At 45.6% G+C, this 248,657-nt stretch overlaps 4 protein-coding genes and 1 pseudogene across 15 annotated transcripts; 4 read left to right on the forward strand and 1 right to left on the reverse strand.

The window, feature by feature from the left end:
• The first annotated feature begins 15,982 nt into the window (after positions 1–15,982).
• Nmnat3 (nicotinamide nucleotide adenylyltransferase 3) lies at positions 15,983–139,426 on the forward strand. Of its 8 annotated transcripts, XM_035443885.1 has the most exons (8): positions 15,983–16,137; positions 66,628–66,695; positions 83,310–83,459; positions 87,057–87,291; positions 126,629–126,812; positions 127,751–127,807; positions 131,436–131,515; positions 138,117–139,426. In XM_035443885.1, exons 4-8 carry the CDS (start codon positions 87,255–87,257, stop codon positions 138,479–138,481), a joined length of 723 nt encoding a protein of 240 aa, XP_035299776.1. In that variant the 5' UTR covers positions 15,983–16,137; positions 66,628–66,695; positions 83,310–83,459; positions 87,057–87,254; the 3' UTR covers positions 138,482–139,426. The 8 variants fall into 8 exon arrangements, with proteins under 8 accessions (XP_035299776.1, XP_035299777.1, XP_035299774.1 ...); XM_035443883.1 differs by lacking the exons at positions 66,628–66,695; positions 87,057–87,291 and adding an exon at positions 31,591–31,787 and having other exon boundaries at positions 15,985–16,137; XM_035443881.1 differs by lacking the exon at positions 87,057–87,291 and having other exon boundaries at positions 15,985–16,137.
• On the reverse strand, positions 43,742–51,193 carry LOC113835176. Of its 5 annotated transcripts, XM_035443878.1 has the most exons (5): positions 50,981–51,193; positions 49,541–50,863; positions 48,823–48,933; positions 46,071–48,345; positions 43,742–45,767 (listed from the first exon to the last, which is right to left on the reverse strand). In XM_035443878.1, the coding sequence occupies exons 4-5, from the start codon at positions 47,079–47,081 to the stop codon at positions 45,546–45,548; spliced, it is 1,233 nt and encodes a 410-aa protein (XP_035299769.1). In that variant the 5' UTR covers positions 47,082–48,345; positions 48,823–48,933; positions 49,541–50,863; positions 50,981–51,193; the 3' UTR covers positions 43,742–45,545. The 5 variants fall into 5 exon arrangements, with proteins under 5 accessions (XP_035299769.1, XP_035299770.1, XP_035299768.1 ...); XM_035443879.1 differs by lacking the exon at positions 48,823–48,933; XM_035443877.1 differs by having other exon boundaries at positions 46,071–48,082; positions 48,212–50,863.
• Positions 139,427–155,843: 16,417 nt separating the features above from the next.
• Rbp1 (retinol binding protein 1) lies at positions 155,844–176,753 on the forward strand. The gene is given in 5 exon segments (XM_027410892.2): positions 155,844–155,981; positions 155,983–156,106; positions 156,604–156,782; positions 174,849–174,950; positions 176,537–176,753. Coding segments are annotated over 5 exon segments (597 nt in total). The 3' UTR covers positions 176,591–176,753.
• Positions 176,754–210,788: 34,035 nt separating this feature from the next.
• On the forward strand, positions 210,789–226,717 carry Rbp2 (retinol binding protein 2). The gene is made up of 4 exons (XM_027411388.2): positions 210,789–210,990; positions 217,437–217,615; positions 224,918–225,019; positions 226,482–226,717. The coding sequence occupies exons 1-4, from the start codon at positions 210,789–210,791 to the stop codon at positions 226,530–226,532; spliced, it is 534 nt and encodes a 177-aa protein (XP_027267189.2). The 3' UTR covers positions 226,533–226,717.
• Positions 226,718–238,328: 11,611 nt separating this feature from the next.
• Positions 238,329–239,249, forward strand: LOC100762179 (annotated as a pseudogene).
• The last annotated feature ends 9,408 nt before the right edge of the window (positions 239,250–248,657 follow it).

Consider the following 248,657-nt stretch of genomic DNA (forward strand, 5'->3'; position numbering starts at 1 on the left):
GGAAGACACTGGGAAAATTCAGGACAGGCTCCTCAGAAGAGGACAAATTGACTGGAAGCAGAAAGTAATATACATGGCTTTCATAATATTTGGAGACTAAACTGTCCTGTGGTGTGAGCTCTGGAAACTCAGCCCCCAACTATTCCAGGCCTCAGGGGCCTAACAAAATGATGTCATTCTACCCTAAGCTTGGAAGGAAGTCCTTCTCGAAAGATAGGTGTGACTGACACACCTGACCAAACCTATCACCACTTTCCCTGGATGCAATGGGAAAATTTTTTGAAAAGAAAACAGGCAGACATAGTTTTAGGATTACTGTGCCCCAAACCTGTGATTTAAGGCTTCCTATAGAATGGAGTGGGGAACGATTACTGGGAAGAAACAGAAAATGGGATGGGGGAGTATGAGGAGCAGATGGAACATGGGCTGATTCAGTCACCTACTTCTGGGCTCTGAGTCAGACTCTGAAAGATGCTGGGGTGCAACCTGGTCCTCCTCAAAAGAACTTCTGCTCTAATAAGACTATATAGATATAGCCAGTACTTACATGCTCTGACTCTGTAAGCCTATGAACATGCCCACCCTCCCTAAGGTGGTCGGTCACACAGCATTCTAGCTGATGGTTGAGTTTACTCTAAATAGCACAAATGCAGAGTGAGCCCCTTCAACTTTACCCCAACAGAGAGGTTAGAAGTCAGAGACCACCAGTTCTTGGTGAGTTCTCTGGTTCTCGTGTAGTATGGATTTCAAAGGACTTGACAGTTCTAGAGAGAAGAGTACTGGTCAACCATCCTTCTGCCTTGGTTTCCCATTCTACAGCAGTCCACTAACCATGCCTGTGGAAGAGAATGGGGTACCATCTGTAATTGCTATGTGAGCCACACACTGGCTTGGAAGGGTACTATATACCTGACAAAAGCAACTTAAGGAAGGAAGAGTTTGTTTGGGTTTATGCTTTGAGGGGATACAGTCCAATGTATTGGGAAAGTCACGGCAACAGTGTGCAAGGTCACACTGTACCCACAAGAGGTACAAGAGCTAAATGCTCATGTGCAGCTCATTTTCTCTTTTATCCTTATTTCTGTACAGATGTGTTTGGTGTGCACATAGATATATACAAGCTTGGATATGTACATGCAAGTGCCTATGTGTGCTTGTACATGTGGAGGCCTGAGGCTGACGTTAGGTATTTCCCTTAATGGCTTTCCACCTTGAACATTGAAGTCAAGTCTCTCACTTAAGGTGAGAACTTGCCAATTTGGCTAGCTAGCCTCATTAGCTAGTTTGCTCTGGGGATCCTATGTCTGCCTCCCCAAAGCTGTGGTTACAGGTGAACTGCCAAGCCTGCCTGGCATTTACACAGGGGCTGGGGATCCAAACTCCAGTCCCCATGCTTGCCTGGCAACCACTGAGCCTTCTCTCCAGCTAACTTTCCCTTTTTTTCATTCAAATCGAGTCCCAGCTCCTAGGACAGTGACACTCATATCCAGGGAAGGCCATCCTTCCTCAGTGAAACTTCTTTGGAAATACCCTTGAATAGATGCCCTGAAGTGTGTCTGCAGGGATTCCAAATCTGATCATGTTAAAAATGAAGATTCACCATCGCTAGTGTCTTATGAAGCAGAGGTTAGAGCTGCCATTTGTATAGGTCGGGAAACAAGAGTCTCCACATAAGAAACACAGTCGTGCGTCCAACTACCAAGCTGCAGCACTGGGCTTTGAGGCCTGGAATTGCCAAACCAGGCTGACTCACACTTCTCTTGACCTGAATTACAGAGTCTCCCTGGCTTCACCTTTTCTATGCTGTCCTTCATTCATGCCGAATAGCTCCTGTTTCCCACGTGTCATTGGCCACTGCTCAGGTTCTTCTAAACCCCTCCTCTGTCTAGCCAGTACTCCTAAGAGCTTTATCAGGCTGACATTTCTTCTGAAATGTTTGGCGCCAAGACATTAAATACCAGCAAGGCCCACTGTCACGCCGGTCAATGCAAGCCATGGTCCTTTACTTCTCTTGAGACCACAGCCAGATCACTTGATTCAGAACCTAGACCAGGACCTGGCTAAACTGGTACTCCATAATTCTTTGTAGGAGAGAAGGGGAGGAAGGGGGAAGAAAGAAGAAGGAAGGAAATCTATCCCTGGGCATTGGCGTCCCATGCCATCTGACCTTCCACTACAATCACCACCTGGCTCTTGGATCTGACAAAGACAACGACATCCCCATCCCCACATCAGGGCACAGATTCCCAGGCTGGGGCAGTAAATTGACACTGCAGTCAATTTTTAGTCTTCCCAAAGGGCATGCTTTGTTAGCTGGTGAGCTGCAGTGAATTTGTAATCACAGATCAGCCGCTCCCACTCCCGCTGCCCTGACAGGTCTCAGTGCTGCTGTGTGCTGAGGGACCAGGATTCTGTTTGACTAGGACCCGCAAAGAAACTAGTCAGGAAGGGGATTGTGGCTTAAGCCTCAACGCTGGCTGCTGAAGCCTTGTGCAAACATTTCCTCGTGATAACTGTTCTCTCAGCTCTGGGACAGTGCAGTGTGGAGACTGTAGGGTGGATTTTCTCACTCTGGACTACTAAGGAAGGTGGCCTTATCACCAGAAATAGATGACATTATGACAGGGGCCAATCTGGACCTAGGGTTTTCTGGATTATAAAATCTTTTGTGTCTGTGACCTAAATGAATCTCATAACAACAACCTGAGGGATAATATCACAAAGGTTACTGCCTCCCTGGTGTTTAAAAGATGCCAGGTGGGACAGCAAGGTTGCTCAGTGGGTAAGGACACTTGCTGCCTAGTCTGTCGATCTGAATTCAGCCCCCAAGACCCTCATGGTGGCAGGAGAAAACTGGGCCCTGTAAGTTTTCTTCTTTTCTACACACACACACACACACACACACACACACATATATATATATATATATATATATGTATGTATATATGTATATATACATATACACACACACACACACACACACACACATATATTATATATATATATATATATATATATATATATATATATATCAGACACCATGCTCACTGCCTTTAGAATACATCTCTTTTGTGAACACATTTTGGAGACAGCTGTATTTTGTGTTATAGCTGATACTCTGGAGATGCTAAGTTCTTTGTCTGAAGTTGCACACCAGAAGGGAAGTCTGAAGTTTCAAGTCTGGTCTGTCTGATAATAAGGGCCCCATGCTTGACCTCTTTGACAAGCTACATGTCCATTTCACAGATGAAAGGTTAGTACCTGGCAGTCAGTATCAGATTTGAGCAAATATGCAGAGAGATGAGCTTGGAGGCTGGGACCAGATGATATGGAATTTAAATTTATGTTCAGCCACTGACAAGAACTTGTGGCCTTGGGCAAATTGTTATGCCTCTGTAAGACTGGGACAATAGTTTATGTGTAATTATTTACTGCAGAACCTTTGGAGAGAGATGCTCTGAGAAAATCAAGACTCCCATTCTGATGGTCTTCTAGGTTTGGGGAGTCCAAGAGTCCCTTTGGGCCAACAAGCCCCTGTCAGCTCACATTCTTTCATTAAACTCACTCACCCAGTGGTCACAAGACAAAAGAAATAAACAATGTTGAGGTCTGGCCATGCTTCAGTCACTGTGCTGGGATACTGTCACGTGTTTGAGAGGAGCATGCAAGGGGTATTTTTATACACAGAAGGGGGAAGTGGGGTAGAGAGAAGTGAGGTGCTAGTCTTAAGTCTTGTCTAGGCAGGGTCCACCCCCTTTGCCTGCAATTTGCCACATCAAATGTCAGTCATCTCCCCCAGATTCTCCCTTTCCTTGTTCAGGGCACTTGCCCTCTCACTAACAGAAAAATCTTTCCTGGCCAAGTTTTGCTAAATTCTAAACAGCATGGCTCCAGTAAGTTAAGAAGTTAAATACTCACCTTTTTCTTTTTGTGGTTCAAGATAAATGCATTCCGTGTGTGGGGGGAATGGTGGGGGGGTAGCTTTTTCCTTCTGTTTGCAAATAGTATTGCTCAGCTTTCTTGTGCCAAAGGGAATTTACTTAGGAGTAAAAAGAAAGAAAGAGGGGGAAAGAGGAAAAGAAAGGAAGGAATTACAGTGAACAAAAGACCTGGGGGACGTAATTACAGAAACCCTGCAGGTTCAGCATTAGCTGGAAAATTGAAGCCATTTCATCGTGGGAGCAAAGCTATTTTCTTTTATTTTAAAGTGGATTCTTCACCTTCCAAAGGGCTAATTATGGTACTGCCTACATGTTGTGTTCATAGGCTCCAATTTCATCTTTTCATTAACCACACCAGCAAATAACAAAATTGTACCTGCACTCTGGAAGCATCTTCGTGCCAGCTCCAGAACACGGAGAGAATGTGGCAATCACTCACTTGTGACTCAGTCCATGTTTTCCATAATTGGGCTCCCCAAAGTCCTCATCAATGGCCCCTCCTCCAGCTCAGCCAAGAGAAATTCATAAAACAAAGCAGGGTAGCAGGAGTCAGAGGAGGTACCGGGAGGGTGAGGTGATATTTTTTTAAACCTTAAATGATAACGTAATGTTCATGGAGAGCTTTTAATGATGGGGGGGGGGGGGAATCTCAGATGCGATGCCTTGGGAGAAGAAGCAGATTACACAGGATGTGGGCAGTATGTTTTCAACTATGTTGATTACAAACACACATGTCATTGCAGATCATTATAATGCTGTGTGCTTGCTGCATGTTAATGAACAGAATTCTTCATTATCTCACACTAACTCAAGCCCCAGTCACACAGGAAATATGGCATCCAAAGCCTCTTCCTTGAGATTTCAAGGACACTCTCAGAAAAGAGAATGGATCCCTTTTTCTAGTAGTTAACTCTGATCTCATCTTCCATATCCTCTGCTTGTCTGGGCTCCTAATCCCCAGTGAGAGAACTAAACATCCACCCAGAGGGGTGTATCCTGCCCCTCTTCCCTAAACACTTCATCCCTCTCAGGATAAGTGTCCCTCTCCTGCATTCCCCAGGGCACACTCCACATCAGGTTGCTGGGTGGCATAGGCTTTATGAAAAGTTTGTAAACTAGCACTGGCTAGGGCTGTGACCCGGGCAGAGAAGTAAAGCTCTTTCTGTCACAGTCTTAGGATTTCCATGCTGTGATCAAACACTGTGGCCAAAAGCCACTTGCCGAGAAAAGGGTTCATTTCATTTTCTAGCTTGTACTCTATCATCCAGGGAAATTAGGGCAGGAACTCAAGGCAGGAACTTATGCGGAGGCCTTGAAGGAGTGCTGTTTACTGGCTAGCTCCTCATGGCTTGCTCAGCCTACTTTTTTTTATTGCACCCAGGCCCGTCAGTGCCAGTGTACAGATGGCACTGCCTACATTGAGCTGGGCCCTCCCACATCAATCATCAATCAAGAAACTCTCCCACAAACCAGTCTGGTAGGGGCATTTTCTCAATTGAGGTTCCTTCTTCTAAAATGACAAGCTAGTGTCAGTTAATGTAAAACTAGCAGCACGGTCCTCTGCCCATTCCCAGTCTACCTTTATCTCTGCCAACCTCACGCTCTCTCTGCATCCCTCACCTTCTCCCAGCATACCTCTGTCTTGGGTGATCATTTAGGCATCCCAGCATGCTCAAACCTATCTTTTCCGGTTTCCGGAGCCCCAGTTATAGAATACCCCTGCTTCTAAGGGAGGACTGAAAAACTTGTTTGATTAATTCGGAGAACTCAGGAAACACCTTTATCCAATGCTTCCCATGTAGACTAACCGAGGAGAACAAGAGAAGGGAGATAATGAGCCCATTAAGGTGTCTTCCCAAACAAATGCTTTCCTTGTCCTTCCACCCCAAAACAGAAACAGCTGCGGTTTTAAAAATAGCATGCTTTCATCCTTTGAAGGAAATATGCCAAGTTTTTAACGACAGCTATCTTTAGGTGACAAGGAACAGTGTAACATTATTTATTTCTCCCTATTTTTCTGAATTTTCTAAATTGTCCCTAGCTAGCATGAACTGCTTTAATCATAATAAAAATCTCCAATGTTCTATGCATCTGCCCAATATCTGATTCAATCTTCCCAGCGGCCCTAATAAGGAGGTATTTGTAGTCTGGTTTAGAGGTTCAGAAAGGTCAGGTAACTTGTTCAAGGTCACACAAGCAGAAGTAGGAATCAGACTAAACCGTTGGCCTCTCAGCCACTAAATGACAGTGGTGTGTGTGCAGAGGCCCGGGTCTCCTTCACCTACAGGTAGCGTTCTCACCCAGGCCGCACCAGCTCACCTGTCACTCCTTGCAAGTGTGAGCAAGTCTATACAGTGTGACTCCTAAGATGGTCCCCACTAAGGACAATTCTATGTTCCTATCTCATCCAAACTGAACTCAGCCCTTTGACATGGGTTGTTGGGTGGGTTGGAGTGACTGGGTACCTTGACCCTTGGGACCTATAAAAGGCACTGGACTTGATTAACAAAATATAGAGGAAAATGACATGCCACTTCTGTGGCAAGTGTTGGGACCAGCTTATGCTTCTCCATGCCCCTCTCCTTCTGTTTCCACAAAGCAATGTCTCCAAGAAAGACAGTATTAAACAAGGGACTAGTGACCTGTGTTTCTCATAAGTCCTCTTCTTAGAGGGAAAAAGCAGGAATACCCTCATCAAACCATTAGAAGGAAATTCCCCTTGTGCCTTTTGAAAATGATCTCAGTACAACAAATTTATCCCCAATATGCTTCCTGCCTGCCAGAGTGGGCCCATCACCCATCACAGGCTTTGGAAATGCCCAAGGAAAGGCATGCCAATTAGCGGATGGCTCCAAGTCATTCCCAGAGTATGAGGAAGGAGCGCTTGGCCTCTCTTCTCCACTCCAGGGCATGAGCTCCCACCAGCTGCAGCCACAACTGGAAACTGTGGCCACAGATGCCCTCTGGGCATAGTGTGAAGCCATAAAGACCAAGGGAAGGAAGCTCTGGGTAGTGCGCTCAGTCAATTACCACCTTTCTGCCTGGGACCAGAGGAGCCGCACTACCTTCCCAAGCAATCTGTGCTCTCTGCCATTAGCCGACACTGTCTTCTAGGGAAGAATGGCGGCTGAAGCTAGGAGCCGCATGCCTCAGACTGAAAACAAGAGCCCTCTGCACTGAGAAATGGGCAGGAGAGAAACTCAAGGGCTGCTCTGCCATCAAAGGAGGCAGTCGACTGATCCCACAAAGCGTCCCCAGTGGTGGAGGGGGAGGGGGCACGCGATCACCTCATCTGGGTGGTGGTTAGGTTGCTGAAGTGTCTTGATCAGATTTGCTCATCATTCTTCGAGTCTTTCTTTCATCTGGGCCATCGCTCTTTGCCCCATTTATTTTGCAGTATATTAATTCCCGGGTCTACTTATCCAGCAGGAGGTCGGAGCAGGACGATGGAGGGAAGAACTCTGGGAGAGGGTGGAGTCTCCTGCTAGGTGGCAAAGTCGTCTGTTCTGGAATCTGGGATTTGGAAGGAAAAAACAAGCATGTTCTCACTGCAGATATAACTCCAACTATAGCAGCATTTTGCCTGTGAACCTGTAACAGAGGCCATGCCCTTTGGATGTGGTTTCAGGTGCGGGCATGACCCATTTAAGGTAGAAGAGCTGGACAGAAGCCCATTTTGGGTCTTGGAGAACATCGGCGAGGCAGGGTCTGCATTCTTCTAGCAGGAACGCCACGGACAGTTACTTTTACCCCTTAAGTTCATCCCCAATAAAACACCTATTTATCATTTATCTTGGGTCTGATGAACTCATTATAACTCCTCACCTTCACCCAACCTACCCCATTTTGACAGAAACCTCGGCTTAGAACCATGTGTAGGTAGGGACCAAGGCCAATATGAGAGCTCCTGTGAACACATCCTTTCTGGTAGGAAATGTGGCCACAGGGACACTCACTGCTCAGACCCGGCTGAAAGGTTTGGCTTGAGAGGTGAGTGGTCTCCAGATGTGAAGGCCATCGTGCTTTCATATTTAGGGCATTATATTACTGGGCAGCTAGTCACCAAGAACAGGTGAGGCCATGGCCTGACCACTGCTGCCCAAGGTAAGCCTTCTCTTGGGGGTTTGCATCCAGAGCTGAGGGTTCCCCTTCCCAGTTCTGCTTTCTTCCTTTGCCTTCCGAATGAGTCAACGCTTGTAGACCTTTTGGGCCTCTTTGACCCATCTTGAATGAATGAGTTTATTAACTACAGCACAAGCAAAAGTAAAAAAATAAAATAGTGAGTGTTAGAAAAACATCATCAAATCAGGGGCTTGCAAGCATCCATCAGAAACCGCCTAGGAAAGCCCAATTAAGGAAGCCAGTCAGAAGGCCTGATCAAGGGAGAAGAATAGAATGTCCCCTCTGGTGAGGCTTGTATGCAAGATGACATATAGCATCACAGAAAGACAATGTTATCAAGTTAGGTGTTCACAATACCCAACAGAAACTGACTAGGAAAGTCGAGGCAGTCAACTGGAGTTCTCGGCTGAGCTTTCTCTCCATAGATGAACTTCTCATGGCTGGGCTCCCAGCCTCTCTTCCCCGCCGGAGTTCTTTTATATCATGGGATAAACAATTGTAACCTCTGTGGTTTGCCTTCTCACTGTGTTTCAAGATTGTGATGCTTTTACCTTTGGAAAGTTCTGTTGCCTTGTTCCTTCCTTGTCATAGAGCGAGGAGGCCCAGCCCACACTAAGACAAGGAGAATACTTTGAGACAAACATACTTGGGTCTGAAATGGGCTGGAGTAATCCTGCTTCCAGGGCTAGCCTCTCGTTGAGCTGAAACAATATGAGATAACTTAACAAAGTCATGTATATTTTGACAAGACAGAGTGCATCTCAAGACACAAAAAGAAGAGAAAGAGAATGCAAGGTCACAGCTAAAGCAGGACTTGTCACCTGTGAAGCCAGGGACCACCATCATCCAGTATGGTGCACAGGTTCAGGGAAGGGAGGACAAGGATGGATGGGGAGGAATTGAAGACAGCAGGCAGTTCTGGGTGCAGGCAAGGACAGACGCTAGATGCTAGGAGCTGAGGATTAAGTGGAGGAGAGAAGATGTGGGCAGAGCCCTCCTTTGAACAGCACAGATTAGAAGAGGAGGTGAAGATGTAAAGAGGTCTCTGGTAAAAGGAATATTTTTTTCTAACATAGGAGAGCCTTGAGTCTCTTTATGAGTTGAGAGGAGAGAACAAGAAAGATAAAGATACATCAAGTTGTCACAGCACACAGAAGACAGGACTGAGAGGAAGGGCAAGAAGGCCTGGGTTCTTGCTATCCTTTGAACTCAGTCTTTGCCATTTTAGTGTATCCTGCCTAAGAATGGATTAGAGAGGCAAGAGGGATGACTCAGCAGATTAACACACCTGCTGTTCTTCTGGTGAGATTCCTGGCACCCATGTTAGGTGGCTCACAACCACCTATAACTCCAGCTTGAGGTGACCCAACTCTTCCTCCTGAGCTTCAAGGGGACCTGCACTGGTGTGGTCATGTGCACACATTTTTAAGAAAATGGACTGTGAATTAATTTCTTGCTTTCTAGTTCCTTTAACTTTAACCTCTGTGATGGTTAATTGAACAAATGATAGCTGGAAAGTAGTTAAACGAAATTTCTGGGTGAAATGAGGATGAGAGTGCTTTCAGAGGAGACTGGCATTTCAATCAGGGACCCTTCTTCCCTTCCTCCCTGATCCCTCCCTCGTTGCCTCTGTCCTTCCTTGAGTTGATCTGGGACACCCCTGCCTTCAAGAGCTTATTCTAGTATTCTTGCTGCCCCACCTACACCTGCTCCCCACCCCCCAGCTATTACCCTCATCCTCTCTGGTTCTCAGGCCTTCAAACTCAGACTAAATTCCACCAGTTTCCCTGTCTCTCCAACTAGCGGAAGATCGACAGATTGTAAGACTTCACAGCTTCCATAGTCACGGGAGCCAATTCCTATAATAGATCCCCTCTTCTATAGCTCCAGAAATCATATTGGGTCTGATCCGATAGAGAGCTTTGTATGATACAACCTCAACTTGACCTTAAAGTCAAGAACGGTGTCTTTGTAAGTAGAAAGAAGGCTACCTCTGTCTCAGTTAGGGTCTCTATTGCTGTGAACAGACACCATAGCAACTTTTATAGGGGAAAACCATTTAACTGGGGTGGGTTACAGTTCAGAGTTTTAGTCCTTATCATCATGGCAGGACATGGTGGTGGAGAAGGAGCTTAATACACTTGATCCAAAGGCAATGGGAAGTGAACTGAGATATTGGGCAGTATCTTGAGTATAAAAGACCGCAAAGTCTACCCCCACAGTGACACACTTCCTCCAACAATGCCACATTTACTCAACAAGGCCACACCTCCTAATAGTGCCATTCCCTATGAGCTTATGGGGGCCAGTTACATTCAGACTACCACAGCTGCATAAAGAGTCAAAAGCCCAGAATTCTAGGATCAATTTGTACTGTGGGATTGTTCTATACAGTGGGTTACTAAGATCAGTGACTCACTCAAGTCAATGTTTAGTTTTCTTGTCAGACGTCACAGGCAGGAAGTTGAGAGTTGGTGCAGCTTCAGTGACTTCAGTTGTCCACTCCCCCATTCTTAGCGGAGAGCTTTAGATGTTCTGTTCATCGTCACATAGGTTTAACATGCATGTCTGGTCTCCAGGACCATATCCACATCCATGGCCAAACAAGGAAGAAACAGCTACACACTCTGTATGTGGAAAGCAAAGTCTTCCTAACTGACCCTAGCCAAGTCCGGTTTGCATCTCAGGGCCACTTTCAGCTACACAAGGGCTGCCACTCGAAACTAGATGAAGTTGTCATTGCATCTGGCTTCTCTAGTCTTTGTCTTCCTCTGAGAGCATCCTGGGCTTCTCCTGGGAATATGCCCCCCACAACCACAATATGTCTCAAAAGGAGAGTAAAGTAGGTGTCTTCCTCTCAACTCCCCCTGATGGTGGAGTGGATCCTAATATCAACCAATCAGAGGGCTTCTCTCAGGATTTGCCCCCATGTGTGAGTGTGACAAGGCCAGAAGAAGCACCTGGAGTTTTATTCTCTATCCTTGCAGCACATCCCAATTAGGCCATTTCCACTTAGGGTTCTTTTCCCAAAGGTTCATATTCCAGCCTTTCAGAGCTGCTTCTCCCCACCTCTGAGTCCAGATTGTCAGTCTGCCTGTACATTCTGAAGGGCCATTCATACCGTTACGGTCCCTTCTACCCAGTGAGAATATTTCTGCTGCTTATAACACAGAAGCAAAAAATCTGACTGACACATGAATGCCATCCCTGGCCACCTGTGTGTGACCATGAGAAGAATCACCTCCCTTCATAGGGCACTAGTGTTCATCTCCAAATGATAGGTGAGTCCCAAAGTGTCTTCTTTTCTCAATGAGGACTGAGGTTTTGATTGCTTACAGATGACTGTTTCGGTACCAAGGAGGTCCAAATGAACATCAAAACCTGGATGCAGGTTTCAAAAGAGGGTCCATTAGCAAAGTTAATTTAGAAATGGGGTGCTGCTGCAACCAGAACAATCCTTCAGGACAGCCAGGTCTAGGTGGATTCTGAGACCCTCTTGGCTTTGGGTGGTACTACAGTCCAAGATTTCCAGAAGCAAACATGCACCAGGTGGTGTCTTCCTGCCTTAATTGCAACACAATTGTAAGCATCTGGATTACACTGGTGTCTCAGGGAGCATGCGCTGTCTGGAACTTCTGTTACAAAGAGTTGTAAAAACTCAGTGTGGAAGGAGAGAGCTGCTTTGTAAACTCAAGAGTCTGCGCCTTCAAGGAAAAAATATTTTGTTAAAACAGCAGAGCGGCCTCAGTCTGGCCTTATGTTCTAGAAAAAAGCTTACTGCTTAGCTGCATTTAATAATCCATGAAACATTTCTATTAGCTTTGGTGTGAACTGTGTGATTGCAGGAGTAAAAAACAAAGTGAGAAGCAGAAATACAAAATATGCAAAAGAATGAAAATAAGTGAAACCTTAAATATTTGATCAAGGCCTCTATTTTCAGGTAACCAGTTATCATCACGGGGTCTCAAACATCAACAGGCGCCATAGAACACCACGCTGAATTATTCAAATGACCAGGGGAACCTTCCCCCCCCCCCTTTACTATTTTTAAATGAGTATGCATCCTTCCAAGCCAACCTTTACTTAAATATTTAACACAGACACTGGGTCAAATATAAAATAGCAAAATTTCTCACTCAAAAGCTCAAGCTGTAATTATGAATCAAATTATGGGATGCAGTTCAGCCTCTGATGCAGTTTAGCCTCTTCAGCTTCCCCTTTGTGGGCCAACAATTTCTTCTAGTGTGAAAAGAACCTATTTACATTAGCTGAAAGTCTGAATTTTAGAATGACTTTTATGTCTGTGTTTATCCACAGTATTTTATTTCATTCTCTCAACTCACTCAGCCCTTCATTCATTCAACACATACTTTTGGAATACTTGCTGGGTCCCAGGCATTGTCCTAGATGTGGGAATGCATCAGGAAGAGTCAGCCTCTCTTGACTGTATACTAAAGTGAGAGAATAGATTAAAACATAGAAATGTACTTCAAAGGCAGGTAAAAAAAATAATACTGTGAAAGGGATGGTGTATGGGTGTGTTCCCTGTTCTGAGGGTAGCCTGATTGAATGGGAAGCTAAGGAGTTGGGCAGGTGGTCTGGAGAGTGGGAGAGGCATAGCCTACCCTACCCGTGAGGGAGAAGTGCTGTGCTGGCTTAGACAGAGCCAGAGTGCCTGTATCAGCGACTCTTCTCAGTGTGCCTGTGACTATACACCTGACACAGACAAATTTAAGGGAGAAAGGATCTACTTTGGCTCACAGTTCAGAGGGTTGAGTCCAGTGTGTGTGTTGGGGGGAGACATGGTGGCCAAAGCAGATCATGGTGGGGGCTTGAGGTATGGCTTTGTTCCTAGCTTGTCAGATCAAGAAAACAGAGAGAGGCTCAGAAGCCAGTTACTATAATAGTCAATGCCTGCCCCTTGTGGTGTGGTCTCTGTCTGCCCACTAAGTACCATGTTCTAAAATTTGCACAGCCTACCAAAAGTAGGGATCAAGCACCCAAAACACAAGAGCATGGGGGACATTTCCTACTAAAACTCCCCACAGTGTCTGAGGAAACACAGCAAAACCAAGGAGACTGAAGATGAGGACGGGCCAGAGTGCAGGGCATAATTTATGAATGCTTTGTGGATCATGAGGGAGACTTGTGATTTTAGTTCAATTGTGATGGAAGCCAGTAAGGGCTTCTGTGTGGTGTGGCCTGATTCAGGGTTTGAAAGGATAGTTCTCGCTTACATAGAGACTTTCTAGTGGAGGCCTGCTTCAATAGCCATGAAAGAAAGACTTGGCATGAATGTCATCTGTCTGGTCTTTGGTTCTAAGACAGCACCCACCTTCTGAAGCACTTGCAGTGGTTGAAAAGCTTGCCATCTTTGGTTATTTTAAGTCTACCAATCTCCTTTTATACATTCTATTTTTTTTTTTTTTATTGAACCAAAGCTTGCTCTTTCTGAATGAGGGCTTAGAAGACAAGAAGGGTTCCTCCAAGTGCGGAGGTTGGCCAGTCAATGGTCCCATGCACAGTTCTTCTGAGGACCAGTTCTTCAGAAGGTCCTCAGAACACAGCCTAAGACAGTCACTCTCAGCTAGCTATACATACACCGATGGCTGCCCAAAGATCTCTGACAGAGGAAGATAGCCTCAGAACCTGATGGATGACAGAGGAGTGGGGCAGTGTTATACAAGTGTTGCTCTCATGTAGGTAATCAGAATTTTAGGCCTAGAAATAATTTCTGAATTGTCGGCTTGTTTTCATTCCTTGGGGATCTGCCTCCTGCAGATCCTTGGAATAACCCCCAAGCCCTGTTCTGCATACTGCATTCTAGAGCATTCCTTCAAGTTTATACTTCTAATCAAGCACTGGCTTGACAGTGGCTCCTCACTGAGCATTTCCCCTGCCCTCTATGCTATCCTCCTGAGCTGTATTCTTATTATATCTCATGAATAAACTACCTTCACTCAACTGCTTATACTGTAGTCTGCTTATGAGAGACCCAGACAGACATATCTTCTACATCAAATCCCTGCCCTTTCTGTAACGTCATTTCTTAGACATCTTCCTTTAGTCAACAGAGAGAGGTGGAGAAATTAGAAGCTCCATTATGCTTATGATCTAGTAGCCAGCTGTGACCACAGCCAAGGGACTCACTTATTCCCCTTCAGAATGCCCAGACTGTATTTCTCAGGCCTGCCTCTCCCCACCATGCTGCCTAAAGCCTGGTCATTGAGTGTGTGTGTGTGTGTGTGGGGGGGGGGGTATTACTGCCTTCCAAAAGCACACACTACTTCTTATCCAGGAAGCCAGCATCTTTCTCAGCCAGGCCCCAAGCTTCACCTGTGCAGGTTAAAATGCTTGTTCTGCATGAGTTATTGTTTAAGCTCTCTTTTGTCTTGTCTCTGCCTCCCCAGCCCTAGGTCCTGACTCAGAAAAACTTGGCCTTTGATTAGTTTATGGAAGAGAACCAACATGTAGTACCATATGCTACATGCAGTCACCAAAATCTCCAAACTTGTGATAAACCACCTACTCTGCTGGCACACAAACTGACATCAGAAAGAGAATATCCAAAGGACACAGTACACTCAGCTATTATGCCACTTAAACCTCCAAATCCAGTGTGGCAGGGGGCTGTTCCTGTTGATTATAGGGAAAACTGAAACTGGAGTAGGTAAAGCTGCTTGTCCAAGGTCATCTTATGGAGACAGATAGTACCCTAAGTATGGAGAATAGACCCAGAGGGCATGGAGTCTTCTACCTGAGTGGGGAGGTACCCTTTTCCTGGGTACTTAGTGGGGGCCACCTGTGTGCCCACATATTCACAACGGTGTGGCCCTTCCTAAGAATGTGGGAAGACTGTATGGGACTGGGGACAGCAGTAGGGTCCAGTGCCAGCTTCATGAAGCACTCCCCACACCCGGGAGTCCATTTGCCACTGTGGTTAGGAAGAGGGAGAGATTAAAATGTTCAGCAGTCACAAAGCCTTGACATCATCCTCGATGGCATCATTATTATTTTTTGCACACTCCAACTCACCCCATAAGCATTGACAGACATCCGTGAACTTGGGTCTTAAAGACTCCTCCCCACAAGATCCTTGAGTGCATTAGGCAGTTGGGGAGGGGGATGAGGAGGCTGAAAAGCTACAGGCTGTATTAGCAAAGCAAATTAAGGCCCTAAATTACACAAAGACCCCAGGGAGTAAGACCTGATCTCTAAAGATTTGGTTGTAATTTCTTAGCATGAATGAATATACTCACTAGAAAGCCCTAATTGTATTTCCTTTCTAAAATAGCTCTCATTTTCCCCATCCCCCAAACTGTGTGAGCTTAAGGAGCCCATCCCCCTCAACCTTCATCCTCACCAGGGCAGAGCTGGAGAATAGAGGTGTAAATGTGTCAGAAGAGGAAAGCAGGGGCACAGGAAGAGAGTAAATCCTCATCTAACACGGCAGAAAGTCAATAGATAAATCAAGAAATCGCTATGTAAGCTTTTTTCCCTTTCCTTTTCTTTTTTCTTTTTTCTTTTTTTTTTAGCGACAAGAAGTGACCATCAAAAAAAAAAAAAAAAAAGGAAGGGACTGATGAAAAAGGGCTGTGGGTGGAACAGAGCAAGAGGGGCTTGGGCTTTCATAAGTAGTTATTTTGCACTTTAAGAAGTGTTCATACATTGCTTGATATAGTTTTAATTCAGACTTTGGGGGAAAAAGAGAGTAAAGTTATCTGAAAGAAATAAACGGAACACAAAACCGAAAAACAAACACGAAGCATTAAGGTCACCGGTTGTAACCGACCAGGCACCTGAAGAGAGGGGCGGGGCAATGGGCGTGGTCCGGAGAGGGGCGGAGCTCCATCTGACCCACCCTCAGGGCGGGGCAAGGCGCGGAGCCTACTTCCCTCGGGCTCCGCCCACAGCAGGAAGCGGGAAGCTCAAGGTCAAGTTCGCTCTAGGCCCCGCCCCCAGCCTGGGTCAAGGCGAGTAACCTGGTGCCCCTCCCTGGCTGAGCAGCAGGTCCGTGGTCCCTGTTGACCCCCGAGATTCTCCGGGTGCCGCTGCGGAGCCAAGCGACGCGCAGGTAAGCACTACGGCCTTGGCTGCCTGCTTTTGCCCGCGTGGGTGCCCACGAGGCCCTGGATCCCGCGTTCCTCCCGCGCCCACGTGACGCGAGGCGGCGGCGGCGGCGGCGGCGGTGGCGGCGGCGGCGACTCGGGGGCGCGCGCGCACAGGGCGTCAGGTAGCTGTGTTACGCAGAACCGTGCCGGCCGCACGGTTACGATTCCGACCGACAGGATTGGTCTGGCACGGGTTCGGATCCCTCGTGCAAGCATGCGTGCAGTCCGTTAAAAATAAGCATGCAACAATACAGCGTGTTACGCGTTGTTCTCCTTCCGTTGGCTTAAGTACTGGGGTCCCAGGGATGGGTCATAACGTGCCACCCCGCGGAGCTCAGACTAGTGGGGAGACCTACAGCAAAGATAAACCACATAGGTTAAAGTATGAAAGTTCAAGTTAGTACGAACTGTGGAGATGAAAAGCCCAGAGTGCTGGAGAGGTTTTATCAAGTTCCCCGCCTGCAAACCCTGTGGAATTAAAGCTGCGAGGTGAATCACTGAATTCCAGGGTGGAAAACGCAGGAATGCATTTTCTCGGGAGAAAACGTGGGCTGGTGAAGGAAGGTCAGTAGGATTGGCCTGCAGAGAGCCTGTGATGGTTAGTTTTTGTCAGCTTAAGCGAAACTCATCTGGAAAGTGGGAATCCCGACAGTCAAAATGCCCCATCAGACTAACCTGACCACAAGGGTGGCAGGGCTTTTTTCCTGTTTCAGACCCCATGCGGAAGAACCCAGCCCATTTTGGGCGGTTCCACCACACCCCTTCCAATTTCCCCTACCAGGAAGGTGGTCCCAGGTTGTATAAACAGAGCAAGCCTGGGAGAAGAAGCAAGGAAGCAGCAGTCCTCCGGACCCTCTGCTTCAGCCCCTGCCTAGATTTCCGTCATTAATGGACCGTGATGTGGAAGCATAAGCCAAATACAGGCTTCCCTCCCGAGTTGCTTTGGTCATGGCTTTTGTCAAAGCAGTCCCTCAACCCTGCCTCTGTTTTAAAATGGGATTGCTTGTACCAGGCTAGGCTCCTCAGGACTGAACTTGAGAGTCTGTCTCCCCTGCCTTAGTACATTCTCCTCTGACATAACCTGTAGATTTACACAGCCTGTTCTCTAAGTTGAGGATTGGTTCAGTTATTCCTTTCTGAAACACTTACTCATGTTTTGTCCTTGGCACTAAGGCTTCAGAGAAGCCATACACAAGACCTGCCCTACTGGAGCCTGTGCAGGATGGCCATGTGGCCATCTTGACCCTGAGCCTTGTGAGAAAAGCTGCCTTGCTTCTGTCTGGGTACAGGTTTCCCAGAAAGCTCCACCTGGTCCTGCCAGCCCCAAGAGTCCCAGAGAACTTGCTCCCACTCTTTCGCAAGTGGCTTTTAGTTCTTGGTGTCCCTTTCTAAGATCAGCCAGAAGACTCCTCAACGGCATCTCACTGGTCCCTGGCTGAGGACCCCTCAGAACTTGAGAGCAACACATATTTGAGAGTGTGTTCTTCACTTCCAGAAACACCTGTAGGTCACTTAGTACTTACATATGTGTGTGTTTATATTACTTCCTTTATTTTTTTTAGATTGTAATATAATTACATTTTCCCCTTCCTTTTTTCCCCCTCCAAACCCTCCCATAAACCTCTCCTTGATGTCTTTCAAATTCATGGCCTCTCTCTTCCTTAATTGTTGTTACATACATATATATATATATATATATGTGTGTGTGTGTGTGTGTGTAACAATAATTAGTACATATAATATATATATATATATATATATATATATTCATTGTAACAACAATGAATAAAGAAAGAGGCTTGGTATGTTTTATGCCTTGAATGAGCCTGGTGTCTTCTGTGGTCTTGTCCACACTATTGATACAGACTTGGGATTTTCTCTAAGAGAACAGAATGGGGAGCACAGTTAAGGGAGGAGCCTGTAGCACTGGAGGGTTGTGGTCAATAGATGACTTTTCAAAGGATGTTGGAAGGAGAGGAGAAAGCAGCTATGGCACTGCCCCTGTGTTCCCCTCACAAGCCATAGCAGTATGCTGGCCAAGACCAGAGGAGAGACTTAAACATGGTGGCCGTAGACCTTCGACTTCCCAGCTTTGCAACTGAAGAGGTCACTTGTTCTCTGGTGAGGATTGTGCAGGCTTAGCAGGTTCTTGGCAGATTGTTCTGCTCTGAAGAAATACTCATCCCTCCCGCTTCCTTCTCCAAATAAACTAAAGCAAGAATAATAGTGCCTGCTCTAGAGGCCATTGGGATCTTGAGTACCCAGAATGTAGGAAGTTACTATGCTACTAGTATTGCCTCTTCCTTATCTTGGCAGACACTGATGAGGTCGGGAGGGAAGTGTGGTGGGGGATGAGGACCTGAGTGGGGTGATTAGTGGGGGGTGACTTTATCTATGGCAATGGCTTCCTCAGAAAGCACCAGCCTCCAAATGAGAGGCCTGTTCTACATGATAGTGGACCTCTACCCAGCAGCGCTGTCAAAGGTCCAAGAGACTGACAAAACTTGGGCCAGAGAAAACAGAAGAAAAAAAAAAATGGAGAAATTAGTCCATAGGTCTAAAATTGCCTTCAGGGCTTATCTTTAACTCATGACCGAATTCATGAGTCCGCTGCAGGGGGCTACTGTTGCTCTAACTGGCTGACCTCTGTTAGCTTTGTGACTATAGTAGTATGGCTTTGATAATTGCCTGGGAATGATCTCATTCACCAAGTAGTTTGGGAGCTGTGGAACATTATAAGCCCTGCACTAAGCAGCCAGGCTCAAAATATACAAACAAATGAACAAGTGAAAATAAATCCAAGAACTTTTTGAAGGTAGGTGTGTTGTGTGTGTGTGTGTGTGTGTGTGTGTGTGTGTGTGTGTGTGTGTGTTAAATATGAGTATGAAGGCAGAGAAAAAATAACTAATGTGCTTGAGCATTTGCAGAGGACTGAAGCTTTCATGTAGGAGGCACCCTGGTGGGTAACCCCATGGCTTTCCAATCACATTACACAGCCTATGACCGAAGTCTTAGCAATGATTTATTTATTTTTTTCATTTCGGGAATGGTACTTAACTCATAATAAGCAAGATAAGTACCTGAAGGGCTAGCCTCAGCACACACATGAGGTATGGAAAAATCCTTAGTAATAGCCATTGGTATTGTATTGTGTTTATCAGTCTTCCCATGGACCACCACTACCACAAGGAAAATGAAAGTCACAGATGTGTGACCCCAGTTCTGAATCAGGCCTGTCTGGTAGCAGAGGCACTTTAGACAACCAGGCCATGTGTATTAAGTGCAGTTAGCCTCATGTGTATGTCTCTAATTACTTAAAACACTGGACTATAGAATTTTTTTCTTTTCTTTTTAAGATGTAATTCCATCATCTCTCCTTTCCCTTCCCTCCCCTCCTTCTAAGCCTTCCCATATACCCCTCCTTGCTCTTTTTCAAATTCATGGCCTCTTTTTTTCATTAATTGCAGTTACATGCATATATGTATATACATAGATATTCCTAAATATAACCTGCTCAGTCTGTATAATGTTACTTGTAAAGGAAAAATAAAACCTGCAAAATCATAATTTATGTGCCTTTTGAGTGCAGGTGTTTTATCATCTAGATAAATCTTCCATGCATCTATGTTAAACCACTTTGAGCTGTCAGAGCTCTTAAATAAAGTGGCTTGTCCTGACCAGTGTCTGTCTCTGCTCGTTTATCACCGCTCCCTAGTAAAGATGGACAGATCCCATTTCACAGGGCAGGCCCCAGGCCAGCAGCTCCCACCCCATGTATTAGCCATGCAGTCCCTGAGTGGGGTGGTGTTTAACAAGTCACAGTGGACGATGCCACCTCCCCTCGTAAGTGGGGATTTTTCTTTCTTTTTTCCTCTGTGGTGCTGGGGATTGAACCCATGACCTCATACATCCTAAGCAAGGGCTCTTCCACTGAGCTGCATCCCAGCCTCAGATAGCTAGGCATTCCCTGGCCAGTATGAATGTGGGATCACACTGTGGGGAAATCTTAAGTTCTCTGAGGTGATTGGTTTGAAGGTAAATGTGCCTGGCTTGAAGGTGCCTACATTGTCCAGAAGTCATAACTGTCTGGTCTTGCCATCCAGAGGTGCCGTCTCTGGGCCTGGCCTCTTGCCCAAGGAAGCCAGCTCTGCTCTTTGCTGCCCTGCCTCTGGCCACAGCTACCCCTGAAATCTTGATTCATAGGCAGCTATTGAGGCACAGCTGTAGCAAGTGAGCCTTCCTCAGTCAGCCTGTGACTTCATGGTGATAGGATACCTGTCTGAAGGCCCCAGTGCTGCTTTTGTTGGCTGGAGCTCTTCCACAGCTGTGGGACCAAATGTTCCTGGGTCCTAGCACACCACCTGGCCCATTGTCCTGCCTCCCTATATTGTTTCCTTACACAGATACCTCAGCCAGGGTTCTAGGGATTCGAGTGGGGACTCAGAAATGGCTGTCTTAGCCCATATGAAACCTGAACACAGGAGGCAGGTATAGTAAAGACAGACATGGGCATATAAGCAGGCACACAGCAGTGAATTGTCAAGGTGGTTATCTGCTGAGCATGATAGGCCTGGGGTCCCAGGACAGCGAGTGAAAGTGGGACTGCAAATAATGTTGGTTGGAGGCCAATGCTGCAAGGCTAACGCCTTGGAAGACCACTGCAGAACATTTTTGTAAAAATTCTGGTGATCACTGATTTGTGAACTTACTGAGAATATACACTTTTAAAATGGTGGGCCTCCAGCTTCCAAGTAGAAGAGTCGGTCTCATGTTCGAGGCTAGTGTTTACTATGCAGTTCCTGGTTGCATGTTGTCTCCGGTGTCCTCACTGCCCATCCCAGACTCCGTCAAGGCAACAAATGGCACTGACTCAACTAAGGGCATATTTGGTGAGGTGAGTGCTGGAGCCCTCTTCCTTTTGAGGGACAGAATGCCCAGAGAGCTTGTTTTATCCTATGCCTAGGCCTATCAGGCTGAAGGCTCACATAAATGTTAGCATGTGATGGCCAGTGGCCTGTCACCTCAGAGAGGGAAGGGCAACAGTACCTGCTGCTTACCCTCAGGGTGGTCCTTGTCTATCTGCACCTGCTTGAGCTGGCTAGGCTAGTGGTATCAGGGTGAGCTTGGTCTTTTTAGAGTGGTCACTTGTGAGGGATGCCATGTCTACCTTCTACTGCTAAGCCATGACACAAATGCCTGTGGAAAACATTCTCAGTCTGTGCCCGAATATTATTAGACTAACATAATTTGCTTGGCCGGGGATGTTGACAAATGGCAACCTTATTTAGAGAGCTGAGCTGCCTGTTTCCGCAGAGCAAAGGACAGAGGCATGGGCGGCCCCTTGGTAGGGAGTGTTTGACTGCCACCCAGGCCAGTGGGGAAGGGCTGGATTCCCAGGGCACAGCTTTAATAGGATTGTAATTGTGTGGCTCATGGCCATGGAGCAAAGAAATAGCTCTGGCAATCTCCCTTCCATAAAGCCTGACATGCAGGAGGTATTTATGCCGCCTGAAAGTGCATGTTAAGTGGTAGATATTTATGAAAGGGGTGCCGAGGAGTAAATGTGTCCATCAGTCAACCTGGAACTCTTTAGAGCTCCTAAGATGCTTTTAAATTAGAGCCAATCTTCCCCCTGCCTTACACATCAGCTCTGCCAACCCCATTCCTCTTGTAAAAACCAAGTGCCAAAGCAGGGCCAATCACAGACAGGAGGTTGGAATTCCTGTGCAGAAGAGAGTGAGCATGTGTGTGGTGATTCTTCTCCATCTCGGTGCTCTGGAGATTGGCAGAGTGTGGGACAAAGCTGACAAACAGGGTTCAGCCTAATTGTGTCCTACCATAGCCATCAGACTGCGCCATCTGCACTCCACCGTCAGCCAGGGTGTTTGCTCCTGAGGATGCAGAGGAAGGTGGTGAAAACAAGTGATGCAAACAGCCTCAATTTGAGCTCAGTGAGGGGCAGATGGGAGAGAGAGTATGTCATTGTTGTAAGAGGCAGGCCCTTGACAGAGAGAAGGCTGCAGGAGGCTGGGAGTTTGTGAGCAGGTGATCATTAGCTCGAGTACCTGATAATGGAGGAGTCTAGAGATTATTATTGACTTCTCGGTGCTCATTTTAAAGATTAGAGGTAGGTGTTGTCACAAGAAGCCTATCCTTAGTAGCCAAGCCTGCTTAGCTTCTAATTCCCATCTGGCCTCTTTTATGACTATTATTGGCCGATTTTTGTCTTACTGCTTTTTTTTTTTTTTTTTTTTTTTTTTTTTGTCTGTGGGGAAAAAAAGGATGCTAATGTCTGCTCCCCATTACATGTTTGTTAAGAATTCGGAGAGCTGTAGATGGCAGAAGGAGAAGGTCTGTCACTGAAATGTGACTACCTCTCAGCTTCTTCTGGGATTCTGCCTTAAGAAAACAGTCCAAAAAGTGGAAAGTGTTCTGCATAATAACACTCTGCCCGTCATCACCTGTGATGGTGAAAACCTGGGCATGACCTGAGTGAACTGTCTAGGGAGATAGTGAAATTATGGGATATCACACAGGTGGAGGCATGAGCAGTCGGGAAGCATGAAGCTGAGTCCACACCTGCAGAGAGAGCAGAAGGCTATCAGATTGATGCTATTCAGTAAAGCAGCCTGCCATGGCTTCCTGTGTTAGCGTGTGAGCAGTGGGACAATGGATAATTCATTTTCATGACTTCACATTTTCTGTGTTGCTGTATCAGTTGTGTTGGTTACTTTTTGCCTCACTGTGACCACAGATTAAGGGTAGGAAAGGTTTATTCGGTCTCAGACCATCATTGTAGGAAAGGCGGAGGGAAAGGGGTCATGGCAGTGGGAGTACACAGTAGTGGCTGTTCATGTGACTGACAGCCAGGAAAAAGAAAAGAAACCACCAGAGTTCCTTCACCGTGGAGCAACAAGCTGAGAGGGAGGGAGAGAAACCAGAGCCTGGGTCTAACCTTCAAAGCTTCCCCTTTTAACCTGCTATAACCAGTTTGTTCTTGCCTTTTCAAGGCTCCACAGCCTCCCAAAGTACTGCCATTGGCTGGAAACAAGAGGAGTGATTGTCCCTAAGCAGGACTGAAATGCAGTAGGGCACACTTGCAAAGTTGCATCTCCACATCCAGTATCTGGGCATCTGAGCTCCAGCAGCTCATGCAGTCCCACCCTTGATGGACTTGCTGTTCAAAGCCTACATGGCCTCTCCCTTGGGCTGATTCCACTTTCCTCAACAGATGTCCTACACCCCTGGCATCTCTAAGATCCCTTGGGCTTCCCTAGAGGCTTGGGCTTTACCTTCAAAGCCTTATGCATCACTTTATCATGAGCCCCCCCCCAAGGAATCTGACCCTCCCTCTCTGTATAGCCTGACCCACTAGGATTTCCTTAAAAAATCTGAGTGCAAGCCTATATGATTTTGTGACTTGCATTCTGCTTGCTTATACAAAACTAAGACCATACGGACAATGCCAAATTCTGACATCAGCTGGGTCCCTTTGAACCATACAGTGGTCTCTATGTCCTTCAACTGCTGGGCCAGGAAATGCACTTCCCTAAGCATTTCTGGGTGAGCAGGGTACTCTGGAAAGTGCCTCTTACCAAAGGAAAGTCTTTGAGTTTACTGGAGTCTGTGATAGATGAGGGAGATGCCATGAATTCCCCCCCCCAAAAAAAATAAAACATTCTCAAGGCATATTTCCTGTGGTTCCAGTACAGAATACAAAGTGTTTGGCCTCTCTTTAATGGTGTTAATCTTTTAAACACTTACAGCCTCATTGTCTGGAACTGTAAACATGCCCCTTTCCTAGCCAAGCTGCCGGGTTTTCAAGTCCCCGTGCTCTACATTTTCATTGTAAATCTGGATAAAAGTCAGCAATTACCATGCCAAAGCCTAAATGCTATCTGTCTTGAAGTTTCCTCTGCCAAATTAATCAGTCTATAACTTTTTAAAACCCTGCTAGTAATTATGATTTTATGTGCATGGGTGTTTTGCCTGCATGTATGTATGTGCAACACATGCATGCCTAGTGCCTGTGGAGGTCAAAGGAGCATCAGCAGAGCCTCTAAGGTTGGAGTTACAGACAGTTGTGAACGGCCATACCGGTGCTGGAACTCAAGCCCTCTCCAGCCCCCTACTCTATTACTGTTTTTTGGTTTTTTTTGGTTTTTTTTTTTTTTTTTTTAACTCATCCTCATTCAGATTTTCTGGACATGGGTACAATACTGTAGGCAGTTTGCTTTTTCCCAAAATATAATACAATTGGCTTCTTCTCCATTTTCCAATTGAGTCCATAATGCTATTTGAACCCTCATGAACCCTCACTCTGTATCTGACAGAAACAACTCAAGGGAGAAAGATTGACTCTCACCACTCTGATGAAGAAGGCATGGTAACAGAGCTCAGTTCCTATCGATGCAGTATGTTACACGGGCTGTGCACATCACAGTAGGCCAGGAAGCTGAGGGCCAGGAAGAAAGCAAAGATTGGGTATAACCTCCAAAGGCCCAAACCTGACAGTCTCCCCTGCTCACTAGGCCCTACCCAGGCCTCTCAAAATAACACTATCAGCTGGAGACTAGCATTCAAAACATGAACCTATGGGGGCCATTCTAGATTAATAACTTAACATTAGTCCTATAAGTGTTTCAGATGAGGCAAGTTAGATATGTTCTTTTCTGTTGTGTGTACTCAGTTGTAGCTTTATCCTGAATTAAATCTTGGAATCAGCTCTTATTGTGTGTTTGAGTTAAGGTAGCCATAGCTGGACTGTTGTGACAATTCTCCTGCCTCGGGCACTTGAGTGCTAGGATTAGAAGTGTGTTTAATCAGCTACTTCTGAAGCAGGTGTGGCTTTCTGCCTCCACGTCTGTAGTTCAAGGTTATATTCTGGGTCCCTTGAATGTATCGCCTATGCTTGTGCTCTCCTCAGCCCTGTGGACTTAGAATTTTTTTTTTTTTTTAATTAGTTCAACTTAGGAACAAGCTTGTTTCACATGTCAATCCCTTCTCCCTTTCCCTCTCCCTCTCCCTCTCCCTCTCCCTCTCCCTCTCCCTCTCCCTCCCTCACCCTCACCCCTCCTACCTGACCCCGACCTACCCCCTACCCCATCCACCCTCCACTCCCTGCAGGGTAGGGCCCTCAACAGGGGCTCCACAAAGTCCACCACATCATCCTGGGCTGGGCCTAGGCCCTTCCCCATGTGTCCAGGGCAAGAGTGCATCCCTTCACGTGGGATGGGCTCTCAAAGTCCCTTCTTACACCAGGGAAAATATTAATCCAGTACTAGGGGCCTCCTAGAGTGCAGAGGCCTCCTCATTGACATCCATGGTCAGGGGTCTGGATCAGTCCTGTACTGGCCTCCCAGACAGCATCTGGGGTGGATGTGCCCCCCCCTTGTTCAGGCCAGCTGTTTCTGTGGGTTTCACCCAGCCTGGTACCAACCCCTTCGATCTTCATTCCTCCCTCTGAACTCTGGAACAGAATTTTGGGTTTTTAAGGTGAAAAAAGGCTAATGCCTGAAGATGGAGGTCCCTGCCTGCCTGGTCCCACAGCCATTTAGCCCCAAATAAACACACAGTGACTTATATTAAACTGTTTGGTTGGTGTCTCAGGCTTTTTATTGGCTAGCTCTCTCTTAATATTAACCCATTTCTATTGATCTAAGTTTTTCCACATGGTCTTATCTTACCGGAGAAGGGTCCGGACCTGTTACTCCTTCCTCAGCTATGTGGCGTCTCCTGGTGGCTTCTCTCTGCGTCCTCTCCCCAGCATTCTTCTCGTCGGGTAGCCCTGCCTATACTGTGCTACTGGCCAATCAGTGTTTTATTTATCGACCGATAAGAGAAACATATATATAGAAGGACATCCCCCAGCAAATGCCCCTCCTGGTAGCCAGTGGTTTGGGAAGGGTGGATTTGGGTTTACAACTTTTGAGAACATCATTGATGGGGTGTTAGCACTCTCTGTCCCCAAGATATGTGCAAGTGCATACCACACACACACACACACACACACACACACACACCACCAGCAGCAGCAGCACTGGGCCACCCCAGTGTCTTATTGTGCAGGCTTTGATGCCTCAGAAATTGAATACCATGTTCTATATATAGTCTTTCGTGTATTGTCCACCTACCTTTGCTGCCTTTCCTGGTCAAAGTTCGATGCACAACTAACTATATGTCCTGAATGAAGTGCATTCAGTCATCTAGATACTGGGCAGTTCTGATATGTCTTTATATAGAGAGACATGGATTTGAGTCTGAGTGATTTATTTGGGAGAGAGTCTAGGAAGTGCTAGCAGGAAGCAGGGGAATGGAGCCAAAGATGTGCCTTGTTGAGCAGGAGCCCAACCTGGGCAACTAGAATTTAACCAGAGGCTACAGATTATCTGTCCTGGAATTGTCCTCTCAGGAAGGCTGGGGACCGAGCATACACACACTGTCAGTCATTGGTTGGGCATCATTTCTTAGGGGTGAGTTAGTGGTCCAATTCTAGGTACCAGGCAAAGCACCTGGACAAAAAGCTGCAGGTCCTGGTGGATGGCTAGTCTCAATATGACAAAACCTGAAATAAAGGACATATCACAGAGAGTGCCTGCTGTTGTGCTTAAGGCCACAAGCGTCACCCATGTAGGAGGCTGAAGATAATCTAGTTCATCATTCCACACTAAGTCCCAGCCAGTCACACCAAGTTGAAGACCATATTAAGTAGTAGCCAACACAAAATGTGTGAGAAAGACAACCTCAAGAAAAAAATGTTTTCCAGTGAATAAGGCTAGAATATTGACTCCAGAGTCACAATGCTAGTGTTCTGCAGCTGTGGTTTGAGACCCAACACTTCAAAAGCATGCCTGATGGTGTAATCAGATTTATCTGTTTTGTGGCAGTGTTTTCCCATCTGTTGATTACTCCTGCTATTTCTCTAGTACATTGAGATGCATTCAAAAGAAAAATTCACTGGGAGAAAACATTTAACCTCATTTGTATCAGCTCACGGTTAAATCTCCCATGCCATGTTTTACTGTTTACTGGATTTACTACACTGGTGCTGATGCCAGAGTGTCAGGGAATTTCTGTAGTTATGGCTTCTGGTGTCCTGATAAATAATTTGTAGTCACTGCCTCTCCACTGAAACATTCCATCTCCAATTAAAGATTTAGTCAGCTCTCTATCGAAAAATGGCTGTGCACAATTGAGGTAGGGGCTATGGATGTGCTGACATTTTGACTTAATTCACCAAGTAGTTGTGTGTCCCTAACCATCCATCTATTTTGTTTTCCTAAACATACAGGAGGATTTATCAGTGGCAACGTGGGGCATAATAAAGGTCCTCGGAACACTACATATGCTTATTATAATTGAGTCTACTGGAATATTTATTACCACAACAAGGGCTTTACTCAGTGAGGCTAGTGGCCAAAGTCCATACACTTTGGGCTATGGGTACTTTAGAATTTATATCAGAAGATTTCAAGATTCCACTATTTTAGAAAAATGAAGCCATTTCCCTTTAAATTGTGTTCTGGGGTGCATTCCACAGTGACCAAGATGACAAATACTCTACTTCATGCCCTATTGCTATGCCCTGTGCACACGCAGACAGCACTGACTTATGCTAGGGCCCAAACCCTGCTCTGCAGAGGCCTCCAGCAGCCACTTAGTAAATCATAACTGGCTCACAAGCTCTGGCCTGTGGATGCGCCCTGCTCTACTCTGTACCCATCCTGACTGTTGGTTAAAACGGTTACTGCAGACCTGACCTGAGAACATATATACAACTAACATCATGCAGATTGAACAGGTTATGTGTATGGGAATATGTGTGTGTATAACAATGAAAAAAGAACTATGAATCTGAAAAAGAACAAGAGGGTATAGAGGAGGGTTTGGAGGAGAAAAAGGAAGGGAAATTCATGTAATTATGTTTTCAAAAATAAGATAATCTAAAAGATAGTTACTGTATACACATAAAATATATATGTGATTATATATATATATATATGTATAAAGTATAGGTTTGACTGTGTGATGTGGGTCTATATAGGTTTTCACCTTTTCCTTTGCGTCATAGAGATTATTCAATTTCTATTGTTTGTACACCTTCATTTTTTTCTTTTATCACTAACATTTTTATTTTTCCTTCTTTGCTTCTTTTCTTGTTTAGACAAAAGATTAAATAGGCAGCCCAGTATTAGGCGCTCTTGTCTCATACAGATTAGTGTTGATGGGACTGCACTGAGAGATGCTGAACATCTCAGGTCAGGGTGACACAGGTGCTATTGGTCACAAGTGACCTCCATATTGCCAGGTCTTACAGGCATTCTCCCATCCGCATCTTCCAGCAGCATTTGATCCCTTAACAATTCTTTTGAGCCATTCTTTCTTGGTCTTTCTCATTCTCCCTGACCATCCCCTCCCCCCAGCCTGCTCTGTTCCCTTTCCTTTTCTGTTTTCAGTAGGGACATCCTCATAGCCCCCTCTTTATCCACTCCATCTATAACCTGGATACCAACAGCCACCTTTCCCTGAGTGCCGTCTGCATCCCTATAGCCATCACATCTCCTCCCCGGAGTCTGAGTCTCTGAGTCCAGCAGCCCGTGTGTGCTTCCTCTTGTGACACCCATGAGCATGCACAGTCAGCATGTTTCATTTGTTCTAGGGTATTCCTACTTCCTCAGGGCCAGCTAAATCCCTGCCCCACTGAGGTGTTTCTGCTACCACCAAGTGAGGTAGTCAGAGGTAAACTTGTTAGAAAGCTCCTGCCCTAGGAAATCAAGAATAAGTCACAACTTAGAGGTTAAAACAATCATTTTACTATTATGTCACAGTCTGGGGAGTTGGGCTTGGCTGGGCTTGATTAGGCAGTTTTGCTCTGTGTCTCACTCAGTGGCTTTCTCACTCTGTGGCTCACAGATGACAGTGGCTTCCATCTGGAACCTTGTGGTATGACTTGGATTTCCCACAGCATGGCAGCTAGGGTGTGGGAACAAATCCCAAAAGTGCCAGGTAGAAGCTGGATAATCTTTTCCACCTGCCTTTGAAATCTCATAGCGTCACCTCTGCCATGTTTACTGGACTACCTGGTTTCAAGAGGATAGAATATAGACCTATCCCTTGATGAGAAACATGTCACAGTCACTTTGTAAGGAAAATTTGTGCATGGGAAATGATGTCATTGGGGTAGTAGAAGAATATATAGGTCCCCCTGCCCCCATCTCTAAGAAATGCCAAAGAAGGTTTCTGGGTTGGGTGTGTTTTATTTTGTTTGTTGTCACTGTCACACAAATGGGAGCTGAAGGTGGCACAAAGTGCCTACTGCTCTTGCAGAGGACTTGAGTTTGGTTTCTAGCACTCATGTTGGACAGCCTACAATCACCTGTAACTCCAGACCCAGGGGATCTGATGCCCTCTTCTGGCCTCTGCAGGCACCTCTCTGTCTGTCTCTCTCTCTCTGTCTCTGTCTCTGTCTCTGTCTCTCTCTGTCTCTCTCTCTCTGTCTCTCTCTCTCTCTCACACACACACACACACACAAACACACACACTCACACACTTACTTAAAAAATTTTTCAAAAAAGATAAAAATACACACAAATACAGTGAAAATGTTCTCCTACCCCCACCTTTCCATAGACAATGGCTGTTTATTTTTTATATTCTTTTGGAGTTTGTGCTCTCATGTATCACTTTGTAACTAAGCACCCCCCCACACACACACACAGGACACACCAATGTATCTGGGATGGATTGTCTTATCAGTATGCAGAGGGTGTCTCTTCCCATCTCCCCTTCTCAGTTACAGATCCACTCTATTCTATAATGAATAGTATTCTACCTTAGCTTGTTTAATCAATTTTCTGTGGGTGTGTTCTGAGCTGCTTCCAGTCCTTAGTTATTGCAGACAACACTGCAGTGAATCACATATATGCCCTCCTCCCTGAGGAAGAATAAATTGGGAGGCTTCCCTCAAAGGCCCCTAGACATAGGCCTCTCTTCATACCCCACCTTATATTTGACTCCATCACATTTTTTTTTTTTTTCCAAGACTGGGTTTCTCTGTGTAACAGCTGTCCTGGAACTGGCTTTACAGAACTTACAGAGGTTCACCTGCCTCTGCCTCCCGAGTGCTGGAATTAAAGGCAGGGGCCATCACTACCCTGCCACAGGATTCTTGTGAGGATTAGTGACTTCTGTACCCAAAGGAAGCAACTTACAGAAGGGAGGGTTTACTTTGGCTTAAGGAAGCATTGTTGTGGGGTGGTGGCAGGAGCGTGAAGTGGCAGGACACATTGCCCCCCCCCAGGAAGTAAGCAGATGACTGCTTGTGCTCAGTTCACTTCATCCTTTCCTTCATCTGGACTCCAGCCCCTGGGTAGGTAGGTCCTCCCTCCTCAGGTAAGCCTCTCTGGAAACCCCCTTGTCAACATGCCCAGAGGTGTGTTTCATAATGACTCTAGATCCAGACGAGTTGATAGTGAAGATTAAGCATCACACCATGCCTCCTGTCATTGGTCATGAGCTCCCAGAGGCCATGCAATATGTCCAGCCTAGGCTATGTTCATGCTGCCCAACACAGCAGCTGGGTGTCCACACTGAACAGAGGAGGCAAAGCGAGAAGCGGCAGGTGACCGGATACAGGTAGCTGGGTGACTGTGTTGCCTAATTTCTATGTCAGCTTGACACAGCTGGAGATATTGTAGAAGAGGGAACCTCGATTCCTGAAGAAATGCCACCACCAGATCAGCCTGGGAGAAGCCTGTGGTGCATTTTCTTAATTAATGACTAATGTGGGAGGGCCCAGGTCACTGTGGGTGGTGTCGCTCCTGGTCTGGCAGTCCTAACTGCTATAACAAAGCTTGCTGAGCAAGCTATGTCGAGCAAGCCAGTAAGTGGGACTCTCCTTCCATATTCCTGCCCTGACTTCCTTATAGAATGGACTGTGATATGGAAGTGTAATAGAAATAAACTCTTTCCTCCCCCAGTTGCTTTTGGTTATGGTATTTTATCACAGCAACAGAATCCCTAACAAAGACAGCAACTCAGTTTCGATTTCCTCTGCTTGTGTTTTTCACTGTGTCTCAGCAGCAGTTAAAACTTTGGGCCCGTGTGGCTCCTTCCTCAGTTTGTTCCTGAAACTGGTGGGTTCTCATGCCTGGGGTAGAGGAAGCTCAAGCCCTAAGACCAGTGTTGATGCAGACCGGCTCCTCTGTCAACCCAGATGCCTCCTTGGCAGCTTGTCTAGTTCAAAATTGCACCACAGTGGACTTTGTGGTACTTGACAGTGGAAATGGTAGACCTAAAATATTGATGAATTGCTATCCTTTAAAAACCCAGAAAAATGGAGTTTCTGCTTCTTGAGGAAGCTTGTGTTGTTTCTGTTAGGAAATGTATTCATGAAAACATGCATTGCTTTTGTTAAGTGAGGAGAGCAGACTCCAATAACCACAAGGAAGATTGACAGCTTTGCGCATTGCTTCCTAATGCGTTCTGGAAACACTGTGGGCAGGAGTGTCTCTGTTGTCAGAAGTAAAACCTCCACTCTCTGGATCAAGCTGAAGCAGGGATGTGACTATTGCTCCCCACTGGACCTCAGGCACTGCTGGCTCCCGGTGTTCAGGTAACACGATGCCTTCCCTGATGTCAGTTCTTACTGCTGTTGTTTTGTTCTCTGAGGTGGGGAATGTGGCAGCTCCTGGCTTCTTAATAAACTTGTGTCCAGTGCCTAGATCAAACCGGAACTCTGATTTGTCCTGCGGGGCTCATGCATCCACTCCTGGCCCAAGTGTTTTTGAGGTGTAGGAGTCTTCAGCCATTTTGATTGTCAGACACTTAAAGGGCTGCTAACCCAGCAGTTCAGAATAGAGGGGGTGGAGCTCCACACACTGATGGTGTTTCAAAACTTGAATGTAGACAAGAAAGCACCTGAATTGCAGATGAGGGTGGGGTCAAGGAAAGACTTATTATGTTAATTTTTCTACTTCAATATCTGTTAGAAAAGTTCTTTCTTAAGGTGCCTTAGCAAGAAAGGGAGCCTTTCCTACCCTGTTATGAGGACTCTCAACAAACTTCCTGGCCCAGATTGCTTACTCTCCTGATTTTCTCACTGTTTTCCTTTTGATTGTGCAAAGAATCCTTAATTCTTCCTTCCCTCTCAGCCGAGGATGGGGAGAAAAACACACAGTGCTTGACTTTAGATCTGTGTTGTGTGCTTGGAGCGGTAGAGGAGGTAGAGAGGGGCCCCTCAAGCCTCCACAGTTTCTGGGACAGAAGCCTTGAAATTAGAGAGAAGGGTGAGCCAGGGTGCCCTCACCTGAGTCAGGTCTATGTGGAAGGACACATAGGCACATGCTTAGTTGTGTCCTGGACTGTGGTTCAGACATGAATGAGCCTGGATGCTCAGTGCTTTGTGATGGTTGCTCTCACTTGACCTTTATGGCTGTGTTCCTAAGCAGGTCCTTTTTATTCACATTGACACACATGGCCCAAGGCTCTGAGAGTTCAGACAGCTTGCTCAAGATTATACTGTGGTCACCAAATAGGTATGCCTGGCTCTAGATTTGGCTTTTAGATAGAACTGGTTGCTGGTGTGCTGATGAAGGCAGGCAAGTGTCACTGCCAACTGCAGGATCCTATGAACGTATGTTTAGATGTTGTCCCTTTGCCAGGGAGTCCTGTGTCCCTTCCCTCAGTGGAGGCCCAGCCCATTTTCTGCATCTGGGAATGATGGAGCCTAGATAAGACACGATGTGACACTTTCTTTTTTTTTAGGAACTTTATGGAGACAAGTCCTATCTGCCATTCACTGGGTACTCAATGACAACTGTATCTACATTTTATTTTACTTAAGAGATACAGTAATGTTTAACGCATGTTTGATAATACTGGAACATTTTGTGAATTACTAATTTTGTTAAGTGTGAGCATGATGCAGAGATATAAGAAAATTTCATTATTTTAGGGAGTATCTGTGTTTTTGAAGTATTTAAGGACAAAAATGTCATGATATTTTTAATGGGCTTTAATATACTTCAGGAGCAAACAGCGAAGTTAACATGGAAGTATGCTCATTATTACCCAAGGACCTGTGTGTGTGCCATTCATTATACTGTTAATTTTTGTATGTTTGTAATTCTTTATAATAAAACACTGTAAAACACTGTTCCTTATGATATACTCAGTCCTAAATAGACACGCCCCATAATCTAGGAGAAAATACACAAATAAGTCACTTTGCTATAGTGGGAGAGGAACCCTACGGGACTGTGGTTGGATGGTGGCTAGGAACAGAGGTAGGACATGTCCTGAGAGAATGGACTAGGAGAAAGGGAGATGCCAGAGGGATTCAATTCCAGGTTTCTGGGTGCTCAGGCATGTGTGTTGAACAGTTTCTAGCCAGTCCTGACTCTTACAGAGAAAAAGCAGTTGATGCTTTGATGGCAGATCATTGTCCTTCATGTGTGTGTGTGGGGGGGAGCCTTACTCCTCCACAACGACAATTATTTGTGTGCTGCTTTATGATAAGAGAAGAACCACCACGGTCGTTTGTCAGACATCTTCTCAGGCATTGCATTTGTCATCTCGGATTCCCCCATGCTTTCTTTTGGGGGAGGGAAAAGATCCCGTGATCTCATCACTTTTACATGAAAGTTCATTTTTCAGACATAGCCCTGGAACCAGTAATCAGATTCTCCCATCTCCCAGTAGCTTCTTTCTTTGTGTTTTCCCTTATCAAAAAAGCTGGCTGGAAGAGGCACAGGCGTGCAAGTATTCCACTTCTGTTATCTTCTCTAACGGTAAGCTAAGAACAATGCCAAGGACGCTCCCAAATGGAAGAACTGTGCTGGGCATCTTTGAATAGAGAGATCATTGCTAACCAAGAGGCCAAGCTTCACAAGCATTGGTTTAGCTCTCTGAATTCCCTGTTAGCCTTCAATGGAATTCCACTCATTTTTTTTTTTTTTCTCAGTCACTGGCATAGAAACACACACCCAGCAACCTCAGTGTGATTTCCTAAGTTCTTGGGGGAAATGAATTGTATCAGATGAATATATCCACAGATACACCATGCTTTTTGAGCTGTGAGGGACTGTAAAATGAATCTGGTACAGTTCTGTTAGTGGAGGAGACATTCTCTTTAACTGCATAGTCAATTCTCAATTATCAAGGGTAATGGAGTGGAAGGAGGTCACTGATAATCAAAAATCATGGTGAATATAAGAGTATAGTCAACACTCAATTTCCTGGGGGCTAATTAACCAGTAGTTTTTAGGTTAACTGTGGTTACTGCACAGTGGACCTTAAGATGTCATCCCGTTGCTAATTGGCCAGCAGCTGCTCAGCACCTGACACCCACCAACCTCCCCTATCCCAGCAGAAGAGGGTTTCCCTTGGGGAAATTGTGGTGGGGTCAGGTGGAACCACAGATCTTGGCTGAACTCGATATAGTGACCGAGATAATGGTTCTGGGTGTGAGGAAGAGATGGCAGTTAGGACTTGTCCCACCAGCCACTTGAACAGTGACTGGCAGTGCCGACCATCAGAATTACCAGAGGGCTTTGTGAAGCTCCAGACTGCTGGACCCCAGCCCTGCTTCCTGACCAGATGTGGAATGGGACTTGGGAATTCACAGTTCTAACAAGTGCCCAGGTGATGTTGACGCTGTTGGACTTTGAAAGCTGCTGCTTCCTAACATGTACTTTCCATGCAGGCTGTACATTAGCATCCCTCAGGAGCTTTTAATAGCTGATGCACTTGGCCAGTTACATGAAAGGCTCCTGATGGGGGACCCAGGCAGGACCAGTGTTAGCACTCCCCTGGGTTTCTGTTGTGCAGCAGACATTGACAGCCATTGCTCCATGGAATACTGCCTACACTTTAGATATCCACACATTGTGTCCACAAATCTTCACCACAGTCAGTCACTCAGACCACATCTTCCGTTTTGGTTTTGTTTTATTTTTTTTCCCCCTTTCCATGGGGCATAAATGGGAGATAATTGTAAGTACAAATAACTGTTGACATACAAGGTCTAATTTGGAATTACTGTGCACCTTATCACACTTTGGGAGTCTCTAGAGCTGTGCTTTTCAGTCCCTTTTCTATCACAAAGGCGTTGACATACACCATTTGTGTCCTTTGTCTAGGAAGGGCTGTGCTGATAGACATCGGGTCTGCCTCAGACCAGACAAGTAAGAATGACTGTGTCCAATAGGTCCAAACCCTTACTGTTTAAAAAGGGAACTGCCAGGTAAGAGCATAGTTAGGGTATAGCTGAATAATGGAATAGCACTAGGCAGTAGAAGAACAAACTGTAGATTCAAACCATCATGTAGATTGTGCCAGGTGAAATCAGACAAACAGGACTGTGTGTGCAGTTTTACTTCTGTTTAAGGTTCTAAAGGACAAATCCATGGTAGAAAAGCAGAGAAGCGGTGGCTTCTAGGAGGGGGACAGTGAAATTGAATGGGACTGACATGGGGTCTCTGGGGCGAAGGAATGTTTTACATGCCAGTGTGAGGAGTGGACTGACATGGGTGTATTTGTCAACATTCATAGAATGGCGCCTTCCAGATTTCTGCATCCCATGGTACGTGGAAAGGACAGGAGAGAGAATGCCAGCATGTAACTGATGGGAACATACAGGTTGTAGGGCTAAGAGCACCCGTTGTCAGTGCCTAACTTTGTTGAATGTCAAAGATCAAAGAATGGCTAAGAGGCCATTATTTATTCTTTAATAAAGTAAGACTTTGGGATGTGGGCAGGCAGGTGTTCACTTTACAAGTCTTTGAATGTTGCTTTGTGTTTAAAATTCATGTCATCAGGAAATGGACACATATATTCAAAACAAGTCCTTCACCCACCTGCCTCCCCTCCTCTGTGTTTGCCACCCAATAAGTCATGCTAACAGTGGCTGTACACACAGAGGTTGGGTGGACCAAAGACCCAGAGGCTGAGCCTGGAGGAAGAGCAGGGTCATTCATGAAGAGCTGCCATGTGGTGGAGGGCAGGTGTCTCAGTTAGGGTTTCTATTGCTGTGAAGAGACACCATGACCATGGTAACTCTTATAAAGAAAACATTTAATTGGGGTGTCTTGCTTACAGTTTCAGAGGTTCAGTCAATTAGTATCATGGCTGGGAGCATGGCAGCAGGCAGGCAGACTTGGTACTGGAAAAGTAGCTGAGAGTCCTACAACAGTAAATCCAGTGAGACACTGGGCCATATCCTGAGTATAGGAAACCTCAAAGCTGGCCCCCACAGTGACACACTTCCTCCAGCAAGGCCACACCCACTCCAACAAAGCTGCACCTCCTAATAGTGCTACTCCCTATGAGATTATGGGGGCCAATTACATTCAAACTACCACAGTAGAGGAACCCTGAGTCTGAACTTCCTACTGCTGGGCCCCTCTGCAGAGAGAATGCCAAGGGTATTTCCTTCTGTCACCTGTGCTGGGTCCTTGGAGGTTCCCAGGGAGGGTCACCTTAACAGCCAGCCCTGGAGGAGAATCAGAGAAGAAGCCATGCCAGATGTGGGGTATACAAGCCTCTAGGGGAGTAGTTCTCAAGTCATGGGTCGCAACTCCTTTGACACACCTCTCCAAAAGTATTTACATTACGATTCACAACAGGAGCAAAATTACAGTTATGAAGTGGCAACGGAAATAACTGTATGGTGGGGAGGGGGGTCCCTTACTAAAGGGCCAAAGCATTAGGAAAGTTGAGATCTACTGCTTTAGGGCCTGTCACAAATGAGACATGTCCCCATGCTTCTCCTAAACTGAGGATAATATGCTAAGAGTAGAATACTAGGTTGGAAGCTTCCTGGCCTGGGGATTAGGAAGGTGTATTAGGAGAATGGCCTTGGGCACAGTTGGGGGCTTGCAATATGATACCATGGCACTGCCCAGAGACCACATGAATCCCAGCAGCTACGTCACCTTCGGCAAATCACAGCTCACCCACAGAATACCCACAGCACTCACGGCACACCCCTGGCACTCCACAGCATACTTCCACAGACCTCCACAGCAACCACAGTACAACTTCACAGCATAGCATAGCATAGCATACTCACAGCACACCCCCAGTGCTCCTAGCACATGCCTGAGTATTCAGTCAAACTGGCTTGTGTCAGATTCTCCTGCATCCCCGCAGCTCTCTCACGGAGGGTCCCATTTATTGTGCAAACATAATGTCCACACTTCATAGCAGAGGGTTTATCTCTAGCCTCTGCCCCTCCTCCTCACCACATTCAGGAAACACCTTCCATGACACACCCCAAAGACCCTTCCTGCATCACAGCCCTCCCTGTCAGAGTCCAACATCCCTGCACACCACAGACGCCTGAGTGACACCTCTTGTGACTCATACTTCTAACAGGCCACAGCACACTCCCTGTGGCACATCCCAGAGGGAGCCTGAGAGGCCCCTGGCTGTGCCCTTGGAGGAGGCACTTCCTGGGGTCCAACTGCAGTAAAGCTTGCCTGCTTTTACCAGCCTCGCTTTTGCAGAGCATGAGGTACTCCTCAGGGGGAGAATTTATGATCAATGTCTAAAGGACTGTTAACATGCTGATTACATCTATAGTCTCCAACAAAAATGAATGAGCCCATCGTGAATACCAAAGAGCTGAAGGCCAGAGTGGACAATCTGGGCTCTTTAGGGCTCCTTTTACCTCCAGAGATAGTGGGAGTAAGTGATCCCTTGGGTCCACAGGAGCTGCACATGCTCTGTTAAAATGAATCTTTGAACAGGCCTTCAGCCTCTGAGTTTCCTTAAGAAACAACATAACCTGACTGTTGTCTCTGCACAGAGTAAAGATAATATGCAGGGCAGTGTAGACACAGGCACAGAATATATAAGTTCAAAACCACAAAAAGTACCTCTTAGAGAGCATGCTGTTCAACTATTTTTACTATTGTTGTTTATATGGCCGTGATTTGTCTTTGTTACCATAAATGTAGCTGTTTTTGTTTTGTTTTGTTTACTGCATCCCATTCCCCTTCTAAAATATACCCTGAGAGCAGGGTATCCTACTCATCTCCATCCTCCAGAACCAAGTAGTTTGAACACAGACCTTAGAAATCTGGATGGTGTGTGCAATAGCACAATTTCTTGGTGAGCAAGCATCATTTAGCTTATCTGTGCTGCACTTTCAAAACCAGCTGTCATCAGAGCACATTCTCATTTACATCTACTCTGCCAGTTAATGTCACATGCTAATTAAATGGGTCATTAAGATGCCAATAGGTCTGCAACTCCATGTGGTACAATTTTTTCACTTTCAGCCAGTGACCTGAACTCATTGCTTCCTATCCATTACCAAGGCTTGTCCTCAACTCCATCACCAGCCAGCCCCCACCACTCCCCACCACTCCCCACTGCACACATGACCCTGCCCCAGTCCTGTTGGGAAGAGGCCGCATAGCAGTTAACAGTGCTGGTTCCAATCCCAGTATGACCAAGCATTGGAGCTACGAGCATTCATCTGAGTGATAGATGTTGTCATCTTTAAAATGTCCCACTAGAGGCAGAAAACACAAAAGCTAGAGTGTCCAACAGTCAGGAGAGGGCTTGCTTGTCACGTGGCAGTCCAGCTTCCAGTGAGCTGCTCTTGGAGTTACAGTTCCTGCCAGCAGCCAAGCCCTTGGCTCTCTGCAGTCTCCACCAGGTTTAAGGTAGAGATCACTGTCAGCAGATGCAGTGAGTCCCCTGAAAGGCCCCTCCAGCACAGCCCCTAGCTTGCATGGCATTTTTTGAACTCTTGCTATTTTATTGCCCTGGGCAAAAGGATGTGGTGGTGCTTAGGATGTGGTGGTGCTTACTTCTTCCCCCCCTCTGTGGCTCGAGCACTTTAGTAATTTCAAAATGCATTCCTCCTCCTTCATCTAAAGAAGTAAAAATAATTATAATAGAAAACGGGTAATTTGCAGCTGCGATGCCAGGCTGATAATCAAAAACTTGTAAATGGAAACATGAGCATATGTTTATCACTTCTTGAAATTAGAATGCTATTGAACAGAGCTGTGGCCTCTGAGAGAGGGCATTATGGGAGGGAAGGCAGGTATAGTTGTTAGCTGGAGACCTGCCTGCTAATGAGGCTTTTAAGCTGCCTTTGTCTCAGGAGCAGTGAATAAAGAAGGGGTCCCAAGAGAGGCCAGCTGTTCAGGAGCCCTCAGGTAATGACCCATGGATTGGCCACTCCCTTAGGTAACAGCTCACCAGCTACTGCCCCCAGGAGCAAGTTAAACCTTGGCAAGCTAGGACCCTCTCCACCAGCCTACCCTGCCTGCCCTCTCACTGTCCCTACATGCCCCAGAGTCTCTCACTTTCCCAGATTTTGCAAACAGTGTCTCTTATTTGTCTGCCTCAATCCTATTCTTTCTCAAAGCACCTGTTACTTCCCCCTGGCCCCTCTCCCTCAAACTGGCTGGGCCACGGCCCTCTTCCATACAGCCACTCTCCTCTGTTTTCACTGTGCCAGCTCTTGCCCTGTGTTGTGACCCTTTACCTACCTATTACTAACATCTTACCCTCTGGCTCCTGGCACCTAGTAGGTGCCATGTGAGGTTTGTGATATGAAAAGCTAATTAATGGCAGCTAAGGACTTGGAAATGATGTTAAAGTTCTCTGAGAAAGAGCTGTTAGGACTCAGTGTTGTTGATAAGGTAAGCCCCACAATGAGTTCTACAGACAGGCGGGCGGTCCAGAGCCCCTGCGTCCATCTTCACCTTTGTGTTGGACAAAAGATGGCTCATGAGGTACACCTGCTCAGTCTTCAAGCCAAATAGAAAATTGGGTGGTAAATGCCTCCTACCGTTCTGCTGTAATCAGGACAGCAATGTGTTTGCTGCTCGCCTCTTCTTGTGATATTATTAGAAGCCTGAAGGGCTCACAAATGCTTTCCACATCTGAAGGAGGTCGGTCCTATTACTGAATTGGTTGCGAGCCTGAAAAAAACTTCTTTTTAACCCTATTTGTGCCCTTCCTCTGAAGCCCAGTGCCTAGCTCTCCTTGATGGGTCCCCAGACCCAGGTCTGTCTGTAAGAGGCATGTCTGTGTGTGACCTGGCTATTTGTCCCTACCCCGTTGAGGTTTCAGGCCTGTGGATGAAGGAACAACATGTTTACTTCTCAGTCAGCCCCTGGTTTGCATTTGGCTTTATTTTTATCAATAGTTCATTGCCACATAGTTTTGTTTGTTTGTTTGTTTGTTTTTCCTTCATTCTGGCTTTCTGTTGCCCTGAGCCATGGATAAGACAAGAGTGGTCAACCGTGACTCTTGATTTGATTATCTCACCCATAAGACTGCTAGTGGGGACATTCCAGAATCATCCTTGTTGGATTTCTTAGGATTTCTATTGCTCTGATGAAACATCATCACCAAAAGCAACATGGGGAGAAAAGGGTTAATCTCATCACACTTAGGGTCCATCATGTAGGGAAGTCAAGGCAGAAACCGAAAGCAAGCTTTAAAGCAGAGGCCCTGGAGGAGTGCTGCTTGCTCCTCATGACTTGCTCAGTCTGCTTTCTTATTAGAACCCAGAACCACCAGCCCACAGCCATCTGGACCCTCCAGTATCAATCATCAATCAAGAAAATGCCCACAGGCCAATCTGGTGGGGACATTTTCCCAGCTGAAGTTCAGTCTTCTAAAATGACCCTAGCTTATGCCAAGTTGATACAAATCATGTCTGCACACTTGTTCACTGTCCCAATCTAGAACCCTGCTGTGTTAGCTATCAGAAATTTTAATATGGACCACAAGGAGGGAGGAGAAGAGCTGGGCACCAGGTGTCACATACCCTTGGTTAGATACCTTACCTTGTCTCCAGTGTGCTGACAAGCAGATTAGCAAGGACCAGACATCGATGTGGTCTGGTCACTGCCCCCTAGCCCAGGAATGCTGTAGCATTCTGGATCTGAACCAGAACACCTTGTCCTCGTGATTCAGGAATGATGAGTGAATGGAAGCACCATGTGGAAGGCTGAGTAGCCATGTGGGTCTTCAGTGGGAGTTCTATGGAGGCACAAGCTGGACTGTGGTCCATTATCTACTCAGCTAGCATTTCCAAGCCAAGGCACTGTGCCAGTTCTGTGCGGGTCACAGAAATGGGAAGGCAACAAGCTGAGCCCTCTGCCCATACCCTCCTGCTCCTATCATGTGGGCTCATACTTACCGGACAAATGTGCAGTTCCAAAATGTATTGGAGCCAGTTGTACTCAATGTAGCCATAAAACCTTATTAAATATTATAGAAGCTGTTGAACTGTGAATATAGAAGGAAGGGATTTTGAGCACTGAATTCAATACTCTGAAAAGAGTCAAGCTAGGAGCTGCTGCCCTCTCATGCACCTTTTTCCCTTCAGGGGCTAGTGAGGGATCTAGGTCAGAAAGATGGTTGGAGGTAGAGGATGGGAGAGAAAGCCTCATGTAGACTCCAGCCTGCTGTTACTTACATTTCTGTAGGTCACTTCTCTATCTCAAACAATCTGAAGCCGGGAATTGCTGCTGATGGATAGGGTTTGTGGAAGTCCCATCCTGGTGTAACTCAGTACCTGGCCCTGGATCCAGTGACCTTCTTGTTTTAATTTTAATCTAAATTTCACTTAGACATTTTAAAAGAATTTTGTATTGTTCATTTCTTTCTGCTGTACTATTCAGTGAGGAGAGACATTCATCACTGGGGTGGGGCTGAGGGACTAACTTGCTGGAAGCTGAGACTAATACAGGGTCACCAGAGCCAGCTCAGGGCCCTTGTAGGCTCTGGACTAGGAATAAGTGATGGTGAACGGTGTTGAAGACTGCACAAAGGAGTGGGAAACCCCGGCCCCAGAAGAAAAAGGGCCTGGCCTGGCATAGGTTGCAGGTAGAGAAGAAGGAGGCAGATAGATGTCCAGAAAGGGCATATGTAACTTGGTATGGATTCATTGAGAAGACAAGTGTCATACTCTGGATAGTTTGATGATGGTGTTTCATTGCAGCATTAACAATCCTAACTAAGACAAGTTGGTGCCAGGAGTGGGGTATTGCTGTTGTCGTGACCCAGCTTGTCTCAGCTTTAATCGACAACAGCCATGAGGTTCTACCTGCCTGGCTTGTCTCAGCTTTAATCGATGACAACCATGGGGTTCTACTGAAAGACCCTCGGATCGAGGAGTCTCCACAAAATGGACGGTCCCCCAAAAAACACTCAATGTCCAGTCCAGCTGATGTAAAAACAAGAGGTAAGTTTATTGTGGGACATTTGCGCAAACGGGCCTCCCAGTCTGACAGACAAAGGAAAAGCCTTGTTCCTCTAAAGCAGGCTTCTTTTATAGGAAAATCCATAGGCTTTTAGGGGTTTGGGTACGTGACCAGAGTCACAGATCCTTTGGAGATCTCTTATCTTTTGGGGCTGGATGGTCTCCTGACTCAGTGGGATAGTCTGTTCTTATCTTCATGACCCCAGGGCAGGGTGGCCCTCTGGGAATTCTTGGTATTTAGTTAGGTTGTTTTGTGGCCTTGTAAGGGAGTTATTGCTGCCAGCTAGGAAATTCCAGGGACTCTGGTCATTGTGACCTTGGTTAGGTTTCTAAGTCAGGTCTCCGTGTTCTTAGGGTGAGAGGTTTGTTTTGTTTTGTTTTGTTTAAGTCTCCTTATTTTATTTCTTTGTTAATTCTTAAGTCCTTCATTTCCCCCTTTTTTTTTTCTTTTAGGTAACCCATTCTTGGGTTACTAGTGGACAATTTTATATAGCATTTTGACCAGGGAAATGGACAACGTATTTCTCATACTACTTCCTGCTGACTTTGGGGCGTCGTTAGGGAGTCTAAAAAATAAAAACAAACAAAAAAAAAAAACTGAAATGTTAGTCAAAAGAAAAGGGGATTTAGGCAGTGGAGAAGCAGCTGGTTGTCAAACTGTTGAAGAGACAGGAGTGTCCGCATCAGCACGACCGGTTTATAGTCTAAGCCTGTCTGGGCCTCACGGTCCTTAGGAGCAGGCTGTAGTCAGCAGCTGATACTTAGATGTGTTCTTGAATCCTAGCAAAAAAAACTTACAGATTTGGGTTAGAAGAAACATCAGGGACCTCAGCACTTGGCACAGCGTGGTACTGTTGAGTTAGGACGAGGGCTTGAGTGATGGATAACCTTTCACGTATAAACTGTAGGAGCCTCGTGAGGAGACAAGGGCCAAATGTCAGGAGTAAGAGGAGAATGAACAGGGGTCCTACCAGGGTGGAAATTAGGGTAGTCAACCATAGGGTCCTATTGAACCATCCTTGTTGAGCCTCGGCCTCCCTCTGTCTTTTAGCTAATCTCTCTCTGAGTTTTGTCATGGAGTCCCTAATTACTCCTGTGCGGCGTCCACCCTTGACCAGCAAGAAAGACGCCACACCGAGGAATCTTCTTCAAACACAGTTTAATCGGGAACCTCTTTGCTTTGTACAATGTATAATGGCGGCGGCCGCAGCCGAGGGAGACAGGGCCTGATATAGTCTACATCTACCAATCACCTAACCCTACATGGCGCGCCAGGATAGGTTGTCTCCAAGCAGAATTAAGAGGATACATGACCTTTACCTAATTTGGAGTTGTTTACCACAGAGAGCGCTCGCCGTCGGGCTGGCGGAGGGCGGAAACCGGCGCCATCTTTTGGGTGCGGTTTTCTGCAGCTCCCTACACTCCTGAGTGGTTTACATAGAAGCAGCATTCCTCTCCGAGGGCAACGCGCAGAGTCCTCCTTCTTTTAGAAACAATAGGTCTAGTCCTCTCCAGCTTTGGAGGGCTACCTCTGCCAGGGAGGCCAGTGATTCCTCCAGCCTGGTTATTGATTTTTCTAATTCCTTTAAATCTGCGGTCATGGCATTTTTGAGCTTGCTGTACTGTTGTGGACCTTGGACCAGGGCCGAGGTCCCTGTACCAATCCCTGCGGTGACCCCAATCCCTAACAGAACAGCTAGGGTTATGGACACTGGTTCCCTTTGATATCAGGTCTGATGAGAACTGTACATGTCCTCCAGATAGCCCGCTGGATGGTACAATACACGGGGCATCAGTTGGACCAGCACACAGAAGTCTTTGGTTTGGTTGAGGGATCCTGTATGTATACAAGGGGTGAGCCCAGTATTGCAGGCCCACCATAGGCCTGGACTAGATATCAGGTAGGTGGGTTTCGTAGGCTGTGGGAGGGTATGGTTACAAAGGTCTTGGTGAGACTGGGGAACAGGGCCTAGGCAGGTACCCATTCCTGAGACTTGAGTAAGAGTTAGTTTATGGTGTGCTCCCCAATCACACTGAGATGAATCAGTGGTGTTATTAAATGTCCCTAGGGTGGCTATGCCCTCATAGTAGGGGGGGGTGCAGAAGCAAGGCATAGCCAGCAAGGGTTAGTCATATCTGACCTGGTTTGGTTAAGGGCGGAGAAGGCTCCCCTGACCAGATTAAAAATTCGCTGTCCAGTAGATGGAATATTTTCTACCTGGGAGGCAGTGGCGAGGGAGGGGCTGGTGGGGGTTGGAGCTCCGGCTCTGGGTTGGGGGAGCTTTGGGGTTCCTAGGTTTCTAAGGACTGGGTTAGGCCCTATCGCCCGTGGGGTAGGGTTCTGTATCAGCAACTGGACCTTGAATATGACTCCTCTATCTGTTCCTGTCATATGCCATCTTAAACCCCAAGTTTTTCCGGTTAGCCAGGCCATATAGGTTGCCTTCCCTCGGTCAGTGAAGCTGATTTTTAGAGGGAGGCAAAGAGCTCCTTTGCAAGTTCGCTCCCAGTCCCCAAAACTGCGGGGACTACATTGGAGGGGTTGCGAGTAGTTCCGCTTGACAGTTATCAGATCCCAGGAGGAACTGGGTTTCCAATAAGCATCCCCGGTAGTTTCGCAACCCCATTTAGCACAGAAATACTCAGTATAACCCCTGCACCCAGAGCCCCGGGGCTGCCCCTCCCGGGGACACACATAGAAATCAAATCTGGCTAGCTCGCACTGTGTTATCCTATTACTACAGCCAAATCGGCGGTTTCCTCTATCCATGTTGGTTGTCATCTCATTTGCCCCTATAGTCAGGATATCCCAGGTTTCTAGACCTGCGGCTAGGTGGCAAAAAAAGGGGGTGATTGTAGGCTACCAAGTACCGGGGGGCTGGAGGCTAGTGACTGACCAGACGACCTCCTCTGTCTGGGATATCACCTGCCAGGTTAGCTGCTGGGGGGCATGTGGGGCTCCTTTAACTAGGGCTGAGAAATGGAAAAGCATCGAGCATAGTGAAATAATCAAACATTGCGTAAAAGTCTTATCTTGAGCAGGTTTTGAGTGCGCTGTAGCTTCCATTTTGGGGTCTTGTTTGTTGCCCAATTCTCGCTGGTGTTGGCCTTCTTGGCATGTGAGGCGTGGACTCATGCTGCGATCCCGTCCACCTTCAGTGCCTTGGGGGTGGTCAGAAGCACAGTGTAGGGGCCCTTCCAGCGAGGCTCAAGAGTCTTAGACTGGTGGCGTCTGATATATACGGAGTCCCCAATCTGGAATGGGTGAGGTACAGCAGGGTTTCCGGCCTGGTACACTGCAGCCAATGGTTTCCAGATCTGGTTTTGAATAATCTGGAGTGCGCGTAGTCGGGCCTGGAGGGATGGGGAGTCAAGGGAATGGTTAGGATCATCGGGGAGCACATCCATAATGGGTGGGGGTCCTCCAAACAAAATCTCAAAAGGTGTGAGCCCATGCACCAAGGGGGTATTTCGAACCCTAAATAGGGCCATGGGCAGGAGCTGCACCCAGTCTTTAGCACCCAGTCTAAGGCTAATTTGGTCAGGGTCTCTTTAATTGTTCGGTTTGCCTGTTCTACCTGACCTGAACTTTGGGGGGCATTATGCACAATGTAATTTCCAATTGATCCCCAATGTTTTGGCCACCAGCTGACTTACCTGGGAGACAAAGGCAGGTCCGTTATCGGACCCTATTACCGTAGGCAGTCCGAACCTCAGGAACATCTCTTCAAGAATCTTCTTGACCACCACCTGGGCGGTCTCATGCTTAGTAGGAAAAGCCTCAGTCCATCCTGAAAAGGTGTCTGTAAAAACCAGGAGGTACCTGTTCCCAAAGCTACCAGGTCTGATTTCGGTGAAATCAACTTCCCAGTTGGTCCCTGGCCATTTTCCTCTAACCCTGGTTCCCTCAGGCAGCTTGAGCCGTCCTGCATTCACCTTTGCACAGGGGGTACAGGTGCTGGTGATCTGTTGGATGAGGGCATTGAGGTTGTGGATATAGTAGGTTTGTTCTTCCTGTTGTAGAAGGGTTTTTAGCTTTATGTGCCCGAGATGGGCCCATTGATGTAGTTGTGACAAAAGTTCCTTAGCGGCCCCTTGGGGCAACAGAATTTTTCCTTGGTAGCACCAGACGTTTGCCTCCTGGTCATAGTTGGCCCCCAGACTCTGAACTGTTTCTAAGTCGCTGTCCGTGTATTCGAATCCTTGACATGGGGTTGGATCAGAGGTCTTTAGGGAGAGGATTTGTGGCCCCAAGGCTGCTTTTCTGGCCTCTTCATCGGCCATTCGGTTCCCTCTAGCCACTGGGTCATTTCCCTTCTGGTGTCCGGGGCAGTGTATAATGCTCAATCTTCGTGGCAGAGAAAGAGCCTGCAAGAGCTCTAGGATCTCAGTCTTATTTTTAATGTCTTTTCCTGCTGAAGTCAAAAGTCCCCGTCTCCGATAAATTTCTCCATGTACATGGGCTCTAGCGAAGGCATAGCAGCTGTCTGTATAGATATTGACTCTACGGCCTTCAGCCATTTTGAGTGCTTGGGTCAGGGCAATCAGCTCTGCTCTCTGGGCTGAGGTTCCTGGCGGCAAGGCACTGGCCCATATTGTAGTCTGCCTATCCACCACTGCCGCCCCTGCCTTTCGTATATCGTCTTGCAGAAAACTGCTCCCATCCATGAACCAGTGTGCTTGGCTCCTTGTAGCGGTTGATCCATCAAGTCTTCTCGGGCTCCGCAGGTCTCGGCCAGGATCAGGCGGCAGTCATGGGGCAGAGCAGTTTCTGCATCCAAATCCGGAAGGAGGGTGGCCGGGTTTAAAGATGTTGCTGCCCCAAATCGCAGTCTGTCTGGGTTGAGGAGCAGAGCCTGATAATGTGTCATTTGTGCATTCAAAAGCCATCAATTGGGGGGTTGTCGGACCACTGCCTCAATAGCATGAGGGGCTATCACCGTGAGTGGCTGACCCAGAGTCAATCTGTCTGCGTCCTTGGTCAGAACCACCACAGCAGCCACCATCCAGAGGCAGGGGGGCCAGCCCATGGCCACATTGTCCAATTTCTTACAGAAGTATTCTACAGGTCTCTTCCAGGGTCCGAGCTGTTGTGTTAAGACCCCTTTTGCCATCCCAGTGTTTTCATCCACATAAAGGGTGAAAGGCTTGTTTATGTTGGGGAGGCTTAGTGCAGGGGTAGACAGTAAGGCCTTTTTGATGCCATCAAAGGCCTTCGGATGCTCCTCTGTCCATGTAAAGGGGGTGCTAGCCTTAGTCAGAGGATACAGTGGGGCTGCCAGCTCCGCGAAACCCGGGATCCAGAGACGGCAGAACCCCGCGCTGTCCAGGAATTCCCGAACTTCCCGGGAGCTCTTGGGTGGTGGAATCAGGGCCACAGCTTGCTTACGGCTTTCTGTTAGCCATCTCTGGCCACCCTGGAGCCGGTATCCTAAGTAGGTGACCTGCTCCCTGCAAAGTTGGGCTTTCTTTGCTGAAGCTCTGTACCCCAGTTCCCCCAGCTTTTGCAGTAAGGCCCCCGTACCTTGGAGGCAGTCTTGTTCAGATTCCACTGCCAGGAGGAGGTCATCTACGTATTGAAGCAGGATCAGGTTAGGGTTATGGATCCAGAAGTCTGCTAGGTCTTGGTGTAGGGCCTCATCGAAGAGGGTTGGTGAGTTCTTGAACCCCTGGGGGAGCCGTGTCCAAGTGAGCTGGCCAGAAAACCCAGTCTCTGGGTCCTTCCATTCAAACTTGAACATGGGCTGGCTCTGGGGCCTCAGTCTGGGGCAAAAGAATGCATCCTTAAGATCTAGTACCTTGTACCAGATGTGGCTCGGAGGCAACATGCTCAGCAAGTTATAAGGATTGGGCACTGTCGATGGATGTCCTCAGTTCTCCGGTTGACCTCCCACAGGTCTTGAATCGGCCTGTACTCTCCCGTACCTGGTTTCTTTATGGGGAGAAGGGGGGTATTCCAAGGGCTGTGACAGGGCCTAAGGATGCCTTGTTGTAATAGTCTATTAATATGTGGCTTGATTCCTTCCCGGGCCTCTTGGCTCAAAGGATATTGTTTAATGGCCACTGGAGTGGCTGAGGGCTTGAGGATGATAATTAAAAGGAGGCTGTTTTTTAGCCAACCCCATGCCTGCTGTTTCTGCCCAGGCTTGGGGATATTTTTCTAACCAGCTAGACTCCATGGTTGGCGAGGGGGGTGAGGGATCCTCTAGAAGTCTATATTCATCCTCGAGCCTTAAGGTCAGTACCTGGAGGGGCTGTCCCCCCTCTCCTGTGATGGTGGCCCCCTTCTGATGGAAGTGAATGTAGGCTCCTACTTTAGAGAGGAGGTCTCTCCCTAATAAGGGGTAAGGACATTCGGGCACCAGCAAGAAGGAGTGAGTCACGTGTCCAGTGCTCACATGGACCTTACGTTCAGTTGTCCATCGGTGTAGCTTTCCTCCGGTGGCACCCAGGACCCAGGCAGTCTGGGTGCTCAGGGGTCCCTGGGTCTGAGTCAGGACTGAGTGCTGAGCTCCCGTGTCTACCAAGAAAGTTATGGGTTGCCCCCCAACGTTAAGAGTTACCCGGGGCTCAGGGGGAGGCACCTGGCCCTGACTGGCCTAATCTCCCTTTTCCAGATAGAGAATAAGGGTGGGCTTCCGCCTTGGATTCTTCGGGCAATGTTTGACCCAATGTCCTTTTTCCTTGCAATAAGCACACTGGTCTTTCTCCACTCTTGTTCCCCTTTTGTCTCCCCGGTTCCCTGTCTGACCTGGCCTATGTTCTGATCTCTGAACTACAGTGGCCAAAATTTTAGCCAGCTCTTGGTTTCGCTTTTTGTCTCTTACATTTTCCCTGTCCTCCTGCAACTTTCGTAATCTTTCTTCTTTTTCTTCTGGAGTTTCTCTCTTATTGAAAATCCTTTCTGCTTCCTTTACTAAGTCTCGAAGGGTGTACCCCTGTAGCCCCTCAAGGCCCTGTAGTTTTGTACGTATGTCGGGCGCCGATTGTCCAATGAATGACATGATTATATCAGCCTCCCTATCCTGAGCCTGGGGGTCAAAGGGGGTGTACATTCTGTAGGCTTCCATCAAACGCTCTAGAAACCCTGTGGGGGTTTCTTCCAAGCCCTGAACTACCGCACGTACCTTGGCCAAATTTGTGGGGAGCCTTCCTGCCCCTTTGAGACCCTCCAACAGAGTCTGGCGATAAAGACGGTGACGCTCCCTACCGGCTGCTGTGTTGATGTCCCAATCTGTCGGTCTGATCAAGGGAAAGACTTTATCTATTTCATTTGGGAGCTGGGTGGGTCTGCCATCTGGCCCCTGGACGTTCTTCCGGGCCTCTAGGAGTACCCGTTGTCTCTCCTCGGTTGTGAGGAGAGTCTGCAGGAGCTGTTGGCAGTCATCCCAGGTGGGCTGGTGGGTGATGAGGATAGATTCAATAAGACCTGTCAAGGCCTGGGGGTCCTGTGAAAAGGGGTGGTTATGTGTCTTCCAATTATAAAGGTCCGCAGAGGAGAAAGGCCAGTATTGGTAACGCCTCTCCCCCAACGGCTGGAGGGGAAAGGCCTGGGAGATTCCGGAGCTGTCAGGCCCCACCAGTGTTCTGTCTCTTCAAGATCGCAGTCGAGTGGACGGTGGCAATGGGTCCCCGGAGTCTCCGGTTGTAGAGCTCGGTGGTGGGGGGCTCTGGTCAGGTGCTGGGAGCTGGGATGCTGCCTGCTCGGCATTAGGGTAAGGAGGAGGGGGGTCCAGGAGGAGGAGATCCTCCTGTGTATCAGGCAAGACGGTAGGGGCTTTGGGCCTATGGTTGGGAGATCTGGACTCTGTCAAGGGGAACAGGGAAGAAGTCGAAGGGGGTGCAGAAGGAGTGGAACAGGCGAAGGCAGAGGTGTCGGGTGGGGGCCTGAAAGAGGGGGTGGAAGGAAGGGCCTGACCCAGGGAGGAGGATCACGGCTCAGGCTCTCCCAGGTGACAACATAGGGTACCTGGTCGGGGTAGCCCTGAGGTCCTGGCTGGAAAACACGAGTTTTGACCTGTAAGATAGTAGTGAGGTCAAAGGTACCGTCTTTCGGCCAGCCTGTATTGAGAACAGGCCATTTCGAGAAACAGAGAGTCCGCCATTTTTTCTTCCGGATCTCTACTGATTCGTTGCGTGCTCAGTTCAAAACATCCTGCCAGTGACCTAAAGTCAAACTTAAGGGGGTAGTTAGTTGCTGACCCATGGGAAGAAGTAGAGATTGACACAAATGACAAGCACAACAAAACAAAATACAACAGACAGGACAAACCGCGCGCGGTAGACAGGTAGCGCCAAACCAGAATCCAAAAAACAAGTTACAAAGCGGGAGGGAAGCAAAGTCTGGGGCCGGCCGCCTCCCTGGAGAAGTGAGACTTCTTCCTTCTCCCTCCTCCAAATGACCCTCAGACTTTCGTCCAGGCCGAACCACGAACTTCCTCGGAACACATCTGTTCAGAGCAGAACCATGAGTCTCAGAATACATCTAATTCCCTCTATGGTCCTTACCAAATACAAGACACATAGACACATAGACACAAGACACATAGACACATAGACTGTCTTACCTCCAACTGGCTGTGAAATTGAGTCTGGGAGGTGTCCTGATCTTGGTGGGACCTCCAAATGAAAGACCCTCGGATCGAGGAGTCTCCACAAAATGGACGGTCCCCCCAAAAACACTCAATGTCCAGTCCAGCTGATGTAAAAACAAGAGGTAAGTTTATTGTGGGACATTTGCGCAAACGGGCCTCCCAGTCCGACAGACAAAGGAAAAGCCTTGTTCCTCTAAAGCAGGCTTCTTTTATAGGAAAATCCATAGGCTTTTAGGGGTTTGGGTACGTGACCAGAGTCACAGATCCTTTGGAGATCTCTTATCTTTTGAGGCTGGATGGTCTCCTGACTCAGTGGGATAGTCTGTTCTTATCTTCATGACCCCAGGGCAGGGTGGCCCTCTGGGAATTCTTGGTATTTAGTTAGGTTGTTTTGTGGCCTTGTAAGGGAGTTATTGCTGCCAGCTAGGAAATTCCAGGGACTCTGGTCATTGTGACCTTGGTTAGGTTTCTAAGTCAGGTCTCCGTGTTCTTAGGGTGAGAGGTTTGTTTTGTTTTGTTTTGTTTAAGTCTCCTTATTTTATTTCTTTGTTAATTCTTAAGTCCTTCTCTACCTGCCTGGCTTGTCTCAGCTTTAATTGACGACAGCCATGAGGTTCTACCTGAGTCGGGGTGTGTGGACCTGGAAGCTCTGAGCAACCCAATGGCGATAGAGACCAAACACAGGCATCTTGTCATCTTCAGAGAGCTCTCAGTTCCATGTTGTTTCTTTATTAGCCATCTTTTCTGGTGTTTCTTAACCATCGTGCCAACACCGGTGAGGGAACCATCTTTCTTTGTTCTCTCTGGTAGCTGGCCCCTAACTCCTAACCTTCTGTCCTCACAAGTTACTCACACACCTCTATTTCTCAGTTGAAGCTCCTTTCTTTCCGAATAACTCTACTTGTGTCAAGTTGACACAAATAGACACAAGTTGACACAAGGGCCTATTCAGATGCTTAGGTCTACAGAGATGCAAATAAGAGGCACATTGCCCTGAGGCCATGGTAAACAGTAGTAGCATTGTTACTGGCATTAACAATACAATAGTGGACCGGAGCTTTCTGGTGCTCCATGTTTAGTGAGACCAAAGGCTGGATCTCAAAAATATTCCATAGCAGAAATATTTTGGTTCCCCACATGCTATGACAGACCTGACCATGTTTTTGAGAGGGCTGTGGAAGGACTTGAAACTTGGGGCTAGCAAATCCATTGAGTGTTGAAAGTTCAGTGGGCTGTTCTGTAGGAGCTTGAGAGATAAGAATGTTGATAGCTGTGCAGAAGATGGAGGCCTGGCTTGTGAAGTTTTGGGGGGAAATTTAAAGATTCTATCAGGGCCATTTGCTATTTTGAATAAAGAGCCTTGTCATTGCTGGTCAGCTGGGCCTGAAGAGTCAGCTATGATAAACAAGAGACCAGCACAATTGAAGTGAAATTTGCATTCCTGGGACAGTTGATGCTGATTAGCTGGAGCTAAGGAATTCGTGGTGATTAAGAAGAGAGCAGCAAGCAGCATCAGGTGAAATCTTCTGGGAAGTGTTTCCTCAGGGTTCGTACACAGAAACTATTCCAGAAGTGATCGAGGTTGTACCTTGTGCTGGCAGCCAAATTTGGTAGTGTAAGAGTCAGCTGGGTAGTGCTGGTTTTGAAGGCATGAAGGAGTCATGGAGAGCAGCTGCTGCTCAGCACTGTGTGCCAGGGCTAGAGTCCCTCAAGAGAGTCCAGGAAGAGGCTGTTGGTGAAAGTGCAGCCCAGGTACAGCAAGGGACCTTGGCAGTTTTGGAGATGCCAGTACGATGGGAAGACCACTAAGGACAGCAGCAGATGTGGAGTGGAGTCAGCCAGAGCCTAGAAGAGAAACTGTATTGCTGCAAGCAACAGAGCTGGAGATGTGACCCGAGGGCTTTGGAGGAACCCCAAAGATCACTGAGTGGATCCTAGGCCTCGGACAGTGAGCTGTTTACACATTTGGAGTTTGGTTTTGCTTTGTTCAGATTGTGACTATGCCCTGGTTCTTCCCTCTTGAAGTAGGAAATTATTTAATTTAATTTTGATTTTATAGGAGCCCACAGTTGAGAGACTTTAAACTTAAAAAGAGAGAGAGAAATTTTGAGGTTTTACAGAGAATTTAGATATTGAAAGAGACTGGATTTTTTTTTTTTTAAAGACAACCTTTAAAGTGTTTGACTTTGTAAGGCTGTGAGACATTTTAAGTTTGTAAAATGTTTTATATTGTGATATCTTTATTAATATGTAATCTTGGGGATGAATAAGAAAAGGAAAGGTTGTAGCTTAACAGTGATTCATTTGTGTGTCAAATTGACAGGGGGCCAATTGTGCTGGATAGTTTATGTCAACTTGACACAAGTAGAGTTATTCGGAAAGAAAGGAGCTTCAACTGAGAAAAAAATGCCTCCATAGATCCAGCTGTATGGGATTTTCTTAATTAGTGATTGATGGGGAAGGCCCAGCCCATTGTGGGTGGTGCTACCCTAGGCTGGTGGTCCTAGGTTCTATAAGAAAGAAGGTTGAGCAAGCCTCAGGGAGCAAGCCAGTAAGCCTCTGCTGCATCAGCTCCTGCCTCCAGGTTCCTGCCCTGTTTTGAGTTTCTGTTCTGGCTTCCTTCAGTGATGGAAGTGTAAGCCAAATAAACCCTTTGTTCCCCAGCTTGCTTGTTGGTCATGGTGTTTCACCACAGCAATAGTAATCTTAAGACAAGTAGGCTCTGAGGTGACTCACTGGGTAATGGTGCTGTCATTCATGGGGAATTGAGTCAGAACCTTAGAGACACAGAACCTTCCAGGTGAGGGAAGAGCCCCAGGGAATGGAAGGAAGCAAGCAACTCCAGGCCAGGTGTATCATGAAAAAGGGTCCAAGATGGTGGTATCATTTATTCAGGAAGCATTTATTAAACACATTCTGTGTACCACCTTGAAGGCCACAGATATAAAAATAGTAGGTTGGTCTCAGTTGCAAGAAGACAGCAAGAGACAGAGTGTCCACTTACCACGCCATGAGCAGAGCTGATGAAGGACAAAGCCATCACAGTGAAGGAGTGGCAGGTTGAGATGTGGGAAGTGGTGAGTGAGGGATGGCCAGCATCAGGACCTGGGCAGGGAAGGGGGCTGGCAGAGACATTGGGCCAGAAGGAGCACGTACAAGGACTAGACAGAGAGTGAGAAATGCCAGTGTCTCATAATGCACGTTTTTATGCTTGAAGCTGATTCAGGAACATGGTGGCCACCCACCTGCCAGTAAGTGATCTCTTAGGTACTTAGAGAATAATGGCTTCAGCTCACACAACCATTTTATGACTTCTGCTTTCAATCATTTTTTAGCTGAACAGTTTTTAAAATGATGATGTTTTCTAACAACACCCCCCCTTCTCTTTTTTCTGTGACCCACTGAGAGGTGTGAGATTGTTTTGCACTTGAATTTAAAAATAAAAAAGCATACCTGAGTCCCATTTCATCTACAAGACAACTTCTTAAGGACCAGTTCATCCCAACATGTATTTCTATAGGATGCAGTGGGAACAGAAAGTGACAGAGTGACACCAATCATTTGTGACATTTGTGAGACATCTGACATTCCTGGCTTCTGTCTTTTTCCTCAAATATTGACCTCCACCATTTTGGTAAAACAGGAGGAAGGTCCTTTCCAAGACACTCACTCTGTACTTTGAATCATTTTCAGTCCTAAAGACTTGCTGCCACTTTGTGAAGTGTATCCTGCCCAGTCTCTTGCCATCACATTCACCTTAGAGCTTGGAGAATCACATTGGCCTTAGAGCTTGGAGCATTCCAGCAAATACTTGTGCTCTGGGGAAAGCAAAGCTAGACTTAGTTCTACAGCACCCCCACCCTCCAGAGATGCTGGGAGGGCAGACACTGATTTCCCTCCCCTCTCCTAGGGAAAGAGGCTATGGGGTATCTTTATGCTCTTGCTTTTAAAGTTAAAATAGATTTACTTTGTTTTGGAAAGTTTTGTGATTTCACTTACATATGGTGTAGTTGGCAACCTGGGAGTAGAAGCAGCCAAGCCCCTCCTGGGCCAGTAGGTAGCTGAGAGGAGCAATTGCCACCCCTAGTTTGCTTTGTTCACTCCCAGCCAACAGACGCATGAAGAACTTGGCCAGGTCCAATCCTAGCTCATCTTATCATTCAACCTTAAGCAAATTGTCTCACAACTGTGGATCTCAGTGTTCTTTCTGTCAAGGTGGGGTAGCAGTGTCTAGTTGAAATGGTGTGCAAAGCAAGGGCAGAATGCTCCTTCTGTGGTTGGTAAAGACTTTGCCCAGATTACACACACATACTCTACAGCTTTTCTTCAAGACTCGGAATTGCTCCGCCCTTAGACACTGACAGCTAGGCCATACCAGCAAGTGTGGGCCACCTACATTCTGAAATTGGCCTTGGAGATGTACCTGACATCCTCAGGAACCTGGAGTCTCGTCATTTCTGATGGAAAAGCGGTTCAAAGCCACAGAGGGTCAGCTGCATTGTCTGCAGATAAAGTGCCTCATGTCACTAGCGTCTGCCCTCTTAACACCACAGATGTTAGGCTGACTGCCTCTCAAAACAGCCTCTGGGTTTTTAATTATTGGCATCAATGTATGTATAATCATTGGTGGAGTTTTTTTTAATCCATATTGTTTTTTAGTTAACACAGATTAACCCTAGTTAACCCTAGGAAAAGTTACTCTAGTTAACACTTAGAGTCAACATAGAAGCTATGTGGTGGGTGCCATTATTTAGTTTCTTACTTGCAAGTTTTTGTGTCTGAAGTCTTTTGTGCTCAGCAGGTGTTTGTATTCCATGCCTTCTGTGCAACTTCTCATTAGCAAAGTGAGAGGGATTTTTTTTTTTTTTTGAGAGCCATGTAGCCATTTCCTTGAATCCTGCTGTTGAGGGTACATCAGCCCTTCCCATCTGTATGTGGTTGTGAAACCTCTGGAGGGTTTTAGATGGATCTGTGTCACTTACAGCGATGTCAGCAGCTCCTGCTTCCAGGAGGAAGGGTAACGGAAAAGCATTGCCTTGGGTCCTCTTTAACCTTGTACCTCTCTCAATGTCCTACCTTCAGGGAGAGGATCTCCTGTGTTTGTCCCCAGGTGCCTGTCTCATTGGGATTCGTGTGGGGCTGTCTGCAGTGACACAGCCCTCAGATATACCCCCCCCACACACACACAGTCTGGAACTGAAGAGCTTGCTTTATGTAAGGCAATGTCACCGTGTGGTAGAAACCCCAGTGCTGAGCTAGTAGTCTCTCTGAATCTGCAGCTCTGATCTCACTAGCTTCTCAGACAACTCTGACCAAGGAACATCATGTCAGCTTCCTCTGCAACAAGACAGGTGGGGTTTGACTCAGACGTTAGCACTGTGAATGGAAGCACAAAATAAAACAGGACTGAACATTTTAATTCATCATGATTCATCCTTTAAGATGGAGTCACTTGCTGTACCATAGAAAAGCCGAACTCCCGATCCTGGGTGTCTGTGTGACAGTTTGTTTTAAATTCAGGAGATGAAAATCTTGACATTTCTATTAAGGAATCTTGAAGTGTCACTGCTGTTAAGTTTTGCGGCAAATCTTGGCAAAATATACTTTGAAGAATAAACAGTTCATCTTGTGTGGGAGAAAGAGGTGCTTGATTTCTTTTAGTAAGCAAAACCCAGTAATTTTATGAAATGCCATCTTAAGCAGTGTGTGTGGAGGGACTTATGGCTGTCAAGTAGCACAGTAGCTTGTGTTGCAGACAGGAGTCTTTATGTATCCTAAAGGGACTAGAATCATAGTTTTGTTTGTTTGTTTTGAAGTAGAGTCTTTCTATTATGTAGTCCTGGTTGGCCTAGAACTCTTGTATAGATCAGGCTAACCTTGAACTCACAGAGATCCACAGGCCTCTGCCATGATGGAGCTCAGTGTACTTTTCCTGGCAACAGCTATGGAAACCAAGAAGGCCACCTATGGTGGCAAACCCTGCAGGGACTGTTGGCTTACTAGGCTTCCTTCCTGGGGTGAGAGGACCTTCAGAGAGAAACTTCTCCATCATGGTCATGCATAAGTCCCTTCCACTCTGGTGAGGAATCACTGAGTTAGTAAATAGGGCTACTAGGATGCAGTCACTGGGAGATCTCCATTGCTTCCCAGGCTCCATGCCACACAAGGACCAGAAGGTTTATGTTTATACCATCTTTATCTTTCTGTTTCTTCAAGTATAGAGAAAGACCCCACCCTTCTGAGGTGATGTGTTCAAAGACTCCCAGGGGCCGCTTTAAAGGACACACAGCACATTGTGCTGCCCTCTAGAATGGGATTTGGCTTCCTTCTTAACCAAGCTCTTTCTGGGTGCTGTGGCCAGGACTGTTGTTCTTTGAGGAACAATAGCAAAAGCTATCATGGGTTTCTTCACAATTTCACAGAGGACATTTGTTGCCACTGTAGATCTCCACGTGGGATTGTTTTCAGATTTATTATTATTTATGTGTATTTGTGAGTATATGCCACATGTGTGCAGTTACCCACAGAGGACAGAAGAGGGCACTGGATCCCTTGGAGCTGCACTTACATGCAGTTATAAGAAGCTTAGAGTAGGGTCTGGAAGAGGAGCAAGGGCTCTTAACCTTCTCTCCTGCCCAGGAATTGTTTGGGTATGTGTGTTGAGAGGAGAAAATACGTGTTCTTGTGTATGAAATGTTGATGTGAGTGGGGTTGCACGTGCCATGGCACACATTTGGAGGTCAGAGAACAACCTCATGTGTTAGTCCTCACTGTCCACTTTGTTTAAGGCAGGGTCTCATTCACCTCTGTGGATGCCTGGCTAGCTGGCACGTGACTTCTGGACATTCTCCTGTCTCTGCCTCTCATCTCGCCATAGGTGTGATGGGAATACAGACGCACACCACAGGTACTCTATTCACCAGGCTGTCTCCCCAGCTCACGATGGTTTTTGTTGTTGTTTTGCTTTGTTTTTTCTTTCTTTATTGAGAATTTTCACTTTATCAGAAAAAGGAAGTACCTTATAGCTTTAGCTTCCCAGCTGCCAGCCAGCATCACTCCACTTGTACATGGCAGCCATTTCTCAGTAAAGTACAGGGAACTTGAGCATAAGCATCATGGTGCTATAAAAGTCAGACTTATCAAGCAGATGGCTCCTGAGTGATTAGTGGGCAGGTAGCATGTATAGGAAGGCTAGTCTGGACTAGAGGATGCTTCATGTTTTGGGTAGATTGGAGCAGAGTGGAAAAGAATGGCATATTTCACCATGCTTCACAGAACATCATAAAATAGAAACCTTTAAAAGTGTGTGAAGAAATCTCATTTCAGTTTGAAATGGCATGGCTATAGCCCAAGCGAGTTTACCCTCTTGCCTTCTCCCTACAAGCCTGATCCTTCTGTAGCAGCAGTGGCTTACTGGACATTGGATATATTCCTACCTAGTGAATTCATAAATGTGTATAGATGTATATACACTGTGTATCATTCCCGTCGATTACACTAACATAGATTGCTTTAACATGAGCAATGCTATAATTCTGACTCTAACTTGCATTTCTTCATCTAATATTTACTCATTAATAATCTGCCATATCGATATATATATAAAATCATACCACTGTTGTTAACAGCTATATAAAACTCTGTGGAGTTTAACCAGTCCTCTCCTGGCAGACATACAAGTTTCTGACTTTTGTTATTGCAGACAAACCTTCAGAGGATAGCCTGCTGACGTAATCTTGTAGCTTGTTGGTCATGTTTATTAATAATTACACTTCATTTGTTTGAAGATGTGCTTCCTACATAGATGCCCCTTGCACCCACCCCTACACACACACACACACACACACACACACACACAGCTGCACTGTGAGGTTCATTTGTGGGAAGTGTCTTTACTCTTTGGTGTCTTCTGCCCACTTCACATTTACCTGTTCAGATGTTAGTTTAAGAACCCTTCCTTTGTGAGCACACCCAGAGCTAGGAGGTAGGAGAGATGAATATATTCATCTCTCTTGTAGTCCATTTGCTGGAGGCTGAATTCTCTTAAAAAACCAAGGAGGGCCTGAGGACATGTGACACAAGCATGAGGCTCTGATTCCAGACCCTCAGCACCCATATGAAAAAGCCAGACATGGTCATGCATTTCTAGTGCTAGCACAGGAAGGTCAGAGAGAGGTGGACCCCTAAAGGTAGGGGAGGAGATAGGTGACCCCTAAAGCTTAGGGCAGAGATAAACACACCCTTAAAGCCAAGGGTAGAGATAGGAGACCCCTAAAGCTTGCTGGCTATGTAGTCCAGCTAATCAATAAGTACTAGGTTCAGTGAAAGACCCTGTGTCAGAAGACAAATAGAAAGCCACCAAGGGAGATTCCTGACATGATCTCTGGCCTCACATGCACCCACAGACATGTGTAAGTTTCCTGCGAATGACAACATGTCCTGATGAGCAGGAGGATGCAGTGTCATGAGACTCAGGAAGTAAACAACTCACAAGTCTCAAGAAGTTCCTGAAACAAGGTTCACAAAGCCCCTGCCCAAGACTATGTAAGTGTAAACATTACTGTGAGAGGAGACTAACACATCTAGTTGCCTGTAAGTTTTGCAGAAAGCTCCATGGTAACAGTGTCACTGAGAAGTCACCCATGTTGGAATGGGCTCTTCAGTGATCCTGCTACCCCTGAGTCATTCAGACTCCTATAAGTGACCCCTTACCCCTACTTCTCTAAGTAATACCAATAAAACCCCTCAGTTCACCAAGTTGGACTTTAGTGAAATGGTCACTTTGTTTTATCAGCAGTGCTCTATCTGGAGTGAATAGATGTTTGTTCATAACTTCTGATAACACAGTCATACAGCAGCAACACGTGTGTACATGTGCACTCACATGCATATACACACATGTGATCACTGAGGAGTCATGCAGTGTTGAGGATAGCTGTTGTACAAAATGGCATTCTTCCTACAAACACCTCTGGGACATACAAGTTTCTGATAGCTGCTACAACAAATGACCACAAAACCCAGAAATGTACATTTTTACTCACAGTTCTGGAGGCCAGAAGTCAAAATTGGGACCCACAGAACAAAATGTGTCACGGTGGGGACACATCCTCATGGGAAGTACCAAGGGGAGTCTGTTCTTTGTCCATTTCAGCCTTGGTGGCTTCCAATAGTCTGCAATGATCAGGGATGTCTAGAGGAAGAGTACCATAGAATGGACATATATTGTAAGAGAGAATTTATTAGATTGGCTTATAGTCCAGCCTTGACCTTTTACACACTGGAAAAGCTGGAACCCATAGCTGCTCAGTCCATGCAGCTAGATGCCCCTGAAATCCCAGTCTGACCCAGAGACCTGGAAGATTTCTAGAGAGGCCTGGTCTTCAGTACACATTGGAAGGCTACAGACGCGGAGCCTGATGTCAGGAGAGGGTGGTTGCAGCAGCAACAGCAGAGGGATAGATGCACTCACCAGCAAGAAGCCAAAGCTAACAGGCTCACACTACTTTTTTCCTTGGACCCTTTATGTCCAGCCCCTCCCCCTACCGTCCCAAGTTAAATGGCATTGCCTATTCTGAGGGAAGAAGATCTTACCCTATCAGCAAATCATTTTTGGAAGCCTTCTCACGGACATGCAGACGTGTCTCTTAGCTGATCCCACATTCCATCAAGTTGTCAACTGAGATTAACTGTCACACATCCCTTAGTTTGTGACCTTGTCACTGCTGTCCTCAGTACCAGCCTTCCCCAGTTGTCCCTGTTTCTTCACTTCGCCTCCTGTCTGTATGTGTCAAATCCCCTTTTCTCTCCTCTTATAGGGGACACGTAGCACCCCCATCCCAATAGCCTCAATTGATATCTGCAAATACTTTTTTTTTTTTAAACAAGGTAATGTTTAGTCTGGGGTCTGGAATATGGTATCTTTGGGGGATGTTATTCTGTGTGGGGCTTTGTGTATCAGTTTCTGCTATGTGTTAAGTTATGACAGGGACATAACAGGGACATATGACAGGGAATTCCCTTCCAATCCTTTAGAAGAATGCATGCCCATTCACAGAGAAGCCAGGTGTTCTGCTTTGTACACTGAAAAGCTGGCCTCAGAGGTGAAGTGTCAAAATCAGGGTCAGACAAAATTTCTGGCTGACATGCTCGAACCAGAGAGTGCTGACATGAGCAGTGTGCACACCTCAGCACACGGCCTGTCTACTCTTTAATTAGGGCTGCTTAGCTCTGTGCCCTCTGTGTACAGGTTGAAAGGAAGTTGAGAAGCCCCCCCCCCTTTTTTTTTTCTTAAAGAACAAACTACACTCAAACAATGAGGTAGTTTTCAGACTATCCAGATGGACACTCGGGTGTTCGCTGTTGTTAAAAAACAATGGATATACTGGACAATAGCGAGGGCAGAAGGCCAGGAGAAGCGCATGCCTGCCGGGCAGATCACACCATTAAAACACAGGATGAACTTGTGTGCACACATGGCTTGACAGTGCTCAGCGTCTGTACCTTCTGACTCTCATCCTCCCCAGGAAAGGCCTGTTACAGCTTTTGAATTGGCCCTGCCCTGGTCACATGAAAGCTAATGTCTGATGCTTCGATTTCGTAATTTCACAGCGGACCCACATGCTCCTAAACTGTGGAGCTCAGCATACTGCGTGCATTCTAGGATTTGGTCCAAATGGCTCCAACTACTGCCTATTTCAGCAGAACTCCCTTTGGCCATGGCTTGTTAATACATTATAGAGACATTAGGACAGCAGTTTGGGGGTGTGTACAGGCAGTTGCAGAACACATTTCCCTGAAGAACTGTCTAGCCAGATAGGAGTGGTCTGAGGGATAGAGGTAGAGATATTACTGGCCATTTAAGTTCAGAGGCTGCAGCACACAGGGACCCCTATATTTGTCAAGAGCTTTGATTGTAAGACTAACCTTCAGGGATACTATATCATCTTCGAGAAGTTTGTAGAGGGCTGGAGGACTTGCTCTAAGACATGGGTCTTGAGAATGATCACATCTGCCTATCAAAGGGCACACACCATTGTGCTCATGAGAAATAAGAGCCTTCCTTCACCTAGGGACTGTTGGCATCAAGTGAAGGTTTGTAATCTCAATGAGGTCAGGGCATGCTCTGCAAGCATTGCTAGTGAGTCCCAAAGAATAACTGAAGAAGGAGCTAAATTGGTCTGTTTCCGGCTACAGTCGTGACTGAACTGCCCACTAGTCAGGTCGCATTTCCACACAACACAACAATTATGCACGCCATTAAATAAATGTCGGATGAACACAGTTAAAATTGTTAATTAATCACAGCCCCAAACCTGGCTCAGGTCTCTGATTTCATAGATCATTGCTTGGATTTGCAGCTGTCTGCTCATCACCATGGCAGTCTGTTTAGTGCTCCATAAAGAGAAGGTAGGCTGCTGGGCTTCTCATTTCTGGAGGAACTGATGTTGCAGAAGGCTGGAGAGAATGGCTGTGTACCTGGTCGTGTGTCCCCAGCAAAGCTCTCAAGCGAACACCTGTGGTTGAGTGTCAGGCTTTTGCCTGCTTCTCTGCCACTGAGTGTGATGCTCTGTTCTGCCCTTGTAGAGAGTCTGGCTGAGTTCCTACCTCCCTGGTAGTTTGAGGTCCTCATAGTGTCCTCTTGTGGCCTTGAAAAAATTGGCAGCACTGACAGCTTGTTTTATATTGAGGCAAGCAAAAGAATGAAAAAACTAAAACAGAAATGTTCTTTTTAGAATCTTTGTGTGTGTGTTATGTATAGTGTATGTGCATATATGATTAATGTGTATATATGTGATGTGTATATATGATATGATGTATAGTGTGTATATATAGATGATGTGTATGAGATATATAGTGTGTATGTGTGTATATGATGTGTGTTATATATAGTGTGCATGTGATGTGTGTTATATGTAGTGTGTATGTGTACATGACGTGTATTATTTATAGTATATATCTGTATATGATATGTGTGTTATATATATTGTGTATGCATATGTGTTGTGTGTTATGTATAGTGTATAAGTGTATATGATGTATGTGTAAGTGTGGGTATTCTCATGCCACAGAACATATGTGGACGTTAGAGGGCCTCACTGTCCACTTTGAGCCAGTGTGCTTTGGTTACAGCTATGTATAGCACACTAGTTGGCCTAGAAGTGTCTAGGCGTTCTCCTGATTTCCCCCTCCCATCTCTCTGCACGAGTACTGGGATTATAGACCCACACTTGGGGTCTGGCTTGTAGGTGGGTTCTGCAGATTTGAATGCAAGTCCCAATGCTAGTGCAGCAAGCGCTTTGCTCACCGAACAATCTCCACACCCCCTCTTATTTAGAATTCTTATATTTCATTTTAAAGCTTGTCTGAAAATAACCAGCCTAAGAGGATTTGAGATCATGTAGGAAAGACAGCTGTCATGCCATATCCCTTGGCAGGTTTTGTTTCTTCATTGCCAGAATCTTCCTTCCTTAAAACAAAAAGAAGCCTAGCTGACCTGTGAGCTCATAGGACAGACATGGCCACCAATGCCTTTTGTTTGGCCCCATGCTGTGGCCTGGATCCCACTAGCCACCTATTGCTATAACTGTTGGAAGTGTTTGAGATCCTACAATCAAGCACAACTCTGATTGCCCTGTCTCCTCTCTAGGCTCCGGTTTCCCTAGTCACCTTGCATGGACAGCTGGGCCACTCTTGTGTACACAGTCTCTCTCTTTCTGTCAGGAGTAAAATAATTGTGTGACATATGGAGCAAGTGTGGTCACGGCCTCAGAAGTCTTTCCTGACAGTCCTCCTCAGTTGTCTTTCATGGGTCATTGGGGCAGTCCACAATTTATCTCTGTGTTTCTCAGGAATGGTAAAGGGCTAGGAGTTCACCCTCCTTACAAATTACTAAATTGGCATATGGCAGCCTCATGAATACTGGAAGAAGACATAGGAATCCTGGCCAGAAGCAAAGGACAATGCAGCTGCAGTGACAGCTGGGTAACAGGATTTTCTTGTGCCACTACCTTTGGCTGCAGTTCCTTGGGGTGAAGGGAAGGTCGAGTGATATCTTCCATAAGCTGTTGATTTGGTTACAAAAGAGGAGCCCTGTGCTAGCTAGTTTATGTCAGCTTGACACAAGCTAAAGTCATCTGAGATGGGACCTGAATTAAGAAAATGCCTCCAATAAGATTAGGCTATAGGGCATTTTCTTAATTGGTGATTGATGTGGGGGAGCACAGCCCATTGTGGGTAATGAAGTCCATTGGTTGGTGGTCCTGGCTTCTATGAGAAAGCAGGCTGAGCAAGCCAGTAAGCAGCTTCTGCATCAGCTCCTGCTTCCAGGTTCCTGCCCTGACTTCCCTCAGTGATGGACTGTTACCTGCAAGAATAAGCCAGATAATCCCTTTCCTCCCCAAGTTGCTTTGGTCATGGTGTTTCATCACAGCAATAGTAACCCTAGCTAAGACAAGCCCTATGCTTAGGGAGTCCAGATATTCTGAGTGATGAACCTTCCTGTCCCTTTGTTCTAAAGATAGGCTTCCCCTTTATTACACCATTCAGTACCACACCGGCTTCTGTCGAAAGAAGATGACAATATCTCCACTTCCAAGGCTGTTGTTCTCTGCACAATGTCCTTGAGATACTAATCCAGACCAGTGAGCATTTGATGCTTTGCTTATAAGATCAGCAGAAGTACAAGTGGTCTCTGGAAAATTGGCCCTCAGTGCTGGCCTGTCTGAACTCATCCATCCAGTCTTAGTCCATACATGCTGTGGACTAAGACAACTGTCTTTCCTACATGATCTCCTTTGCCTCTCTGTTGCTGTGATAAAACACTGACCAAAAGCAACTAGTGGAAGAAAGTGTTTGGCTTACACGTCTAGGTTATAGCCTGTCACTGAGGGAAGTTGGGCAGCAACTCAAACGGGGACTGGAACAAAAACCAAAAGGAATGCTGCTTACTGGCTCACTCCCTGGCTCACGCTTAGCTAGGTTTCTTACCCAGCCCAGAACCCTCTGCCTAGGGATGGTGCCATTCACAGTGGACTGGGTCATCAGTCAAGGTAATCTCTCACAGACATGGCCACAGGCCAGGCTGATCTGAGCAATCCTTCATCTGAGACTTCCTCAGATGTCTCTAGGCTGTGTCAAGTTGACAGCTGAAGCTGACTAGGACATGTCTTACACCTTCTCCAAGCATGCCCTGTGTTTAGATCTGGGGGATAAGAATCAAACACGTTCTCTGCCCTCAAGGAGTATACTGTCCAGTGGATAGAGAGTAAAGTGTTATGGGGTTGGCTTTAAGAGGAAGGATTCAAAAGGCTTAAGACCACCTCTGCCTGGAAGGAATAGACCTTAGGAGGCTCCTAGAGGAGATGGGCCCCCAATGCTGTGGCTATTATGTTAGTTTGAACATAAGAGAGTAAGCCCAGTGATCAAGGTGGCTAGTAAGCAGATAGAGTGTCAAGGCAAGGGAAAAGTACAGATGACTTCCAGTTCCAGCTTGGGTACTAGCTGGCCAAGGTGCCATCCCCTCCTGTCATGAAATGGCTACTACATTTTTCTGCCATACAGAGGAAACCCCAGAGCTGTATCAGTGTGGGGCTTCTTTCTTAATAGTAAATATGGTTTTGCAGAGCAGAGGCCCTATGCACAGACTTCAAGTTAGACATGGGTATAGGCAGGAGGGGGACAGAGACTCTGCTAAGACCTTTTGTTGAGACTAGGAATCAAGGTCCTAGGATGGGGTCACCCAAGCAGTGACCCATTTATAAAATTAGAACAAAGTGTAGGTTCAGAAGGCAGTTGGCCCTCTGCTTAGAATGGAGGAACACTATAGGGGTAACACAAACTGGACAAGACAACGGGGTGTGCCCTGTGTTGAAAGTGAGAATAGAGACAGGAGGATGGTACCTAAGCTTGGGGCTCTGCTGTTTTGATTGGGGGGGGCATTTCTTCCTTGTGGCTTCTACCTGTTCCAGCCTAGACCCTTCCACAAAGAGCTTTTGTTCCCAGGCTCCCATTGCATCTGCTTTTAATCCTTTTCTTCAGAGAACAAAGCAACTTTTCTTTCCATTATGTACTAGAGCCCAAGAGATCACTGCCCTAGGGATTCAGTGTGCCAGGCAAGAGAAGGATGGCATTTTCACAATGTAGCACACACCTTGTGTCACCTTTATGAGGCCAGAAGAGGAAGATGACTTCCAGGTAGGCCACCAAGAGACACTGACCAGGAGGAATGCCAAAGAAGAGACATTCAGCAGAGGAAGGGGCTTGAATAGGAGCCCGTGAAGCAGGCATAATCAAAAGCAATGTTAGGTGATCACAGCTTGGTAAGGACATGGAGGACATGCAGGCAACAAGGCGTTGCTCAGAGACAAGTGGGACGGAAATCTCCAAAAGCCTGAAGCCAAATGGAAGATGTGGCCTGTCAAATGAGTCTCGGTGAGACTATACCACTGGGTGGACATAAGGGCCAGGGTTCCATACCCCAAGCACATGGCCAACACTCAAGTTCATCATGTCTGTGTGAGTAATTGAGCCTACGCTTCAGGACTGGGTCATCTGCTTAGCATATTGGACTAGTGCCTAATCCATAGCAAGTGGTGATTTCAGTTTCTGTCACCTAACAGGTGTGGAAGGCTTCTCTGGAAAGAGACCGTCTAGTTTATATTGTCTGCTCCTCTCTGGGAACAGCTTTGTAAGTATTGGGACCCCACTTTCCATGTCTGTCTCATGAGCTCTTACCCATGCTGACACTGTGTCATTGCCCTGTTCCTTGCCTTCCCTGAGAGGACGTGGTTACCTCTATTCCTTGAGGTGGCCTTCTGAGGACAGGCCATACTCCTTGTTTGCTTTGCTTTTGCTAGGGTGGTGGACTGGGGTAACCAGAGTTTGTTGTTTTCTCTTGTTAGCTATCAAAAACCCTTTTGGTGGTAGCGCACACCTTTAATCCCAGCACTCAGGAGGCAAAGGCAGGAGGATCTCTGTGAATTTGAGGCCAACCTGGGCTCCAGATCTACAGAGCAAGTTTAAGTCCAGGACAGGCTCCAAAGCTACACAGAGAAACCCTGTCCAAAAACAAAACTACAACAACAAAAACCCAACAACAAATGAACAAAAAACTCTGCTAGAGTAAGGTAATGAACTCCTAAAATGGTTTCTGTAGGGATACCTGAAGACTGGCTGCATCATTGTGGTGACAGATGGCAAGATGTGGGGCTCAGGGGATGGCTCAGTCAGTAAAGCATTTCCCAGGCAAGCAGAGTTTGATTTCCGAAACCTACAGAAGAAGCCAGGTTTGGAGGCATATGTGTGTCATGCCAGTTCTGGTAAATAGAGACGGGCAGATCTCTGGGACTGACTGGCTAGCCAGCCTAGCCTACTTGTCAAGCTTTAGGCCAGTTAGAGAACATACCTCAAAAAAAAAAAAAAAAAAAAAAAGGTAGATTGTACCTGAGTGTGGTCTGAATGAGAATAGCCCCCATTGGCTCATATATTTACATGCCTGGTCCCTAGTCAGTGGAACTGTTTGGGAAAGGATTGGGAAGTGAGGCCTTGTTGGAGGTGTGTCACTGGGGTTGGGCTTTTGCCATGCCATTCCCAGTCACTTTTTCTCTCTCTGCTTCCAACTTGTGGATCAAATGGAAGCTCTCAGCCACTGCTTTGGTGCCATGTCTACCTGCTGTTGTCATGCTTCCTGCCATGATGATCATGGAAGCACATTCTGAAACTATAAGCAAGCCCCCAATTAAATATTTCCTTTTGTAAGTTGCCTTGATCCCAGTGACTCCTCACAGCAAAGAAAAGTAACTAAAACACTGAGGAATGACACCTGAGATTATACTCTGACCTCCACGTGCACACACAAACACACACACACACACACACACACACACACACACACACACACACACACACACACACACGGGGGGGGGGGGAAGGGGAGGAAGGAGAGAGAATTAGGAGATGTCATAGCAAGCTGGTAGGTTTTGATCATGCACAACTAGCAGAGTAGTTGAATCCTTTTCAGACTGAGGGTACAAACAGCCAGAACAGGTTTGGAATTTCTAAACACAGAGAAAGGGAAAGAATTTTCTGGAGAACCTTCTGTGAGCCAGGCTTTCTACTAACTGTTCATCATGGTCACTGCTGACAACCCTGGAGATGATTTTATGTCTGTGATTATCTCTGCTTGTGGGTCACCAAGGCTTGGGATGACTGAACCTACTGTAGTAAAAGTACAGGGTAGTCAGATGTCTCCAGCCCTCCACTAGGACATCTTTTCTTGCTCATTTTAATAGCATGGAGTCCATGGAAGTGACATGTGCCAATTTGTAACCAAGGTACAGTTCCTGGTAAGGGACCTCCTGGAGCCCTCTTTGTCAACTAGTGGCTGGCTCTATTCGAGGAGGTGGTTGAGCTCTTGTTTTGAGTCCTGGTTTGAGGAATAAATATGCACAGAGTGGATGTCTCAGTTGGGGTTTCTATTGCTGTGACGAAACACCATGACCATAAAGCAAGTTGTCGAGGAAAGGGTTTTATTTGGCTTACATTTCGATATTGCTGTTCATCATTGGAGAAAGTTGGGACAGGAACTCGAACAGGGCAGGATCTTGGAGGCAGGAACTGGTGCAGAGGCCATGGAGAGGAGCTGCTTACTGGCTTGCTTCCCTGACTTGTTCAGCCTGCTTTCTTATAGAATGCAGGACCATCCACCAGGGGCTGGGCCTTCCCCCATTGATCACTAATTGAGAAAATGCCTTACAGCTGGATCTCATGGAGGCATTTCCTCAACTGAAGCTCCTTCCCCTGATGACTTTGGTTTGTGTCAAGTTGGCACACAAAACTAGCCAGAACAGTAGAGTTCTAAGCTGCATGGAGTGAGTGTGTAAAACTCACAAGAAGCAAACTTGATCTTAAAATTGGGGGATGTTAATGCTGCCTACCTGTCTTCTTAGTGGACAGTCATTCAAAGTAACTCAACTAGGAAATTTTTCATTTGCGTCCTATCTGTCTGGCTTGTTACCAAGTTAGTATGGACCTGTAGGCATCTGTAAATAGTCAAGACCAGAGCTGTCAATCCTGGTGTCATTTGTACAAATGTGGTGATGCGCAGGTAAAAAGGCATGTGGGGTTGGAGCTTTGGAGGCAGATTTCTCACCCCACCCCCACCCCAGTTGATGGTAACCTCTGTGTGGCCTCCTATCAAACACAACTGCTGCCCACAGGCTCTGGTGGCTAGGAGATTTTGGCTGGAGCTTGTGGACAGCTGAACCCTCCAAACATTGCTAAAAACTTCATAGTCTCTGATGTCTGGAAATAGCCCAAGTAACTTGAGGTTTTGCTCACTTGTAAATGTTTGAGTATCGTGTCCACAAATTGCAAATTGAGTAACTCAATTCTGAGTCACAGCTGTTATTTGGAAAAGACCCATCTAGGAGCACAAGCTCCTCGCAAAATGATTGTGCTTCGTTTTTGTCAAGTACCAGGAAATGATTAAACCGCCAAGCCATATGGCAAATGCCCACTCGAAGCAGAGTGCAACAGCACTGTGTAATGAGTCTGCTCGGGGGGAGTAGATGGGGCAGCGTCTGGCTTCTGTGATGTACACAGGAGCAGACTTGCCTTTGCACAGTTCAGGTTCCCACAGTCCTGAGTAAGGACTTTTCCATCCATGAAAAATTCATACAAAAAATTAAGTTACAGTAGAGTAACTCCCCCGCCCCAGGTGTATTTTTCTTTTTAAATGATATGCACTGGAGTCACTACATATAAAATGAATTTAACTGAGGCCACAGAAACTTACAAAAATTTTATCTTTTCATTTCTGTTTATGCTACTTAGATAAACATTCTTTAGCTATCACTCTCTCAGTCAGGATCATGTTCAATTGCATATAGCAGGAATAAGAAAGAAAATAATGGTGGCTTAGATTATTTCTCCTTCAGTTGGAAGACACCAAGAAGTAAGCAGCCTCAGGCTAGTGTGTGGTCATTAGGTTCCTGTTTTTTTTTTTCTTAGCTTGTTCTCTGCCCAACTGGAGTTGACCCTTTTCCTTAGCATCCAATATAGCTGCCATACTCTAGCCATCACATTTCAGGCAACAGAAATGAGGGATAGGAGAGAGACATGCTTTTGTTGGTTTTGTTTTGCTTTGCTTTGTTTTGTGACAAGGTCTCACTATATAACTGAAGTCAGCCTGGATCTTTAGATGTGGTCCAGGCAGCCTCAAACTCATCATCCCACTGCTGCAGGCTCCTGAGTGCTAGGATTATAGTTATGGGCCACCATGTTCAGCAAATCACAGTAAATCTCTCTCTTTCCCAAATAGTATTTCTGGAAGTGTACTAGCCAGTCATCCATCCTCCCCCTGCTGCTAAGGGGACTGGGAAAGGTAGTAGCTGCCCAGTTAGAGACAGGGATTCAGTGACTAACAGAAAAAAGAACAAATCTATGGTGGTCTCTTGCTTCTTGTCTTCTGCAAGGAAAAAAATTCAGTTATGAGACACCATCCAGGGTAAGGATGTAGCTCAGTAGTAGAACACTCACCTAGCAAACACAGGGTCCTGGGTTCAATCCCAAGAGGCATAGACAGTTTGGAATTTTTTTGTTTTGTTACATTTTTTTTTGTTTTGTTTTTTGAGACATGTTCTTACTACGTAGCTGTGGCTTTCCTGGAACCTGCTATGTAGACCAGGCTGGCCTCAAACTCACCAAGATCTCTACCTAGCTGGGATTAAAGGAGAATGCCACCATGCCTGGTGAGACATAGGCAGTTTAAGCAGAGGTTTACTTAGCAAATCAAAACAAATGTTCTAAAGTGAGATTGGAGTGGGCTCCCCTAAAAGTGCAGAACAGCTCAGTGGGTTCTGCAGTGTGGGTTTTACAGGTGTTTATGAATATGGGGTGAGTGACATATTAATGAAATAAGGTGATTTCTTTTCCTTCCTCAGATCACTGTGGATCAGAGCTCCCATTGGAGTATTTATTCCCATGATCCTTTAGGAAACCCATGGTAAGGGGGCAGACCACAGTGAAAATGATACTATAATGAAGTCAGGGCCCTCTGAGGATGCAGGCCCTTCATTAATGCATGTGTGTGGTAACTGAGTAAGTGCCCTGGCACCTTAGTTTTAGATATAGCAGGAAGAACCTATCTGAAGCTTCAAGGATGTTTAAGGACAAAGGGGGCCAGAAAACAGGGCTACCAACTGCAGTGCTCCTTGGTTACTTCATATCCAACTCCCTGTCTACCTGGTGTCACCAGGCATGCAAGTCTGAGTAGCCTGGATGACAGCAGGAGACTGTAGAATGTGTGCCCAAGGGCCGCCAGATTTTGCATATATGCAACTGGAAAAGTGATGGGATCTTTTTCAAGCAAAATAAATAAGGATCTGAGGCAGGTGCAGAAGTGGACAGTTTCGTGTTGCCATCATGAATGTGGGGAACCCTGTAAAGGGGGTGGGAGATAACCAGACTCAAATTAGGAACGGAGTCACTTGTCACTTGTTCTCTTGCCAGATGACTTCCTTCCGTGTTCTTGTCAGTCCATCCCTTTTCCATTCTTTTCCCACCAGGAGGGCCCGGAAGGTGGGGATTTTAAACTTCCCTCTGCAATAGTCAGCCAGACCCCTACTTTAATGCAGTTCACCCAGTCAGCAACTGCATCCTACCAGTCTACTCTAAAGAAAGAGAAGAACCCAGCCCTCCTGCCACCCTACCTAGAAGGACCGAAAAGCACAGGCTTTCAAGCCAGGTAGCTGGCCTCCAGCTCTGGGTCCCTCACCTCAGAGTTTGTCTCACTGCATGCTGGGCTGTGGATAGTGTGACTTTCGCTTTAATGAGTCTTGACAGAGCGCTGTGTCTTCAGACTTCTCGGCTTGTAATTCTTGACTCCAAAAAGAAATGAACCCAAAGAAAGACACCGTAGACAGCATAATTCAAAGTCTCACTCAGGACTTGCAGGAAGCCCATCTTCCCATTAAGATTAGTCACAACCAGTCCCAACTGCAAAGGGAACTGAGAACATGTGTGGTTGTTTGGTGCCTCTCTCACTCCAAAAGCATGTGGGGACAAGACTGCCACCACTAGCAAGGCTGAACTTCTAGACCAGTACTTCTCATTTTTCTTGGTAGGAAGCCCACTCCCCACCCTGAGGATCCTGGCCCAAGATATATTTTCAGGTGGTCCACAGAGTCTGATCCAGGAGCTAGTCTGGCCCGCCACATGCCAAGCAGGTGTCCACAGGAAACTCTGCAGCCCCAGGATTAAAATAAAACTAGAAAAGAACAAGAAAAGAATGTCCCCTTCTCTTCTCTTTAGCCCCCTTGTTTTTTTCTCCCTCTTCCTTCTCTGTGCTCTTACCACATTTCCTCATCCTAAGAACCTGAGGGATTAAAACACTAAGGGAAATGGCAGAAAACTATGTTGCCGCCTGAAATAAGTGGGCAATATTCTTTAAAGATACCTGGGTGGACACTGTTAGTTCACAATCTGAATATCTCTGGGGATGTTTTTATATCCCAACTTCCCCCATCCCTTCTGTGACCCAGATGGAGACTGGACAAGCCTCTAGAGGATCCCCCAGAGCAGGACTTTCTGTCCTTCCTTTACCATCTGGTAAAGTCATCACACTCTACTCCTGCACCCCACACACCCCCAGGCCCACTGTGACCGCACACCTTATATAAACCTTGAGAATATGGCCTCTATTGGCTGGCCTGCCACTTCTTTAGCATATGAGCTGATCTGGGAGTACACTCCCTAGTGTAATGGACAGAAGTCTAAGTTTTATTACTCCCCATAATGCAATTCTCTAGAGACATCTAAGGTCACAAAAGAAGAAGAAGATCCCTTCCCTGGAGCTTTTCATATTCCTGGCCTCAAGGAATCCCTTCCTAGAGAAAATAAGCCTACAGCTATCATTTTTCCAAGAATGGAGACATCAAAGATGGCTAGGACATAAGCACAATTACCCAAGTCCAGGACCACAAAGGTGGGTTAGCATGAGTCAGTCCTGCTTTGGGAACAAACCTGTGTGCCCAAGTCTAGGACCACAAAGGTGGGTTAGCATGAGTCAGTCCTGCTTTGGGAACAAACCTGTGTACCCGAGTCCAGGACCACAAAGGTGGGTAAGCATGAATCAGTCCTACTTTGAGAACAAACCTGTGGGGTTGGGGAGAGCATGTATTTTGGCCATGCTGATGGACTCTCAGGGCAGGGCCGAGAAGTCCAAGGAGGCATAGGTGACCTTCCATCTACCTCTTCTGTTCTGTTTTTAACTTTCAGATGTGTTTCCCACTAGCCTGCCTCCTGACTAACTAGAAGAAATTAGATCCCCAATTCTTATAAATGTCATGACCTTCCTCTTTATCTGCACTTGGCCTGAATATCCCTTAGAGGACAGAGAAAGTGGCCACCAGAATGGATCAAGAATTAAAACAGTTCGCCAGTAAGACTTGTTCTGTAGTCTTCACTCCCCTCTGTTCAGCTTTTCTTCCACTTCCAGAACCACCCTGAATTAACAAAGAATAGAGACTACCCTTTCAGACTCCAGCACTGCTATGCTCTCATCCAGAAGGTCCACTCCATGGCCAAGAGGAGAAATCCCCTTGGATGCTCCTCTCACCTCCACCCACACATGTTTCCTAACACTCCCAGGAGCTCTCCACCCACAGGACTTTGTCCCTTCAAACAGGCACATGGCAGGATATGAAGTCATGTGCCTGTTTCTCCTTGGCCAAGGTTAAGGAGATTATAAAGGGAGGTGTGCTAGGAATCTCTACTGATATGTACAGTTTTTCTACCAATTAAACCAGCTATATGAACTAGATCGGAATGGCACCTGTCACTGTTGGAACAAACCCCATAATCCCTCTAGGTAAGAAAAAGATCCAAGACCAGGTTGTAAGGAGGGGGATGACTTCTCCATTGTTGAAGTCAAAGGAGGGAATAACAAAGACAGGACACTTGCAGGGACAAGCAGTCCCCTCTCAAAAACCTGAATGGAGCCTGGGAAGTGAAAGAGATGAATGGCTCAGGAGTCCCTTTAGTCTTGTATCATAGAAGGGCTGGAGTTAAAGCTCTAAACTACTCTCAGCTTTCCCTCATCTATCAGGAAGATAAGGATTCTCCCATTGCCTTCCTGAACAGACTTCAGGAGGCTACAATAATGTTTACCAACACAGAGACAGGGTCATAGGAAGAGGAGATCCTCCTAAGAGACAATTTCTCACCCAGTCAGTCCCAGACATTCCTAAGCTGACTTAGTCCAGGCTAGCAACAGAGGGTTACAGTCGGGGACAGGGGGACAGGAGAGGAGATCAGCAGCTGGAGAGTTGATAGCTGCTGTAATTCAGCCTGACAGAGGGCCTCCCCCCTCCCCTCCAGGAACCCATCTGTCCTGGCGCCTTACTTCCTCTGTGGACAAGAAGGCCACTTGGAAGGGATAGCCACAAAGACAAGCCCCTGCCTCAATTTCAAGGGGCAGGATTCAGTGTTCTGGGAACCAATTGGGTTCCAGATGTCTCCCCTCACCACCACACTGGGTCCTGGTTTCTGTTATAACTGTCCACCTAAAGGATAGAAGGAAGTTGGCTGAGGATGATTGACAGAGCCACAGACACAGAAGCGTAATTCCCAGACCTGCCCTTCTCCCCTGGACTCCAATCTCTCAACTCTACAACCAATCTGGTTTATATATCAGGCAAGGCCATCAAATACTACTTTACTCAACTACTTGTTTGCTCATGGGGAGATACCCATTTCTGTCATTCCGTCCTGATACTGCCTGATATACCTGCTCTTTTTTGGCGAGATGCTTGCTATCCCAACTTAAGGTTGCCCCCCCCCCCAGAATAGGGTTGCTGCCTGTGCTTAAGATCCCTCCTGTTTCCCCCATCAAATCTTACTCAGATCCAAACCAAGGGAAAGATAAATCCCCATCATAAAACCTAAAGAAGCAAGGACTGTTACTTGAATATTGTAGCCCCTATAACACTCCAACCTTAGGTGTCCAAAGGGTCTCAACAAATGTAGGTTGGTTCTAAACCTGTGGTTAGTTAATGAGGCACTGTGTCCCCCAGTGGTTACCAATGTCTAGATTGTCATGACCCAGACACCACAATATAGTCCACTATTCAGTGCTTGATCTTTCTTTCTTTTATGTATTTTTATTTTATGTGCATTGGTGTTTTGCCTGCATGTATATCTGGGTGAGATTATTGGGTCCCTGGAACTGGAGTTCCAGAGAGCTGTGGGCTTCCATGTGCGTTCTGAGAAAAACAGTCAGTGTTCTTAATCTCTGAACCATCTCTCCAGCGCCCAGTGCTTGATCTTAAGGGTACCTTTTTCTGCATCCTTCTTTACCATATTAAGCCAAACAACATTTGCATTTGATGCTCTGACTTGGAAAGCTTGCTAGGTTATATGGAGACTGTCCTCATCTATTTGACCCAGTCCTTGCTCAGTATTTAATGGAATGGACATATCCCCAAACCACCCTAATTCTATAGGTAGATGACTTCCTGCTGTATGGGCCAACTGAAGAGACATCTCTTGAGGGACAGAATTCATCCTTAACTTTCTAGAGGATGGAGACTACAAGGTTTCACGGGAGAAGGCTCAATTATGTCAGATAAAGGTCTTGAACTTAGGTCTAGTTTTATCACAAGAATCTGGTGCCCTGGGACCAGAATGAAAAGAGCCAATCTTGACCATTCTCCTCCCCCAAATTCCCAATTAAGAGCCTTTTTGAGGGAGTTAGGTTGTTACAGGATTTGGATTCATGGATACACAGAGCTAGCTAAGCCTCTCTTTCAAGTTCCCAAGAACACCTGGCTGAAAGTCTTAACCAAATAGAATGGTCTCCATAATCATTAGGGGAATCTTTCTGAATCTTAAGGAGACTTAAGTTTAAGGATATAAATCATAGGCTATCCAAGGGGCAGAGTCAGCTCTGGGTCCCCTTCTCCCTAAGACTCTGTGCTGTGCTGTGCAATGCTGCAGTGAGTTCTGTGTCTTTGGACTCCTTGTCTTGTTATCCTTTACTCTGGTAAGAAAAGAACCTCAAAAAGGAGCCTGTGGTGGTTTGAATGAAAGTGACTGCCACCACCCCCATAGGCTCACATATCTGAATGCTTGCTTCCCAGTGGAACTGTTTGGAAGGATTAGGAGGTGTGGCCTTATTGGAGTGTTGCTGGGAGTGGGATTTGAGGTTTCAAAAGCCCACACCAGGTCCAGTATCTTCTCTCTGCCTGCTGCAGGATGTCAAACTCTCAGCTAACCCTCCAGCACCATGCCTGTCTCCTTCCCACCATAATGGCAATGGACTAACCCTGTGAAACTATAAACCCCAATCTGATGCTTTCTTTTATAAGTTGTCTTGGTCCTGGCATCTCTTCATAGCAATAGAACAGTGACTAAGACAGATCCCTAGATGGCATCCCCTACAGGGCCAGGTACTATGCAGGGGCTAGCCCTAGTCCTGAGAGTTCTGTGGGGTCCCTGTAGTCATCTTTATTTTCCATGCGGCTCAGTGGGGCTTGGAGAAGTGAACTAGGCTATTTACCAGAATGTAGACACTAACCTTTCCCTTCCAGGTGTGTTGAAGATTAGTCTCAATATGTGCAGCATCTTTAGCGCAGTGTGGAGCCTATTGCTCAATAAACCCAGGAGCTATTACTCAGCTCCGCTTACAGCAGCAGCTGAAATCACACAAGTGTGGCATGGCAAGGGACCTCCTTCCATTCCTCATGCCCCTTCAAATCTTTGGAAAGTTCTCAAAACTGAAGCTGCCTGCTTCCCTGGGAGTCTCATAATTAGGACGAGTGCTTAATTGGCATGTTTGCTTCCTCCAAGGGGAGGTTGGCACAGGATCGTCACAGAGACCTGTGTTGTTTTTGTTCTTAGCAGCACTGAGTGCCCATAGCAACAATGGGCAGAGCCAACAAAGTTAAAAAAGAAAAAGTGGCTTAGTTCTCACGAAGGTTGATTGCCCCGGAGAGGTTGACATATCCACACAGATTAAAAATGATCATCCCGGGGTCCTGAAAAATGTGGTTGCCAGCCTCTACCCACCCTCAAATACAAACTATGTCTCTTGTTTTCTTTAAGATGAGGAGCCTGGTCAAGAGGTCGATGTAATGAAAGACATGGAAGATTCTTGCTGAATCCATTTCCATTCTGCCCGAAGCCATCTGCTTTATGTCTATAATAAACAGGGTGTTTGCAGCCCCATTCCAGGCTTGGCTGTCAAAGGCACTCACTGCACAGAAAGGGAAATTGACAGCCTCCCAAGCCATGAGCATTAACACATTACATCCACAGTGATGGCTCTTAACCTGCCTGGCTCACTTTCCTTTCTGTGTCTCAGTGAGGACTTTAGACAAATGGTCACAGGATGTGTACTGGGTTAGAACTGAGTATGTGGGGGACAGTGGCCAACTTTGAATTACTTGGCAAGTGAGGTCAGATATGTATAGCAGAAAAGGCTATCTTCCTGGCTGTGGGGACCACCTGACCCTCACCAAAACCAGGGCAAGGTGGGGTCCTCCCTGGAAGGCTTCCCATGGCTCTGAGCCTAGAGGATCCTCCAGCCTCTGCACCCCATGTTGAGCCCTCGTAGCAGCGTACACCTACTTGGGGCCACACTGACACCGTGTTTCTTCCTGCCTTCTGTTGCCCTGTGGTTTCTCACCTCACCCAGGCTACATCCTCCTCTTCACCACCTGGGCTCCTGCCCCCCTCTACCCTGACTGGGAGCTCTTGGGCAAGCTGCCCCTAGACAATGAGTGGGTGATTCCTTATGACTTCTGTGACAAACACCACAAACAGTAATGATGGAAGTCAAAGTGTGCTATGAAAGTGTTAGCAAGCCTGAGACACCTGTGTCCCCTCTGAAGGCTCTGAGGGCCAGATTTCCTTGCCTTACCTTCAAATCTGGAGGCCATTTACATCGTTTGGTATGGGCCCCTTCCTAAAGAACCCCTCCTTTCTTGACCACTGTTCATCCATATACCCTCTCAATCCTCCTACAAGGCCTGCCTTGATAAAACTGGATAATTAAGACAACTACCTTGTTTCATGACTGTGATAGTTTGAATGAAAATGGCCTCCTTGGGCTCACAGGGAGTGGCATTGTTTGAAGGATTAGGACATGTGGCCTTGTTGGAGTAAGTGTGACCTTATTAGAGGAAATGTGTCACTGGGGATGGGCTTTGAGGTCTCAGAAGCTCAAGCCAGGACCAGTAGCTCTCTCTCTCTCTCTGCCTGCTGATCTGGAAGTCGAACTCCCAGCTACCTCTCCAGCACCATGTCTGCCGTGCCTCCTGCCATGGCAATAATGGATTAAACCAGCCTCAATTAAATGTTTTCCTTTGTAACAGAAACCATGGTCATGGCGTCTCTTCACAGCAATAGAAACCCTAACTAAGACAGTGACCTTGTATTTAATCACTTCTGCCAAGTCCCATACCATGTAGCCCCACATAAGTCCAGGTTCCAAGAATTAGGATGTGGGCAGCAGGGGACTGTTATTCTGCCTCTCGTGGTGAGCTATTAAACTATGAGCCCGCCCCTAATGATGGTGAATTGTTCCTCACATCCATGACAATGATCTGTGAGGACAGAGACCATATCTTCTGTTGCACCTAATGCCCAGAGTTCAGACACTAGATGCTAAGTAAATCTGGTAGGTTCATGGAAGAGGGACAGAGGCCTGGCCATGGTACGAAAACTACATAGTGTCTAAAACTTGCTGTGACATTCCTTCAGAGTGTCAGTCAGGGTAGCACTGGGGGAGACTGATCTGGAATAAACCGGCTGGACTCTGGGACTGTCCAGCAGAATGACCACCATCAATTTTCACTTCTTCAAAGCCAAGGAGTGACTCTGGGGTTAGCGTGTTGGGGCAGCAGTATCCCTGCTGACAGGATCATTATGTTGAAAATGGCACAGCTGCTGGATTTGTTTGATTACAGTCTAAACTGGATGGGTTGGACTGTTGCATTTGGGGGTGTCTTCAGTAATCTCTAAGTCAGCAGTTTGCAACCTGTGGGTCATCACAGCCTCTTTGGAGGTTGAACGACCTTTTCACAGGGTCACCTAAGACCTTCAGAAAACATTTACAATGGTAGCAAAATTACAGTTATGAAGTAGCAATGAAAATAATTTTATGGTTGGGGAAGTCATCACAACATGAGGAACTGCATTAAAATTAAAGGGTGGCAACATTGGCAAGGTTGGGAATCACTGCTCTGGGTCCTTCTGTTTCTGTCTACAGAAGGCCCAGTCCAATAGCAGTTTGCAACTGAATATGACTTGGTTGGGGAAGTGGCCCTCACTGATGTTACAGGCATTTCCTTAGTCCCTGTGATGTGCTGGGTAAAGGACATGGAGGAAAGAGGGTGGAGACCGGTATAAACCACCCTCTAGGACCCACCTTCCACTGGGGAGAACCATGGGAGAAAAGGCAGCAATGTCTCCATGATTCTGTGGCTGATAAACAGGGGAAATGCCGGCAGGTGCACACTTGCTAGGTGGAGGAGGGGCCGAGGTAAACATTCCAAGTGTACCTTTAGGGGGGACCCACAGCATGATAGGGTTGAGGAGAGCATTTCAGGGGGCCTTAACCTCATTACAGAAGCAGCGGGTTCTAATTGACAGTCAGATGAATTACTCTCCAGATGACTATGAGGGGGGAGGCCATAGCTGGAGAGGGGAAGGGGGGCAGAGGTGGAATCCACTCTGTCCCCAGTTAATGATGAATTCCAGGAAGGAACCCTCAAGGTGTTAAATCCTCCAGCAGCAATTATTGCTCAGTCTGCAAGCCTCCGCTGAGTGCTTATTGATGAACAGTCTTTCCCAATCGGAGAAATCTCCCGTGCTTCCTCGCCCTACTGGGCATCATTAGAAGCGAGGGCAGGTGGACCTTCTGTCCTGTGCTGGCTCTCACACCAGAGCCCGTGTGTGCTCTCACTTGACCCCTGGAGTGAGTCCTTTCCACCTGATGCTTGTGTTCTCTCTGGGGTTGCTTGGGAGAAAGCTTAACGGAAGCCCAGAGGCACTAACAAAGGGTGGGGTGCGCACTGGCTCTGTTGTTGAGCCAGCTGGGATAGCCAGTGTCCGCTGCCCCTGGCCACCTGTTTAGCTGTTTCCTCAACCCAGGATGGGGCAGAGTAGTCACTGTTGAAGCAGTTATGCCCTTGGCAAGGCAAGAAAAGGAAGAGAGTCCCTTTGTAAAAGCCATTGTTCCTCTCAGAGTGACACTATTCCACCATTGATGCCACCTTTCAAACAACTGTTCTAATTTACCTTTGGAATAATGAACCAAAACCCCAGGTTACCTGAAATGTTGTGGTTACATTTTGGTGGTTGTAAATATTTGTATTTTGTCAAAATGAAGTAAGATATTGAAAGAAAGGCTTCAAGATAGCTATGGAAACACACACACACACACACACACACACACACACACACACACACACACACACACACACACACACCCGAAACAAACAAACAAAAAAAAACAGCCATCCTTTCCAGACAGCCTCATTACAAGGCTGCTCTTGTGGATAGCTGGTACACTTTGCATATATCTCATTAAACCACCCTGTCCTCCAGGAAGAAGCCTGCAGCCAGTGTTCTTTGCACACAGTAGGGGGTGTTCCTGCTGCTGCTTAAAAGAAGCTTGGAGAGCCCAGCTGTGCTACATCTGGGCTGTGAAGCTGCAACCTCACAGGTAGCTCAGGATACATCCAGAACAACTTCCCTGCATTGCAGACCACACTTGGCCTTGTCATGGCCAGGGGTAGGTCCCTGGCTAGCTGGCAGAGCCCTCTTCAGCATCCACCTAGCCCTATTGCAGGCCAGACATCTTGGACCTGAGATCCACAGATGAATACAGATGAAAAGGCTGCTCCTCTTCACATGGGCCATACCATCCAGGAAGCGCACTGAGCTTTTTTTTCCTTAAGCTCCAGATTCTCCATGAGCCCTTGATCCAGTGCCATCACCCAGATACATACTTTCTTCTAGGCCTTCTGTCCTGAGAGAAACAAACTGCCCTCCATTTGTTTCAGCCCCGAGGTTAGCCCTCTGTGACTTGGAGTCAAATGCACCTGTAGCTCCATAGTAGGCTGTCAATCAACAGGAAGGAATGTCCTGGGTGCTGAATGTAAACAGATGTGCTGGGGGCCTCTTCTGATTGGGGGAAACTGCAGTAGCTTTAATCTGAAAACGTTAAGGAACGTGTCCTAGGGAATCTTACACAGAACCCAGTGATGTAAAGTTCACTGTTGCTAAGTTTTAAAAATGTGGCAGGTAAACAGTGCTTGGATCAAGCCTGGAAATGTGGACGGGAGAGCCCAGGTTACACACGGACCTCATAAGAACCCTCTCTGTTCCCCAGAACTGCATTAAGTGTGGCCACGGCCACCATGGCAGGAAGAGCAAGAGAGGAGTGAATGTCTGCCTCCTCTGGCCAGGCCACTGTCAGTTACTATTGCTGCAGAGTAGATGCCCCCAAAATGTAGCAGCTTCAAACAGCATGTGATTAATTTATTCGTTTATTAGCATGGCTTATGGCCCCACGGTGTCTATGGGTCAGGTGTCTAGATACAGCTTGATCACATCTTCTGACTCAGAGTGCTGGTTCAGGTTTCTACTGCTGTGATGAACAGCACCATGGAAAAAGCAGCATGGGGAGGAAAGGGTTTATTTGGCTACACTTCCATTCTGCTGTTCATCACGGAAGGAAGTCAAGACAGGCACTCAAACAGGGCAGGAACCTGGAGGCAGGAGCAGATAGAGAGGCCGGGTGTGGAGGGGGGTGCTGCTAACCAGCTTGCTTAGCCTGCTTTTTTATAGAACCCAACACCACCAGCCCAGGGACGGCACCGCTCACAGTGGCCTGGGCCCTCTCACACTAAGAAAATACCCCACAGGTCTGCCTATAATTTGATCTTATTGACTTATTTTTTAATAGAGGCTCTCTCCTCTTCAGTGACTCTAGCTTGTGTCAAGTTGACACAAAACTAGCCAGTACAGTTGGTTTTTGAGTTGTTCACAGGACTGTAGCCTCACCTGAAACTTGACTATGGGAAGCTCTGCATCACACATACATAGTTGTTACTGACACAGTTTCTTGTGGTCCATAGCTCTCCCTCAGTCCCTGGTGAGTTCAGCCCTTCTGTGGGCAGCTCACAACATGTAGCTGGCTTCATCGGAGAGCAAACAGAAGAGAAATGAGCAAGAGGCCTTTTGTACCTTATCTCAGCGGGACCTCCCTATCTGTTAGCTGTATTCTGTTAGAAACAAGTTACTAGCTCCAGCCCATGCTCAAGGGGAAAGGATTATAAGTAAATACCAGACCACAAAGATCCTTGGGAACCCTCTAAAAGCTTCCTGCCACAAGTGCGGGTACGTGGCCATCTTCACGCTGTCCTCTGTGGTTTAGGAAGGGAGGAGACTGAGGCTCAGAGAGGAGCTGTGACGCCTACCTTGAGTGACTTCACCTCTACCTCCAAGGCAGCATAGCCAGGGGCAAGAGAGCCACCAGCATCTAGTCCATTTCCCAGCTCATTCTTTTCCCGTTAACCACACTTAAATGCTGAAAGTCACAGGGTAGGGAGGCTAGAGGCTGGGCTGGGTCTTTCAGAGCCCTTAGATCCCGTATAAGGTGCAATGGGACAGAAATCATGATGATATGTTTGCATGTCTACCACCTCCCTGAAAACATTTTAGGGAAAGTCTTACTTGTAGGGGTGTGTATGTGTGCAGGGGAGGAGAATGAATGTTCAAATGTGTGGCAAAATGTTAACATTTGGGAAATTGGTTAAAGAATATATCATAATTGTTTACACCAAAGTTTTTGTCTAAAATTATTTCAAAATACAAAAGTTTTCAAAAGTGCCACCCTGGAATCTATCACACATGACATTGTGGGAATCGTGCAGATCTCCTTTGGAACCCAAGGTGAGGCAAGAGAGCCTAGAGAGGAAGTCAGGAAGAGCAAATACAGACTCTGAGTTAGGGCTGCCTAGATTCCAAGCCTGGCCCAACAGCTCCTAAGGACTCTGAGCTACCAGGCATTCATTTGAGACTGACAGAGGAGTTTGGAGAAAGGTTTATGTCACAATATGGTTTGTAACACTGGACACAGTACCCAGACTGTGGTGAGCGCTCCATAAATGTTACTGTTATTGCCTGCCTGTATATCTTGCAGTGATAGGTTATGGCTGTGAGTGGTTTAGATGCTGATCTAGACCATTGTCTCCATGCTAACTTCCTAACATGAGTTTTTGTCCCTATAAAGGCAGGGTGGCTGCTGCAGTGGGTGTGGATGTGTGTGACAGCATGAAGAACCGGATCCCTGTGGTGCTTCTGGCCTGCGGTTCCTTCAACCCCATCACAAATATGCACCTGCGATTGTTTGAGGTGGCCAGAGACCACCTACACCAAACAGGTTAGTCAGAGACCCAAGTGCCGCAGACCTGACGAGTTGGGGCTTTGTTTGATGGTGTCACTGTCACCTTGCTTGGTTGATTCATTTTCTACTTAAGTTGTAGGATACAATCTCTTCCAACCTGAGCAGAGGGCTCACGTCCCTTAACTGTATGGCTTGTGCAAGTACAGCCCTGGCCATAGAGTTGGTACATCTCAGAGTCCCCGCTCCTTGCCCGCCTAACATTACCCATGAATACTGTGAAAACACAGGGAATGGCAGTTTAGGGAGACTGTGCCCCACCCAGGGCCTCTGGGCTGCTCCCCACGTTTACCCACACAGCCGAGAATAGGTAACATGTGCCTTTGAAAGGTCCTGCTACCTGCAGCAAGTAAACCAGTGTTCAATAACAGGAATTGACGTTTCTCTTTCTGAAGGATAGGTCTTTCTCTATAACAAACTATTTTATGTATTCATAAATATATTTTATGTCTGCTTTATGTTTTCATAAATGTGTTTGTATTATTGTGTTACCCAAAATTTTTGCCTTTAAAGGCATTTTTTACACCAGAATCAATTCCTATTTGTTTTTAATATAGAAAAAAGTATTTGAATAACCTATCAGTCATTTCTTCACAGAAATCATACACAAATGTTGGCTTTTTTGTACAAAATAACTTTGTTTACAAAACATACTTTTATTACTGAACAAATGATCACATATGTCTATTCATACAAATAAATGGTTTTACAAAGGAATTTTCTGAAATACAAACAGTGCAGTTAAAATTGCTTGTTGGACATGAGTAGGCAGTACACCAAGGAACTGTAAATGGCCAATAAACTTGGGGATAGGTACTCCAGATCACTAGGAAACAATGAAAATGCAAATAAAAACATGGGAAAGCATGGCCAGGTAACATGTGTCACGAGGGCACTAACTGTGGCTACAGTAGTGCCACTGAACTGCTACCACCTGTTGCTGGGCTGGTAGTTGCGGCTCAGTAAACACCAGCTATAGGAGTCCGTATTCTCAGCTTGTGAGATTGGCAAAGGTTAAAGGTTAAAGACTGACAGCGCCCAGCATTCGCAGCATAGGGAAGAAACAGACCCTCGTGTTCTGGTAGTGATCCACTCAACCGTGAAACAGCTTTGACGGGTAGTTTGGTATTCGGTGACCAAAAAGTATAGAACCAGCATCCATAATCATAAAAAGTAGATAAATCAGTCATTGAAAACAAACCAGAACCAGCAAAGACTGCAACAGATGTTAGAATTAACAAAGAGATGATGATAATCGATAGCTATGTGCCATATGTTCAGTGTTTAAATAAAAGCATAGAAAGCATTAGACAGGGCCCGAATCAAACTCCTAGAGATGAGGAAAATGTGTGAGGTGGAAACACACCTGTTAGTGTTAGTAACACATCAAACATTACAGAAAAGACAAAGGAGCAGACAGATAAAGCAGAGGGACCAGACAAAAGAAAATGCAGAGAGAAAAAAGAAAACAATTGTAAAGCAGAGGTAACCATGATCTGTGTGATAATTTCAAGCAGCATTATACACCTGTCACTGGAATCTCAGAAGGAAAAATCAAAAAGAGAGTAAGAAAAATGTTTGCAGAAGTCACAGCTGAAATGTGTCCAGATTTGATGGAAATAGCCCACAGGTCCAAGGAGCCCAGCAAAACGGAGCTTAACAGCAGGAAGGAAACAGCCCAAGGGATGTGACCATCACATTTCTCAAACCAGAAAGAAGACAAAAATCTTATTAACAGCCACAAAAAGAACAAAAATAAGGATGATAGCAGATACCTTGTTACCGAATTCACTGGGAGAATTCAGTAAAATGACTTCCTTAAAGAACAGAAAGGCCCTCCAGTCAGAGTTCTGTAGCCAACTCTATATCCAGCAGAAATACCTTTGGAAAATAAAACCAAAGTCAGGAAACTAACACAGACACGGAAGCAGGGAGGACTCAACCACCAGCAAAGCTGTACTTCAAAAGCCATGTTCCTAATGCCCCTGGGCAGGGGGTTGACAGCTAGGAATGGGGGTTCACCTGAGGGACTTCAGAGAGTTAGAAACAGTGACCACATGAGACATCATGCAGTAAGATGGGGTAAGATGGAAGCTTTTAAACATCTAAGTGTCTTTAAAAAGAGGTTGACAGATTAAGCAAAAATTCAATACTGTGGGATCTGGTCTGCAGAAGTAAAATAAGGACAGCGTTAATGCACTGGTGGGGAAGGGCAAAGTGCAAGTGTTCTGCCTGTGGAATACTTCACCATAATTCAAAGACAGACTCTGATACATTGAAGATAAGCACTTAGTGCCCCCCAAAAAACAATTTGTGTGTGTGTGTGTGTGTGTGTGTGTGTGTGTGTGTGTGTGTTCTTGTGTGCACATGTATGCACCTGTGGAGATAAGAGGACAACCTCAGGTGGTGTTCCTTAGGTCCTTCCTCCACTCTTTTTGAGACATGCTCAGTCACTAGCCTGGAGCTTGGTAAGCAACCTGGCTACCCTGGCTGGTTAATAAGTCTCAGGGTTTTGCCACTACAGCACTAGATAATGAGTCTACATAAAACCATGCCGTTTTTTGTTTGTTTGTTTGTTTGTTTTGCTTTGCGTTGCTTTGGTTTGTTTTGCATGAGGTCTGAGGATTAAACTCAGGTACTCATGCTTGAAGACAAGCACTTTGTAGATTGAGCTATTGTCTGTGCCCTGAGCACCAAAAGATCAGAGCTATGATTAATAGGTATACAAAGGAGATAATATAGTACCCAAATATACTCAGTTAATTCAGAAGATTAAAGAGGAGACAGAAAAAGGTGGGACAGACAGAAAACAAGTAAGATGAGGCCTGGAAAGCTAATGATATCAATGATCACTTAACATACAGACTAGTGGCACCTGATAATTTTCAGATTATCACCCAGTAAAATAAGCAAGTCTCAACTATCTCCAGCCACCCTGCCCCTTCCTCTGCAGGGAGCTGTGTTCCAAGACCACCAGTGGATGCCTAAAGCTGAAGAGCACATCAAACTTGGTATACTGAGTTTCTCCCTACACACTCTTATCTATAGTAAAGTTGAATTTATGTATTAGGCAAAGGAAAATATTAACAGCAGTAGCTAATAAAATGGAAATGACCGTGTAATAGTACACTATAATAAAAGTTATTTAAGACATGTAAGCTATTTCTGGAGATTTCCATTTAACATTTTCAGAGAGTAGTTGACCATGGGTAACTGAAATGGTGGAAAGTAAAATTTGCAAACAAGAAAGGACTGTGTATAAAAACCACGCTTTACATGTAAAAATATAGATATGTTAAGGGGAAAGGAATTGAAAATTATCTTACATCAACACAGATTAAACAAAAGCTAGAGTTGCTATAATATCAGAGGACAGAAATTTCAGAGAAAAGAATATTACCAGCGATAAGATAGTTTTTCCATAATTACAAACTTAACCCCAGTTCCAAAATACAGAGACCCACAGCCAGACAATATACAGAGAGAGAGACAGAGAGAGACAGAGAGAGATCTTGCAATGCTCAGCCCTAAATGGTTGTCTTTATCTTTATCTTTATCAAATCCCTTTCCTTGGAGCTCGGGGAACCCTGCTGAGGAGGAGAGGAGGTGGGAGAGAGTATAAGAGCCAGAGGAGATGGAGGACACCAAGGACAACAAAGCCATTTGAATCTCCAAATTAATGTGAGCACATATGACCTCACAGAGACTGAGGCAGCACGCACAGGGCCTCCACAGTGTGCACCGGATACGGTCCTGGAGCTGAGAGAAGTAGACATGTCCCCATCCCTAACCCAGAAGCCGTCTCCAACTGGTAAACACTTGCAAATGAAAATTTAGTTTTCTCCAAGGAGGTCTCACTAGGGATATAGACTGCTCTTAAGGGTAGGCTGCACGTCCAGCTGTAGACGGCCAACAGAAATTAAACTCAGTAGCATCTTTGGAGGGCCTTTGTCTCATAATGTCATATCAGGGCTTCTTATTCTCGTTTTTTTTAAAGTGTGTGAGTGTGTGTGTGTGTGTGTGTGTGTGTGTGTGTGTGTGTGTGTGTATGATATGTATGTGTGTGTCCATGAAAATGGACCCAGGGCTCATAGGGACTGGCACTATTGAGAGGTGTGGCCTTACTGGAGTAGGTGTGACATTGTTGGAAGAAGTGTGTTCACTGAGGGCAGGCCTTGAGGTCTCAGAAGCTCAAGCCAGGCCTAGTGTGTCTCATTCTCTTCCTGCTGATCCAGATGGAGAACTCTCAGTTCCCTCTCCAGCACCACGTCTGTCTGCACGCAGCCATGCTTCCCACATGACAGTGATGGACTAAACGTCTGAAACTGTAAGCCAGCCCCAATTAAATGTTTTCCTTTATAAGAGTTACTGGAACCATGGTGTCTCTTCACAGCAATAGAAACCCTAAGACTACACACACACACACACACACACACACACACACACACACACACACTCATTTTTTACCATACAGGTCCTTTGCATATACATTATTGTATTTCTTATATAGCAGTAACAATAGATTCTAAATAGAAATTTAAAGTTATGCCATTTACAATTGTATAAAAAACACTTGAGGCTGGACGGTGGTGGCACACACCTTTAATCCCAGCACTCTGGAGGCAGAGGCTGGCGTATCTCTGTGAGTTCGAGACCAGCCTGGTCTACAAGAGCTAGTTCCAGGACAACCTCCAAAGTCACAGAGAAACCCTGTCTCAAAAAACAACAACAACAACAACAAAAACCACTTGGGACATCCAAAGTGTAAAAAACTATACAATAAATAAGACATTAATGAAAGAAATTAAAGACCTCCTCATTAAAATGGAGAAAACTTTGTCTATGGGTTGGAAGACTCAAAATGTTATGAATTTATTTTTTGTTGGCTTTATTAATAATTTTTATTATATATTCACTCCTCACGGTACTGGGTTTTATAAGGTCATTTTAGTACAAAGTATATAATGTGCTCAACATGTCTCCCATACCTCTCCACCATCTTCTTTCTCAGGAAAATCTCCAGATTTTTCTGTAGATTTCATCCCAATTGCAATAGGTTTTTGGTAACAATAAGCCAATTCTAATATTTATATAGAATTGGATTGCTGGGAGAGTAACATAGCTGAAAGAAGCACAGTACTGGAGAGACTTTAGAGCCAATTATCAAGCTGCAGCCCTTGTGACAGTATCGCATTGCTGAAGATAAACAGATCAATGGAACCGTGTGACCCGGTTTATATAAACAACTGATTTTTGTAAAGTACAAAAGAGAAAATGGTAGAGAAGACTAGTTTTATCCATAAATGGTACTAAAATAATTGGGTACCCATATGCAAAACATATTTAATCCATAGATCACTGGTGCACTCAAATTCAGATAGATCATATTCTGTAATGTAAAAGCCCATACCCATAGAATTCCCAGAAGAAAGCATCTTGTGGCTTGAGGCAGAGATTTCATAATAAAAAACAATGATCATTTGGAGTCGATCAAAACTAAAAGATGCTCCTGAGAGACAGTTAACAAAAAGGAAGGACAAAACCACAGGCTAGAAGATCTACAGAGTTTAGATTTGATAAAGGACTGGTGTCCAGAATGTAAAGGGACCTCTCGGCTCAGCGATTAAATAAACAAACATTCGCTCAATATAAATTCATATATTTATATTAAATTTAATATAAATTAAAATTTAAAAATTCACCCAAGAGATAATGTGGATGCCAAATTTTCACACGAAAAGATGCACAAAGGGCATGCAGTTAAGACGGAAGTGTGGCACCACCACACCTGTGAGGAAGATGGCTGAGGGCAGGAGGACAGGAGAGTTCTCAGATCCCACGCTGAGCAACGTAAACGGAGCAATGCCATGTGAAGCGGCATTGCAGTTTCTTAAAAGATAAATGTCTACCTACTATGCCCAGATCTGTGCTTGAATGATCCGAGCAGTTTGAGCTGTCAAGTACACCAGCTTCGGAGTACATAAGCAGATTGTGACTTTGCCAAATTCTATGCAACAAGAAACAGATGAATCTCAAAAATAATTATGCTGAGTGTAGTTGGAAGTTTTTTTTTTTTCTGTCTCACTTGGTCCCGTCGGATCAGTTTCTCTCCTGCCCATCAGTCCCCGCCGCTGCTTATGAAATAATCACTCAGAGTCTAACATTATATACAATTCCTTGGCCAATGGCTCAGGCTTCTTTGAGTGAATGAAGTCAGCTCCAAAAGAGCCTATTTTATGTCCCATTTCTAGTAAATTCTAGAAAATGCAAGTTTTGTAGTGTGTAATCCACAGTGACAGCAAATATAATAGGAGCTGAGGGGAGGGGAGTGGCCTACAGCAAAGGTAAATGGAAATGTATTTTCCTGTGCTCAAGGGGGGGGGACGCACGCGAGGGGAGTGTGGAGACAAATGCATTCTGAGATCTAACGGCCAACTGGCTTAACCAGAGCCAGTGAGTTAGTTCACTCAGTCTCAAGGCATAGGACAGAGAGTGCTAAAAGACCCCAAAATCCTGCTCTGGTCTTGATATGCATATTTATGAGCATGTACACCTTTACATTCCTTCATGTGCAACCCCCTCACAGACACATACACACACACACACACACACACAGACACACAGAGACACATACACACTTACCAGACTTTGAAAAGTTGACTCTACAGAGTTGGCTCAGTCTCATATAAAATTCTATAAGTTCTTTAGGACAAATGGCTCAATTTATTTAACAAATAATAACAAGAAAGAGGAATAAGAAACTGTATAATTCAACAGAGACTCAAAAACATGAATGAAAAATTGTGTATGGACCTAATTTTAATCCTGATTCAAACAAATCAACTAGAAAATGATATTCATTTAGAAATTTAAATCCATATGGGTATTAGATGTCATTAGAGAATTATTTTTCTCAAAAAGAGCTATTACTTACATTCAAATAAAACATGCCCTTTATTGTGCAGAAAGAAACATACATAGCCATAGTCCAGTATTCCCTGTACACCTTAAAAGGGGGTGTAGAACACTGTTAGCTAGAACTTCTGCTTGGGTTACACTACTTGCATGCTGTAAGTGTGCTGTAAACAGCTGTCTGACTGTAAAACCTGCCCACCGAGTAGCTTTCCCACCAACCATGAGGGTGCTGTATGGTGAGGTTCTCAAGGCAGGGCTTGTTCTACATGGAATGGGCTGCTTCACAGACAGCTCCATCTAAACACAATCTGGAGACTGGAGGTACTTGCTGTTAGACCTGCAGGCTGTCTTTTGGGAAGGCTTTGCCATGGCCCAGTGCCGTTTCGGAGAGCACTGCTTTCCCCAAAGGTCATGGAAACCATCAAATGCATAGATAACCAACCAGTCCTAAGGCTACACCATATATTTATATTAGGTTTGATTTCAGTCTCTGGGTAGTGTTAGATAAAAGTAGTGTTAGCTGGATCAGTTATTGCCTCAGCCATTGCTTTGTCTTTTTTCATATTCCTTTGAAAAGCAGCTGGCCATTTTTACAGATACACAGTGAACTATCCTACCTGTCCCAGGAATGTTGTCTGAATTGCTTTCAGCATCCCACAGACACTTACTTGATCTTCTCCAGACTAGGCACACACTACAAGTAGAGTTGGCAAAACCTCACCTGCTGCCAGACACTGTCCCGACCCTGGGGACATTAACCTGGGGCAAGAGAGTCAGGGATAGGGAATGGGGACAAGAGACCCAGAAAGAACGACCACAAGACAGGATTCTGATCAAGTGGCAAACTTATTTTTCTCAGGCTAGCTTAGATAGTCAGCAGAGCAGGATATGGGGAGGGGTAGAATGGGTTGCTTGTGCACCGGGTGTTAGTGTAGGCAGGATATTAGGAAACCACAAAGAGAGGATGTTTGGCAGGGTAAAGAGTTCATGAGTAAGAGGTCCAGGAAGGGTTGCCTAGGTGACTGAGCCTGTGGGTGGAACATAGGGTAGAGGACTGGGTTAAGTTGTTTCTTTTCTTGAGCTGAGGTTCTAAGGAGCTGCTGAGTAAAGGTTAATATACAACTGTGTGGCTGGCCAAGCATGGCCTAGGATCTCATGCCAAGCCCTGAGATCTTTGGCTCCCAACAAGACAAAAGTGTGCAAGAGGATGAAACCCAAAGATAGAAGACTTAGTGTAGGGCTCAGTTTGGAGTTGGGGCTGGTAAAACCTCAACACAGGAGAGTCACATCCCTGCACGTGAGAAATGCAGCTCACGGATGTGGAGTCCCACACATAGTCTGTGTTGCCACCATGAGGTAGTGCTCTGTGAATTTCCCTTCTCCAAACAGTCAGGCATCGTCTCCTCCTACCCACAGCCCGATGCCTGCTACCACCTCCACAGCCAGACTTGCACACCTGGCACAGCCTCTCCAAGAACAGGCATTTAAATGGTGCCTTTTCTCTCCATACCAAACAGATCGCCGCCATTAAGGCTGACTTTTTTTTTTCATAACAAAAACAAAATCTCTCTTCTGTTGATGGTATTCACCAAAACAACCCACAAAACAATGTTTTGCATGGTATTTCATACATACAAATTGAATTAAACAGACTGACACCGTTTGTTTACTGCCTTTAAGTAGACACTGTACTCTCCTGCTGTAGCTCTCTGCCCTTTTGCTTTGAATTCATTCCCATTTCTGCCAGTTAGAACTGTCCTTCATTTACTTATTTCCTTGTTTTTTTGTTTTTTGTTTTTTTTCCTGAACCGAACCTTAAAAACTGACAGAAGGACTATAATACGTCAAAAGCATTTGCCCCTTGGCCCTGTGATAATGCATCATCCCTCTGATGATGGACACTGAGTGCAGGAGATGAGAGAACGTGGAACCCAAGTCTGTAGATTTGCTTGACCAGTCATCCCCCACCAGTCCCCTCTCAGTGGATGAATGCTACCCCCAGCTAGAAGAATGAGAAGTGTCCACGGGTTTCCTGTGCCTTTAATCTTGGGCCCACCTGGCCTTGCACTGTGTACTCTGGGCTTCATGGGTGAATATACATAGTGGTTGTTAGTGGTTCTTAAAAGTCTGTTTGGAATTTTTGTTCTTGTTTTCGGATTTCAGAAGAAATTATTCAGCCAAACACATGGCTAGTCAATAGCTTCAGACATACCTAAAGCATTCACTGAATCTGTTAAAAATTCAAGACTGTTTCTCTGAAGATGTTGGATGTATTCCCAGTTGTAAGTGGTTGTTTCCCAACATGTAGTCACAAACTTACAAATGGAGGCTGAATAAAATTTACATGTTGTTTTCAGCTATTTAGATGGTTTGGTGTTTCTGATCAATATGTTTGGCCATTGGCCTATGTTTCAACAAGTCCACTTGTATTTCCTTTTTAGCATCAAACCTTGTCAGCTTAATTAAGACATTCCGTTAGCAATGAGTGCCTATTCATTTTTTGTCTTTAACTACTTACATATCATCCTTACCACACTCTGGTAGTTCTAGGTGCCCTATGAGACCTCATTTACTCTTAATAACAACCGTATGATGTTACTGACTTTATGGATCAGGAAGCTTGGGCAAAGCTCAGAGAGATGTCTTGACTAAGTCACACATTTAGCTGGTGGTCGAGCCATTCTCACTCATTGCCCATAACCACTATGCTGTGCTTCAGCCGTTCACTTGACAAACACATTACTGACGGACTGTGCTGGGTGCTGTGCTAGATTGAAGGACACGAGGGAGAGAAGTAATCCTCATGGTGGGGACAGACAGAAATCAAATCTCATAGTAGAAGTAAGAATTACCATGGTGACATATGCCACTATCACTGTGAACAGTATGGTGATTTGGCATACATAGAGAAACCTTAGAGAGAGTAGAATCATGGCGCATTACTTAGGTTAAAAGTGAGGTTAGTTAGCTGGGGCCAAGAGGTGCAGAGATGTTTTCTGCTGGGGGAGTTACATGTGTGAAGACCCTGCAGCAGATGACACTGTGGATCTCTCTTTTTCTCTCTGTTGCACATGGAAGCCTACACACTGAACAGTGGATGACGGGAAGCCAGTTGGAGACGGCTGAAGCCGTGTTTATATAATAGGAGTTGTCATGGTTTGGCTATCAACTGCCCCTTATAGACTCATGTATTTGAGAATTTGGTCCCCAACTGGTGGTGCTGTTTTGGGACTTTGGAGACTGTGGCAATACCCACTTTGAGTGGGGGTGGGGGCAAGCTTCTATTTCCTGATCTTCCATGATGAGAACAAGCTGCCGCATGAGCCCCTACCACAACAGAGACACTGGCTCTACCAGCCACCGTGCCTCACAGCTCAGCATCAGCTGCAGGCTTTCAGCCTGTCTCCATGAAGGTCCCTATTGGCACCAGGAGATGAAACTGCCCCTTAAAAAACCTGGAGTGGATGAGCAGGGCCAAGATGGGTATTGGAAAGCAGTGTTTGGAGCAGGGGAGAGATGCTATTCCCTGTCTTCCAAGCTGAGCGTCACAGTCCTGAGACAGTCCTGCAGAGGAGAGAGAATGTTGATATGCTGTGTGAGACCATGTTAACCAGAACCTCCAATGTTCTCAGGGACAGTGTGGCAAGTCTATCTGAGGACATTTCTCAGCAACCCTGGAAGGCAGCTTTTCCAGGTGGCTGCTCCAATGGTTGAGCAAGAGGAGGGTGTGTTACTGAGGTGTGGTAGAGTGGGGGTGGCGGTGGTGGGACCTTGTGCTGTGGGTCTTGCTGGGAGTATCCTTAGAAGGACTGCTCTTGGGATCCCAGGAAGATCAAAAGTGAAGACAGTGGATGGCTGGGGAGAGCTAGGAAGAGGGCAGACTGAGCCCTAGAGCGGCAAAAGCACATACATGGTAACTAGTGACTGACACTGTGGAGGTCCAACACATGGCGGGGTCTCAGGGTCTCCAGATGTTAAGGGGGGGCTTTTAGAGACAAGAAAGTGGGCCTCCAAGGTGGCTTTTCTGTGCAGACCTAAAATAGACCAGTGGTGTAGTGGTCAGATTAAGGGTGAAAAGAAACATATCAGAATCAAAGGCCAATATGTGACCCGGTTTTGTCAGTTGGTGGTGGGATCCCTAAGGACAGGGAGATGTGCCATGATGGAAGGGAGTGTAGGAGAACTGAGGCAAAGGTTGCCGTCCAGGCTGAGGAGCATAGATCCTTAGAAATGACTGTGGTGTGGGTCGGAGAGCACAGTTGCATTTTACAAAGAAGCTGCTTCTGCATCTCAGGAACATTTGAGTCAAATGGGCCAGAGAGGAGACTGAGGAAGGACCATAAGACGAGGTCACAGGAATGCCTAGGACAGCATCACATGGGGGATGTGATGAGAGGAGGGTGGAGAATGTCACATAGGGGATGACAAACAGAGGGTGTCACATGGGGGTGACGAGAGGAGGGTGTGTACAAGGATGTGCAGCAGTCGGCACGTAGGATTACCACCCCTTACTCTATGATAGGGAAACAGCATAAAGGTTGCACAACAAATATGGGGGACACTGAAGCCTGTCCTCAGCTCTCTGTCCCCAAGGCTGGTGTTCTTTTCATGCCCCACCCCATGCTGCAGAGAGGCAACAGCAGGTTATTGTGAGGTCTCCAAATATGGAATCCCAGGGACAGACATGGGCAGGGCAGAGTCTGAGGCAACTAATGAGAGTACGAAGTGGTCCCGTGTTATTCTTGGAGTCCAAAGTGCCAAGTAAGGATGGACCTTAGGCGAGGGGACTAAAGGAGAACCTTTGACCAGGTACCCACTGGATGGAATCTGCCGGGACACAGGAATCCTCGGCCTTCAGAAAAAATGTCTCTTTCAGCCCTGGATTGCTGCCCACAGAGCTCAGCTTGGTGTCCTTCGGGCACCAAGATCTTTCTGATATCTCTTAGATGCCCAGACTCACAGAACAAAATATGATGGTGGTGCAATCCAGAGCAGATACTGTACCCTCGCTGTGGTCATGGGTCACAGAAAGACCACTGGCTTTGCAGACAGCCTTGGTGTCAAGCCCACTCAGTAGCCATATGACTACTGAGTAGTTTACTCCAGTCAGAGTAAACTGGAGTGAGTGTCCTCAGTTGTCACATGGGGATAGCATCTCTGACCCTCACAGGGTTATTTATTTTCAGGTTTAAATAAAAGGCTCGCGCTGTATACCAGTGCATATTTGACCTTCCTTGCATTGTGTATAAGCCTCAGCTCACGGCTGGCCATGGCCAGAGGGGTTAGCATAATCTCCTCATATCTATGCATGGAAGAGCCAGAAGCCACAGAATGCTATCCCCCGTTTTCTCTTAGTCCTTTCTTGATACTTTATGGTGTTATTTCCTAACGATCTTGCCCCATGCTTTGTGGCATCCCAGATTAAATTGCATCATAAAGATAACAACAGCACAGCCCAAAGCCTTGTCCTTTTTTGTTCCCCTTTGGACAACCTTGAGGAGGGGAAAGGTATTTTATGGCTCCCAGTTTTTCTTCACAGTGACTTGCATTTTAAACAGAGGCATATTTATCATGACATCATTTACACTCACAGTTTTCCATGTTAAGTAAAAATGTCTGATCAGTGTTCAATATGATACATAGCCCCTTTGCTCTCCTTTCGATTTTCATTTTAATTCTCTGTTGCACAGTGCATATGGAGAGAATTAAATGCATCATGATAAGGCAGTGCAGTCCAATCTGAGATAAGGGGGAAATTAAGCTATAATAATTCCATTTAAGCCAGTGACAGCCCCAGCTCTGGGTCTTCTGGGCTTTCAGAGATACCATGAGAGCATGAGTAAATACTGTATAAGCCCAGCATGTTACTTTAATCTTGGGCTCACACGGACGTGTATTAATCAAACAGAGTGATTTTAATATATATTCATGGGCAGTGTTCCAACTTGGTCTGAAAGGAAAAAAAAAAAAAAACAACTTAGTTTTCGCATTTCTAGTTTAAAAGAATTTTCCGGAGGAGATAGGTTTAAGAATGTTGAATTACTCCAGCAATTGTTTTGAACCGAGATAATTTTTCTCCATCACATGAAACCTCAAGGAGTAGAGATTGTATGTATTATATTCTTTCAAAAAAAGGAGGTGTTTTTTCTGATATAATAATGCATCAGCATTTTTCCTGTCTGTTTCTTCCTTGAGATACGGTTTAAGGGAAACAAATCCTAAAAGTGTCTATGAGAAAACAGTTTCGGTAGCAGGTGTCACAGCATCAGACTCTGCCACTCCAGGCAAGGGTGTGAACAGCATTGCACTGGCATGTGTGCTCCATGCCCTCAGCTCTTAAGGGAGCCCTGCGTGTGACCTTTCCTGTCCAGTGCTGTAACATTGGGGAACCCATTGTTCGTTAACTAAGATGCCCCCAACTCCTTTTCCTGCCTTCTCATCTTCTTCTTTCTCCCAAACAAATACAAAACTGAGACATATCAGTGTTCTTATTTATCTTCAAAAAGGGTTATTGTAAGCTGTATCTAACAAGATGCTAGTTTCTGGGATAGATAAGGAACTCTCCAGACTCAACCATCTAAGCATTCCGCCCATCCAGGAAATAAGCCAAGACACGATGAGACATTTCACCAAGGAGCATATGCAGAGAGTAAATAGTACATGGAAGGATAGTTAGCATTTGCCTGTAAGAAAATGCAGCTTTAGAACCACAAACAACATTATGACACACCTTCCAAAATAGCTAAAATGCAAACTCCTGGCATTAGCAGGTGCCAGGAAGAGCACTGGGAACTGGTGGCCTCCTAACTGATGGCAGGGGGATAACATGGAAAGCATGTCTGACAGCTTCTTATGAAACTAAACATGCAGCTACCCTATAACCCAGCAGTCGTAATTTTGGGCATTTATCCCAGAGGAATGGAAAGATGTTCACATAAAAGCTGCTATACAAATGTTCATTACAGCTCCGCTCATTGCAGCCAAACCCCAGAAACCACCCAGCTGTCCTTTAAGCAGTGGCTGTAGCCACATGGCAGAATCCTCAGTAGTAAAAAGAGATGAACTACTCACCCAGCACCTTAGCTGAATTTCTGGGGAATAGGACTGAGTTGAAAATGACATTCCTGAAAGGTCATGTGTTACATGGTTACACTTATTTAATGTTCTTGAATTGACAAAATTGTGTAAGAGTAGATTAATGGCAGCCAGGGATGAGGGGCGGGGGCTCAGAACCAAGTGAGTGGGCACAGTTATTAGCAAGCAACAAGAGACTAAGATAAACACAACATGAGACCCAGATAGGACAACAAGGTCTTATCCTTGCAGTGATGGAAGTGTTCATGTTTTGATTGATGGTTACATGGAAATTGTTAATGAGATGGTCTCTGCAGAACTATTTCACACTCACACCTGCTATATACATACCCTTGAATGAGTGCATGTAAAACAAGAGAAGCCTGAGGAAGGTCAATGGATTATGCCAGCCTCAAGATCTTGGTTAAAACACTATGGTATAACACTGTAGGTTGTTACCATTGAGAGTAGCGGTAAGAAGGGTACATGAGATCACTCTGTTAGTTCTTTAAAACATGCTAATCCATAGTCATCTCAAAAAGTTTGACAAGGAATACCCAAGGCACAGCAAGAACCACTGGGTGTCCTCCAGCACCACTCTCCTCTCTGCCAGTGCCTTTCATGCCTCACACAGTTCTGGAGGTTAAGTGCTAAGGACCTTGCTTTTCGGATAAAGGAGTTGAGGTTTGTGAGTATTTAGCAAAGCCCAGGTCTCAGGGATGCAGATCCGGGGCTGTTGCTGTGTCAGCCCATTAGGCCAAACTCTCAGATCCCTAAGGAGAGAGCTCCAGGCTTCAAGTGCCAGGGCTAGTAACCATCTCTGACTTGCAAATAGGAAGTGACCATCACTCAAGAGTCAGGGGCCAGCATTTGGCATCTCTGCCTAGCAGACCATCACGACAACCCGTGCAAAGAGCATTCAGCAAAGCCAGGGCAGCATCAGATCAGACAATCGGCGAAGCAGAATTCCCAACAGCACAAAGGGCATTAATTAAAATGAACTGAATAGATGTCTCTGTATAAATATTCCTAAAGATGAGGTTGTCAGGATAGAGTTAGACCTTGGGGAAATTTATGAGTTACTGATAATTATAGAGAAAATAAATTTAAAAGGACAAAATCATTTAAGAATAGATTTTATAAACTAATGAGATTGGTTAGTTAGGGGATGGATGGGAGGGAGTGGGAAGAATGGGGGATGAGACAGGTAGAAATGATGAGCAGAGACTCTTGTTCTGGGTACTGTGTTTCACAGCTCCGACTTTAGAACATGGAATCACATGCCAGAAAGGCTAAATACATATTTAAAGTCTCCTAGGATACCCTGGGTGAGCTCAAGATGAAATACAAATAGTAGCAAATGAACCTCGCTATGTCACAAATGAATATTTAACTGCCTGGAGGAAGAGAAAGGAAGAACCTAGCTCTTTGAAAGCAGCACCAGGATGGATCCTACAAAGCTCAGGACAAGCATGTGCAGGTTCATTCTTCTCCCTACAGGGAGTGCTTGAGCAACATTCGTATGTAAATATTAGGGTCAAGCAAAAGAGTCCATGATTGTGGGTAAGAGCCAGGTTTGCTGCTACCGAAGAAAGCCATTCCAGCAAAGGAAGGGAGTCTATCATGGACTCTAATGTTGACTTGAAAATGGAGGTTTCCATATGAATACATAGTTCAAACACACACACACACACACACACACACACACACCAAGAGTAGTCTTAGAGAGGTATGGGAACTTGTGTTTAGTGGGTAGATAGGTAAATACACAGATTAGATATAGTAAATATGTATATACATATATATGTACATGCGTGCATACATACATACACATGTTTCTCCAAGCTTAAGACTGGGAAGATGGCTCAGTTGGTAAGATGCTTGCCACACAAGCATGCGGCCCTGACTTTAATCCCTGGGACCTACCTAAAAATCAGATGCAGCTATGAACACCAGTAATACCAGTGCTGATGCAGCCAAGACAAGAGGATTCCACCTGTGGAGTTCACTAGCTGGCCAGTTTAGCTGAACACACACACACACGCACACGCACACGCACGCACGCACGCACGCACGAGCGTGCACACACAAATATGGAGGAAGAGATAGATGGAGGGGTAGAGGAAGAGAGGGAGGGAGGGGTAGTGGGAAGACATACTAAATCTAGAAACAACAAAACTTCAGTATCAGTAGGTGAAGTTAGGTCCCTTGGCTTCTAAATGCCATTCTGTAAATGACAAAAGAGCTCCTGGGAATGTTTGGACTGTTCCCAGGCCAGGTGGCATACGGCCTGTAAACCCTGTTGCTAAGACAACTGAGGCAGGAGGAACAAAAGCTCAAGGTCAGCTTGAACAACTTAGTGAGGGCCTGTCTTCAAACATTGAGAAGACTGGGATACACCTTAGTGGCAGAGCATCTGCCTTGCATGCCTACAGCTCTGAGATCATGCCTAATACCACGGGGGGGGGGGGGGGGGGCAGGGAAATAGTGAGCTAAGCCTTGGTGTCTTAGGGTTCCAGAAAACAACGACATGCTTAATACATGATAAATGTGTCTAAAAAAGATGCAGAGCCAACTCTAAGGCGTTTCTGTCAGGCTCATCTAGGCTAGTTTAAGAAACAAAATAAGTAAGATACTAGATTGCACTCTCACAGAATAAAATAAATACCCTGAGTCCATATTGATAAAAATAAATGGAAAAAATGCAGGTGAAAGGACAGGTTTTTTTCTTACAGTAGAATTATAATTAATACTGTGGAAAGAATGTAGGAATAAGAAAAATCGCCCTTCGCAAAACATCACAGTAATGATTGTCATGGACCAGAATCACCGGTGAATGCTAAAATTAGTAGGCAAAGACAGGATAGCAAATTGGGTATTTGCATAGTCTAGTAGTGTTTTGCTACAAGAACTTACTAATTACAGATTCACCTGAGAAAGTAGTGGCTTCGCTACTGGGATCTGGCAGATACCACCTTAGCTGGTTATGCCCCCAAGCAAGACACTTCAGCATCCTGAGCCTCTGATAGGACACACTGAGAAGGGCTCAGCCTGGCTTCTCAGGTATTCTTGTCTAAAGCTTGTAAGCTTCATAGAACCCTGAGAAAGCATCAGTCAACACAGATGCTCCACACAGTAACTGACCAGAGTGTTCCTAGAGTTCAGATTCTGAAAAATGAGAGCTGTTTAAAGGAGACTTAAGATGCGGGACTATTGCACACAGCTAGATCCCAAATTCAACTATAAACCAGAAAGAGGACATCATGAGAGGTACGAATCATCGGTAGGCGGTGTTGGATTCTTGGTAACTTTCTGCTTTAGGAAATCTGTAGTTTGGCTATTTAAAATGTTAAAATTAGCAGTAGCTGGGTGAAGTGTATATGAGAACTCATTATACTTATTATCTTTACAACATTATTAAGTCTAAAATTAGACAAAGTTAAAGTAAGTAGGATTTCAAAGGACGTGCCTTATGTTGGATTCATTATCTAGGTCTTTAAGCAAATGTGTTAGACTAAAATAAATAATTTTATCACATGAAACCAACATAATAGTAATAACAATAATCATATATATATGATTCTTACATTTTTCAAAATATGTATTACCCTTTAAATATCCAAAATAATCCTACGAGGTTGGTTTTTTTTCTTCTCCCATCCCTCTTCCTCTCCCCTCCCCACTCTCCTTGACCCCTTCCACCCTCTTCTCTCTGTCCTTCTCCCCTCCTCCTCTCTTCCCCCTTCATTTTAAGGATGTAAACTCCTATGAATCTTAATCTGAGAGGTTCTTAGTATAGTTAAAATAAGCACAGAATTCATAAATATGCAAAATCTCCAAAGCCAGACAAAGGGCCTGCTTCCAATCCCATTGCTAATGTCTCCAACCTTGAAATGGCCTCCTTGACCTCCTGAGCCAGGGAATGCAGAGGAATGCTTGCACAGTTTGAACTTTCGTTGGTATGTAACCTGTAAGCCCTGAAGATAGACCATGATCTGACCTGAGCATGGACATAAAGGATGGGAACTCTGAGCCCTGCAACCTCTTTCAGTACAGGGTCACTGAAGTGTGATCCTAATTGATCTTATCAATAGAAACCCAGAGCCAGATATTAGGGGGTGAAAGCTGAAAGGTCAGAGAAGCAGAGCAGCCAGCCACTAGAGCTCTTACCTCTACAAAATCTCTGATGTAAAGGCCAAGACCCTGTCTATGCACAGCCTTATCACTCCCTGTCTCCTGTCTGTATAGACCTGCATACCTCTATAGTTAACTATTGACTTGCTCCACCCTCTGACTTCTAGGCAAGCTTTATTTATCAGAACACAAACAAAATATCACACAACAGGTCAGAGCAGCCCTGACAAAGGTTGGAACCACCTGTGGATTCTTAGCATGGGCCATACCTTAGCATTGCATGAAGATACCAATCTCCTTAAATAAAATGTATCCACTCAGGTCAGTATATATAAAAGGGTATACATATTATAATAGAGCTTTGTGTCTATCAAAGAGTTAAAATACGATTTTAGTATTATTTACAACATAGTAATTTATACCAGCCTGTGGAAGGAATGAACAAGGATGAGAAAGAAGGACTAAGAACAATTGCTGGCGTTTTGGCAACCCCCCTCAGACTTGCCGCCAATGTGAATTTCTCTACTGGCTCTTGCTGTTGTGCAAATGCCTGAAATGCATATAGCTCTTTGACCCTAAAGTGTTTTTCTTGAGACCCATTCTTGATATCAACACACGAAGTACTCTGAGATAAGGGCAGGAGGATTGACATTGCCTTGCATTGCCTCTCATTGCATGGAATTAATGTGAGGTAATGAGGATTCATCTGTAAATAGTTATCTCTCTACAGTCATGTCCTGTACCACAGTGTTGTACTTTGGATTCCTTGTCCCCTTAGGAAAAGGTGCTGTGCTCACAAAACAGCAGGTGTGTGTATACAGCTGGTGCTTATACGCTGTAGCAGTGTGGTACAGCATTTTCATTAAGACCACATGGATCCAGTTTTTGTCCAGCAATTGGTCGGCTCTGTAATGCTGGAATAATTAAACTTTCTGTATGATGACTTGACGATGAGGCAAATAGACATGACAGTCTCAGTTCTTCCAGAGGACGTGTAAGGATTTAAGAAGATAGTTCAGTCAGTGAAGTGTTTGCCTCAAAAGCAAGAGGACTGGAGTTGGATCCCCAATGACCACTTAGAAAAGCCAGATGTGGTGTCTCATACTTATAATCTTGGCACTGAGGAGGTAAAAATGAAAAGCCAAGACTTAATATTTCCTACAACCATTTCACCATGTATATGACATTATTCTGTCTTTAGATTTTGTTACTTAAAATGGTTGATTTTCAAAATTCCTGTTTGAGGACCATCAAAATGGCTCAGTGGATGAAAGCATTTGCTGCCAAACCAGAATGCCTGAGTTCAATCCCCAGAACCCACATGATCAAAGTAGAGAATTTCCTCCCAAAAGTTGTCCTCTAACCTCCACATATGTGCATACAAGCATAAATAAAAAAATAAATGTAAAAAAAAATCAGTTTTTTTTATTGCTGTTCAAGTTGTTGACTTGAGTTTCATTTTTTAAAAAGAGTCAATCAAGAGATAGAGAGATGTTTAGCAATTAAGAGCACTTGTTGCTCTTCCAGAGTTCCAGGGTTCAGTTCCCAGCACTCACATTGTTACTACCAACTGTCTATTACTCCAGGGACTCTGACACCCTCTTCTGGCCTCCACAGACACTGCACTCACATGCAGGCAACACCCCCATATGCATAAAATTTAAGTTTTAAAAAAAATTAAAAATCTCTCAGTGAGTTTTGAGTTAGAATTAGTAAATACTTTCTAACAATTTCTGAAATGACCTTAAGCATACTTCTGGCATATGTATTTATATATGGAGCAACATTCTCAGAATTGATTATTATAAAATCAAAATATTATGATCAACTCTGAAAAATATTAAAGATATTGTGTCCTGAAGTACCAAATATTCAGCCAAGATTTAATTATGTATATTAAAAACAAATAAGCACTTCCAATTCATTCATATGCAAAACTTGTTTTCACCTAAGTAAAGGTGAAATGATATAAGTAATATAATATATAATATATAATATAATATATAAGTAATGGCAAATGATATCTATACTAAGAATTGTTTCAAAGTAAATTTCTTTATGATTTATCAGCAAGTGTTTGATTTGCATGTCTGCTTATGAAGTTAGGTATTGAGGTCATGTGTAATTTTCTTTTTTGGGGGGGTGGTTTTTGAAACAGGGTTTCTCTGTGGCTTTGGAGGCTGTCTTGGAACTCACTCTTGTAGACCAGTCTGGCCTCGAACTCATAGAGATCCACCTGCCTCTGCCTCCTGAGTGCTGGGATTAAAGTCGTGCGCCACTACCTCCCGGCCAATGTGTAATTTTCTTAAGCAAAAGAGGTTATGATTAGAAAAAGCTCAAGGAGCCCTGCTGTAGAGGGGATGGTGCTAGGTGGTCATAGTATGGTGAGACTCTACTAATGTTAATGCTGAGACGGGGTTATGTTGTTATGGGCTTGCATTGGAGGCTGTGGAATAGTAACAGTGCATGCTGTAGTTGGTGGTGATGGTGTTAGCAGTGATCTTGTTGCTGTGATGCTGGTAGTACACCAGTGTGGTAGTTACAGTGAGGATCGTGCTGTTGCTCAACGATGCTGACCATGAGTTGATGATGTGAACAGTGTTGGTGGTCAAATGCATTCCTATAATGCATTCCTATAATGTAAGTCAGCGTTGAAATCTGTATAGCAGAGCTGGGATGTTTATGGTCTATGAAAAGCCTCCAAATGGTCTTATATACACCCACAGTTATAAAGCAATGACCTGGGGCTAGGGAGATGACTCATTGTGACCCTTGTCACACAAATGCAAGGACCTGAGTTCAAATCTCCAGAACTCCAGCAAAGTCAACGGAGTATCGTATATCTGTAAACTCAGCACTCCTATGGTGAGGCAGGAAGTAGAGACAGAAAAATCCCTAGAAGCTCACAGGCCAGCTAACCTGACCTATGCATTGACAGAGAACCATAGGATGGACACCCGAGGTTGTCCTTTGACCTCCACACCTGTGCTATGGCAAGTGCACGCCCTTCTACCCCCCACCCACTACCCCACTCCTCATCTCTCTCTCACACACATACACAGAGGTTTTTTTGGGTTTTGGTTTTGGTTTTTTTTTTTTTTTTTTTTAAGAAAAGTAAGAATTCCTTGTCATCTCTTAAGCAATGCATCCAAACTGAAGCATCATGGCCTGTTGGCTCGATCTGCCCATGGAGACTCCTGAACATTCATGGAGACTAAATGAGCTAAGGAAGCCCTGGGGTTCTGTCATCTCCTTGGAGTTACTGTGCACATCCACATATTCAGAACTCTTAGAGGATCTGCAGTCTACAGGAAAGTCCTGACTAACTTTACCTGCTCCAGTGTCTACCCTGCACAGTCCCTCCCTGCACACGCTCCGTAGAGGAGGGCCTACAGGGCAGAGAAGCACTAAACACCACTTAAAAAGAGAAGAAAAAGACAACTTTAAAAAAAAATCTCCCTACAGAGACCAGTTGTTTTAAGTGTTTGTTGAGAATGGTTTGCCTTCCGTTTGTTTAAATTATGTCATATATTACATGTGGAAGGATCATCCTAAATTTACATAAGCAGAATTGGCCAAGGTCTATATTAGGCGTGTAAATTCAAGGGTATTATTAGAAACAAAACTCAATAGTGAAATTGCATTAACTCGGGAAAGCATTTACAACCTGAAAGCACAGATCCTTTTATTCTGCACTCATAAAATTGCTAATCTGAGCATTATACAACATGCTCCTTTTTTACTTTGGAGCTCTGGCCTAGGTGAGCAAAATAACCTCGGGTGGCTGAAAAGAAGCAGTCTGTCTCCATGGTTAAGGTTCATTTGATTCCCTGCTCACCTCGGAAAAAATAAAACTCCTCCAGCTCACTGTCAGTGAGCAGCTGGGGTGTGCAGGGAAGGTGCACTCTTAGCAGGCCTCCCTTTAAACAACTGATGTCAACTACAGAGCCACCGTGCCCTCCTCCGTTCATTCCCCCCCTCCCCCAGTGTCAGTCTTGGGGAAAATCCCGGCTCCGGGCTTTCATTCCTGCCCAGTTTCAGGAGCAGCCAGGTGGGAGCAGTTGACCACTGGGTCACTCAGGTCTCTTCCCTAATTCAATGTCTGTTAACCTGCAGGTCAGAGTCCATAACCCAACCAGATGTTCTTAAAGAATTAGCAAAATGGTGCCCTGGCTTCTGTACACTGGGTAATTATTAGTCTTAACACGAAATAAGGGGGAAGGGGGACAGCTAAGCAGTTTAAGTTTTATCCATAAAATTAAGCCCCATGTTCCGACACATCATTTAACTCCATGACCTATTTTATTGAATCCCCTGGCAGATCTTGGATAGTTTCCTTGTGTAAATTACCATGAAGGTAAATTGAAAATGTATGGAGAAATGGGCAAGGGTACTCGTGCAGAGTCAAGGAGTCATCAAGCTTCAGTTCTTCTGGAATTTAAAAAAAAAAAAAAAAATTTCCCCTTTCAGTATAATTAAGGTAGAAAGAATTGATCTGATTAGCAAGCCTCCACCTTCCTTAGATGGCCATCTGAACTGAGGGTGGCCCACTTAGCTCTTCAGGCTCCAGAAAAAACCACTCCACCCTTCTCTGAGCCTCATCTGAGATCCCGAGGCTAGCCCACGTGCTTCTGCCCAGCACTAACTACCCTGTGTGTGGCTGCCTCCCTGAAGCTGAGGTTTCAGACCCAAGAGGACTACCTCCATGTTTATTTATGAATGCCAAGAGGAAAAGGGGCGGGGTTAAAATTCAGATTCAGTAGTAGTTTTTTTTTAAGATTTATTTATTTATTATGTATAGTGTTCTGCCTGCATGTATGTCTGCACACCAGAAGAGGGCACCAGATCTCATTATACATAGTTGTGAGCCACCATGCAGTTGCTGGGAATCGAACTCAGGACCTCTGAAAGAGCAGTCAGCACTCGCTCTTATCTGCTGAGCCATCTCTCCATCCCCTGAGTAGTATTTTCTGTATGCCATCCACCATGGCTGCCCAAGGCCTAGTGTCTGTTCCCAGTACTAATTCATTTGATTGCTACCCCAAGGTTTTTGAAATATGTGCTATCATTTATTCTCATTGTATAGGTAAAGGGAACTGGGGTACAGAGAAGTGACATAATTGTGGGGTTCTCTAGGAAACCTGACTTTAGGGAGCAGATGAAGTGGCAGATTCCCCACCATTCACAAGGACCAGAGCCACTTTGCATGGGTTCCACAAATAGAGGAGGACAAGGCAGAGCTGAGCTGCTTGTCCCATGAGTTAAAGGGCCACACATCCAACCAAAAATGCCTGCTGGCAACTAATCCCTACAGCTCCCTGACATCTGCTTCCTTTCTGTGGTAAGCTCATTGCAGATCCAAAGCCCCCAAGGAGAAGGTAGTCAGTTTCTAAGAAGCCACGGAAGCCTGGCATTTTCCACTTTCTTAAAAAGCACACACGCACACACCTCTATCCCCACCACTTAGGAGGTAGAGGCAGGAGGATCAGGAGTTTGAACCCCAGTACTGGCTAAACCATAAGGTCAAGGCCAGCCTGGGCTACATGAGACCTGTCTGAAAATAAACAATAAAACAAAACACTTAAAAAGCACCTGCCTACTCTTGAGACAGAGGACCTAACCCCATGTCTTGTGTTTAACTAAGAGTTTAGCACTGGTAAATACTGCAAAGAATGTTAAGTTTCCTAAATCCTTACTGTAAGCACCCTTTAATTTTTTTGCCTCAAGTCAACAAAACTGGGGAGTAGGCATGTGGCCCCTGGAATAACAGCTGGTAGAACTTTCTCTTTCACCCAGGTGTCTAATAGAACGCTCTCAACTGAGAAACACCTAGAAGTCAGGGCCCTGTTATCCAAAGCTTAGTGCTGTCGAAAGGTACTATGGGTAACTGCCATGATATCCAAAGCTCCATAGCACTAAAGCAGCCAAAGAGCTCCCAACCCAGGGCAGGATCTGGAAGATGCTAAGACTACCAAGGATGACACAGGGCAAGAAACACTGGGAGAAGCTGAAATTGTGGGAGACGAAGGGCTATACAGAGGCCATGTTACATGGACTTCAAGCCCTGGTCACTGGCAGAATTTGAGAGTACTGCCAAGGGTTAAAGACCCCAGTCAAAGCTCTGGAGTGTAATTCCATGCTGCTTGCCTTAACCTCTACCTTGAGCACCTAGAGCAATAAGCCTCCATCTTTGAAAGCTTGGAGCTATAAGCCCTGGTTCTCAAGGCTTAGAGACAGAAGCCTCTAGATGTGGGAGCCCCAACATGTGAGCCCCAGGAGCTCAGGGACATCAGTGTAAGGGGCTGTCGCTGTGCCTATCAGCATTATATCCAGATAGAGTAACAGAACTGTGTGGCATTCTTAAAAGACAGACATAGATTCATCAGGCACATTAGATGCATATCATCACTGGATGCAGGGGGCAGGAGGCATTCAGGCATTCATGCTAATTAATGGGTTCTAATAGCCCACACATATGCAGGACCTCAAGCAAGCAACCACCCGACCAGGGGCTTTGTAACCACTCATTCAAACAGAAGCACTGCCATCCAACCAATGCCAAGTGCCTGTAAATGATTACAGACGATAGGGATGGAGAGAGGATCAAAAATCATTTCTGTAAATATTGTGTGTGTGTGTAATGGCTCAGCAGGTAAAGGTGCCTTTCACCAAACCCAGTAACCAAATTTGATCCCCAGAACCCTCGTGGTATCAGGAGAGAATGGACTCACGAGCTTTGTCCTCTGCTTTCCAAACCAGTGTCAGATGTGAGCGCACGCACACACACACACACACACACACACACACACACACACACACACACACACACACACCAAAAAATACAAACTTTTAAAAAGGTTTTAATCCCTTCTATACAGACTGGCCCAGAAGGAAAGTTTTGACCACAGGAAATACTGCTGCTTTCTTGTTTACTTTCCCAGATTGTCACAAAGGTGTACATAAAGAAAGCAAAGCGTTTGGAAGTGAATGAAAGAGAAAATGCCCACTGGTAAGCTTGGGCTTTGAAAGGTTCTGGAGGGGGCTTTGCAGCCTGCTGAAGGAGGTTGCTTGTTGAAAGGAAGACACTGCACAGAGAGATCAAGAGCAGACAGAAGAGCTGCGAGCACCTAGGGCACGAGGGAGGGAGGGTGGTGTACACACTTGAATTGGCAGACTCGATTTGGGGCTGCAGGCTACCTGGACCTGCTTGCCCCTGTACCCCAGGCCTCCACAATCCAGGCACACTCTGGCCTTGGGAAGGGATGAGAGCTGCCATCCCTAGAGCATCAGGCTGCAAAGGGCCAAAAATTCTGGCTGAAGAAACAAACAGATACAGAGTGTGTTAAATGCACTTGGAATCTGATAAGGAAATTAAAGAAAAGAGTGTCCAAATGGCCCCATAACCTGGACAGCCTCAGCTAGAGCGTGCTCTCCAGGCTTCTCTTGCAAGCCAGGTTTAATCACAATAATCTCTTCTTAAAAGCAGGCTTATCCTGTGTGGTTGAAATCCTGGCTTTTTAAAAATGTGCTATCCTCCAGCTCTCCTCCATGTTTCCTCAACTCCCCAAAGCATTTGCAGCAGTTACTGTTGATATGTCTTAGATATTTTCCCTTTCAAGGCCTTATTTCCAGGGTGCTTTTCAGCCAGCACAGCCAAAGAAAGAAAAATGAGCAAGAAGAGCTCAGGGAAACCTGTGCTTCTCTATTCCTGCTGAGCCTAGGACTTAGTCTATGAAAGAGAAAAGGAAATCAGCCTGTGCTCCCAGACAGCCACATCATACCTTTCCCACCCCTTATCTCAATTGTTTTAGTATGTGTAGCTTTGTTTAAAACATGTATGGTAGGTCTTAATAAAATGTTGATAAATGTGCCAAGGCATTCTCTGTGGAAATAATGTTTTTACTTTGGAATGCCATTAAGGCTTTGCTTCCATGGTTTGTGAGGCTGCCAGCATTTTAAGTAGCAATAACATTTTATTAAAGCCCAGTCTTGCTGGCAGAGATGGTCACATTTTTCAGGTCAGCTCCAAAGAGGCCAGTTTCTCTATTACATTCCCCAAAGCAGCATGGTGTGAGTACCATACTCCCAACAGGTGAAAAGTCTCGTGGTATCTTCCTTAGTCTTGGTTAGAAAGACTAAGACTTAACCATCCCCTGTCTAGACATCACTGCCCCTCATCAGCAGGTGCATCAGGAAATCTAAATCCCACAGTTCCTGGTAGTGCCTACGACCAGATCTTATGGAGGCGTTTTCTCACTTGAGGTTCCCTGCTCCGATGACTCTAGCTTGTGTCAAGCTGACATAAAACTAGCCAGCACTGCTACCATATGAAAAACCACACCAAACTCGATGGCACAAATTGACCATATTGTAATATTCACCAGTTCAGTGAGTCAGGAATATGGACAGAGCACAATGGATGGCGTACTTGTCCCTTGGCCAGTTTCTCAGCCAAGACAACTCAAAGACAAGACACTGTTTCATTCATGCCTGACAGATGATGCTGAGTGCCAGTGTTGTAACATGGACACATGGCCACTCAGCTCTCTTCAGGTGAGCTGGTTTAGGATTCTACAGCATGATACCTACATTGAAAAGATCAAGTGTCCCCAGACTCTGGAATGGAAGTGTCCAGTCACCAGGCACTATCATTGCTCTCATGTTGTAACACAGTCACATAGAAGAATAGCTGTGTTCTCATCAAATGTGCTGTGGGAGGATAATATGGGTGAGTTTGGCCCAGGCAGGTACCACAGTTCCCTCCCCTGCCAAGCCCACTGGGCCAAGAAAGAGAAGGAGAGCCCATACTGAGCTGGGTATGGAGGTATTTAAATTTTTGTTGCCAGACAGAGCGTTAGATACATCTAAATCACAAGTTCTCAGTGGCATGACAATAAGCAGTTTATTTTTTTCTTTTTGAGACACTATCTTGTTTTATAGCTTAGGCCTCAAACTTGTGATCCTCCTGGCTCAGCCTCCAAAGTGCTAGAATTACAGGCCTGAACGTCACACCTGTGAACACAGATCTGTGGAGCAACAGGACAATGAAGCCCTCCTTTCTTGTCCTGGAGTCTAGGAAAATAGGAAGGAAGTTGGCTGACTTTCATTTCTTGTAATGGAGATGGCAGAGGTACCGGCTAAGCAAGCGCTACCAAGCAAACAGGCTTCACATCACACCCCAAAGTCAGAGGGTGGAAAAGCGCATTCCGTCTTTGTTTAGTGCTATAATGGAAGCATGAGGAGTGGGGGGGCAATGATTCAATCTACCATAGCCATTTTCTACCTCAGAGAAAATTGGATAAGGATGTTGTGGCATTACAACTAGTGTTTAACAGCATAATTGTGGATACAAAATACCCATATAAAGTAGAAGGTTATCAAACTGCTAATAAAAGAATAATTCAGCAAGACCAGGTAGCATTTACCCCCAATACTAAAGGACAGTTTCCTATGAAGATCTCTATTCATGTATCACATTACTAAGACATTTTTATGAAACCTAAATCGTCATCTCGATACATACTTAAAAGTCATTATGTAATATGCAATGCCTCCTTAAGTGGGGTTTTTTCATACTCTTAGTAAATTAGATCTATAAAAATACTTGTCTAGCTGATGTGCAGTGGAGCCTTGCTTCAGAAGCTTCACCACTGAAACGAGGAAACAAAGGAATGCCTTCCCACCGCCATGCTTTTCCAATGGTATGAGTCCAAAATCAGAAGCATGCAGCAGAGGTACAGTCTTTACTACTTGCAGGTGATGTCACTATACCCCTTGGAAATCCAGAAGCATTTGAAAAACCATTAGAAGCTGGGCAGTGGGGGCACACGCCTTTAATCCCAGCACTCAGGAGGCTGAGGCAGGCGGATCTCTGTGAGTTCGAGACCAGCCTGGTCTACAAGAGCTAGTTCCAGGACAGCTTCCAAAGCCACAGAGAAATCCTGTCTCAGAAAAACAAACAAACAAACAAACAAACATTAGAACTAATGAATTCAATAAAGTAGACTAAAGTATGGGGTTTCCTATGCAATGGTTGTAATGAAACCTAATGAAAAAGATATGACAAACTGTAACAAGAATAAAAATCAATCACAGAGTAAACACCCAAGGTACACATCCCTGGTGGTAACCTGAGTCAGACAGGTGAGAAACATGCCAAGTGGAACAGTCTGCCTTTGAGACACTTGGCAAAGTGGAAACATGGCCTAGTCTCCTTAGAGATGGCTTTCCAATGAAAATAGTAATGGGTGTGTTTATTTTACTTCTCAAGGTTCTCCTGGAGAGCTAAGCAGGTGTTCGGAAGCATTCCCAGATAGTCAAATGTGATTTTTCAGAGAGAGGACTGAACAGGTATGGCGCTGACTCCAGGCAACAGAGCAGAGCATGAAGTCTGTGTTAAAGGACGATGAATGGGGTAGGAGTAAAGATGCAAGCATGATGACATGTGTTCAGATTCTTCATCCACACCCAAAAAGAGACAGGGTCTCACACACCTGTGATCCCAGCTTAGAGGAGACAGACAAGATAATTAATTCTTAGAGCTTGCTGGCCAGCCAGTCTAATCAAACTGGTGAGCTCCAGGTTTAGTGAGAGATCCCGCCTCAAAAAATGAGGTGGAGAGCAACTGAAGAAGACACCTGGCCTCAACCTCTACTCACGAGCATACACATGCACATTCATGAGCATACATGCACACATGCACCCAGGAAATGCGGCACACACCTGTGATCCCAGCACTCTGGAGACAGAGGCAGGGGGATCCCTGTGAGTTACAGGTCAGCCTGGGCTACAGAGCAAGTTCCAGGACAGCCAGGGCTATACATACAGAGAATCCCCATCTCAAACAACCAATTCCCCCAAAGAAATGTTTACAAGATAATGTACGAAAGGAAAACATTTCAGTGTAGATGGGAGAATGCTTATTTAATAAAATGGAAGGCATAATCACATGTTTAGAGAGAAATGGAATTCTATGTTGCATTTCATATATTTCCCTCAGTAAAATATTAAAGAGAAAACCACAAGTGGAGAATCCCCTGCCAATGGCTGTTTGCTTTGACCCACAGCAGCCTCCTGGGACTATATGAGTATAAGTCTTGAAGTCAAAGAAAAGTGACAATAAGCTTGAATGTGGCCTTTATCCTTTCTCTATGGGCAAAATAATTAAATAAGGCCCTCCCAGGGCTCTGGCCTGACTGTCCAAGAAAAGAGCACAGATAGTATGAGAAGGGCCACAGCTTCAGGGAAGGGAGCGAGGCCACCAACTCCGGACATGGGGCTTCTCTTTAAGAAAATGCAATGTATCAGCCCCTGCTACTTGTGAGTCCCAAAAGGAAATGCTGATCATAGCTGGAGAGCCACCGTCGTGAAAAGAAGTCAGAAGACAGGATGGCTTAGGAATGAAGACAACATTGTCCATCTAGTGCTCAGGGGAGGCTGGGCAGCAGAGAGGCCTTTCCAGCAATACAGCATCACCTACAGAACTCAAGAAAGACATGAGATGAAACTGAGGTAGAGAACTCATGTAGGCAGTAGAGCAGAGGTACTGAAACAATCCTGGGAAGCACTGAAGACGGGACCCCAGAGATGCTGGAAAGGGGATGGGAGATTCCCCAGTCCCAGACTTGGACTGAACCCTCCCACCCCCATCCCCCAGCCAGACGGTACCTTGTTAAAGCTCTGTGATGGCAGAAAAATCTTCTCTGTATAGCAGCCAGCAGACTCAAAAGAAACTTCAGTTCTTCAACGAAGAGTTTAATAACTCTAAAATAGCATGATTTTAAAAACAGATTTAAACCAGAAAAAACAATGGTGTTTTTTTAGTGAATAGTCTCATTACTAGCCCATATATTGTGAAATGGGATCTTGATAGCTGCTGATAACTTTCCTTGTTCACTCTGTATGTGTGTGTGTGTGTGTGTGTGTGTGAGAGAGAGAGAGAGAGAGAGAGATTGAGATTGGAAGTTGAACCCACATATGCTAAACAAACACTGCAGTGAGCTACATCTCTGTTTGTTTGTTTGTTTGTTTGTTTGTTTGGGGGGCAGGGTCTCATGAAGTTTCCCAGTCTGTCCTTGAACTTCCTATCCTACTGCTTCGGCCTCCCACATAGCTGGGATTACAGGTCTGTCTACAAGGCACACATTTGTTCAGAATTTCTAAGAAGTAGTATGGGAAGAAGCAGCTCCTTAGTTTTTTGCTTTTGCTTTTTCTGTCTCCATTATTATGAAGACATATAAAAATGACATTTTCAAGAGCACTATTACCCAAGGAAAAAATGTTGATCATATAGTGACGTTGTAAAATAGATATAAACAGTAAATGTATAATAGTAGACTTACATAAAGGACAAAGTGAACCAGATAAGCAGCATAACCACATGAACTTTATTCTGATCCGTTCACTTTTCAGATGTAGATACTATCTATACTACATTATCAGCTTCCCGTTGTGAAAAATGAGGATTTGGCTCTCTCGTGCCTCCATCCTCACCTTCACCCCTACTTCACCCCCACTGCTAATTCCCCGGTGGCCTGGCTGGCTCACGATATTTGGCTGATATTCTTACTATAGACATTTGGGTTAGTGTCAGTAGCTTGAACTAGACCACACAGTTCCTATGATTCTCAGTGAAGCTTTCAGTCTTCCTAAAGCTATCAACTGCTTCATTTGTTTACCTGAGTTCTTAGACACTAATTCAACCCCAGCTTCTCCAGAAGATCTCTAAAAGTCTTCTTGTGTCTGCCTGAACCTTCCCTCCCCACCCCGCCCATCTTCCCCCACCCAGAGCCACTCAGCTTGGGTCCCAACTGCCAGTCCCCCATGCTGCCAAACACACACTGGCTTCCTTAGTTTCCCCAGGGAGTCCCTTGTCTGGTTCCTGGTCCCGAACCCTGTTTCTTGAATTCCATGCTTTCTGCTTTTATTGATTTACGTTCTCATTTTAGGAAGGTTGCATCCTCGGACATCCTCCTGAGGAATCTGCATAGTGGGTATATTTGCCAAGCCCTTGCAAATGTATGAACAAGGTTTTATTCAGTGTCCCCGAGGGCAGTAAACTACAGCCCAAAAGCCACAGCTGACCCATGAGCTATTTTTCATTCAGATTGTGAATTAAGAGTTTTTATGTTTTCTTCCTATTTAATGTTTTGTTTTGTTCTGTTCCGTTTTGTTTTTCAAGACAGGGTTTCTCTATGTAGCTTTGGAGCCTGGAACTCACAGAGATCCGCTTGCCTCTGCCTCTGCTTCTGGAGTGTTGGGATTAAAGGCATAAGCCACCACTGCCCGGCTCTATTTAAATATTTTTTCAGAAGAAAGCGTATCAAGAAATATTCTATAAAGCCTAAAAGGCCTAAGCATTTATCATCTATTCTTAGTAGAAAAAGTCTGCCAGCCCCTGTCTTAATTGATTGGTAATCGGCCAGTACAGAACTGTGCTTTGGAAGTCATTTCCATTTAACACATTGGAGACTTCTCTCCACTGTCTTCTCTGTTCCCCTGCTGGGAAGAAGCACAGTGCTTTCCATCCAGGCATGGTCGACCTATAGTTTCCTCTCTGGACACAGGTAGGCTCTTTATTTTCGAACTCCAGGTCTGGAATCTCATAAGGGGCCGCCACGGTGCAGACCTTCTTCTGTTTAGCGAGCCTGTGATCAAATGAAATGTGACATTCTAGTCTAGGAAAGGGTTCTCTCACTTCTCTCGGTTTTCCTGCTTTATCTGGAGTTTCTGTTAACGTCAGTCTACCTCCTGGATCCAACGTCTGGTGCTGTCATTTTTCTAGCATATGATTCTCTTACAGTTTTCTTCTAGGTCTTTTAATTGATGTCACTGTCACTGTCATCCACTGGAATGTAAGTTCCAGGCCGGGAGGAATCAGCCTATGGCATCAAAGCCTGCTTTCCCATTATCAGCACCACACCTAGCATGTACTAGGCAACTGGTGAACATTGTTGATTGAGTGAATATCTTCTAATCTCTAAGAGCTGTGTCTTGTTTTATAATTGTTTCTTTATAAAGCTCTCATTCCTATTTCATGGATGGGATATAGTCCCTGAAGTGTTTTTGACAATATTACTATCAGGTTGTTGTTCTTTTTTTTTTTAACATTTATTGAATTTGTGCTTTGTAAGGAGCTAGTTAGTTAGGTCCTGAATGAATGTGTATTACTGACATGAGCATAACTATGTCAAGGACCCCAATGCTTCAGACCTATGAGAGTGGCAAAGCCTTCCCAGGGTGAGGCTCAGAGGGAAGGCAAACCCTTCCTCTGATTCTTGTGCCAATGTAGATAATGTATAGAACATGTTCACCAGAGATTCCCCCAACCCACAGATGTTTATAATCCAGAGACTGCCCCTCCCATGATTAGCTAAATCTGCCTCCCTAATACCATAAGCCTCACCTCCCTGTTCAGTTGCATGCCATAAACCTGCCACCCTGTTTAGTTGTATGTAATAATCATGCCAAGCTGGCAGGGTGCTGTTGCTTCTCCATCAGAAAGTCCAGACTACGAATCTCAGCCTTTTTGTGCCCATGTCTATGTCTGTCATTTCTTCATTCCATTGTCACCCTAGTTAGGGTTCCAGCCAGGACCCAAGCCATGCCACGGGCATGGCAGATGGGGGTTGGGGGGGGCATGACACAGGACAACTTGCAAGAATCAGTTCTTTTCTTTCATGATGTAGGTCCTGAGTATAGAAATCAGGTTTCCGGGGCTGGAGAGATGGCTCAGTGGTTAAGAGCACTGACTGCTCTTCCAGAGGTCCTGAGTTCAATTCCCAGCAACCACATGGTAGCTCACAATCATCTTTCGTTAATTATCTGTTGTTCTCTGCAATCTCTGTGACTTCCAAAGGCCTTTTCTCCTAGTGGCTGTTTCAGTCTCTATCTTTTATGGTAGGACTCCTTCCAAAATTCATCTTTTCTTCTGCTTAATCCTTTATCAGTGGTGATAACAAAATTGCCTGGAGTGAGTTGTTGTAGTTTTGGAGCCTGGAAGCTCAAGGTCAAGTTGTTCATCTGCCAATAAAAGCCTCGTGCAGGGTATGACATGACATGAGAGATCACATGACGAAAAGGAGAGCTGGAAACTGGGAGGAGCAGGTCTCTCTCTCTTTTCTAGCAGCTGTCATGATAACTCATTCCATGAAGCATCAATCCCTTCAAGCTGTGACCTGATTGCCTCATAGGCCCCTCCCCTTAGTATGAACCACACTGATGACATGTGAGCCTTGGGAAGATGCACTTAACCCGAATATAAACCGTAGGAGTCTTCCAGGCATAGTTGCAGGTCAGGTCCCATTGCTGACCTGAACTCCAGGCACATGTGTGAAGCTGGCCTCACAACTACACTCATGGTTTTGTAGGTGCAATGTCCGCAAATATGAGGAAATGCCCTAGGAATCTGGATAACGTCCCACAGAGTCGTCTCTGCTTGTATACTTGTATTCTGGAAGACAAATTTAAATGACTGTGTCTAGGTGTGCCCCCTCCTTCCCCCCTTTAACTGTACTTACCCCCATGAATCAAAGTTCTCTCTGGTCCAGCCCACTCAGAAAGCCCATATGTTGCCTGCCAGGATGGGAGATTTAAGGTAGGCAGCAGGAGGCTGGGACATATCTAAGGTTCCTTTAAAAAAAAACTCTCAACTGGTCCTGCTTTCTCCCTACCAGGTACCCCAATCCCTAGAGTTTACTGCTACTCAGTTATCCAAGTCACTCTGGGCTTTAGCTGGGTATATAACTTGCCTTCCATTGGTCTACTGACTCGGCTAGGTCTGTTGCCATTCTTCAGTTCTCCGTATTCCAAAGTCTTGTTGACTTTGCTACCAATAGCTTTCTCTTTCACATCCCCAACACCTCTGTGATCTCAACTTTATTTTATTCCCCTTTTTCCATTTTACTCATTTCCAGAGGGAGTGGAAATAAAAAGGAACCCTATCTGTCACGGTAAATTCACAGCCCTGTATTGCTTTAATAACCCCAAGAAGAGGCTGGTAAGGCTTCATAGTAACTGATGCTACCCAGGAAGAAATGGCAATTGTGTGTCCTTTAGGAGCTCTCAGTTTCTTGGGGAAGGCAAGGGTGGACAGATGCAATCATATATGAGCTATAATAGAGGGGAGGCTGAGCAGCGCAGGGGTCACAGGAGAAGAGCTTGCACAGGATGGGAGAGCAAGGCCCCCCTGTTCATATAACAGGCAACACTGAGGTTGCAGCCAAGAACAGCACAGAAGGGAAATAGCTCAGACTCCTGACCCATTTGGAAGGCATGAAGGAGTCTTAGCTCAGAGTGTTATTTTGATTGAGTCTCCTCTCTTGACTGCTATAAAAGAGCATTGATTTCTCTATGTATAACTTGCTGTCAAAATGAGCTAACCCACCAGAGAAACACCTGACTGTCCAGGATACCCAGCAGACTGGCACGTTGGTCTTTGTCCTTCTACCCTGCTTTCCTATAAACAAGAGATGGACATGGAGGTCAAATGTGTGTAAATTGCCCCCAGACAGCCCTCCTAGGCCCCATTTCTTCTTAACAGGAAAATAGAAAAGGTAACACACCTGTCCTCTAGAGAAAATGGGACTCAGATTTTTCAGGGATGTAACACACTTTCCTTTCTGAATGTTTCACAAGTGTTGGAGGAAAAAGAACATATTTTTAAATCAGTTCTATTACAGATCAGTTATTAATGAAGTTTGTCTTCCTCCACCAAGCTCTCCAAGAGCAACTTCAGCATCCTGGAAAGCTTTGCATTCTGCCTCTAAAAAGATGCACCCAGTCCTCACTGCCCAAGATCACAGGTGTGAACTCCTGTTCACTCTGCCTCCACTGCTGAGGTTCCCTCAGCTTCATTGGCTCAGGCTATGTCCCTGATGTTGTCCCTGGGCTCGCCATGGTCCCCATACTCTGTACCCTCTGACTGCTAATTCTTAGCCTCCTTTGCCACTGCATTTGAAGAGCCTTGAGAATCTGTGGCTCTTCAGGCCCACTGAAGCTGAGAGAGAGGTGTCTTATGAAGCACTCTGTCTGTACATGCCACCCTGAAGTTCTGTTCTGTGCACAGTGGTGTGTGATAGTGTGGATGCCTTTTCTCACAGAATTCCAGGGGGAAGGCAAAACAGGAGCCTACCAGCCCTACAGCTTCCAAACTTAGCTGGGCCCCTAAGCTGTACCCATCTGTCCTAGTTAGGTTTCTTTCTCCGTGATAGACACTATGACCAAAGGCAGCTTGGGAAGGACAGGATTCATTTGGTTTACAGACTATAGACCATCATCAAGAGAAGCCAAGGCAGGAACTCAGACTAGGAACCTAGAGGCAGGGCTGAAACAGAGGCAACAGAGAAATAATGCCTACTAGGTTGCTTCTCCTGGCTTGTCCAGTTTGCTTTCTTATACATCCCTGAATCACCTGATGCTGGAGTGGCACTGCCCACAGTAGGCTGGGCCCCATATTGATCATTGATCAAGAGAATGCCCTACAGAGTTACCTACAGGCCAATCCGATAGAAGTAGTTCCTCAGTTGAGGTTTCCTCCTCCCAAATATGTCAGTGTCTGTGAAGTTGACAAGAATCAACCAGCATACCCTCATCCCCCTCACCAACATGGCTTATTGCTGAAAGTAACAGTATAGGAGCCATCTTCACACCGTGGCTGTACTCTGTGAACCACAAGCACTTCCAGGCGCTTCCCTGCTCCAGTCCACCAGGCTCAGAAAGGGCCTTTCACCTCCATTTCTGTGGTCTCCTATTCCTGCCATTCTCTGGACTTTAGTGAAACCCTGTGCTCTGAGTCATTAGGTGCCAGTTCATGGTGTCTGTCAACAAGCACGGCTCTTGCAGCGAGAGCACTCACCTTCACAAGTGCTTCCTTTGAAATGAATCTTAGGAGCCACTTCTGGAGTCAGGAGTGGAATGCTGCTTCCTCCTTCTGAGCCGTTCTCTTCCACCCTTGAGACTGTGGAACAGCAGAGTCCAGGACGGAAGACCTAAGGCAGCCAAGCTGTCCAGGGACATAAAATGTATCTGAGAACTTCCAGTTTCCAGGAGGGAAAGCTGCACTCTTTGGAGAATCCACCAGCACAATAAGAGCATCTTTCAAGCTTTACTTTTAAAGCTAAAATGAGCTATTAAACATCTGTAGCCACCAACATAAGCAGCTTACTGTGATAGCATGGGCCTACCTCTCTAGGAGACCACTCTAGATGAGACCTGACAGCCTAGAAAACTCAGCGCCCCCCTTTACCCCCATCCTCAGTGCGTGCTCTCTCTTTCTCTCTCTCTCTCTCTCTCTCTCTCTCTCTCTCTCTCTCTCTCTCTCTGAGACAGAGATCTAAGAAGTGCTGTAATGTGACCTCACAGCCTCTCCCCCTCTAAGCTGAAAGAGAACTTTATGGCCCTACCAAGTATCTGGTTCCATACATCAACATAAATAGGCTAAATCAAACCAAATTAGAAGGTGTGGCATTTACCATCATTCCCCAAAGCTTATAGAAGCAAGACCATCTCCTCATCCCTTTTGTTGATGCTCAATCTTTCTCATCCTCCTGAAGAACTCTGTCCCCAGCATGTCCTTGGTGGCTCTCTTTCTCCCTCTCTCTCTTTTACTTTAAGCTGTCTCTCTTAATGGAGCTCATCCCCAGCCTTAAAGGGGTCCTCTTCTCATTACTGCCCAGTCGTGCTGCCTCTGATATGACGGGCTGTCCCCTCTTTGTGTCCGCTCACATCATGGTCCAGTCATGCCTCCACGTGTCTACCTTAGCTCTGTCTTAGGCGTCCACAGAAATAACTGTCAGGGACCTTAGCCAACAAGTATCTAAAATAAGCACAAAGGAAGCAAAACCATGGATGAGAACAAAGGGTGTGAAAAAATAGCATGTACACATGCTGGAATTGGGTTATCAAATGAAGATGCTGAAGCACTTATATTTAAAGAAAAAGAAAACTATGAAAAGTGATACACCAGCTCTGTTGAAGAACCAATTAGAATTTCTGCCAGTTACTACAACAAAATTAAAAGTTCAATGGTATCCCCCTAAGACATAACAACCCTAAATATGTGCACACTAAGAATAGAATCACAAAACACATGAAGTGAAAACAGAGTTGAGAAAAAATTATCAAATTCACAATTGTACATGAGGATCCCGGCACTCAGCTCTCAGCCTTCACGACCAATGTTGAATACAAGGTGGAAAAAAATTCAGGAAGGATACAGGAGAACTATTCTCCTGCATCTAACTGTACAGAGCTCAACAGACAGTACAGGTAAAATATGTATTTTTTCAAGCACAATTAGAAAATTCAGTGAATCATACCATGAACTAGAAACCATAGTTTAAGAGATTTAAAACGGTTGAAATCACATAGTATTTGGTCTTTGGTCCCAGTGTGTCAAGCTGATAGTAAAAGAGACAAATCAAAGTATTAAACATTTGTAAGCTGGGTGTTGGTGGCGCACGCCTTTAATCCCAGCACTCGGGAGGCAGAGGCAGTCAGATCTCTGTGAGTTCGAGGCCAGCCTGGTCTCCAGAGCGAGTGCCAGGATAGGCTCCAAAGCTACACAGAGAAACCCTGTCTAGAAAAAAAACAAAACAAAACAAAAAAAGAACTTTAAAACATCATACTTAAGTGGTGTTTGTGGTATATGTTGGTTGAAGAAAATTTACTACCTAGATTAAGTCTAACAAAATTTATATAATTTATGTCTGAAATTGTAATAGGCCAATGAGGAAATCATAGGAGACCTAAACAAAGAGTATTGCCATTTTAGTAGAGTAGAAAACACCAAAGTTCAGTGCATGGCTTTGAATCAGGATGTTTGATAGACTGAATGGACAGGAATATAAATCAGGTGAAATTATCTACAGTAGAACACAGAGATTGTAATAAATCCCAAAGAGGGTGAGATGTGGAGGCACCCTTATATCCAGTAAGAAAACTGGAAGAAATAAAGAGGCACAGGTAATTTCTACAGAAATAATAACTAAGAATTTTCCAACTCTAATGAAAGCACTAATTCACATGTTAAAGAGATTCCAAGGTGATGTAAAGAAAAGAAAATCTTACAGACAAAGACTATGTATGATGCAACAAAAACACAGGTTGCCTGCCCAGGAATGGCAGACTTCTCTGGTACTTCCCAACAGCAACATATAGGACAGTAGAACAATAATTGGAGAGCACTGAAGACAAATAATATTTCAACTCATTAATTTTATACCCAGTAAAATTATCTTTCAAGATTACAATGTAAAATTAAGTCACCAACTTAAGGAAATCCTGCTGCCCTGCCAAAAGGAGGGTAATTCCAAGATAGAAAGATTGGTGTGCAGGAAGAAAAATACAAGGAAAATGGGAATTGTGGGCATACGTTTAAATGAGCGTTGATTACATTAAACAAAATAATAAGGTAGCTAAGACAATAGCCTGTAAGTTAGGAGGGTACCAAGTAGAGCGACTGCGCCCTCAAGTCCTGATGTTATAGCAAGGTGGTAATGAGCTTGGTCTCCTTTGGTTGTAAAACTGTGCAAATAATGTCTACTCTAAGAGACAAAGAGAAGTAAAAAATAAAAATCTAAACAGTCAAGAAAAGAAAAAGAAGCATAGAATGTGTGCAAGAAAATAAAACACAAAATAACATGGTACCTTAGATGGAAATGCATCACCGTAAGTGTAAGTAAAGTCAGTGTTCCAATTTAAAGTAAACACTGTCAGACTTGACTGAAGATGTCTTAATGGGCTATATACAAAGGCCTACCTTTAAAAAAAATGGTGTAAAAATATTGAAAATTAAAAGGTGGGAAAATTGCCAAGCATAGCAATGCACACCTTTAACCCCTGTACTATGGAGGTAGAGGCAAGACGATTTTTGTGGGTTTGAAGACAGCCTTGCTAAACATAGAGAGTTCCAGGACAGCCAGGGCTACATAGAAATTCCCTGTTATTACGGTGAATAACTAATGCATAGCCTGTAAGGTCAGGATAATTTTAATAGGTAAATGCCAACCAACAGGAAGACACAGCGTGCCAAAACAGCAAGGAAAGAGAGCTACCATGTGCCTTCGATATCCCTTTAAACCTCTCTCTCCCACGTCACCCTGACATCACCTTGACCACACCCTGATGGGCATGGTCAGGCACACCTATACCCAGCCCTTAGAAGGCACGGTTATGGTGTCTCCCTACACCCTGTCTTCAAGAAAGAAAGAAATAGAAAAATGCATATCCATGTGCATATTATTATCAGAAAGACTAAATTTTAACATAGTCTTACTAGCAATAAAAAGCTTCTTATAAAGATGTATGCTATAATGTGTGTTCACCCAGTCATGTATTATTAAACCATGTCAAGTGGAAGTTTAAAAAAGAGAAAGGAAAGGAAAAATAGAAAAATCCACAATGTTAGTGGGAGATTTTCTAGCCTTTTGACTAATACCTCAGGCAGACATAAATTCAATACTAAGAGATTTAAACAAAGCCACCACTTACCTTTCCTGAATGGACAGCACTGCACATCCACAGAATTAATATACACACTTTTTAAGCATGCATGCAGCGTTTCTCAACTCTGCTCATATTCCAGTTCATAAAGTACATAAAGAAACGCACAACACAGTTCAGGAGATTGGATCCACCTACAGTGTGTTCTCTGACTATGGTGGAACTAAGCCAAAAATTCATGCCAAAAATATAGCTCCCCCAAATCAGAATATGCCTGGGAATTAAGAAAAATGTTCCTAAATAGCTGATCAAAACAGACATCACAATGGAGCTTAGAAAATGATTTGAACCAAGAGATCATGAAAGCAGATACTCAAACAAACATGGGGCATAAGGAAACATGGGGGATTTTACAGCCTGAATTGCTTATTTTAGGAAATAAGACAAACTTCAAGTTAATTAGCTGGGCAGATACCACAGAAGTTAGAAAATGAACAGCAAGAGAGTAGCAGGGTAGAGTCCATAAAAAGAAGCAAAGAAACTGGTGAGACAGAAAAGAAACATTTAGCAGAGAAAAATCAATACAGCACAAGTTGGCTCTTTGAAAAAGACTAACAAAATAACAAACCTTGCAATCTCGTGCAAGGAAAAAGAAAGCGGCCCACCTATGAATAAAAAGGGCCCACAATGCAGATGATGCAGATGGTAAATACTTGAGAAGGTTGTAAGGAACCTTATGCCAGTAAATAGAAAACTTTAACTGTAATGGGTAAAATTCTAAAAAAAATAGGCAAGTTACCAAAAATCATAATAAAAATGAAAAATCTGAATCATCTTCTAGCCATTAAGGAGATTAAATCAGCAGTACGAAGTTTTCATACAAAATTACACTCCTTGACTGTAGAGGTATGGCCCAAGGGTGTAGTGCTCGCACTGAATATGATCCCCAGGACAGAGGAGAGAGAGAAGGAAGCAGAAAGGGAGAAGGGGAAGAAAGGAAGGAGAGAGGAGAAAGGTTTGCACGGGTGAGTTCAATCCCTTATGCCATCCTTTTAGAACATAAAGGAAGAGGGTATACCCTTAATAGAGAAACCTGATTGGGAGAACTAGAGACATGTTCATTCCTAAAAAAACAAGGAGCCAGAACCCATCAGTACACAAAAAGATAAGACAAGGCCACCACGGTAGCACACACCTTTAATCCCATCACTCAGAAGGCGGAGGCAGGTGGCTAGCTGTGAGTTCCAGTTCCAGCCTGATCTGCGTACTGAGTGTCAAGCTAGCTAGCTTGGTATACATAGTAAGTTCCAAGCTAGTCAAGGCTACAGAGTGAGACCCTATCTCAAAGAATTATATAAATAAATAGATGTTTAAGTACATAAATAAATAGCACTTCATTTGGGACTTGAGAGGTAGCTAAGTGATTTAGAGCACTAGCTGTTTTTGCAGACCCACAGGTTTCATTCCCACACTGCTGTAACTCTAGCTCCAGCTCCATGGCATCTAATGCCCTCTATGGCTTCCACAGGCTCTTGCACACACACTGTTCTCATATTCTCCCACGGGTGCTCTCTCTCTCTCTCTCTCTCTCTCTCTCTCTCTCTCTCTCTCTCTCTCTGTGTGTGTGTGTGTGTGTGTGTGTGTGTGTGTGTGTGTGTGTGTGTGTCACACGAATAAATAAATCTTAAAATAATAAAGTATCTTGCCTTAACTGAGAATGCAGGATATTCTCCTATAGTAACTGGCCAGGGGAGAAAGATCACACAATAGTTTGTGAAGAGTGGCAGAACATTTTAAAAACTTGTCCATTCACTGTGCTGGCTGGTTTTATGTCAACTTGACATGAGCTAAGTCATCTGAGAGGAGGGAACCGCAGTGAAGAAAATGCCTCAGTAAGACCAGGCTGTAGGTAAACCTATAGGGTATTTTCTTAATTGGTGATTGATGGGGAAGGCCCAGCCCATTGTGGGTGATTCTATCCCTGGCCTGGTGATCTAGTTTATAAGAAAGCAGGCTCAGCAAGCCATGAGGAGCAAGCCAGTAAACAGCACTCCTCCAAGGCCTCTGCATCAGTTCATGCCTCCAGGTTCCTGCCCTGCCTGAGTTCCGGTCTTGACTTCCTTCAGTGATATGGAAGTGTAAGCCAAATAGACCCTCCCCAAGTTGCTTTGGTCATGGTATTTAATCACTGTAACAGAAACGCTATAGCACATGACAAAAGCTCTTAAACTGGAAGTCACAAGGAATATCTCTTAAAGCAGCAGCATCAAGGTGCACAGGCTTGGTCACTTGCCCATGTTTAAGGACATAATACACTGATTTGTCTCTCATCAGATAAATCCCACATAGGCTCCCAAGACCTTAGGCAATGGCTACTGCAAACAGCACAGCCTCCTCCCTTTCCATCAGCTTCACAGTGGGCCTGTACAGTCAGGGTAAATCCCATCACCCACCAACCCTGCTTCATTGCAAACTCCCTATTGCTGTGGTAAACACCATTACCAAAAGCATCTTGAAGGAGGGAACTGTTTATTTTTCTTATAGATTATAGTCCATCACTGAGGGAAGCCAGGACAGGAACTTAAGGTGGGAACCAAAGGCAGGAACTGAAACACAGACCATGTCTCTCACTCAGCCTTTCTTTTACCAGCCAGGACCACCTGCCCAGGAGTAGCACTGCCCATGGTGGGCGGGGCCTTCCATATCAAACATTTAATCAAGAAAATGTACTGCAGACATGCCCTCAGTCCAATGTAATAGTGTCAGTTCACAATTGAGCTTTGTAGCAAGCTTTTTTTTTTTTTTTTTGTCAGAATATCTTAGACTGCCAGCCCACAAACAATGACACAGAGACTTATTTTTAATTATGAAAGTTTGGCCTTAACTTAAGCTTTTCCCCAACTAGCTCATAACTTAAATTAATCTGTTTTTATTAATCTATGTTCTACAATGCAGCTTTTACCTTTCCTCAGGAAGGCATGTCCGACTTGCTCCCAGTCTGCTGGTGAAATCCACACACCTAGATTCCTCCACCTCTTCCTCTCTCCCCAGAAATCCCACCTATCCTTTCCTGCCTAGCTATTGGCCATTTGTCTTTTTATTAAACCAATCACAGTGACACATCTTCACAGTATACACAAAGATTATCCCACAGCAGAGGTTCCCTCTTCCCAGATGACTCTAGTTTGTGTCAAGTTTACAAAACTAGCCACATTCCCTCCCTTTATTTCTCAGCCCCAGAACCGTCTTCTTGGGCTAAGACTATACAAATATAATGCACCATACAAAGACACCTCAGGATGTTCATCAAACACATCCTGATGCTATTTGTCCTATGATCTGCTGCCTGAGCCCCACCCTCACAACTTCCTCTCAATAAAGTACCATTCTAAGTTGTCGAAGACACTAGAGAGAGGCACAAGGTCACTGAGGTAGTACCCTGGCCCTTCCTTGCAAGCCCTGGGCTCTGTGTCTGTTCACATGTAGCATAAGGTGTAAGCATTGAGCACCTAGTGCACTGTGTTGCCAGGTGGCAAGTGTCTTTCCTAACACACAGCATCTCATCTCCATTCTCCCCTGCCTAGGAATGTACCAGGTGATCGAGGGCATTATCTCACCTGTCAATGACAGCTATGGGAAGAAAGACCTGGTGGCTTCCCATCACCGAGTAGCCATGGCCCAGCTGGCCCTGCAGACATCTGACTGGATTCGGGTGGACCCCTGGGAGAGTGAGCAGGCACAGTGGATGGAAACGGTGAAGGTGCTGAGGTAACAGGTGTCATGTTGTTCTGTGATAACATCTGCAGACTGAAGGGATGGATCAGATTGCCGAGATGGCCCCAGCCAGAACTTCCTAGCTAAGACCAGGAAAATGCCTCTGCTTACAGGGAGAGAGACCTGCAGTGTCACCTTTACAGAGAGTCCCTGGGCAAACACAAATGAGCAGCTTCTGGCACTTGGGACACTCTTGATTCCAAGGACTCCAACACCAAGTCCTCTTACCATTTAGCAGCTCTGTGACTTTGAACATGTGACTAACCTCTCTAAGACCTCTTTAGCACTTGCAAAATGAAGACGGTATAATTGGACAAAGATTATTAAAAACAACTTTCCTGTCCTAGAACCATCAAATCGCCTTCAGTAACTGGAACCTTTAACTTCTTGACATTGACAAGTTTGAAAACGGAACCTATATAATAAACCATCTTTCCTTCTTGCTTGCTAAACATAGATTCTAATGTCAGAGGGAGGAGTTATTTTAAGGACAGAGATAGGTACTCTACATTATTTTTGACTTTTCAATTCTTACTAGTGTTCAGCATGGTCAGCACAGATGTATGAAAGCCCTGGACCAGCCCTGCGTGTTAGGACAGCGAGTGGGTCACTGTCCTGGCTGTCAGAGGGGAGGAAGGCCGGCCTGCTTCATCACTGGTAGCTGGCTGCTCTGCTAGACGTCACTGCAGTACTGTGACCTGTGCAATCATACAGGGTCTACACCTTCTATTAGGGAAGAGACCACAGTGCATTCAGCAGCTCCAGTGCCACCTTAGAACCTGCTACCAAACTGATAGGACAGATGTTTAGTAACCGTATGGATACACGATCCCTTATTTTTAACCATCCATTGGTATAAGCTAGATCTCACACTAAACATGCACCCTGAACATCCTTTTAAAACGAGCCTTTCTCACCACTCGCTTCTCCAGGCTAATTGAGAGGAGCAGAAGCAAGACAGCAGATTACCCAGTAAAGCATTTACCTTTGTAAGTACTCAGTGACTTGGCCTCTATTCCCATCCCTGTGAGAGCCACAGTTGTCTGGGACGCAGGCTTTTAAACCAGATTTAACTGAATGAATGACTTGATGAAAGTGATTTGGCCTCCCCAAGTCTCACCCAATAAAATGAGAATATCAGCACCTAGCTCACAGGACACCATGTGGTTTTGATGAGGTGATGCCGGCAAATCAGCTGGTGGATAGTAAGTGCTGACTAATGTCACCTGCCCTCCCCACATCCTCAAATCCAGAAAGCCATGCACAGACACAGAGACGATGACATAGTAATTCTGTGTCACTGCTGCTTCTGCTGCTGCAGAATACCTGTGTGAGCAGAGACACAACCAAACACTCTTTTTCCTTTTCCCCTGTGCCCTTTGCTCAAATGCTTCTGGACACTGGACACACAGTGGACTTCCTAGGTCCACCACCCATGTGCCACCCCAGAATCGGTGACCTGGTGGGTCTGGGTGAGGAGGGGAGAGATGCAGCATTTCAGTCACTCCTGGTGATTCTAGTATGTATCTAGGCTTGAGCCCCACAGCTTCGGTCACTGAATGAGAGAATCAGTGTTGAGATTCACTTAAAGAGCAATTGACACACGGTCACAACCTTGGCTGCCAAAATCACTTGGAAAACTTTCTTTACGTTCTCTCCCAGGCCGGGGCTTTCAGATTGCTGGCATGGACACTAACCACAGGCATCTATTTCAAGGTTTGAATGATTGATGTTGGGCGTTGTGCTTGAGACTTAGCCAACAGAGTCAACAGTTTCTTTCAACAGATAGCTGATGAAGAATCAGGCTAAAATTGTAAAGTGAATGGTTTTAGAGTCATGATAGAAATCTGACCCCAACGTTGGTGTCCTCTTGATGTGGTCACAGTGGATTCACAACACAGCACAACAAAGGTCACTGTAATATCAGCTCACCGAGGGACTCCATGGAGAGCCTTTATTCTGATGATGTTCACGGTTTTTGCTAATGCCATAAAGTCTAGGCCAACTTTAATGAGAGAGCCTTTGGTACCTGGGTTGTCACTTTCTCCTTACAGTGGGAAATAACTAAAGAAACCATTTGAGAAGAAATCTTTTCTTGTTCACACTTTGAAGGTCTTCAGCCCTCATCTAGCATTGCTATTTCTGGCCAGGAAGCGGAGAGACAGAGTGGAGCCAGAATAAGGCCCCCAAGGTCATCTCCCCAATGACCCACTTTCTCCAGCTAGACCACACCTTCCAAAGCTTCAGTCATCTCCTAAGAATGCCATCACACCTCAAACCTGCCAGTAACCATCACTGATTAAGTGAGAGCCCATCTTACAATGACTGGACCTACAGCTAGGGCCCAAGCCTTCAACACAGAGGCTTTAGAGCGTACACTTAATCACCAACCGTAACAGTAACTTCCCTTTTCCTCGTGTTGTGGGGAAGGCTTAGTCAAAGTGCTATGTCGTATGGTCTGTCCTCCACCACATCACCACTGCAAACATGTCCTCATGAACTCATTTTACAGATGAAAAGCCAGAGGCTCAGAGATGCTCAGAGGACCACAGTTACACAGCAGATAGGCAAGAAGTGGAGCACCAGCCACTCAGCTCTGAAGCCATATCAGAGCCAGACTCTAAAGCAGAGGTTCTCAACTTATGGGTCATGGGCCCTTAGGGGATCACATGACCCTTTCACAGGGGTCACCTAAGACAATCGGAAAGCACAAATATTTGTGTCATGATCCATAATAGTACCAAAATTACAGTTATGAAGTAACAACTAGAAGAATTTTATGGTTGAGGGTCACCAAAACATGAAGAAATGGATAAAGGGTCACAGCATTAGGAAGGTTGAGAACCACTGCTCTAAAACAATGATGCTGGCTAGGGAGATGGCTCAGTGGTTGAGAGTGCTGGCTGCTCTTCCAGAGGACCCAGGGTTCAATTCCCAGCATGCCTGTGGCAGCTCATAGCTGTCTGTAACTTCTGTTTCAGGAGATATGACACTTTCACAGACACACATGCAGGCAAAAACACAAATGCACATGAAATAAAAATTAAAAGTTATTAGCTGGGCAGTGTGGTGCATGCCTCTAATTCCAGCACTTGGAAGGCAGAGGCAGGTGGATCTCTGTGAGTTCGAGACCAGCCTGGTCTATAAGAGCTAGTTCCTGGACAGACTCCAAAGCTACAAAGAAAAACCCTGTCTCAGAAAAAAACAAAAAACAAACAAACAAACAAAAAACAGTGATGTTGTCTGGGAATGTGAAGTGGCTGACTTTTCTTTTGCCATGTTACCCTTTGCTGGGGCTTCCCTGGGCAAGCTTCTGAAGATGCAGAAACCAAGCTCTTGGGGTCAGTTCAGAGGCCTAGGACAGTGCACACTGGAGCACCACTCAGGCAAGCAGCAAAAAGTCAGCCAGGACCACTATGCCAAGGAACAGAGTCCACAGGGAAGATGTGCTAAGTCCCGAAAGTGAACTGCCTCTCTCAAACACAGCTATAATAATGCTCCATCGAGTCCAGGGATGGTGGAAGATAAATTAGCCCACCCAAGAGTGCTGAGGTTACCTGTGTTTGGTGAGAAAAGAAAGTGCAGGAGTCACAATTTGAAGATAGATTGCTTAAAATTGAGCATGTCAAATTTGCATAAGTCAGATCATACCCAACATGCTCTGTGACTTCGCTTGGATTAACTCCCTTCATCTTCATAACCACCCATGGTGGGGGCACTGCCGTCACTCCCCATTTGCACAGAGGAACCATCTATGCTGACGGAGACTTGAAATCGTTCATTAGGGTGACAGCCAGCAGTGTGAGGGTTGGGATTCAACCCAAGCTGTCTCTCTCCAAGCCCAGGCTCTTAGTCACCATGCATAGCAGTTTGAAGCACAAGTTTATGATAAGAGTGTATTCTGGAGCTGGTTGGAGGCCACATGGTGCCAGGGCTTACTGTATACAGTTCATTTACCTTCCCAGAATCCTGAAATCAGGCATTACCACTTACACTTTCAAAAGGAAAATGCATGCCCAAACTTATATCTGTCTGTTTTGTTTTTTGTTGTTGGTTGTGGGTTTTTGTTTGTTTGTTTGTTTGTTTGTATTTTGGGTTTTTTGTTTGTTTTTTTGTTTTTGTGGGTTTTTTTTTGTTTTGTTTTGTTTTTTGAGACAGGGTTTGTTCTGGGTGTCCTGGTATTCACTCTGTAGATCAGGCTGGCCTTGAAGTCGCAGAGATCCACCTGCCCCTGCCTTCCAAGTGCTGAGATTAAAAGCGTCCACCACCACTGCCTGGTTCACATCTCTGTTTAGAGCTGATGCCTTGGGCATCTACTTAACACTAATGCCTATATTTCCAGTAGAGAATTACCTAGATGTGTGGGAAGGGCAGCATCAGGCTTACCTGCCCACTTCCACCAGCTTGTGTAGACTGGTAAAGTGGACTGAATAGGACTCTTTGTGGCATATGATTCCTGCCCTACACCTGGAGCATTGCCTGGCACATGGTGCATCCCCAGTGATTTTCAGGGAACCATCTAAGATGTATAGAAGCAAGTTTTAAATTCTCTGGACGCTGGGATGGTGTCGGGGGTCTAGAATACAGCACACCTGAATCCGTGTGTTTACACCACAGGCACCATCACAACCAGCTGCTGAAATCCTCAGCCCAGATGGAAGATCCAGACCCCAGCAAAACACCATCAGCCTCTGCAGGTGGGTGCCAACCCCCTCGTCTACAATGGGGGATTCAGGTGAAGACTGATGAGCCAATGGCATTTGTCCAGCCCTCTCAGCATGAACTAGAACTTGAGACCTGCCTGGTAGTGCAGGTCTACCTGCATGGGTGTGTGTGTGTGTGTGTGTGTGTGTGTGTGTGTGTGTGTGTGTGTGTGTGTCCAAGGTCAAAAGGTCAGATTAGACAACCCGTCTTCCCCACTCCCACCCCCAACCCCATTAATTGTGCTAATTTGAGATTTACTGCCCAAAGGAGTTTAGCCACCCTGTGACTTGTGCTCATGACATGAATTCCAATGAGGGCCACACAGGGACAGACTGGTGACTGGTGACTGGTGCCTTCTGAGTTTAGGATAAAGTCTGAATGAGAAGCTCACACTTCCTAGCAGCCACTCAGTGAATTCATCAAGGAGGAAAGGAGTTTTACAGAAGCTTGAGGTTCTCTTGTGTAATCTTCTTAAATTAGAAACCCTGATCTCCACTCTTTGTTCCCCTGCTGTGACTACAGAGTATGCAAAGCCCTGGGGTCAAGGGTCAAAGGCAAGGCTCTCAGGAATGTAGGATGGGTATGGGAGCGAAGAATGTAATGTAAGCTGGGAGTCCCTAGACCCACTGGGACCAAAATCCCAACAGGCCATGTGCATGGTTTTCTACTCAAGGGCTCCCACCACTAGTTGGTGGGACATTTGCATATCAGAAGGGTTCAAGACTGCCAAGGATAGATGCCACTCAGTTTCTTCACTGCAGAGTTTCACAGAACCTTTGCTGTGTCCACGTGCATTGTGACTTAATGAGAAAAGGACAGAGCCTACCACTCTTTAACCATGGTACTCTTATATGTCTGTTGGTCCTCAGAATACTCCCAAAAACATCTCAGAAAGGACTTGGGCATGTCCCCAGGTCCTGAAGTTGCCGTGTAGCCCTTGGATGCTGATCAAAGATTACACACAGTAGAATTGCCATAAGTCTTGTTAGAAACATGAATTGCCAGACCACTCCCCAGACCTCCTGAGTGGGAAAGACACTGGGAGCCTGATGTTTAAGATCACTCAAAAACTGAGACTATATACCGGGATGAGAGTCTAAAAAGGAGTTGCAGGGCCACTGATATAATCCATACATGTAATATGTACTTCATTCCTCTGGCCTGTCCTTACCTGTGTGGGCTCCTCCATTTCCAGCCCCAGATGTGGACCATGGACGGGATGCTCTCTGCACATCATAGACACAAGGCTATGTCCTTTCTGCATCTCCTTCTACAAAGTCCTACATGATGCAGATGGACACTATGAGAGCAAGGCTCTTGAGTCTTACATGATGCTGGCAGATGCTATGAAAGCCAGGCTCTGGGATCAGGAGGAGTAGGCACTCCAGCAGTTAAGCCCATGTCTTGAGCTAGACACAAGCTGTGGGGTGGAGGGGAATGCAGGCATTAGTGAGAAAGGCTGCTGCATGTAGGAGCAGACAGCTACACCCATGTGTACAAGACCATGTGGACTGTGGGGGTTAGAGCATTTCAAAGCAGAGAGGCAGAGATGCAAGAGCAGGAATGTGTCAGTATGGGACATTGTAGACCTGGGAAACATCAGGGACTCTAGGGGTAGCCCCAATAACTGCCTAGGCACACCCCACCCTTTTTTTACTTTTAATCTCGAGATGGGGTCTCACCAAGTTGCCCAAGCTGGCCTTAGACTCTTGTATCCAAGGCCCTTGAACTTGCAATCTCCCCCCACCACCCCTTTGCAGGCCTATACCATCAGGTCTAGATAGCACAACAGTTTTTACACTGGCAGAAAATAAAAACAACTAAGAATTTAAATATAAAAGAACACTGAGTAAGTAACACTGAATGCATCAAAAGAATCCTCATCAGAAGTTTGCAGGCGATGGAGAAACACTGAGGCAGTGAGAGAACCACCACATGATAGTGTATGTATGATTTGAGGGGAGAATGAGAACCACCACATGATAGTGTATGTATGACTTGAGGGGAGAATGAGAACCACCACATGATAGTGTATGTATGACTTGAGGGGAGAATGAGAACCACCATATGATAGTATATGTATGACTTGAGGGGAGAATGAGAACCACCATATGATAGTATATGTATGACTTGAGGGGAGAATGAGAACCACCATATGATAGTATATGTATGACTTGGGGGAGAATGAGAACCACCATATGATAGTATATGTATGACTTGAGGGGAGAATGAGAACCACCATATGATAGTATATGTATGACTTGAGGGGAGAATGAGAACCACCATATGATAGTATATGTATGACTTGAGGGGAGAATGAGAACCACCACATGATAGTATATGTATGACTTGAGGGGAGAATGAGAACCACCATATGATAGTATATGTATGACTTGGGGGGAGAATGACAACCACCACATGATAGTATATGTATGACTTGGGGGGAAAATGAGAACCACCATATGATAGTATATGTATGACTTGAGGGGAGAATGAGAACCACCATATGATAGTATATGTATGACTGGAGGGGAAAATGAGTGTAATTCCATATTGTTTGTGTATCTGAACCAATATGGAAACCTAAGAAAATACACCAAAATGTTGATGGTTGTAGAACCCGGAATCAGCCTGACGGGCTGCTGCTGTTGTTTTCCGTTTTCAACATTTCCAGTTTCCATATGTTCCACCGTGAACACACATTTCATGTTCATCATCAGAAAAAGGAAAAAAGTGAACATTTTAAAACAGGAAGGTAGTCCTTTCTCAGCTTGGATTTTGATGGGATGGCACATATGTTACCAGTGACATGTGTATTCCTCAGGGCCACTTTGGGAGCTGTGCATTTTATTGTGTGTTGTCACACTCTGGGATGGCAGATCCCATGCTGAGCACAGCACTGGTGGTAGCCAGATCTGGGCCTCACTGTCACTTCTGTAATTGGCAGACCTCCTTGGAGTCACCTGTCCTCGTGTGGATTGTTGTGATCCTAGTGGCCTAGGTCACACACTGGAATAGGTGACAACTCAGGGATTTTAACAACAGCTAAGCTTACTATCTGTCTTCTGTCCTGTAGGGGTGGCCCTGCCCATGGCTGATAAGACTGAGCCTGGTTCAGAGAACTCCCTTTCTGTAAAAACAGCAAGCACTCAATCTTGTGCCTATTTCACCAGGGGTGACTAGTTTGGGTGCTGTCAGGTGTCATTCCTGGATTCATCTCTGGTATCCTCGAATGAAGATCTCTCTTAGTGTGTTGGTTGAATGTCATCATCCATGGCTGTATTCATACATCGCAGGTGACAGACAGGCTTTCTCTCCACCTGTCACTTCCTGTAACTTCCATGGAGCCTTTACTATCCCCATCTTACAACTGAGGAAATAGGCCCACAGGCAAGGTCACTTTCCCAGGGTCCCAAGAAATCTGAAATTGACACCCAGGACTGTCTAGCCTTGACATTGATGCTCTTCAACGCCATTAACTTAGGACCATCAAAATCCAGGCTTCTAGGTTCTGGGATATTTTCCTTACAGCTTATATAAGTTCTGGCCCATCTGCTTTTCAAAGCCCATATCTACTCCACATCATAGTAGACGACTCAGCAAACACCCACAGACCTCCCATTTATGACACCGTGTGACTGTTAGGCAGGTCACACTGGCAGCCTTTATTCGTTTTCCATTGTTTATTTGGTGAGAGGTGGTGCATGCACACGCTGTACCCACAGAGGCCAGAGGAGGGCTTTGGATCCCCCTAGCACTGACAGCTCTGAGCTGCCACCCGGGTGCTAAGAATAAAACCCTGGTCCTCTGCAAGAGCAGCCAGTGGTTTTTTTTGTTTTGTTTTGTTTTGTTTTGTTTTAAGATTTTATTTATTTACTATGTATACAACATTCTGCTTCCACGTATATCTGCACACCAGAAGAGGGCACCAGATCTCATCACGGATGGTTGTGAGCCACCATGTGGTTGCTGGGAATTGAACTCAGGACCTCTGAAAGAGCAGTCAGTGCTCTTAACCTCTGAGCCATGTCTCCAGCCCCGCAGCCAGTGTTCTTAACTGCTGGAGCATCTCTCCATCCTCCAGTCTTTATTCTTGACTTCCCTACTTTGAACTTGGACAGTTATTAGGTCTAAACATTCTGTAGCATTTATATGAATGAATTTGAAGGAGCTCTGTGAGGCAAGCAGCCCAGAGTTGTGGGCTGAAGCACATGTGGCCATGAGAGTTGCTCACTTCATTGTCTTGTCCCAGAGGTTAGCAGGTGCCTCCAGCCTCACAGATGGGCCTTTGATTGAGGGGCAGAGCTCAGTCATTTCTAGTCCTTTCTAGTCACAGCTCAAAGTGAATATTTTTTCTTACTGTCAGTATTAATGAATCCGTGTCAAATGTGGAAGCTGAAATGTCAAAAATTTTCCCCACAAAACCCACTAGGATAATCTGGGGAGATACCAGTGCCAGGATGTACCTATTCAGATCCTAACACCTAAGCAAAAAGACAGGTGCAGCTGTGGGCGGTGGGAAACAGTAATATTGCTAGGGCTTGCTGGCTCGAACATGGTGGGCTCCAGGCCCTGCCTCAATGAAATAATGCAGAGAGAGCAATAGAGAAGAAATTCAACATCCCCCTCTGGTACACACACACACACACACACACACACACAACACACACACACACACACACACACACACACACACACACACACACACACACACACACACGAGAAGACAAAGTGTCTTGTCTATTCTCTGACCTGTAGAAACAGAGCGGATGTGCCCCAGGCCCCAGGAGATGGTGAAATCAAATGAGTATCATTGAACCAGTTGTTTGAAAGGCCAAACCCTGGTCTCTTACTATCCTGCAGAGAGTGACTCAATAAATAAGAATTAGAGCAAATCCTCACAGCCATTGGAAAATACAAATCCATACCAAATTAGTAAAGCACGAATTACTGAATAATTTGTAGCACAATTTTATTGCTTTAGAAATCAGGAGATAATTCATACTTATTGGATGGATGTTTCTGGGTAGATGGGTAGATAAGTGGATAAGTAAATGGATTAGTGAATGAATGAAAAGCAGTTAAAACATGTGCCAACCATGGTTCTAACTGTCTTAGTTGATAAACTCATTGAATGCTAAAATAACCCCACAAGGTGAGCACTACTGACATGCCCATTTGAAAGTCAAGATCACAGGAGCCACCAAGTAGCAGAACCAGAACCCAGCTTGAGATATGTGGGGCTGTCTGTGTGGCCACTGAGAGTCTTGTGCGCACTAGTCAAAGAATTCTCCAGTGTCATTGATTAGACCAGTGTTCCAAGGCTACAACATTGGAAAAGTCCCTTTGTGTGATGATATCTGCTGCTGTGAACAGTCCCCTGGCCTGTTGTCTCTTGTAGGTGAGGAAGCTGTGGCCCAGGGCAGGGAGGACAGTGGCAGCCCCACAGCAGCATTTACCCCTTGGAGGCTGAACCTCAGACCTCTCCAGACACTGCCAGGCTCTCTTCTTTCCCAGGCCAGGCCCTGCTTCTTTGTAAGCCCATCATCTTCCATGACCAGAAACTTTCCAACATCTCACAGCTCAGTAGTCTAAGCGAACCCTTTACAACATGTTTTCCCCCAATGTGTGGCAGTCTGCAATCTTTTCCTTGCCAATTCTTCAGGGTGACAAAGATGGAAGGCCAGCCTTTGCCATCTTCTGGAATCAGTTTCCAGAAGTACCAGGGACACGGCGTATGCTTCTAGCATGGTTTGGCTTTCCTGTTCAGATTAGCCAACTCCAGATGAATGGTGTCAGCAAGTCAGCTAATCCTTCCTACTCTAGTGCTCCCGGGCTTCCTGTTCGTGGCGCATGTGCAGGTTCTCACCAGCAGGCGGCAGCAGAACCTCACAGCTACAGATGCCCCACCTGGAGAATGGCTGCCAGTTTGCACCCAGTCTTCCCAGCTGAGGCCATGAGCTCTCTCCTAGCCTCTCTGTGCCTTGGTTTCCCCACTGCAAAGTGTGCACAACAGACCTACCTCATAAATCTGTTCCGAGGGTCATGTTATTACATACATTGTGCCTAATAGTGGTACTATACTAAGAACCTAAAAAAAAAATTGTAACAGTCAGTGTTCTCTACAGGGCTGCCACACTGACCAGCTGTCCTAGAGCTTTGCAAACGAAAATGAAAAGGCCACCCGCTGCTAGAGACCTTTTAGTCATCCAGAGAGAGCCTGTTCATTTTCATGGAGTTATGAAAATGCTAGGTCCTCAGGACTTAAAATGACAAGGGCTGAATTAGATGTTGGGGTGACAACTTGTGCAGTGCCCGTAGCTTCTTGATCTTGGGACTTTAAAAGTCTAACTTCTCATCAGATAATGGGCTTCTGGGGAAAGTGTGGTCACCTCTGGGACTCTCTCCGCTCTGATCCAAAGCAACCGCAGACAGACTTCTGTAGTAGCACTGAGCACTGACAGGCAAGATCTTTTTTGCTTGGCTTGACACTTGGCCAATATTCAACAAAAGCTATGATGCTGAAATCTTAAAATTGTAAGTAATATCACTTCAGATTTCTGTAACTCCGCTGGGCTCGCCCTTGTTTTGCAGCACTGCCCGAGCTGAAACTCCTCTGTGGAGCAGACGTCCTGAAGACCTTCCAGACCCCCAACCTCTGGAAAGACGAGCACATCCAGGAGATAGTGGAGAAGTTTGGCTTGGTGTGTGTGAGCCGGAGGGGTCATGACCCGAAAGGGTACATCTTGGACTCGCCCATCCTCCGACAGTTCCAGCACAACATCCACCTGGCCAGGGAACCCATTCAGAATGAGATCAGTGCTACATACATCAGGAAAGCCTTGGGCCAAGGGCAGAGTGTGAAGTATCTCCTCCCTGACACCGTCATTGCCTACATCAGGGACCATGGCCTCTACAGCAGTGACGGTTCCTGGACAGGAAAAGGAAAGATTAGTTAGAGGGCAGTTAAGAGCTTTGTTTTGCTTTGGGGTCTGTGTTTCCCTGTTTGTTTTGTTTCTATGATGATAATACCATGGGTGACTTCCTACTGCAGAAAGAGGTTGTTTCTATGGCTGGGATAGTCGGTTATCAGAGCAACTTAAATGGCATGGCAGGTCGTTGGATTAGGCAAAACCTGTCAGGGCCACTGATGAGGAGACCAGCTTACTTTGTGTAAATGGTAATTAGAGGATGCACTTATGCTCTTCTGAACATGGCAGGTCCCTGAGAGATCGGATCACAGTTGCTTTTCTTTTTCTTTTTTTTCTTTTTGCAGACCAGGTGCAGCATGCTGGTCTTGATTGGCGGGATTTGACAAGGTGCTGATTACTGAACAGTAATTAGCCTCTGCAATGTCCTTGTTTCAAACAATAATACCAAGTGAGGATTCAGAAATCTGGAAACAGTACATCATTGTTCTCCCTTACAAACCATGGTCTGCCTGCCCACCTGCCCGCCTGCCCACCATGGTATAGCAGAAAAAAGACTTTTGATCACACCATTTCTGTTATAGTCAAGCAATATGTGTAAGTTTTAGTGTGTGTGTGTGTGTGTGTGTGTGTGTGTGTGTGTGTGTGTGTGTGTAAATCAGAGGGACCTCAGAGTTCCAAGAAGCTGGAATTATAGGCAGTTGTGAGCTGCCTGATGTGGGTGCTGGGAACCAGTCTTACAGAAGAGCAGCCACTGTGCCATCTCTCCAACCCCCTCAAGCTATATTTTTGATACAGCAAGTATTTTTACACTGCTATACTCTAAACACCAGGGTTCCCAATATCCTGACTTCTAAAAAGGAACTGAAGTAAAACAGATGCCGACTGTTTTAGAAGATCTTTTGAATGTTTTATGACTGCCTGACTGTTTGAATATTGGCAAAAGGATAAATAATAAATTGACATCAAAAAGTACTAATGAAAAGTTTTTCTTTTTTTCCTTTGTTATATTATTAATGCCCAGTGTTCCAGCTGTTGCTCTTCTGTTTAGCTACTTTGAAATTTGTCCTGTTCCAATCTAAGTATGAATGTAAAACTTTGTGCCCTGAGTACAGAAGAGGAATGCCTTAGTCAGATTAACACAGCCTAGAGTCACCCAGAAGGGCGTCTAGAATTGAAGGATTATCCAGATCAGAATTTGGCCTGTGGGCATGTTTGCAGGGTGTGGGATGGGGGTCTTGATTGTTAACTAATGAAGAAGTGTCCAGCCCATAATGGGCAACACCATTCCCTGGGCTGGTATCCCTGAGCTGTATGAAAAAGCAAGCAGCCTGCCTCCATGGTTTCTGCTTCAAGTTCCTGCCCTGACTTCCCTCAGGGACCTGACTTCCCTGTGTGACCTGGAAGTATAAGATGAAATGACCCCTTTCCTCTCTACTTTACTTTTGGTACAGTTGTTTTATCACAGCAACAGAGATGAAACTGGAACAGAGAAGGAATAGCTTCTCCACCAACCCAAACAGTTTCCCAGATTAAAGCAGACGGCCATGTGCAGCCTGAAAGATGAGAAGGAAGTGTTTGGGATTTGCCATTCCACTCCTGGATTAATCTTTGGGATGTCCTCTTTGTGCTGAAGGACTGGCACAGACTCTGAGTCCCCATGCTCTGTACTGGCCCTTCTTTGTCACTTATTTAGTGACACGGGAAAGCAATAGGGCAAACAAGGAGGATCCAGTACCCCCGAAAACTCTCAGTGTTCTTGTGAGCCATGAAACAGGTAAGAGGAAATACAGACACAGTGACCGTCCTATGAGGTCCTGTAGACTTCCCTCCCTGATTGCGTTCTGCCCTCCAAGAGGTCCCGGAGAGCCTTGCTCACTCAGGGAAATTCGGATCAAATAGCCTTGTCTAAAAGCTGCCACGGCACATGGTAGGACTTTAACTCCTTTTACCACTATGGGCTGCAGTTTCTTTAACTCCACAGTGGAGTTTGGTTAGGTGTGCTCTAAACTTCCAGCTATAATTTTCTTTCCCTTTGTCACTTAGAAAGGAAGGGAGAAGGGGGAAGGAAGGAGGGAGGAAGAAAGGAAAGAAGAAAAGAAGGAAGGATTGATTCAGATAATCCAGGTTTGAGCTTCTGTTTTGATTTTTGTTTGTTTGGGGTTGTTGTTTGGCAAGGTTTCACTCTTAATCCAGGAACTTGCTAGGTAAGCCATACTGGCCTGGCTACAGTTTTTCAGCAATCTCCTGCCTCAGCCTACCAAGTCCTGGGATTCCAAGCACACACCACCACTCCCAGCTCAGCCCTGATTTTCTAAGACTCTGGGTACTCACTCTGGTGTCAGTTTCTCCACCCTTCTTTGGGTCCAGTATCCACCTTAGTTAGACTGGAAGGTCAAAAAGAGATCTTGTCATTTGCAGATGGGAATTGCTATTGTGTTCCAGGAGCTGGCTCCAGGAAGACTCTTGGGCCCCATGCAAATGAACCAACAGAATCGGCTTTCTAATGAGATTCATTGGCCTCAGCTTCACTCACTCCAAATGATCACTTGTTTCTTTCTCATTTATTTATTTGTTTGTTTGGTTTTTTTGTTTGTTTAAGATGTGAGTGCTTTATCTGCATGTACACCTTTATGCCAGAAGAGGGCATCATATCCCATCAGAGATGGTTGTGAGCCACCATGTGGTTGCTGGGAACTGAACTCAGGTCCTCTCGAGGAGTGGTCAGTGCTCTTAACCCCTGAGCCATCTCTCCAGCCCCTGATCACTTGTTTCATTAAGCTGAAAGTACCATGGAAACTACTTCGCACTGCCTATTATCCTCAAAGCCACATTTCCACCACTGTTCTATGTGGGTCAAGAAGGGAGAGAACAAAAGCCTGCAGACAGTGGTATCCAGAAGGTGAGGTAGAGAAGGGATATGCAGAATGGGGTTCTCAGCCCCAACAACAGACATTCGGGGCTGCATAACTTCCTGGGCAATTCTTTCCCGGCCCCTGCATTGTAAAACTCCTTCCTGGCCTCTGTGCAAGGGATGCTAGTAGTATCACGATGTGGGATAATGCTCTTGTTCACTGTAAAGATTTGTCAGTTGTATTGGTCTAACAAAATGCTGAGTGGCCAGTAGCCAGGCAGGAAGTATAGACAGGGCTACCAGACCAGGGAAGAGGAAAGGCAGAAGTCACCAGCCAGACACAGAGGAAGCAAGATGAGACTGCCTTACTGAGAAAAGGTACCAAGCCACATGGATAAACATAGATAAGAATTATGAGTTAATTTAAGTTGTAAGAGTTAGCTAGTAATAAGCCTGAGCAATAAGCCAAACAGTTCATAATTAATAAAAGCCTCTGTGTGTTTATTTGGGGCTGAATGGCTGCAGGACAGAAACTTCAGTCTGCAGTATCATTAATAGCTATGGCAACACAACTGCCCAATACATGTGTCAAACATTCAGAACACCAGTTCTAACTGCAGTTGAGACCTATATGATAAATCTTTCTGCCAAACGCCAGCTGAGCCCCACCGCCATGTGTGAGCTTTATGCCAGCCGCCTGCCCGAGTTAAGCCCAAATGAATACACAGAAACTTATATTAGGTTCAAAGCTGCTTGGCCAATGACTAGGATTCTCATCTGTTAGCTCAGTCTTAACTGTCATAAACCTATATATTTTATAAGACTTATCTTATTGGACGCCTTATTGGCGTCCCTCCTTGCCAGTGGATCACATTGTGCCGCTGGAGCAGGAGCGGAGGGGAAAAAGGGGGCCCTTCCTGTTTCTCCTTCGCTTAAATATGAGTCTCCTTGCTATGCCACTTCCTGCCTGGATCAGCACTTCTCTACTACATTTCCCAGAATCCTCTTTAACTCCTAGTCCCGTCTACTTGCTGTCTCATTGGCCAAACAGTATTTTATTTAACAATCAATAAGATAAACATACACAGTACATTCCCCATCAGAGACCCGCTGGTTCAAGGCTACATTGGAGATGCGGAAAAGGGTGGGTTTTTTTCTCTCTTTCCAACTGAGGACATCAAGAGGCTGCAGTGTCCAAATGAGCTTCTTTCAGAGAAGACCAGTGAGAGGCCCCCTACCATGAAGTCATGTTCATTCTAGGGTGCACAGTGCCATTGCATAGGGATTGGAACACCACATCCCTGACTCCCAGGCACCGCAGCTCTCATCCCTCCCTCTCAGTACTCACAGCATGTTTCTGGGCTAGTTTTTTACAGCTGAGGATTCCAACATAGCCAAGCCTTCTGTCCTAGCATTTAGGACCTGACAAGTAGAGGCTCACTGCTGGCAGTTGGTTGTTTCCTTGTTGTTACTGAACTTTAGGATTCATTTATTCAGATCACACTTATTGAGGTCCTCACATGTGCCAGGGATGTAATGGTGAACAGACACAGTCCCCATCCATAAGAAGTTTATAGTACAATGGAGAACACACAAGAATCCAATGATCACAAGCTAAAGTTGCCATTGCCAACAATGATGAGGGCTCTAAAGGCGACACTGATATGCTGATGGCAGAAGGCAGCTAGTTCTCTGCAAAGCTAATGAAGCTTACACTTTGGCTTCCCACTTCTCAGTGTCCTAATTGAATAGGTATCTAAGTTCCTGATTCTTGGTCCTTTTGAAAGGGGTCCCTTTGAACTCATACAAGGTATAGACTCTGATAAAGTGGTTTTCCTAATGGATGTGTTCCAGAGACTTTGGGATGGGTGGGGGCAAATGGCTTTGAAGAAGGGCATATGCAAAGGCCCTGGGGCAGAAGGGGAAAAATGGGCACCATGGAGAACTAGAGTCATCCAAACGTCTCTAACAAGGTGCTGGCTACTACACTGCACCTAACAGCAGGTGCCCTGCTTGCCACAGTCCCTCTGCCAGCCTTTCCATAGGCTTACTAGCCTTTGAGGGCATGCCTTCATCGCCGTGATCCACGTATGTGTTGTGTAGTTCCCACCAAACATCAGCTATTCCCATAGTAAAGCACAGCAAGACCTATGCTCTGTATATATGTATGTGTGTGTATTATGTATATATACACATATACTCACATATATCTTACTTTCTGTCACCTGCTCTGTCTCACTGATTCATGTCATTTCCCTCCCTCAGTAGCAGCAGGGAAAATATGTATCACTGTTCCGCCCCTGACGCATCTCCTATGTACTGATTTCACATTCCTCTCCATTCCCTCAGGTGTCCTCTGCATCTTGATGCCTGGGTATTTTGTTTGTATTGCAAGAACAGAAAACAGTGGTTCAGGCTCCTGGGTAAATAGAATTTCCAGCCTTAAATAAAGGTTCTCCTATGACACTATTCGATACCCAAATGAGAACAGTGCTGTCTCTTTGCCTGGGGAAAGAAATTTTCATTGCTAATACTGTCTCTGTCACTTGGGACAGAATGATGTGAAATCCCATTTCAAACCAATACAGTTTCGGCTTTGCCAGGCACGCTTGGTAATTGGGTTAATGCATGAATATGTATCTCCTTAGCCTTGTCCTCACTTTCTATGCTGACAATGTTGCTGCCCCTCCCAGTTGTAGAGGTCTTCATACATCATAGTATCCAGCGTCAGTCATAAAGTTATTTTCTTAGTCCAAACCCTGACATTGTAGATGCAAATATGAATGACTGATAAATACTTCTCTGCAGTGATTCACATAGGCACATGCCTCTGAATAGTTTAGTATTGTTTAAATAACTTCAGCAAATATTGCTCTTGACAGCGCAGGCTGCAGGGACTATGAGAGGGACCCCGGAGTTCACTGGGACTCATATTTCTGAATTAGCAAACACTGAGTGAGCATTGGAAGTGCAATGTGCCTGCATGTCCTGTTGATACTACATTCTGTGCATCTGTTTGACCTCCTGCTCATTTCTTTTCTGTTGCTGTGAGAAACAACATGACTAAAAGGCAAGTTAGAGAAGCAGTGGGTTTATTATACTTACAAGTTGCAGTCCATAAGGATGGAGTTGGGTAGGAACTCAAGGCAAGAACCCAGAGGCCAGACTGCTTGCTATTCTATGCAGTTTTAATTCTGACCAGTGAATGACCTCACAGAGAACACAGCAGGAACCATGGAGGATGCTGCTAGTTAGCTGGCTCACTGGTGATGGGGGAGGTCCTTCTGTGTATATGTTTGTCTTATTGGTTGATAAATAAAGCACTATTGGTCAATAGAGGAGCAAGTTAGGTGGGACTAGGAGTCGAGGAGGATTCTGGGAAGTGTAGTAAAAGTCTTGTGAACCAGGCAGGATGTGACATAGCAGGCAGACTCAGAATATAAGCAGGGACAAAGAGGAAATCGCTCTCTTCCTCTTCCTCTGCTCTGGCAAGACAGGACGCATTCCACTGGAGTCTTCTATAAGATAAGTCTTATGATTATGGTTGATAATTAAGACTGAGCTAGCAGATAAGAAATCCTAGTCATTGGCCAGCAGCATTGTACCTAATATAAGTGTATTATTTGGGGCCCTAACACAGCGGGCAGAACTTGGGCGGAACTCGGGCGGCTGGCGGAAAGCATCCACATGACAGGAGGGCTCGGGAGGCCTCGGCGAAAAGATTTATCATTACATACTGGCTTGCTGTCAAGCTCATGCTTAGCCAGCTGTCTTATACAGCCTAAGGAATAGCACCACCCACAGTATGCTGGACCCTTCTACATCAATGAGGACAATCAAGATAATCCCTCACAGCTGTGCCCAGAGACCACACTCATCTAAACACTTCTTCTATTAAGGCTTCTCTGAGATGACTCTGGGCTGTGTCAAGTTGGCAAGGCCAACAAAGACATCTAAAGCATCCACCTTGACCAATGCAGTGACCTAATGGGGTTTTCCATCCTACTCTGGATCCTGCAGTCAGTTCTTCACCTAGAAAGAATCCGTACACATGAATCCATGCATGCATGTCCAAACACAGCCACATTCCCTTCTGTGTTCCTTCTGGAAGAAGCCATTAAGGAAATAGAAAGATAAAACACAGACTAGGGGGAAACATTTGCAAAAAATGTATGTATCTAATGTATGTATCTAATAAATGAATTGTTTCCAAAGAATGTCAAGAACTCTAACAATGAAATAATAGAATCAATAACCCAATTAAAAGATGTTCCAAAGAGTGATGTGCTGGAAAAAATGAAGCTTCCAGACCCCTGATAGTGCTGGTCAGTGTGTCTGCTAGGGAGGCTGGTCTTGCTCAGCATCTGAGAACTCCCTTTTCACAATGCTGCCTGTATTTCTAACTGATAGGCTTTTGTTTCTTCTTGGGACACTGAAGCCTGCTATGCCATCCTGCCTGGGACAATGCCACTTAAGGTGAACATCTGTCTTCTAGGTGGCTGGAATTTTACTAGCCATGACTAGTTGTATACCAGGGTACCTATATCACCCATCTAGGAAGGAACCCTGACTTTGACTCTCAAGCAGGCTTCCTGGGCAAAAGCAGTGCGCACTTTTTTTCATTTGCTGCTAGAGAACAAGTGTGTTCTGGGGAAACCCCTACCCTAGGGAAAACTTCAAAACCTGCACCTGGGGTCCATCTTCATCTTTGCCCCTGCTGTGTCTTTTGCTTGCAATAGTCATCACCATGGTATAACTGCCTCTGAAGCCAGACATCTTTCAAGCAAGTCACCTAAGGTAGAATACCCCCAAGACACCTTATCAAAGAGGGTATACTAGTGACAAGTAATCACATGAAAAGGTGCTCAACACCATTAGATACTGGAAAAAAATCTAAACCTAAACCAGGAGACATCATTTCACATCTACTAGAAGAGCTAAAGTCAGACCAGCAATTCTACCTCTAGGAGTCTACTCTAGAGAAATTAAAACAGATCCACTCAGACCTGCATGTAATATCTCTGCAGCATTATTCATTTAAGTAGAGCAAGATAAACAACTTGTGTCCATTTGGGTGAATGGAGAAACAAGTATCTTACATACACTCAGTCAAATACTGTGCTGATTTTCCAGATACAAATACCTAAGAAATGTCATAAAGACAGATGGCTTATTTGGGCTCATAGTTTCAGACATTCGGTCCTTTGTTTTTGTTCTGTGGCTATGTATTTTTCAATTATGCATGTCTATCTTTTACAACTATTTAAAATTATATTGATTTATTTAATGGGGGGGACTGTGAACTATGCACGGTGTGTGTGTGGAGGTCAGAGGACAGATTGTGTGGATTGGTTTGCTCTTTCCACCATTTTTGTCCTGGGGTTGGAAGTCAGGTCTTCAGACTTGGCAGCAAGCCAACTCACTGAGCCTTCTCACTGCTCCTATGCCTACCTGTCTTGTAGCTTTCTGATTCTTTGTTCAATATGGCCTACTCTGCTGTTGATACCATCTATCATTTTTTTAAAAAAAATCTCATTTAGTGTACTTTTCAGCTCAAGGATTTCAGATTCATTTTTTAAGCTCCTTCAATCTCTGTTCAGTTTCTATGGCAGAATATTGAATTGCTTCTCTGTATTTTCTTGAAGTTCTTTGTGGTTCCTTAAGACAACCATGTTGAACTCTTTGCTTGGGGTGGGAGTGTCTGTATTGGTTGTTATAGCGCTGCATTTTGTCGATTGAGCAAAGTTATTGTTTCCTGAAAATTCCTGTTGGCTGGAGCACATTGTCATCTGTGGTTGAAGGACAATCACAGATTGCTTCATTTGAACCTTCAGCAGCAGATCACATCCTAGCCAGGGGTTAGGATGCTGTCAGTATTTCAGCACTAGAGGGCACCTCAAGTCCAAGATAGTTCCCCCAATCTAGCGTTGATACAGTGTTCTGAGTGCACCAGGAGAATATGCCAGAATGACCATCCATCCCTGCAGGTCTCCACTTGAGGTCATCCGTAGGACGAGGCTCATTGACAGTCACTGGCCTATGGTCAGGAACCAGGAGACTTCACTTGACTCTGGAGCTCACCAGGAGGGCTCAGCCTCAGGCTATGCAACAAGTTGGTGCTACTTTCTCTTCCCCACACACGGACAACTATTCTGTGTTGTGCTGACTGGATTCCAGGGCAAATAAATGGGTTACACGGTTTGGTAGCTACTGAGAACTTAGTGATTGTTCATGCTTAAGAGCCACGGGTCATGAAGACCAGCACAATACAGAGACAAAAGGAAGCTTCACACTGCTGTGCCCTGCCTCCTGCTGTGTGGTGCTCATGACTCTGTTACTGCAATCAATGACAGGTGATCCAGCCAGAATAGAAGTCCATCAGGCTGGAACGATAGGTCTCCCCCACCCCCACCCCGTAGGGTAGGTCCTGAAAATCTATCCATGGGCACTGTCCAGAAGATAGGATCTACTGGGATCTGCCCACAGTTGGGTGTCACTCGCCCATATTGATTCCCAACCCAGAGTCCTGGTCCAGTGCTTTCCTCTGTCCTGCTCCAGCAGATGAAATCTTTCTGTGTTATGCTGCTGAGAACTGGAGGTAAGATGGGAGCAGCTCCATGGCCACAGAGCCCAAGATCCAGGACTCAGGCAGGGTCACTAATCTGGAGGCAGAGGCTCTGGACTCTTCTTGGTATTGGGTTGTACATTGAAAGTCTGGGCTTAATTCCCTCTTGTTCCCCAAAGATGAAAGCATCTCTTTCTATCCTCAGGCTGGGAAGCAATAAGAAGGCCAGCTTTTCTTCCTCCCTCCTTCAGTGTGTCTTTCCTTATAATGCTAAAAGCAATCCCTGTGATACTAACTCCTATGAAAGTTGGTTTGTGTGTGAATACTTGCTTGAGTTCATGTTTCTATGAGGCGACAATTACTCAAAGTACTGTCATCTTTGTCTTCCAGGAATTTCTGTGCTTTAAATATTTTAGCATCTTCTCCACTTCCTCCAGGATGGGATGCAGGTAACTTGTTAACACCAACTCTAAGGTGGTCCATTGGCCATTCTGAGCCACACTTATTTCTTCCATTTTCCCTGAAGGTCTCAGCTTTCCTACAGCAAGTGCTACTCTGTCTTGGAGCAACCAACCTCAGCTCTGGGTCAGACACATGCCTATACCTCCTTCAAAACTTGGTTCCCATGTCCCAACAATGAGCTTGAAGCACACTGTTGCATCTCTCTCTTTTATTAGACATCAGCTTCCTTATCATTGAATCTCACTCAGGACAATGTCCTCGGCATCCAACCAGTTCCAGGCACCGGGAGAGTGGTCCTCGGGGATTTACTGAAGGATCCATAAGCACATAGTTTCAACAGTCCCAAGTTCTTTCAACACTGAATTCATAAATATGTGCCCAGCTCTTGACAGGGTGCTGTGAGAAAAAGAGAAGAATTTAAAGCAACAGTTAGCTAAGGGAGCCAAATCAGGTATGTACAAGCATGCTGTCTGGTCACTTGGAGCAGTGCAAATCACATGACTGTAAGTACTCAAGAATCAACCATGATGAAACTAGAATGGGGGAGGGGACAGGGCGATTACTCAGTGGGTAAAGTGCACGAGGACCTGCTCTTGATCCCCAGCACCCATGGAAAAAGCTGGTCTTGGCAACACATGCCTGTAATCTTAGCACAGGGAAATGGGGACAGGATGATCTGGGGCTGAGTGATCAGCCAGTCTAGCCAATCAGTGAGGTCCAGGGTCAGAAAGCCTGTCTCAAAAAAAAAAAAAAAATGTAGGGGGCCATAGAAGAAGACACCTGATTTTGACCTCTGGCCTTCATTGGAGCAATCACAGGTGCGCACACCCACAAATCAATGTACACACATGCAAATACCACACACTCACACACACACATAAATAAATTAGATATTGAAAAGTGCAAGAGAAGGAGAAGGGGGTTTTAACACAAAGGATATAAGAAAATGGGACTTAGTTGGGAAAGCAACAAGGGAACCAAATCGACAGAGGACACAGACGCAGGGCATGCCGTGGAGAACATGCTTCGGTGAGGTGGCAGAAGGCCACCACTGACAAGGAAAAGAAACAGACTAGAGCTTACAGAGGACATACGTGCCAGACTCCTGAAGCCTCCCCTGTGAGGGTGACACCTCTGAGACTCCTCAGATAGACAGGCAACAGTGGACCTGGGGTTTAAACCCAATCTAACTCTGAAACCCAGCCCTGGCCATTCCATGTGATTCTAGCAGCCCCAAGACAGAGCGGGAAGGTCATAGACAAGAAGTGACCATGTGCTATTTGTGAGTCCTGGCCTGCTTCTCAACTTTGCAGTTGCCTGGCTGCTCTGCAGCTTATCTAAAGCCATGTTTGACCTCTACTGTTTCTGAGGAGATTGGATCCAACCTGGGGCCTTCGCTTAACCCCATGTGATCTCAGCGCAGCCCTCTGAGGCCAGCTCCTCCTGGCCATGGTCAGTATGAACAGATCTTTATTCAGTCCCCAGGGGATGTCTCCAAGAACCCAGCTTCGTGTTTCCTGGAAATCAATGTGTGTCTGACTAGATGTCTCTCTTTCATCCCTTCATTGTGTATATAACTCTACCCCAAAATCATAAAAATATCACTCTGCCTAGATTTCTTCTTTTTAAATCTGGGCAGAGCCTTACTAAGGTGCATTGATTCCTAACAGCTTATAGATTTTGTTTATCTGCTTAGAATGTGTGCCCAGTGTTTCCGTTTCACACGGGATTCGGTTTCTACTTCCATATTAATGATAACTTGGGAAGCTGATTTCCTCTCTGTGACTCCCTTTCACAGACTTAATTGTCAGATCCGGCAGGCCAGGGTCCCTGTAGATCCTCCCTTCACTGGAGAGACAACAGGTGGTTAAGATTGGAGACTTAAGAACCAGACAGGACTAGACACAAATTCTGACTCCAGTCAGTGCTGATTTTCCACCCATGTGACCTGCCAGGAACAAGAAAAAAAAAAAAATACTCTCGCCAAACTTCATGCCCCTCTGATAACCAAGACCCAATAGGATTGTCTTACCCAGAATTCTACAGCTGTGTGTGGTTAAGATTCTTGGCGTCTGAAAAGCTGTTAACTTTGCACAAGGACTCTGGTCTTGTCTCGACTCGCATCTCTCTCCACCTTTCTTCTTCCAAGGGTCAATGACTGCTGTTGCTTTGTCTTCCAAGCAGCCATAAAAGCCCATCCCCACACCCTTCATCGGCTTAAAAAGGTGATCACATGACAGTCTTGCTTATTATAGTGGGAAATGAGACAAAGAAGAAAACAAAGCTGGCCATGCTTTGATTGTTACTGGATTATTACTTTGATAATGACTGGAATGAGGGTTTGAGTTTTCTTTTCCTCCTCTTTTTCTCCACCCCACTACCATACTGTAGCACAGGCTGGTCTTGAACTCCAAGGAATCTTCCCAACTCAGCCACCAAATGCTATGATTACAGGAGTAAGCCATCACATTCACTAGGGTTTTTCTTGTTTCCAGGTGTACAGGCAGAATCACAGTCCTCTCAAAGGTGCCCAGGGGCTACCCTTGAGACCTGCAAATCTGCTACTGCTTCGGTTTGGATAAATGGCCAATACAAGTCCACATATTGAAAGTTTGGTCTGCAGGGTGGTGTCTCAGGGAGAGGGTGGACCTTTGGGAAGTGTGGCCTCATGGGAAGGTCATTAGGTCATTGCTCTTGACAGAGATCGTGACAACATCCCTTCCTCACTTCTATGCCTCCAGCTTGTTCTGTCCCATGCTCCTCACCATCGCTGCCTGGGATGCCCACCCGAGGCTCAAACCGGTCGGTCTGATGTTAGACGGGAACCTACAACCTGTGAGCTGAAACAAGTTTTTACTATTTCCCAGATGGAAAGCCGCCTGGCAGTTTGTGACAGAGGTCTGCAGATGGTGGGCACAATGGAATCACAGTGTAAATCTAAACCAGCCAGAGATTTGGAAATGCAGAAGGTGGATGGGGAAGGGAGCAACAGTCGGGATATTGTGGTCCTGAGCTAGAGAATGGAGTTAGCATCTAGAAACTGGGAAGTGGGGGAAACGGGCTCTCCCATAGAGCCAGGGGCAGATGTATCTTGATTTTGCCCATGAGACCATATGAGACTCTGACCTTCAGAGTGGAAGATAGTAAATCTCTGTGGCTTTATAGACACAAGCGTGAGCCTTTGACTTCGAGATACTTCTAAAAATGATACACTGTATCATGTTTGCTTTAAATACTTTGCAAAGTGGGAGATGAGAAAGAAGAAACAAGGCTGGTCATGCTCTCATAGCTGTTAAAGCTGGGAATGAAGCCATGCTGGGCGATTTATTTTTTTTTCTTTTTCTGATTTGAAATTTTCCACAATGAGATAGTCTATAAAGCAAGAAAGGGGGCAGGAGGGAGAAAGAATGGAGGAGAGAGCAGGGAAGCACCAAGTGCTTACTGGCTGAGTCATCTCGCATCTCAGTATCGATGCACTCACCAATCAGTGCCTCAGCTCTTGGGACCTCTTGATAAGCCCTGTCTCCCAAACACAAGACTCAGGAAAGCAGTTTTGATGCTCACCCCATCTTTCTTTCGGACATTAATCTTGAAGATAGCATGGTGGCACCTGGGACCCTAAAGTGGGGTCATTCTCCATAGTGTGACTCCAGAGACATTTGGCTAAGCTGCAAGTCTACAAACCAGGCTGAGCCCTTAGGGAGAGAAGCAGAGATACAACATGAGTACGCAGGACAGAGGGCCAAGCCATTGGTCCCCTGCATGAAGTGAGGGTCCTGCGGCGGGAGATCAGGCAGAGAATGGGATGGTGTTGGCACCCTCCCTAGCATCTTGACAGAAGTATTTCCTGAGGAGGGACAGAGCCTCTGTCTGTCCCTTTGCCCTTGGAGAACTCTGTAGTTCCAACAGCTGGATAAAAAGATCCTAAGCTGGCTGCTTGCTGTGCCAGTAGCAGGCGCAGAGGACAGCCCGCTGCAGAAGGCAGGTGTGTAAGAAAGATACTTCCCTTGCCTCTGATGTTATCCCATGGAGAAAACTGGTCAGCTGAAGAATGTAAAAGCATGCTTCCTCCTGGTTCTCAAAGTGAGGACCTGGAGCTCCTCCCCCAAAGCCCCACCCCTCTGTTCCCTACCCAGCACAGTCCACAGGGAGCCTTGTATACATACAGCCATTGGCTTGGCTGCTCTTCACAGTGACACTCTTTAGGTGTCCAAGAATTGGTTGTGAATCTCCACTCCTATTCTTAGGGCTAGTGAATGAAGAAAGCCCAATTAGGGGTATCCTAACGTACCGAATTCCCACCATGAATGAGCCTGCCCCTTTCTTCCTTCTGCACGCTGACTCTTCCCTGGACTCCCTCCTCCTTGGCCCTTTCCTTCCCTCTGCATGCTGCTCCTCTCCTGGACCCCTGTTTTTACCTCTTTGACTCTTGCCTATCCTGAAGCTCCAGCAAGAGCTGCCTCCTTCAAGGAGCCCTCCTTGATCACTAGCCCCCAGAGGCCCGACATCTCTAATGTTCTCTCTTCCATGGTTCCTCTCTTCTTACACATCCTGTGCAGCTCTGCACCACACAGAAGGGCATTTGAAACCAGCTCTACACAACCCAGTGAGCAGAGGCAGCCATCAGCAGTAGGAAATCTCAGTGCTACCCACAGTTCCCATGGAGCATTTTGCACTTCCATTTATCGGGTGGATCTTAAGGCCCCAGAGTGGCCAGCAGCACCTCTCCCTCTTCCTTCACTCCTGTTTCCTCTGGCACGAGCATAGAGGGTGTGGAATTGTCCACTTTACCATACCCTTTATACCTTTTTGTCCTTTGGGCCCCACCATTCTGAGGGGTAAATAGTCAGTGTGCCCATTTTACTAATGTGGAGACTGATGTATAAAGAGGCTAAGTGACTTACCCACGATCAATAAGACAGTGACATTGGGCTATGTCAAAACAGGTGGTCTGCCCTAAAGCCCATGCATGCAACATGACTCAGCTTCCAGTCAGCAGCTATGATCCCCCATAGGTTCACACCTTTGCATTCTTGTTTCCTCCATTGGTAGAACTGTTTGGGAAGGATTAGGAGGTGTTGTCTTGTTGGAAGATGTATGGGTGTGGTGTGCAGGAGGCAGGCTTTCTGGTTTCAGAATCCTTCCTGCATCCTCAGTACCCTCACTCTGGATTATGGACGTGAGTTTTCAGATGCTTCCCCAGGACCGGTCCTGCCTGCTGCTGCTATGCATCCCATGATGGCAAGGGACTCTATCCATAATAAACCCTTCCTTCCATAAGTTGCCTTTGTTGTGGTTTTATCACAACAACAGAAATCCTAACTCAGTGGTTCTCAACCTTCCTAATCCTTTAATACAGTTCCTCATGTTGTGGTGATCCGCCTACCACAAAATTATTTTCTTTGCTAGTGCATAACTGTAATTTTGCTATTGTTATGAATCTTAATGTAAATATCTGTGCTTTCTGATGGCCTTAGGGGACCCCTGTGAAATGGTCATTCAACACCTAGGTTGAGAACCAGCGCCCCACAAAGAGCCTCCTGGGAGACCCAGAAGGGCAGGATTTTAGGGCACTAGAAAAAGCGACATGCAGAGACAGAGTAAATTATCTAACATGCTGTGTGCTCAACAAGCCAGCTCAGCACAAAGGTCAAGAAAGCAGGAGATGGCCAAAGTGGCCAGGGGAAGGAGTGGCCAGATCTGTGTCCTCCCTGATGAGTAGCAGAGACTGGAGCAGGACAGTGTGTAGAACATTCCTCTGTCCAGAACATAGGAGCCACTCTGAGCACCACAACAGACCAGGACTCAGTGGCCCAACTGTGTGCTGAGCACTGCGCTGGGCTGTGGCATAAACAACCTCAGGAGACTCATCTCAGGGCACAAAGGGAAGTGGCTGGGGAGGGTGAAAATTACACCTGAATGTGAGGGGGCAGGAGAAAGACTTTGGACTTGTTGAGAATGGCCACTAGCCAATCCTCCATCCCAGTGAGTCAGGATGACAAAGAAGCTGTGTGCTAGGGCTGCCCTTGCTCAATGTCTTAGATGATTTGGGCCAAGGCAGGACCTATCCCTGGACTGACCACCCAAGTGACTTCTTACACTTTTGGGGTCAGGCAGGGCTAGGACAGGCTGCCTTGGTTACCCAACTCAACTGAGCTCTGCATTAACTGAGGAGGGGACACAGGGCCAGGATCTAGATGATAACCCACAGCTTGAGCAACCACAGAGCCCAACTAAGGGCAGATGGAAACCAGGGCTATGACGGGAATACAGCTGTGCCACTCAACCCCGATGATTCTCCCAACCCCAGGACTTGACAACATCTGGAGGCATCTCGGTGGCACTTTAGGGAGTCGGGACCAGGAGTGCTACTGAACATCCTCCAAGATACAGGGCAGCTTGCCAGCATACATTTCAATAGTGCTGAGGGAGAGAATCCCTGGTGTACAGCAAGAGAGTGAGAAATTCCAGCCTTTCTCCCAGAGGGCACTTCCCCCACCCTGAGGGACTGGTGCCCTTTAGTCATCTAGCCAAATGCAATGAGGACTGGAGGAGGTGTGCTTCTATAGCTAGAAGAAAGCATACCACACCTCATTCCACAGGCTCCTAGGCTCTGATCTGTGCTAAAAACAATGTTAAAAGAAATATTTAGTCTTTAGTAGGTCAAAAAGTCAGCCACTGTGAATGTAGCACACAGGTGGCAGGTGGGATGTGAAAAAGGTCTTCACTGCCACTGTTGCCAATGGCAGCAAGGATCAGAAGCCACAGAACATGCCTACTCCCACCCCCACCCCCACCCTGACACAGGCAAACAGGCGCTCAGCTGGGTAAGTAGTGGAAGCCTGAAAAACAGTGGGGATTCATTCTATGCACAAGTATGTGAAGGGCCCCAGGATATATTAAGTGAAAAAAAATCAAGTGCAAAATCTAGGAGAGGGCTGTGCTCTCCTTCCGCGGATGGCGAAGAAAAGACAACAGCCCGCAGAACAATGACAGACCACACCTGCAAGAGTCTCTGAGCCTGGGTGCATGGATTCACCTGGAGCGTTTTCTTGTCCAATGAACCTGTAGTACCACCAACTCTGCTTTATTTCCTGGGAGAGCTGTGGGCACTTGCTCAGCTCTTCATCCCAGAGTTAAACAGACCAGCTTTTCCGAACTGGCCAGGTCACTAGTGTGGAGCTTTAGACAAAGGCCTGCAAATGCCCTCTTCCTTAATGGTAAACCCGAAGGAGACACCTTCTCAACACTCAAGAGGCTTGCGGGTGAGAATTCCAGGCGATTGAAGGACTCCCAGGAGGGTACACAGAAATTAGGGCCAATAGCAGCCCCTCCCCTTCCAAATATCTTTCTGGGCTGGGAAAGTGAAAAGAACAAATGCAAGGTCTGAAATGAAGGTGGCCAGCAGCAGGGACAAACCTAGCTCTGCACCTTCCTTGCTCCCATCACCGCCTCAGTCCCCGCCCCTGCCCCCGCCCCGCCCTCGCACACTGGGAGGAGGGACTGCTACAATGGATTCTCCTGCCGGCTTTGTGCGCACTCGGATTCCAGCTGTCGCCGCCCCGCGGAGCCCCGTGTCCCCCGAAGGCGCCCATTTCCGGGCCGCCCATCACTCGGAGCGCATTGGCAGCCTGCGTCCAGGCCGACCCCACAGTCGCTCCTGCCTTCTCGGTGTCCGACCACCCCTATTCTGTCCCCAAAATGCCTGTGGACTTCAACGGGTACTGGAAGATGCTGAGCAACGAGAATTTCGAGGAGTACCTGCGCGCGCTCGGTAAGCGCGGCTCGAGGTGCGCTACCCCAGTCTCCCTGCAGACCCCGCTACCCCAGTCCAAAGTTCGGCCGCTGGCTACCAACTAGGGCCTGAGATGTTAGGGTTAATTGGTGGCAAGAATCCACTAGCTGTCCCTGGTGGCAGATAATTCAATTAGTAGAGCTGGGGTAGCTTTGCTAATTTTTGTTTTTAAAGTGCTAGCAAAAGAAACAAAAACTTTATTTTCAAAAGAAAAAAGGAGAGGAAAAGCATACATGGCCCTCAAAGGCTGCGCAAAGTGAACGAGGAATCTCAACCTTGTTCCTCCTCACGATCGCTCCCTGAAGACCAAGGAACCCTTCTGAGTTTTTTGTTTTGTTTTGTTGTTTTTTAACAACTCTCTCTCTCTCTCTCTCTCTCTCTCTCTCTCTCTCTCTCTCTCTCTCTCTCTCTCTCTCTCTCTGTCTGTCTGTCTCTCTCTCTCTCTCTCTCTGTCTCTCTCTCTGCACCCCTTGCAGATGTCAACGTGGCCTTGCGCAAAATAGCCAACTTGCTGAAGCCAGACAAAGAGATCGTGCAGGACGGCGACCACATGATCATTCGCACGCTGAGCACTTTTCGGAACTACATTATGGACTTCCAAGTTGGGAAGGAGTTTGAGGAGGATCTGACGGGCATAGACGACCGCAAGTGCATGGTGAGTCCCTGTGAGCCCTTGGTGTAGCCTGCCCTGGGGTTCTGTTCTAGAGCTGGGCTACCTCATCTGGAGGGAGCAAAGATCCTTCCTTGGGAAGGACTTCTGATCTTCCCTCCCAGCCCCGGAGTCCCAGGGAAGGGAAAACCCACTCTGCAAGTGCTGGTGGCTTAATGAAATCCTTTGGGCAGCTGCTATAGCTCCAGTTCTGTGAGTCTACGCGGTGTCCAGGCTCTCTACCTGGTGCTCAGACACCCGTGACCTCACGAAGGCTCACCCTAATTGTGAGGAGATAGGAACCCATCCATTTTACAGATAAAATTGACTTAATGAATCAGGTAGAGTAGTGGGTAGGAGCCTGGAATTCCAAACAAGGCTGTGAACTCTTTGGTAGGAAACAGGAAAAAAGGAGGAGAAAACACAGGACCCCCTCTGCAGTATAATTTCCCAAGTGATCTAGTATGAATTCTCTGTAGGGATCTGTGGGGGCCTTGACCTTTGCTGGAAGTCCCCTGATCAGGCACTCTTGCTGCAAAGCTGGGATTTGGCCCTGGTTCACCCTGATACCCACAGAGCCTTGAACTTCCTTTCAACCTTTCACCCAATTCCTAAATCCATAGAATAGTGCCTAGCACCCAGGGCCAGAGGAAGAAGCAAGAGAGGTAGGAATACAGGAGGCCCCAGCCACTCTTTCCCAAGAGTGGGAAACTAGTGACCCTCAGACCCCAATTAGCAATGCCCCAGTAGACTCCGGAAGGTCAGCCTCGGGCCTCCATCAGCATTTGGGAGTTCTGGGAGGCCAGTATACTCCCAGTGTCTCTTGCATGGTCTTGGGTCCAGACCTGGCTTGTGCCTGCTCCCAGGAGCTGCCTTGGTTTGCAGGAGGGAGGAGCTTGTTACCCTTCTCTCACTAGTCAGTGACATTTATGGCTGTCTCCATATACCCTGCATTCTGTCACCACAGCTCAGTGAAGGGGCCATTGGAAACTCCATATTAAGCCAGTGACTGAGGGGAAGAAATTACAAGAGCGGGGCTTTGAACCTTCTTATGCCCACCCTACATTCTGCCAGGCTCCTCTGTGGACAGACAGCCCTTTCAGAAACAGTTTAGCCAAGTTCTCAAGGCCTGTGGCTGGAGAGGGTGAAGGAGCCCCAGCAGAACTACTCAGCCTAACCTGCTTTATTCTTTGGGAAGACACCAGACCAGCACCTGACCCTGCTGCTGGGAATGGTAGGAAGGGTGGGGGGGGGGTAGCCAGTGCAATGTACTTGGAGAGCCCTTGGGATTAAGAAAACTACCGTTGTGAGAGAACGCCACACTCCAAAGCCGTGGTTCTCAACCTGTGGATGGAGACCCCTGTAGTCACATATCCGATATCCAGCACATTACATTACGATTCATAGCAGTAGCAAAATTACAGCTAGCAAGTAACAATGAAATTAGTTTTATGGTTGGGGGTTCCCACATGAGGAACTATATCAAAGGGTTGCAGCCTTAGGAAGGTTGAGAACCACTGCCCTAAAATCTTCAGGCACCAGATGTTTACAGATAGGGTCTGCCCTCACTCAGTTGTCCAAGACTGCTTCCGGGCCACTCCATGACACTCCGCTCCATAATTCAGTTCCCTCCTAGGGGTGCTAGCATGTGTCTTTATTTGGGACCACTACAGTTCTGAATGTGATGGCTTGGACTTGGTTGTTTATTCTTATTGATCACCTAGTAATACTAGTGAGTATTCACTGGGTGTCTAATGTGTGCCTGGTGATGTCATCGTGTGTATTCATTCACTGACTCTTCACCAACTTTATACACAGGGTTTCTTCCTGGGTTAACCTTAGAGTGGGAGTTCCCTGCAGGACAGAGGTAGGGTCTGAATGAGCACACACTCAAGCAAAGTTCAGTCCTTGACATCCAGGAACACAGTCTTTGTGTGAGACAGCCAGCCAGAGGTCATAACAGCATGTGTGCACCATGAAGATAAAAGGACAAAGGAAGTCCTGGGGTGCTCCCGACAGGATCCTGGGGTTCTGGGGGAGGTCCCTTCTGTACTAGTTGGAAAGGGATGGGAGGTGGGGGTGAGAATTTGGAGCACAAAGGAGGGGGCAATGACCACCTTTTCTTAGATCTTCCCAGTAGGTGAACCAGCCAGGGATCCTAGGGGCAGGTAGATGCTGGCTGGTGTTCCTGTACCCCACAAATCCAGGTTCAGCTGCCTGTTCTGGATAAGCCAATTTAAAAAGACAAATTGAATAGTAAAAAGCAGAAAAAGGAAATGCAAAGTGGCCACGCTGGGAAAAGGGACAAAGGGTCCAATGACCCATCTCCCCAAGTCTACCCTGGGGGCCTGACATGAAATTAAGGCTTAAATAGAAGGCCAGAGATATGAGTGTTTAAGTGGTCCTGTCGAGGTGTGTTCCTGCCCTCCACTGACCCCCCCCATTGTCTCTTCAATAAGGTGGTTTAACAACTGGCTAATCTAGTCCTGCTTTGCCTCTGGCTGGTCTTGCTGGCCCCAGCTTTAGGCTTTCTTTCCTTCCTTCCTTCCTTCCTTCCTTCCTTCCTTCCTTCCTTCCTCCTTCCTTCCTTTCTTTCTTCCTTCCTTTCTCTCTCTCTCTCTCTCTCTCTCTCTCTCTCTCTCTCTCTCTCTCTCTCTCTCTTTACTCCTTCCTTCCTTTCTTCCTTTTTCTTTCTTTTCCCCCCAGATTAAGAGTTCTGAGGGAATTCCAGTTTCTTGCCGTCCATTGTTTCAATGGTCTGACAGGTAAAAAAGGAACACAAATGTCTTTTTTAAAATATCTTCATTCCCCACCTCCCAACACACAAGATAGTCAGGGGATGAACGTAGTCCTCTGCTCTGCTGGAGTGGTCCTTGGGACCCCTGAAGTGCAAGGAAGCCGTTCCTTGAGACTGCTACCTCAAGGTGGTATGCAGGTGCAGACTCCAGTGAAGAGGTAAAGACCAAGATTGGGCCAGGTGTGGGCTAACAGTCAGGATAGCCTCAGGAGGCCTCAAGGGGACAGCTAAATGCTGTGGATACCTTGCCTAGTGTCTCTTAAAGATCCCCAAGTACTGATGCTTCTACCAAGCATCATGCCATCTGAGCCATGCTGAGAAACCCCCAGCCTCTGAGGTGTTTGCAGTAGGGTACCGGCGTCTCATACTGAATGTAGATCGTTCATTCATGGGTTCTGTTCATTTTCCTCTTTGGGTTCTGCCAGCATTTCAAATCACTTCCTCCCTATTTACACCCACTGTGTCAATGAGGATTCCTGCCTTCCTGGAGTGCAAAGTGTGGGAGTGGGGCCTGGGGAGACTAGGGGGAGGGGCACAAGCCATACTGTAGTGTAAGCAGGACAAAGACACGCCCCTTTTGGGTCTGGGAGGTCAGAGACAGTTCTCACCACCGGTAAATCTGAGCTGAAGTGGGTAGGATAGACAGGAAGTAGCTGTAGTCAGCCAAACAGGAAGGGAATAAGAGCAAGGCCAAGGGCAATCAAAGTGTCTGGCAAATACATGTTATTTTAGACCTGCTTCTTACTGGGTTCTGGGCTCAGCCTGGGGAAAGAGATAGCTGCTTCCTGGCTGTCCAGGGCAGTGGAGGAGGAATCTGCATCTCTGGGCTATTGCAGATGCATGCATGGTAGAAGCACAGAGGACTGAGAGGCCCAGAGCTGGGGATCAGGGAGTATGGTTATCGAAGGCCCCCAGGAGGGACCACCTGAGCAGTGTCCCGGGGGACAAGGTGAGAAGGAGCAATGAGCAGAGTAGACATGCGCGCTGAAGCACGACACTCAGGAAAGGCCTAGGAGTGAAAAACATGTCAGAGGGACAAGGAGTGATGAGGACCTGAGAGAGGACTTAAACATGGCCTGACAGGCCAGTAGGGTGTTCTCACTGAACAAGGTGGGGCCAGGCCAACATTCCTCTGCAAAGGGCCAGAAGGCTGCTGGCGTAACGTCTGTTTCTTCCTCTTCCACGGGAATCTTATCTGTATGCAGAGCGGCAGCCAGAAGATGGAATCCAGCCTGCAAATGTATTTTGTTTGGCCTGCACAGTGTTTGAGCCAGTTGCCAATGAGGGCCAAGGATTCTAAGATTTCATAGGAAGAAAAAAAAAAAAAATCTTATGCCTGACTGACTGTTCCTCTCAAAACATCAAGAGCTGAAAACACCGAACTTACACTCTCTCTCCATTGTTTGGGTCCCTCACTAGTGTTCCCTTTATGTGAGCAACTCGCCACCATCCTCACCCACCTTGGTACCCGAGGATCAAACAGCCATTTGTCTTGTTTCCTCTGTAGCTCCTGCTTTGGGGTAAAGCAGCATCTCTGTACTTGTACCTGTATAAAAAGCACAAGTGAGGTACAAAGGACCTAGAGTGGCTGGCCCTAGTCTACCTCACCTGCCACACTGGACATGGTCTAGAAACATGAGTTGTCTGTGTGACCCTGGAGCTCTTAGCCCACCATTTCCAGTCTGGCCAGTAGAGATCCTTCAGGACCACAGTGCAAGCAGAGGCCTCAGTTTTGGTAGACGTATAGAAGGCTGGTTTGAACCCAACAGACACGAGGGATTCCCTTCCCTTTGTCCATACTGTGAGGTATCGTACAAGCCACTGACCATGAGTATCAGATACAATCAATCTACAGGGATTTCTCGGGGTGGGGCCCCGACAGATAGATGTTCTGCAGCTTCAGATCGAGTCTCCCATGTCTGGTCAAGACCGTCCCTATAATCACTCAGTTCTTTGTGAGTGATCCCATGGGATGAGCCTGAGCCTCAGCTAGGAACCAGCAGTGAGCCTGGCCTGCATGCTGGTGGCGGAAGGGCCATTTGTCATCCCACAGTGGACACCAGGTCAGGGTTTCCCTGGAAGAGGCTGCTTTGTTCGCTTGGGTCTGGCGCTGCCTCCCTTGGCTTTGGCCTCGCCTTCATATCTAGCTTTGAACTCAGAATGACCCCTCCACAGGGCCTGCCTTCCACTTCCAGCACTTGGCCCACTGCCGCTTTCTTTGTTTTTATTATAAAAGGGAAGGGGAAAGAACCAAATAGCAGCAGAAGAGAACAAAAAGAAAAGCAAAGGGCCCCTTCCTCCACCCAGCGCGTATCCTACCCTGCAAAGCTTTCAACTGTTACAGTTTCTAGTGGGTCTATGGGGAAAGCCTGGCCACATGTGTCTCTCTGCCAGCTGGTCAACTGGCTGAAATAGCTACCTAAGGCTGAAAAGAAGGAAGAGAAGAAAGAGAAGGAAAGGAGAGGGGAGGGGAGGAGGGGGGAAGGAAGGGAAGTGAAAGAGGAAAGGGGAGAGAAGAGAGATGGGAAAATTCCCTTTATCTGCATATATATTTGTTTCTTTACTCCATGTATTTTTTAGGCATCTCTCCTTATCTGAACTTTCAGATTTTTTTTAATCTTAAAAAAAAAAATCTGTGTTCCCTCCCCTCCATAACTTCCTTGCAAATGCCCATTTATCCATTCATCCAGCCAGGCATCTAATTATGTATGGCAACACATGAAATCCATCAAGGCCCTGTTAGCACTCTGGTTTAAACTCTTGCCAGCTTCCTGGTCCTGTTCTTGACCCATTAGAGAGATGTTTGGGTTCTTGTGTTAACAAATATCTTGCCAGTGGTGAAATTAGTGCCTCAGGCTGCAGAGCTCAGATGCTGTTGGATTTGGGAGCCTTCTGAGAGCCGCCCCTGACCAGATCAGGCCTCTGCATTCAGCTGGGTCTTTTCCAAGGCTTCAACACAGGATCTCTTTCATGTCCTAGCTAAAGTTCTTCGACCTTTGAAACCAGTGGCAGCAGTGTGCTTTTGAGGATTACAAAAAGAAGAATTAAAGCAACCAAACAAAATTCACAAAGTAGCTTTCAGGACTCACAGTGGTTGGGTTTGGAGTTTTGCAAGGCAGGAGCAAGAGAACTTGACATGCGGTAACAATTCACTGCACCTGCACTAAGCCCTCCCCCCACTTGTTTTCCTGTGGTCCTCACAGCAATAGAGACCACTTTACCCATGCAGGTAGATGAAAATCTGGGGCTCAGACAGAGCATATTTGCAAAGGCCTCTGTCCCAAGGTCTATGAGGTGAGCAGTGAGTGTTCCAAGGGTCAGTGGACCTGGGCCGCGTGGGAAGAGTTCATGGCACTGTCAGCACAGCTGCCTGCAGTGTGACAGCAGCTGATTAGACACCCTGCTTCTGTTTCCACATTTGCAAAATGGGCATCGTGATTGCTGCTCTGCCTGGCTGCCCCGGGGCCAATTCTGAGGACCACAGAGACAGGACACATTGCCTTTACTATGCTGCCATACTATGCACACATACTATGTGTGCAGAATAGGACCAGCTCCCCTGCTGATGCCTGGACCTGGGAGGCAAGGCACAGTCATCTAGGAGGGCCAGTTTGTTGAATAAGTTACAGCCGTTGGATAGTCCTGGCCATCATTCTTCCTCACCCCTTCCAGAAAGTTTCCTCTTTTTACTGCTGGGAATTCCCTGCTCTCTTTCTGGGTCCTGGTAGGCCCGCATGCTCATCACACCACCTCTCCTGGGATGAGTACCTGCTGACAGGGTGATGCATGCCCATCACGCCCTTTCCTAGGATTTAATCTGAGGACCGTGGGAAAGAGATAACGAAGCTGATGTGACATAACCTTGAGACTCTGTGGCCAGTGCCGACACCCATCTTCCCACTTTCCACAGGTACATGGAGAAATCCAAATGAAGGAAAAGAAAACAAGATAAGGTCAGGAACATGGGCATTGGGGGAGAGAGAAAGCCTGGAGTGTCATGGAAGTTCTCAACACTAATGCAGCCTGCCTTATAGTTAGGTTAACAGTGCATCTTTCTTTCTCGTTAAGCCCTGTGACCTGGTTTCCCATCTCTTGTGTCTGGAAACATCCTAAGACATTCAGACTCCATAGCTTCTGAACTAACCACCCAAATCATCAGAATAGTAGTTTTCATGAGGTGAGCCTGTCTTACTCATTCAGAGGTCTGGGGTGGCGGGAGGGGCTGAATGCTTGTCATTCCAGCAGTTCCCAGATGCTGCTGACAGTTCAAAGGACTACACTGCTGATACTCTGAGGAACAGCTGGCCAGGTCCAGGGTCCTATGGCCTTCTCATAATTCAGAGTAGGAATTTTGTTGCTTCCATTAAAACTGCTTACTTCAGAGGGATGAATGAGTGATAAGAGGTACATCTCTGTACCACTGGGTGACTGGGTCAGGGACTGCCTGTGGACACCAGCCTTGCAACAACCCATGATAGTTAAGACTCCCGGTGATGCTTTTGAATGTGCAGATGAGTAGGCAGAGTGTGCGCTGAGAAGATAGAGAGTGACAGAGTGTTTAGGAAGTCAGGCTGGGCATTTAAATCCTTCTTCCACTTTCTGGCTGTTTCTCTGGAGAGATGAGTCCCCATGTCCTCATTTGTAAAGAGGAACCAGAAACCATACACAGTGATGGCACTGTGTGAATTAAATGTGGTGATAAATTATATATATTTTTAATCACAGAGGAGTAAACTACCTTGAAAACCAGTACCTTGAAACAAATCATCTATTTCATTTACAAATAAGTGATTTGAACTAAGTTCAGAGGGGATGGCTTGTCCCGAGGATCCTCTCTTCAGAAAGTTCACTTCTACTTATGGCAGCTAAGTTTCAAGAATGAGAGTCTCATGAGAGGAAGGCAGATTTGTGTAACATTTTTATGAACTCTGAAGGCACTATATTAGTCAGCTTTCTGCTGCTGTAACAAAAATACCTGAGCTAATTTACATAAAAGGAGGCAGGGTTTATTTTGGCTTCCAATCTTGCAAGTTTTAGTGGATGATTAGTTGGTGCTGTTCCTTCTAGGCCTGTGTCAAGGTTGGGTCACTACAGGGTGTGGCTGTTCATGGAAACCTGAGCTTCCTCCATGACCTAACATCCCCTAATGGCTAGAATGAAAGCAGGGTCCCAATATCCCCTTCAAGAGTATACCCTCCTATCACCAGAAGGCTTCCAAACAGGCCTCAACTCTTAAAAACTGCAACACCTCCCAGCTGGGTCACAAGCTAAGGGCCAAATATTGAATACATGGAGCTTGGGGACACCTATCCAAACTGGCAACTCTGCTATATTCTGATGGTGGAGGTAGTCAGAAGGACTCACCCATCCTCTGTAGGAGAGGAGCCAGGCTCCACATCTGAACAAGCAGGGTGTGGCAGGGCTCTGAACAAACACTGACTGATACTTCAGGAGAGCTGGCAGGCCTGTAAGCTTGACAAGCTGTCACCACCGCCTCTGGCACACTGTGAAGACTGCCCAGTGGGTCTGGAGCTTGTTTCTTTGCCTAAGCTTTGAAGGTCTATCCAGATTGTTTCCTTTCTGACTAATGTGGTGGGCCTCTGTGGGGGTGGGAGGGAGCTGCGGCAGGTGTGCCTGAGACTGGCCTTTGTAGTTAGGGTGGGGATTTCTCACCTCCTGGGCCCAGCTCAGGAGACCATCCTGTGGGCTAGAAGGGGACAATAAGTCCTCCAACAGCCCAACACTCTCTGAATAGACCTCCTGCTAGAGTCCCCACAGGGGGACCCAGGGAGTTTGTGCCTTCTTTTGACAGTCACTCTTGTGACCATTTGTGCTCTAGAAATCAAGCCCTCAGTCAACTTTAGTCCTTTCCCTGAGGTCTCAGGAGTTCAGTGATGGTTTTGACTTGAAGTTGATTGGAAACACTCCTGAGAACAAGGGATATGCCCAATCCACCAGTCCCCTCGATGGGAATCCTTTTTGTAGTATCAGTCACTTGTTTGTCTAGAACCCCGCCACACCCTGTGTGTTATGTAAATTAAACTGTGTTAGAGTGCTAGGTACACACACACACACACACACACACAGAGAGAGAGAGAGAGAGAGAGAGAGAGAGAGAGAGAGAGAGAGAGAGAGAGAGAGAGAGAACACCCCTGCTAGCTCACCCAGGTACCTGTTCTGTTGGCCAAATCCTTCATTAAAGTGCATTTATATTGTTAACTGTTCTGACTTCTCTTAGGCTGTCCTCTGATATGCAGACTCCCCAGGATGGCACCTCCAACACAAGGAAAGCACTGCCTCTTTCCTTCCTTGTGCCCTACCAGCCCTCCTTCTCCTTTTCTGATTTGGGAGTACGAGGACAACGTAGAGGTCTCCTGGGGAGGAACTGTAAGCCAGATGGATGTACACGTGGGGATGCCAGGAAACACAGACTCCACAACCATCATTCCCACCTCACAGTGAAACTGGTCCTGCATCCAGACAGTAAAAAAAATCGGTCTGACAATGGGCTGTGAGTCAGAAAATCATCTAACTCCTGACTCAGACAGCCCACGCACCGGCTCGGATTCCAGGAAAACTTTTTTTCCCCTTAAGTTTTTCACAAAGATGTCTGTGTGCAAGTTTCTTAATAAAAAAATCCCCAACACCCCCCACCCCATAAACACAGCCCTGAGAGCTGCTGCCACCTTGTGGCTGCTGAGCTCTCTGGGGGTCCTGGAAAACAGGCTCTGCTCTCCCACTCTACACACTGGGGCAGGGTGGAGTGAGCTCTGCCAGGGTCACACCACTTTGTGTCTGTTGCCTTGGGCTTCAACTTTAGATAATCTGTAACTTCTGATTTTGTGTGGTTCAGAGAACAAACTGGCTTCTGCTGGCTTCCTAAATCCCCGAGTTACCATGGGTGGCCAGAACCACTGGGTTTTTTTGTTTGTTTGTTTGTTTGTTTTTTAATTCCAGAGACCACTATGCCGCCATGTCAAGGATTGCTGTGAAGATAAAAGTGTTTATGGGCAATCCCTCGACCAGTTCCAAGGACCCTGTTTTGTAATATCCATCCTCCCCCTTTCCGTCTGCACTGCTCTGAATATCTTGCCTGTAATAACAGCAGTAATAACACTTAACGTCTCTCGGGCTTGCTGTGTGCCAAGTGCAGCTCTTCCTATGGACAGTTTCACTTAATTACTGCTGTACCTCCACAGTCATCTCCCTTCTCCCATCCTCGAGACACTCCATCACATCCTTCACACCTTCAAAAGGGAACCTGATCATACAGTGCTTCCCAGCGTATCACCGCCTGGAGCTCCTCAGTGCCGACCACTCCATGACTTTAGGACATAGCCTTCCAGACCCACTCCCCACCACACATCCTGTGTGTGTGTGTGTGTGTGTGTGTGTGTGGTGGGGTGCCTTCCTTTGCACTCTCTGCTCACTCCTCTGGGATGATCTCTTTTGCCTCCTTTTGGAAGCATAGTCACCCACTGGTAGAGAGCTAGCCCAGGTTTACCTGTTCCATTGGCCTTGTCTGGAATCCCCTTCATGCTACCATCCTTCCTTTTGCCCCAGGCTCCCTCTCTGAAGATGTATCTCTTAGGTCACCCGTGATACTTGCTAATATATGTGAGGTTTTAGACAGAAAAAACTCTGCATCTCTTGACCTGGCACGAGGGGTTCCGGTTTATTTGTTAAATTAGCATTAAGTGAAAACAGTAGAACAATATAAAAGGTTGCCATTGGCTGTATCATAAAAGATCTGCTCTAATCCAATTTAACAATAGATTATGTCTACCAGGTATTTTCCCTCTACTGGACATTCTTTTAATCTCTCTCTCTCTCTCTCTCTCTCTCTCTCTCTCTCTCTCTCTCTCTGTGTGTGTGTGTGTGTGTGTGTGTGTGTGTGTGTGTGTGTGTGTGTGTATCTTTACAACAATTCTATGAAGAAGATGCCAAGATTCTTCCTATGTTGCATATAAAGATAGGTACTGTGACTATTATCTTAGGCAGCAAGAGCTCTGGGTTTATCTTTTCTGAGCTTTGGAATCGAAATTGCAGCCTCCTGTCAGAAGCAGTGCCATGGATGGACTCATCAGTGACAGAAGAGAGGCCTCCAACCATGGATGCCACAGGGCTGGCTAAAAAGCCCTAATTCAATGGAGGCAATTATCCCTTCTCTTCCTGGACATGTTTTTTCATCCGTGCACCATTCTCTCTGAAGAGTCTGGAAGTCAATCATGACCTGTCAACTCTGATGCCCAACCTCCTTTGAAATCTTATCTTTGTGAACTGTTGCCCTGGGGAAAATGACTTCCCCCTCTCTGAACTTCTACTAATGTGTGAAATAGTGGTAATTAGCAAGTCAGGGATCACTGCTTCTGGGTGAAAGTTAAGTGATGAATGGTATACAAGAAAACCTTTAGGGCAACTGCTCCATCAGGATGGGCTCTTAGTATTTATCCTCCTACCTCAGGAGATAAATTCTGGGTTAGCCACATGTATGAAGGGACACCTGGTCATCCAGGGAAGATGTAACAGGGTTGGGAGAGTGGAGGGTTTTAAGTGGCATGTGCTACTCCATACCACAGACCAGGCTGGATGAGGTCAGTTGCTGCTGACCCAAGAGCTTGTGGCCTGCAGGGTAACAGCTGCACCTCCTTCAGGCTGCCTCTACCTCAGGTTGACGTGGTGACCTCCTACTTTCAAACCTCCAGCACATCAGCTACCTAGGACCTACCATTCTTCAGGAAGTCTCTCCCCATTTGTCTTCTTTTCCCTCACCTCAGCCTCCTTCTCTCAAGCAGCTGGTGTGCGGGAAGCTGCAAAGGGGAGGACCATGGCTGCTGAAGCAGCACCGTGGCCACACATCCTGCTTCTCGTGCAAGGATTAGCTGAAACCAGGGAACTGCTGGGCACAGTTGTTGGCTTTTCTTTTCTTTTCTTTTCTTTTTTAATTAACAAGCTTGTTTTATCTGTCAATCCCAGTTCCCTCTCCCTCCTCTCCTCCCCTGCCCCGCCAACCCCCTATCCCATCCCCTTTCTGCTCCCCAGGTAGGGTGAGGTCTTCCATGGGGGATCTTCAAAGTCCCCCATGGACTTTGGAGCAGGGCCTAAGTCCTTCCCCATATATCTAGGCTGAGAGTATCCCTCTATGTGGAGTGTGTTCCCAAAGTCCATTTGTGTTCTAGGGATAAATATTGATCCACTGCCAGAGGCCCCATAGAGTGCCCAGGCCTCCTAACTGACACCCACAATCAGGGAATCTGGGTTGGTTCTATGCTGGTTTCCCAGCTATCAGTCTGGGGTCCATGAGCTCCCCCTTGTTCAGGTCAGCTATTTCTGTTGGTTTCTGGTCTTGACCCTTTTGCTCATCACTCCTCCCTCTCTACAACTGGATTCCAGGAGTTCAGCTCAGTGCTTAGCTGTGGGTGTCTGCTTCTGCTTCCATCAGCTACTGGATTAAGGCTCTAGGATGGCATATAAGGTAGTCATCAATCTCATTATCAGGGAAGGGCATTTAAGGTAGCTTATCTACTATTGCTTAGATTCTTAGTTGGGGTCATCCTTGTAGATCTCTGGACATTTCCCTAGGGCCAGATTCCTCTTTAAACCTATAATGGCTCCCTCTATTATGGTATCTCTTTTCTTGCTCTCCTCTATTCTTCCCCTGACTCAATCTTCCTGCTCCCTCATGTCCTCCTCTCCCCTCCTCTTCTCCCCTTCTCTTTCTCCTAACTCCCTCTCCCCTCCCCCCATGCTCCCAGTTTGCTCAGGAGATCTTGTCCCTTTCCCTTTCTCTGGGGTCCCATGTATGTCTCTCTTAGGGTCCTCCTTGTTTCCTAGCTTCTCTGACAGTGTGGATTGTAGGCTGGAAATCCTTTGCTCTATGTCTAATATCCATATCTGAGTGAGTACATACCATGTTTGTCTTTTTGTGACTGGGTTACATCACTCAGGATGGTTTCTTCTAGTTCCATTCTCTGGCATTTCTAAAGTGAGAAAGACACCTGCTCCAAGAGGTCTTGAGGTGTCACGCGAAATGCTTCATAACCTGCTCAGTACCTGTCTGGCACATTCTGGGTATCCACCCTTGTCACCATGGTGACCATGGTGTGATCATGATATGATGCTGTCACTTCAACCAGGAAGCCTTCCAGATGCCTGAACAGGTTTGGGCAGCATGGGCCTCCAACATTCTTCTGTCTAGCCTCTCCCCAACACCTCAGAGCTTGGCATCAGTGGTAGCCCTAGCACTTTGGTTCAGGCTCTTTCTTAAATGATTGGAGGGGGTAGAATAATGTACCAAGATTATTAATCTGAACATATTGCATTTTGTTTGTCCTAAGACTGGTGTAACTATTCTCTGTTAACATCTTCATGGTAGAGCTGAAGACTCATGGTGAAATTGCATTCTCTTGGGCCCACAAAGGTCTTGTTATGGTTATATTTGTTAGTAGTAGTTGTTTTTAGTGAGCTCTTTATGACTCTAATTACTCATTCACATTTTAAAAGCCTTATTAATTTGGTTTTCATCTGCTTTCATATCGAGTTAGCTTCACCCCTGAAAGTGAATTTTAGGTAATTGCACGCCCCCTGGGAGTGGACCAGAAAAAGAGAGCCCACTACCTATCCTTTGCACTTCTCAGTCAGAGAAAACTAAGTACCCTCAGCCCCAAGGGCAGTAGGCTGGACATTACAGAAGCTTAGGGTTTTTGGTTTTTTGTTTGTTTGTTTGTTTGTTTGTTTGTTTCTCAGTTCTAAAACTTTCAGATTAATGAAACACTGTGACAAGCTCTCAGGACAGGGCTTAGGGCTTTCCTACCCCTCCCACCCAACGGCTTATTTAACACAAGCATCAAAGACTCTCTTAACAAACCATCAGGAACAGAAAGACCCTCAGAGATAAAAGCATGTGTAAAATCAGACTGTAGGAGGAAAAGCCAATTTCCATCTTTTAACAATTCACAGAATGTACACAAAAAGTGCCAACTCACTGTCTGGGCTTTGCCTTTTACCCCCAAATCTAAAGAGTGTAGGTGTTGGAGACAGAGTTGGGTCAGGTCCGACTCTGGAACTTGCATTCAAAAGTCACCACAGGCAAAGTGTCTCCTCTTTGACCTGCCTCTGGACCCATAAAGACCGATTCAGAGGCGGGTCCAGCAAGAGAGAACCTGGCAGGGATGGGTAAACAAGCATGTCCTTGGAGAGAGTAAGTAGCAGAATGTGGGAACTTTAGTAAATGTCACAAGTTTCCTGAAAGCCACATGGAGTTTCTGTGTTTATAGTTAATGTGAGGTCACTGTCACAACCAGTGCTAGTCACCTGAAAGGGACAAAGGAGTATAAAGACATTCCTGAGACAGGGTCACTCAGACTTCCTGGCTGCAGCACCAGCTAGGATTTCTGAGTAGGTAGAAGGTGGATAATGGCTTTTGAAATGACAGTCCCTTGTCAAAGTGGTATAAAATTGTCCTCACTCACCTCTTGGCACATGTCTCTCTCAGAAACCGGCTGACATAGCCAGAGGGATGTGAATTATTGTTCATTTTTAATAAAAACTTAGAATGGGTTTGTTTATAAGCAGCCACCCTAAGCAGCTGACTGTCCCCTACCTTGTCCTTGGATGTATCTGGCCTTCTTGTCTAAGTGGGGTTCCTGAGTCTAGGGCATCAGTTCATCTCTGTCTGTCTGTCTGTCTGTCTGTCTGTCTGTCTGTCTCTCTCTCTCTCTCTCTCTCTCTCTCTCACACACACACACACATATACACACACCAGGCCTTTCCTCTCCTTGAGACTTGAAAAGCATCAGGAATGTCCTCCTGACTGAAATCATATCTCAGTCATGGCCATTCTCTGACAGTGGCCCTGGAGGAAAAAACAGATGAGTCTGGAGATCCAGTTGGAATGGTCATCCAAAGCTTTAAAAATCTACACGTGATTCCATAAGACAGTTCCTCCTCAGGACATATGTTCTGAGAAAATGTGTTGAAAACTATGTGTGCGAGGATGTCTTATTTATACTAGTATAGAATGATAAAATACCCAAACGCCCAAGAATAGGTAAGTAATCAGCTGAATAATGAATGGTATGTATGTCCACCAAACCACCACCAGGACCAGCTTCAAGGGCCTGAGAGCAAGGCAAACCACAAGGGGCTCCTTGCTTGGCTAGATGGTCTGCTGTTGCAATCTTCAAACTGTGATCTTTTTTGAATCAGAGTCCCTCATTTTCATTTTACTCTGGTAAATTTACAAATTATGCAGCCATTTTCTGGATAGTACATAATAATGAAAATAATGCTTATGGAGACTATTTGTCGAGGTGAAAGTTGTCTCTAATAAATGAAGAAAAGATAAGGCATAAATATTGCAATCCTTACTTCCTAAAGTCAGAACTGTATAGGTGTGTTGACAGACAGCTGAAGAGAAGTACACGGAAATATTGGGCAGTTATCTCTGAAGAAGCTAGATTGCATGGACTCGTTTCTTTATATTCTTTTCTATTGCAGGTGTTGGTCTGCCCATTGATTAACTTTACTGAAAAAAGCAAAACTGTACACCACAGCTGAAATCCAGCCAGTCTGTCCATGCCTAGATGGGCTCAGGAGCCCTTGACCTGCTGAGCAGGTCTCTGCATAAACACAGGTTGATCGGTTGCTGAGGAAACCAAGTGTTCTTGGGAGCACTTTGATATCAAGGACTCATTTCTCCGTCCCCCTTCCCATCTCAGGCCTGGCATGGATGACACCTAGTGCACGGCTTTTTGCCACATTTGGGATGTAAGCCTTGGCCCATCACAGTCTCACTGAATTCTGACCAGGAGACTGGACTTTCTCAAGCTTGAGGCTACACATGTGCCCCAAATGAGTCCCTGAATCAAGGAGAGGAACCACCCACAAGTCTTCCTGTGCCCCCCACTCACTGTGAATCCCCAGCAGGAGCTGAGACTGGATTTATTCCTGTGGGAAGTGGTGCACACCTGGCGGCACCTGCCTCCCTTCTGTATGTCTGTGTGTCTGTGTTCATGCCAGTGAGTGTGGGTGCACACATGTGAAAACATGCAGGTAGAGGCCAGGTGTGGGTTCTCACCTTCCACCTTGTCTTAGACATGCTGTCTTGTTCACTGCTGCTGATGCTAGGCTCATGGGTTCACTGGTTTCAGGCAGTTCCAGCCACCTCCCAGCTGCTTCGAGGGGCACACTGGGATTATGGATGTGTGCGCTACTTTGCATAGCTTTTAAATGTGAGCTCGGAGGAATCAGTGTGTGCAGTAGGCACTCTGCCTTCTGAAATATCTACCTGGCTCTGTGTGTGTGTGTGTGTGTGTGTGTGTGTGTGTGTGTGTGTGTGTGTGTGTTATGCATACCCATCTACATGGACAGGTACATGTATGGAAGCCAGAGGTCCACCTGTGGAGACATTTCTCAGAAGTGCCTTTTGCCTTTATGTTTCTTCTCTTTTTTTCTTTTTTTGTTTTCCTTTGGCTTTGTTTTGTTTCCCATTAGCCCACAGTTCACAGATTAGGCTGGGGTCCCAGGGGTCTTCTGATATCTGTTTCCTAGCAATGGTATCATAAGAAGAGGTCAGCATCAGCCTTTTTACATGAATTTTGGCACTCTAATTCACACCCCTCTACTTCTCCAGATGGACAAATCCATCTCCCGAGGACATGTGTCTTATTGCAGGCTCATCTCAACAGCAGAGGGCAGTAGTGATCAGCAAGCCAAAGATGGGGCTGGTGCCTATTGAGGGCAGTAAGGAGAAAGGGGAAGGATCCTCCAGACGGTCTCACTCCACAGTCATTGCCCAGATTTTTTCCTCTCTCCCATCTGCCTTAGGCTGTTAGTGGCAGTCCTGATGCTAGGCTGAGTGCGACAGAAAACACAGGAAGCTCAGAACCTGAGCTATCTAAAGCCTCTTAGTCAGTGCCCTCATACATGGTGAGAATGTGGGGACTCGGAGTGTTAGAGCCACACAGTGAACAAGAGTGAACAGAGCCCTTCCCGTTGCAGGGGGAGGCAGGGCGAATGACGAGGACCTTCCCTTATGGAAAGGATGTGTATTCAAAAGGTGGGCATGGTATGTAGGCGATGTCCTGGGCATGTCTGTTCACTCAGCTGAGGTCCTGTTGACACCTGGTGCTTATTCATTGGCCATGCTAAGGAGATCAGATTGAGCTCCAGTCCTCTTTTGAGCCCTTTATCCACCCCCATGTTCCTGGGTGGGTCCTGGATGCTCCAAAGAAACAAAACACCCTGGGATGCTTGTCTCCCCATCGCAGCATCTGGAAGGGCACACAGTGCTCTGTGAAGATGTGAAGGCTCAAGGGCAGGAGGGGGGTAGAGCCGTATCAGATTGAGTGCAGCCTGTAGGTTGTTTTCATGCAGGACAGGGCGCAGCACACAGTTCAAGTCCTGAGTACTTGTACCTTATACTATCCCGCCTCTGCCTTTGTCTCACGACAGACCACCAAGAGCCTTTCTCCTATGGGCCCACCCTTCCTCTTTCTAGCCCATCTCAGTATCTCTCCCTGGCCTCCCCTTCCTTAACTTACTGCCGTCCTCCCAAAGCCTCTGACATGAAACATTAGTGACATAAGGTCTTTAAAAAGAAGCCACATAACAAAGAGGGGATTTCAGAGCCCCACTGACCTATGTCCTGACCACCCAGATGAGCAGAGTGAGCCTTTTAACCTGGACCATATACAGGAGATTCCAGTCCATGTAGCTGGCTACCAACATGGGGATTGAGACTTGGCTCAGAGAGGCAGGTGGCAGGCAGCCAACACCTGTAACTGGCTGTTGATACCTGAGGTCATTAACCCTGTGAAATGGAGGCTCTTTGAGGGCATGGGTGGGGCCTTGTAGGTATTACAAGACCTAGCAGACGTTGAATAATGATTAGATGGCTGATACGTCTGGGGATAGACAGGGTTCTCCTCACAGGCAAGATACAGGGACAAGACCCTGACTGGCACACCCATACACAGCCTGTGCTCAGCCCTGGAAGCCCCTCCTTCCAAATCCCCATTCTCAACCCTCTCTCAATGACATTTTCCCTTCCTAATTGCCCTTTTAAATGGATTTATGAAGGTTTTCATAAATTTTAAAACTTATCTGCACGCTTTAATAAAAGCACATGGTGGGCAGGAAGTATTAGGCTGCAAATTTTCTACACTAAAATTGCCAGAAGCGCATCTTGAATTATTGAGGTCAGGAGCCTCCCTCTTCTCCAGTCCCGGGGGCTGCTTCTCCAGAACTGACTACTATGGTTTTTTGCTTGGCAGACCACAGTGAGCTGGGACGGGGACAAGCTCCAGTGTGTGCAGAAGGGCGAGAAGGAAGGGCGTGGCTGGACCCAGTGGATTGAGGGTGATGAGCTGCACCTGGTAGGTTCCATGGTGAATACCTGAGGTCCTTATTCCCTGCAGGGGTGAATAGATGCTGGAAAAGAACATGGTGGATAGGCATTGGTTCTACTCTGAAGCTTCTCCTCTAAGAGTCTGGAGAAGATTCCTGAGTGACTCAGAAACCTGTTTTCAAGTAATGTGTTTTCAAGGTTTAGGCTGACCCAAGGTCCAGCCAAAGGGAGCAGGTGGAGAGGCGCTTGGTAGTATTAGCAGCTTGCAAGGCTCTTCTGTTATCTGAAAATGAGAATCTGCTTCCTGTTTTGGTAGTGAAGATGCAGAACTCTGAGAATCTGGCTTGCATGTCCAGTTGCAATTCCACAAAGCATAGGGCCAAGCAAATTCGCTTCCAAATAACATATATGTGCCCTGTGCAAAACCAGGCCAGAGCCAAGCCGAATTCACCAGGAGAATATGATCTCAGCTTAGGCCAGGGGTTGAGGAAGGCTCTCTTCAGTTCAGTCCTGTTCTCCACCTTCAGCCTCAGTTCAAAGCCAACTCCACTCACTCTCAGCCTGGGAAAGCAAGCACACAGGCCTGGGATCCCTGACAGCTAGCAGGGCCCACGTCCTTTGAAGGGGCAGTCTCCTCTCCTCCACCTTGGAACTCCCCAGCTACCCTTCTGCAGGAGGAGCCTGGTCCAGATGACCTGGAGCTTAATCCTGGGCCACTCCCTGGGTGCCTTAAGTAGGTCCCAGCTCTCCCCATCCTTGTCTGATAATACCATCCTGATGCACATGAGCTCTTCAGCTGTGAGGATGTGAGCTGCAAGGGGAGAAGGCCAGCTGCATGGGGGCCTGTGCTGTGGCTCAATTCAGGCTCCTCCTTGGGCCTCTGTTTGCTTAGCTGCAAAGGGGAAGACATCACGGTGTTGTCTCCTCACTCTTTCCCCCTGTGGCTCTATGCCAGAGACTGCAAATCAGGCTGCAGAAGGTTCTCAGATAGTTTTACTTGGCTCTTAAAGGGCTTCAAGTTTCTTCAGTCAGCACTTAAACTTCAGTGAATGTCACACAAATATTCAGTCTTCCAGCTCGGATTCCCAACAACCCAAAAGACACAGAGTTTGACTGCCATTGCCCCCTGGCCATAGTCAGCAGGAGCTGATGCATGGGCAGATCTTGGGCTATCTTGGCTGTGTTTGGAACTACCTGGAAGGCCAGGCTCCACTCACTGAGATACTGACAACTCAGCATTATTCCCAAACTCCAGTAGAAAGCCCAGGCTTAAATCCTTGCCTACTCTGAAGCAACCTAGTGAACCAGTTCCTTCGAGCCTGGACACAGACTGTCCCAGGCCTGGGTTCCTAAAGCTCTTTGATTTTTCTAAGGGAGTAAGGAGAGGGGAGCCATCAAGGGCTCCTATTGGTCAACTGGGAACCAACCCTTTTGCCAGCCAGCTGTCTATAGGAATCAGAGAGCCTGATCTCTGTGGCTCCCACACCATCAACCGTCTAAGCTCATGGGGAATGTTAGTAGCCATTGAATATGTTCCACGTCCCTGTCCTGAGATGCCCTCAGCCTCAAGTGTAACATTGCTTCAGCTAATAACTGGTGTTTTTATTATCCCAGGAGATGAGAGCACAGGGTGTGATCTGCAAGCAAGTGTTCAAGAAAGTGCACTGAGCAGTCCAAGAGGATAGCCTTGCCTTGGTCTTGAGGAGCAAGTGGGATGGGCCTGTGGTCGGGAGAGCCCACCCCCAGCATGGGGCTCAAATGCATAGCCACCAGGCATCTGCCAGCAGAGTCCATCTTGTTGCCTTGTCTCTTTTCCTTTTCTTAAGATGAAGCTACCCCCAATAAAAATCTCTGTTAAAGACGTGCATTTCAGAGAAATTTCACACATCCACCTGTGCTTGCTTTTTCTCCAGGGCCTCCAGGGCCAGTATTTCCTGATGCCTCCCTCGGGTAGAGGGAGAAACTGCAAACGTACAGATTTAGTCCTGAGGGTACAGCTATACATCTTTCCCCAGAGGCATGAGCTTAGCCCTGGAGTGTGCATGGTTTGGTATCTATCTATCATCTGGGGATCAAGTACTCTCCGCATCACTTGTCCAACCCAAGCCACAGTGGAGCAAAGCCACAGGAGCAGGAGTCACCTTCAGCCTAGGCACTGAAAGCCTTAAGAGGTCTGGCCGGCAGAATCCGGCCTCACGGTTGCACCATACACCCAGGAGATGCCCCAGTTATCTATGAATGAAGTGGAAATGGACAGGGTCTCCTTTTTATTTTATTTTTTACTCTCCCCCTCCATCCTGCCCCCAACTCCACCAACCTGAGCCTTCATGTTCCCATCCCCTCCCCTCCACCACCACCCTGCCCCCAGTTTACCCAGGAGATCCCACCCATTTCCCCTTCCCAGGGAAATCTCTGCACACCTCTTAGGGTCCTCCTTGTTTGTTACCTGGCTTCTCTGGGGTTGTGGGTTGTAGCCTGGTTGTCCTTTGCTTTACATCCAATATCCACTCACGAATGAGTATATGCCATGTTTGATGGACAGGATTTTCATCCAAAGCTAGAATAAGGTGAACCCTAATCCAAAGCAGTTACTGATTGGTTTTGCCTTCACCCCACCCACTGGCAGGGTTGATGCCAAGCCGTTCTTCTCTCCATTCCACATGAGACAGGCAAATCCCTCTAGAAAGGGATCAGCTTTATACTCAAGTGTAAGTGATTCCTGGCTGTGCCACCATTGCTGTAAAGAAACAGAGAGAAGGGGCTGGGAAGATCGCTCAGCGGTTCAGAGTGCCTATTGCTCTTGTAGAAGACCCAGGATGAGTCCTAACACACAGGGCAGCTCCTTCCCACCTGTAACTCTGATTCAAGGCGATCAGGTACCTATTCTGCCCACCTTGGGCTCCTGCACATACCTGGTGCGTGCGTGTGTGTGTGTGTGTGTGTGTGTGTGTGTGTGTGTGTGTGTGTGTGTGTGTGTATACACATATGTATGCACATATGCATATGATGTATATGTGTACATGTATATGTTAAATAATATATATTCAGGCACACAAACATTTAAAAAATAAATACTTAAAAGAAAGAAACGGGAACACCTGAAAGATGTGGTTGTGTGGTGGACTAGCATGCGTAAGATCCTAGGTTTAATCCAGGGAGAGAGAGAGAGGGAGAGAGAGAGAGAGAGAGAGAGAGAGAGAGAGAGAGCACCAGCACTGAAAAGGAAGTAAGGATAGAGGAAATTATTGAAATAAGGAAAGGCTCACATAGACACCCCGCCCCAATTAACCTGGCAATGAATCAACCCAGCCAAACTCCAAGCTTTGGAAATAGTATTGGGTTAAGAGTCACATGGAGATTTCAAGTCCCAGCTTCACTACTCACAGGGCAACTCCACACCAGCCTAGACCATGCGTCTGCCAGAGCATCTGCCATCCCGCCACACAGGTGGGGTGTGAAGCCTGCAGACTGCCCAACACCAGAACATTCTCACACCCAGCTACATACTAGACGGCCACCTGGGGAGTTCCTCCTCCTCCTCCTCCTCCTCCTCCTCCTCCTCCTCCTCCTCCTCCTCTTTCCTCCTCTCTGTTCACCAACCCCGGATTACTCTGGTGTTTTATGTATTCTTTGAGAATTTTGTTGAGTATATTTTTATCATATTCTTTCCCATCCGCAAACTTCTTGCAGGTGCTTCACCACTCTGCCTACCCAACTTCAAATTCTTTCTCTTAAAACAAAAGGAAAAAAAAAAGGACACAGAGAAACATGGAGTCTGATTTGTGTTGATCATCTACTCATGAAGCATGGCACCCACTACCACTCTACTGAAGAAAACTTGCGCTCTCTCTCTCTCTCTCTCTCTCTCTCTCTCTCTCTCTCTGTCTCTCCCTCTCTCTCTCTGTCTCTCTCTCTGTCTCTGTCTCTCTGTCTCTGTCTCTCTGTCTCTCTCTCAGCAGCCATCATTTGTGAATAGTTACTTAGCTCTTGGTGGAACTTTGTGCCCACTTGCCCTCCTTTTTTTTGTTTTCTAACTTGAACTTGTGCAGGTCTTGTGCACACTGTCACAGGCTCTGTAGGTCATTTGTACTTCAGCCCTGTTGTATCTGGAAAATGATATTTCCTTGAAGTTATCCTCTGTCTCTGTCTCTGATAATCTTTCCATTTTCTGCATATATCCCTCAGAGAGGAGTCTGATAAAGACATCCACTCAGGGATGTGCCCTCCGAAGTCTCTCGCTCTCTTCACACTGTCCAGTTGTGGATCTCTGTGGTAATTACCATCTACTGCAAGAGGAAGCTTCACTTCTGAGAACTGAGTGATGAACTGATCCGTGGGTATAGCAGTATGTCACTGAGGGTTGCTTTCTATGTTCATTTAGTAGAATAATAGCAGGTTTTCCCCTAGGCCCGTGACTTATCTAGTCTCAAGTTCTTAGACTCTAACAATATAGATTTCATCTCATGGAGTGGGCCTTAAATCTGACCTCAAAAATAGTGGTTGGCTACTCCCCTAACATCTTGCCACTGTGGTACCACTGGGCATATCTTGCAGGCAGCTCACTATTATAGCTCACAGGGTTGACAACTGGGTCATATCGGTGATTATTTTTCTCCACCGTCTAGCACTATGAATGCAAACCAGTAGAAGCAAAGCCCCCAGTTGAGTACCAGCTAGATTTCTCCATGATGAGGGGCCCTTAAGCAGTAGGGTCTTACTATCAGATTGTGGAGAGTAACCAATAGCATTGGCAATGGCCTATAGTATTTGAGGGGTCTATGGGATCTCTTTAAACAATGATTCAAAAAGATGAAACCCACTCCTGGTACTGGGGGCTTTATTTGGTAGGATATGATGTCTAGTTGGGGTATTGTCTCCCCTACATATATGGTGATTCCACTTAAATTCCTTTCACTGTGTATATATTTTAGGCAGCTTCCAGAGTAGTAGGTTCTCATATGGCTTTTCAAAGGGCCTCTAAATCCCCCATCCCCTTTAATCTCCCTGGTTTAGTTTCCCTTCCATCCCTTTATAACATTATATTCTATTTCCCTTTACTCGGAAGACCACATCCTCCCCTTTGGTCCCTTACTAGATGCCTCCTCTGTGGTATTCCAAGTGAAATACACATAAAGGCTAACATACGCATATAAGAGAAAACAGCCATGTTTGTCTTCCTGGGTCTGGGTTACCTCACTCAGAATAATTGTTTCTAGCCCCATTCACTTACCTGCCAATTTCATAATTTCAATTCCATACTGCCTCATGGATTCATCCATTGATGAACATCTTGGCTTTTCCCAATTCCTGGCAATTATGAATAGAACAGCAAGAAACATGGACAGACAGTTATCTCTGTAGTAAGACGAGAAGTCCCTGGGTAGTTCTTATAGTCTCCTGTACCCTGGCTGTTCCCAGGATCAGTTCGATTTGGGCTAAGTCAAGGCACCAGGCATCTTTAGTTTCTAACGTTCCCAGGTGATTGGGAATGGCTCCAGAACTAAGAGCGGCTGTCCTGAGCCAAGGGATCCTGATGGGTAATTCAGCCTTAGCAATGTCTGTCGATATGATTTGAGAACTTGGGCAGGAACACTGCTAAGCATCCTGCAGGGCACATGACAGACTTACCCAGATGAAAACAACAACAAGGTTGAGAAACTGCCTTAGTTAATGTGGTGGTTTGAAAGAAAATGGGCCCCAAAGGGAGTAGCACTATTAGGAGGTGTGGCTTTGTTAGAGTGGGTGTGGTCTTGTTAGAAGAAGTGTGTCACTGTGGCAGTGGGTTTTAAGCTACCCTCAGTGTGGTAACACAATTCGCTTCCTGTTGCAAGTGAACCAAGATGTAGAACTCTAAGCTCCTTCTCCAGAGCCATATCTGCTTGTATGCCACCATGTCCCACCAATGATGATAATGGACTAAACCTCTGAAACTGCAAGCTAGCCACAATTAAATATTTCCCTTTATAGGAGTTGCTATGGTCATGGTATCTCTTCACAGGAATAGAAACCCTGACTAAGACAGTCAAAGCTAGATATTTTTTAATCATTAATGTCACTGAAAGAGCAGAAAGTCTAGACTTGCTTATGCTATGGGATAACCATTTTCCCATCAGCCTTGGTTTCTGTCCCCATCAGTGGAGAACTCAGGCAGGTGTTCTTCAAAAGACCATTCACATACAGGTATTTCTGAAAGCCTGTTATATACCAGCCAATGACCAAGTGTCATACCCATTGGGCAGTCAGAATTGCTTGAAACACCACAGCTTGTCCCATACTATTTCAGGTACTGAGGCCTCCCCCCATGAGACCCCCCTTCCAATGCACAAACGTCATGCCCAACAGTTAAGTTCTGATGGCAGACCAACACATGACCTTGGTACAAGCACATGTAGGAACAGTGGCCCTAACTTCAGGAGCTCTGGCCCCCTGCATCTCAGTGCCATTCTCACTGAATTGCCTGAATACTAGGACTGGTTCTGGTGGGCTGTAGGGAGCCAAGGAGGCTTTAGGCAAGAAAGTGACCTGCTCAGGCTTTGAAAAGATTTATCCTGGCAGCCATTCTGTTGGTAGTTATAAGAGTGAGTGAAGAAAAGCACTTGGGAGTCTGGCACAGGACAGGCACAATTAATTCAAAGTTCACTTGCTGCCTAAAGAATGCATGTGGAGGAGAAGACAGAGTGTTGTTTGTAAACCTGTAACCACAGCAACAGGCTTGGCTTTAATGCTCTTCATTTTCACACTCTGTCTCCAACACTTCCCAGAGCCTTGATCCTAAGTTGGCAGAAGCTTGCATCTCAGTAGCTGCTCAGCCTTCTTTGTGGTACTTTAGCCTTTCTCACCTCCGGTGCCAAGCTATTGGCGTTATCATGACTTTAAGCCCTGCTGCCTGACCAGCATGTGGATGTCATTGTCAAGGGGTACCCAAAGGTGCCTAATATATAAACAGACACTCATAATGGAGTCACCTCCAAATCTCCAAAGCATGGCCACAGCACTGTGATACCCACAGGAGCTGACAAAAGATGGGGGCTTGCCTGGACTGGTACCATGGAGTTATGAAGAGATTTCCCACATTTTACAAGTTCCTGGGATGATTGCCTCAGAAAGTATGTGATTTTAAGACTGCTTTTGAACCGAGGGTTACAATCTCTCAACGAATCTCTGAGCAAGACCATCCTCTAACGGCATCAATTCAACCTTGAGAAGTAGGTCTGCCCTGTGCACTGTCTCAGGAAGATGGTGCTGCTGAGGAGGCCAGCCTTAACTGTACAGACCCCGCTGAAGACAGGCTGGGGTGGCTGAGCTCTGGATCCCTCTAATCAGTGTGTAGCTCCTAGCTCTGTCCCATCCTTGCCCTACGAGATGAAAGAACTTGGGCAAATACTCTCTGTGCCTCAGTTTATTCACCTGTCTGTCTGGGCTCACCTGTCAAAGGCTTGTGATAACTTCGAGTTTAGTAACAATGACAGAAAGATGTTAGGAAAGCAGGTAGACAGACAGGGATAGGACAGATAGATGATAGATAGACAGATAATAGAAAAATGAGAGAGAGAGAGAGAGAGAAAGAGAGAGAGAGAGAGAGAGAGAGGAGAGAGAGGAGAGAGAGAGAGAGAGAGAGAGAGCAAGCTAGTATTTGCCTTTGTGTCTAGTATATAGAAAACCAATTTATTGAATTTAAACAAACAAAAAGGACCAAAGAGGCCCCTCAGGGTTGAGGTAGGCAGAACAGTTTGCCTACAGGTATGAGTAAGGAGGAGCTGAAAGTGAAACACAGGGCAAGCCCCATGATCACAGAAATCAAAAGGCAAGGCACTGACTCTGCCCCAGTAATAGAAAAAGGGTCAGGGACTCAGACTCTCTGCTATATACCATGTACACATGTGCACACACATAGAATGCTGGCTAGTACCCTATATACACATATGCACATGACTCAGATCCTCTGTTATATATACATATACATATGTGCACACACATAGGATGTGGGTTGGTGCCCTGGAGCTTCTGATGCAGACAAGTGCCCTCCAATCACAGAGACAGTTAGAGGGTAAATTTTATACTTTAAGACCCCAGTAATCCCTAAATGTCATTCTCAGGGAATCTCCAAACCTTCCTATAAGTAAAGTCAAACAAGGTGAATCGCAAGTATCTCTCTGGAAAGTTCTAATTATAAGCCGCCTCAACCAACTAGGGTGCCAAGTCTGTTCCAACAAAAAACCAGACATCTCAACACCTGTGATCAAACTCACCCCAACTCTGATTTCTTTATCCTTGCCAACAATGACAGTAACCATCCCACTCCGCTTGAACATCCCAACTTTCCACATTCCTTCTCCTGTAAGGGCTTTGCTATGTCCTCAGCCCTGCCTCATGTCCCCTAAAGGCTTGGGACCTGCAGAGGTGTATGAGTAGAAGTGGAGTGTACCCATGGGTTGCAGGAATGACCTTTCCCCTCCAGGCCTTGAGACAAGGATAGGAATTGCAATCTTACTGTTGAGAAAGGGATCATTTTGCTCTGATAGAAACACTACATTCCCCTCACACTCCAGTGACAGCAACAGGCCCTATCAGACCTTCAGAGATGAGCCAGAGGTTTCTTTCCCCACATCAGCACCCTAATGATATACTCTTGTTAAAGCTCTGAATCTCCCAAAGCAAAACCTGATCATTGCCCAGTTCAAAGCAACTCCAAAAAAAGAACCACTAGTTTTCACCAAAATTAAAAAAAAAACATTGTGGATTGAATCAAATAATTATCCATAGCAAATTAAATAGCTTAACACAGAGAGAGGTGATGTAATAGAATTAAACAGCGCTAGTTCAAGATACTGATAGAGTTATAAGACATTCAGATTAATGCTGCCCTGGGACTGACTGGCCCCACTATGGTTACAATGTTACAGAAGATGAATGGACTCACCCTCTCCTGTCACTGTGTTTCTGCACCCCTCCTAGTCAGCTTTATGTGAGAATGATATCAACAGCTGTAACATCTTGAGAAAATGTCTGGGCCAGAGGTTTCCCTTCTCCAATATTTCATGCCACACAGGAGGCCCTGTGTAAACTCCTAATGCTCGACTCTCATACTCTCCATCATCTTTATTTTGGCTTTGCTGGGGATGGAATCTGTGTCCTTATGCTAAACAAGCTTTCGTTCTAACAAACTGTATCCCCAGCCCTTTCTCTTAAAAGCATTTTATTTTGAGACAGGGTCTCACTGAATTTCCGAGGCAGGTCAAGCATTTATAATCTTCCTGCCTCAGCCTTCTGAGCAGCTGGGGTTATAAAACTGCTCCATCACTTTTTAATGTTACCTGCATTTAATAATTACACATATTTACTAGTATGGTGTGATATTTCAATATGAGACTATATTACATGGTGATCAAATGTAATTCGTGCATCTATCACCAAAAAAATTCAGATTCTAAGGAGCTAGGATGGTACCCTTACAGGTGTCATGGACACTGTCTACCCTGGTGGTAGATGCTAGGTTGTACTGCAGTGTAGACTGTATTACTTCCTCATATATAGCCTTCAATTTTTGACTCTGAAAAACTGTGAGATACCAAAAATCTATAATAAATTCCCTTTCCATGTTCTGAGTTCTGCTTGCAGTGAAGACCAAGGGGTGTGGGGATTATGAGATGATATTATCAAAAGATGAACATTCAACATTTTGTTTGGTTTTTTTTGTTTTTGTGGGGAGGGCAGATTGTGGAGTTGGTGGTGTGTTACTATGTAGCCCAAGCTAGCCTGTAACTTTCTGTGTAGCCCAGGTTAGTCTCAAACTGCTCTCATCCTTCTAGTCTTGTCTTCCGAGTGCTGGGATGACAAGGTAAGAGTCACAGCATCCTATACACATTCATTGTTCTGGGTATAGATCAGGATACAGGTGAGAGAAGTATTTTGCAGCTGTGCTTGGAAAAGCAGAGAAAACTCGTCTGCAGAGAGAGGGGTGACACAAATGTGGACAGAGAAGCCTGGAAAGGCAGCTGCTAAGTTCCTAGTGGCTTCTTATACTTCGCATGTGATAGTCTTTGATCACGCTAAGGAATGCTTCCTGTGGCCTCCCAACACATTTCTCTTTCCGGTCTAAGCCAGTTATTTTGAACTAGAGGAATCTATTGAGTAATAGTTATTCATTTGGAAATTAACCCTGTGCTCCCTGAGACTTCCTTATATGGTTATCCCAGGTATGGCTGTTGTTTTCATAACACTTACATAGATAAAACAGTAAATATATGATTATACTTTTGTTTGTTATATATATGCACATATATAATACATTCTCTCAATTCATAATCCTATGAATCTCTGTGTGCCAGGCACACTGACTTTACTGTCGTGAAACATCCCTATTCACCTTTCTCAAGTAATTATATCTATTTTTTAAATCATGGCAAATGTGATAACATTAACATGGTTACCTGTAAAGAGAAAAGCTAATGAGCCTGAGGGAAAATGACACTTGGTTTCTACTTTCCACTTTATATCACGTTATATTATTTATTATTTTAAGATGAAGATGTATTCATTTTCTGACTAGCAAAAGCTAATGACTCCTAATGAGTTGATGGATTGAAGCACTGTTCATCATGGCTGTTAATGCCACAAAGCAAAGAGACAGATGAGTGAGTGTATGTGTGTGTGTCCTACATAGTGTGACCAGAGAGGGGTCCTACCAAGAAATCAACTCTGAAATCAATGAGACTGTAGGCCTAGCACAACGTAAACAGAAACTTTGAGGACAGAGGAGCATCTTAAAGGACATTACAGAGAAGCAATCAGTAACAGACAGGATACTCCCTACAGCATGTAACCTGCCACGTCAGTGGGTAAGCTGTAGGAACAAGAGAAAGGTACTGTGATGGAATCTACAGTCTAAAGGGGACCCAGGAGACACGTCAACTAATTATACTATTTACCCTTTATTGAATCCCAGTGCAAACAAACCAACCATAAAAACAAAATCAAATCAAAACAAAATCATATAATTGGTCGGAACATATTTGCTATCACTGGAGATATCACTAAGATTTTAGTGTGATAATGACAATATTTAACCAATTAAAGAGCATGCTGTACAGGATTTGTTTAAAAATCCTTAGGAAGGGGTGGCTAGGGATGTGTGGCAAAGTTTTAAAATACTTCACCAAATTTCTCTGGGCTGGAGAGATGCCTACATGGTTAAGAGAGCTCACTGTTTGTTCTTCCAGACAGCTGAGTTTTATTACCATCACCCACCTTGGGTAACTCACAACCTCCTGTAACTCCAGCTCCAAGCGGTCTGAAGCCACCTTCTGCCTCTACAGTGCCCTGAACACATATGACAGACATATACATACACATAAATAGAAGTCAATCTTTAAAATATTTTGGCAAATTCTAAGGCCTGGTGACCCTTGAATACAGAGACTATGGACTGGAAGCCCCAGTGCCATGTGATGCCTGAGGCTAGGTTATAAAAAGATACCGTTCCCTCCTTGCTCACTCACTGGAACCTCTTGATCTGCAGGAAGGCAGCAATGGGTCAGGAGGACATGTAGGGTGCAGTAAGGAAGCACACATTTAGAATAACTGAGGCATCTCTCCTACAGTCTCTGGGCCATCTTAAAAGTAGAGACCCAGATCTACACAAGCCACTTTCATCTCCTGCCCTTAGAACTGTGAAATGATACACTTTGTTTATGATACCAAATTTTAGGGTGATTATTTCTTTTTACACAACACTAATTCAGGAACTTGCAGATACATAATCAGGGCAGCTTCTGTGCAGACTGAAGTATCTTGATGCGTACTGTGAAGAATTGCTTATTCTCATAGACTCCTTATATATGGCATGCAGACTGGTGGCAACTTCCTTTCAGCCCTATAGGGTTTCACAGGCAGAGCCAAGAGGCAGCTCTGAGATTGACACCCGAATCTTTTTATGCCACAGCTGTTCCCTCTCCTGGATGCCACATCACTCTATGCAAACTAGAATAAGGAGACACCAGGGAAAGATAAGGAAAGGACTAACAAACCTAACTATTTCTTTAAATATCAGATCAAAAGTTGGAGAAGATGGTGATTTTCTTGTTAACTTATTTAAAACCCAATGGAAAGCGTTAAATCTCAAACATGGGTCAAATGGTTAACTGAGGTACCTATTAACGTATCAAAGCTGACAGTGGCTACCAGGTTCATCCAGATCCCTCAGTCCCTACCTGTTATAGGATCCTCCTGGCTGGCATACCCTGCCCCCTACCTCGAACACTCCAGCCCAAGGGCTGGGTTGCCCTTCCTCCAGCTGTTCTTATTCCTGTATAACCCATGGCTATGCTGGGCCTTTTTCGGCCATTTTGGCCTCTAGACCTCTTGACTGCTGCTCCCGGCTTCTCTCTCTTTCTTTCCCCTCTTTCCTCTCCCCTCCCCACTCTCCTCACTTGACCCAGCTCAATTGACTGATCATGAGTCTTCCAGATGTCTCTGGCTATGCTCGCCCTCAAACTACAATACACCTTCTCCTCAAGCCCTGAAGTCCTCCTTTTATTTTATTTATTTATTTTTCATTCAGAAAGCAGGCGGTGTGCACACTTATAATCCCATCATCCAGGAAGGTGAAACAGAAGGATTACCAGTGAGAGGCCAGCCTAGGCTCTTTCTTAAAATAAATAGAACCAGGAAGATGGCTCAATGGGTAAGGCACTCACAACCAAGCATGATGACCTAAGTTTGATCCCCAGGATCCACAGGGAAGAAGGAGAGAACTGATACCCCAAAGCTATCCTCTGACTTCCACATGTGGGCCCCCCCACAAGTGAATGAATGTGATAATAAACTAAACAGCAAGCAAATGATGGAAATTTGACTAAGATAAGGACAAAGATAAGGTCATGCTAGATGAGGGTCAGTCTTAGCACCAATGAGACTATTCAAACAGAAAGACACACACAGAATAAGGTGACTTGAAGATAGAAACGAAACTGGGAGTGACTGGTGGAGGATGTCCATCTGTATGCTGTGAATATGTTTCTCTTTAATAAAACATGGATTGGTCAGTAGTCAGGCAGGAAGTATAGTCTGGGCTACCAGACTAGGAGAATTCTGGGAAAAGGAAGGAGAGTGAGCCACCGGGGAGACACCATGTAGCTACTGGGAAGATAATGATGCCTGGGCATTCTCTCTGGTAAGCCAAGACTAGGTGGAGATACTTATATTAATAGAAGTGGGTTAATAATTAAGAGAGAGCTAGCCAGTAAGAAGCCTGAGCCATCAGCCAAACAGCTTATAATTAACATGAGCCTCTGTGTATTTATTTGGGACTAAAGGGTTGTGGGACCAGGCAAGAAAGAAACTCTGTCTACAAGTGACAAACTTATATATCAATGAATGGACAAGACTATCACTTCTAGGACCTAGGAAAGAGGCTCTGAAGGTTCAAAGGTTAAGAAGATTCAACACTCATCTTTTATTTCTGGCTTTCAAATCTTGAGAACAGCTTTCTGTTACATTCAGCTGAACAAACAACAACAATAAAGCATACCAATGAATCAAATTGATTATGGAAGGTTGTATGATAGAAGCACTTCCACCATAGCCTTAGGGAACTGAAATGCTCACCCAGAGTCTTTTCATGTGTAGTGATATCCTTTCTTAGTGCCAGGAGATCTGTTAGGCCATTTGTACAGGAAATGCCACATCAGGGCCAGATACAAAATGAGCATTCCAGATAGCCAGTGGTACAGATAGTAGATGGGACACAGGCTTCCGGAGGGCCTCCTGCAAGCTGGGAAGGGATATGGAGGGTAAGGGGGAGATTTCTAGCAGGCACAAACATACAGCACCAGGTTGTACTTGGGTCCATCATTGGGGCATCAGAGGAAGAGGAAATACCTTCTGAATATGTTTCTAAAGAACCCGAAGTGAGAGCCAGGTGTGGTGGCAGACTACTGTGATCCCAGCCCTCAGGAGCTGGAGACATGCCAGTCAAGAGTTCAAAGTCATTGTTGGCTAATAAAGTGTTGTCGGGTGGCCTGTCTCAAAAATTAAACGTTTAAAAACAACCTGAAGCAAGCGATGCCTCAGTGCAATAATGTGATCTAGAACCCTCCTTGACATCTCAGACCCTAGGGGGAGTGAGAAGAGGCTTCAGAAGTTGCCTGTGCCCATGGCAGCAGCTCCCACTCCTGTCACATAGCTCATGCCCTTTTCATTTGGTGTTTGAGGCCCCTAGTGTCTTTCAAAGTGAATTCAGGTGGTCCACACCACACTCATTCTTTCCCTATTCCCTGGACTAATGCCCTTCTGTTTTTAGGAACTTGCTCAGACAACCTGTCCTCCTAGTAGTGTTCCTTGGATGATTCTCTGAATTCTGCTCAGTTTTTGTTGGGATGGTGCTGGGGAAATCTTAGCAGGGAAGGACACTTCTGCCCACACATTCCAGAAGCTCCCTTACTGACTTATCTTATCAACCACGCTACTTCCGCCAGACTTTTGCCAGCCAGAGGACCTGGTCAAACGCTGTTCTCCACTTGCTTCCTACTCCCCCCACCACCGAGGACAGGTCTCTAGACTGTTTAATAAGTTAATTAATACCTCGAACTTCATGCACTGTGGTTATCTGCTCAACCTTTATCACCCTGTCATTTATGGTCCTTCAAAGAAAACTCTAGATCAGCTTAAGAAATCTCCCTGCCACGCAGCAATGGACAGGGACCTTTGGCCTCCAAAAGAGCCATCTCTGAGAGGGTGGCTACTCTTCAGGTGGGGTGGGCATTGCCTCACCTACAGGGGGAACAAGATAATGCCTGGGAGGTCTTAAGAACACTTGGCTGTTTTGCACTTTGGGACTCTGGCCATTTTATAGCACCTAATTAATAGTCCTCAAGGTTCCTGTAATCAAATTGGCTTAGCCATACCTAAGTAAAATGTATCTCTGTTAGCCTTGGATGACCTACCTCATCTGACAATGTGTTGTTAATAGATGCCATTCATTTTTTTTTTGTGTGTGGTTTATCAAATCCCTTAAAGTTTTCTGAGCTAAATTATAATTTTAAAAGTAGCACTGTGGTTAGAAATGGATGTGTTGGGTGGGGGAAATGTGGAAGAAAAATCATATATCAAACAAAGGACTCGTCCTCCAAATAAGTAAAGAACACTCTAAGGTCAATGGTAGGAAAACAAATAATCCAGTTAGAAAATGGCCAGAAGACCTGAGTGCAAACTCCCCCAATGGGGGTGTGAGGGCAGCAAATAACCACATTAAAAGATGTTCAACAACACCAGCCATTGGGAGAATCCAATGTAAAACACTGTGACATAGTACTGAGTGATTTTTAGAATGACTATAATTATAAATACTGGTAAAAATTAAGTGCTAACAAGGATATAGAGGTTTCTAGGTTATTTGTGCCGTGTTAGAGAGTATAGAAAATGGTAAGAGCACTCTGAAAATAAGTTTAATAGCCTCTTTAAAATATAATGGGGCTAGCTCAGCAGATAAGAGCACTTGCTGCTCTGGCAGAAGACCAGGGTTCTGTTCCTATACCCACATGAGGCAACTGTAACTGGAAACCACCTGTAACTCTAGCTCCAGGAGATCCAACACCCTCTCTGATAAAGAAGAGCACACATATACACAGGAAGCATGTGCATGAATAAACTACACAGATTTATATGTGAATTATAGTTATTTATAACCACTTATGTATAATAATAAAAAACAAACGCCAAAATGTCATCTAACACATGAAAGGCTGAACAAGCTGTGGTATGTTATGCACTGGACTGTCACTCTGCAGTAAAATAACAACACAAGGTTGTTAATTAACAACAATTTGGATGGACTTAAGAGCATTCTACAGATTTTTAAAAGCCAGTATCACGGGTCTGAGGGATGACTCAATAGGCCTTACCAGCAAGCCTGACAACTCAAATTCTCTCTACTGGACCCCCGTGACAGAGAAAAGAACTGACACCAGCAAGTCATCCTCTAACCTCCATATCCATGCCATGGAACGAGAGTGTGTTCATGAACACACACACACACGCACGCACACTCCATGTACCTTTGAAAGGTCGGGTTTTATATGTCACATTTACATGGCACTATCTCAATGGCAAATGTAAAGAGGACACACCTGAAGCTGAAATAGGGTTGGAGAAATAGAGGAGTGCACAAGAAAGGGCAGTGAGGAGACAGAACACAAGATGATGGTTGTGATTATACATCTGATCAAATATAAAATTATACCTAAAGACATCAAAATGATAGCATGCAGAAAACAGATGAAATCTAAGCTCTGTGATCCAGTTAGCTGACCTAAGCAGGAAGCTAACAGTTTCTAGGCTTTGATCATGCTATGTCTTTACAGAAGATGTCACCACCAGGGATACTAGTTGTGAAAATAAGGAATCTTTTGGAATTCTTTTTGTAAACTTTCATGTCTATAAGTACTTCAAACTTAGAAGTTTTATGTTCAACACTATAAATTTCTATGGCTAAACAGGGACCTTAAGAAATAATTAAAGTACTTGATAACATATGAGAGACTTAGGGAAGCTGGGGAGATGGCTCTGTCCAAAGGGCTTGCCACACAAGCATGAGGACCTGAGTTTGATCTCTAGTGCCAACATAAAAAGTTAGGTGTGGCAATGCGCACTTGTAATCCCAGTGCTGGGGATGTGGAGATGGGCAAGTCTCTGCCACCCACCCGCCAGCCAGTCTACTAGAACAGGTGAAAGCTGGGTCCCTGTGAGAGATCTTGTCTAGATAAACAAGGCAGATAGTTCTCGAGGAACCACACCCAAAGTTGACCTCTGACCCCTACGTGCATGCACATTCATGAGTACAATGCGCACACACCTGCATACATGAACAACCCCACCCCAACACAAAGAAGTAAAAAGTTATAAATGAAAAGAAAAATAAATGCAAGAATAATAGAAGAAAGAAATTGCTAATACAAAAAGTAATTGACTATTATGTTAATGAACAATGTTGAAAATACAACTATATAACATATCCTAGAGTTAGATCTTCACAAATAAAAGACAAACCACTAGATAGCCAAATCAAGACAAGGTGGAAAAGTCAAAAGTATGCAAAATTAAACCAGTATGGAAAAGAATACTCATAAAACCTAAGGAGACAAGTTTCCTTGCATGGATTTGAGAACTCTGGAAAAGCACGAAGCTCTGTCACAAAAGCAACAGGCCAAGTGGTTTTGAACAAATAATTTTTTTGTACTGGGTTTTCTTTTTCTTTTTGAGAGGGTGAAGCCTCCCATGTGGAGTCAACAAAGTCTGTCACATCACATTGATTCAGGACTAAGGCCTTCCTCCCTCTATCTAGGCTGAGCAAGGTATCCCTCCTTAGGAAATGGGCTCCAAAAAGTCAGTTCATGCACTAGGGATAAATCCTAGTCCCACTGCCAGTGGCCCCATAAACTACTCAAGCTACACAACTGTCACCACATTCAGAGAGCCTAGCTTGGTCCTCTGTAGGTTCCCCAGCTGTCAGTCTGGAGTCAGTGAGCTCCACCTAGCTTGAGTCAGCTGTTCCTGTGGGTTTCCCCATCATGGTCTTGACCCCTTTGCTCATATTATTGCTCCTTCCTCTCTTCGACTGGGCTCCATGAGCAGCGTATTCTCATTAAATCTTCAAGGACCAAAAAAGGACTCTCACATACAGACAAGTTTATCCTTTTTATTATTATATTCTCATTTTCCAATTCCCTCCATAAAAACCCACTTTAATAGGGTTAGTATAGCATATTTTAAAGTTATTTTTTATTTAGTATTACTGTGGTTGGGGTGGTAGGGTGGATATTCATGGCGTAGTGCATGTGTGGAGGTAAGAGATGGCTTTGATGAGGTCCACCTTTTCGTGGGCTCCAGGGGTGGGGCTGGGTTGGAGCGGCTTCTCAAGAAGTGTTTTTACCTGCTAAGCCACCTCCTCACCCACCCCCATTGTAACACATTTGTGTAAGCCGTGCTTTGCTGACGGTGCCATGTTTTCAGTTGTACAATAGTATCATGCTTTATTCTCTTTCCACATTATTCCTAGACCTCTTTTGTGAGCTTTAGTAAACCTGTTAAGATTTCTCCATAAAGATCATGTGGTTTCTGCTTCTGTATATTCTTTTGTAGATTTCTTGCCCTTGTGAACAATTCCAGCTGTTTAGTCTGTGCTTTGGAAAGTTTAAGTCACAGCTGGCGCAAGGCAATGCTGTTCATTTGGTAGATAGTCCCTCAGTCTTATCTGTGTTACCTTCCTGTTACTGTGATTAAAAAAACAACAACAAAACCCCACAAACAAACAAACAAACAAACAAAAAACCCTTATGAGCAAGGCAACTTATAGAAGAAAAGGGTTTATTTGGGTTTGCAGTTTCAGAGGGATGAGTCCATCATGGCCAACAGGGAGAGCAACAAGCAGCAGGCACGGTAGCCAGAATAGCAAACTGTATGCTTACATCCTCAACCATCAGCCTGAGGCAGAGAGAACAGTTTGGAAATGGCGTGAGGCTTTAAATTCTCAATGCCCACCTCTACTGATTTACTTCCTCCTGCTAAACCTCCTAAACCCCAAACGGTGCCATTAAGTAGGAGCCAGATGTTCAAAAACCAGAATCTAGGGGGATTCTTCTCATTCAAATCATCACACTTATTGGCATCAGTTTTCACAGATTCAGGGGAGATTCTGATTGTTTCCTAGGTAAATAAATAATCACGTAACATTGAATCCTAACAATTTTAAGTCTTCACTAAAGTCTAATAACACATAAAGTAATCTAGAAAAATAAAATAAAAGTTTGTAAATGGTAAAAAATGAATGTTTCCAAAGAAGCAACTAAATAGTATGTCGATCTTACAAAATTGAGTCAACATATTTTGTAGATGAAAATTATTGAGTTGTATCATAGTCCTTATATATAGCAAGTGTATCATGTATCACAGACATCAAAAGACTTCAGAAAACCTAGAGTAGTCTGTTGTCAACTAGCATTTCAAACAACAATTGAAAAACATTTTTGATAAATATCATCAGGTAAAACACTACAAAGACCCAAATAACTGCAGGAAAAATCAACAGAACAGTTTTATAAGATCTCTAACTAGTGTTTTTTTTTTCTTAAAAGTAAAATATACCCCGAAATGAGGCATCGATGAATACTAAGACCAGCATATAAAGTGTGAGATTTCTTCAGTGTTTATGCTAATAACATCTCACTGGCCCACATTGTGTTCTAGGGACGACAAAGAGTGTTTTCTGACTTGACAGCTTCTTCCATTCAACCTTCCAAATCTATTTATTTTGAGCATCTCTTTTTATAAGGTAAAAGATAAATCTTTGTGATTTTCCAGGAATCCTCTGGGAAATCTCAAAGCCTGTTTTAGGTTTAATAGCTGCTCTGCAAGCTTTATTTAATTTTCTTCTATATCTCACGCCTGATTTGTGGAAGGCAAAAATCAGAAAATGTTGTCAGAGAAGATTTGAACCCTTGATTAAGAGAGGTAATGGGTGTCTGAGACATGGTGTCTGGTTGCCTATTGAATCAAAGTGACAAGAAGATGTTTAAAAATAAATACAAGGCAATGGGATTGGAAAGAACCTTGCTTCTTTTGCATGATGAACTCTTCCTTTCTCTTCCTTCTTACTTCCCTCTTCCTTAGTCATTTCTTTTCCTCCTCCCCACCCCTTCTCCCTTTTAACATTAAAGGCATTAAGTCATAACACAGACTGAAAAATGGCTGAGGTGGGCTCCAGGATCTTAGTTTTCTAGGCAGATTACACAAGGTAGACAGAGTGACCAACTGCTCTGGCTTTCTCAGGACGACACCAGTTCTCACACTGAATATCCTAGATCTGGAAAATTGTTGTCACAGATAAATCAGAAAAGTTGGTCACCACAGAAATAGCAACCATTAAGAACAAAGAAAAACGGACTGGAAAGATGGCTTAGCAGTTAAAAATACTGACCTTCCAGAGATCCTGAGTTCAATTCCCAGCAACACGTGGTGGCTTACAACCATCTATAATAGGATCTGATACCCTCTTCTGGCGTGCACAGCACTCATACATAAAAACATAAATAAATAATTACAAGAAAATTGGGGCTGGAGAGATGACTCAGAGGTTAAGAGCACTGACTGCTCTTCCAGAAGACCTAAATTCAATTCCCAGCACCCACATGGCAGCTCACAACTCTCTGTAATTCCAGTTCCAGGAGATCTGGTACCTTTCTACAGACATACATGCAGGCAAAATACTGATGCACATAAAAAATAAAAAAAATCTTTAAAAGAAAACAAAGAAAAATCCCACAATGATGACTATGACCATGCATAGTCACCTTAATATTAAATTAAAAAGCAAGCAAAAAAATCATATAGCATTAGTAGGTGAAGACATTAATTAGGAAAGCAAGAAAGTAGCCTACCAGAACGAAATAAATTCAGCAATTTAATAATTTAATTAAAAATGAAATGTTAATTTTATTTTTTGCAATGTTAGTTGAGTACAGAATCCAGAGCCTTTTTCATGCTAGGCAAATGTCCCTTGAGCACCTTTAATAGCTTATAATACTAAGTTTTAAGATTTCAAATTTATTGTTAAATCATAATAAGTAAAAGTGACCCTTGTCCCTTTTGTCCTATGTGATTCTGTTCTGTCCTTTGATGACATGTTAACTCTGATGCAGGTCTGGGATACTAATTCAAACCCAAATTTTAAATAAATGTAAGATATTACTTAGGGTAATGTGGTACCTAGTCATCCTTGCCATCTTCAGATGAACTGCTCATTTTAATATAGTAAACAGAAGTAGCTGTTACCACAGAACAAAAGCTCCTTCAAGTCCTCCATGATTGCACAAGGGCCTGAAGCCTCTTGTCTTTTGTGTCTTTTCTAGATTGTTTCACCTAAGAAGCACAAAAGTTTAAAGAGTTTAAATTGTCAGTGTTTGAAGTTATATAATTACTTATTTATCTAAAAATATCAGAATCAAACCTCAATCTGTATGAAGTGATGAGAGAATTTATAGTATTTTCTGTTTATCAGAACAACCAACCAAATCAGCATCACCCTGTGCCAGCTGTAATTTACTAGAAGTATAATCAAACAGCTAGAATTTTTCACAAGGGCAAGACATTTATAAAGAAAAGAACAGAACCAAAAACCCACATCTGATCTTGATGGAGAAATCTCAACACTACTGAAGAAGGTGGAAGAGGACCGAGGAGTGAGAAGGCATTCTGCATTTGATCTAATCATGCAGCATGGTAAAGGTTTCTATTCCTCCCCATCCATCTGAAAACCATATTTACCCCCAAACGATGGCCCTGCTCCACAGCTTACACGAAATAATAATGGCCTGTGAACAGAGAAGTCTTTGTAAGGAGCAGTGTGTGGGGAGATTTGTCTGTTAGAGATTAAGATACACGGCTAAGGCAAAGTGACAAATACTCTGTGGTTCTGACACAAGTTCAGACATGTGCAGCAGTGGGCTGGGCGGGGAAGCCAGAGGCAGACCCTTGTGGATATACAAAGTTAGTGAATGGTAGACATGACTCCACAAATCAAAGGGGAAGGGACAGAGAGCAGAAAAGCAGTTCACTAACCCGTGAAAAGAAACGCAGACACCCTCATAATACCCCACACAGAAGGCGCATGCTGGGTGAATTAAAGTCTTGAATAGAAAGGGCAAAATAAAGAAGGTTGGAGCAATACGGTGTCCATTTGAAGATCTAAAGGGGGAAAGGTTTAAAACTTCAGAGCACAAACCATCATACAAAACATCATATTTATTGTATATAACTAATGATTTCTGTTCAACAGATGATACAGCCACAGGCTGATTCATAACAGGCAACTGACCCATCTAAAGCAGAAAGTGGATTTTATCTAGAACACACAGAGATTGATACAAACAATAACCTTAGTCTCAAAAGACATTAAGGAAGTAGGTTGTGTTGTGATGCACACTTTAAATCCCAGCACTCAGGAGGCAGAGGCAGGCAGATCTTCATGAGATCCAGGCCAGCCTGGTCTACATAATGAGTTCCTGGCCACCCAGAGCTACATAGAAAGACACCATCTTAAAAACAAAACGTAACAAAAAAAGTACCAACACCAGGACAGAAGAAAAAATTGTTGAAAAAAATCTAAAAAACTAGGGTAATGCCAGAGAAATATGAACTGGACAAAAAATTAAAATAATTCTACCCTTTGCATTCTAATTTAGGGAAGACAAATATGGGTGACCACAGGAGCAAAAGGTCTAAAAGGTCTGTGAGGATGTCGATAAGTGTCACAAGGGCTAACACAAGAAGCCCAGGAAAGCAGTTGCTCATCCTCAGGTATCTCCTTACCAGCGGGGCTCCCAGGGGAGTCGAAACTACTGGAACTAATTATAACTTTTAACTAGTACAATTAACTCTTGCTTCACAAAATAAAGAGAAGGATAATTCAGATCTCATTTCAGCAAATTAACAAAGCTTGTGACATGACTCTTCCAGTCCTATGGGCTGCCATGTGACAAAAAGGGGGTCCAACTAATCTGAACCATTGCTGTAGTGCTTACTTTTTCCCTACAAAGACAAGTAAAAGTATGTTTGATAATATATAGGTCAGTGTTCTGCTCTACCCAGAGAGGCCCTGTGTGACTACTGACCACACCATAGGTAATCTTTTGTTGTTGCTTGTTGTTTGTTTTTTGAGACAGGGTTTTTCTGTAGCTTTGGAGCCTGTACTGGAACGCACTCCGTAGACCAGGCTGGCCTCAAACTCACAGAGTCTCTGCCTCCCAAGTACTGGGATTAAAGGTGTGCATCACCACTGTCCAACTCACCATAACTGATATAATTTAACATCAATGCAAAGTTTTAAATCATGTGGCAATCTTGGAAATTATCTTCAAGCCAACATGCTACAGACACTCAATGACTGTTGCCATAATGTATTTTAAAGTGATTTGATTTGGTTCAACATAAATTTGCAGTTTTCTTAATTTTAAACATTGTGTCAGCATTAGCTTATTTGATAAGTAAAAAATGGAAAAACATACCAACTGGAATAAGCTACTTATTTATATTGTGATGATGTGATAAATTAGAGAAAAGAAGTTTGTCTTCATTAAAACGATATCCGTATACTATTCTCATTGGTCAAACATTTATTTTAGTTGTGTGAGTTGAATTCTTAAAAGGTGTCTGAGCCAGGTCTGGGGACACCTTCCTGTAATGGCTTCACATAGTAGGGTTACAGCAAAATTGAGACCAGTCTACACAGAGGGTTTCAGGCTAGCCAGGGCTACATAGTGAGATCCTGCTTCAAAAGCAAACAAAATTCCTGAGTTAGCTGGAGAGAAAAATAGCACACTGTCATGTTAAAGAATTCAATGCTTAATTAACTTACATATTCGGGATTTTATGTAGGCAATTATTCATTTTATAAACCAACCCCCCCCAAATAAGCAATTGTAGTTTTAAAATGCTTCACAATTTAATTTGTTTTACCTCTTCAGAAATAGGAATACATAGACACTTGTTTTGAAGCCGAATTTTGTAATTACAGATAGAGAGACAATGGCTTCCATTCTACAATGGAAGCCACAGCCTGGGTGACACAAATTAAAAATGAAAGCAAAGTACTTTCACTAGCAGTTATGAAACAGATGTTCTCATTTTCACAGTAGACATGACATTTTTTAATTGATTTGCTTTCAAAATCAACAAACATGTAGGCTACACAAAGTAACAAAACAAAACAAAGATGTAAGCCTTCCACTAAATTCTCTATTATGTCTTACCCAGTAGAGACATCTTCTGCCTAAATGTTATACCATAAAGCTAAATACTCAGTTCTTCTGTCTTCAAGGGTATATAACTCCTTGAATATATAACCAAGTCAAAACCAAAGCGAAACAAGAAATGAACCAAGAGGGGAAAGTTCCACTGACTCTAAGTCTGCAAAAGCAAAGATTTAGTGCCAGTCAGAATTCTCTCAAAACCAAACTGGGGTGGTGTGGGAAGAGTGTTTTTTAAGTTGTTCAGGAGATGGACTTCTCAGGGTACAAAGTTCCCCAGGACCTATCTGCTTACAAGGCAAAAATCATAAGCATACAAACATAAAGTGAATGTTTGGTGAAGATTTCAGCTTAGCTCATTCATTAATAAGGAAACCAGTAGTATGTTCCAAGTGATTTAAAGGAAGATTTAACTTACAGACTTCTTATTCCTTACCCCCCCCCAAAAAACTGTTTACATTGTCATGGTAAGGAGACAGTTCTAGATTTCCACAGATAATGTGTAGCTGTTTCCTCCAAACTGGAGCATTCTCTTGGGGAATCTTAAACTCTGTAAGTATGTAGAACTTACTAGATTCAAGAACCTCAGAAGGCTACAAAACTCTGAGGCCCCTTTCCAAGGTTGGATGAGTGATGAGCAACTGATAGGGAAGAGGGAACACAGACAGAGCTGTCTCCAAGGTGCACAGGCAACTCTAATAATGAGGCTTCCTTGAATCATTACCCACAATGGGTGGGGCTCTCACAGCCACCTTTGAGTCACACACATGCTCCTGTAAATAACCCCTCACCAGTGTTCCTGTAACTCCAAAAAACTTATTGGTTCACCAAGCTAGACTTTGGTGGAATCATTTTTTGCCTGATGTTGGGGCCCTATGTGGAATAAATAGACATCTGTTAATATCTTCCCAGGAAAAGCCATGCAAAGCAATCATATCCTAAAGAGATGAACAGAACCAAAGAGGAGTTACATGGCTCCTGTAATGGGTGATTAGATATACAATTGGGGCTGACCCATCTGTTGGAGGAATTCCAATGTGGCTGCCTTTCCTGGTGTGCCATGAAATGGCAGGTCTCCTTGCTGTAGTATCAGTTGCATGCTCGCTGCTGGCAGTAATAAGATATGCCACCGAGACTGAGCTGCCTGAGAGTGAAGCATCCTTGGAGGTACTTCCAGAGTGGCTATCTACCTCTGCGTAGTATGATATGGAAGGCGTCTTTGATGAACAAGGTCCACCATGTGAGTATGGGCATGTTCCCAAACAGATGATGGAGTAGAGAATGTGTTACAGTCATTGTAAGTAGCACACATAGGGGACTTGTTTGCGAGTGGGCAATAATAGAGGTCTCATGGCCTTGGCTGTAGGAGAGGAGACAGCCAGCAGAGACTCAGCTATCTTCTCAGAAGGACTTTGTCTTTCTAGGAAGAACTGTAATGAGAAAGAGATGTTCAGATGCTCCCCTCCACATTGTCCTCTGACTTGGCAAGAAAGTGGAAAACAGGATGATATGCAGTCTTCTCACAGATGGCGGGATACATGAGAAAGAGAATACAAGTTAGACATGTATTGAAAGCGCCTTTCCTGTATCCAAAGACTTGAATCCCATGGGAAGAACTAGACAGAGGATGGAAAAAATAAGGTAAGAGTGGTGAAAGATACCCATCAGACCTGACCTGTAATGCAGGAAAAAGGAAAATCCATGATTCAATATGCTGGTGAGGGCCTTAATAATGACCCAGTACAGAAATCTATGATTATCAGGGAATGCTATGGAAAGGTAAAGAATTGAAAACAAACAAAAATTAGAAAAAGCCTCTCACAGCTAGGATCATGAAGCTATGAGATATGTGGGTCAATAGGATCAGCCTGGGTGCTATAAAAATAGAGAAACTTAGTAATGAAACTGCACATCCCTTCTTGGACAAATGCTGCATCACCTAAGGCAACTCAAGGGAAAACAGTCCATGATGGATGGGCTCACCTGAGCTACAGCAACACTTAGTTATTGCTAGCTGGGGTCACCATAGATATCAGTGCCTGGTAGACAACAGAAAAGGATAGGCACTGCAGAGGCAAACAAGCATATAAAAAAAAAGCAGTGTGTGGTTCCCAGAGCACTCATCTGGTTCACAGGAGAATTAAGAAAGTTAGTTCAACAAAAGCTCAAGACTGGTTTGGGGCTTCAGTGGTCATCTTAGTTAGTTGCTGTGAAGAGACACTATGAGCATAGCCACTCTTAGAAATGAAAACACTTAATTGGGGTGGCTCATTTACAATTCAGAGGTTCAGTCCATTATCATCATGGTGGGACATGGCATAGTACAGGCAGATGTGGTGCTGGAGCAGTCGCTGAGAGTCCTACATTTTTCAGGCAACAGGAAGTGGTCTGTAACAGTGAGAGTAGCTTGAGCATAGGAGACCTAAAAGCCCACCCCCACAGTGACACACTTCCTCTAACAAGGACATATCTAGTCCAACAAAGCAAAGCCACAACTCCTAATAGTGCCACTCCCTTTGGGGGCCATCTTGTTTCAAACCACCACAGTGGTTTTACTGTGGGACATGATTTTTATGAAGTAGGAGAGACCCTTGTTGTTGAGTCTGAATAATTTAGGCCAATATGTAAATATGTTCATAAGGTAGAAGAGACAAAAGGAAGCTAGGAGGCAAAGGAGGGGTAAAAGAAGGCAGAAGGAAAGAAGGGAGGAAAGAAGGGAGGGAGGGAGAGAGGGAGGAAGGAAGGAAGGAAGGAAGGAAGGAAGGAAGGAAGGAAGGAAGGAAGGAAGGGAGGGTGGGTTGTTTGGATTACTTGAACCAGTCACAGAAAGCTTCGTATGGAGCCAGTGCTACTACTATGGGGAAATCGACAGAATACCAAATGTTATGGTAGTCAGCTTCTGGAAGGCTTTAAAATTTAAACAACAGTTCACTAAAGGGGTAAACAACAATAGAACAACACATATTCAAAAAGGATCCAGTTCACATAGAGGTGGGCAATTATCCCACCAGGATGACTATGAGCATCTCTCCCCTGCAAGAAAGGATACTGGAAGTAAAGATTGTTCACACACACACACACACACACACACACACACACACACACACACACACACACAGAGAGAGAGAGAGAGAGAGAGAGAGAGAGAGAGAGAGATCAGACATCTGCACCACTGTATACAAGACTCAGAAAATATCATGAAAATGAGGCAAAAATACAAAAATCAAAGTAAAAGATAAAAGTGTCATGAAGCTGTTTCCTCCAAAATGAAATATTCCCTCCTAGAGACAGAGGTAGGCTCATGCTGTGCAGAAAGCTGACAAGGTTTGCAAGCCGTGGCTAGGTACATTAGAAAATTACACGATTCACGGGGCCCCTTCTCCATCAGCAATAAACAGCTGTTGGGGTGACCAGACCCTTGGATAGACTTCCTGAAGGTTCACAGGAAACTTACAGAGTCTCATGATGCAATTTTCTTGAGTCATCACCCACACTGGGGTGGAGCTTTCCAGTAATGCAGTGGTCTTTGCGTCATTCATGTTCCTGTAAACAGCCCCTCACCTACGCTCATATAAATGACTCCAATGAGTTCACTGGTCACCAACCTAGATTTCGGCAGGATCATCCCTTTGGTCTGTCATTGGTGTCCATGTGTGGCAAATAGACATTCATCTACTTTCCCAAACAACAACAGACTTGGAAAATGATCCTATTCAAACATACCCAGGCAGGGCAAAGATAACCTGAATGGCCAGTGAGGCAATTAACCACCCATTAACTTTAACATCCTAGCAAAAAAAAAAAAAATCCACAAAAGGCTAAAGATGACATTCATTCACAGATGCAAAAGCCCAGAAAGAGAAAGCAACCGCAAGTAAAGGGTGGAGAGACTGGAATATGCTTAGATGAGAAGCCACTGACTTAATGGAATAAAAGAATTGAGGCTCACAGGTTACAAAGGAAGCTGACACCAAGAGCCAATCTAGTGTGGTGACCGATAGCAAAAGGAAATTGTCTATAAAGCAAAAACAAAGATCTCAGATTTTTAAACTAGCTCAGGCGGGAAGTGAACTATGTCTACCTACTCCTCTCAAGAATCACAAGGCTACTTTCCGGGAGTTTATTTCAAGGGACTGGGATTCAAGGACACCAACAGCATGTCACCTTGGTTTGAGGAGCAACCTAAGCAGAAATGTTGAAAGGAAGATGAAGAAATGGTTGGATTCAGATATTTGGCACCGGTAGCCAGGAGTTCACAGCACATGGGAGAGTTTGCAAAAAAATAGCCAAAGATATGGATTAGGTAGAAGTGCATGGAATTTTTAATGTCAGCCATTTTGTGCCTATGAAAATCTGTGGCCATTGTTAAGACCAGGAAAGGGAGTTGACAAGAATTATTCAAGTCCATCTCAAATATTTAAATTCATCGAAATTATAAATGCTGATTACTGACCTCACCAAAATTGAATTAAAATTACATATGACGTATATGCACATGTATTGGAGGGGAAGTGGTGGAACAAAAGTAATAAATTTTTTACATACACTGACAACATCAATAGGAAATGTCTAAAATTGGCATAATAAAGTAATAGAAGTTTATTGCTTTGAAATGTAGACTTTATATCCTGGAGAAACTACTAAAAGAAACAGATGCTTCTGAGAGAGGCAGGAACTCAGAGTCTAGCGATATGACAAAACACCCTCGTGTTATTATAAGTCCTCTAGTCATTTGACTTTTATATAGTAACTACATGAACTGTTTTGAGGGGAAAAAAGGAATATTATTGTTTTTAAAAGCTCACATGCAAACACGACACTGAGGAAAATATTTCTACGTTATACATTAAGATTGATTTCCTTAGCTGGGCAGTGGCGGTATGTGCCTTTAGTCTCTGCACTCAGAAGGAAGAGGCAGGCAGATCTCTGAGTTTGAGGCCAGCCTGCCTCTTCTCTCTACGGAGAGAGTTCCAGGACAGCTAGGGCATCGTAGAGAAACCCAATCTCAATATGTATGTATGTATGTATGTATGTATGTATGTATGTATGTATGGACATACATACATACATACACATATACATATACATATACATACATACATATATAATTTCCTTAATATTTAAAAGATTTTTAAATCAATAAAAAGACTAGCAACCCACTTAAAAAAAAAGAAATGGCATAAGCTACTCACAGTAAAGGTGAAAGATTCACAGCTATTTGAAAACACTTAGTACTTATAATCAAAGAAATCCATACTCACAAAGACAACATTTAGAAATAGATCTGACGGGCAAAATGACTTTAAATTGATGAGATACAGAGTTGTCAAGAACGTGATCCAGACTATCATAACACTCATAGATCAGGAAAACCTACATAGAAACTATTCTGACATTTGCTGTGGTGTGTCCAAAATATTTGTTAAAAATAGATCAGAGTAGCACTGTTTGTAACTATAAGCAATAAAGAAAGCAGCCCAAGACCTCCAGCTCCAAACTGGCTAATCTAATTGTGGCACTTACAAGCTGTGGGTTCTCTGAATAATCAGAGAGAACAGGGGCGCTTTCTGCTATGCTAAGGACAATTTGCCAAGATCTGTTAAGCAAAAGGACAAACATGGGCCCAAGTATTCGGGTCCCTGTGACAATGGAGGTGGGGAGAGACTCTTGGCTTGCAGATTTGGAGAACTCAAGAGTGGCCTCTTGGCAGAATGCACTTGGACAGAACAGCTGATGAATCTCCTCTGCCTTCTTCCCACGGAGGCCTGAAGCTGAAAGCAAGTCTGTTAATTCACACCTAGCCTATCTCAGGGTTTCTACTGTTATGACAAACACCATGACCAAAAAGCAAATTGGGGAGGAAAGGGATTATTTGGTGTACACTTCCATGTTCACCACTGCAGAAGTCAGGATGGGAACGCAAGCAGGGCAGGAACTAATTCAGAGGCCATGGATGGGTGCTGCCTGCTGGCTTGCTTCCCCTGGCTTCCTCAGCCTGCTTTCTTATAGAATGCAAGACCACCAGCCCAGAGACAACACCACCCACCACGGGCTGAGCCCTCCCATATTGATCACTAACTGAGAAAATATCTTATAACTGGATCTCATGGAGGCATTTCCCCCTTCCTCTCTAATGACTCTAGCTTGTGTCCAGGGGACACACAAAACCAGGCAATACACAGCCTGTGAGCACTAGGGTTGCCTAGGGACCCTCGGAAGCCCTGTGTCTGGTGTTTCACTCCCCCCTCCTACTTTGGCAACAGCAGACTTTCTTGGTGCTAGTGGTCTCGGAAAAGGATGTCCATGGTTGGGTTTAGTGTGATGGTTGACTTTGATGGTCAACCTGATAGGATCTAGAATCAGTCAGGAGACAAATCTCTGGGAATTGTCAGCAAGGAATTGTCTAGTTTGGGGTAATTGATGTATGAAGACCCATTCTAAGTGTGGGTAGCTCCCCTCTGTGGGCCAGAGTCCTCGACTAAACACAAAGGGGACAGCTGACTGGGCATCACATTTATAGTTCCTAGCTTTCCAGCTGTGGACACAGTATGAGCAGCTGCTTCACACTCCTGCCACAATGATTTCCCGCCACAGTAAACTAGAACCCCTCAAACCAGGAGCCAAAATAAGCTTTTCTTCCCTTAAGTGTTTTTTTCAGGTATTTATTAGGTCATAGCTAACAGGAAAAGCAACTACTACAATGAGCGACCAGCACCAGGGCTCCTCAAAGCAGCCCAGCCTCGACTCAAACGGGGTACCTGCCTCACACTCCCCAGTGTCTGTCCTGAGGACATCACTCATGTGTATTCCTCGTGTGTATTCCGGGGGCCTGGCTCTCCCCAGTCCGGGTGGCACCTGCAATGTGGAGACCCAGGGGAGTCTGTGAAACAGACACTCCACCTGTCCCGGATCTTACTTGTGCCCTCTTCTTATTTATACCACAGCCTTATGGGAATGTGCAGTTAGCTCACTGCTTCCTAGCTCTGTCCTGCTTTGGTGTGAACAACACGCGCTTGGTTCTCATACTTTGCTGGGCATCAGAATCACTTGTGAAGCTATTGGAACACAGAGAGGCCTAGGACCTGCGGAAACAAGGCTAGGTAAACCAGACAGAACAGGTTCTGTGTTCAAATCCATCATCTTCTTATTACCTGAGTGGCCTTTGCAAAAGCACCTAACCTCTTTGAACCTCATATTCATCATCCTTAAAGTGAGAGCTCAATGACACCCCTTCTTTACTGAACTAAGACAGGCCAAGTACTCAGCACACAAAAGGCCACTATTGCCGTTCAGATCATGGGTCAGACCACTTGCTGGAACATAACACTGTATAGACTTTTCTGAATGGCGCATCTTCATTGATTTTAGGACAACAAACACATTTGATAAATAGGCGGGGCAGAGTGCATGGACCAATATTTTATTGATCAGTTCACCGATGCTTTTATTTAGTTTGAAGGCTTGAAAAAAAGAATTGCTAATAGTTCACAGAACCACTTATAATCAAAGTCCTTCTGTCCTTCCAGCTCCAGAAGAGGCTGAGAGTTAGAGCTTAGTGTCACAGAAAGCCCCATCCCTGGTCACACCCCAAACAAGCAGTGCTCAGTCTGCCTGAATTTGCATGTTCCTCAGTTACCACACTGTAGGCACTACGCAAGGGGAAAGTCAAGTGTTGCCTAAACCCTCAGAGACGGAGCATAACCGGATTCTACCTGATCAGACGTTCCTTGGGTCTGGCAGAAGGGGTTGTAGGCAGGGAATAGAAGTTTGCACTGGGTAGAATTGCCAAGTTCCCCTGGAGAGGTATGGAACATCTCTATGGAAATGGGTGGTTTGGCCAGAACTATCCAGCTCCTGTCCTCTCTGATTTGCAAGGTAATGGAAGGGAAGAAACCACTAGGAATCTTCCTGGGCCAGAGCAATGTGATCCCTGGCAGAGGGTGGAGGTTGGGGGGGTGGTGAGAACTCGTGACCTCCTTGCTCTCCTAGTCTGCCTTCTGGGATGCAAGTGGATAAGGCACCAGGTACATAAAAGTAAAAGGTTGAACCAAGGCCCAGCCCTGCCTCTGGCTCAAAGAAATCCCAGGTCCTCTTCCTCCTGTGGCCTGCAGACAAATGCAATGGACTTTCTGATCTCCACAGAGAGCACAGGCAGTTGGGTTAGAGTCACAGGGGCAGCAGCCCAGAGAAGAGGTAGGCAGGGATGGCATCTTCCCTGACACACTGAGCAGCTTCCAGTAAGGAGCTTTCTTCATTCTGGGGAAAGGAGGGGCTGGGAAGAGCTCAGAGGCAGAGCCCATGTCCAGGATGCATGGCATCCCGGGTTTGAGGCTCAGTACAGGAAAAAAATGATAAGAAGGGAGGAATAAGAAAGCAAGGTAAACTTGGGAGGACCTGAGCAGGTCTGGGTGAGGCTGCCCTGGTAGAGGGAGCCTCCCTAGGCCAGCCGTCAGTGCGGCTGAAGGCGTCACACAGGCCTGGGTCCTTGTTGAACTCACTCTGAACTGATTGACCTGCTCTATTCCTCTGATCTCCAGAAAGTTCCTTGCAGGTTAGTTACAGCTGGCATTTTTTCCAGGCTTAGGAGCCACCTCGGGGACTCCACAAAGGTAAGCAGATAAAGTACAAGATACACTCAGGTATGGTCAGGGTTGGAGGCAGGGCGGGCTAGGGTAGAACTTTGGGGCCCTGGTAGCACTTGTAAGGCATGTGATCTTTCTTGAACTTGTATGGCTGAGTGCTTAAGAGACCACTGCTTTTCTCACCCACTGTCCCTTACATTTCCTCCGAGTTCACCTCTGTCCTCTAAATGCAGACCATAGTGTGTGGAAGCTCTGGTTTTCAGAAGGGTGGTGGTGAATCAGGTCCTTGCCGGCAGCTTGATCTGCAGCCCCACATCACTGCTGCCATCCTGAACAGACACTTTTTAGATGCCAGGAGCCCTTCTAAGAGCCTGTCCATCTTTTTCTCTATTTAAATTTTTTAAATGACAGAAACTGGGAGATGGCGCAGTAGAAAAACTGTTTGCTATATAAGCATGAGGCCCTGAGTTGGGTCCCCAGAACCCACATTTAAAAACCAGGCAAGGTAACCATTTGTAATTGGCAGAGACCATGTGAGTCACCTGGCCCTAATCAGCAAGCCCTGGGCAGTGAGAGACCCTGTCTCAAAAACCAAGATGGGTGGGGCTGGAAAGATGGTAAGAGCACTGGCTGCTCTTGTAGAGGACCCAGGTTCAATCCCAAGCTGGTTGGTAGCTAACAACAATCTGCAACTCCAGTTCCAGAGGGTCTGACACACTTTCTAGCCTCCACAGGCACCAGGCATGCACAGACAGACATTCAGACAAAATACTCATATGCATAAAGTTAAATTCTAATTTATAAAAAAGCAAGAAGAGTGATACCTGAGGAGGAATGTTGCCCAAGATTATCTTCTGATGTGTGTGTGTGTGTGTGTGTGTGTGTGTGTGTGTGTGTGTGTGTGTGTGTGTGTGTGTGTTTCTGTCTCTGCCTTTTACAATGACTAGAGAATAAATGTGACACTCAAGGTAGGTAAGTATCCAGGAGTCAAGGCCAGGAAGTGACACTTTCTTCAACTCTGTTACCCAGTGATTTTTCACTTGTCCTGGGGCAGTGGCAGTGGCACCTGGGGACTTTGTAGAAATTCATATTATTGGGTCTCATCCTGCACTGGTTTTCGAAGGAGCTCAGCAGCCTGTGTTCTGCTTTGTTCTCCAGATAACTTGGAGGCTGGCCACAGCTCAAGGTCCATGGCTCCAGAGGGGCCCTGTCAATTTTCAAGATAATAGTGAGCACCTAGTCAACCCATCACAGCCTCCTAAGCACAGCCACCTCACACCACTCGGCTCATTTCTCACACACCTGTCCCAACGGGAAACAGCTGACTAAGCTCTGAATCCAAGGCTGAGCTAACAAAGGGGGAAGCTGCAACGTGATGACAAAGATGCCAAGCCTTTTGTGCCATCCTAGACACTCGTCAGTTGTCTATAAATGTTAGTAAAAAGTGAGTGCTTTGTAGACACTGTTGGGTTATGGTGCTGTATCATACAGGATCTTAGTTGCCAAAATTATAAATGTGACAGTTTGAACAGCTGATTAGACAAACATAGCTGAGTTTGATACAAGACAACAGGAGTTTTATGTCATTGATGTAGTAGACAAAGCCAAATCACGTACTACAAGCAAGGTAGACAGGGCTCCTTTATTGAAACCTCAACTTAAGCTGGCCAGCTGAGCTGCAAGTGACAAGCTTTTATTGATTTTTCTGGGATGGGATAAAGTTTTGTAATAGTCCATTAGTAATGGGTATGATTTCAAAGAACATTTTTCCTTCTGCTCAAGCATTCTGACAGTGAGGTTTGCAGGCAGACAGGTGGTAACTCGACCCAGAAAGTACTGAATCCTTCCTGTTGCTGGCATCATACATCTGACATAAATGTCTTGGCTTCATGGTTTGTTTTGGATATTATACTAAGGCCGATGGACTGAATGGTGTGTGTGTGTGTGTGTGTGTGTGTGTGTGTGTGTGTGTGTGTGTGTGTGTGTATGCTTTCATACTTGAGTAATAGGCACCTAGGTTTAGAATTCTTGTTTAAAAATATTTCCCTCATTGTGAGAAGGTAGTATTCCATTTTTATATTCTACCAGAGCTGTTGAAAAACCTGAAACCAATCTGATTGCTATACCTTTAGAGATGAACTGTTGTTTTTATCCACTTAGAGGATTTTGAATTTGTGGCTTTTTTTCCTGAGTTTTCACTGCAGTGTCTTCTGTGATAGTACCAATTTGCTTTCTATTGTTGCGATAAAATAGACTGACCAAAAGCAACTTGAGGAGACTGATTTGGCTTACACATCCCTAACCCAGCCCATCAACGAGGGAAGTCAGGGCAAAACTCAAGGCAGGATCCTAGAGGCAGGAACTGAAGCAGAGGACATGGAGGGACACAGCAGAATGGGCCCTCCAATGTCAATCATTTATCAGGAAAATGCCCCCAAGATTTGCCCATAGGGTAGTCTGCTGGAGGCAATTTCTAATTTGAGGTTCCTGTTTATGGCTGTGTTGATAAAAACTAAACAACACATGTACTCTCTGAGTAAACTTCTTGGGCCTTCCATTTTGCAGATACTCTCCAGCTGTGTTTAATAAACTCTTCAGACCATCTATTGCCTTTTTAATTTTAGAAACCATATATTTTAAATATTTATTTTATATGAATGTGTGTGCCTGCATGCATCTAGCAATTATATTTTCAATTTCTAAAATACTAACAATATTTTTGAGGCAGACTCTCACTGTGTAGTTCTGGCTAACCTGGACTTGCTACATAGTTCAGGTTGGTTTGGAACTCACAGATAACCACCTGCCTCTGCCTCCTGAATGCTGGGATTAAAGACGTGTGCTACTATACCTAACAGTAATTTTGTTTTTTAAAATATCATATTTATGCCTTTTTAACTTTTGTTGTGATTTCCATAATTTTTTCCAAAATTTTCCAAAATTTGAACTTGGAAATATTTTCCATTCCCTTACATTTCCATATTGATTTTAAATCTATTTTCTAATTGGTGTCTGAAATTCCTTGAGATATGTGTACTTCTGGGGATGCTTGATCTTGGTAATATGCTTCCCAATGTTTTCCTATTTTTGAACCTATTTTGACATGTGTTTGCCGCAGAGAACTCTTTTTGTTCTGGCCTGGCTTGAAATGTATCAAGGTAGTTTTACTCTGTCCCTTTGGTTAGCCTAGAAGTATAAATTCAAAGTCTAAACCCAGCTCAGAGTTGAGGTTTCCTTTCAACCTCTACAGAATCAAAGCCAAAGCCACAGGCCTGGCACTGGGGTACTGCAGACACTGGATAGAATGTTCCATGTGAGGCCAGAGCCTCTATAGGAGGCCACCAGCCAAAAGTGAGCTGGTCCAAGGCAGTGTGTGTCATAGTAGTCATTGGGACATGCATACCTGGCAACAGCAGGACTTTGTGCCTTGATTGCCCACAGACCTGCTGAACTTTGCAAAGGCAACGATGACTCCTTTGAGTCAGGCTTATGACCTTTGACTCCATTATCTTCAAACACCAGGCCCGCCAAACTATAAAGCAGTTCAGTAGCACAGTCTCCCTGAAGCCTGCTCCTTCACAGTCATCCAACGCCTGCACCAAACCAGAGGCCACCATCATGACAAAGGACCAGAATGGAACCTGGGAAATGGAAAGCAATGAGAACTTTGACGGTTACATGAAGGCCCTCGGTGAGACGTTAAGGGGATGGGGAGGGAAGGGACATTAGGACGACTGCAGACTGGCCCTCTAGGAGGTGCTAGTGTGGGACTCACCAGAGCTTTGCACAAAACCTCTCCCCTCAGTCATAACAGTGCAAAGTCAACTAAGACATGTGAACTCTCTGAGGTTCTTTCCCTACCTGGAAATAATAAATGTAATGGGGTTAGAATGTTCTTAGCACAATGCCTGGCTCATAGAAAACACACACTCAATGTAGGATACATGTTCACAGAAACATGAATATACAGGCATGCATACACACACACACACACACACACACACACACACACACACACACACACATGACCAGTTTAGTCTGCCATAGAGGATACCACAGTCACTCTCCTGCCTAGCTATCACCATCTCATAGGTAATCATTTGAATCAGACATTATCAACAATGACCCCTTTTGGAGTTTTTCTCAGCCTTGTCATAGAAAAACAAAAACAAAAACAAACACTGAAAGACCAGCTAGCCAATTTCTCTCCCTAGACACATTCAGGCTCACAGAAGGCTGAAGGGGCTTCTGTCATATGGTTCAAACCACTCACTGCTTATCCAAGTTCTGCACTGGGCTCCAGGCCAATGGCTAATAACCTGTCTGTGTCCCAAGTTAGTGACCGGGTAGGTCTTTAGGTCGCTCCCAGTGTTGGCAGAAACATGAGGTCCTGGACACCTCTGGCTGTACTTGGAAAGAGATGGAGTAAGTTGCCACAGGGAACCTCCAAATGATGGCAGCAGCCAGGGTCTGGGCAAAGAGCTTGGCTGCCTAGCTGTTTTCTCCCCCACAACAGGATCCTGCTCATCTTTTTCTACCCTGAAATTCCCTGCATACAGAGTTGCATCTCTGCATGTGAGGGAGCCATGCAAGTATGAGAGAAATGGCTGCACATGGCCTCAGAGGCCCAATACTTTGGACATGGTGTGAGACATATGTAAGAATGGGAATTGTGGGTTTTCCCTCTGCAACTAAAAAAAGACAGGCAAAGATTCTTTTAATGGGGCTCCACTCACTAGGGTTAGCACACCCAGTTTACTTGGAATGGAGTGTGGAATGTGTAGGCAAAAAGGAAATATTCTTGTCACGCTTCTGTTTGGCAATGTAAGCACCCAATGAAAGGGGTTCTGAGCCCACATATGTGACTGATTAGAGCATAATTCAGAACCATAATTTTGAACATTAACATATAGATGAGGTAGGCAAGGCCAGAGTGAGTACAGCCTAAGCTCCCCCTAGGACTTACTCTGTGATGTGGAATCACATTTTTGATCTTTTGTGACCTCAGTTTCCCCACCTGCCAAATAGGGATGTTTTCTCTAGATGTCGCTAGGTACAGCTGTGATTTTAGACAACTGAAAATCTTATCACATGGGCTGTTTGGAAGCACCTTGGTTTCCTAACTATGCTAGACAAGCCAGGCACATAGACTATTGTCAGAAAGCAATGTGCCTTTTGCTGCATTTGCTTAAATGATACAAATTCCAGGGCCAGCAAGATGGTCCAGTGGGTACAAACACTTGGTGCACACGCCTGAGGACCTGAACTCAATCCCTAGAATCCACAGTGAACTAAAGAGCCAACTCTCAGAAGTTGTCTTCTGACCTCCACACACATGCCATGGCACACACACACTCCACTCATCACACACCACTTACACATGTACACATAGGGATAACACTTCACAAAAATAACTCCTGGCTGATTTCAGGGAGAAAAACAAGTTCTAGTTTAGTATGTTTAGATACCTAGAGACCAACTCCTCAATCCGAGGGTAGAAGACAAACATTACCATCCCCTCCTCTTTTCCCTCGAGATGGACAGTGTGAATGTACCTTAGCTCTTTGAAAGAAATCCCCTATCTACAACTGGCTGTCTTTGGACTCTTACACAAGCTTACACCACAGTGGTCATGAGGAGCTTATAGATTGTGAGTGTGCTGGTTGGATACATCATGATTGACTTTTCTAATCCTTAGCATCAGTTGCTTGTCGTCTCTTTGGGCTTTAGTAGAAATGTACAATCTACAATCATGTTAGACTAATCTCACTCTAACGAGCAGACTGATTCAACTCTTTGTAGCTGGTCCCTGCTTTGTAGAAGGGCAGCTGGTACTTTATGGATTGAAATGACTACCGTAGGTCATAGCTCTAGTTAGACAGAGAACTCGGGTGTCCTTGTGTCTGCTTTGCACAGCTACTTCCTGAGAGAGTTCTGTCTCATGGTCCTAAAGACTGGCCCACCTTGACACCACAATGCTCTGCACAAAAATACTTCAGCCAGAGTCACTTTCCAACCACTGAGACAGGGCATCTGATTTCCTTCACCTACCCATGGACAGGGCGGGGTTGGCAGTGATTAATGTCAGGGAACTCAGCCAAAAAGCAGCTGAGCAGTGACTGTCCTGTCATTCTAACCTGTCAAAAGCCTCTCCACAGACTTGTTTGATATCTGCCACACCTGACTGAAAGGCAATGTTCTTTCCCCAAGACTAGGAAATCAATGAAGCTTGGCTTCTGTGCCCTTTTGTGCATTTGGCATTTGGGGTGAGCTTTGCAGAGATCTTTGCAAATCCCAAGATGTGTAAATACCATCATGTGTGACACTGTTCTTTGCCTAAGAACCATCACTTTCTTGGACTTTAACTCTGTCCATCAGGGAGGGAATTGGCTTTCTCTAGGGGACCTGGTTCTTTGTGTAGTAGGAAGGGAGTAGCAAATGGGCTTTATCAATAGCGCAGTAGCTCACTTGATATGCTTGCCTCCATTTATGACTCACGTACCAGCCTCAGCAGAATGACGTGTCATGACAACCTTAGAGTTTATCTAAAATTATCAAAGTCATTAAGAGTGCAAGGGTGAGTGTCCAGGATGACTCAGTGGTGCCTCCTCTCCTGCCTTGAACACTTCAAGGCTTTGCTAGACACTAATCCTGAAGAGGCAGTTTGAAGGTCCTAACACTCAAGGAATCTGTCATGTCTACCATCCTTCTTTGGACCAGAAAATGAGGAGAAATGTCTTCATCTCTAAAGGAGGGATAGGTAAAGCTGTAGAAAGAAGGCTCTGAGAGTGTGAAGGAGACAGAGCAGAGCCCATTAACTCTGCCCAAGGTTGAGACCCACCTGGGTGCCACAATGAAGCATCAGCAGATGCTTCTGGAAGCAGGGGGTGTCTCATCTGCAGCAGAATCCAAGTGGCTCTACTCTTGAGGGAACTATTGTGGTCACGGGTGATGGAATGGTGAACGAGAAGACTGTCCCCTATCCTTACACAGTTGACCTCTGGCTGGTGGGAAGAGGGAAGGAGCGCTGAGAGAGAATGCCAGAACACTGTGCTAGAGGATTCTAGGTAACAATGCATGAAGAATGACAAAAAGCCAAGAGAGACAACTTAAAGAGTTGACAGTGCTTAAAGCCAGAAGTTGAAGCTGAGATGCATCCCCAAAGCAAGGGACAGTAAGTGCAAAATATTTGTGTGTGTTCAAGAAAGTACACCACAGGGAGGCTGGGGTGTGGGAGTGTACAGACAGGTGGAGGATAAGTGAGGAGGTTGAGGGTCCAAGACAGGCAGAGGTTAGACCAAGAATTCTGTTTTTCCTGTTTTGTTTTCACTACACAGCCAAGGGCAGCGTGGATATGTTGAGGTGAGACCTAGTTTGGGGAATAGTCAGGTCTGAGGACAGAGGGATTTTACCAAATTTCCTGTTTGATAAGATGAAGAATCTGAAGCCCAGAGAAGAAGGAGAATAGACTAGGCACACATGTGAGTAGGGCATGGTAGGGCCCAGAGAGGAACCAAGTCCAGCTCTTCTAAGAACACACTAGCCCTTCCTACAGTGCTGATCTGGACAAGAGGAGCCAAGTGGTGGGAAGGACTTCATTCTGAGCAGAGCTTGCTAGATGGTAGAGATATTTAAAGTAGAGAGACAGAAAGACACTAAAAGGGTCACTAGGGGTCTCTAACGGATGACCAACCATATCTGGTGGCCTCAGAATGATGATGTTATTGTACAAAACTGGATTTCTGCTGGTATTGACAAGTCAACCTAGTTATTCAACTCATGTGAGTCTTAGTTGCACTATGTGTGGTACATAGTTGGACTTTCAAAGGAAAAAGTGCCAAGAGGCAGAAAAAGCCAGTTGACAAGAACAGGTTCTTCCCCCTCCTCTGGTCCCACGTTTATGTACTGGTAACACTTCTCCCCTGACCCCACCCCAGTGAAGAACACGAGACTAAGGGTGCAGAGCACAGAATATAAGCCAGTAGCCCAAGGTCACCAGCCTGCCTGCAATAGCCAGCAAGGAGTGAAGCAAGAGGGGCGGGGCCAGTCTAATTCCCTTCTAAATGTATCCTCTGGAGGAGGAAATGGTATGGAAAGAAAGAGAAAATTGCTCTTCCACTTGGCTTCTCCCTATTGCTTGGAAGTGTCGATGATTTGAGAGTTAAGGAGTCCAGGTTCAGAGCCCATTGAAGCTGCACTTTGAACTGTTCTCAGATTTCCTGTGATGGATTCCTGCACATCTCTGCTCTTTAATTTACAAAGAGCACCTGCCCTTTTAGCTTGCAACTTTAGCTTTCTTTTCAAGCACATTACAAAGCATTTTAATGTTGAGTCGCATGCTCGTATTTCAGCTTTATGGCTTGCATTGTTCAAAAATGTAGTTATGAAAAGTATGCTTAATAAAGTCATTTCTCTGTTGTTGATTTGTTTTTCCGCAGCAGCAGCCATAAGCCATGTGTACTGTTCAGAAACAGCTTGTCTTTGGACCTTTCCTTCTGAGATAGAATGTCACTTCGCCTGGCTATAAATCAGGCTCAGGGGTACTTTTAATACTGAAAAGCAGATAAAACAAACTTGATAACCCTGGTGTTAAAATATCATATCAGGAAAACAGTTTCCTCTGCAAAGTTCAAAGAGGAAGTGCTTGTGTACTGTGTGTGTCTGTGTGTGTGTGTGAGAGCACATGCGCACAAGTGTGTGTTCTATAGCTACAGTTAAACCCTTTTGATTAGAAATAGCCGACAAGAAATCCACCAGCAGAGTATTTGGCTCCCTTCCCCAGGGTGGAGCAAAGGTGACATGATTAACTGGCTTGTGCAAACGCTAAAGGGTGGCCGAGAGGCCAAGCCATTTTTCAATCTGGAGGTGAAGCAGTGTTTGCTTCCATTTGCATAGAGCCCCTAATAACATTCTCCCAGCCCTGGTCAGAAAGATTGACTAGGGTGCTGTTTCCAGGACACACTGGTCTCTCAGCAACCGGCCGTTTCACTGTGATTCACTTTTCTAGGCAGCCCGGGACGAGCAATAATTTTTGCTGGAGAGCCTTAGCTATGAATGTCAAACGGACTGCATTTGTAGGGACACTCGAAGCTGGATGGCGCTGAGCCCACCACTTCAATTCTCTGGGCCGAGATTTCGACTTCCACGGAGCGAATATAGATTTGCTTGTTAAAGAACAATCTGTTCTAAATTTCCCCACAATTTCCCAGCCCTCCACAGTAGTTTGTCTGGACTGCTCCCCTTTGTTTCATTTGGTTAACAACGTCCTTTTTCTACCTCCTAATGACACCTACAGGATGTCTGGTTAGCACAACTTCAGCATGCAGGGTCAAAAGCCACTGACCAAGCAAACTAGAGGGAAGTAGCTGATTCAGCCTGGGAGGTGTCCCACTAGGCTGGATAAAGGGTTCCATGATAGTTACAACTACAGAGTGAGGTGTGGACCCATAGCTATAGGGATACATACATGTGACCTGAAATTTTTGCTCTGGGCTAAGCTGATTTGGTCCCTGTGTGACCCAAACAGACAGCAAATGGAGGCCTGTGTGCAGTGAATAGGTGCAAGCTCTTGGGGACCATATACAGCCTTTTACTGTAGAGGTTAGAGTCCTCACCACATGAAATGAGCACTCTTTCCTCATTTTGTCAGGAGAAAATAGAGGCTCTGGGAGAAAAGGTGGCTTCTGTAAGGTCACATAGCTGGGAAATCAGGGCAACCTACCCCTTGCCCTAACTCTTTGGTGCCAGTGGTTCTGAATTGTGGTGTGCACAAAGTGAGTAGAAACAGGTTTCCATAGGTTTCTGGGGGCCGCTTCTGCTGCTAATGGTGGCCCTTGGTCCTGGCTTTAATACCACTGCCCTGGACCATGATCCTCCATTATCAAATCCGTATTATCTGAGCATCTACTATGAACATTGTCCTAGGGCTAGTTCTGGTGGGGGACACATGGAGCAAAACGAGGGAGGACAGACTAATCAAGCCCATGACAAAGTTGTGTGTAAGACAACTCTTGCTTCTCACTGAAGTAAAGAAATGTGGCATGTCCCCAATCCGAGTCCTGAGCACTTTGCCTTGTTAAAGAAATGAATGAGTCTGGCTGCACACATCATAACCTCTGCTACTCCCTCTGCCAACAGGTATTGATTTTGCCACCCGCAAGGTTGCATTATGTCTGACTCAGACAAAGATCATCACTCAAGATGGTGATAACTTCAAGACAAAAACCAACAGCACATTCCGAAACTATGACCTGGATTTTACTGTCGGGGTGGAGTTTGATGAACACACAAAGGGCCTGGACAACCGGCATGTCAAGGTACTCTTGGGTGGGAGGGTTTTCACTGGAACCATTCATGCCAGGGAAGGCTTTCTGGCTTCACACTGACTAGGTGACAGAAACAACTACAGGAAGGTTCCGGTAAGCAAGACCAGAATGGATCGGACTTCCGGATGTGGGCAATGAGTAATTGGTGAAGGCTGAGTAAAGATGGGCAGGGAAAGGAGCAGAGAAAGGCCTTAGATCATGTGAGAAATTAAGGCAGGGCCCCATCCTCTAGACTACATGGCTGAGCAAGCAGCGGAAAAAGGCAAGACAGAGCATCCTAAGATTGGATAACCATGGAGCTCAGCCATGCTGTTTACCTAGGTGTGAAGGGGCATCGATGCTCAGCTCTAGCCCAAGAAAAGATGAGGTTTCATGGTACCTGCCTTTCTGTTTTATCTGTTTTGTTTGCTTTTTGTTTTGTAAGGAGTGACTGAGAATTCAGGTGTTTTTACATGTAATGTCTCACTTTAAAATGATCCAATTGGCCAAATTCCTCTTTTAGAAAATCATGATGCAAATGAAATATGGCAAACTCAGTAGAGTCAGTAAGGTTAGTTATCAAGTTCCAGTAATGTTTTGTGGCTTCTGCCTAGCAGAGACTTACCTCTTGGACACAATCTAGGATGCCCTGCCTGAGTCAAAGGCCATACTTCCAGTATCTCAACTGCAGTAACCCTCCAGTAGCCAAGGTCTCACTTCCCACGGTTTCCATTACCTGTAGTCAATTGCAGTCCTAAAGTAGCGAATCCCAGAAATAAACGATCCCAAGTTTTAAACCACATTCCACGAACAGCATGATGCAGTCTCCCTTGCCTGCTCTATCCTGCCCAGGGTATTAGTCATTTCTCTGTGCAGCCTAATCTACCCCATATATATTACCCACCCACCAGTCACTTGGTAGCCATGTTAGTTCCATAGAATATATAGGGTTCAGTTCTACCCAATATCACACTGTGGTTCTCGGAACATACACCTCATTGATGAGAGGGAGCTACTGTACTTACACTGATCGACCCTGAAAGCACGTAGAAAATGGCTCTCAACAGAAGGGGAAATGTTATATCCAAGCCTGAGACCTCAACTCTAAGAAAGGTTAGACCTTTACCCAGAGCAGCTGTTCATAAATAAAGCACAGGCTGCTAAGTGACAAGGAAATGTGGAACGGGAGAAGTGGGGGACAACGGTAGCTCCCCTGCATTGCTGTGTGGTGTTCCTGCCCAGTGGCCTGCTCCTCACACTGCATCCCAGACTTTTGGCCATTATACCTGGCCAGTTGCCCTTCAAACAAGAAGAGGATTCTATCTCAGCCCTACTTAAAGACCACCCCCCAAACATTAGTGTCATAGCCCTGAAGATTGTACAAAAGACATGGGAGGGCTACTGGTTTGCCACTTGTCCCAGTGGCCATGGAGTGAATTGTCCATGCCCATGTATTTTATACAAGACTGGCAGTTTGGATATTCACAGTGCTCTCTGTGCCAACTGGGTTTTGCCAGGCTCCTACCCAGGGAGGGGAGGAGCTGACTACACTATCTTGAGGAAATGAGCCCTCATCTCCAGCAAATGTCCAGCCCCTTGGAATGACACGGTGATGCAGGATCCTCCACCCTTCTCCGCCCATCCATCACAGCCCCGTCTTTCCAGGCAAGCCACTGCCTTGTTCTTCCAAGAGCTCTCCAAAAGTCTCAGATCTCTCCCAAAACAAGGGTCACAAGTTCTGCTTCCTCTTCTAGGCTTGGAGTACTAGTAATTGGCTAGCTGGGGTTTTTTAGTTCTACAGAGATAGAGACCATGGAGAACAAAGGAGAAAAGCACTTCAAATGTTGTTCTCTAGCCACTTTTATTTTTGTGTTTGACTATAGAAGTGGCAGCAATAGGCAGTTGGGAGTAGCAGTAGGTGGCACCCTCTAATGTCATTGCCCTATGCTGGGCTCGGGAACGTGGACCCTTAGCCAACAGGTGTTAGAGCTCTTCTATAGGTTAGAAGCCCAACAGTCTGAGATTCTTGACGGCTCTCTGGAAACCTGGTGACCAGGGTGGCAGTTTCTCTTCTGTGGGTTTGTCCAGCTATTTATCTTTCTTAAATGTCAGCTCTCTGATGAGCCTGCTTAGAGATAGGGGTACCAGGACCAATCACAGTCTTGCCAGTCCCAGCAGTTTCTCTGCAAGGCCACCAGGGAAGGTAGAAAAAGTTGCAGATTCAGTTAGGGGTCACCAAGGCCTGGGGTAGTACAAAGTCTGGTACAAACTGTTTTCCAACAGTTTGTAGGATAGGGCCAAGCCTTCAGGAGCCAGAGCAATTAGCTGTGATCTTCAAGGAGCCTTCTCAAGGCATCCATGGGGCTCAAGATGGCTGATGCTATTGTAAGGGCAGTCCAGCCGGCTTTTGTCGGGAGGAGTGAAGGCATCGAGGGAGGAGTTCAACAACCACTAATCAGAGAATCAAATCAGCCCATGCCCCAACATCTTATTCACAAGGAATACCAGAAGGGGTGCTTCCCATAAGAATCTTTCATTAACTAGTAGTGATTTAAACCCACATTAACAGTGCTTAACACCTTCCCAATGTCTCAAGGAGTAGTGGGTCCCTTTCCTGCCTCAGGAGGAAAAGCTGTTATTCTATGGTGGTGACTCATGGAAAGCAGGGCACATCTCTCAGTCAAGGTGACCTAGCATTCATAATCTCATCTATCAAGGAAAATTAGATTCAGTGATTCTTGCTGAAAAATGACAGGGGTAAAAAAAGTATTTTGGAGCTCTTCCATCAGAACCGACCTGACAAAAGAAAGCCCCAGAAGGTCCACTTTAGGACCCTTTGCTGAGGGTCTGTTGGATGATAGATCCACAAGCCCTTTCTGAACTGTGGCCAAAAAGCCAATTCATCAGACCCCAGAACTAATGGGAAAATTTGTTTTGCATCTCCCCCTTGTTCCAGCCTAATCAGTGCACAATGATTCATTCCCCTGCTCCTTCGGTGTGAGGCGTGGGCTCTTGAGTGACAAGCTGCTCCTCTCTGACTTGTTCTTTATCACCTGAGACGACAGAGAATTCCCTCTCCCTGAAATAAGTCACGTCCTCCTGGCCTTTCTTGATTCTGAAAGAATTCCACTTGTCACTACCTAGCTTCCCCTGGTCTCCGGCCTCCCCACTTCCCATTCTCCTTCCTCTCATCAAGATCATCACTTAGCCCTGAAGGAAGAAAGTAGCCTCTTTTCCATGGCTTTTGTCTTCTTTGACTGCAGCAGAAAGACAGGGGTAGTGCTCTCCCCCAACCCCCTCCATGTGCATGCAAACACACACACACACACACACACACACACACACACACACACACACACACACACCGCTGGTGGGATGAGATATACTCAGCAGAGACTGGAAAAAGGTCTGTTTCCACGGGCTAAGAGCTCTAACAGGGGTCAGCCCTGAAAGCACACAAGTAACATTATACAGACTGAGCAGGCTGTGTTCACGCGTTTAAGAACGTACACATAAGTAACAATATTTAAAGAAATAAAAGGCCATGAATTTGAAATGGGTGGGGTGGGGATACATGGGACGTTTTGGAAGGAAAAACAAGAAGGGAAAATGTTATAATTATAATCTTAAAAAATAAAAAAAAATATTTTTTAAAGACATAGGATAGTCTTGTAGGTCCATGGTTCGGCTATCGACTCTCCCAGATTAAACACTGGGCTGGCACCTGTATCTAATTTGACATAAAGAGCCTTTTTGAGAGATGCAGACTTTGGAAGTGTGAGAAGAAAAGTCATAGTAGAGCTCCACCCCCGCCTCTGTTCTGTGCAAGCCTGCCCTTTTTGGAGTGTTCGCCTTGCCCATCTTCTCGCTCAGAAGTGATGGCTCCCTCAGCTACAGCATCTTTCAAAACAACCCAGTCTGTTGTTTTGATGACACAGGGATGAAGTCATCAACTGAATGCTGGGCATGATAGCAATAGTGTAACCCCAGCAGTCTGAAAAGCTGAGACGAGGAAATGGCGAGTTCGAGGTCAGCCTAGACTCTATAGTGAGGAGGAGAAGGAGAAGGAGGAGGAGGAGAAGGAGGAGGAGGAGGAGGAGGAGGAGGAGGAGGAGGAGGAGGAGTTGGAAGAAGCTAATTTCATTAATAAGAAATTTAAACCTGGAGTCGTTCATCTGTCCTCTTCTTTCTGCTTCTCACCATCTTGTGCAGGAGTGAACCCACAATCTTGCAAGCATTACCATGATTCATTGGTAACCAATTTACTTTTGGGTCAGAATAACTTTGAATCCTGCTGCCCAGTGTGAGTTATTAAAATGAAATATTAGGACAGGCCTCTTTACACTAACATTTTTCCCCTTTCTTCATTCTGCACATTTTGATAAGCTCCCACTGCCTGCCAAGTCTGTGTCAGTGAGGTAGGTGACATGATGAATTAGACACTGCCCCCCACTTCCTGCCCTCGGGGATCTCAGGCCTCATATAGAAGACAGACAATTAAATGGGCAGTGTCTACTGCACATGCCCCTTGCGGGGCATGTGTGCTCTCTGCTGGGACCTCCCCTAAGGCAGGAGGCCAGTGGGCTTTCCTTGAGGCTGTGTTTCAGGGAAACTGTCCACCACACAGTGGCAGCCACTGTGTTGAGTGTCCTTGCAGCCTCCAGCAGCCACACAGCCTCTCCTTCCCTGAGCTCACTGCCTGTGAAGAGAGACTGACATCAGTTCAGTGAGCGTGAGCAGAGGCTTCCAGTGCAAGGCACTATGGGAGGAAGGAGAGGAGAAACCGCATTCCTACCTAAGGAGAAGGCAAAGTCCTTACCCATCGACTAGGGAAGCAATGGAGTCCAAGGCAATGGGGAGAAATGTCAAGTGCATTTCCCAACCTTGCTTCCTCCCAGAGGAGCCAGAAGACCTATGGCTTGAATGTCTCTATGTCCTTCAGAGATGTGGGGCTTCAGATGGTCTTAAAGGAGGAGACATTTTTAGAAAGTACAAAATATTTTATTTTTAAGTTGGATTTGGGGACTGTGACTGTGGGGTGGTTACAATTTTTTAAAACAGTAAACGGTGAAGTTTTCTCCCCACCTTGGCTCCCTAGCTTGGTCCCTTCACAGGGGTAATCACTACTCAGGGACTAAGCATAGGAATACACACACACCGCTCTCTTGGACCCCTTGTCATGTGGATGCTGTTCATCATCTTGCATTCTTATACATTTAGACAACGGGCTCTGGCTGTATTCTTTCTATGGCTATGAAGCAGGGAAGAATCACACCATACTTAACCAGTCACCTACTGACAGTATTTATGATGCTTCCCAACCTTTGTGGTAACTTGCCATCCTGTGATACATGGAGGGGTAGAATGGGGATGAATAACACTGTACATCAAGTATATATTATGGTCAAGGCCAAATGTCATTTTAAAAGTAGGTAGGTTAACAACCTGCAGAAAACAGGTCTGTATAATGCACAAGGAAAAGAGAAAAAAAAAACCTACAAGTCAATTTATCATCGGTAGGGTTTACAAGATACAGAAAAAAGCAAGCGTCAGGTCCTTAGCCTAATTCTGTTCCCAGAGGCACCAGGTGGTTTATGCATACATGGAAAAAATCCCAGCTGTGTCAAGCTCATCCCCCAAGGAAGTAAGATAAAGACACAGTGGGGATGACATAAATATCTCAGCAGGTAAGTGAGTGAGCCTGATCTGGGCACCAAGGCAGGTATTAAGAGGGAAACGGGAAACGGATGTGTAGAGAACATATACTTTGCATGTGTGTGCACCCAGGCTTGCCCTGGGTACTGGCAGACCTGTGGCTTCTCCAACAGCTGACCAGCTCCGCTTGGCTGGAATGGAGGATGCCCTTCCTGAGGTCTGCTGCCCTATCTAGGCTACTGTATTGTAGTGATATTTTGTTCGTGATCTAATAAAGCTTACCTGAAGATCAGATTGCAAAGCAGCCAACCACTAGAGAGTTCTTACCTCTACCAAGGCTGGGTGATCCTATCCTCAGCGTGACTTCAGTCTGACTACTTGAACGAGCCCCTGAGCTCCTGTTTTATAGGGCTGGGATTAAAGGTGTGTACCACCACTGCTTGGCCTCTGTGGCTATGGCTAGCTTTAACTTCTGATCTTCAGGTAAGCGTTAATAGATCATAAACATTATATCATCACACTGTACCAATACCATTGTTCCCCAGAGAAAACCTGAAGAAAAGCAGGTCCATCCTCCTGGCTCTAGGTGACACAAACCCCCTAAGCAGCAGCTCTCTAGTTAGGGACTCACCCTGCATTTATTTGCACCTACAGTGAACAAGACTCAAAACATGACCCCTGCAGAAAAATTCCCAGGGTAGAAATTTCAGGTTTTATCAGAGATAATTATCCCAGAACCTAGGAGGTGGAGATAAGAAGGTCAGGGGTTCAAGGTCATCCCCAGCTTCACAGTGAGTTCACGGCCAGCCAGGACTATGTGAGAACCTGTCAAAAAAAAAAAAAGTTAAAAGCATATGAAATAGGAAAATTTCAAATAATAAATATTATTTAAAACAAGTAAATAAACAAAAGCAAAACCGTAAGTAAAAATATGTGCAGGTTTGGGTTTTGAAAGCTAATATAAAATAGTTCTCGAAAGCCATTTCTCTTCCCACCAGCCCTACGAGAGGGTGGGCAGCCCTCCCTCCCTCCCCTCTGTGCTACTAAATCTTTGATCTTTGACCGAATGATTAATTGCATCTGAGAAGCAGTCTTATCAGTATTTCTCCTGTTATTTGTTAAGTAGGATATCTCTTCTTATGTTTAAAAGCCATCTACTACAGGAGTTTCCTCTGTAAGTCCTTGGTTCATATGTTTGGTTGGCGTGGACTGCTAGGTTAATGATCTTTCTATTGATTTACAGAGGCCCTTTATATATAAGGACATCAAGTCTTTACTGATATGCTACAGCTCTTTTTCCCTGTTGGTTATTTGTCTGTTGACTTTGAGGTATTTTCCCTTCCAGAAATTTCACATTGTTAATAGTTGAATTTATCATCTTTCCTTCACTAGCTCGAAATGCTATTTTTACCAGATAATAAAATGGTTGAGTAGAATTCCTTAAAAGAGAATGCAGGCAGCCTGGAGAAACCAGCTTGGCTGAAATGGAGGGTGTCTGTGGGATGGAGACTGGAAGGTCCCTGGGGTCACTGAGGCAGGACTGTGTCCCATGGGCATGCAAGAGCCTGGCAGAGCTTGCAGGAATTGCAGCTACAGACACAAGCTTGCTCAGTTTCCCAAGGCTATCTGTGTGATTTGCTTGACAATCTGTCATTGCAGACGCTGGTCACCTGGGAAGGGAACACTCTCGTGTGTGTGCAGAAAGGGGAGAAGGAGAACCGCGGCTGGAAGCAGTGGGTGGAGGGAGACAAGTTGTACCTGGTAAGCCCTGGGGGCCTGGACAGCACCTTCTGCAGCACTCACCTGGCCAGGAGCTTTGACAAGAAAAATGGCCCTGAGCTCCAGCCAAATGCGTTTGGTCATATAGTCAGGAAGCCATTCCCATCTGGCTCAGGGGACTCCAGGAAGAAATCTATCTGGCTGTTTCTGTGAATGGCTGCAATTAAAAAGAAAGTTTAAAATGCTGAGTTAGGAAACTGAGATCCAAGGAGAAATGCAGAGAATCTTCTAAGGAGCAGCTGGGGAGAAAGGTGAGCTGTGGAATTAAGCCACCTGGAGGAGGACAAGACCAGGCATCATGTCAGTTACTGGGGGATGAGTGGGAGGATGACCTCATGAGGGGTGTGGTGGGTGTGGTGGGGGCATTGGTCTTTCACCCTAAGCCTTGGAGCCTAAGGCCTGGTGGACCTGATCCCAACTCCTATGAGGTTGATTTGTTGCCAGAACAGAACAGTGGGGACAATGGCTGACATCCTTCAATAAACCGCCACTGCCTAGACAGCTTTATTTTTCATTCTTCAATCTTCACAGCAATTTATGGGCCCCACATGAGAACAGTGAGAAAAGTTTCGTTCTTTCAAACATCCAGCTACTCATTTGCTAAATGAATGACTTATTCAGCAAGCCCATCCTCATTCATTCATTCATTTATTCATTCATTCATTCATTCACCTATGGAGTCAGGCAGGTCCCCAGCTCTAAGATCAACATGAATGTCACCAAGATGCTCTTCAGATCTGAGCTAACTTCACCTGAGATCTTTATTTCAAGGGCATGTCAGCTGATGATATATGGGAGGCATTCCCATTCTCCTCACTGGCTGCGCTGCCTACTTGCTGTGGCTTGCATGATAGATTTTTTTTAATTGTAGGGCATCCCCAACAGTACCTGTGGCTAAGACAACAGATTCATGGTCAGCTTCCGTGAGCATGGCAGCCTTCCTCATGCTCACTCATCCTCTTCCCTCGGGGTGCAGTGAGATGTAGTTAAGGCCTGAGTTTCTCTCTATCTCAGTGAGAATTGGGACCCTGTCAGCTGTGCAGGCAGACCCGGGGAGCCCTTCTGAAGCTCCTAACCTATTGTGGGGCCACTGCTAACCTAATGCTTCACCATGCTACCCTTCCCTTCCTCTCGGCTTCACTACCTTCTAATAAATTAGGCAATGTTGCTTTAAACATGGGAGTAGGAAAAATCCTGCCCAAGAGGGTCATTTCTTTGCATTTTTCATTTTTATAGTTGTTCAAGCTCAATTTGAGTGTCAAAATCAAATTACTGCTACCTGCAGGGCTTGGCAGCAGATTGGGTCTGGGAGGGACACTTTGCCCAGAACAACTAAATGCCCTCTTTACTCCAGCCCCATCCACCTGCTCCAGACACTAAGAGGGCCAGGTAGACAGAAGGAAATCTGGACTGGCCAGTCACTCACCTACTTCCTGACTTGCAGGAGCTGACCTGTGGTGACCAGGTGTGCCGACAAGTGTTCAAAAAGAAGTGATGGCGGCAGGGGAAGCCTGGTACACGCGCCAAGTTCCCTGCCAGTTTTGGAGAGCAGCATGGGGACCCTCCTGTTCCTGACAGAGCCCACTCATCACCTGCCTGGGTTTACACTGGAGCATGTAAAGGAGCCCCCTCCCAAACCCCCCCACCTTGGAACCTGTTATTAAATGGAGAAACAAAATATCTCTCGGTATTCAAAATCCTTTCCATTTTTTTTTTCTTGAGACAGGGCTTCTCTGTGTAGCTTTGTACATCAGGCTGGCCTCCAACTCACAGAGATCCACCTGCCTCTGCCTCCTGAATGCTGGGATTAAAGGTGTGCGCCACCACCTGGCTCACCCTTTCCATTCTTTATTCCTAGTTGTCCATTTTACCTATAGGCAGAGGTGGGCACTGCCTGCCAGGCTTGCGTTGTCTTGGTTTCATTTTATTTGTTTCTTTTTCTCTGTTTGGTTTGCTCGAGGTATTGGAAATGTCTTCTAGACAACACTGCTGATTCATGCTCATCTCCTGCAGGAGACATTCCTTTGGGGAGGCACACATCCCTTCTATTAACAGTCTATATAAAGATCCGTCTGCTTTCTGGTTTGCACCCCTGGCCTGAGCAGACCAAACAGAGCTGCCGGGGAACCTCAGCAGGTCTGTAGTGTCAGCTGCTCCTAGCTCTCAGCCCTTCGGCCCTGCACTGAGAATTGGGTTATGAAGCACCTGCCTATTCTCACCCTCTTCCCCGCCAGCCACACAGGACGCTACAGGCTTATGCTAGAAGTCTGAGTTCAAGTTCTGCCACTCCACTGCTTGGCTCAATGACCACAGACATATCCCCTTCCCTTTGTGCCCTGGTTTTCTCTCTTCTGTAAGAGGAGAAGATGCTAGGTCACTGTGACAGATGAGCAACTACGTGCTTGGCGTGGGGCCTGGCCCTGGGGAGGACTCAGTCCCTTCCGGCTTTGGTGTTTGTGCTAAGTTACTCCCTTAGGAGCCACAGATGAGCAGAGACACCACAGTGATAGGTCAGTACCTCTGAAGCTTCACGGTGCTATCAAAATGTTAAGCTTGATACTCCAAGCCAAACTGTTTTCCTGTTGGACACACAGAAGGGTGTGCCTGGAAAGACAGATAATCTATCCATGTGGCTTATTTATGGGGTTCATTGAGTCCTGCAGGTCAAACCCATCTTCTTTTTTAAAAAATTTATTTACTTTTATTGCATGTGCATCAGTGTTTTGCCTGCATGTATGTCTGTGTGAGAGTGTCAGATCCCCTGGAACTGGAATTACAGACAGTTGTGAGCTGCCATGTACGTGCTGGGAACCTAGGTCCTCTGGAAGAGCAGCCCATGATCTTAGCTGTAGAGCCATCTCTCCAGCCCCTTCTTTATCTCTCCACAAAAAGCCTACCAACAGATAGACACATTCTATAGAAAGTAAGTTTCTCCTGAGAGGAGCCGAACATGGTGGTAATTTGCATAGCATAATTTGAATAGTCGGCTCTTATAATGTCTGGCATCCTGGAATTGAGGAAAGGTAGAAAGGCTGCCATCCAGCCATGTGGCCCAGGGCCAGCCTAACTCACACACTCTGGCCAAGCAACCTGTGAAGTTGGGTTCCTGGCATGGTGTGCTTCCCAGCAACCATGTCACGTGCCTGGGACAAAAAAGCCAGGAAAGTACCTGCCAGAAGCCTTACGATGGCTGGGGTGGGCTTCCAAGGGAGGCAGGGAAGACGTCTAAGGAGAACCAGGCCCCATATCCTGTGCAGATCAGGACCCTGGGAAAGGACTGTGGTGTGTGCTCTTTGCCTCACTTTCCCCAGAACTTTCCCAAGAACCTCATCCCCCAACCACTGTTGCCCTCAGTCTTATCCTTGCTCAGTGTAGCCTCAAATGACTCTCTGTTTGTCTCGAGGAAACACTACTGAATGAGGCAATGGTAGCTGTTTGAGGACCAGCTGTAGAAGTGTCCTGGACACAAAACAATTTAATATCTGCTAGTGTTTGATCCTGGGTTCTGCAAGAAGTCTTTAGGAGAATAGTAAATCCCCAAGGCTCTGTGAACCATGGGGGGATGAGAATCAGAAATTGTTTAGAGCATGTGGGATCGCTGAAAAGTTTTCTAGCAATGGAGCCCACCCTTGAACCCTTTCACCCAACAGCTTTGCCCACAGAGAGGAGTAGAATCACTGTACACATTCCTCTAATGGGCATGCCGTTCTCAATGACAGAGAACAAGCAGCATGACTTAAAACTCTGTTCTCCAAATGTAATAACCTCGGAAAACATGTTCCTCACGTGTGATAAGTAGCAAAGTGAACAGTCTATGTAGGGTGGGAAGGAGTGAAAGCAGCTGGTAATTCTTCTCAAAGAAGATGTGACTTAAGTTGAATGAGTGACAGGCCCATTTCAAAGCCTGGGCATATACTCTGCACCAGGGCCACCCATACATTCCTGTACCCACTGGGGATAGGGTAAATCGAGCCACTGGCTTTCTGTTTCTCACCATTTGAAAACAAATCACAACATGAATCCCTCACTCTTTCCCTGAAAGCCATGGTGACTGGAGTGAAGAGATTATGGACAGCCAGTAGGGACTGTACTGAGGGTGAGGACTCTAGAGGAAGTGGGTCATTGGGCCAGAGGACACCTTGTGGTCTTATGCCCATCCCTACTTCCTGTCTGCTCTCTACTTCCTGACTGCAAGTGTAAGGAGACCAATTGCCTTGTACTCCTGCCAGCATGCCTTCCCTGCTTTGTAATTGGAGCACAGCAAGCCCTTCCTCCCTTAAGTTGCTTCTTGTCAGAGGTTTTATCAGAAAAATAAGAAAAGTAGCTAACACAAAAGTAAAAGAGGCCAGCACGATGGCTTATTAGGGAAAGGTGCTTGTTTGCGAGCCTGATGGCCTGAGTTCAACCATGTGAGGAGAGCATGGACTCTAGGCTCAACCTTGATCCAAACACAGATGATACCCATCTCTAGCTGCTCCTGTTTGTGAGGCAGTCCCTTCTTCTCTCTGAGTCTTCATTTCTTCCCAGGAAAGTGAGGACTATTGAACGTGATCCAAAGGAGATATGAATAAGATACTAGCATGGTATCTGAGACACAGTCAGTTACCCAAGGCAATCACTAACACACAGGCACACACACACACACACACACACACACACACACACACACTCACACACACACACACACACACACTCACATACACTCCTCCTCAACCCCACATGTTTATATTATATAAATTATATGATTCCCTTAAAAAATTGTCTTCTAAAGCTTAAGCACCAAGACCCCCTCCAACAGGTATTTTAAGACTTGACATTCACCAGGAAGTCTTATCCAAAACATTGATTCATGCTGTGAATCCTTTCCAGGTTTGGGGAATAGACCTTTGTCTAGACTGTACCACTTCAGTCACCTACAGAAGCTTGGCAGGCACATGGACAACTCTGGCTTTGTTCATGGATAGACAGACAGACAGACAGACAAATACACACACACACACACACACACAGAGAGAGAGAGAGAGAGAGAGAGAGAGAGAGAGAGATTCGGAGCAGGTCTCCTCTTAGTTCTTTGTTTCTGGAAACTCCCCACAGACACATGCAGAAGTGTGTCTTCCCACTATCCTAAGCTTCTTTCCATCTAGTCTACAATTAAGATGAACTGTCACCCAGCCACTGCCAAAAGGGGGACCCAGAGAAACACCCAGCCTCTCCTCTCTTCCCACTTTCATTAGGCCCTTTGACAGACGCGGTCTATCCTGTCTTTAGCCATTTTGACAGGCCCTCTGCACACACCAAAGGCCTACGACCAAAGGGATCCTGGCAATGGAGTTCCCTTCAGGGTAGAGCAGACCAGGAAAGAGTGGGTGTCTGGTAGGTAGAAGCTCCAGCCTCCTTTGACGATTGTTTGAGTTGAGCTATGAAGAGTGAACATGAGTATGGCGGTACCTAGCTAGCATCAGGCTCTGGCTTGATCTCTGGCACTGAAAACAAAATCATTGAATGACTTGAAGGGAGAGTCTCTGAAGTAAAAGAAGAGAGCTGGTGGTCCTCATCAGACGATACCTCCCTCCTTATACCACGTGGTATACCAGATACTTTACATATAGACTCTGGCTTTCTGGATCCTTAACATGACCCACACAGTCAAATTAACCCCACTTTACAAAGGCAGGACATGTCTAGTCTCAAAACTGGGAAAGCAAAGGCAGTGGGACTGTGACTTTGAAGCCATCATGAGCTACACAGCAAGTTCCAGCCCAGCCTGAGATACACAGCAGACCCTGTTGCCAAAACAATGAGGAGACTGGGGTTCTTCCAAATGACCTGAGTCAGACTCCCAGAACCCATATGATGGCTCACAACTGCTGTAACTTTACTTCTGGGGGATCTGATACCCTCTTCTGGCCTCCATGGGCAGGCACGATGTCTGTATGTGATGTGTCTGTAGGCATACCCACACATATAACTTTTAAAAATTAAATTAGGAAACTGGGGCCAAACTGGCTATGGCAAACATGCCCAGGGTGATTGTCAAGACATGGCAGGGCTGGAGATGGAATGCGACTTCACAGAGCCCAGTGTCTGAGCTCTGTAGTCACCCACCAGTCTTTGAGCAAATGGTAAATGTGACCTTTTCCAAATGCATACAAACCTTTACCTAAATCACAAAGGACAGTGGAGTGAGTAAAAACGGGCTTATTATTGAATTGGAACGAAGCAGACTTTTGTCAGCCTAATTACTTTTAACTCCTATTAAAGTACCTAATTGCATGGAACTGTTTTCTTTTACTAAAGTTCATTGTTTAAAGCTTTAAATTTTTAGAAAATTACTCTATGTGTCTGGATATTTTGCCTGAAAGTTCTGTCTTAAAACTTCCCGGGAGCCGAAGATACAGACTGGCTGCCTCGGGGCAGGAGGCCTCACCTGACCGAGGCTAGAGGGGCGGTTCTGAATCCTCACCTCTCAGGGATCTTCACTCTTGCAGTCACTCAGAGGACTTGTGGCTGTTGATGGCTCTCATCCTCCCAGGTCAGAGGTTCTCCCAGGGCCAAGGTGTCTGTACTTAGTGTCCCAGGTGCTGCTGCCCCTGAGGCCTGCTAGCTGCTGGCTTTAGCCTGGCAACATTGCAGTCAGCTGTTCCGCATTCATTGGACACAAATCCACACCAGTGGCTGTGACAGATATCAGGACATAGTCTTCATCAACTATTCACTCAAGGAATATTTCCTTATCATCTAGGAGAACCAGGTCCAGCAGCCAGGAATTGAGTAGGTGGTGGCAAACAATGCTGGCAGATTCCCTCTTGTCCTCGTGTGTTTGCTGCTGCTATGAAAAAACACCAGGGCCAAAGGCAACCTTGGGAGAAAAGGAGTTATTTGGCTACAGAATATAGTAATACATCTTGGGGGGAGGGGATGGACAGCCAGGAGCCAAGGCAGGAACCTGGAGGCAGGAACTGAAGCAGAGGTCACGGGGGAATGCTTCTTACAGGTTTGCTCCTCTTGGTTTACCCAGTTTGCTTTCTTATACACCCCAGGATCACTTGCCTAGGGATGGCACCACCCACAGTAGCTTGGATCTTCCTACTTCAATCATCAATCAAGAAAACTCCCCCATCAACTTGCTTACAAGGCAACCTGATAGAGCCAGTTCCTGATGGAGACTCCCTCTTCTCAGATATGTCTAGGTTTATATCAAGTTGACAAAAACCAGATAGCACACCTCTCATTCCAGATTCTGGCTTTTCAGACTCACGACCCTGCCTGGCAGAGACTATTATATGCTCATCTTGTAAATGGAAAGACCCAGGTTCCAACAGATATCCTGAAAGGAGACAAGATCCAGACTCTTTGCTTGCTATGGTTTCCATATAGTTTAAATGTGTTCACCAAAGGTTTGCATGTTGGAGCATGGTCCTTAATGAGATGATACTGGAAGGTGAGATCTTTAAGATCTGGAGTCTAGTGGTAGAACCTTTGGCCATTTGGGAGTTGGTGTCAGAAAGCACTATAGGACCCCAGTCTTCTTCTCTCAACCCCTCCCTGACTGTCTTCTTGATAAGCAAGGAACCCTCTTCCTTCCACAAATGCCCCCACAATTACCATTCATCCTGAGGTGACATTGCAAAAGGGAGCCCTCAAAATCTGCACTGTGCTAATAGAACTCGCAGCCCTTCAGACAGTAATCTAAACAATTTTATAAAATTAGCCTGCCTCTGGTGTTTTATCATATCCACATGACCTGACAAATACATCGCCCAATACCATCTCTCTGGCTTCCTGGGTGAGGCAGGAGCCAGCAGAAGAATCAGGAAATTAACTAGAGAAATCGGGAGACACTGCTGCTTTGTGTCTTCCAATATAAGAAAATAAATGCATCTGGTCATCCACTAGCCACAGACAAACGAGATCATATCTGTAATGTTTTCACACAAACCTAGTATATAACACTTATATAATAAATAGTGGCTCAAACAAAAGAGTATGCTATCACTTTAACTTTTTAAAAAATGGACTATATTAACTCTATTGCAGCATTCTCGGGCAGGAACAAATTTGCCCCCAGAAGACATTTAGCAGTGTCATTTTTATTGTCATTACTGAAGGTGAAGTGGTATTGCATAGAGGCTGAGATGCCACTAAATACCCTACAATACACAGGACTGCCCTCCTCCCCCCAAGTAAGAATTACAGAGCCCCAAATTTCAAACACAGAAGATAAGTAATCGAGCTAGTGGAGACTTCTGGGATGTTCACCACCTGGCATGTTATTTTTAGTGGGTGCTTAGTGATTGACTATGTGGCTGACGACTTCCTGAGTGTGGGAGTCCTCTTCTTTACTTCACCCTTAGAGATTTAGGACAGTGGTGGTGGTCTAGGAGGCTTCCTTCAGGGTAATACTCCTGATGGTTCTCTCCCCAGCCCCTGGGTCTCACTGGTTCTTCGGTGAGTACAAGAGTTGCAATGATTAAGTCACTATTTCAAATCATTGCCCCCTGTGAGTCCTTTTTCTCCTTTGCCTTGGGCCTGGAGGCCCCTTATTAGCCCTGTTGTAATCTTTGGGTAGACACTGCTGTCATTCTAGCTAATGGGGACTCTGGAAGCCAGTAGCATGTAACACAAATCCAACAGATAAGAGCTGTTTCCAATCCTTCAGGATTAAGAAACAATGACCTTGTCAAAAAACGTCAGGAGAATGAGAGACTGAATGTCATTTCCCTGACCAGGGTGAGGCTCTGGGAGACTGAGAAGACTGGCAAGCAGCTGTGTTTCCTCTGAAACATGAGGCCACTGAAGGCTCAGTCCCCGGCTCATCCTTTTGTGTGGCAGTGGGAGTCACTCGTTTCTTCAGTGACAGCTGCACCTCACCAACATATCCAACTCTGTTTTGTTAAGTGAGAATCGGGTTGCCCCTGACTATGGGAGTAATGTGGTCAATAAGACTTTCAGACCTGGAACCAGGCGAACATGTGGACACGCCTTCCCTGTGAGAAGATAGAGGAGGGAATTACTGAGGTCACTTAGTAACTGAGGCCCTGGCTTTGAGGAAGTTGGAGTTCAAATTCTGATTCACCTGAATTCCTTCCTGGAGGAGGAAGCCACCTCACTGAAGGCCATGCTGCCTCCATAGTCTTATTTTCAGACAGGGAGAAATTACAGAACACAGCATTGTGTTGGGGATTCTGGAGGGACCGTCTTCCATGGCACTGTATCAGGGATACTAGAGAGGCCATCTTCCATGGCACTGTATCAGGGCTACTAGAGAGGCCAACTTCCATGACACTGTGTTGGGGATAGTAGAGAGGCCATCTTCCACTTAGGAAACTTTCACTCTTCACTGCAATTCTATGCTTGGTACCTTATATGACAAGAGAATCAGTAGGGAAAGGCGAGTTTCCACTAAAGGGTGAAGAGACCATGGTCTGGGGCCCAGGGAAGAAATCCCCTACTCAAGCTTAGGGGACCTTTTAAAGGGGCAAAGAAGGAACCTTGGGAAAGCCCAAACTCAGACTGACCCAGAAGCAACTTCCAATTCTCTGGCCGAGACATGGGCATCTCAGCTGCTGGTCTCAATGGCACCTGGGCAGGGAGCCTCCTCAAAGGGCAAAGGAGGGAAATTAATATTCTTTTATATGGCTCTTCCCTAGAATGTGATGAACATGGAGGGAAGGGGAGTGTCCTTGCTTGACTCCAGGAGCAAAAGTTAAACCCCACCAGCCTCCTGCCTCTTAGCTCTAAAGCCAGCTCCTTGACAGTTGTTTCCAGACCCTAACTTCACCCAACACCTCAAAAAGGAATTGCTAGAAAGATCCACATCCTCTAATGAACAAACCAGCACACCTGCTTTGGGGGAGCTGCTACTCAGGCAGACACCCTGCCCCCACCCCCGGGGCCATCCTCTCAGCTCTGCTCAGATGGTTTCCATGGATGTGCTGTTCCCAACAGCTGCCCTGGTCTCTCTGCACAGGAAGGCCTTCTCTTCCTCTGCTCACACCAAGAGGCCCTTGCCTGTCCACCCCTCATTAGAAGGGCTTTGTCACCAATTCACATCTGAGAGAAGTCTTGAGACAAAGGTAGCGACAAGGTGGGATGAGAAAACATGGCAAGGATCAGTCTGTGGGTGGGCAGGTGGGTGGCAGAGGTGACCCCAGAGAAAAGAGTCCTAGAGTAGCTTGTGTAAGGGAACAAGAGAGCCAGGTGCCAAAGTTACAGAATATTCATGTTAAAGGTTATTCTAGAGTGAACGGTTGCTCATGGACTACATACAGAGTAAACAATCTGATCATCCTTGTCCCCATCTTGCTCTCTGGGTCTCTACAGGACACTAAGCCATGAGCAAACTCCAAGAAGGCAGGGAACTAAAAGAAAGACCTGCTGTTCTTTTACCTGTGTCTCCTTGAACCGGTTTCTAAATCTCTCTATGCCCTGTCTTGTGAAGATTAAACCAGCCCTCGCCTACCTAACAAGGTTGTCACAAGGGGAAGCAAGGGGAAGCCCCAGCCCTAAGTCCTGGGGCCAGTTGGATATGTACCTGTTAGGACCTGCTTGTCCTCCACAAGGATCTTTCTCCTGTTTCCTTTCCAGCAGAGCCCCAGACTTCTTCTGATATACATTCAAAGAAGATTATCACTGAAGGCTTGAGGTTCCCAGAAACAGACCAACAAATAGAAGAGAAATAGTGACCTTTCATGGGAGAGCTCTTACCCTCTGGTCTCACCTTATGAGGAGACGGTGCTAGTCCAGGTGCCCCATCTCACAGCCATCCTGAGACTGAAGAAGAACCTCTAAGGGACATCCACTGAGTTGAGAAATGTGCCAGCTTGCATTCTTAATGACACTGTTGGGCACTGAATGCTGTTATCCTAGTGTCTACCTTCCCTCTTGTATTAGTTCCTTTTGTACTGTTATGATAGAACACCATTACCAAGTCACCTTATTTAAGAAAGCATTTAGTTGAGTTTATGGCTTCAGAGGGTTAAAGCCCACGATGGTGGAGCTAAGACACGGTGGTAAGAACAACTGAGACTTTACACCTTGATCTACAAGTAGGAGCAGGAACACACTAGAAATAGCATGAGTCTTTTGAAACCTCAGAGCCCATCCCCAGTGACACGTTTCCTCCAACAAGGGTGCACTATGCTTCCCAAGTGGTTCTTGCTAATGAAAGACCCGCTCGAAATGCCCCTGAGCCCCCTGCCCCGAAGCTGCCGGGGCCTCCCAAGCCTTCACCCCGGCAGGGCTCGCGCCCCCGGCCCGCCCCGCCTGGCACCGCGCCTCGGGGCTGGGGCCGAGCAACGAGCACCAGGTGGGCAGGCCCGAGAACGAGCACCGGGTGGGCCGGCCCGAGAATGAGCACCAGGTGGGCCAGCCCGAGAACGAGCACCGGGTGGGCCGGCACGAGGGCGAGCACCAGGTGGGTCGGCACGAGAACAAACACCGAGTGAGCCGGCCTGGAGCCCTGCCCCTGAGCCCCCGCCCCGCCCGAAGAGAAACACTCCGTCCCAAGGTCTCCGCCCCCAAGGTCAGCCATCAGGAAGGGGGGGGGAATTGAGTCTGCTGTACCAGACACCAGACCTTGAGAATATGCTGATCTGGAATGGCTCTGTGTCTCATTTGAACCATCCAATGGAAATGATTCTGTATTTCGCCTCATTTGAAAGACTCTATGTTTCACCTCATTTGAATAACTCTGTACTTTGCCTCATTTGAATAACCCTGTATAGCGCCTCATATACATTGACCAATGGGAATAGCTCTGTATAATGCCTCATTAGAATTATCCAATAGAATCCCTGCTCCTAGCTTGCGCCTTTTTCCCTATATAAGGACCCCTTTCCCTTGGCTCGGGGCGCTTAGCCACACAAAGGCTAAGTCGCCCCGGGTACCCGCGTCTCCAATAAAGCCTCTTGTTTTTTGCATCCAGTTCGTGGCCTCGCTGATTCCTGGGTGTGTGGGTCTCCCTCTACGAAAGTGCCTCTTCGGGGGTCTTTCACTACCAACTAGGGACCAAGTAGTCAAGCACATGAACCTAGGGCGGCCATTCTCATTCACATCTGCACATCCCATTTCCTGGCCCCCATAGGCTCAAGCCCACATACATCATAATGAGAAATGCATTTAGTTCAGCTTCAGAAGTCCCCATCGTCTTTCCGTCGCAACACTGTTTAAAAGTTCAAAGTCTCTTCTGGATGGAACTCAGGGTAATCTCTTAACTGTAACACCCCGTAGAATCAAAATACATACTTCAAAATATAATGACACAGATTAAACATTGCCTTTCTTACACAGTTGACAGTGAGGCAGTCCCTAACAGTGCAAAACCCACTAGCTATGTATGTCCTTTGGTCATCAACAGCACTGAAGGGCTCCAGGTGAAAGAGATACTTTTCAGGAAGATTCCACAAAGCCCATGTGAAGGTGAGACACAGGTGGGCCAGCCAGCCTCCCTCAGCCCCAGGGCCCGAGGATCTGTATACAAAGGTGAATGGCTGCTGGATCCTGTCTGTGAAGCTCAGCTTTCACACTGAGCCAACCTATGTTGGCTCCTATGTTGTAGTACTTTCACTGCACTCGTGTAGTAGGTCCATCTCATGCATTTGCTAAATTGCTCCTTCCAATGAGAAATGGGGTAGGTACCATTCTCATTCCCATTTTGCAGACAAGGCCCCCCCGAAGCTCAGAACATGAAAAGAAAATGGCCAAATCCCCCAGTTGCAAAGCATCGGAAACTGCAGGAAGTCTAGATTCAAAAGTCTTGTCTCTCTTCAGGAAATGCCTGTCCATGCTCATCATGTGAGCACTATGAACCGTGCACTTTGCAACGTGGGAGGCAAGAGCACGGGCTGATGGAGTTTCCTGGAAACATCCTATCATGTGAGCGTGCCTGCTGAGCATTCCCTACAGGCTGAGCTTGGATCTGAGCTGCCACTCCAGGCAGAGGACTATCAGAAGCTGGTCCTAATGCCATTTCAAATCCTGACTTTGCTCAGCCCCCCTCTTACTGAGTTCTGAGGAGTGAAATTGACACACATGGGAACAGTGGCCCACTACAAATTCCAGCCTGTGCTCTCTTTATGGTGGACAGGAGTTGGGCATGATGCCAGGAGGGAGCAATGCCAAAGGTTCCTGTGTGTCCTAGTAAGGAGCCCTGGGTGGTCGAGCAAAGCAGTCCATGGGACCAGGCTCCTGACAGCAGAGGAGGGAGTCTTACAGGGTTTAATCCCCCCACCACCCCCGGTTTTCTAATGACAGCAGATGTTAGCAGGAAACCAGTTGGGGATCTTGCAAGATGGCAGGTGAAAAAGCCGAGAAGCCTGACACAAAAGAGAAACAAACAAACAAACAAAAAAACAGAAGCCAAGAAGGCTGGTGGTGATGCCACTGGTGCAGCCAAAAAGGGTGACCCTAAGGTTAAAAAGCCCAAGAAGGGGAAGCCCCATTGCAGCCAGAACCCTGTCCTGGTTAGAGGAATTGGCAGGTACTCCAAATCTGCTATGTATTCCAGAAAGGCCCTATACAAAAGAAAATACTCAGCTCCAGAAACCAAGGTGAAAAAGGAGAAGGCGCTTGCTACTGTCACTAATCTGGTTGGTGTGACAAACATAGTGGTACCCGGGTGGTTAAGCTTTGAAAAATGCCCAGGAGTTACCCTACTGAAGATGTTCCTCGGAAGCTGCTGAGCCATGGCACAAAGCCCTTGAGTCAGCACGTGAGGAAGCTGCGTGCCAGCATCACTCCAGGGACAGCCCTGATCATCCTCACTGGGCGCCACAGGGGCACGAGGGTGGTTTTCCTGAAACAGCTGGGCAGCGGCTTGCTACTTGTGACAGGACCTCTTGCCCTCAACAGAGTTCCTCTGCGAAGAACACACCAGAAATTTGTCATCGCCACCTCTACAAAAGTTGTTATCAGCAAGGTTAAAATCCCCAAACACCTGACTGATGCTTGCTTTAAGAAGAAGCAACTGCGCAAGCCCAGGCACCAGGAGGGCGAGACCTTCGACACAGAGAAGGAAAAATATGAAATTACAGAGCAGTGCAAGGCCAATCAGAAAACTATGGACTTTTTGCCAAAGATCAAAGCTGTTCCTCAGCTCCAGGGCTACCTGGGGTCTCAGTTCTCTCTGACAAACGGGATGTATCCTCACAAACTGTTTTTTTTTTTTTTTTTTTTTATTGCTATCAACCCAATTAAACACCTTCATATGTAAAAAGAAAAAAAGAAAAGAAAAGAAACCAGTTGGGCCTCAATTAATAGTGTTGAATCTCTGGAACCTACCAATTTACCCCTTTCTGATATTCATTTCTTCCACACATCACATCACCCTGCTTTAAAAAGAAATCATCACCTGATGCACAGAGCCCATGCTTGGGCGGGGTTCCCAGCCCCACCCTGGGGCCACCCTGACAGGCCATGAAATCAGTGAAGAGGGAATCAGCTGTGGCCTCCCCTCCCCCCACACCCTCCCATCCCCGGCTTCCCCATCTCCTCACTTCCCACCCCCTACTCTTCCATCCCCCACCTCCTACCCCCTAGCTTCGACTTTGTTAATTAAGGAAGCCATTTGGGCCCCGTGAAGGAGGTTATTGTGTCCCGCCTCTCAAACGCAACAGGCTGGGAACTCAGCATTTGGGGAACCCCAGTTCCTCATTGTTTGGCAACAGGGTCACTGTGTATTCAGGCTGGGCACAACTTGCTCATAGCGATTGTGGCAATTTTTCATTCCCCCCTTGCCTCCACTTTCCCACTTTTGAGACTAGACAATCCTGCCTTTCTAAAGTGGGGTTAATTTGACTGTGTGGCACATGTTAACAAGAGGGCCTCCCACATATGTAAAGTACTGTACACCACATTCATAAGGAGGGCCTATGCTGATGATGACCACCAGTTCTTCTTCAGCTTCAGACCTCCCCTTCAGGATTCATGATTTTGTTCCAGTGCAGCAGACAACCATGAGCCTGAGACTCAAGATGTTCCCCATCTCATGTCACAGGCATAGCTCACACAACAACGTCAAAGGGGCTGGACACACAGACTCCAGACACCCACTTTTCCTGGTTCTCTACCCTGAAGGGAACTCCATTGCAGGATCCCTTTGGGAGGCCTTTGGTTTGCAAGGGCCTGCAAAATCTAAAGCATAGACCGAAGTCAAATGCCTCTAAAGTGGGAGAGAGGAGAGTTGTTTCCTCCTGGAGTGGCTGGTTCTCTCATCTTAATTGTCACCTTAGAGCAGCACTGCTGCCATGATGATTGTGACAGTACAAAACCTTTCTCACAAGATAATGCACAGGGAAGTCAAGTGAGGGGAACAAATAATTGAATTGTTAAGCTCCCACAGCTGCGACATCACGAGGCCTGTTGGAGGCCAGGTTTGTGGGCAGAGGAGGCCTTCAACCTGCCACATCTCTAGATAAATTTGTCCCCAACCCACAGCCTGGCCATCAATAAAATGCAAGGCTAATTTTAAGAGCTTAATGGAAAGCCAGTGAGGAGGAATCTGATATTTACTAAGTGTCTTTCATACGCATTATTTTATCAACCCCTCCTGTGGCCTGTAATGTATGATGTTCCATTAATTGTGTGTGTGGTGGTGTGTGTGTGTGGTGGTGGAGTGTGTGTGTGTAGGGTGTTTTCTACTTTTAGGTGCAACATACACTACACAACATGCATGTGGAGATTAGAGGATCAAACCTTCTGGCTGCAGGAGTTTTGGTTTTTGTCTCCTTATTTTTCCAGGTGTGAGTCTTGCAGATTGAATGAACCATCAGGCAAAAACACCTTTACCTGCTAAGTCATCTCATGGCCCAGCACAGTCTTCATTTCACAGACAACAGCTGACCATGCACAAGGTCAAACAGGATGTGAGTGGCTACGTATCCAGAAAGAAGCCCTGCAGAATATTAGTAGCTGGCACAGAAGTCTGCTGGGAGACATAGTCTGCTGCCCAGCTTAGGCCTGTACTTTCATTTGCTAAACTGAGAGGCTCAGTTGGGAGAAGGGAGCCAGGAAAGGCTCAATAGGACAGACTCCTGGTTCTGAGCAGCCAAGACAGCCACACTCCTGCAAGGGAATTAACAGCTATTACTGAGTCAGTCCTCTGGGGAGTGCTCCCAGTCTACTGGAGAGATGGCTCAGCCGTTAAGAGCACTGTCTGCTCTTTCAGAGGACCCGGGTTCAGTTGTCAGCACCATGGTGGCTAACAACTGTCTTTAACTCCAATTCCAGGGATCCAACATCTTCTTCTGGCTTCTGTGAGCGGGCCCTGCATGCACATGTGCACAGACAAACACACAGGCAAAATACCCATTCACATAAAATACGCTCCCCTCAGCGCGTGCGCGCCTGTGAGCATACGTGTGTGTGTGTGTGTGTGTGTGTGTGTAGCTGTGTGTGTGTGGTATGTAGTGTGCCACAACATGAGTGCCATGAAATCTGTGGAGATTAGGCAACCTTTGAGGAGTTGGTTCTCTTTCTCAGGTGTGAGTCTTGAACTTGAATGAAATGGCAAAAACATTTAAAGATGTGGACATGGCCCAACACGAGTTTCAGCAATTAGAGAAACCAAGGCACATAGCATCTGGACAAACTGCTGCAAGCTGAGGCAGCACATCACAGCTGTAAGTCAACTACCAGAACCCTTGTTTTGAAGGATGGGTTGACCATGGTGCTCTGCCATTTTCTCGCCCATGGTAGATGCTGTCGGCCGGTGGAGGCCAAGAGACAGCAAGGAGACGGTGCAACCAGCCATCTATGTCCTGGCATGCAATGTTCAAGCTGTCATATCCCAGTGGACATCCCTGGAGTAGAGCATCCAGGAGGCAGGCCCTGTCTGCTCATGTCAGCTCCAGGACCAACAGTTGACATGTCACTCATCCTGAGAGGCTCACCTTTCTAAAATATGGCCACTCTAAGGAGGCCGCTGAAGTTAGATTTAGTTTCTGTTGTCTTAGCATCTAAGCTTACAAATGTCATGGAACACTTTACTTTGAAAACCAAGAATCCAGGAAGGCTGGATAGAGCCAAGTCATTGTTCAGAAGAAGCCAACGGGAGGGAATTAAGCTTTACTGAGTGCCGAGTCACTATGGGGTGGAGAAACCACCTGTGTGCCCATCAGTTACCTCTCACTCTCCTAAAGGCTCCTTCTTCTGCAACATCGTGTGTGTGTGTGTGTGTGTGTGTGTGTGTGTGTGTGTGTGTGTGTGTGTGTAGGTATGTAGGTGCACATACACCACAACATGCATGTGGAGATTAGAGGACAAACTTTGAGGAGTTGGTTCTCTCCTTCCAGGTGTGAGTCTTGCAGATTGAATGAACCATCAGGCAAAAACACCTTTACCTGCTAAGTCATCTCATGGCCCAGCACAGTCTTCATTTCACAGACAACAGCTGACATGCACAAGGTCAAACAGGATGTGAGTGGCTACGTATCCAGAAAGAAGCCCTGCAGAATATTAGTGCTGGCAAGAAGTCTGCTGGGAGACATAGTCTGGCCCAGCTTAGGCCTGTACTTTCATTTGCTAAACTGAGACGGGGAGCGGGAGCCAGGCATATCAATAAGAATCAAGCAGAAGAAGCCAACGGGAAGGGAATTAAGCTTTACTGAGTGCCGAGTGTCACTTCTACCCTGGGTGTGAGAAACCAGCCTGTCCTTACCTCTCACTCTCCTAAAGGCCCCCACAGCCAGGCTAGCCCCTCTTCCATCCAGGCAATGCCTCCTAATAGGAGTTGTCCCATGAAATCTCCACAAGCCAGGCTACCTTCCATCACCCCTAGATTACTTCTCAGGAAATATGTTGAAGTTGCTCCATTTTGACATGGGTGGGGTTATGTAAGATGTGGACCTTGGTGCCAACTTACTTTCATTTGCTGCAATGGTTATGAGCACCGTCCGTGTTTTTGCATGTTCATCCCTTGTTCTGTTACTATGGAGCTCTGTATCCATTCAGCACTCTCATCCGATCACCAGCTGTTGGGCACTTAGACCACTTCAAGATTTCAAGATATTATGAATAAATCCGATGTGAATATTTACACACAATGTCTCCGAGAGGAGCTATGTTTTCAGTTTTCTTGAGTAAATACTTAGAAATGGAATCTCTGGGTGCTATGGGAAGGGTTGCTTTACACCATAGGAAAGTGCTCAGCAGTTGTCTGAAGTAGCCTTCCTATTTTGCAAGCCTGTCCATGGTGGACGAAGTTCTGGGTGCACTGTGTCCTTGCCAACACATGGGAATTGTTTTAGTCACCCAGTGCCTTTTGTCATCTAGGGGTCATGTTGCTTTCAACTAATGCTGCAGAACATCTTCCCATGAATTTTTGGCAGCTGTCTCTTTTCTTCAGTGAGGTGCATATTCAAACAGTTTACCCATATTTTAATTGCATTGCTTGCCTCGTTATTCTTAAGTTGTAAGAACTCTTTCCTATATTATACATATGTATTTCTTCTTGGACAAGTTTTTTTTTCACACATTTTTTGACCAGCCTGAGAAGTGTCTTGTGTTTTTCCTAAAGATGTTCTAGAAGACACTGTCTTCTGATGAAGTCCAGCTCCACTAATTTTTCAAATCCACGCCTTTTGTGTCCTACAGAATTATGTGCCAAGTAGAAGAACATTAACCCTTTTCTTATGTTTTCTTTGTGGTTTTGTGGTTGAACCTTACATTTATGTCTATAAACTATTCGACTTTCATATGGTATAAGAGGCAAGAGTCATTCTTTTGCCTGATGAGATCCAAATGTCAACCCTTCTCTTTTAGAAGAATTCTTAGTATTTTTTTAAACAAATGCAGTTATGAAAAGACAGAATGTTGAAACACTGTGGCATGTTTTGATTGTTCCCATTTAACAGGTTACTTCTTTCAGCCAAGACTCTGAATACTGATTTGCTAAAATTGTCTCAAGGCCCCTGGGGACAGATGCTACTCCAGCCTGCCCTGCACCGTCTCCAGATCTACTTCCCCAAGTGGATTCTGCAGCTCCCCAGGAGAACTGAAGTGCTCTCGGGCTCACAGTCTGGCCTTTGACATACAACACAGCAGCTGCTGCTCCAAGACGGGTCTATGGTTTTACGTGTTTGCTTGTGCATTTTATACATGGATAAATCAAACCTGTGATCCACACAATTAATATCATCTCTCTAACTTTCTGTTACAGCTGGGTTATCTGAGGCCCAGAAGGCACTGACAAATGAATTCACAAAGCAGTGGGGCTTTGAGTGCAGCTTCGCAGAGGCCGGGGCTCCGCCTTCCACGCCAGCCTATGCTTCTGTGGCCCAAACTGGATATTGTGATATGATGTGGTTTCCCTTACCTTGTGAGACAGCACTCCCCAGATATGTATAGAATAGAAGACAGGATCATAGGGGTCACTTTCCCTCAGGCTTTTAGATTTTAAATGTGGGAAATGCAGAAAGAGGAAAGCATCGCACACCGAGACTGAGCAGCTGCTAACAACTAATGCTCTGCCACATTTGCTCAGCTGCAAAATCTATGATTCTTTTCAGGTTATTTGAGGATACATTTCAGACTTCAAAGCATTTTGCTCCTGAATAGTTCAGCACAGATCTTTCAAAAACAAGCATGTTTCCTCCACACGATGGTAACAGTATGATCACAACTGAGAAATTTAATAAATTATAAAGGAACAATTTGATAATGGTTGCTCATTTAGCTTATATAATTCATTATTTGTAAAATAACAAATCACAAAGTCAAAAACTCCCTTGTATATAATAGTCAGTCCAAATTCAATATGATGTTCCAGCTTTCAGAAAAAAAAAAATTCAGGACTCTGTCAAAGATTTTGTCACATTGTTTTCAGCCCTCCTCTGCTTGGTTTCTTTGTATCTGTTCTTTAGGTTTTTCTTATGGTACAGGAGTTTTGAAACTAGTGCCTTGTCTATCCCAGGCAAGAACTCTACTGCTGATCCATTATCTATAACCTCATTTAATTTATAGCATCCCAACCACATTAAAAAAAAAAAAAAAAAAAAAAAAGTTCACATTTGTGCACAGGAGTGCAATGCCCACATAGGCCAGAAGAGGGCATCAGATCTCCTGGAGCTAGAATTACAGGCTGCCTGACGTGGGTGCTGAGAATTGAACTTGGATCCTTTACAAGGACAGTACACATTTTTAACTTCTGAGCTGTCTCTCCATCTCTCTCTAGGCCACTAGTATCCTTTTTTATGTCATTGCTTTTTATAAACAGTTCAGGCCAATTTTGTCAATGCTCTATTTATCAATATGTCTCATTGTTTCCTTATCTTCCAGCCTCCCAAATTCTGGGAAGCAGATGGGAGCATGTGTGGGGATACATGAATCCTGTGGTAAACAAAGATTGGAAGGTGTGGTAGGGAAGATCTTGGGAGACCTAGATTCTAAGCCTGGCTAGTATCTAATAGCTGTTCACCTTCTGGAACTGCCTCCCTACAAATGTAAAAGGGGCCATGACCAGGTATCGTGTGTGGTTAGCAAGCATAGCTTTATGGGAGCCCCTCAAACAGGATGAGGGCATGGGCAGAAAAAAGCATCCACTGGGAGGCAATCCCCTTGACCTTACCAAGAAGAAACTGAGGAATATGCATATTAAATATATCTTGCATTATAACCCATAAAACAAAACATATATCCACAATTCCTTGGTTATAAACATTTTTAAATTATATAAACAAATGGAAAGAAAGAATAGCACTTTCTCAAAGTGCTATTAGTAAACATAGGTTAAAGGAGAAATGTTTCAATCACCATCAGACACCATAAAATGGTCACACATAAAACACACCATTGGATGTTTAAGTAACTGTGGGAAAGGTTGGGGGAGAAACAGAATATCTGGGTATCTCGGGCATCTCCTTCCACATATTTATCGTTTGTTTAAAAGCAAAATAGTGACTTAGGCATGATGGAGCATGCCTATAATCCCCAGCTCTCAGCAGGATAAAACAGGAAGATTTTGAGTTCAAAACCAGCCTGGGCTATGTAGTAAGGTCTTCTCTCAAAAACAAAAAACAGAAAGATCAAAAGGAAAGAGGGAGAAGGAAAGAAGAAAAAGTTGTAGCTTCACAAACCTCCTTAATCAAATGCTCAAATTTAACTACCACAAGTAGCAAGAGCCATTTGGTTGACACCGTTATGACATTCTCATCCAGCTCAGCACCTCAATAAAACAGTAAACAAACACCCAATAAACCCCAGGTTATAGTTATTCCGCAATGAAACTGACAGATGGTCTTTATAAGTCAAAGTCAAGAGGAGATTGAAGAATCGGTTCACAGAGGGACCAGCCTCGAGGGCCATGGCAGCTGACATAGCTCAAGAGCATGCCAAGGAGAGCTGCTGAAATTCAAATGAGGGCAGGAGTGTACTTAAACGTGTTAATAGCACTAACAATAACATTGATATTCTGATCACTTTGCCATGACTGTGGTAGGTATTACATTAACATTCAGGGGAGCTGTAGATTTATGAATATTAATCTATATTAATATTAATTAATGATTTATTAATAGTCACTAACTTTTCTGTGAGTCAAAAACCATCTCAATATAAAAAGTTAAAAAAAGACAGCTCTAGGTATAAGTGGAGTTGAAGCTAGAGGCCTGGGGGATATAGGAAGGAATCACCTGCCTTAACTGTCTCCTGTCTTAGTCTACCAAGATGTCTGAAAACCCATCATTTAGGGTATGTCACTTTTCAGAATGTTCAGTTTTTTAAATTTCACAGAAATATGCATTGTAAGTTAATCACATTCCTCCCCACCCTGGCTTTTAACTAAGGTCCAAATGGATCATGCCACCGATACTTAGAGAAAACTTCTGTATTCAGGCTCCCACAGGTACTCAGGTTAGGTAGTGGATAAGAATAACAAGACCCTGGAGGTCAGAATTAGCCATCCGTGTCTTAATATAATGATAAGACTAGCTTCTTAGTGCTACTCCCTACAGCAGCCGAAAATCAAGGTGCAAAGGAAAAGAAAAGTCCAAGTGCTATTTGGGGAAGGGCAGTCTACATAAAAGCTTCTGGAAGTTCCATGAAGCATGGCCCCGGAGGAGGCAGTATACCAACTAGGAGGAAACTATGAATGCAGTTGAACTGAACTGGAAATAAAAGAGCATCCAGAAGGCCCTGGCTGTGCGGCAGCTGCTGTTCCTGTGACTCTGTAAGTGTGAGAACTCATCGGGCACCCACAAACAAGGGAAGGTACTTTTTCAACGGGGAAACTGAGGCATTGGGTTTAAGCAGGACACCTAGAGTTGAGCAGGGAAGAAGCGGTACAGATGAGCCCTAGGTCTGGGCGGTTTGTTGCCAGAGTCTGTGCATGTCACGTTATGTTCGCTGGTGCCTCTTCCAGAGTCAGGGTTCAGCCCCATCTAAAAAGCGACACGGAGGTGAACGGGTGTTATAGTCATGTCTACGCCATTTTCCTCACACTTCTGATACTCCTTCCTTCGCATGTTAAGAATTGGGTATGCGAGGAGAGGCCAGACGTTATGCTGTTCTATTAGCAGGGGAGACTGGATTTTTCTGGTTTATGGAGCGCCTTCAGCTTGCATGCCATCCACTCTGGGTCTCATCCCTAGCTGAGCATGCGCTGGCTCTCTTTTCCACTTACCCTCCCCCTCCCTCCCCCTTTCCCATCTCTGTCCCCCTCTCACACACTAAGTTAATTATTTAATGCCCGTAATATATATCTTGAGGATGGCATTTTGCAGCACTGAGCTTTAAACAGTGCGTGTTTAAATACATTTAATCCAATGAATATTTCAAGGTAATTAATCTCCACAGGGTGAAAGAATGCTCAGGTTTCCCAGCACATCATAATACATTGGAATCAGCTGAGGGAATGATCTGCGGGCTCCGCAGTGGGTTCAGAAAGATTCACTTAAAAGACTTTTAGAGCTCCTCCCCAATGTTAACTCGCAAAAATGTTGCTGAAAAGAAGGATCAAGGCGCCGCCTAGTGGTTGATAGTTTTTGTGCAAGGAGAGAACTTGCTAGGAGACAGGCAAGCTAACTTGTTCGAGTTTTGATTTTGGAGAGGAATGTCCTACAGATGTACACCTACACTCGCATACCCAAAGACGCAGCCACGCTTCACATGGAGTTTTGTCTGTTAAATATGCTCATCCTTGTATGTATTGCGGCTTCGGGTGTGGGTGTGAACAAGACTGGGTGAGAATCTCCATGGGTAATGCGGGAGGGATGCTGCCCGCTCCGGTAACCCTTCTGTGAGATAGTATCAGGCCTACATCTCAATTTTTGTTTGGGAATATTCTTAGCATATGATATTTATTGGGATTCCAGCTCCTGAAGCTCTCCCTGATCCTTAGGAGCTGAGAGGCTGGAAAGTCAGAGCTGTGAGGTTCTGGGTTCAATCCCCAGTAGAGCAAAAAAACAAACAAACAAAATGTGAACATGTAACTTTAGTAGTAGAAACACTGTTTTTGTTGTTGTTGTTGTTTTTTTTTTTTTTTTTTTTGGTTTTTCGAGACAGGGTTTCTCGTGTAGCTTTGGAGGCTGTCCTGGAACTCGCTCTGAAGACCCGGCTGGCTTCGAGAGTTCCGCCTGCCTCTGCCTCCCGAGTGCTGGGATTAAAGGCATGCGCCACCAACGCCCGG

This window comes from Cricetulus griseus, chromosome 4 (assembly GCF_003668045.3).
Source record: "Cricetulus griseus strain 17A/GY chromosome 4, alternate assembly CriGri-PICRH-1.0, whole genome shotgun sequence".
NCBI lineage: Eukaryota > Metazoa > Chordata > Mammalia > Rodentia > Cricetidae > Cricetulus > Cricetulus griseus.

Bases quoted from the DNA above. Each gene is read 5' to 3' on its own strand.
- LOC113835176 (XM_035443876.1), bottom strand. From the start codon at position 47,081: ATGGATGGGAGCAGTTTTCTGCAAGACGATATACGAAAGGCAGGGGCG. The intron at 45,768-46,070 runs GTAAGTCAGCTG...CCATCCCTCCAG, and splicing joins GACCTGCCTTTGTCTCCCAG to GCCCGACTACGCGCACTCCA.
- Rbp2 (XM_027411388.2), top strand. From the start codon at position 210,789: ATGACCTTTGACTCCATTATCTTCAAACACCAGGCCCGCCAAACTATA. The intron at 210,991-217,436 runs GTGAGACGTTAA...CTCTGCCAACAG, and splicing joins CGGTTACATGAAGGCCCTCG to GTATTGATTTTGCCACCCGC. The intron at 217,616-224,917 runs GTACTCTTGGGT...CTGTCATTGCAG, and splicing joins TGGACAACCGGCATGTCAAG to ACGCTGGTCACCTGGGAAGG.
- Nmnat3 (XM_035443883.1), top strand. From the start codon at position 83,351: ATGAAGAACCGGATCCCTGTGGTGCTTCTGGCCTGCGGTTCCTTCAAC. The intron at 83,460-126,628 runs GTTAGTCAGAGA...TCCCCTGCCTAG, and splicing joins AGACCACCTACACCAAACAG to GAATGTACCAGGTGATCGAG. The intron at 131,516-138,116 runs GTGGGTGCCAAC...CTTGTTTTGCAG, and splicing joins AACACCATCAGCCTCTGCAG to CACTGCCCGAGCTGAAACTC.